The sequence below is a fragment of the Rutidosis leptorrhynchoides genome, chromosome 2, assembly GCF_046630445.1.
Source record: "Rutidosis leptorrhynchoides isolate AG116_Rl617_1_P2 chromosome 2, CSIRO_AGI_Rlap_v1, whole genome shotgun sequence".
Lineage (NCBI taxonomy): Eukaryota > Viridiplantae > Streptophyta > Magnoliopsida > Asterales > Asteraceae > Rutidosis > Rutidosis leptorrhynchoides.
Genome location: NC_092334.1, coordinates 318,515,999 through 318,804,356, shown reverse-complemented (window position 1 = coordinate 318,804,356; position 288,358 = coordinate 318,515,999). Strand labels below are relative to the sequence as shown.

Below are 288,358 nucleotides of genomic sequence, written 5' to 3'. Positions count from 1 at the left end.
GCTTAAAACGTCAACAAAAATGTTGGTGAGTTATAGGTTTAACCTATATATATCAAATCGTAACAATAGACCACAAGATTTCATATTTCAATACACATCCCATACATAGAGATAAAATCATTCATATGGTGAACACCTGGTAACCGACAATAACAAGATGCATATATAAGAATATCCCCATCATTCCGGGACACCCTTCGGATATGATATAAATTTCGAAGTACTAAAGCATCCGGTACTTTGGATGGGGTTTGTTAGGCCCAATAGATCTATCTTTAGGATTCGCGTCAATTAGGGTGTCTGTTCCCTAATTCTTAGATTACCAGACTTAATAAAAAGGGGCATATTCGATTTCGATAATTCAACCATAGAATGTAGTTTCACGTACTTGTGTCTATTTTGTAAATCATTTATAAAACCTGCATGTATTCTCATCCCAAAAATATTAGATTTTAAAAGTGGGACTATAACTCACTTTCACAGATTTTTACTTTGTCGGGAAGTAAGACTTGGCCACTGGTTGATTCACGAACCTATAACAATATATACATATATATCAAAGTATGTTCAAAATATATTTACAACACTTTTAATATATTTTGATGTTTTAAGTTTATTAAGTCAGCTGTCCTCGTTAGTAACCTACAACTAGTTGTCCACAGTTAGATGTACAGAAATAAATCGATAAATATTATCTTGAATCAATCCACGACCCAGTGTATACGTATCTCAGTATTGATCACAACTCAAACTATATATATTTTGGAATCAACCTCAACCCTGTATAGCTAACTCCAACATTCACATATAGAGTGTCTATGGTTGTTCCGAAATATATATAGATGTGTCGACATGATAGGTCGAAACATTGTATACGTGTCTATGGTATCTCAAGATTACATAATATATAATACAAGTTGATTAAGTTATGGTTGGAATAGATTTGTTACCAATTTTCACGCAGCTAAAATGAGAAAAATTATCCAATCTTGTTTTACCCATAACTTCTTCATTTTAAATCCGTTTTGAGTGAATCAAATTGCTATGGTTTCATATTGAACTATATTTTATGAATCTAAACAAAAAAAGTATAGGTTTCTAGTCGGAAAAATAAGTTACAAGTCGTTTTTGTAAAGGTAGTCATTTCAGTCGAAAGAACGACGTCTAGATGACCATTTTAGAAAACATACTTCCACTTTGAGTTTAACCATAATTTTTGGATATAGTTTCATGTTCATAATAAAAATCATTTTCTCAGAATAACAACTTTTAAATCAAAGTTTATCATAGTTTTTAATTAACTAACCCAAAACAGCCCGCGGTGTTACTACGACGGCGTAAATCCGGTTTTACGGTGTTTTTCGTGTTTCCAGGTTTTAAATCATTAAGTTAGCATATCATATAGATATAGAACATGTGTTTAGTTGATTTTAAAAGTCAAGTTAGAAGGATTAACTTTTGTTTGCGAACAAGTTTAGAATTAACTAAACTATGTTCTAGTGATTACAAGTTTAAACCTTCGAATAAGATAGCTTTATATGTATGAATCGAATGATGTTATGAACATCATTACTACCTTAAGTTCCTTGGATGAACCTACTGGAAAAGAGAAAAATGGATCTAGCTTCAATGGATCCTTGGATGGCTCAAAGTTCTTGAAGCAAAATCATGACACGAAAACAAGTTCAAGTAAGATCATCACTTGAAATAAGATTGTTATAGTTATAGAAATTGAACCAAAGTTTGAATATGATTATTACCTTGTATTAGAATGATAACCTACTGTAAGAAACAAAGATTTCTTGAGGTTGGATGATCACCTTACAAGATTGGAAGTGAGCTAGCAAACTTGAAAGTATTCTTGATTTTATGAAACTAGAACTTTTGGAATTTATGAAGAACACTTAGAACTTGAAGATAGAACTTGAGAGAGTTCAATTAGATGAAGAAAATTGAAGAATGAAAGTGTTTGTAGGTGTTTTTGGTCGTTGGTGTATGGATTAGATATAAAGGATATGTAATTTTGTTTTCATGTAAATAAGTCATGAATGATTACTCATATTTTTGTAATCTTATGAGATATTTCATGCTAGTTGCCAAATGATGGTTCCCACATGTGTTAGGTGACTCACATGGGCTGCTAAGAGCTGATCATTGGAGTGTATATACCAATAGTACATACATCTAAAAGCTGTGTATTGTACGAGTACGAATACGGGTGCATACGAGTAGAATTGTTGATGAAACTGAACGAGAATGTAATTGTAAGCATTTTTGTTAAGTAGAAGTATTTTGATAAGTGTATTGAAGTCTTTCAAAAGTGTATAAATACATATTAAAACACTACATGTATATACATTTTAACTGAGTCGTTAAGTCATCGTTAGTCGTTACATGTAAGTGTTGTTTTGAAACCTTTAGGTTAACGATCTTGTTAAATGTTGTTAACCCAATGTTTATAATAACAAAAGAGATTTTAAATTATTATATTATCATGATATTATGATGTACGAATATCTCTTAATATGATATATATACATTAAATGTCGTTACAACGATAAACGTTACATATATGTCTCGTTTCAAAATCATTAAGTTAGTAGTCTTGTTTTTACATATGTAGTTCATTGTTAATATAATTAATGATATGTTTACTTATCATAATATCATGTTAACTATATATATAACCATATATATGTCATCATATAGTTTTTTTTACAAGTTTTAACGTTCGTGAATCACCGGTCAACTTGGGTGGTCAATTGTCTATATGAAACCTATTTCAATTAATCAAGTCTTAACAAGTTTGATTGCTTAACATGTTGGAAACATTTAATCATGTAAACATCAATCTCAATTAATATATATAAACATGGAAAAGTTCGGGTCACTACACCTAATACTAGTTTATAGCCACGTGAATAAGCGGAAAGGGTGATCCGTAAATTAAACTTCTAAACCGTCAAGGTTTCAGTATAAGAGTAGCATAAGTTTCAGATAAAGTATTCAACACATAATGAACATTTGTAATGGATAGACAAGCATGCAAGATGAAAGCAACTTAGGATAACTTTATTAAATTAAGGAAAGCATTCACCGTTTACAGATGAGATCCGAACCATTACAAGTGCTGACATCCTCTAGACCGCTCCTATTACAATCTTCGGCGTTCGCCTCCGGGTACTTAATTTCCCGCTCGAAGGTGAGAAGGCCTTGAAAGCTCTAGTGAGAGAAAGTGTATTGTAATGAGAGAGTGAAGAGAGGTATGTTGAAAATGGATGACAAAAAGCCTTTATATAGACTTGAAATTTGCCTGCAAACGGCTAGCAGGCCGTTTGCAAGGGCCGTTTGCCAGACCAGCCCGTTTGCAAGGGCCGTTTAACTTGGGCGTGTGCAGGCCATTTGCAAGCCAGGCAAGCCATTTGGCAGGCCGTTTGGCTTGCTTGGTCAGCTGATTTTTCTGGGACGTAAATTGATTTCTTGTCTTTCACCGTTTTCGCTCTTGAATCTTCGTTGTAGCTCTGTTTCTCTTGATTCTTTTTGCATCATCTTCGTAATTACTTTACCTAAAAAGCGATTATTTTGTCGACAAAGATTCGAACTTTTATGCTTTTGGGACTTAATACTGGGAGTAAAAACGTGACTTTTTAGCCGATATCACACATCATTCCTTGCTACCCAAATCGCCAATATTGTTACCGGCCTGATTAAAGACCAAAATGCATTGGCCTTAATACTCGTACCACAATTCCAGTCAACCAAAAATTCCTCAATGGAAACGGGCATAATCCAATTAATGTCCCACCAATCAAACAAATAAGCCCAAATAACAATGCAATAAAAGGTGATCTAAGAATTCTATATAATTGGCACACCACACACACTTGAGCTCGTCATCATCATTTAAACAATGACTAAATCTAAGAAATTATTTGACCCCCATGTATTGTAAGCCAATGAAAGAAGGCTGTCTTAGAAGGGACTTTCGTGTTCCACACAATCTTTACCTATCAATTCTTCATTATCCAATTTTACGTTCTCTAAGTTTAAAACAATTTCTTCTCTAACTTGAAACTAAACCCCCTGACCTACCATTCAAAGAAACTTGCACACCATCATAAATGAATCCTTTAAAAAACCGCATTTAACACTCTAGGAGATACATTTTCAACTTTGGTTTCTTAAATTGCCACGAATTCAACTTGAAAATGTCTTAACTACATCAGCAACCATACGGCCCTTATCTTTACACCCTAGGCCCCTTGTATTCCACGAAATAATTTTCATTGTCTCATAGCTTTTTCATCACTATCAAACATGCTTTCTAAGAAATTGCAAAAAACATCATCTTTTTTCCATCTTTGTTATTTATTTATTTTTGAATTAAGAAGCTTACCTTTTACCTTAATAGGCTTACATGGCATAGTATTCAACTGATTTTTATTACGTTGATCATCAGTAGCATCACCATTCGATCTCGTCTCTCTTTCCAACTCAATGTCCTCATTCAAGTCACATGATTTAAACTTCTCACATTTATTACCCTTTGAAGGACTACGTTGACCTGACCCTAACTCCTTACTTTCTTTTGAAGATGTGTTTGATGATACACGTAATGGTCCAGGAGGGAGGGCATTCTCTCGGACATGCTTAAGCAAACTGACCAGAAGACCATTCAAGTGCACATTCGGGAAGGAATGTCCCGAATAAAAGCTGTCAGTGACTTCAAGTAAGTCCATCCTACCCGAACAAGTGAGTCAGACATTGGCACCATTCACCCGAGTACATGTGTATCGGAGAGGTTACAAATTATGTTATCCTGTCAAGGTTTACTCAACCAAGCACATTAGTCACCCGACAACCTCTGCAAAGAATATTACGGATAAATATATAAACCAATTGCAACCATACCTGGTTAGGGGAACACCGTGAAGAAGCACTTGGAACGAACATCAGGTAAAATCCTTTTTAGCTAACCAAGATTGATGACATTCATCCGTCATATTATAGTCGGAATCATCATACCACATCGAAACCATCACATGGTCTCGGAACAAGGCACTTGGTCTCGAAAACAAGGCACTTGGTCCCGAAAGAAACACTTTGTTCAGAAACATACACTTGGTTCCGGAACAGGCGCACAAATGGGTTATATGCCACTGATAGTGCTCCAAATGAACATATATTTAGGCGCTATATCCTTCCAATATGTAAAGCTTTTAGTTGCAATTGTTCTATTTTTATGTAATAATCATTTAAATAAATAAGTTCGAAGACAAAAGACAGAATCGACGATTTGAAGACGCAAATGACCAAAAATCTAAAAAGTATAAAATACAATCCAAGTGGTACAATTTATTGATGAGAAACGCCTAAAAATGACAAGAGTACAAGCCGCGAAATGCAAAGTACAAGATATCTAAGCATACGAAAAGGCGTTCGAAAATTCAAAACTGAGACATAAACCGAGCATCAACGTACAACTCAACGGAGCTAAAATTACAAGTCAACTATGCACAAAAATATAATATAATATATATAATTATATGAAATTATTATATATTATTATATTATATATTATAATATTCAGCAGCCCACGTTTAACTCAATTTGGTGAGTTAGAATCTGAAACTCCGCACTCGCGGAGCTGTAAGGCACAAAAGTTCCGCACTCGCGGAGCTGTATAGTTTAAAGTGGGCCTATAAAAGCTCACGCATTCTGCTCGAATTTTGCACCCCTTTTCCAACCTCAACCTCTCTATATGTATTTATATTTATATAATTAAGTTCAATTTAAGATTAATAATAATAATAAGGTTATTGTAAGAAATGTTTTACGGGTTTTAAGTCAGAACTCTGTCCGTGTAACGCAACGATATAAATAATCACTGTAAGCTATGTTCTTCCTTTTTCAATTAACGTATCGTAACTAAGTTATTATTATGCTTATTTAAGACGAAGTAATCGTGATGTTGGACTAAATATTAAAGACGGGGTTATTGGATTTTGTACCATAATTAATGTTTGAACAAAAGACCGACACTTGTGGGCATTTGAATATGGACTATTAATAGATGGGAGGTATTGTCTAATTAAGTGACAACTCATCGGAGTCTATCGAACCTATCTTCAAATTAATTAACTTAATAATTAATAATGATTATGGTTGTCCTATTTAGTGACATTCATACAGAATCTATTATAATCATTTAATTAATTATTCGGGTTGGGTAATTGATTATTCAAACTGATCAAGTGGGTAAATTAATATTCATATCTAATCAAAACAGGGGTGGATTACATACATTGATAAATGGTGTAATTGTTGACAGAAGTGGTAACTGTGTCACAATTTAAATCTTTAATTAGTTGGAATATTTGACTTCGGGTATAAGGGTAATTTGACGAGGACACTCGCACATTATATTTATGACCGATGGACTATTATGGACAAAAAACAGATAGGTTTCAAATAATCCAGGACAAAAGGACAATTAACCCAGAGTAATAAATTAAAATCAAAACGTCAAACATCATGGTTACGAAAGTTTAAATAAGCATAATTGTTCTATTTTATATCTCATCGTATTATTATTTACTGTCATTTTATTTATTGTCATTTTAATATTGTTATTTATTTTACACACTTTAATTATTGTCATTTATCTTTACGCTTAAAATATAAAATCGACAAACCGGTCATTAAACGGTAAACCCCCCTTTTATATATTATTATTACTATATATAATTATATATATTTTGTACAAATATAGTTGTTAAAAATATAGTACGTAATCATTAGCTCCCTGTGGAACGAACCAGACTTACTAAAAACTACACTACTCTACGATTAGGTACACTGCCTATAAGTGTTGTAGCATGGTTTAGGTATATCCATCTATATAAATAAATAAAACTTGTATCATATTAAGCAGTATTTCATATTAAAAATAAGTTTATTTCGTACCCCTTCGCTCCCACATCAAGTTTTTGGCGCCGCTGCCGGGGAAGCGAAAGCGAAACGCTATATTCTAAAAAAAAAAATTAGTTTTTAAGCTAGTTTTGTAAAAATATATAATTTTTAAAAAAAGTATAAAAACATAAAAAAAGGAAAATATATATCTATATTTTTAAGTGTTAAATTAAAAAGTCTTTATTTTTATTTTTTTAGTTACAAAAACTAATAAGTAATTTTTTGTTAAAATATAAGTTATACTTAAATTATATTTTATAAAAATTAAAATCATAAAAAGAAAATAAAAAATCAAATTATAAAAAAAAAAAAATCTGAAACTGCCCGAACCAGTTTGAACCTGCAATCATCTAAGACTGCATACCTCCGCAGTCGCGGAGCACTTCTGGGCCTGGATACCGCAGTCGCGGAGCTGTCTGACAGGTCAAACCTCAGACTGCATTTATTACGTAATTAGGGTTATTTAATTATTATTATTATTATTATTATTATTATTAATTAGGGTTTAATTAAATTAATAATTAGTTTTAGTTTTAGTTAATTTTGAATTTTAAGTTTTAATTAGTTCTCTTAATTTATAAATTAGTACCTTTTTAATAAATAATATAAAAATTTTATTTTTATAAAAATTGTATTTTTATAACTTTAAGTTTTATTTTTATATTTTGTATCTTTTTATTCGTTTAGTTCGTAATTTGTATATTTATCGTTCGTAACTAGTTTTAAGTTATAGTATTTTGCCGTAGTTATTTTATATTTCTAAATTTTTAGGCTTTGCCGTAAAACCCTTTAAGTGCTTTTTCTTTAGATTAAGATTTAGGTGCCTTAGAATTTTGCGACGCCGTTTTAAGATTTTAGTGCCTAATTAAGTTTTTGCCGTTTTGGATATAGAATTCCTTTAAGCTTTAATACCTTTAGGCGCAACTTTTTTTAGTCTTAAGTTTTTAGACTTTTAAGTTTCGACGCTTTACTTTCTTTTTATTATTTTTTGACTTTTTATTTTTCGACGCGCTTTATCTTTTTCATTTCTACGCTCTAGTTTTTATGACATAGAATTTTCAAAGTTTTCTTTAAATTTCGACGAAAAATTATTTTAAGTGGTTAAATTGATAGACATTCAAAATTTTCTGCTTCGTAGTAATAGTTGAATTTGTTAGTGGCTGAGTTGTGGATTTTCCGATTTAAAGGGTCCTGGCTCCCTGCTGCATCTTTTGGCTATTCAAAACGTGGGCAAAAGCAGAAAAGTCTATTAATTTGATAACTTATATAATTTCTAATAGGATATTCAGTGAATGCACCGAGCAAAACGTTCACAACCTTTCATACGTTCACCACCTGTAACTCGATCAAGAAATCTAGCCAATATTGTCGACGTTGATTTTTCTTTAGAATCATCATCTAGTCGAACAAGTACTCCAATTCAAATTTCTGATAATCCATTTTTTGAACCCGACTTCACAATTGAGAACCTGGAGGATATTCAAGGACAATTCCAAGATCCTGAACCACTAATCATTCCTCCTGAACCACAAACCGTTAAATCAGAATCCTCTAGTGATTCGTATTCAACAAATTCAATTATAGAAGTAACGGAACCTCTAAGTATGGAAGATCGAATGAGAGCCACACGCACGGACCAAGGACACGCCAAAATCAAAGGACAAATCCTACACATGGTAACTAATCAATGCCAATATAGTGGTACGGCAAAAGAAGATCGAAACGAACATCTTCGAACCTTTAATAGGATCTGTACTCTATTTAAAATCAGAGAAGTTGAGGATGAACAGATCTATCTCATGTTGTTTCCCTGGACTTTAAAGGGAGAAGCCAGAGATTGGTTAGAATCGTTACCTGAAGGGGCGATTGATACATGGGATGTTTTAGTTGAAAAATTTCTTAAAAGATTCTTTCCGGCATCTAAAGCCGTGAGACTTCAAGGAGAAATTTTTACGTTCACGCAAAAGCCAAATGAAACTCTATATGAGGCGTGGACAAGATTCGAAAAGTTGTTGAGAGGATGTCCTCAGCATGGTTTAGATACTTATCAAATAGTACAAATATTCTACCAAGGTTGAGATGTTACTACACGAAAAGACATCGACACAGCAGCTGGTGGTTCCATTATGAAGAAAACCGCAACCGAAGCTCACAAGATCATTGATAACACCACATCCCACTCGCATGAGTGGCATCAAGAAAAAGATATCTTTCGTTCATCTAAAGCGGCTAGAGCCGATTCTAGCCATGACTTTGATTCTGTTTCCGCAAAAATAGATGCTTTTGAAAGACGAATGGAAAATATGACTAAAGATATTCACGCATTACGAATCAGTTGTGAGCAATGTGGTGGACCACACTTAACGAAAGATTGTCACATTGAACAAACGATGGAACAACGAGAGAATGTTTCCTACATGAACCGAAGGCCGGGAAATAATTTTCAAAATAATTATCAACCGCCAAGGCCAAACTTTAATCGAAACCAAAACATTCTTTACAATCCAAATGGACCCAACAATAACTCGTACAACCAACAAGGTCCGAATAACCAACCAACTCAAACAACACTTTCAATCAACAAAGACCTGGCTTGTATAAACCACCACAACAAACCGAAGAGAAAAAGTCAAATTTGGAAGAAATGGTACAAAAGCTAATGGAATCTCAAACACAATTTATTACATCTCAAACCCAAACAAATGAGAGGTTTGATCAGTTATTAAGAACTCAACAAGCTTCCATTTTGAATCTAGAAAAACACGTAGGTACTCTTGCTAGCATGATGAGTGAGAGGGAACAAGGAAAGCTACCAAGTGATACTGAAGTAAATTCTCGGAATGAGAATGTTAATATGGTATCAACGAATTCTAAAAAACCAGCATCAGAAGATGGGAAGGTTTTAGATGTGAGTAACAATGAAGAAGTTACAACACCACCACCACCTGAGTATGTAAAGCCAGTGGTGATACCATACAGACCACCCATCCCGTTTCCAAGAAAAGGAGTTGAGTATGAGCAAGTAATCGGTAATAAAGTTTGTGATACCTTTGGAAAAAGGAAGAAGAATAAGAAAGTGCAAGAAACAAAAATAGTAGAAGTAAACCCGGTGAAGACAGTTCCACCAAAATCTCCACCCAAAGTGGGTGATCTGGGTGAATTTATTGGTCCTTGTCTACTTAGTGATTGTGTCATGTATGATGCACTAGCAGATTTAGGTGCGAGTGTGAGTGTTATGCCTCTTTCATTATATAAGAGATTAGGAGTAGGTGAGTTAAGTCCAACGAAAATGAGTGTTCGACTCTTTGATCAAACCTTTAAGCACCCAGTTGGAATTGCTGACAACCTACCTGTTCAAGTGGGTAATTTAACCTTTTTAGTCGAATTTATTGTCATTGACATATAAGAGGACCCAAACATTCCTCTAATTTTAGGTCGACCATTCTTAGCGTCTAACGGGGCGTTATTTGATGTAAGAGAGGGTAGAATGACACTTAGTAATAATGAAAAATTGATCACCTTTGTGAGTCGAAAGTCTAAATCTCCACCAACCAAAACCGTTGAACAAACAAAAACGATTGGTAAGAACCATATTGTTTTACCAACTCCAACGGTAGTGCTTAACAATAATAAAACGCTTAAGTGTGGTGAAGATGAAGTGACACCTAATGATGACTTGATAACAAAGAACCCCGTTGTTGATACGAAATTAAATGATCCCGTTATTAATAGTTCAATGAAGAAACTTATTAAACGGATTCGCGATGCTAGAACCAAGGGGAACTTTACGTTATGTAACCGGTTAGTATCCAATCTATCGCCTAAAGAAAAGGCAAAACTGGTTGAATTTGTGAATATTACACAGGAATCCGACCAATGGCTTAAAGCAAAAGTCACAGATATGCAAGTTGATTATGGTCCAAAAGAAATTGACGATAAAGTTAATCACAATTTCGACACCACAGCTACCTAAGTGTGGGAGATTCAAATGTTCTAAAAAGAAAACGTTGTCTAGAGTTAGTTGTTCTATTCTCGTGTAGTTTCGAGAATGGAATCCGATTGGTCTTTTCCACTAGCAGACACTAAAGAACTAGTTTTCTCCCTCCATTCTGAAATTTTTTTTTTTATATAGGTTTTGTATGAAATTTATATGCTTTTTAAATTTAAGTTTTGTGTGAATTTAAAAACAAAATTTATTTTATTTCATTAAGTTTAAAAATTGATTTCTAAAATTTGTCGTGAGTTAAAGACTATATCATAGAATCGAAATTGCTTTACCCAAAGACGGGGCAAAAATTTTTTTTATCATTATTTTTAATATTACTGATCTAAAGTATACAAAAATAATAATAAAAAATTAAAAATTAAAAAACCCGAAAATCTTTGTTTTTAAAAGACTCGCTTTAAAACGAAAAATTTTAATTATTCATATAAATTATTTTAATAAATAAAGGTTTTATAAAAATATATATTATATATATGTTTGTAGTTTATCTTATGTACAAAACAGGGTAAAACAGATCACTTTCAAAGACTGAAATTAAGTTCTGCAAAAGCTACTAATTTTAACAACAAGACGTAAAATATAAAATGTGATATAAAACAATATGTTTGCAAACTCGGTATTTTTAATCATTTTTCTACACTAATCACCCTCATGAATTTAAATTTTTACTGATTTCTTGAAAATGAGGGCATTGCAAGATCTCAAGTGTGGGGAAGGGTTATAAATTCTCTCGGGTTTACACTTAATTTAATTGCCAAATTTTGTGAAAATTTGAAAAATTTTCAACTAAATGAATTCAAAATCATGTTTATACATATTTATGAACGATAAAACTAGGTTATAATACCGAAATTATTGTTACCTCGGAGAGAACATAAATGGAGAAACAACCCAAAATGCTTGAATTCATTTAAAATGGAATAAAGGAGAATAAAAAGGCAAAGAAAAGAATAAATAAAAGCTAAGTGTGGAAAGAATTTACCAAGTTCTTCAAAACATATATCACATATTTGTACAAGATTATTGCAGGTACTTTTGCTTTGGACTAAACTAATCATTTTTACCCGATTTACTGTAATATATTTGAAAGAAAGATGGATCTACACGATGAATCAATTCCATCATTAAAAGGAAGTAAAGTCTTCCGAAAAAGTCACGCGCTTCTTGATTTAGGTCAGGAAGTTGTCGTCAGACTAGCTGTAGCTTGACGAAAAATCTAGAAAAGTCATCTCTAAAATCAGCAGAAAATCCATGGACGTCAGCATCAAACATGGTCGCCATGTGGTCAGACTTATCCTAACCATGAGAGGATCTGTCTCGTAAAATGGGGAGGGCGCCGTACAAATTAGCTTGATAAGACTAATGAATCAGACCCCCAGAAAGGATAATCTCCTTAAAGATTAAAAATCAGCTTCTAAGCCTGATATTACTCAATCCTTAAGAATGTCCTTAAAGATTGAGAATTACAAACTCATGGAATTCGATGATATCTGAACTTGAGCTTGAACGAGAAAATATTTTGATCAAAATTACAAACCGATTTGTTTTCTGAAAACCTATTTTCAATGCATTCATTACCATTGAACGTAAAATCCTGAGAATTCATCGGAATTCATTAGGTCACTTGAACCAAATCGGGTGTCAACCGTAAGATCGATGGTTGCATAGCATGGTAGAAGACAGGACCTTGTGCCAGACAGAAAAAATTATAGGGTGATCTTTACTATTGCTCCTACAAAGGATAGTAATTGCATCTGACACGTTGTGGACCATGATCATCTGCATGTCATTAGACATTGCCTTAATAGTTGCTTGTTCAATGCTTTCCTTTACAACCGGACCGTAATTTACCGAAAGGTAATATACGGAGCTAGTATACTGGATGTATTGCTTTCCTAATACAAGGTTAGCAAGTGGGTGACACAAAACCACAAGTTTTGAGCTAAAATTTTAAAAATCTGAAACCCACAAAACCCACAAAAATACTTTGCAAACACCGGTGAAGGGTTATTCCGGAAAATTTGCCTAGGGTAAAATCTAGCTTGAATTTTCAAAAGATCGAATGTTTTCATAAAGATCCAATTTCCTTAATGGATCTAAATTTTTATAGTCATGTGGGACTGTAAACCACATTGTTACTATCATTGTTTATACCGCTGTATCAAAATCCCTAATGTATAAAGTGTGAGAATAAAAAAAAGTGTGATTCGAGTGAAGTGTGATTTAATTTCAAGTTATGTATTGCTTGAGGACAAGCAACGTTTAAGTGTGGGGATATTTGATAGTGCTCCAAATGAACATATATTTAGGCGCAATATCCTTCTAATATGTAAAGCTTTTAGTTGCAATTGTTCTATTTTTATGTAATAATCATTTAAATAAATAACTGCGAAGATAAAAGACAGAATCGACGATTTGAAGACGCAAATGACCAAAAAGCTAAAAAGTACATAGTACAATCTAAGTGGTTCAATTTATTGATGAGAAACGCCTAAAAATGACAAAAGTACAAGCCGCGAAATGCAAAGTACAAGATATCTAAGCGTACGAAAAGGCGTTCGAAAATTCGAAACTGAGACATAAATCGAGCATCAACGTACAACTCAAAGGAGCTAAAATTACAAGTCAACTATACACAAGAATATAATATAATATATATATAATTATATATTATTATATTATATATTATAATATTCAGCAGCCCACGTTTAACTCAATTTGGTGAGGTGGAATCCGAAGCTCCGCACTCGCGGAGCTGTAAGGCACAAAAGTTCCGTACTCGCGGAGCTGTATAGTTCAAAGTGGGCCTATAAAAGCTCACGCATTCTGCTCGAATTCTGCACCCCTTTTCCAACCTCAATCTCTCTATATGTATTTATATTTATATAATTAAGTTTAATTTAAGATTAATAATAATAATATAAGGTTATTGTAAGAAATGTTTTACGGGTTTTAAGTCGGAACTCTGTCCGTGTAACGTAACACGATAAATAATCACTGTAAGCTATGTTCTTCCTTTTTCAATTAATGTATCGTAACTAAGTTATTATTATACTTATTTAAGCCGAAGTAATCCTGATGTTGGACTAAATATTAAAGACGCGGTTATTGGATTTTGTACCATAATTAATGTTTGAACAAAAGACCGACATTTGTGGGCATTTGACTATGGACTATTAATAGATGGGATGTATTGTCTAATTGAGTGACAACTCATTGGAGTCTGTCGAACCTATCTTAAAATTAATTAACTTAATAATTAATAATGATTATGGTTGTCCTATTTAGTGACATTCATACGGAATCTATTATAATCATTTAATTAATTATTCGGGTTGGGTAATTGATTATTCAAACTGATCAAGTGGGTAAATTAATATTCATATCTAATCAAAACAGGGGTGAATAACATACAGTGATAACTGGTGTAATTGTTGACAGAAGTGATAACTGCGTCACAGTTTAAATCTTTAATTAGTTGGAATATTTGACTTCGGGTATAAGGGTAATTTGACGAGGACACTCGCACTTTATATTTATGACCGATGGACTATTATGGACAAAAACTAGATAGGTTTCAAATAATCCAGGACAAAAGGACAATTAACCCAGAGTAATAAATTAAAATTAAAACGTCAAACATCATGGTTACGGAAGTTTAAATAAGCATAATTGTTCTAATTTATATCTCATCGTATTTTTATTTACATTCATTTTATTTATTGTCATTTTAATATTGTTATTTATTTTACACACTTTAATTATTGTCATTTATCTTTACGCTTAAAATATAAAATCGACAAATCGGTCATTAAACGGTAAACCCCCCTTTTATATATTATTATTACTATATATAATTATATATATTTTGTACAAATATAGTTGTTAAAAATATAGTACGTAATCATTAGCTCCCTGTGGAACGAACCGAACTTACTAAAAACTACACTACTCTACGATTAGGTACACTGCCTATAAGTGTTGTAGCAAGGTTTAGGTATATCCATCTATATAAATAAATAAAACTTGTATCATATTTCGCCGTATTTCATATTAAAAATAAGTATATTTCGTACCCCTTCGCTCGCACATCAGCCACATCAGCCCACGAATCTAGGATAGTTTGTTGGGATTAATTTGTTATGCCAATGAAAAGGACGGGTGCCACGTAAGCCCCCAAATCTGTTAAAGTTTGCGATGACCAAGAAAGGGACATATGTCATGTCATCATTCCCTCAAAACACCCATAAATACACCCATAGGGTCATTCATTACATAACACTAGATAAACACTGTTACTCTGCCCAAAAATGTTACTGTAACATTATCCAGCTGAGAATACGATTGAGATTCCGATCAATATTGGAGTTAATCGACATTTAAGATATTAACTCATTTCATTTAATCGAGTGAGATTAATTCCATCGTTTGTTTTACGCTCTTGGAATCCAGATTTCAAATAGGGTTTGCACAGTTATTGGAGTTAAAACATTCGATCCATTCTTCGATCCATCCTTTTTCCCATATTATGCACCCAAGTTTAAATCTAAAAACACCCCATCTAGATTTAGTGGTGATCAGTTTTTAACGTGTTTTTCTTGTAATGAGCACAAATTAAATGACAATCTAACGTAGGACAATCGTGTTTATCGTGTTTTTGATGTGAGAAATGTGCATCATGAAAGAAAGAGGGCTCCTTACGGATTTCAACATCATAAATTGGGCTTACATGAGTAGGCCCATTAGGGATGTGCTTCTTAGTATGGCATTTTTTTTTTTCAAATTTGATCCATTATCTGTAACAATATCCCCTTTTTCATTAGAAGGGGTAACAGGCATGCCATATTTTTCTGCAATGTTTGTACTAGAGGACACATGTGCTTCTGCGGATGTACTTTCCAAATTAACTTTGAGATTTTGTGAGATATATCTTACAAAAGGAACATATTCAATCAACTTTATGGGCACACTTGTTGCCTTTTTCACCAAAACCGCAACCTTGTATTTATCATAGACATTAAGATTTAAATTGGAAGATGTGCTTTATCCACTGGATCATCACTATTATTATCTGCATTCTTGTTAAATTCAAAATTCACATCCTGGTTATTATTGTTGCCTCCATCTTGGTTTCTTTTAGAGTCATCAATAGAATGATTAACTCCATTAAAAAATCATCAACTTCATCTACTTTAATAACACATAAAGTATCAAAATCCAAACCCACTTCATTAGCCCATAAAGATATCTTCTTATAGTCTTTTAAAACAGTGACCGTGACTTTTGCAATAACAATTGGGATGAAAACTTCCATAAGAATATACAAGGATCCAGATTGAACTAGATTATATGATGTCTTAGGAATGAATAACACTTCTCCTAAATCTTGCACTGCTGCTATCACATTCTCCATACACCCATAATCTACTGGAACATCTCGGACCTCAATCCAAATAATTCTTGAGTAGACACCATGCCTATTCACCATTGCAATTATCTTTAAAAGCTGTTAACAACTGCTTCCATTAAGTGGACCTTCACAGATGTTTTTAAAGCTTGTCGAATCGATTCCTCTCACAATACACCCATTATTACCCCAAAGACTACATTTATCAATTCTTGCTTTTCTATCCACAAGCCACTTAGCAAATTTCAACTTAGAGAACTCAAATTTATTAATGATTAAAGCAGTCCTCTCTATGCCCTCATTTATATCATCATTAAGTTGCAGTTTCGTGTACAAGTAATTATCTTGTTTTTTTAGAGTTGACATTATTTCCTCGATTCTTATGATAGTTTGATCTAGTGTTCCTGGGATAACCTGCTTGTTGTTTATCAAATCTAGCCATGCCCATTCTCAACCAGTTTCCCATCAGCAGTTTCCCATTCATCTTCATAACCGCTTCTTCAGCTTGTTTACTAGATGCAAACTTTTTAAAAGAAAAACTCTGACCCACACTCCAGGCTATGTTTTGGATCCAGCCATACCTCCTGAAGTTCTCGCTAATTACCATCGGAGTAACACCTCTTGCCAAATTACCCAAAAATAAAGTAGAAACCTTCTGTGAATAAATTCTTTGAAAGCCTTCATCTGGTATCTGTCAGTTTTCCAATCAAGACTTAGCCAGAGTGTTCCCAACGACAGCCTTGACGTACGTAACGTGAAGAATAGTAGGTGGTGGTGATGGTAGAAGGGAATTTTGTGAATGGACCCGTTCATACCGATTATAAACGATTCACAATAGTTGATTTCATTGCGAGGTGCTTGACCTCTATATGATACATTTTACAAATATTGCATTCGTTTTTAAAAGAAAAAATTTCTTTACATCGAAAGTTGACGGCATGTATACCATTTCATAATACATCCAACTATAATTGAATTAAAAATAATCTTGATGAACTCAACGACTCGAATGCAACGTCTTTTGAAATATGCCATGAATGACTCCAAGTAATATCTCTAAAATGAGCATATGCACAGCAAAAGATTTCTTTAATACCAGAGAATAAACATGCTTTCAAGTGTCAACCAAAAGGTTGGTGAGTTCATAGGTTTATCATAAACAATAAAATTCATCATTTTGATAGACCACAAGATTTAAATACAGTACACCTATCTTGTGTACTAAACCAATTTTCATAATGCTCGGCAGAGTAGGTTCGTATCCTTTTCTCCCCCGTAGATTGCCTCGTGATTTTTAATAACCGTACACATATCTCATGTACAAAAATAATACACATAACTTGTGTATAAAAATCATTCTCTCGATACATAACATTCACTTTGATTTCATTGCTCAACATGGTAACCGACCTTAACATATAATGCGCATCAATAATATCCCCAAAACAGAACATCTCATCAGTATAATATATAAACTTCGAAGTACTAAACACCATGCCCACTAGCTCTTCCGTCTAGTGAACATTTTGGGTGGGGGTGTTAAACCCGGTAGCTACCTTTAGGATTCGCGTGAATTAGGGCCAAGCAATAATAATCAGGGGAAAATATTCACAACAATTAGTGACAATTATAACGTCCAACTAATTCAATAATAATCCAAAGAACTTTTGTCTGCATAATAATTCATTCGAGGAATATTTTGCTTGTGTCTATCTCGTCAAACATTTATAAAAGCATCTCATGTATTCTCAGTCCAAAAATATAGATTTCAAAAGCATTTAATAAAACAGTTATAAAAATAGTGCATGTATTCTCAGTCCCAAAAATGTAAAGAGTAAAAGAAAATCAAATGAACTCACGATACGATATTTTGTAGTAAAAATATGCATACGGTGACACTGAACAAGTGCAGGGTTGGCCTCGAATTCACGAACATATATCAATTATATATATATTAAAACATATTATCGTAATCGAACAAGTTTAGATATTATTATTAATTGTTATTTCAGTAACTTGTATGTTTTATTGGTAACTATATTAACTATCTTTATTTTATATACTTTAGATAAATAATTAGTATTTATTATGGAAATATTAATGTTGTTATGTGATATGTATCAATTATATTCTTATATATCTATTTATTTGGTAAAATAATGTCACTAATAATAAATAACAATTTGTATCTTTTTATGATAATAATAATAATAATACTAAAATTAATAATAATTGTAGTAATAATAATAATAATAATAATGATAAAAATATTAATAATGTCACTAAGTATGATACTAATAATAATGATGATAATAATAATAATAATTTTGATAAAAGTGATAATTTTTCTAATACTGATAATAATAATAAAAATGATAACAATAATAAAAATGATAATTTTAATATTTTTGATAATAAACATGATAATAATAATAGTAGTAATAATAATAACTATAATAATAATAATTTTACTAATACTCATATTAATACTAATAATACTTATTTCAATAATAATAATGATATTAATGATAATAATAATAATACTTATAATACTTAATGCTAATACTTATTATGAATGATAATACTATTAATCATATAACAACAATAAGTAATAATAATAACAATACTAATAAAAAAAATAGTAATAATAATAATAACTACCTTAATAGGAAGAGCTTCAAAAAAAAAAAAAAAATAAACTGCCTGTTCCCAGGTTTGAACCCAAGACCTCTCATTAACCACACACAACACCAAACCACTCTGCTGGTACTTCCTATCTGATTTAATACCTAAACTAAGTATCTTAACCTGTTTTTGTTTTCATCGAGTAATAATCAGAGAACATAAACAATGGACTAGCGAAATAATGGCCCAATTTGCCTCACAAACTCACGGCCCAACAAGACAGCCCAACAGATAGTTCAGCCCAATGAACAATTTAATTAAGCCCAATAATAGTTCAGTCCAAAAGTAGCCCGATGCAAAAGGAATTCTGTGGATTTGTGGGTTCTTGTTGTTGTGATTATGGGAAACATAAACAAGTCATCAACTTTATGCATACCCGTCATCATTTCACGTACACCCACGACTATTCATCATCGTTTTCATCTTCGTTTGTATCATCACCAGCACATCATATATCATCATACCCATCATCATAGTTGTTACAGTACAGAGAAGGATCTAGCAGCTGCAGGTAGTACGAAAAGAGAAACAACATAAACAGATGGGTGTAGTTTGCGGTTTATAGAAAATGGAAAAGAAACAGAAAAGATTTCGATTAAAAACAAAAAACATGAGCTGTTGCAGGTTCGATGCTTGGGTGATTTTTGCAGCTGAAACATTAACGAGGAACAAAAAAAAAATAGCAGGCAAACTGCAGCAGTAGTAGGTGGTTTTGTTCAAGTGGGTTTCGATTTCATGTGATGGTGGTCCGGTGATTGATATGATGAAGGTGGTGGCGTGTGGTGATGAGGGTTTGATGGTGTTGGTTTAAGGGTGATGGAATAGATAGATGGTGATAGTGGCTTTCAAGGTTCATGAAAGAAAAAAAAATGTAGAGAGAGAGAGAAAGAAAGAGAGAGAGGGTGGAAGGTGGTGGGTTCAAAGTGGTTTACAGTTACTCGTGATGATCCTTGTAGTTGAAACCGACAACGAATGGAAACAGAAAAATGAAGTTGGTGGTTGAATAGTTGTGGGTTTGGTATTGGTGATTGATGTAAGTTTTCAATGGTAATCATTGGATTGTTTTAAGATGATGGCTGTGATGATTGTGGTGTTGATATAGTGATTCATATTTTGAAAGTAAACGGATATAGTAATAGTAGTAGCGATGGTGGAGGTGATGACCATGAGATAGTGAGGAAGTGGTGGACTAGGTGATCGATGGTTGGAGAAGAAGAAGGGAGGTTAAGTGTTAATGTATATGTGTCCACTTATGGGTGGAGGGTATATCTTTATATATTACTCGGAAGCTTAATTAGTGAGAGGAATAAAACCAAAACGAAACAATAAATCAAGTATTAACAGTTAAATATGCAAGTAGTCTAGTTGTTTCATTTTCAAGCATATGTATTTAGACATACAAATGATTAAATTGAAGGAAACAAACACCAATCCTGCACAGTAATTTAATTAAATCAATCAATTATGCACAGTATAATATAATTAAAAAATTAAAACGTGTTATAGAATTAGCAGCCATGAATTATTGATTTAAATTCTTTTCACGGACTGGATTTCGTGTTCCGTTGTTAATCAGTGATGGATAAAAGTCTTAAGAAAAATTCCAAAATTTTAAATTAACTAGCTTTATTTATTTTGGTCATTATGGTATAAAATTCAGTCATTAATTTATTAAATAAAAATTATATCAACTGTCCCTCTCAATTCTAGGTAAAATATAAAAAGTGTTAAAACTTAACAAATAGTTCCTAAATACATTTTTTAATAAGCCTAAAATTTATAGAAGTCATTTTCGTATCACCGTTTATTTTAAAATTACATAAGTTTGAATTTAATTTGCTTAATATCAATCGGAACATCAAACGAGTATTACAATCATTTAATATTTATTTTTAGTATATTTTATTTATATATAGAGATATATTTTAAATAATAATTATTATAATATCCTATTTTTATTTTATTAATTTTTAATAACAACAATATATAATACTTCAAATTATATTTTGAATTATTATTTATATATACATACACACATATTTATTTATAATTAATTATTCGTGAATCGTCGAGAGCAGTCGAAGGTCAATTAAATATATGAAACAGTTCAAATTTTTTGAGACTCAACTTTACAGACTTTGCTTATCGTGTCAAAAACATATAAAGATTAAGTTTAAATTTGTTCGGAAATTTTTGGGTCGTCACAGTACCTACCCGTTAAAGAAATTTCGTCCCGAAATTTGATTGGGATGGTCATGGCTGACAATAAGTATGCTTTCATGATGTATACAAGTTAGAAATTAGAGTTTGTATCATCAGTGGGTAATATGGATAAAAGAATTTATTTATGTGAAGAGTACGAGTGAAGTTATCACAAAAGAGTAAAATGAGAAAAATAAAGTCTCGTCATATCTTTTGACGTGGATAGAGTTGATTTCCGGAGTTTAAGGAATTTAGGGAAACTCTTAGTAATAAGATTTGGTTATTCGATAATTAAGGAAATTAGAATCCTCTTTGATTAAATGCGAGGATCTGTCTCGATTGCTCTGTCTGATATTTTACTATAAATCCACTCTCTTCATTTATTTGTTTCCACACACCTATCTTCTATACTTTCTTTCTTAATTCATACTTCTAAAACATTCATCAATATGCTCCATGCTTTCGTTTTCTCTTGTCGACTTTTAAGTAGAGCAATTAATGGTCCAGAATTCGTAAGTATGGAGTTTTGAATGAACATGACTAATATTCTAAGAGAGAGATTGTAATAGCGCGATCTTGATTGGTTAGATTACCAGAATGCAAGAGAAAATATAGAACTGTCAGGAAGATATGTTCTTGATATGTTTAGAGTTTAGGTAGAATGTAAGAGTCGTGTAAAATGGCACATGATGACGTTATGGTCTGTGAATCATCACGTTCCATTCGGAACTCAGCATGACTTACTGTAATATAATCACGTTGATCAAGTGTCATTATATTATACTAACTCATGCTTTAGTTCCCAACACTACTTCAAAAACATTCATAATTTAAATTCGAATTTTTTTTTTTAGAATTTAGAAACTAAAATAGTTTCCTTTTATGATATAACACAGATAGCGCGAAGAGATAATTAATATCGAACAAGAATATTTATGAAGATATCTTCAGAAATATTGAGGATATTTATAATGAAAGATACGATAATATCTTATAATTCTACAATCAAAATGTGATGAAGAAATTCATTCACAATGATTTAGAACAATTACGGAACAAGGTATTCGCTAAAGATTTAACCAGAAACAGAATCATCTGGATTCTTTATGTACAACTTTAGTTCTTGTGATTTGTTCAGAGTCTCCTTCATGGTTTGCTCAATTCGTTTTTCTAGTTCCAACTTTTCTGAGCTTTACCAACATACAGTTTTTTTTTATCGTCAAACTTTTTATGATTGTCTGCAGTTTCTGCTGCTTCATTCAGCTTTTTCAAACTTTGAAGTATTGGTTCGTAGACTGGGTGCTTTTCAGAATTTCAGAATGAAAGTTCATAATTCTAAGAGATAAATGTTATATGTAGAAACGCTGCGAGATTCAAAATACTGATTGCTGATTCTCAGTAATTGGTATGGCAATTCTCATTACCAGATGCGGATGAGAATATGATGAGACTTAAGCCAATGAGTAATGAAGTTGCTGGTAATTTACTATTAATGTGGTGGAATATAAACGGTTCCCTGATAACGATGATGAAAAGCAAACTTATATATCAAGGTTATAATAAAGCTATATTGACTGAAAAGTCGAAGTTGTCTTGCTGGAGCTGTGACAAAATTTGCTACTTTGAAAAGGAATTGCAATGTTATTTTGGTAATTATAACGCTAAAGGAATTAGCATAGCTACGTGTTAAACTTTTGCTCAGTTTTTGAGAGTTTTTTTTTCAGGTGCATAACTATATTCATCAACCTTTTCTTTCGTAGACGAAGTACGGTTGGTTCATCCTCTCGATTGAGGTGTTTTCAAGAATTATGAAAGGTTTGAACGCAGATTGGAATCGTCAAGATACAAATGAGGTTTAAGATGAAATCAAGTGGCAAACTTGAAGAAATTTTTAGTTTCATATGTTATAATCAATATTTTAATTCATTTTAATTGTCCAATGTTATTAGTCCACAGTTAGTAGTCCACAATTAGTAGTTCAACAATTCATATATAGTTTAATATATAATATTCGAATTAATTAATACGTGTCGTGACCCATTGTATACAAGTCTCAGACTCGATCACAACTCAAAGTATATATATTATTTGAGAATCAACCTCAACCCTGTATAGCTAACTCGAACATTACCGCATATAGAGTGTCTATGGTTATTCCAAATAATATATAAAGATGACGTCAATACGATATGTCAAAACATTGTATACGTGTTCCGATATTTAAAGTGCGTAAAATAAATAACATAAATTAAATGACGATAAATAAAATTGCGAGAATTAAAATTGCAATAAATAAATTGCAATAAATAAATTGCAATAAATAAATTGCGATAAATAAAATGTAATAAGGAATTACCAGTTAGCTAGGAACAGTTAGCTAGGATTTTGGTAGCGTAGTTTCTTAACAGAATTTCTCATAGTTAATTTGTTTGTTTCTAACAAATTTTATTTTGTCTAATGTTTTCTTCATTATGCCACTTGTTGGATTCTGATAAGTCAAAATCCAAATATGAAATTGAATGAAAATGGTTATTCTGCGGTGAACGGATATGTATATCTGTAGATGTAAGTTGGATAGTAAGTGACTGTTGAATCAGATTCGAAGAATGTACAGTGTAACTTATTAATGTGAAATTTAAATATTCCTCTCGTATTACCTACCCGTTAAAATATTTTCACCATTAACAGTTTGTACAAAAGAATTTTTATTTACAATCTTTATGAATATATATATATATATATATATATATATATATATATATATATATATATATATATTTTCTTCAGATGTAATCATGGATTTAATGAGTTAATATGATATTAAACTCATTTGATTTTCGGTTGGAACTAGAATGAATATTCTCTAAAACTTTATAGATTACATAATCGCCATGTCAAATGAAAATAAATGAGGTAGAACGATACGTAGAACGAAGAACATACTCGAAGTACAAATGATGATATTGAGGCGTGAGATGTTGAGGCTTGTGTTATTGGTGGTACTGGTGCCGATGCTGGTGGTATTGTTGGTGCCGGTGATGTTGCTGAAGCTGGTAAGTTTTGCACCATATTCTCCAAAACTGCAACTCGAGCGCGAAGCTCGTTGACTTCTTGAATTACTCCAAGATGATTGTCGGTCGGAAGGAGCGGATGAATAAGATTTAGAATTGTGGATAGAATATAATCGTGTCAAGCTACCCTGGAAATGAGGTTGAAAATGGTGTTTCGGATAGGTTCGCCTGTAAGTGCTTCAGGTTCTTTACCAAAAGGTGAATTCGGTTAGTGGAAGGGATCGCTGAAATGTCCCGTTCATATTGATTATAAACGTTCCATATTTATTGATTTCGTTGCGAGGTTTTGACCTCTATATGAGACGTTTTTCAAAGACTGCATTCATTTTTAAAACAACCATAACCTTTATTTTATCAATAAAGGTTTTAAAAACATTACATAGATTATCAAATAATGATAATCTAAAATATACTGTTTACACACGACCATTACATAATGGTTTATAATAGAAATATTGATGTGCTGGATCGTAACCTTTATTTATGAACGGATTTAGTTGTTTTGTTACACGAATTGATTTATTGTATATGTAGTATTTTATTGAATCCAGGTTGATTTCACACATATATAGGCAACTAGTCCAATCCGTGTAGTTTAGTTTGTTGGTAAATCCGATTCGTTCCACAGGGAGATAGAGTGTTTAATGGTTTTTAATAGTCTTTGATGTCAAACTTAGTTAAAGGGGGTTTTGGATTAGGAATTTATAATATAACAGTAACAGAAAATAACTTAACTAATTTACTTCATAAATAAAATTACAAGATTACGATAAATAACTTAAAAAGGAACTAAATGAAATTATGCTAATTTTGATGCATTAATTATATTACTAGATGGTAATTAGTAAAATAGTAATTTTTAATAAAACTATATGTTTAGAATTTTGTTTTGAGTAATTATAATATAAACTTATTTAAATTAACTAAATGACAAGTTTTAATTATATTAATATAAATTATTAGGAATAGTAATTTAACTAATTACAAACTAATTATAAGTTATAAACTTTTAATTAACACTAATTATAAGGTTAAAACATGTATTAAGGTATTTTATAATAACTAATATTAATTATATAGTAATAACCTAAATATAAATAATTAAATAATTAAAACCCTAATTTTACCCTAACTGGTACTGTAGCCGCGTTATTACCTTACGCGTTTCGCGTATTTATACGCGTATCGCGTATAATTTAAAACCTACGCGAATTGTGTGATTCTGATCGTACAGTTTGATTTACAGGCATACGCGTTTCGCGTATACCATACACGATTCGCGTATGACATATACGATCTGACAAAGAGTCTGTTACGGATTTAAATGTTTTTATGTATTGTTTTTATATTTTAAAATAATAATTCGTAAATAATGATAATAATACGTTTACAAGAAATAATAATGGGATAAATGGGAGTGTTTACTTAAATGTGTCACCCCTAGGTCCATGGATTGTTTTGAGTTTATGCCCTATTTAAAATGTTTTAGTAATAAACTTTATATTTTTCTTTCGAATAAATATAAGGTTAAGACTAACTAAATAAAATCTAATTTTCATCGGATTCTTTTTAGATAGCTACTATTCCTTAAGTATTTAAATTGAGACCTAGCCTAGTTTTGACTTTCGCCAATACCCAAATCGTAACGGTTTCCCTTTTTACAATTTCACTGTCATATAATTATTGATATTACCCAAACCACCGAAGTTTATTTCTAAATTGGTGTTAATAACTTACCCATAAATTCGTCTAGATCATTTTTAATGTTGAAGCTTAATTTATGTAAATAAAAACAACTTTCGTTATTTAAATTTAATAAATTAAGTGGCAAGGGTTAAATACCTAATTACATAAAAATGGTTCTTTTAACTAGGCTCAATATTAAAAATACTAAAGTTACATTTTTAACTTTTACAAATGATAACAATCCATTTCACTAGGGGCTCTACATTTAAGCAAACACTAGGGAAATTTAGTAATTCATTACACTAGGGTAAACATAAAAATATAGATATGCAAACATAATAACAACGCTAATTTTAACAGAGTAAACTTACTAAAATATCTTCACTTTCATTAACTTCAAACGGTAGGAAAATTACAATAATAACACCCCTTTCACGCGTACAAATACACCCTTAATCACGAATAATACACCCTTAATATTTGAAACTATCCTAAATATTGAACCTTGAGATTAAAATGAAAATGATACAGAGTAATAAATGACAATAATTTGTATGTGTGTATAAATATTTGTTTCCTTCATATTCAACTAGTACTCCGTATTTAAAGCCTACAAGATGTAGTAGGTGATAGTGACTTCATTGCTGTATCTCAGTTCTAAAAGAATTAGTTTTTATCTCCAAAAAGCAGCCGCCCCATTTCTGGCTAATGATTAAACTCGGCCTAATATTACGCGTTTCGTGTAGAGGCTACACGATTCGTGTAAGAACAAATTACTACGCGTTTCGTGTAATCCTACACGATTCGCGTATGAGTTGATGGCAGTTTTCTTTATTTTTCTTTTTCGTTTGTTCTTTGTTGATCCCGTGTTGACGTTAAATTGACTTGGCACTTTCCATTTGAACTCTTTTCTTCAATTATCTTGTACTTTCATTCGGATAAACGTTTCTTGATATAAATTTGGTTAAAACTATCGTTTTATCGTCGTTTCTTCGAATAGCAAGCTCTTGTCTACTTTTATTGTTTTTCTCGTGAAATGCTCATTGAATGTCTTTGTAGATGGTAAAAACCTATGAAATATAAATGATATTGTGTCGAATAATATGTATGTTTGAAGCAATATCAAAATACCCCACACTTGAACGTTGCTTGTCCTCAAGCAATTACATCTTTGAACAGAATTAGAACATTATATATATCTTTATTATCGAACATTAGATCACACAACACACACTACACAATTTTTATTGAATCACACGCACACCACACGAAACGAAATTCTGACAACAGAAACAAACATGAAACTCGTGATTAGGGTTTAAAAATTTGGATCCTTAGGGAAAATTGGACCTTGTGAAAACGTTTTATGATTTTATAAAATGTCATGCTAGTTTTTACACTAGACACGTTTTCCGGTTTTAACCTCAAATTCCGGTTGAGGGTAACTGAAAACTGAAGTCTCAGTCGGCGATTAGCAAGCTATTCGCCCCCATGATTGTAGTATCATGGAACTTGAAGCCGAATGTCCAAAAAATGGTTTTACACAAATATAATTCATAAAATAGCATAAGTTTTTAGAACAAAATTATATCGTGTCTAAATATCATCGGTGAACCATGAGTTTGCACACCTCAATTTGTTATGGCATATGTATGCTGACCGCGGTCAAACATAGATGCGGTTAATCTTTACGGAGATCATCCATCTGGGGATTAGATTCATTAGTCTTAAAAGCTAATTTGCATTGTGCCCCCCCATTGTACGAGACATATCCTTCTCATGGTTAGGATAAGTCTGACCACCAAAAACCCTGTTTGATGCTGAGGTTAGGTGGATTTCTAGCCGATTTTAGGGATGACTTTACAAGATTTTTCGTCAACCTACAGCTGTTCTGGACTACATCTTCTAACATAAGTTAGCAAGTGTGTCAATTTGGAAGACTTTACTTCCTTACGGGATGGACTTGATTCATCCTCTATTACTCGTGATAATGGAATATTCAGGTTTATACGTTCCAAAGCAATGATATCTGCAATAACTTCATAGAAACATGTGATATATGGTTCTCAACATAAGGTTTTATAAATTCTTGTTATACTTGGTTTTCTTTTATAGGTTTTAAACAAATAAACTTATGCGTTTTTAATGTATTGAGGCAACAATTTCGGTTTTTTGACACCTGATCTTTAATTGCTCGTAGTTACCTTAAAAATTCATTTGATATATTTGTTTAAAATTTTTATAAATCTTGATAAAAATCACCAAATTATAAGTTCTCGGGAATTTATATATTCCCACCCCACACTTAAGATTATGTAATGCCCTCATTACATAAAATCAGATAATAATGTATAAATTTGAGAGGACAAATAGTGTGAAGTATTTGGAACTTCCTTTTTTAACCCATTTGGATTTTCAAATTGTTTTACCTATGATTTTATCCAACGTTTGTATCACAATGTAATTCGATGTTTCGTTTCGTGTAATTGCATTTTCTTCTGTACCTGTCAAAACCATGTTAAAAACATACAAACATGGGGTTGTACTTCAATCATACAAAACAATATTACCCCACACTAATTTCTTACTAATATATAATAAAACATAAGAAGTATAAAAAATATCAATACACACCATTCAATTATGTTATTACACACCATAAAAATAAAAATGATCAAAACAATAGAAGAAAATGTCTCTACTTTTTTTTTTTTTTTTTTTTAACTTATAAATAATTGATTTTAAAATATCTTTTATAGATTTATATTTGTAACGGAAATTCGGTTGTTACACCTGATCTTAATCCGTTTATAAATTTTTAATTTCAATTTATAAAATTCAATCCATTAAAAGTTAAAGTTTTTAATGTTTTTCGAAAACAAATTTAAAATAAAATAAAATAACTCTATTTTTGTGTTAAAATTATTAACATTTTTAATTTTAAGTACATGAAAAATAAAAATTACACAAATTAAAATACACTCTATTTTTTTTTGTATACCCCTAAATCAACTAATTTTCAAACTTAAAACTTTGTTTCCTATCGAGTAGGTAGAGATAAATTCGGTCGTCAAACCTATCATTATCCACGACAAAGATTTACAAGTTATATATTTTTACGGTTATTGATAAAAAGGTATATTTTTTTCAATCTACTATAGACTTTTAGAATTTAACAAAAAAATAATTCTGTGCAATTTTGAAGAATGAAAATTCAGTTGTGACACCTAAACATTTTCATTTTCAAAGAAACAAGTTAAACTCAAGGCGTTTCACCTTCAATTTAGTAGAAAAGATTTTTTTTTTTTATTTTGTTTTCGTGGTTTACTATTTAACAGATATCTTATGAATCCAATAAGAAATTTCGTGCAATTTGAAAAACGATAATTCAGTTGTAACACTTAACATTTATCGTTTTTAATGAAAACATATTGAACTCAAGGTTCATCACTTTTAAATGGTAGACCGTTTTAAAAGAACATACAACAAACAAAAACAAACCAAACACACCAAAACATTACACACAAAAATGCACAAACACACAATTGGCGAGAAAAAGATTTAAAGAGTGAAGCCTCGTTGGCTCGCCTCGTAGTGGAGTCGCATTATTTCGCTCCCCATTGCTTCGTAGGCGTAACCTCGCTGGTTTAAGAGGTTTTCTTCTGCACATTTTAAAGGCCCTTCTCGGCATAAGGTTACGTACTCGTAATTAGAGTCCGTTTGGTTCTTTGGGCAATCTCCGGAGTGAGTCGGTTTTCCACATTTCACACATTTACCCAAATGACGTGCTCTACGCCTTTTAGCTGATTTAGATTTTCCTCTTGCATAGTTTGTCTCATTTAGTTTCTGTCTTTCTTCTTTCCTCGCCTTATCGCATCTTTTCTTAATATCTAACACCACATCCCTCGGTAAAATCTTATCGCACTTTAAAATGAAATGGTTGTAGATATACTGACTGCGCATCTTGAAATTACACAATAAAAACAAAAAGAAATTAAAAAGGTAGAATGGAGGGAGAAGACTAGTTCTTTAGGGTCTGCTAGGGAAAGACCAATCTAACCCCACTCTTAAAGATAAGAATAAAAATCGAGAATGGAGTTTAAAACCTGAGAGTTACCCTGAATTTATTTGTCCTTAGGGTAGAAGGTGGTTTCGTCTCTTTCCGTAGTATTGATTTCTTCAAAGTATAACTTGAGTCTGTGTCCGTTCACTTTGAAAGTTCCACCGTCTTTACCATACAACTCTGCATATCCAGATGGAAAAACCTGTTTTATTATATATGGCCCATTCCATCGGGATCTAAGTTTACCAGGTGAAAACTTGAAACGTGATTGGAATACCAATACTTTATCCCCTTGTTCAAATTCTTTCTTTTTTAATCGTGCATCGTGCCATACTTTAGTTTTTTCTTTATATGTTTTAGAATTTTCGTAGGCTTGTAATCTTAATTCATCTAGTTCGTTAAGTTGTGATAACCTATTTTCTCCGGCTTGTACAAGGTCAGAATTACATTCTCTCATAGCCCAGTACGCCTTGTGTTCAACTTCAACAGGTAGATGACACGCTTTACCGTATACAAGTCTAAATGGTGTGGTACCTATTGGTGTTTTATACGCAGTCCTAAAAGCCCATAACGCGTCATCTAACTTGCGTTGCCAGATTTTAGGGTTGTTATTAACCGTCTTCTCAAGTATGCGTTTTAAAGCACGATTCGTGTTCTCCACTTGACCACTTGATTGCGGGTGGTACGAAGTAGAGAAACGATGAGTTACGCCATACTTCTTCAACACCTTTTCAAGAAGGTTGTTGGTAAAATGTGTTCCTCGGTCGGATATGAGTGCTTTTGGGATTCCAAAGCGTGAGAAGAGATTTTTCAAGAAGTTTACCACCACCCTAGCATCATTTGTAGGCAAAGCTTTTGCTTCAGCCCACTTGGATACATAGTCAACGGCTACTAGTATGTACTTGCACTTATGTGAACTTGGAAAGGGTCCCATGAAATCGATTCCCCAAATGTCAAAGATTTCACAAACTTGGATGCCGGTTTGAGGCATCTCATCCTTTTTCGTGATGTTACCCGTTCGTTGGCATGCGTTACAAGTCCGAACGAAATCATGGGCATCTTTAAAGATCGTGGGCCAATAAAAGCCCGATTCAAGTATTTTTCTTGCAGTGTGGCTTGGTCCGAAATGACCGCCGGTTGGCCCTTGATGGCAATGCTCAAGAATTTGTTGAGCTTCTTGTCCGTACACACAACGGCGAATTATTTGATCCGCACCAACACGAAATAGGTCTGGGTATTCCCAGAAATAAGACTTTAAATCCGCAAAGAATTTATTCTTTTGCTGATAAGTAAGTCCTTTTTGTAGAATGCCTGAAGCAAGATAGTTTGCAAAATGGGCAAACCATGGGATTTCAGATTCTTTTTCAACCCTCATTAGAGATTCGTCAGGAAATGTATCTTTGATGATTGTATCATCAAGTTTATCTAATTCGGGGTTTTCAAGTCGGGATAAATGATCGGCAGCTAGATTCTCAGCTCCTTTCTTGTCATGTATCTCAATGTCAAATTCTTGAAGTAAAAGAACCCAACGTATGAGACGATGTTTTGCATCTAGTTTCGAGAATAAATACCTAAGTGCCGAATGGTCCGTGTAAACAATGGTCTTGGACAACACCAAATATGACCGAAATTTATCAAATGCATAAACAACCGCTAGGAGTTCTTTTTCCGTGGTGGTATAATTAATTTGGGCTCCCGTTAGAGTTTTACTTGCATAATAAATCGGAAGAAAATGATTATCGGGACGTTGTCCTAAAACAGCACCTAAAGCATAGTCGCTTGCGTCACACATTAGCTCAAATGGTATACTCCAATCTGGAGATACCATAATGGGAGCTTGTGTGAGTTTTGACTTTAGAATCGAGAATGCATTCTCGCAATTAGTGTCAAAGTCAAATGGAGCATCCTTTTCAAGAAGCTTGGTCAATGGGCGGGCAATTTTAGAAAAATCTTTGATAAATCGCCTATAGAATCCTGCGTGACCAAGAAAGCTTCTAATTGCTTTAACATTTGATGGTTTAGGTAGCTTAGAGATAACTTCAATTTTAGCTTTATCTACCTCTATTCCCGCACGAGATATTTTGTGACCAAGTACAATGCCCTCCTTCACCATGAAGTGGCATTTTTCCCAATTTAGGACCAAGTTTGCTTTCTCACATCGGATAAGCGTACGTTCTAGATTGAAAAGACACGATTCAAAGGAGTCTCCAAACATGAAAAAGTCATCCATGAAGACTTCCATACAATCCTCTACCATATCATCAAAGATTGCCATCATGCACCTTTGAAAGGTTCCGGGTGCATTGCATAAACCAAACGGCATGCGGCGATAGGCAAAGGTACCGAAAGGACAAGTGAATGTGGTCTTTTCTTGGTCGTTGGGATCAATTGGAATTTGGAAGTAACCGGAGAAACCGTCTAAAAAGCAATAATATTCTTTTCCCGCTAATCGTTCAAGCATTTGATCAATAAAAGGTAACGGGAAATGATCCTTTCTTGTGGCATCATTTAGACGTCTGTAATCAATACAGACTCTCCAGCCGGTAACTGTTCTAGTTGGGACGAGTTCGTCCTTTTCATTTAATATAACGGTTGTACCCCCCTTTTTGGGTACTACTTGTACTGGACTAACCCATGGACTATCGGAGATGGGGTAGATTAACCCGGCGTCAAGAAGCTTGACGACCTCCTTTTTAACAACCTCTTTCATGTTGGGATTTAGCCTGCATTGTCTTTGTACTACGGGTTTGTAGTCATTCTCAAGGAGAATTTTATGTGTACAATAAGACGGGTTTATTCCCGGAATGTCGGTTATTTTCCAGGCTATAGCCTTTTTATGGGTTTTTAATACAGAAATTAGCTTATCCTTCTCATTATCTGAAAGATGTGAAGCAATAATTACTGGTAATTTAGATGTACCTTCGAGATAAGCATACTCCAAGTGTTTGGGTAGCTCTTTAAGCTCTAGTACGGGTGGTTCTTCTAAGGAATTTTTTATACGAAATCTATCTTCATTTTTGATTTCCTCAAACGATTCCTCTTCCATGGGAATTTCTTCTATTATGGTCTCGTCATCCGTGACCACCTTCATCAACTCATCAAAATCTTTATCAATATTGAAGTATTCATTCTCACTTACCGGGGCTAACCCCGGGATATCAATTTCAAGTAGCTCCTTCAATTCATTCTCGACACAAAGATCTATAACATCAATTTGAAAACAAGAGTCATCGGTAGAAGTGGGTCTTTTCATGGCTTTGTCAATGTGAAAAATTATTCTCTCGTTTCCCACACCTAGACTCAATTGTTCTTTTTGGACATTAATGATAGCATCTGCAGTGTTTAGGAAAGGACGTCCTAAAATGATAGGAACTTTTGTGTCCTCTTGCATTTCTAGAATAACAAAGTCGACGGGAAAGATAAGTGAGCCAACTTTTACAAGTATATCCTCGCTATACCTATGGGAGTATCAAATGATTGGTTTGCTAATCGAATACCCATTCGGGTTGGTTTTAAGTCTCCTAAGTCAAGTTTTAAATATAACGAGTAAGGCATTAAGTTAACACTTGCACCTAGGTCGGCTAGTGAATATTAAACCACCGAATCACCCATCATACATGGTATGATAAAACTACCAGGGTCTCCTAATTTTGGAGGTACATTTTGTTTCTTTAAGATGGCCGAACATTCCTCATGGAGGAATGTGGCAGAAACGTCGTGGTATTTACCCTTCGAGGATATGAGATCCTTTAAAAACTTCCCGTAATTGGGCATATCCCTAAGAACCTCCGCGAGTGACATGTTAATGCTAATTTGCTTAATCATGTCCTCAAATTTCTCATATCGCCTTGTGAGTCTGTCCTTCTTTAATGCTTTTGGGTAAGGAATAGGTTCCTTATGCACCTTTACTGGTGGTTCTTCACTTTTCTTTGGTATGACCTCAGGTGGATCATCTTTCTCTTGTTCTTTATCAACTTGCTCATTATCAACCGGTATTTGTAAAACAGAAGGACATAAAGGAACTTCCGGGGACTTAAGAGTCTCCGGTTTAGTAGTTAAACCACTTCTAGTAGTTATAGCATTTACATGCTCGTTCCTTGTTTGGGGGTTGTTGAGATTCACTTGAGTATTTGAGGGGAGAGTACCTGGTGGTCTCTCTGATAGTAACTGTGATATCCTTCCAACATTCCTTTCTAAGTTTTGTATTGTGGCTTGTTGATTTCGGATTTGCTGAGTTTGGATCTCTGCATTTTGCTCGTGCTTAACCATAAAATCTCTTAAGAGATCTTCTAAACCAGATTTCCTCTCAGGTTGAGGTTGCATAATTGCTAATGGTTGTGGTTGCATAAGTGCTAGTGGTTGTGGCTGATTGTGTTGGAAATTATTTTGATAATTTCGTTGAGGTTGATTTCGGTTATTATAACCTGGTGGCGGATTTCTTTGATTTTGATTTGGGAAATTACGGTTATTTTGGTAACCTGGATTTCCTCCTTGATAGTTATTATTATTTTGATAGTTATTATTATTTGATGCTGAAGGTCCTCCTACTTGATAGCTGTTTATAGGAGGATATTTTCGGTTGTTTGCTTCTATAGCTGGAAAATCACTGAAGTTCATTTCACCTTTTCGTAAGTAACCTAAGAAATTTGCTTGTTCTTCCATTGTACTTTGATCACAATCTCTAGTAAGATGGGGACCTTGGCACAGATCACATCCTACTCTGATAGCATGCATTTCCTTGGTTACTTTCTCGATTTGCCTTGCTTGATTTGCTATTTGATCTTTTAAAGAAGCAATTTCATCATTGCTTTCAATACTAGCAACATTTGATGATCTAGAAAATTCTATTTCTTGATGCCAATTATGAGAATGGGAAGCTAAATCAGAAATGATTGTGTGAGCGTCTTCAGGTGTTTTCTTCATGATCGAACCTCCGGCTGCAACATCTATATCTTTTCTAGTTGCCACATTGACTCCTTTATAGAATATTTGGACCTTTTGGAATGTATTCAACCCGTGTTGAGGACATATTCGAAGCATTTTATTGAATCGGGTCCAAGCTTCATAAAGAGTTTCATTAGGCTTTTGTTTAAAGTGATTTATGTCACTTTGTAATTTTGCTGCTTTTGAAGCAGGAAAGAATTCTGAAAAAAATTTATCCATCATATCATTCCAGTTTTCAATATAACCTTCTGGTAATGAGTCTAGCCAATCTCTTGCATCATCTTTTAAGGACCATGGAAAGATTTTTAAACATGCAACTTCATCGGTGACATCTTTGATTTTGAAAAGCTTGCAAATGCTTACAAACTTACGAAGATGCTCGTTAGCATCCTCATTTGGGGCTCCACCGAATTGACATGTATTAGTTACCATGTGTAAAAATTGACCTTTTATTTCAAAGCCATCACTCATCGTGGGTTGGATGATTGCGTGGCCTTGACCTTTTCTTGTGGCCTTCATTAATGCTTCCATCGTTTTATTTGTATCAGCCATTTCTTCTTCTTCTTTAATAATCGGCTCTATGATTGGTTGAATTATTGGTTCAGAGTCGGATTCTAAGAAAAGTGACTCTAAATTTTTAGCAAGAGATTCTACTTCTTGAGCTCTTAAGCGTTCGTGGTATTTTCTTTCGGGTTCAGGATGTGAAGGAGTTAATTCAGCGTTGGAGGAACGTAAGTTCATACATTAATTTCTATTATGAGATCACTTCACTAAAGGTTTATCTAGGGTTACCTATTTGTTTCTCTTTTTTAGTGTTTTTCGGTGTTTTAAAATTACTAGTACTTCCTATTTCTTTTTGTTGTTTTTGTCCTTTATTAATTCTTTGAGGTTCCGGATTAAGTTTAACGAGTTTAGGATTGAACGGATCATACAATTTGGGAAATTGTACAAAGAATTAAAGGATTTATTCAAAAACTTTGAACTTTCTTGGAAATGAATTTCCTCGAGAGGATCGAATAACATAAAAACAATGATAAAAACCCTTAAACAAACAGATTTTCCTTCTGATTTTGCCCACGTTTTGAATAGCCAAAAGATGCAGCAGAGGGGCAGGATCCTTCTATTGACCAATAAAATTGGTGATCCAACAACCCGGTCCACGTACAAATCCAACTACTACTACGAATCAGAAAAATTATCTATTTATTTAACTGCCAACTCCCCGGCAGCGGCGCCAAAAAGTTGATGTGCTGGATCGTAACCTTTATTTATGAACGGATTTGAGTTGTTTTGTTACACGAATTGATTTATTGTATATGTAGTATTTTATTGAATCCAGGTTGATTTCACACATATATAGGCAACTAGTCCTATCCGTGTAGTTTAGTTTGTTGGTAAATCCGATTCGTTCCACAGGGAGATGGAGTGTTTAATGGTTTTTAATAGTCTTTGATGTCAAACTTAGTTAAAGGGGGTTTTGGATTAGGAATTTATAATATAACAGTAACAGAAAATAACTTAACTAATTTACTTCATAAATAAAATTACAAGATTACGATAAATAACTTAAAAAGGAACTAAATGAAATTATGCTAATTTTGATGCATTAATTATATTACTAGATGGTAATTAGTAAAATAGTAATTTTTAATAAAACTATATGTTTAGAATTTTGTTTTGAGTAATTATAATATAAACTTATTTAAATTAACTAAATGACAAGTTTTAATTATATTAATATAAATTATCAGGAATAGTAATTTAACTAATTACAAACTAATTATAAGTTATAAACTTTTAATTAACACTAATTATAAGGTCAAAACATGTATTAAGGTATTTTATAATAACTAATATTAATTATATAGTAATAACCTAAATATAAATAATTAAATAATTAAAACCCTAATTTTACCCTAACTGGTACTGTAGCCGCGTTATTACCTTACGCGTTTCGCGTATTTATACGCGTATCGCGTATAATTTAAAACCTACGCGAATTGTGTGATTCTGATCGTACAGTTTGATTTACAGGCATACGCGTTTCGCGTATACCATACACGATTCGCGTATGACTTATACGATGTGACAAAGAGTCTGTTACGGATTTAAATGTTTTTATGTATTGTTTTTATATTTTAAAATAATAATTCGTAAATAATGATAATAATACGTTTACAAGAAATAATAATGGGATAAATGGGAGTGTTTACTTAAATGTGTCACCCCTAGGTCCATGGATTGTTTTGAGTTTACGCCCTATTTAAAATGTTTTAGTAATAAACTTTATATTTTTCTTTCGAATAAATATAAGGTTAAGACTAACTAAATAAAATCTAATTTTCATCGGATTCTTTTTAGATAGCTACTATTCCTTAAGTATTTAAATTGAGACCTAGCCTAGTTTTGACTTTCGCCAATACCCAAATCGTAACGGTTTCCCTTTTTACAATTTCACTGTCATATAATTATTGATATTACCCAAACCACCGAAGTTTATTTCTAAATTGGTGTTAATAACTTATCCATAAATTCGTCTAGATAATTTTTAATGTTGAAGCTTAATTTATGTAAATAAAAACAACTTTCGTTATTTAAATTTAATAAATTAAGTGGCAAGGGTTAAATACCTAATTACATAAAAATGGTTCTTTTAACTAGGCTCAATATTAAAAATACTAAAGTTACATTTTTAACTTTTACAAATGGTAACAATCCATTTCACTAGGGGCTCTACATTTAAGCAAACACTAGGGAAATTTAGTTATTCATTACACTAGGGTAAACATAAAAATATAGATATGCAAACATAATAACAACGCTAATTTTAACAGAGTAAACTTACTAAAATATCTTCACTTTCATTAACTTCAAACGGTAGGAAAATTACAATAATAACACCCCTTTCACGCGTACAAATACACCCTTAATCACGAATAATACACCCTTAATATTTGAAACTATCCTAAATATTGAACCTTGAGATTAAAATGAAAATGATACAGAGTAATAAATGACAATAATTTGTATGTGTGTATAAATATTTGTTTCCTTCATATTCAACTAGTACTCCGTATTTAAAGCCTACAAGATGTAGTAGGTGATAGTGACTTCATTGCTGTATCTCAGTTCTAAAAGAATTAGTTTTTATCTCCAAAAAGCAGCCGCCCCATTTCTGGCTAATGATTAAACTCGGCCTAATATTACGCGTTTCGTGTAGAGGCTACACGATTCGTGTAAGAACAAATTACTACGCGTTTCGTGTAATCCTGCACGATTCGCGTATGAGTTGATGGCAGTTTTCTTTATTTTTCTTTTTCGTTTGTTCTTTGTTGATTCCGTGTTGACGTTAAATTGACTTGGCACTTTCCATTTGAACTCTTTTCTTCAATTATCTTGTACTTTCATTCGGATAAACGTTTCTTGATATAAATTTGGTTAAAACTATCGTTTTATCGTCGTTTCTTCGAATAGCAAGCTCTTGTCTACTTTTATTGTTTTTCTCGTGAAATGCTCATTGAATGTCTTTGTAGATGGTAAAAACCTATGAAATATAAATGATATTGCGTCGAATAATATGTATGTTTAAAGCAATATCAAATATATTACATCGACATATGTTTCTTGAATGCAGTTTTTACACAATATCATACAAACATAGACTCCAAATCTTGTCCTTATTTTAGTATGCAACAGCGGAAGCTCTTAGTATTCACCTGAGAATAAACATGCTTTAAACATCAACAAAAATGTTGGTGAGTTATAGGTTTAATCTATATATATCAAATCGTAACAATAGACCACAAGATTTCATATTTCAATACACATCCCATACATAGAGATAAAAATTATTCATATGGTGAACACCTGGTAACCGACATTAACAAGATGCATATATAAGAATATCCCCATCATTCCGGGACACCCTTCGGATATGATATAAATTTTGAAGTACTAAAGCATCCGGTACTTTGGATGGGGTTTGTTAGGCCCAATAGATCTAACTTTAGGATTCGCGTCAATTAGGGTGTCTGTTCCCTAATTCTTAGATTACCAGACTTAATAAAAAGGGGCATATTCGATTTCGATAATTCAATCATAGAATGTAGTTTCACGTACTTGTGTCTATTTTGTAAATCATTTATAAAACTTGCATGTATTCTCATCTCAAAAATATTAGATTTTAAAAGTGGGACTATAACTCACTTTCACAGATATTTCCTTCCTCGAAAATAAGACTTGGCCACGTATCGATTCACGAACCTATACAAATATGTATATATATATCAAAGTATGATCAAAATATAATTACAATCATTTTTATTATGTTTTAAAGATTTGAGTGTATTAAGTCAGCTGTCCTCGTTAGTAACCTACAACTAGTTGTCCACAGTTAGATGTACAGAAATAAATCGATATATATTATCTTGAATCAATCCACGACCCAGTGTATACATGTCTCAGGCTAGATCACAACTCAAAGTATATATTTTTGGAATCAACCTCAACCCTGTATAGCTAACTCCAACATTACTGCATATAGAGTGTCTATGGTTGTTCCAAATAATATATATACATGGGTCGATATGATATGTCAAAACATTTGCATACGTGTCTATGGTATCCCAAGATTACATAATATATTAGAATACATGTATAATACAATATAAGTTAGCTAGAATATGATTTGTATAGATTTGTTAAACATTTCCCGTAGCTAAAAAGATCAAAAATATCCAATCTTGTTTTACCCATAACTTCTTCATTTTAAATCCGTTTTGAGTGAATCAAATTGCCATGGTTTCAAATTGAACTCTAATTTAAGAATAAAAATAGAAAAAGTATAGGTTTATAGTCAGAAATTTAAGTTAAATTTCAATTACTAAAGAGGTAGTCATTTCCGTCGAAAGAACGACATCCTGATGACCATTTTGAAAAACATACTTTCACTTTGAGTTTAACCAAGATTTTTGGATATAGTTTCATGTTCATATTAAAAATCATTTTCCTATAAGAACAACTTTTAAATCAAAGTTTATCATAGTTTTTAATTATCCAAACCAAAACAGCCCCCGGTTTCACTACGACGGCGTATATCCGATTTTATGGTGTTCATCGTGTTTCCAGGTTTTAAATCATTAAGTTAGCATATCATATAGATATAAAATATGTGTTTAGTTGATTTTAAAATTCAAGTTAGAAGATTAACTTTTGTTTGCGAACAAGTTTAGAATTAACTAAACTATGTTCTAGTGATTACAAGTTTAAACCTTCGAATAAGATAGCTTTATATGTATGAATCGAATGATGTTATGAACAACATTACTACCTCAAGTTTTCTGGATAAAACTACTAGAAATGAGAAAAATGGATCTAGCTTCAAAGGATCCTTGGATGGCTTGAAAGTTCTTGAAACAGAATCATGACACGAAAACAGCTCAAGTAAGATTTTCACTCGAAATAAGATTGTTATAGTCGTAGAAATTGAATCAAAGTTTGAATATGAATATTACCTTGAATTAGAAAGATAACCTAATGTAAATAACAAAGGTTCCTTGATCTTAGATGATTACTTGGAATGGATTAGAAAGCTTGGAAGTAGACTTGCAAACTTGGAAGTATTCTTGATTTTTATGAAACTATACTTATGGAATTTATGAAGAACACTTAGAACTTGAAGATGGAACTTGAGAGAGATCAATTAGATGAAGAAAATTGAAGAATGAAAGTTTTTGTAGGTGTTTTTGGTCGTTGGTATATGGATTAGATATAAAGGATATGTAATTTTGTTTTCATGTAAATAAGTCATGAATAATTACTAATATTTTTGTAATTTTATGAGATATTTCATGCTAGTTGCCAAATTATGGTTCCCACATGTGTTAGCTGACTCAAATGGGCTACTAAGAGCTGATCATTGGAGTGTATATACCAATAGTACATACATCTAAAAGCTGTGTATTGTACGAGTACGAATACGGGTGCATACGAGTAGAATTGTTGATGAAACTGAACGAGGATGTAATTGTAAGCATTTTTGTTAAGTAGAAGTACTTTGATATGTGTCTTGAAGTCTTTCAAAATTTTAAGAATACATATCAAAACACAACATGTATATACATTCTAATGGAGTCGTTAAGTCTTCGTTAGTCGTTACATGTAAGTGTTGTTTTGAAACCTTTAAGTTAACGATCTCAATTAATGTTGTTAACCCAATGTTTATTATATCAAATGAGATGTTAAATTATTATATTATCATGATATTATGATGTATGAATATCTCTTAATATGATATATACATTGAAATATCGTTACAACGATAATCGTTACATATAAGTCTCGTTTCGTAATTCTTGAGTTTGTTTTTACATATGTAGTTCATTGTTAACACAGTTAATGATATATTTAAATATTATTTTATCATGTTTAATATAGTGTATCAATATCTTAATATGATACATATGTATTTAGTAGACGTTATCATAACGATAATCGTTATATATATCATTTCGAGTTTCTTAACATAGTAATCTCATTTCTTATGTATATCACACATTGTTAATATACATAGTGAGATACTTACTCATCATAATCTCATGTCAACCATATATATATGTCTATATATACCACAACATGTAGTTTTTACAAATTTATAACGTTCGTGAATCGCCGGTCAACTTGGGTGATCAATTGTCTATATGAAACTTATTTCATTTAATCAAGTCTTAACAAGTTTGATTGCTTAACACGTTGGAAACATTTAGTCATGTAAATATCAATCTCAATTAATATATATAAACATGGAAAAGTTCGGGTCACTACAGTACCTACCCGTTAAATAAATTTCGTCCCGAAATTTTAAGCTGTTGAAGGTGTTGACGAATCTTCTGGAAATAGTTGCGAGTATTTCTTCTTTATCTGATCTTTATGCTCCCAGGTGAACTCGGGTCATCAAAGAGCATTCCATCGAACCTTAACAATCAGTATCTTGTTTTGCTTAAGTCTCTTAACCTCACGATCCATAATTTCGACGGGTTCTTCAATGAATTGAAGTTTTTCATTGATTTGGATTTCGTCCAACGGAATGGTGAGATCTTCTTTAGCAAAACATTTCTTCAAATTCGAGACGTGGAAAGTGTTATGTACAGCCGCGAGTTGTTGAGGTAGCTCCAGTTGGTATGCTACTGGTCCGACACGATCTATAATCTTGAATGGTCCAATGTACCTTGGATTTAGTTTCCCCCGTTTACCAAATTGAACAACGCCTTTCCAAGGTGAAACCTTAAGCATGACCATTTCTCCAATTTCAAACTCTATATCTTTTCTTTTACTGTTCGCGTAGCTCTTTTGTCGACTGTGGGCGGTTTTCAATCGTTGTTGAATTTGGATGATTTTCTCGGTAGTTTCTTGTATTATCTCCGGACCCGTAATCTGTCTATCCCCCACTTCATTCCAACAAATCGGAGACCTGCACTTTCTACCATAAAGTGACTCAAACGGCGCCATCTCAATACTAGAATGATAACTATTGTTGTAGGAAAATTCTGCTAATGGTAGGTGTCGATCCCAACTATTTTCGAAATCAATAACACATGCTCGTAGCATGTCTTCAAGCGTTTGTATCGTCCTTTCGCTCTGCCCATCATTTTGTGGATGATAGGTAGTACTCATGTCTAGACGAGTCCCCAATGCTTGTTGCAACGTCTGCCAGAACCTTGAAACAAATCTACCATCCCTATCAGAGATAATAGAGACGGGTATTCCATGTCTGGAGAAAACCTCCTTCAAATACAATCGCGTCAAATTCTCAATTTTGTCATCTTCTCTCCTTGGCAGGAAGTGTGCTGACTTGGTGAGACGATCAACTATTACCCAAATAGTATCATAACCACTTGCAGTCCTTGGCAATTTAGTAATGAAATCCATGGTAATGTTTTCCCATTTCCATTCCGGATTTCAAGTTATTGTAGTAGACCTGATGGTTTTTGATGTTCAGCTTTGACCTTAGAACACGTCAAACATTCTCCTACATATTTAGCAATATCAGCTTTCATACCCGGCCACCAAAAATATTTCTTGAGATCTTTATACATCTTCCCCGCTCTGGGATGTATTGAATATCTGGTTTTATGTGCTTCTTTAAGTACCATTTCTCTCACATCTCCAAACTTGGTAACCAAATTCTATCAGCCCTATATCGGGTTCCATCTTCTCGAATATTAAGATGTTTCTCTGATCCTTTGAGTATCTCATTCTTCAACTTTCCTTCTTTTACAACCCCCTGTTGCGCCTCCTTTATTTGAGTAGTAAGGTTAGTACGAATAATTATATTCATAGCTTTTACTCGTATAGGTTCTCTGTCCTTTCTACTCAAAGCGTCGGCTACCACATTTGCCTTCCCCGGGTGGTATCGAATCTCAAAATCATAATCATTCAACAGTTCAATCTACCTGCGTTATCTCATATTCAGTTGCTTCTGATTAAATATATGTTGGAGACTTTTGTGGTCGGTATATATAATACTTTTGACCCCATATATATAATGCCTCCAAGTCTTTAATGCAAAAACAACAGCACCCAATTCCAAATCGTGAGTTGTATAATTTTGCTCGTGAATCTTCAATTGTCTAGACGCATAAGCAATCACCTTCGTTCGTTGCATTAATACACAACCGAGACCTTGCTTTGATGCGTCACAATAAATCACAAAATCATCATTCCCTTCAGGCAATGAAAATATAGGTGCCGTACTTAGCTTTTTTTCAATAACTGAAACGCCTTCTCTTGTTCATCCTTCCATTCAAATTTCTTCCCTTTATGCGTTAATGCAGTCAAGGGTTTTGCTATTTTGGAGAAATCTTGGATGAATCTTCTGTAGTAACCAGCCAATCCTAAAAATTGACGTATATGCTTCGGAGTTTTTGGGGTTTCCCACTTTTCAACGGTTTCGATCTTTGCCGGGTCCACCTGGATACCTTCTTTGTTCACTATGTGACCGAGGAATTGAACTTCTTCCAACCAAAATGCACACTTTGAAAACTTAGCGTACAGCTTTTCTTTCCTCAATACTTCTAGCACTTTTCTCAAATGTTCTTCGTACTCTTGATCATTCTTTGAGTAAATAAGTAAGTCATCGATGAAAACAATGCCAAACTTGTCAAGATATGGCCCACATACTCGGTTCATAAGGTCCATGAACACAGCTAGTGCATTAGTCAATCTAAATGGCATAACAATAAACTCGTAATGACCATAACGCGTCCTAAAAGTAGTTTTTGGAATATCATCCTCCTTTACTCGCATTTGATGATATCCAGAACGTAAATTGATTTTCGAATAAACCGACGAGCCTTGTAGTTGATCAAATAAGTCGTCAATTCTCGACAGTGGATAACGGTTTTTGATGGTAAGTTTATTCAACTATCTGTAGTCAATACACAACCTAAATGTACCATCCTTCTTCTTGATAAACAAAGCAGGAGCTCTCAATGGTGATGTGCTTGGTTGAATGAAACCACGTTCTATTAGTTCTTGCAGTTGGCTTTGCAGTTCTTTCATCGATCTGGGTGCGAGTCTGTAAGGAGCACGAGCAATTGGTGCAGCTCCTGGTACAAGATCTATTTGAAATTCAACAGATCGATGTGGAGGTAGTCCCGGTAATTCTTTCGGAAATACATCGGGAAATTCTTTTGCGACGGGAACATCATTGATGCTCTTTTCTTCAGTTTGTACTTTCTCGACGTGTGCTAGAACAGCATAGTAACCTTTTCTTATTAGTTTTTGTGCCTTCAAATTACTAATAAGATGTAGCTTCGTGTTGCCCTTTTCTCCGTACACCATTGAGGGTTCTCCATCTTCTCGTACAATGCGAATTGCATTTTTATAACATACGATCTCTGCTTTCATCTCCTTCAGCCAGTCCATGCCAACTATTACATCAAAACTCCCTAACTCTACTGGTATCAAATCCATCTTAAATATTTCGCTACCCAGTTTAATTTATCGATTCTGGCATATATAATCTGCTGAAATTAATTTACCATTTGCTAATTCGAGTAAAAATTTACTATCCAACGGCGTCAATGGACAACTTAATTTAGCACAAAAATCTCTTCTCATATAGCTTCTATCCGCACCCGAATTAAATAAAACGTAAGAAGATTTATTGTCAATAAGAAACGTACCCGTAACAAGCTCCGGGTCTTCTTGTGCCTCTGCCACATTAATATTGAAAACTCTTCTGCAGCCTTGTCCATTCGTGTTCTCCTGGTTCGGGCAATTTCTAATAATGTGGCCCGGTTTTCCACATTTATAACAAACTACATTGGCATAACTTGCTCCGACACTACTTGCTCCGCCATTACTCGATCCGACACCATTTGTTCCTTTCGTTCTGTTAACCCCTGGTCCGTATACCTCACACTTCACCGCGCTATGACCATTTATTTTACACTTGTTTCAATATTTGGTGCAAAACCCCGAGTGACACTTTTCACACCTTTGGCATAGCTGCTTCTGATTGTTGTTGTTGTTGCGGTTGTTATTGTTGTTGGGATGATTGTTGTAGTTGTTGTTGTTGTTGTTGTTGTTGTTGTGCCATTTGTTGTAGTTGCGATTGATGTTGCAATTGTTGGGATAGTTGTTGTTGTTTTGGTGACTCTTATCACCGTTTTCCTCCCACTTTCTTTTGACTAGCTTCACGTTAGCCTCTTCGACCGCATGTTCTTTAATTTTTCTCTCAATCTGGTTCACTAGTTTGTGAGCCATTCTACATGCCTTTTGTATGGAGGCAGGCTCATGTGAACTTATATTTTCTTGGATTATCTCAGGTAACCCTTTCACAAACGCGTCGATCTTCTCTTCCTCATCTTCGAACGCTCTCGGACACAATAGGCACAATTCTGTGAATCGTCTTTTGTACGAAGTAATATCGAATCCCTGTGTTCGTAACCCTCTAAGTTCTGACTTGAGCTTATTGAACTCGGTTCTGGGAAGGTACTTCTCGTTTATCAAGTGCTTGAATGCTGACCACGATAGCGCGTAAGCAGCATCTTGTCCCACTTGCTCTAGATAGGTATTCCACCATGTTAACGCAATATCTGTGAAGGTGTGCATAGCGTACTTCACTTTGTCTCCTTCAGCACACTTACTTATGGCAAACACCGATTCAACTTTCTTGGTCCACCGTTTCAATCCGATTGGTCCTTCGGTCCCATCAAATTCTGAAGGTTTGCAGGCAGCGAATTCCTTGTAGGAGCATCCTACACGATTTCTTGCGCCGTTAGCTGTATTGCTAGATTCAGAGTTATTGTTGGTATGTAGCGCGGCCTGTACTGCGGTTATGTTTGAAGCAAGAAAGGCACGAAATTCCTCTTCGCTCATATTCAAGGTGTGTCGAGTAGTCGGTGCCATTTTCTTCAAAATAGTCAAATGAAACAAGTTAATCATACAGAATATTAAGAGTAGTCAATAGTATTTCGTAGCATAATATGAACTCATTTATAAAAGCTTTTTCTTCATATTAGCATTTTATAAGTTTAAATTCGGGTACTACCTACCCGTTAAGTTCATACTTAGTACCTAATATACAATTCAACTACTACAATTCCATATGAAAAACTGATTATAATAATATATCACATACAAATATTCTTCAAACTTACAACTTCGCTATATTACATATAACATGAAATATAGTACACTATGATACATGACAGTTTTGAAGATAAATTTAGTTAATACGCAAGTTGTTCAGCAAAGGAAATAAAGATACGTAATTCATAAGTCCAGAAACAAGTCATGCATTCTGGTTTTACTAAGACGACTTCCCATCCTTGGTCTTGTGGAAAATAACCGTTATGACCATTAGCTAGGCAGCATGTTTTAATGTCGTCAAAAGGACGAGGGTTTCGTATGCCTAATATAGTGTATTAAGCTTAGAAAAATTATTTGTACATTTATATTAATAGTTTAACTATTTAATTCAACTTTTGTATTGTTTTTAGTTTAAATTCGGAATTAAATAGAAATATATAATTATTAATTCTAAAATTAATTTTTATAACTTTCTTATTAGTTCCTAAGTAATTTCCATTGATTATTGTAGTCATAAACATGTTATATCATTAAGTTCTATTTTTCTTTTTAAAACAGATTTTCCAGTACTGTAGCAAAAGTAGAAGAAAATACAAATTAATTATTTAAAATGACAAATAAATCAAACATAAATTTTTATAATTACTTTTATGACCTAAGGAACAAGCAAAAATTATAAAACATAATATATAAAATTTTTTACTATTTATTTCTTCATTATCTATATATACCGAATATAAAAAAATCAGTTTTTGATTTTTAATAAATATAAATTCGAATGTATAATTCATAAAAATAATTTTTATAGTCATTAGCATACTTAATACTAATTATCATGTATTTACATTATTTATTATAATTAATTTCATATTTATTTGGTATTTAACATAAAACTAGCACAAAAATATGATAAAAACTAAATAAAAACTATAAAAATAATATAGAGAACTTACAAAAATAATTTTTGCAGAGGTTTGAGAGAGAATTCTTCAAGTTTTTGGTGTACAAAATTTGTGAACTAGGCTATGGTATTTATAGTTACAATTTTTGGTAAAGAGAAAATAAAAAAATACAAAAGTTTATATAAAAAAATAACTAGTGTCTTGTAAAAAAATTAAAAGTATTTATGGCCAGTCATGCCACCATTTCAAAATATAAATAAATAAAAGTAAAGTTAAAAGTAGGAGTAAAATAAATAAAAGTGGATCTAGATCTAGTTTATATATAAAAAAATACTACTTTTTAAAAATATATATATATATATATATATATATATATATATATATATATATATATATATATATATATATATATATTTCATAGTTCTAAAAATGTTAACTAACTAAATTTCTATTTTTATTTAATTATTAAATACGAATTTTGATAAATATAAATATATATTCGGTATTTATAAAATTATAATTACTAAATGTGGTTTTTATTTAATTAAATTATTACTTTATAATTTTATTAGTTTTATATATGTTACTACATTTATATATACTTGTATTTATTAATTGTATAATATATTAACTAAATAAAAAATTAGTATAAGTATTTTATATGTAATCATGTTATGACATAAATTTTTTTTTTTTTATAAAAATTCTTACGCGTACGTTGTTGAATAAAATTTATTATTTGTTTAACGTTCGTTAATTTCGTATGTATATAACGACCTTTTATTAGTACTTAGAGTTTATTCATTATACTTAAATCTTTTGTTCGGGCATTATATAGATGGAAAAATGAGGGTCGTTATAGTACCTCCCCGTTAATGAAAACTTCGTCCCGAAGTTTTAAGTGGAGTTCCCGTCTGCTTCATCAACAGTTGGGAAGAGATGGGGGTATTTTCGTATCATTTGGTCTTTACATTCTCAGGTATATTCGGGGCCTCTACGCGAATTCCAACGGACTTTAACAATAGGTATGTTGCTCTTACGAGTCTCTTTGACCTCTTCTTTCATAATCTCTATAGGTTCTTCGACAAAGTGCATTTGCTCATCAATGCGGATATCATTCAAAGGAATAACAAGAGTATCTTCGGCGAGACACTTTTTCAGATTTGAGACATGAAACACATCATGTACTTGACTTAGTTCAGCTGGAAGTTCTAATCGATACGCAACGGGAACGATTCTTTGAATAACTTTGAAAGGTCCAACATAACGCGGACTGAGCTTACTTCGTTTACCGAAGCGGATAACACCTTTCCAAGGAGATACTTTTAACATAACGTTATCTCCAACTTGGAATTCTAACAGTTTTCGGTGAGGGTCGGCATAACTCTTTTGTCGACTACGAGCGGTTTCTAAACGCTTCTTGATTTGCACGATCTTTTCGGAAGTTTCATGAATAAGTTCAGGACCAGTTAATTGTCTGTCCTCGAGTTCATCCCAACACAACGGAGATCTACATTTGCGACCGTATAAAGCTTCGAATGGTGCAGCTTTAATACTAGAGTGATAGCTGTTATTGTAAGAAAACTCGACTAAAGGTAGGTGTTTATCCCACCCTTTACCGAAATCGATAACACATGCTCGTAGCATATCCTCCAAAGTTTGGATAGTTCATTCACTTTGACTGTCCGTTTACGGATGATAAGCTGTACTCATGTCGAGTCGAGTTCCAAGAGACGCTTGCAAGGATTTCCAGAAATTAGAAGTAAATCGACTATCGCGATCCGAGATAATTGAAGTAGGGACACCATGACGAGTAACAATCTCTTTAACATAGAGTCGAGCTAACTTTTACATTCTGTCAGTCTCTTTGATTGGTATGAAATGTGCAGACTTAGTGAGACGATCAACTATGACCCAAATCGTATCATTGCCATTTGCAGTCTTAGGCAATTTTGTGATAAAGTCCATAGCTATACCATCCCACTTCCACTGTGGAATATCGGGTTGAGTTAGAAGACCAGAAGGCTTTTGGTGTTCGGCTTTGACTTTCGAACAAGTAAGACACTTACTCACATAAGTAGCAATGTCGCCTTTCATGTTGGGCCACCAGTAGAACTCTTTCACATCCTGATACATTTTACTAGAACCGGGATGAATAGAATACCTAGTCTTATGTGCTTCATCCAAGACTAGTTCACGGAGATTACCATAACGAGGAACCCAAATTCGATTACCAAAGTATCTTGTACCATTGGACTTAACTTGCAGTTGGTTTTCGAAATTTATAGGTCATTCTCCTTCGATAAGTGTAGGTTTGATAGCTTCAACTTGAACTTCGCAGATTTGAGAGATGAGATTCGATTTGATCTTAAGATTCAAGGCACGAACACGCCTAACTTCGTCCATTCGACTTAGAGCATCTGCAACTACATTTGCCTTTCCCGGATGATACTTTAGTTCACAATCATAATCATTTAACAATTCGAGCCATCGTCTCTGTCTCATGTTTAGCTGTTTCTGATTAAAGAGATGCTGAAGACTCTTATGGTCGGTGAATATCGTAAACTTAGTACCGTATCGATAATGTCGCCACATCTTCAAAGCGAATACCACAGCACCTAACTCCAAATCGTGTGTGGTGTAATTAACTTCATGTTTCTTTAATTGTCGGGAGGCATAAGCGATAACCTTCTTGCGTTGCATTAGAACACAACCGAACCCTTATTTCGAGGCATCGCAGTAGACAACAAAATCATCGGAACCTTCAGGTAAAGATAAGATCGGAGCAGTGGTCAACTTCTCTTTCAGAATCTTAAATGCAGACTCTTGTTCTTCGGACCACTCGAATTTCTTCTCTTTGTGAGTTAACTTGGTGAGAGGCTTTGCAAGAAGAGAAAAATCTTTAATAAATCTTCGGTAGTAACCGGCAAGTCCCAAAAATTGGCGAATATGCTTCGCAGTCTTTGGCACTTCCCAATTCTGAACAGCGGTGATTTTAGCGGGATCGACATGTATTCCATTACTATCGAAGTGGAATACATGTCGATCCCGCTGATAATGCTAAAAACGAACATATATTTCATAGCATTATTCCTCAAGAAAGACAAGCTTTTAGTTGCAATTGTTCTATTTACTTGTGATATTCGTTTAAATAATAAAAGGTGAAGACAAAAGACAGATTCGACGAATTGAAGACGCAAACGATCTAAAAGCTCAAAAGTACAAAAGACAATCAAAAAGGTTCCAATTATTGATAAGAAACGTCTCGAAATTACAAGAGTACAAGATTCAAAACGCAAAGTACAAGATATTAAATTGTACGCAAGGACGTTCGAAAATCCGGAACCGGGACCAGAGTCAACTCTTAACGCTCGACGCAACGGACTAAAAATTACAAGTTAACTAGGCATATAAATATAATATAATATATAATTAATTATATTAATTATATATATATTATATATATATTATAAAACCGTCGGCAGAGAAAGACTCCAAGGGTGTGAGCTGTAAATTCATTCTCCGCGACTCGCGGAGTTTGAAGAGGATTTTGCCGCGAGTCGCGGAGCCCCAAAAATCGAAAATCCCTATAAAGCCAACCGAATTCTGATCGCAAAATATAATCTATTTTCTCTCTTCTCTCATATATACGTAAAATATATATATATATAATTTATATTTTAATTTTAATTTTAATTATAATTCTAATAATAAGGGTATGTTAGCGAATATTGTAAGGGTGTAAGTCGAAATTCTGTCCGTGTAACGCTACGCTATTTTTAATCATTGTAAGTTATGTTCAACCTTTTTATATTAATGTCTCGTAGCTAAGTTATTATTATGCTTATTTAAAACGAAGTAATCATGATGTTGGGCTAATTACTAAAATTGGGTAATTGGGCTTTGTACCATAATTGGGGTTTGGACAAAAGAACGACACTTGTGAAAATTAGACTATGGGCTATTAATGGGCTTTATATTTGTTTAACTAAATGATAGTTTGTTAATGTTAATATAAAGATTTACAATTGGGCGTCCTTATAAATTACCATATACACTCGATCGGACACGATGGGCGGGGTATTTATATGTACGAATAATCGTTCATTTAACCGGACACGGGGATGGATTAATAGCCACTAGAATAATTAAAACAGGGGTGAAATTACTTTCAAGGGTAATTGGTGTAATTGTTAACAAAGTAGTAAAACCTTGGTTTACACGCAGTCGATAACCTGGTGTATTCATTAAACAAAGTATTAAAACCTTGTTACAATTCGAATCCCCAATTAGTTGGAATATTTAACTTCGGGTATAAGAATAATTTGATGAGGACACTCGCATTTTATATTTATGACTGATGGACTGTTATGGACAAAAACCAGACGGACATATTAAATAATCCAGGACAAAGGACAATTAACCCATGGGCATAAAACTAAAATCAACACGTCAAACATCATGATTACGGAAGTTTAAATAAGCATAATTCTTTTATTTCATATTTAATTTCCTTTATTTTATATTTAATTGCACTTCTAATTATCGCATTTTTATTGTTATTGTATTTAATCGCACTTTTAATTATCGTACTTTTTAATTATCGCAATTTTATTTTATCGCACTTTTATTATTCGCAATTTCATTATCATTATTTACTTTACGCTTTAAATTAAGTCTTTTATTTATTTAATATTTTACATTAGGTTTTAACTGCGACTAAAGTTTTAAAATCGACAAACCGGTCATTAAACGGTAAAAACCCCCTTTATAATAATAATATTACTTATATATATGTTTGTATTTTTATAAAAGTAAACTAATATAGCGTTACGTTTTGTTTAAAGATTTCCCTGTGGAACGAACCGGACTTACTAAAAACTACACTACTGTACGATTAGGTACACTGCCTATAAGTGTTGTATCAAGGTTTAAGTATATCCATTCTATAAATAAATAAATATCTTGTGTAAAATTGTATCGTATTTAATAGTATTTTCGCACCAAAAATAATACTATTTCGTATACACCTCGCATAACATCAAACATTTTTGGCGCCGCTGCCGGGGACACTCTTAAACGCCGGAAGCGCAACGCTAATATAAAAAAAAAAACGCGTAAAAATTTCAAACTGCTCCAGATCTGAAATTCTGAACCCCGCGACTCGCGGGGTTTGAAGCATTAATTACCGCGACTCGCGGAGACTTTCTGACACGCGAACAGGAAGCCCTAATTCAACATTTATTACGGATTATTATTAATTAATTATTATTAAACCCTAATTATTATTATTATTATAATTAATTTTACTTTAACTTTAACTTTTTATTTAATTTATGTATTTAGTATTAATAAGTTTAATTAAATTGTAAAATTAGTAGTTTTATTAAAAAAAAATTAATATAAAAATAATATTTTTATAAAAATTGTACTTTTTACAACTTTTTATATATTTTTATATTTTGTCCCTTTTTAATCATTGTAGCGTAATATTTGTATTTTTAGCTCATATTTAATTTTAAACTTAGTTTTTGCTATAGTTATTTTTACTCCTAGATTTTTAGGCTTTGCCGTAGAATTCCTTAAGTGCTTTTTCTTTAGACTAAGATTTAGGTGCTTTAGAATTTTGCGACGCCTTTTTAAGTTTTAGTTTTTTTTTTTTAAGTTATTTCCATTTGGGATTCAGTTTTTCATGTAAGCTTTAATATTTTTAGACCTTTTACTATGTATCAATTATCATTCCAATTAGTAATTTCAATTTGCGATTATAATTTTAAGTTAGTTGTAGTAATAAGGTTAGGTTAGTCAAGTATTTTTAAGTTTTTATAAGTTTCTTTTATTTTTCCGTCACCTTTTATTTTTCAACCATTTTTCGTTTTTCGACCTTTTTCGACGAACTCTTTTTCTCTCTTATTTCTCGCTATTCTAGCTTTTAGGACATAGATTTTTATTCTACTTCTTATCTAAATTTCTTAAAATTACGAAAATTTATTTTGAGTAGTTAAATTGATAGACATCAAAATTTTCTGGTTCGTAGTAATAGTTGGATTTGTACGTGGACCGGGTTATTGGAGCCAAACAGTCCTCAATTATATTGAGACCAAACGAATCCTGCCCCTCTGCTGCATCTTTTGGCTATTCGAAACGTGGGCAAAATCAGAAAAGTCTATTGATTGGATAACTTATTATAATTTTTCTTTCCTTTTTAAAACTAATAGGATATTCAGTGAATGCACCGAGCAAGACGTTCATCACATTTTGTACGTTCACCACCTGTAACTAGATCAAGACATTTAGCAAATATAACCGCCGTTGATTTTTCTTTAGAATCGTCATCCAGCCGACCAAGTACTTCAGTTCAAATTTCCGATAATCCATTTTTTGAACCCAACCTCACAATTGAGAATCCGGAAAATATTCAGGAACGGTTCATAGATCCTGAACCATTAAACTTTCCTCCGGAGCCACCAATCATTCAAACAGAGATTGTTGAGGAACGAACCATTAAATCAGAATCATCTAGTGATACCGATTCAACAAATTCAATTATGGAGAATCTGGAACCTCTAAGTATGGAAGACCGAATGAGAGCTAAACGCACTGGCCAAGGTCACGCAATTACTCATCCTGACATTAATGCGCCAGATTATGAAATCAAAGGACAAATTCTACATATGGTGACTAATCAATGCCAATTTAGTGGTGCGCCGAAGGAAGATCCAAATGAACATCTACGTACCTTTAATAGGATCTGCACACTATTTAAAATCCGAGAAGTGGAGGATGAACAGATATATCTCATGTTATTTCCCTGGATTTTAAAGGGAGAAGCCAAAGATTGGTTGGAATCGTTACCTGAAGGGGCGATCGATACATGGGACGTTTTAGTTGACAAATTTCTTACACAATTCTTTCCTGCATCTAAAGCCGTAAGACTTCAAGCAGAAATTGTTACGTTCACACAGAAATCAAATGAAACTCTATATGAGGCGTGGACTAGATATGGAAAGTTGTTAAGAGGATGTCCGCAACATGGTTTAGACACCTGTCAAATAGTACAAATATTCTACCAAGGATGTGACATCACTACAAGGAAAGACATAGATATAGCAGCTGGTGGTTCTATTATGAAGAAAACCTAAACTGATGCTTACAAAATTATTGATAATACTGCTTCCCACTCACATGAGTGGCACCAAGAAAAAGATATCATTAGATCATCTAAAGCAGCTAGAGCCGATTCTAGCCATGACTTAGATTCCATTTCCGCAAAGATAGATGCTGTGGAGAGACGAATGGAAAAGATGACTAAGGATATTCACTCAATACGAATTAGTTGTGAGCAGTGTGGAGGACCACATTTGACAAAAGATTGTCTCAGTATTGAATTAACAATGGAACAAAGAGAGAATATTTCATACATAAACCAAAGGCCTGGAAATAATTATCAGAATAATTATCAACCGCCAAGACCGATTTACAATCAAAACCAGAATTATAACCGAAATATTCCATACAACAACCAACAAGGTCCTAGCAATCAACAAGTATCCAATAATACTTACAACCAGAAAAGACCGAATTTTCAAAACAATCCACCACAACAAACCGATGATAAAAAGCCGAATTTAGAAGATATGATGACGAAGCTAGTTGAAACTCAAACACAGTTTTTCACATCTCAGAAACAAACCAATGAACAAAATGCTCAAGCATTTAGAAATCAACAAGCTTCTATTCAAAATCTGGAACAAGAAGTAAGTAACCTAGCAAGATTAATAGGTGAAAGAAAACCGGGAAGTCTACCTAGTGATACAAACGCTAACCCCCGAAATGAAACAGCTAAAGCTATTACCACAAGAAGTGGTACAACACTTAAACCACCTGAAATACCTGTAACTTCTGATGAAACTATTCCTACTCCACAAGAACTACAACCTGATCAAGATAAGGAAAAAGAACCGGTAGTTGAAAAGGTTAATGAAAATAACACAGTTAAGGATAAACCTTATGTTAAACCATACCAACCACCACTTCCTTACCCGAGTAAAATGAAGAAAGAGAAACTTGAAGCCGAGCAATCCAAATTCTTGGATATATTTAAACAGATAAATGTAAATCTTCCTTTCATTGATGTGATTTCAGGAATGCCAAGATATGCTAAATTCTTGAAAGATCTAATCTCAAATAGAAAGAAAATGGAAGAACTCTCGGCTGTTACTATGAATGCTAATTGTTCAGCAGTGCTGTTGAATAAGATACCAGAAAAACTATCTGATCCAGTAAGTTTCACAATTCCATGTTTTCTGGGTAGTCTTAGTTCCATAGAAGCATTGGCAGACTTAGGTGCTAGTATAAATCTAATGCCGTATTCACTATACGCTAAACTAGACCTTGGAGAATTGAAACCAACCAGAATAAGCATACAACTAGCCGATAGATCAATAAAATATCCTAGAGGGATAATGGAGAACATGCTAGTTAAAGTTGGTACTTTAGTATTTCCAGTAGATTTTGTTGTTTTGGACATGGAAGAAGATTCTCAAGTTCCTCTCATATTAGGAAGACCATTCTTAAACACGGCTAAAGCAATGATAGACGTGTTCGGTAAGAAACTGACCCTAAGTATAGAGGATGAGAGTGTTACCTTTTCAGTTGATAGAGCAATGCAACAACCACAATCTGCAGATGATACATGTTATTATATTCAAACTATAGATGCACATGCAGAATTATTAGAAGAATTTCCAGAATTACAAGGAACAGGAGAATGTTCTTTAGGAGAAGGTAATGAACCAATTGATGAAGCTGAAATGTTAGCTACACTTATAGCTAATGGATATGAACCAACAACAGAAAAAATTCAAATGCTAAAAGAAGAAGACAGATATCGATATAAATCATCGATAGAAGAACCTACAAAATTAGAGTTAAAACCACTTCCAAACCATTTGGAATACGCTTATTTACATGGTGAATCTGAATTACCTGTAATAATATCGTCTTCTCTTACTGAAAATGAGAAATCACAACTCATTTCTGTGTTAAAAGCTCATAAACCAGCCATTGCATGGAAGATTCATGATATTAAAGGAATAAGTCCTTCGTATTGCACACATAAAATCCTTATGGAAGAAGGTCATAAAACGTATGTGCAACGCCAACGAAGACTAAATCCTAATATGCAAGATGTAGTTAAGAAAGAGATTATTAAACTGCTCGATGCAGGTTTGATATATCCAATTTCTGATAGTCCATGGGTAAGCCCAGTTCAATGCGTACCTAAGAAGGGTGGCATGACTGTCATTACAAATGAGAAAAATGAGCTTATTCCTACTAGGACTGTAACAGGATGGCGTGTATGTATTGATTATAGAAAATTAAATGACGCCACCAGAAAAGATCACTTTCCCTTACCTTTCATAGATCAAATGTTGGAAAGATTAGCCGGAAATAGTTACTATTGTTTTCTAGATGGATTTTCCGGATATTTTCAAATTCCAATAGCACCCGAAGATCAAGAGAAAACCACATTCACGTGCCCTTATGGTACTTTTGCTTACAAACGCATGCCATTTGGACTTTGTAACGCCCCTGCAACCTTTCAAAGGTGTATGATGGCGATTTTTCACGACATGATAGAAGAATGCATGGAAGTATTCATGGATGACTTTTCAGTCTTCGGTGATACATTTAAATCATGTCTAGTTAATCTGGAACGAATGCTAATTAGATGCGAAAAATCAAATCTAGTACTTAATTGGGAGAAATGCCATTTCATGGTTAAAGAAGGCATCGTTCTTGGACATAAAATTTCAAAAGAAGGAATTGAAGTGGATAGAGCTAAAGTAGATGTAATTGCTAAACTTCCACATCCCACCAATGTTAGAGGAGTTAGGAGTTTTCTAGGGCATGCCGGTTTTTACCGACGTTTCATAAAAGATTTTTCAAAAATTGCCACTCCTATGAATAAACTCCTAGAAAAGGATGCTCCATTCATCTTTTCAGATGAATGTATCAAATCTTTTAATATTCTTAAAGAGAAACTCACTAATGCACCGATCATGATAACACCAAATTGGAATCTACCATTTGAACTAATGTGCGATGCAAGTGATTTTGCAATGGGAGCCGTTTTAGGACAAAGGATTGAAAAACAATTTCAACCTATATATTATGCTAGTAAGACGTTACAAGGAGCACAAACAAACTATACAACTACTGAAAAAGAACTCCCTGCTATTGTCTTTGCTTTTGACAAATTTCGATCATATCTCGTTCTAGCAAAAACGGTGGTCTATACCGACCATTCTGCTCTTAGATACCTATTTTCAAAACAAGATGCTAAACCAAGATTAATCCGTTGGATCTTACTCTTACAAGAGTTTGATATTGAAATCCGAGATAAAAGAGGAGCAGAAAATCTCGCCGCTGATCATCTTTCTCGTCTTGAAAATCCCGAATTAGAAGTTCTAAATGAATCAGCCATACAAGACAACTTTCCTGATGAATATCTATTGAAGATAGATTATAAAGAAATCCCATGGTTTGCAGACTATGCAAACTACTTAGTTTGTGGATTCCTTGAAAAAGGATTATCGTACCAAAGACGAAAGAAATTCTTCAGTGATATAAAACACTATTTCTGGGAAGATCCACACCTGTTTAAAAGTTGTCCCGATGGAATAATACGCCGATGTGTATTTGGAGATGAAGCTAGTAAAATTTTAAACCATTGTCACACAGGACCAACAGGAGGGCATTATGGGCCTCAACTAACAGCAAGAAAAGTTTATGAAGCTGGATTCTATTGGCCTACAATTTACAAAGACACACACCTTCTTTGCAAATCCTGTGATGCATGTCAAAGGGCCGGAAAAATAAGTCAACGTGATGAAATGCCACAAAATGTCATCCAAGTATGTGAAGTATTTGACATTTGGGGTATTGACTTTATGGGTCCATTTCCAAAATCTAATAATAATCTATATATACTCGTAGCCATTGATTATGTATCTAAATGGGCGGAAGCACAAGCTCTCCCAACTAATGATGCACGAGTTGTAGTCAACTTTTTAAAACGTCTTTTTGCAAGGTTTGGAACACCGAAAGCTTTAATAAGTGATCGGGGTACTCATTTCTGTAATAATCAACTTGAGAAAGTTCTTAAAAGATATGGAGTAACTCATAAAATCTCCACCGCATATCATCCACAAACAAGTGGACAAGTTGAAAATACCAACCGAGCTTTAAAACGTATTCTAGAGAAAACCGTAGGATCAAATCCGAAGGAATGGTCCATTAAATTGGAGGATGCACTCTGGGCTTTTAGAACAGCCTACAAAACTCCAATTGGAACCACACCTTTTAGACTTGTTTATGGAAAAGCATGTCATCTTCCAGTAGAAATTGAACACAAAGCATTTTGGGCTTTGAAAACATGTAATCTTGATTTACATGAAGCTGGACGTCTACGATTAAGTCAACTAAACGAATTAGAAGAATTAAGACATGAAGCATACGAAAATTCGTTAATCTATAAAGAAAGAACGAAGAAATGGCATGATAAAAGAATCAGAAGTTCAAAAGAATTTAAAGAAGGAGACAGAGTTCTTCTTTTCAATTCACGATTCAAGCTATTTCCTGGAAAATTGAAATCAAGATGGTCTGGACCATTCATAGTCAAAAGAGTTTTCCCATACGGAACGATAGAATTAATAAATTCAAATGGGATTGAATTTAAAGTTAATGGTCACAGAGTTAAACATTACATACATGGTCCGATGGAAGTCGACAACGAAGTTAATCACAATTTCGACACCACAGCTAACTAAGTGTGGGGAGAACCAAGTCTTTAAAGGATAATATGTATTTCTGTTAGAGTTAGATTGTCTGTTTTCGTGTAGTTCTCGAAAATGGAACCCGAATGGTCTTTCCCTAGCAGACCCTAAAGAACTAGTCTTCTCCCCCCATTCTGAATTTTTATTTTTTTTAGGTTTTTACAAAATGAAGACTGCCTGTGAGCTAAACCATGGTCTAATGCTACACGCTTTGATCACTAAACGTAATAATGACATACTACCGAGTGAAATAGTATCAGTAATCAGAGAAAGAATGGACGGAGTTAGAAAAGAATCCAGATGCGAAGATAATAAGTTACAATTTGGTAAAGGAAAATCAAAATCCGCAGCGAAAAGAAGAGCACGACACCTAGAAAGATGTCACAAATGCGGAAAACGGTCACATGGAGGTAAATGTTCAAATAATCAAACCTATTCAAATACCGAATTTGTTACTTTATGCAGAGACGGACCGTTCATATGTTTAGAAGAAAAGATACTGAATGCTCGAGGTTACGCCTATGTAGCCATGGAAAACCAATTAAACCGACTATCTTATGAATGGGATAGATCATATAACTAAGAAATCTATTTCACAGGTATGTCTGTACAGTTTTTATTTTTATTTTTATTTTTAACCTTTTGATAATAAACGCTAATTTGTTCGCTAAAAAGTATTAAATTGGTATTAAATAAAATTAGGTTTGGCGACCGAAATTATTGATATCATTCAAAAATTTATTACATCACTGCGAAATTTAACGTTTATTCTTAAGGTATAAATATCTTTAAACAATCAACCCAAAATATTTCAAAAATTCGTCATGAGTTAAATTAGGTCTTGGAACCAAAATTACTTTACCGAAAAGAGGGGCGCATATTTTTGATAATATTTGATTGATTAAAGTGGGATAAAAAGACAAAAAGATTTTTAATTTTATTTTTACCATATTTTTAAAATTAATATTTAAATCTTAAATTAATATTGTAAACTTTGTAAAAACAATATATTTAAAATTGTAAATATTTGAAAAATTAATATAAGTTTGATATAAATTTATAAATTTTTAAATTAAAGTTGGTGTGAATTTTTAATTTTTAAAATATAAATTTTTAATTTTATGCATTTCAAATTTTAAGTTTGGTGTGAATTTTTAATATTAATTTTGAATTTTATATTTAAGTTGTGTGAATTTAAAAACAAAAATTTACTTTATCTCATTAAGTTAAGAATATGATTTTTAAAATTCGTCGTAAGTTGAAGACTAGGTCTATGAACCGAAATTGCTTTACCCGAGGGAGGGACGAGAACTTTTATTATCATTATTTTTAATCTTATTGAATTAGAGTATGCCAAAAACATTGAAAAAACCCAAAAATCTTAGCTTTTAAAACAATCGCTACAAAAAGATAAATTTTAAAATTTTGTCGAAGGACGGACTAGGACATCGATCCGAAACGACCTCGTCCTAAATAACAAGGGAAACAAAATTTTAAAATTAATTACTTAATTGTTTTAATAAGTTAATGATTATAAAAAAAAAAAAAATATACCAAACTCCGCGACTCGCGGAGTTTGGAGGGTAAATCCCCGCGACTCGCGGAGGGGTCGGAAATCAGAAAAAAAATAAAGAGCTGAACGATCAGTTTCAGACCCCAACCCAAAACTCAAAAAACACAGCGAACATACTGCCGAAAATACACCCAAAAACACCCCCAAAATCACAATTTTTAACCGTTAATCACCAAATCTTTTGCTAAAATCATGTTGAGAAGGATGCTATCTAAGAATTACTCAAGAAAAACGGTAAATTTCTACACCTAAACACCATTTAATTCGAAATTTGGTGTTCTTGAGTAAATTTTTCCCCAATTTGATTTTGATGCTTTTTAGTGTAATTAAGCTTAAATTGTTTATGTATTATGCTTGTATAACCTAGATTGATGCTGTTTAACATGATTAGAAGCCTTAAACTTCAAATTTTGAGTAATCTAGGGTTTGTGTTCTTGAGCAAATTTGGGGCTTTTTGATATAAACAGGTTATGGCCGATTTTTGTCATGAATTGTTGCTAAATTGAGTAGTGTAACATGTCTAGGTAGTTAAATGATCCAAACTTTGAGCCTAAACATGATTTTGAGAATTAAAGTGGACTTTTTCAAGTCTAAAATTCATGAACTTGATTTTTGAAAGATAATGCCATTTGAGACTTGTTTAATTGCTAGTAATGATTATTTTGACATGTTATTTGAGTTGAATGCTTATGAACTTGGCGAACATTTTCGTATATGCTAATTTGAAAAAGTGTAGATTTGATGAAAATATGAAAATGAGCTTAAGTTTGATATAAATTGATAATGTCATTGTAATTATTTTGATTGATGATTTTGCTGACACTAATGCATATTTGGATGCACAAAAATTGTGTTTGATGTGTTTTGCAGAATGAAAGGGGTGAATCTTCATCCCAAGCCCGCAATGCTCCTGTAGAGAATTTGGAACAACAGGAGGTGGATAACTACTACAAGCAGGATATACCTCATCCAGTCATGACCTTTTCTGATATGCACTTGGAAGAGTTGCACCCGAACCTGAGATTTGACAGACTTTGGATAGATTATCCAAAATATCAAAGGGGTTTGCATACTCTTCATTCTAAGGTTGTTGAGGTACCGAGGGTCATAGAATGGGGACCCTTAGAAGCTATAGAATTGGCCGGGCCAATTAGGCAATTACTTGTACAGAGGTATGGTAATTCTTCTTTTAATGACTGGATATGTTTATTCACCATACGTAGACCTGTATATAAAGTATGGTGTGAAGAATTGTTATGTAGTATAGAGTTGAATGATCGGGTAGCTAGTTTAACCGATCATTCTTTTATTAGATTTTTGTTAGGCGGTTCGATGCGCCACATGTCTTTACTGGACATGGCTCAGGCTTTACGTATATATACGCCTGAGGAGTTAGCGTCTGCCGATTGTAGAGGATTGATACTAAACGGTAGAAAGATAGATGAAAATTTTGATACACACGGTGTGTGGAGTCAAATGACAAGCCATCACCGTTTCAAAGAGGGAAATTACTCTTATTTGGATATAGATAGAGCCGAATTAAGAGTGATACATAGATTTTTAGCTAATTCGATTACACAAAGGGGTAAGAACAAGGAAAAAGTAAATGAACAAGATTTGTTTTACCATATGTGTATTCGAGACCCACAAAGCGCTGTAAGTATACCATATTGTGTGGGTTATTATTTATCAGCTATGGTTCGGGGGATGCGACCACATAGCATAATAGGAGGTGGTATTTTTATTACTTTGATTGGTGAATATCTCGGTGTGGATATAAGTCGGGGGGGATTATTACTAGAAGAGCCGGAACCCCGCGATACTATAGGTTTAAATGTATACCATGGTGCGAAAGTTTTGAAGAGGCGAAATAACGCCGCAGTACGATACCATGGTAGACATCCACAGGTAGAGAGAAACCAGCAGCAAGGTAATGTAGGAGGGGGGAATGAGATGCAAGAAATGCATAGGTTTATAGCTTCTCAGGAATACGAAAATGCTAGACAGAGAGCATTTGAAGATTGGCAAGTTCATCAGAACCAAATCATAGCTCATTGCCAACATATAGGTAGAAACTATATTCCTACACCGAAACCCATCTTCCCTCCTTGGTCTATAGAGATGCAGCCACCATATCCTACGTATGACCCTGCCGAAGCATTCTATAGCACTTATGGTTATGCCTGGAACCCCTATTGGTACCAATATCATCCTTAGTTTACTTATTATTTTTTTTTATTTTGTAATTTGTAATTATTGATACATTTAATATTTTTGTTAATATTGTAATCATTTTTATAATTATCTAACTTTTATTCTTAGATTTTAATAATTTTTTGAATGTGGGGTAATATACCAAACTTCAAAAATATGTATATATGTTTGCAGTTTATCTTATGTACACAACAGGGTAAAACAACGCATTTTCAAAGACTGGCATTAAGTTCAGCAATAGCAACTAATTTTGACGACAAGATGCAAATTATATGTGAAATAACAACAAGACGGAATGAACAAATGATGTGCACCATTTATCATTCAGCAAACAAACGCCAATATATTTGGAAACTTTGGTAAAAATTTAATCATTTTCACACAAATCACCCTCAATAATTTAAATTGTTACTAATTTCTTGCAAATGAGGGCATTGCAAGATCTTAAGTGTGGGAAGGGGTTAAATTCTTTCGGATTTTAAAAATTTTTACTTTATACACTTGGTTACCATTAAAAATACTAGTAAAGCAGTAGTTGTATTAGAATCTAGTGCTCTCTGATAAAAAAGAACAGCCCTAGTCTTATATACTGACTACCCAATTCTAGTAAAATTTTTCAAAATTTTCAATTAAATGAATTCAAATCATGTTTATACATATTTATGAACGATAAAACTATGTTTTAACACCGAAATTATTGTTACCTCGGAAAGGACATAAATTGAGAAACAAACTAAAATGTTAAAATTCATTTAAAATGGAATAGAGGACGATAAAAAGGAAAATAAAAGCCAAGTGTGGGAAAATTTACCAAGTTATCTTAAACATATGTCACATATATCTGTAACAAATAACTGAAAATACTTTTGCTTTGGACTAAACTAAACTGTTTTTACCCGATGAAAGAAAAGAAGAGATGGATCTACACGATGAATCAATTCCATCATTAAAAGGAAGTAAAGTCTTCCGAAAAAGACACGCGCTTCTTGATTTAGTTCATGAAGTTGTCGTCCAGACCAGCTGTAGGTTGACGAAAAATCTAGAAAAGTCATCACTAAAATCAGCAGGAAATCCACGGACCTCAGCATTAAACAGGGTCGCCAAGTGGTCAGATTTATCCTAACCATGAGAAGGATTTATCTCGTACAATGGGGGGGCACCATGCAAATTAGCTGGACAAGACTAATGAATCAGATCCCCAGAAAGGATAATCTCCTTAAAGATTAAAAATCAGCTTTTAAGACTGATATTACTCAATCCTAGAGATTGACCTTAAAGATTGAGAATTCAAACTCATGGAATTCAATGATATCTAAACTCGAGTTTGAACGAGAAAATATTTTGATCAAAATTATAAACCGATTTGTTTTCTGAAAACCCTATTTTCAATGCGTTCATTACCATTGAACGTAAAATCCTAGGAATTCACCTGGAATTCATTAGGTCACCTGAACTAAATCGGGTGTCAACCGTAAGAACGGTGGTTGCATAGCATGGTCAAAGACAGGACCTTGTGCCAGACCGAAAAATTATAAGGGTGAGCTTTACTATTGTTCCTACCAAGGATAGTAATTGCGTCCGACACGTTATAGACCATAATCAAAAGCATGTCACGGGACATTGCCTTAACAGTTGCTTGTTCAACGCTTTCCTTTACAACCGGACGGTAGTTTGCCGAAAGGTAATATACGGAACAAGTAAACTGGACGTGTTGCTTTCCTAATACAAGGTTAGCAAGTGGGTGACACAAAACAGCAAGTTTTGAGCTAAAATTTTCAATTCTGAACCCCACCAAACCCACAAAAATATTTTGCAAACACCGGTAAAGGGTTATTCCGAAAAACTTATCTAGGGTAAAAACTAGATTTAATTTTCAAAAGATCAAATGTTTTCATAAAGATCCAATTTCCTTAATGGATCTAAATTTTTATAGTCATGTGGGACTGTAAACCATATCGTTACTACCATTGTTTATACCGCCGTAGAGAAATCACTGATGTACAAAGTGTGAAGAATAAAGAAGTGATTCTTGTATTTCAAGACGATATTGCTTGAGGACAAGCAACGCTCAAGTGTGGGAATATTTGATAATGCTAAAAACGAACATATATTTCATAGCATTATTCCTCAAGAAAGACAAGATTTTAGTTGCAATTGTTCTATTTACAAGTGATATTCGTTTAAATAATAAAAGGTGAAGACAAAAGACAGATTCGACGAATTGAAGACGCAAACGATCAAAAAGCTCAAAAGTACAAAAGACAATCAAAAAGGTTCCAATTATTGATAAGAAACGTCTCGAAATTACAAGAGTACAAGATTCAAAATGCAAAGTACAAGATATTAAATTGTACGCAAGGACGTTCAAAAATCCGGAACCGGGACCAGAGTCAACTCTTAACGCTCGACGCAACGGACTAAAAATTACAAGTTAACTAGGCATATAAATATAATATAATATATAATTAATTATATTAATTATATATATATTATATATATATTATAAAACCGTCGGCAGAGAAAGACTCCAAGGGTGTGAGCTGTAAATTCATTCTCCGCGACTCGCGGAGTTTGAAGAAGATTTTGCCGCGAGTCGCGGAGCCCCAAAAATCGAAAATCCCTATAAAGCCAACCGAATTCTGATCGCAAAATATAATCTATTTTCTCTCTTCTCTCATATATACGTAAAATATATATATATAATTTATATTTTAATTTTAATTTTAATTATAATTCTAATAATAAGGGTATGTTAGCGAATATTGTAAGGGTGTAAGTCGAAATTCTGTCCGTGTAACGCTACGCTATTTTTAATCATTGTAAGTTATGTTCAACCTTTTTATATTAATGTCTCGTAGCTAAGTTATTATTATGCTTATTTAAAACGAAGTAATCATGATGTTGGGCTAATTACTAAAATTGGGTAATTGGGCTTTGTACCATAATTGGGGTTTGGACAAAAGAACGACACTTGTGAAAATTAGACTATGGGCTATTAATGGGCTTTATATTTGTTTAACTAAATGATAGTTTGTTAATGTTAATATAAAGATTTACAATTGGGCGTCCTTATAAATTACCATATACACTCGATCGGATACGATGGGCGGGGTATTTATATGTACGAATAATCGTTCATTTAACCGGACACGGGAATGGATTAATTTTTTTTTTTTTTTTTTTTTTTTTTTTTTTTTTTTTTTTTTTGAAAGGCAATGTTAGTGGTTAGAAGTTAATTCACGAAATAATTAAAACCTTGGTGAATAATTAAAACAGGGGTGAAATTACATTCAAGGGTAATTGGTGTAATTGTTAACAAAGTAGTAAAACCTTGGTTTACACGCAGTCGATAACCTGGTGTATTCATTAAACAAAGTATTAAAACCTTGTTACAATTCGAATCCCCAATTAGTTAGAATATTTAACTTCGGGTATAAGAATAATTTGATGAGGACACTCGCATTTTATATTTATGACTGATGGACTGTTATGGACAAAAACCAGACGGACATATTAAATAATCCAGGACAAAGGACAATTAACCCATGGGCATAAAACTAAAATCAACACGTCAAACATCATGATTACGGAAGTTTAAATAAGCATAATTCTTTTATTTCATATTTAATTTCCTTTATTTTATATTTAATTGCACTTCTAATTATCGCATTTTTATTGTTATTGTATTTAATCGCACTTTTAATTATCGTACTTTTTAATTATCGCAATTTTATTTTATCGCACTTTTATTATTCGCAATTTCATTATCATTATTTACTTTACGCTTTAAATTAAGTCTTTTATTTATTTAATATTTTACATTAGGTTTTAACTGCGACTAAAGTTTTAAAATCGACAAACCGGTCATTAAACGGTAAAAACCCCCTTTATAATAATAATATTACTTATATATATGTTTGTATTTTTATAAAAGTAAACTAATATAGCGTTACGTTTTGTTTAAAGATTTCCCTGTGGAACGAACCGGACTTACTAAAAACTACACTACTGTACGATTAGGTACACTGCCTATAAGTGTTGTAGCAAGGTTTACGTATATCCATTCTATAAATAAATAAATATCTTGTGTAAAATTGTATCGTATTTAATAGTATTTTCGCACCAAAAATAATACTATTTCGTATACACCTCGCATAACATCACCCGCTAAAATCACCGCTGTTCAGAATTGGGAAGTGCCAAAGACTGCGAAGCATATTCGCCAATTTTTGGGACTTGCCGGTTACTACCGAAGATTTATTAAAGATTTTTCTCTTCTTGCAAAGCCTCTCACCAAGTTAACTCACAAAGGGAAGAAATTCGAGTGGTCCGAAGAACAAGAGTCTGCATTTAAGATTCTGAAAGAGAAGTTGACCACTGCTCCGATCTTATCTTTACCTGAAGGTTCCGACGATTTTGTTGTCTACTGCGATGCCTCGAAACAAGGGTTCGGTTGTGTTCTAATGCAATGCAAGAAGGTTATCGCTTATGCCTCCCGACAATTAAAGAAACATGAAGTTAATTACACCACACACGATTTGGAGTTAGGTGCTGTGGTATTCGCTCTGAAGATGTGGCGACATTATCTATACAGTACTAAGTTTACGATATTCACCAACCATAAGAGTCTTCAGCATGTCTTTAATCAGAAACAGCTAAACATGAGACAGAGACGATGGCTCGAATTGTTAAATGATTATGATTGTGAACTAAAGTATCATCCGGGAAAGGCAAATGTAGTTGCCGATGCTCTAAGTCGAAAGGACGAAGTTAGGCGTGTTCGTGCCTTGAATCTTAAGATCAAATCGAATCTCATCTCTCGAATCTGCGAAGTTCAAGTTGAAGCTATCAAACCTACACTTATCGAAGGAGAATGACCTATAAATTTCGAAAACCAACTGCAAGTTAAGTCCAATGGTACAAGATACTTTGGTAATCGAATTTGGGTTCCTCGTTATGGTAATCTCCGTGAACTAGTCTTGGATGAAGCACATAAGACTAGGTATTCTATTCATCCCGGTTCTAGTAAAATGTATCAGGATGTGAAAGAGTTCTACTGGTGGCCCAACATGAAAGGCGACATTGCTACTTATGTGAGTAAGTATCTTACTTGTTGATCGTCTCACTAAGTCTGCACATTTCATACCAATCAAAGAGACTGACAAAATGGAAAAGTTAGCTCGACTCTATGTTAAAGAGATTGTTACTCGTCATGGTGTCCCTACTTCTATTATCTCGGATTGCGATAGTCGATTTACTTCCAATTTTTGGAAATCCTTGCAAGCGTCTCTTGGAACTCGACTCGACATGAGTACAGCTTATCATCCGCAAACGGACGGTCAAAGTGAACGAACTATCCAAACTTTGGAGGATATGCTACGAGCATGTGTTATCGATTTCGGTAAAGGGTGGGATAAACACCTACCTTTAGTCGAGTTTTCTTACAACAACAGCTATCACTCTAGTATTAAAGCTGCACCATTCGAAGCTTTATACGGTCGCAAATGTAGATCTCCGTTGTATTGGGATGAACTCGAGGACAGACAATTAACTGGTCCTGAACTTATTCATGAAACTTCCGAAAAGATCGTGCAAATCAAGAAGCGTTTAGAAACCGCTCGTAGTCGACAAAAGAGTTATGCCGACCCTCACCGAAAACCGTTAGAATTCCAAGTTGGAGATAACGTTATGTTAAAAGTATCTCCTTGGAAAGGTGTTATCCGCTTCGGTAAACGAAGTAAACTTAGTCCGCGTTATGTTGGACTTTTCAAAGTTATTCAAAGAATCGGTCCCGTTGCGTATCGATTAGAACTTCCAGCTGAACTAAGTCAAGTACATGATGTGTTTCATGTCTCAAATCTGAAAAAGTGTCTCGCCGAAGATACTCTTGTTATTCCTTTGGATGATATCCGCATTGATGAGCAAATGCACTTTGTCGAAGAACCTATAGAGATTATGAAAGAAGAGGTCAAAGAGACTCGTAAGAGCAACATACCTATTGTTAAAGTCCGTTGGAATTCGCATAGAGGCCCCGAATATACCTGGGAACGCAAAGACCAAATGATACGAAAATACCCCCATCTCTTCCCAACTGTTGATGAAGCAGACGGGAACTCCACTTAAAACTTCGGGATGAAGTTTTCATTAACGGGGAGGTACTATAACGACCCTCATTTTTTTCCATCTATATAATGCCCGAACAAAAGATTTAAGTATAATGAATAAACTCTAAGTACTAATAAAAGGTCGTTATATACATACGAAATTAACGAACGTTAAACGAATAATAAATTTTATTCAACAACGTACGCGTAAGAATTTATATAAAAAAAAAAATTTATGTCATAACATGATTACATATAAAATACTTATATTAATTTTGTATTTAGTTAATATATTATACAATTAATAAATACAAGTATATATAAATGTAGTAACATATATAAAACTAATAAAATTATAAAGTAATTTAATTAAATAAAAACCACATTTAGTAATTATAATTTTATAAATACCGAATATATATTTATATTTATCAAAATTCGTATTTAATAATTAAATAAAAATAGAAATTTAGTTAGTTAACATTTTTAGAACTATGAAATATATATATATATATATATATATATATATATATATATATATATATATATATTTTAAAAGTAGTATTTTTTTTATATATAAACTAGATCTAGATCCACTTTTATTTATTTTATTCCTACTTTTAACTTTACTTTTATTTATTTATATTTTGAAATGGTGGCATGACTGGCCATAAATACTTTTAATTTTTTTTACAAGACACTAGTTATTTTTTTTATATAAACTTTTGTATTTTTTTATTTTCTCTTTACCAAAAATTATAACTATAAATACCATAGCCTAGTTCACAAATTTTGTACACCAAAAACTTGAAGAATTCTCCCTCAAACCTCTGCAAAAATTATTTTTGTAAGTTCTCTATATTATTTTTATAGTTTTTATTTAGTTTTTATCATATTTTTGTGCTAGTTTTATGTTAAATACCAAATAAATAGGAAATTAATTATAATAAATAATGTAAATACATGATAATTAGTATTAAGTATCCTAATGACTATAAAAATTATTTTTATAAATTATACATTTGAATTTATATTTATTAAAAATCAAAAACTGATTTTTTTTATATTCGGTATATATAGATAATGAAGAAATAAATAGTAAACAATTTTATATATTATGTTTTATAATTTTTGCTTGTTCCTTAGGTCATAAAAGTAATTATAAAAATTTATGTTTGATTTATTTGTCAATTTAAATAATTAATTTGTATTTTCTTCTACTTTTGCTACAGTACCAGAAAATCTGTTTTAAAAAGAAAAATAGAATTTAATGATATAACATGTTTATGACTACAATAATCAATGAAAATTACTTAGGAACTAATAAGAAAGTTATAAAAATTATTTTTAGAATTAATAATTATATATTTCTATTTAATTCCGAATTTAAACTAAAAACAATACAAAAGTTGAATTAAATAGTTAAACTATTAATATAAATATACAAATAATTTTTCTAAGCTTAATACACTATATTAGGCATACGAAAATTTTAGATGAATTAATTGAGTTGATATAATAATTATTACTTTATAAACTTTGATTTATCTTGAACCGAAAAAGAAATTATAAATAAATACTTTTACACCATAACAAAAATTTATAAATTTTTCCTAAGATTATTTTTGTCAGTAGAACCTAAGAAAAATATAAAATGTGTTGTTAAACTTGTTTTTCTATTTATTTATATTTTAGCTATAAAAAAAATTAATATTTAATACATAAAACTTAATATTTATGTATAGAAAATTTTTATAATGTTTTATACATGTCACTTACTGTTATGAAATCAATAAAACACTTGTTAGCATTTTTAGATAATTATTGGTACTTATATTGACATAAAACTTAAAATTAAACTATACATATTTTAACATATAAGATAAATATATATATATATATATATATATATATATATATATATATATATATATATATATATATATATATACATATTAACTTGATATTAATACATACCCATTCATAAAACACAATTTCTATGTATAACACTTGTTTACCTACTTAAATATATCCTACTTATTATTAGGATTTAAAAACCAAACAATCTTAATAACGATAATACAATCGAACTTAAGTAAATACTTATTGGATAAAGTATTTAAAGTGTTGTATTCCTATACGCACCTAAAAATGTATTGGAACGGTATATTAGATGGGTATAGATCTTTATCTTTCTCGAGTGGATGGACGCTCGAAAGTCTAGGTGGAGAGTTTGGATTACCGAGTTAAAGGATCCTGTGGCTCAGAAACCTATGACCTGAAAAGGCCATTTTAAATTGAAAGTGTTAGATTGGAAGCTTATCTAGTATGAAAAGCCTTTTCAAAACGATAAACCTTCTTTAAACTTACTATAAAAGAAAATACTTACACTTATCATAATACGTGCAAAACATCTAAACTATTCTCAACTTATTCTAAGGTTGACTTCTCTGTGCTTCGATCATCCATACTTTCTATTTAAGGAATACTTTCACTCACCGAATTACTAAGGTGACTTTCATAGCCCCACTCTTATTGCTATAGCACTTTTTATACTTACTGGGGTGAGACACATGCTGCTTTTATACTTTAAACAACTTAGACACAAGTACGAACCTAAACTGTACTATGACTAGCTTATGCTACTAAGACCCCACAGTGATATTTTTTAATTGCTTTCAGGATAAGGCATTCTTAATTATTGGGGGTAGGCCTATCGGGAGTAACGTCCCCGATACATTTGACCGCGATGTCTTTGTATTACTTAATAATGATTTAAACATGGTGATAAGATACTGTCAACTTATCATCGGGGCAACAAAACAAACGTTTAGTCTAAAATATCACGAATCAGTACTACTTTTGGATCTGCGTGATCTACTTTTATAACAAATCTTGTGGTCTAAGAACAAACGGTTAATCATATTTGTTAAACCTATGAATTTCACTCAACCTTTTTGGTTGACACTTTTAGCATGTTTGTCTCAGGTACTGAATGATCAGGACCTCTATATCTATTGGTTATGTGATGACTTACTTGGCTAGGATCAAGACTTATCGCATATTTACTTTTCTGCATTTGAATAATTTTTAATTCTTGTAACGACTTTATTAATCCTTCCGCTGCAAATTTGGTTTTATTCATATAGTATTTGTTCTCATTTTATAATATGTTGGTATGTATTATGATATTGAACCACATTTCGCCCAGGCCCTAACTGGGGGTGTAATAGAATGGTATCAGAGCCACTCATGTGCCGTTGGGGGTGGTGGGGCAAACCTCATCGAGGACGATGAGTCCCTAAGGGGGGTGAATGTAACACGCTAGGCAAATCCCACATCGCCCATGGACATGAGTGATCATGGGATTATAAGGTAATACTCACACTTAAATGACACAACGCGTTTTGGGACCACAGGCAGAGTAGAGGTGTGAGTACGCTGCAGTTAAGCGTGCTTGGGCGAGAGCACTACCAGGATGGGTGACCTCCTGGGAAAGTGCTTCTCGTTTGTGGTCGCCAAGAAAAAGCCGTGTGTCTGCGGGCAAAGCGGACAATATTGTGGTCATGTTAAGCTGAGGTGTTACAGAATGGTATCAGAGCATAATATTTTTCCATTCTATATTTTTCCAATATTAAATGCCCAAACAATATAATTAAAACTTAATGATTAAACTTTAATCAACAATTGTTAAGTGTTAAGAGTTAAAAAACATATTAATTAACTTTGTGCAAATATTGACAAGTTAATAAAAGATGAAAATAATAAACTATTAGTCGACACTCATTGCTAATTAAAATTTATGAATTTATGTAATATTATAACTAATAACCTATAAGTAATAAATAAAAAGTGACATTTATATAAATAATAAAACAATTGGGAACTAAATATATATATATCATGTAGTAAATGTAAAAATAATAATAATAATAATAGTAATAATAATGAGACTAAAAAAATCTTACATCCTTATGTTGACTAAAAATAAAGTGTAAACTAGTACATCCTTATGTTGACTAATTATAAACTAGTACCACCTATTGTTGACTAAAAATTATAAAACAAAATAAAATCATTAATTAGAACATCCTTATGTTGACTAACACTCTAATACTTGCACTATATAAACACCTAGTTTCTCATTCACAAATCACACCAAAATCCTCTCTCAAAAACAATCTCTCCCTCTCCCTCTCTTGTGATATTCGGATCTTCAAGCTTGTTCTTCGTGTTCTTCAAGAATCTTCAAGGAGTTCTTCAAGATTTTCAAGGCTTTGATCTTCCATCTTCATAGTGTTCATCTTTTCTTTGTTAATTATCTTGAATCTTCAAATGTATAACATAAACCCTAAACTATTTACATAAACTTTGATCTTTGTTAATTCATATTCATATTATAAACTTGTTATTCATAAGTATATACATAAACACACCTAGATTTATATATACATATATACATGTAAAAAAAATATATTTATATATATATATATACATATATATACGAATTAAATATATACATATACATATTAAAACCTTAAACCCTAATACTACTTATACTAGTACTTAACATGTATACACTATTACTATTACTAGCACCTATAACCTACTACTTATATTGTAGCACAAAAACATTTTGGGATATGTATTAGAGACGTATAGATCTTCGAACTTTCTTGACGAATGGTTTCTACGAGATTCTAGGCAGAGGGTTTGGATTTCCGATTTAAAGGGTCCTATGGCTTAAGCCCCTAGATCTAAATTAGCCATTCGAAGGGAAAGGGGTGATTGGAAGCTTATCTAATACGGCAAGTATCCTAAAATGAAAACACTCATAAAAGTAGAAACTCTCTAGTCATAGAAACTTAGTAAAATAAGAAACTTTCTAAAAATAGAAACTTTATAAAAATAGTAACTTACTAGGAATAGAAACTTAGTAAAACAAACTATACTTAAACACATACTTAAACTTAAACATGGGCAAAACACTTAACTACTCTTAAATGTCAATAGGTTGACTTTCCTGCTCACTCGTTCAACTCTCTATTCCGAGGAATAACTCTCTCTCTACTTACTAAGGTGAATTCATAGCCCCACTCTTTATTGCTAGCAAACTTATTTAACTTTTTGGGGTGAGACACATGCTGCTTTTACTATTTACAATTTAGACACAAGTACCAACTGTTAAAACTATGCTATACCCGGCTATGTCCGACTAAGTCCCTACAGTGATATTTTTAAGTGCTGCGGCATGCTTATTTATTGGGGGTAGGCCTATCGGGAGTAACGTCCCCGATACATTTGACGCAGTCTTTGTATTACTTGATAATGAAATTTAAACTGACAAGGACAGACACAACTTGTCATGGGGCAAACTTGAACGTTTAGTCTAAATATCACGCACTGGCATAACTTTTTGATCCTGCTGGAGATCAACGTTACAAACTAAATCTTGTGGTCTAAAACAACGATAACTACTTTTGTTAAACCTATGAACTTCATTCAACCTTTTTGGTTGACACTTTAGCATGTTTTGTCTCAGGTGTCGTTTGATTCAAGCTTTCTTATCTACTACTTATGTGATGCTACTTGGACTTAGGATCAAGAGATATCATATTTATTACTTCTGCATATGAACAATTACTTTATCGTTATTTCCATTATTGTAATGACATTTCATTTTCCGCTGCGTACTCAATAAAGTTATATTTTCTCATTTAGTATTGTTCTCATATTATAATATGTTGGTTTATTTGATATTAGTAACGTTTCTTCCAGACCCTATTGGGAGGAACAGATTGGTATCAGAGCATAACCAGGCTGTTATAGAGAACCAGGATTGCATTTTTATGTGTGCCTTACTTGTTAGCTAGGGTGCCTTAGCAATCTAGGAAACTATAACCTTTCCTGCCTTAGACTTTAAAGCACTTAGGATTGCCTTGTAATCTTAAAACATATGCTTTACAATCTTTTATTTAAACTGATCAAAAATCTCCTTCCTAATGTTAGGATGTCTAATACTTACCAAGCGACCAAAATGAATCTTTTCAAGCCAACCGAAAAAGATACTGAAAGGTCTTCCACTGAAAGACCAGTCCAAAGTCCACCTTATCACTTTGGTAGTCCTCCCTCACCAAACTATAGTCCGGATACTTTACCTAATTCTCCCAGTTACCACCCGACTCCAAGATCGGAAAGTAAAGGGAAACGCCCTGCTAATTTCAAAGAAGATGGCCCGTCAAAGAAAAGATCCCGATCCCCTTCCTACGATGAAGTTGATGCCAAGTACGAGCTCATGAATCTACGAAAAACTACCGATAACCTAATTCTCCATATTGTAAGGATCGATGTTCAAATGAAGGAAAAAGACCTAGCGATCAAGAAGCTCATGGAGGAAAATGCTGAACTAAAGAAAGAGATAAAGTTGGTGAAGTATGAAGGTGATAGAAATACCCGATGGGGGAAGCAATCTCTCTCCTACCTAAGAGAAGATGTTGACCTTAGATTGAAGATGGAGGAAAACCGCGTGAATAATCAACTTTCCATAAGGGACCACAAGTACCATGTAATCAACAATGAAGTTTCTAATCTTTATGATAATCTCGAGTTCCTGCATGAGAAACAAAAGGTGAAGAATGAGAAAGTTGAGAAGTTTATGAAGAAGGTTGAGGACGAGAAGAAGGAATATGAAGACTACTTCAATCTTAATATTTCCTAGTTATCTTTCCAAAATCTTATCCATGTAAAGGCTATGCCTTAACTATTCCTATTTCCAACTCGTGTAATAAAGGCTTATTTAATGCCTCATTTTTAATAATATGAAGTGTTTCGCTTATATCATATTCATCTTTATCTCGCTTAAAATTTTTTCAAACTTACGACCTATTAAACTTATCAGACTTCTATAACTTAAGAAGCACGGTTCGTCCAACCGCACCAACTATTACCACGATGTTTCATAACTTTCAAAGATATGAAAGTTGACCAAGTCTATAAAGACTGCAACTTAAAACTAGCCAACCATAGCTCGACAAGTTCGTAACTGTTTTCATGGAAAACATTTTGATCTGCTCCAAGAGTGAGAAAGAACATGAGCAACATTTGCAAATTCATTCTTGAACTCTTAAGAAAAAGAACAACTCTACGCAAACCTTTCCAAGTGCAAGTTTTGGCTTAAAACTGACATGTTATCGATCCAGCTAAGATTACTGCTATCCTTAACACACCATATTAGAAATCATCATTGATCACATATCCTGACCTTATGGAGTGATATTGAAATGGAAATATGAATTAGTGAAATATAATGACGGTGGCCAACGTGATTATATTACGGTAATTCATAGAGATATTCCAATATCATGACATATGGAATAAAAAGTGAATCAAAAAAAAAAATCTCAAACTATCTGTTCAAAAACCCAAATGCAAGGGCATTAAGGGTGAAAAATGATCATCTCAATATTTGTAGATATACGAAAATCTATCTCATACTCATTTAATGATCTTTCATATACTACAAAGGATGTGAACAATCAAACCTTGAGATTTTACGTTCATTATCCTAAATGAATACCTCCTGATCATTGATACTTAATTATCACTTGTTATATCCAAATCCTCTCTATTAATACACTTTTGGTGTAAATTTATATATGACATTCAAAAACCTATTTGAACTCTCAAACATCGATATTACAAACAACATGTCCAATATTACATTATCTATGTCGAGATGACGAATATCTCATATGCATAACCTTTTGAAGAAGGGAACCTCCATACGTGTATTATTTTGACTATTATAGTCAAGAAACTTTTGCACTCGTGCATCTACTTATAATAGACTACTTGGCACCATGCAAGTAATGGTGTCATACTCAAACAATAATCGATCATTGTCAACTCGAAAATCAAAGATGAAATACACTATCTCAAGTTGTGGCTGGAGCTAACCTCATCACATACTGCTGTAACAACTGAAATGATTCCATCATACTTTAACGTATCCTCCTCTCAGACCAACTAAGGCTAAATTTAAACGATCATTACATAGTTGATAGTCACTGCTATAGCATTTGTTTATACTTGTCTCTGCGACTGCCAGATTATTTATGCCGAGATCTCGAACTCTCACTACCACTCGAACGATTCAAAGTTTGCAAATCTTATTTGATGTTCCTTCATACATAACTCTAAATCCGAGGGATTTACTCAATTGATGATAATCACATTATCATCCTTCTTACTTCAACGCGAACATTCCGAGTCCAAAGACTCACGCCCTGATAAAAGCCAATTCATTAGTTTTCACTACCTCGAAACAATTATTACACAATTATCTCCGGAATTTTAAAATCTTCAGTCAATTTTTCTCAAATAGATAAACTCTTAAATATAAGTACCCTGTTTTCCAAAGATTTCTTACACGAGTCTTTATTTTCAAACTATCTTGGAATTTATAAAAAATGATTTTTCACTTATGCGATTTATAAAATCTTATACATAAATTTAACTTTACGTACTTTGACTAGTACATATTAAATAAATACTTTCGCTTCTACAAATTTTCACTTTGATTAAATCGAAATTACTTTACAAATTTTACGAAACCCTAGTTTTACTATGGACATCATTTCGTCACCTTCTCTAAAAATTACTTTCACTAATTATAAAAACACTTTCGCATTTTTATCAATTTACCTTTGTTTTATCAAATTAAACATTCTTTTAATCAACTCTTTTTCGTATTGGTCAAATTATTTCACGTAAATAGTAGGTGATGTACATAACTCAAGTCTTACTAATATCTCCGCTTTGTTTATATTGTTATATCGAATGTCACAACTTTTCAAAAATTACTTTGGATCATTATTAAAACTTTCGTATTTCTCTCCAATGCGTTTGGATCACCTTTATTCTCATTCTCCGTGTAAGAACGAGACTTACCTCTTTACGTACGTCATCTCTTCATTTCTATGCTAATCATTAAGAAGATCCTACTTCCGGTATCTCACGGCTAAACCACAACACCCTCGTAAACATCAGTACTACGATCTTTTGAACAAGGAAGCAGAGGTTCCTTCATGATAGAAACAATATCTTATAAACAATGATTCACCTTTATTCGAATCCGCGTTTAAACTCATAAGTAAATAATAGACCGACCCGCCATTGGTGCGAAAACACTTTTCTAACTCTGAAGGAGTTACCTTAAACATTTATGAAGATACTCTACACATTTCTTCCTTCTTGGATTACAACTAGATGTTATTCTAGTCAAGTCTAGATCTATGATTCGACATGAAGCTGAAATCATAAATCTTGAAGCTACATTTTGAAACTATTTCTAAAGACAAGTTCTCATGTATACTGAATGATGTCTTTCATTTAATCACTCGTATTATCCTGAGGTCAATGAATCCTTAACTAATGTCTCATTTATCTATTAGACATCTCTTGAAAACTAAAGGTATCATGGTTACTTTTCGCAACTTGAAGCTGGTACTATCCCTAACAAGCACCGGCCATACATCAAACTACGTAACTGAAATCTTTACGTACTCTACTCTATTTTATTTGCCCTACTATTGCGGCATAAAAACTCAAAATCTTAATGAGCTCAACGATACGTTTCATGCTGATATAGCATCATCTTTCCTTTTAAAGGAAAACTAGTCAAACGACACTCTTGTTATTCCTTGGAAAATATCCGCACTTAATGCACTTTGTAAACGACCTAATAAGGTTAAGGATCATGAGATCAAACGTGTAAACAAAACAATATACTTATTGTTAACACTCATTGGAATTCACGAAAGGACCCCGATTGTACTAGGGAACGTGAAAATCAAACTCTATTAAAATTCGTTGGGATTCGTGTAGCAGCCCCTAACATACATGTAAATGCGAAGACCAAACGATACGGAAATACCTCTATCTCTTCTCAACTGCTGATGCAAACGAGAGCTTTACCTAAAACTTCGGGACGAAGTTTCTAATAACGGGGAGGTACTATAACGACCCTCATTTTTCCATTCTATATTTTTCCAATATTAAATGCCCAAACAATATAATTAAAACTTAATGATTAAAATTTAATCAACAATTGTTAAGTGTTAAGAGTTAAAAAACATATTAATTAACTTTGTGCAAATATTGACAAGTTAATAAAAGATGAAAATAATAAACTGTTAGTCAACACTCATTGCTAATTAAAATTTATGAATTTATGTAATATTATAACTAATAATCTATAAGTAATAAATAAAAAGTGACATTTATATAAATAATAAAATAATTGGGAACTAAGTATATACAAGTCATGAATTAGTAAAAAGAAAATAATACTTATCATGTAGTAAATGTAAAAATAATAATAATAATAATAGTAATAATAATGAGACTAAAAAAATCTTACATCCTTATGTTGACTAAAAATAAAGTGTAAACTAGTACATCCTTATGTTGACTAATTATAAACTAGTACCACCTATTGTTGACTAAAAATTATAAAACAAAATAAAATCATTAATTAGAACATCCTTATGTTGACTAACACTCTAATACTTGCACTATATAAACACCTAGTTTCTCATTCGCAAATCACACCAAAATCCTCTCTCAAAAACAATCTCTCCCTCTCCCTCTCTTGTGATATTCGGATCTTCAAGCTTGTTCTTCGTGTTCTTCAAGAATCTTCAAGGAGTTCTTCAAGATTTTCAAGGCTTTGATCTTCCATCTTCATAGTGTTCATCTTTTCTTTGTTAATTATCTTGAATCTTTAAAGGTATAACATAAACCCTAAACTAATTACATAAACTTTGATCTTTGTTAATTCATATTCATATTATAAACTTGTTATTCATAAGTATATACATAAACACACCTAGATTTATATATACATATATACATGTAAAAAAAATATATTTTTATATATATATACATATATATACGAATTATATATATACATATACATATTAAAACCTTAAACCCTAATACTACTTATACTAGTACTTAACATGTATACACTATTACTATTACTAGCACCTATAACCTACTACTTATATTGTAGCACAAAAACATTTTGGGATATGTATTAGAGACGTATAGATCTTCGAACTTTCTTGACGAATGGTTTCTACGAGATTCTAGGCAGAGGGTTTGGATTTCCGATTTAAAGGGTCCTATGGCTCAAGCCCCTAGATCTAAATTAGCCATTTGAAGGGAAAGGGGTGATTGGAAGCTTATCTAATACGGCAAGTATCCTAAAATGGAAACACTCATAAAAGTAGAAACTCTCTAGTCATAGAAACTTAGTAAAATAAGAAACTTTCTAAAAATAGAAACTTTATAAAAATAGTAACTTACTAGGAATAGAAACTTAGTAAAACAAACTATACTTAAACACATACTTAAACTTAAACATGGGCAAAACACTTAACTACTCTTAAATGTCAATAGGTTGACTTTCCTGCTCACTCGTTCAACTCTCTATTCCGAGGAATAACTCTCTCTCTACTTACTAAGGTGAATTCATAGCCCCACTCTTTATTGCTAGCAAACTTATTTAACTTTTTGGGGTGAGACACATGCTGCTTTTAATATTTACAATTTAGACACAAGTACCAACTGTTAAAACTATGCTATACCCGGCTATGTCCGACTAAGTCCCTACAGTGATATTTTTAAGTGCTGCGGCATGCTTATTTATTGGGGGTAGGCCTATCGGGAGTAAAGTCCCCGATACATTTGACGCAGTCTTTATATTACTTGATAATGAAATTTAAACCGACAAGGACAGACACAACTTGTCATGGGGCAAACTTGAACGTTTAGTCAAAATATCACGCACTCGCATAACTTTTTGATCCTGCTGGAGATCAACGTTACAAACTAAATCTTGTGGTCTAAAACAACGATAACTACTTTTGTTAAACCTATGAGCTTCATTCAACCTTTTTGGTTGACACTTTAGCATGTTTTGTCTCAGGTGTCGTTTGATTCAAGCTTTCTTATCTACTACTTATGTGATGCTACTTGGACTTAGGATCAAGAGATATCGCATTTATTACTTCTGCATATGAACAATTACTTTATCGTTATTTCCATTATTGTAATGACATTTCATTTTCCGCTGCGTACTCAATAAAGTTATATTTTCTCATTTAGTATTGTTCTCATATTATAATATGTTGGTTTATTTGATATTAGTAACATTTCTTCCAGACCCTATTGGGAGGAACAGATTGAGTTATGTACAACATCAACACGTACTAACACTATTGAATCAATATAAGAGAAAATATTTATAATATTAGACAATAACTATTGGTTCATATGAATCTATTTGTTAATAATACTAGTTTTAATTAGGGTTTACTGTCTGACTATACGTATTAATTATTTAAGGGTTGTTATATACACAATCAATTTAACGTTGACCAAATAATAAACTTTTATACGACACTCACTGCTAATTAAAATTTATGCATTTCAATAATATTATTTATAACTATTAATCTATAAGTAATAAATAAAAAGTGACATTTATATAAATAATAAAACAATTGGGAACTAAATAAAAATAAATACAAGTCATGAATTAGTAAAAAGAAAATAATACTTATCATGTAATAAATGTAAAAAAAATAATAAACATAATAATAATAATAATAATAATAATAATAATAATAATAATAGTAATAATAATGAGACTAAAGAATCTTAAACAATTACATCCTTATGTTGACTAAAAATAAAGTATAAACTAGTACATCCTTATGTTGACTAATTATAAACTAGTACCACCTTTTGTTGACTAAAAATTATAAAACAAAATAAAATCATTAATTAGAACATCCTTATGTTGACTAACACTCTAATACTTGCACTATATAAACACTCCTTGACTCCTAGTTTCTCATTCACAAATCACACCAAAATCCTCTCTCAAAAACAATCTCTCCCTCTCCCTCTCTTGTGGTATTCGGATCTTCAAGCTTGTTCTTCGTGTTCTTCCAGAATCTTCAAGGAGTTCTTCAAGATTTTTAAGGCTTTGATCTTCCATCTTCATCGTGTTCATCTTTTCTTTGTTAATTATCTTGAATCTTCAAAGGTATAACATAAACCCTAAACTATTTACATAAACTTTAATCTTTGTTAATTCATATTCATATTATAAACTTGTTATTCATAAGTATATACATAAACACTCCTAGATTTATATATACATATATACATGTAAAAAAAAATATTTTTATGTATATATATGAATTATATATACATATACATATTAAAACCTTAAACCCTAATACTACTTATACTAGTACTTAACATGTATACACTATTACTATTACTAGCACCTATAACCTACTACTTATATTGTAGCACAAAAACATTTTGGGAAATGTATTAGAGTTGTATAGATCTTCGAACTTTCTTGACGAATGGTTTCTACGAGATTCTAGGCAGAGGGTTTGGATTTCCGATTTAAAGGGTCCTATGGCTCAAGCCCCTAGATCTAAATTAGCCATTCGAAGGGAAATGGGTGATTGGAAGCTTATCTAATACGGCAAGTATCCTAAAATGGAAAACACTCATAAAAGTAGAAACTCTCTAGTCATAGAAACTTAGTAAAATAAGAAACTTTCTAAAAATGGAAACTTTATAAAAATAGTAACTTACTAGGAATAGAAACTTAGTAAAACAAACTATACTTAAACACATACTTAAACTTAAACATGGGCAAAACACTTAACTACTCTTAAATGTCAATAGGTTGACTTTCCTGCTCACTCGTTCAACTCTTTATTCCGAGGAATAACTCTCTCTCTACTTACTAAGGTGAATTCATAGCCTCACTCTTTATTGCTAGCAAACTTATTTAACTTTTTGGGGTGAGACACATGCTGCTTTTACTATTTACAATTTAGACACAAGTACCAACTGTTAAAACTATGCTATACCCGGCTATGTCCGACTAAGTCCCTACAGTGATATTTTTAAGTGCTGCGGTATGCTTATTTATTGGGGGTAGGCCTATCGGGAGTAACGTCCCCGATACATTTGACTAAGTCTTTGTATTACTTGATAATGAAATTAAACCGACAAGGACAGACACAACTTGTCATGGGGCAAACTTGAATGTTTAGTCTAAATATCATGCACTGGCATAACTTTTGGATCTACGAGATCTACTTTTTGATCCTGCGGGAGATCAACTTTACAACTAAATCTTGTGGTCTAAAAACAACGATAACTACTTTTGTTAAACCTATGAACTTCACTCAACCTTTTTGGTTGACACTTTAGCATGTTTTGTCTCAGGTGATGTTTAATTCAAGCTTTCCTATCTACTGCTTATGTGATGCTACTTGGACATAGGATCAAGAGATTATCGCATTTATTACTACTGCATTTAAACAATTACATATTTCTTTTGTAACGACATTTCATTTTCCGCTGCGTACTCATTCCTGTTAATTTTATCATTTAGTATTGTTCTCGTATTATAATATGTTGGTTTATTTGATATTAGTAACGTTTCTTCCAGACCCTATTGGGAGGAGGTTACAGATTGGTATCAGAGCATAACCAGGCTGTTATAGAGAACCAGGATTGCATTTTTATGTGTGCCTTACTTGCTAGCTAGGGCGCCTTAGCAATCTAGGAAACTATAACCTTTCCTGCCTTAGACTTAAAGCATTTAGAATTGCCTTATAATCTTAACAATCATGCTTTACCAAACTTGACTTAAAGATTCTAATCAAAGTCTCTTTCCTAATGTAGGACTACAACTTTCCTTGACCATAGTGCTTTTAATTGTTGCCTTTAACTGTTAAATGCTACACTATACTTTAGAAATTTTACTTATCTTAGAATGTCGAGCTAATCTAAGAACTCTGCTCACTTTCCTGAGTACTATCCAATTACACCACCGCATCTAAATGCGACACAATGATTTCAGAAATTCTTGACATTCATAAGTCATCTATCATGGTTATGTGTATTACATATGTATTACATGAAATATTATCCATGATTTTGAAATTCTTATAATTGTTACTACTCACACTCAAACGTATATAACTCTCTGTTATATCACGTACCTATATGCCTTATGCCTTTATGCATCGGTTTGCGAATTGAAAAATGTCATTGGGTTATCACAGTATACGAATTGAAAGTCTTTAATCAAAAGATTATTAGATTACATACTTATCACTTTATGATCTCGACACGTCATACTGCCATTATTAAAGTAAAGACACATCATATCTTATTATATCTTATCGTATCTATCCTAATAGATTTTGTCTAACACTTTTCCTAAATTCCCTCCATAAATTACGGAAATCTTTTTGCTATATACACGTATTCGAGGAGACGAATATATCATCCAGTATTTAAAACTAATTTCATATCAAAAACCCTAATTCCAAACACATAATATGGATTCCTCGAACTCTTCGAGCTCCAATGGCAGCGTAACCGGAATGAACCAACCAATCAGCCATCATTTATTTTGGATGAATTGGGGATGGGTTCGTAGTAAACTTAATCAATGGAGATAAGAATAAGGTGATCCCTTCCACCAACCGAATTCACCTCTTGGTGAAGAACCTGAAGCACTTACTGGCGAACCCGTTCGGAACACTATTTTCACCCTCATTTCCAGGATATCCAGTCACGAATATATAATATCTAAAATTTTAGATCTTATTCATCCACTTGTCCGAACCGCCAATCATCCAGGAATAATAGAAGAAGTCAACGAGCTTCGCGCTCGAGTAGTGGCTCTGGAGAATATGGTGTGAAACCTACGAACACTAGCAGCAGCACTAGCAGCATAACCAGTACCACCAGTACCATCGGCATCACCACCAACATCACCAGCTTCACCAACGAAAACATCCGCATTCCACACCTCAACATCACACTCAGTACCTCAAACATCAACATCATACGCCCCATAGATACCAAGGAATATTAGTAATAATGAGTTAAGATGTATTGACTTATTCTTCCTGAAGAATTATATATGTATACTTTATATATATGGATTGGAACAATAATATATCTTTTCATACTAAGCTATTACGTGTGAATCTTAACTAGTATGTACTACTTGATTAATTCATATCATTAATATGCTATGATGTACATCCTTCGTTAATGACTTAATAATCGTTAATCACTGCTTCAACACAATAAACTCCATTTCATAATAAACCAAGTGTATTACTCAAATACATGATTGATTGTATACTTTCATTTTCGATGTACTCGAAACTTTCTAGAAAACATCATTCGTGCCTTATGAATTTCACAAGAATTCCACGAGCACCAACATCATATACTGAGGTATATCAATAACAATGAACGATGAAGTATTGATTCATAACTTCATTAGCAAAATATTTCACGACAATTATGAAATCTCTAAGGTTTTGGAGATTATTTATTCTCATTTCAACCGCAAATCAAATGAGTTTAATATTATATTAACTCATTAAATCTATATTATATCTGAAGAATACATATATGAACGTATATCTTCTCTTTTGTACAAACTGTTAATTGTGAAAATATTTTAATAGGTAGGTAATACCCGAGAAATATTTATATCTCACATTAATATGTTACATTGTACATTCTTCAAATTCTGATTCAATAATCAGTAACTATACTACTTACATCCAAATATGTATCCGCGCACCAAAGAATAACCATTTTCACTCAAATCAAATTACATATTCTGAATTTGACATATCAGAATTCAAGTAAAGCTATAGCAGATGTTATCTTCCTAAAGATCACTACATTCATGAATTATATTCATTCGTATTCTATGATGAATTATCACATCAAACCACCAAAATTATCATTCATTACTTTTGAAATCAACAACGCCTATTCGTCAACCATTAGATCCATTGACGATTACAATCAGCGTTTAATCATCTAAAAATAAAATTTCTTGAAACCATCTCGGGTTGTCAATCAATGATTCAGATTCGTTAACCTTGAGAATGCTGACGAAGCAGCAAATGCTATAGATGTTCTTAAGGGCTAATAGTTTGATAATAAAGAATGGTACGTTGGAAAAGCCCAAAAGAAAATTTGGAACTGAAAAACGGATTGAGCTAACCATGGAGGAGACCAAGGACAAACACAAGGGCCAAACCCTATATTCAAAGAATCCAGGAAATTCTGAATCCGGTGAAATCTTTAGAAAATATCTTGCTCCAAAGTCATGTTAAAAGCTTGCGGAAAATTTTTCTTCATCAACTTTCGAACTTAGAAATTCCAAAATATCATCATAAATATCCTCTATATTTCGGAAGATAACTTCATAACGATTCATGTCCGCAATTAAGTATCTCTTTGCGATATCTTTATAAAGGAAACTGTTTTAATTTCTATATTCTATAAAATTCGAGTTTAAATTATAAATGCTTTGAAGAAGTGTTGGGAATTGAAGCATGAGTTAGTATAATATAATGACGTCAGGCCAACGTGATTATATTACAGTAAGTCATGCTAAGTTTTTAATGGAAGATGATGATTCATAGATTTTATAATCATCATTTGCTATGTTACACGACTCTTACATTCTATTTAACCTCTAAACATATCAAGAAAATATTTTTCTTGATGATTCGGTCTTTTCCGGATATTCTGGTAATATGACAAATCAAATCGTGCTATTACCTTTCCTTTCTACTTTATATATTATGATCATTTTAAACTTCATACCTATGAATTCTGGATCATTACTCGCTTGACTTGAAGTCGAGAAAAAGAAACAAAAGCATAAAGCTCCGACATATAAGGGAAAATATAAAGCCCGATAACGACTCCGAAATTACAAACCGTGTATATCAATGCGTATAGCAATATAAAGACACGGGATAATTAAAAACACTATAACCTCAAGAGCATAGTAGAAGTAAACAGATTCCTCTGGCGGTAAAAGAAAAAGAAGAATGACTGCATATATGGTCAATATAATAACCAGGATCAGAACTGGATTAAGCATTTTCTTAATCTTTTGGAAGTTTGAATTGAGGAAGAAAGTATAGAAGTGGTGAAGATAATGAAACGGAAGAAGCTAATTTATAGCAAAATTCCAAACACAACAATCGAGACAATCCACCACATTTAATCAAAGAAAATCTCAAATTCCTTAATTACCGGAGAGTCAAATCTTATAGATTACGAAGATTTCCTTAAATTCCTTGAATTCTGGAAATCAATCGTGACTACGTCAAAAGTTAAGGCGAACATTTAATTTTCTCATTTTACTCTTTTATGATTGCTTCGTTTATACTCTTCCTATAAACGAATCGTTTTATCCATATTATCCAATAGTGATAAAACTTTATTTTTCAACTTATATTCATCATTAAAATATTCTTGTTGTAAACAATGAAGATCTCTATCCAATTTCATGACTGTGATTTTCATGAACTCCTCTCTGTTTGTCTTCCCTAATATTGTGGCATAAAATGCTCAAGGTTTTAAATGAGCACAATACTATTCATAACACATTTCATGTATCCAATTTACTGAAATGACTTGTATAACATCATCATTTTGAATGATCTTCGCATTATTGATAAAATGCACTTCGTTGAAGAACCTATAGAAATCATGGAAGGAGAGGTCAAACAAACGCGTAAAAGCAACATACCTATCATTAAAGTCTGTTGGAATTCGCGTAGAGGCCCCGAATATACCTGGGAACGCAAAGACCATATGAAACGGAAATATCCCCATCTCTTCTCAACTGCTGATGCATCCGAGAAGTCTACCTAAAACTTCGGGACGAAGTTTTTATTAACGGGGAGGTACTATAACAACCCTCACTTTTTGACTTCTGAAATTACTGAAATGACCCTAGGGTTTACTGTCTGACTATACGTATTAATTATTTAAGGGTTGTTATATACACAATCAATTTAACGTTGACCAAATAATAAACTTTTATTCGACACTCACTGCTAATTAAAATTTATGCATTTCAATAATATTATTTATAACTATTAATCTATAAGTAATAAATAAAAAGTGACATTTATATAAATAATAAAACAATTGGGAACTAAATAAAAATAAATACAAGTCATGAATTAGTAAAAAGAAAATAATACTTATCATGTAGTAAATGTAAAAATAATAATAAACATAATAATAATAATAATAGTAATAATAATGAGACTAAAGAATCTTAAACAATTACATCGTTATGTTGACTAAAAATAAAGTATAAACTAGTACATCCTTATGTTGACTAATTATAAACTAGTACCACCTTTTGTTGACTAAAAATTATAAAACAAAATAAAATCATTAATTAGAACATCCTTATGTTGACTAACACTCTAATACTTGCACTATATAAACACTCCTAGACTCCTAGTTTCTCATTCACAAATCACACCAAAATCCTCTCTCAAAAACAATCTCTCCCTCTCCCTCTCTTGTGGTATTCGGATCTTCAAGCTTGTTTTTCGTGTTCTTCAAGAATCTTCAAGGAGTTCTTCAAGATTTTTAAGGCTTTGATCTTCCATCTTCATCGTGTTCATCTTTTCTTTGTTAATTATCTGGAATCTTCAAAGGTATAACATAAACCCTAAACTATTTACATAAACTTTAATCTTTGTTAATTCATATTCATATTATAAACTTGTTATTCATAAGTATATACATAAACACTCCTAGATTTATATATACATATATACATGTAAAAAAAAAATATTTTTATGTATATATACGAATTATATATACATATACATATTAAAACCTTAAACCCTAATACTACTTATACTAGTACTTAACATATATACACTATTACTATTACTAGCACCTATAACCTACTACTTATATTGTAGCACAAAAACATTTTGGGAAATGTATTAGAGATGTATAGATCTTCGAACTTTCTTGACGAATGGTTTCTACGAGATTCTAGGCAGAGGGTTTGGATTTTCAATTTAAAGGGTCCTATGGCTCAAGCCCCTAGATCTAAATTAGCCATTCGAAGGGAAAGGGGTGATTAGAAGTTTATCTAATACGGCAAGTATCCTAAAATGAAAACACTAATAAAAGTAGAAACTCTCTAGTCATAGAAACTTAGTAAAATAAGAAACTTTCTAAAAATGGAAACTTTATAAAAATAGTAACTTACTAGGAATAGAAACTTAGTAAAACAAACTATACTTAAACACATACTTAAACTTAAACATGGGCAAAACACTTAACTACTCTTAAATGTCAATAGGTTGACTTTCCTGCTCACTCGTTCAACTCTTTATTCCGAGGAATAACTCTCTCTCTACTTACTAAGGTGAATTCATAGCCCCACTCTTTATTGCTAGCAAACTTATTTAACTTTTTGGGGTGAGACACATGCTGCTTTTACTATTTACAATTTAGACACAAGTACCAACTGTTAAAACTATGCTATACCCGGCTATGTCCGACTAAGTCCCTACAGTGATATTTTTAAGTGCTGCGGCATGCTTATTTAGTTCGTGTAGGCCTATCGGGAGTAACGTGCCTGATACATTTGACTAAGTCTTTGTATTACTTGATAATGAAATTAAACCGACAAGGATAGACACAACTTGTCATGGGGCAAACTTGAATGTTTAGTCTAAATATCACGCACTGGCATAACTTTTGGATCTGCGAGATCTACTTGTTGATCCTGCGGGAGATCAACTTTACAACTAAATCTTGTGGTCTAAAAACAACGATAACTACTTTTGTTAAACCTATGAACTTCACTAAACCTTTTTGGTTGACACTTTAGCATGTTTTGTCTCAGGTGATGTTTAATTCAAGCTTTCGTATCTACTGCTTATGTGATGCTACTTGGACATAGGATCAAGAGATTATCGCATTTATTACTACTGCATTTAAACAATTACATATTTCTTTTGTAACGACATTTCATTTTCCGCTGCGTACTCATTCCAGTTAATTTTATCATTTAGTATTGTTCTCGTATTATAATATGTTGGTTTATTTGATATTAGTAACGTTTTTTCCAGACCCTATTGGGAGGACGTTACAGATTGGTATCAGAGCATAACCAGGCTGTTATAGAGAACCATGATTGCATTTTTATGTGTGCCTTACTTGCTAGCTAGGGTGCCTTAGCAATCTAGGAAACTATAAACTTTCCTGCCTTAGACTTAAAGCACTTAGGATTGTCTTATAATCTTAACAATCATGCTTTACCAAACTTGACTTAAAGATTCTAATCAAAGTCTCTTTCCTAATGTAGGACTACAACTTTCCTTGACCATAATGCCTTTAATTGTTGCCTTTAACTGTTAAATGCTACACTATACTTTAGAAACTTTACTTATCTTAGAATGCCGAGCTAATCTAAGAACTCTGCTCACTTTCCTGAGTACTATCCAATTACACCACCACATCTAAATGCGACACAATGATTTAAGAAATTCTTGACATTCATAAGTCATCTATCATGGTTATGTGTATTACATATGTATTACATGAAATATTATCCATGATTTTGAAACTCTTATAATTGTTACTGCTCACAATCAAACGTATATAACTCCCTATTATATCACGTACCTATATGCCTTATGCCTTCATGCATCGGTTTGCGAATCAAAAAATGTCATTGGGCTATCACAGTATACGAATTTAAAGTCTTTAATCAAAAGATTATTAGATTACATACTTATCACTTTATGATCTCGACACGTCATACTGCCATTATTAAAGTATAGACACATCATATCTTATTATATCTTATCGTATCTATCCCAATAGATTTTGTCTAACACTTTTCTTAAATTCCCACCGTAAATTACGGAAATCTTTTTGCTATATACACGTATTCGAGGAGATGAATATATCATCCAGTATTCAACACTAATCTCATATCAAAAACCCTATTCCAAACACATAATATGGATTCCTCGAACTCTTCGAGCTCCAATGGCAGCATAACCGGAATGAATGAACCAATCAGCCATCATCTATTTTGGATGAATTGGGGATGGGTTCGTGGCAAACTTAATCAATGGAGACAAGAAGAAGGTGATCCCTTCCACCAACCGAATTCACCTCTTGGTGAAGAACCTGAAGCACTTACTGGCGAACCCGTTCGGAACACTATTTTCACCCTCATTTCCAGGATATCCAGTCACGAATATATAATATCTAAAATTTTAGATCTTATTCATCCACTTGTCCGAACCGCCAATCATCCCGGAATAATAGAAGAAGTCAACGAGCTTCGCGCTCGAGTAGTGGCTCTGGAGAATATGGTGCGAAAACTACAAACACCAGCAGCAGCACCAGCAGCATAACCAGTACCACCAGTACCATCGGCATCACCACCAACATCACCAGCTTCACCAACGACAACATCCGCATTCCACGCCTCAACATCACACTCAGTACCTCAAACATCAACATCATACACCTCATAGATACCAAGGAATATTAGTAATAATGAGTTAAGACGTATTGACTCATTCTTCTTGAAGAATTACATATGTATACTTTATATATATGGATTGGATCAATAATAAATCTTTTCGTGCTAAGCTATTACGTGTGAATCTTAACTAGTATGTACTACATGGTTAATTCATATCACAATATGCTATGATGTACATCTTTTGTTAATAACTTAACAATCGTTAATCATTGCTTCAATACAATAAACTTTATTTCGTAATAATCCAAGTGTATTACTCAAATACATGATTGATTGTATACTTTAATTTTCGATGTACTCGAAACTTTCTAGAAAACATCATTAGTGCCTTATGAATTTCACAAGAATTCCACGAGCACTAACATCATATACCGAAGTATATCAATAACAATGAATGATGAAGTATTGATTCATAACTTCATTAGCGAAATATTTCACGACAATTATGAAATCTCTAAAGGTTTTGGAGATTATTTATTCTCGTTTCAACAGCAAATCAAATGAGTTTAATATTATATTAACTCATTAAAACCATGATTACATCTGAAGAATACATATATGAACGTATATCTTCTCTTTTGTACAAACTGTTAATTGTGAAAAATATTTTAACGGGTAGGTAAAACCCGAGAGATATTCATATCTCATATAAATATGTTACAATGTACATTCTTCCATTCTGATTCAGCAGTTGTTAACTATACTACTTACATTCACATGATATATGTATATGTTCACCAAAGAACAACCATTTTCATACAAATTCAGTTACATATTCTGATTTTGACATATCGGAACTTAAGTAAAGCTTTAGCAAGTGTTATCTTCCTAAAGATCACTACATTCATGAATTATATTCATTCGTATTCTATGATGAATTATCACATCAAACCACCGAACTTACCATTCCTTACTTTTGAAAATCACAACATTTCTTCGTCAACCGTTAGATCCATTGATGGATGCATCTTACACTTAAACACTTCAAATTCAAAATTCTTAAAAACATCCTTTGAATCTTGACGATCATAATTAGCGTTTAATCATCTAAAAACGAAATTTCTTGAAACCATCTCGGATTGATAACCGATGATTCAAATATGGCTGCATTAAATGCAGAGGAAACAGAAAAATTGTAGATGGTCTTAAGGGCCAACAGTTTGATAATAAAGAATGGTACGTTGGAAAAGCTCAAAAGAAAATTTGGAACTGAAAAATGGATTGAGCTAACCATGGAGGAGACCAAGGACAAACACAAGGGCCAAACCCTATATTCAAAGAATCTAGGTAATTCTGGATCCGGTGAAATCTTTAGAGAATATCTTGCTCCGAAGTCATGTTAAAAGCTTGCGGAAAATTTTTCTTCATCAACTTTCGAACTTAGAAATTCCAAAATATCATCATAAATATCCTCTATATTTCGGAAGATATCTTCATAACATTTCATGTCCGCAATTAAGTATCTCATTGCGATATATTTATAAATGTTTTAGTTTCTATATTCTGTAAAATTCGAGTTTTAATTATAAATGCTTTGAAGAAATGTTGGCAATTGAAGCATGAGTTAGTATAATATAAAGACGTCAGGCCAACGTGATTATATTACAGTAAGTCATGCTAAGTTTTTAATGGAAGATGATGATTCATAGATTTTATAATCATCATTTTCCATGTTACACGACTCTTACATTCTGTTTAACCTCTAAACATATCAAGAAAATATTTTTCTTAATGATTCGGTCTTTTTCGGATATTATGATAATATGACAAATCAAATCGTGCTATTACCTTTCCTTTCTACTTTATATATTATGATCATTCGAAACTTTATACCTATGAATTCTGGACCATTACTTGCTTGACTTGAAGTCGGGAAGAAGAAACAAAAACATAAAGCTCCGACATATAAGGGAAAATATAAAGCCCGATAACGACTCCGAAATTACAAACCGTGTATATCAATGCGTATAGCAATATAAAGACACGGGATAATTAAAAACACTATAACCCCAAGAGCATAGAAGAAGTAAACAGATTCCTCTGGCAGTAAAAGAAAAAGAAGAATGACTGAATAGATGGTCAATATAGTAACCAGGATCAGAACTGGATTTAGCATTTTCTTAATCTTTTGGAAGTTTGAATTGAGAAAGAAAGTATAGAAGTGGTGAAGATAATGAAACGGAAGAAGCTAATTTATAGCAAAATTCCAAACACATCAATCGAGGCAAATCACCGCATTTAATCAAACAAATCTCAAAATTTCGTAAATACTGGAGAATCAAATCTTATAGATTACGAAGATTTCCTTTAATTCCTTGAATTCCGGAAATCAATCGTGACTACGTCAAAAGTTAAGGCGAACATTTAATTTTCTCATTTCACTCTTTTATGATAGCTTCGTTTATACTCTTCCTATAAACGAATCATTTTATCCATATTATTCAATAGTGATAAAACTTTATTTTTCAACTTATATTCATCATTAAAATATTCTTGTTGTAAACAAAGAAGATCTCTATCAAATTTCATGACTGTGATTTTCACGAACTCCTCTCTGTTTGTCTGCCCTAATATTGTGGCATAAAATGCTCAAGGTTTTAAATGAGCTCAATACCATTCATAACACATTTCATGTATCCAATTTACTGAAATGACTTGTATAACATCATCATTTTGAATGATCTTCACATTAATGATAAAATGCACTTCGTTGAAGAACCTATAGAAATCATGGAAGGAGAGGTCAAACAAACGCGTAAAAGCAACATACCTATCATTAAAGTCTGTTGGAATTCGCGTAGAGGCCCCGAATATACCTGAGAACGCAAAGACCATATGAAATGGAAATATCCCCATCTCTTCTCAACTGCTGATGCATCCGAGAAGTCTACCTAAAACTTCGGGACGAAGTTCTTATTAACGGGGAGGTACTATAACAACCCTCACTTTTTGACTTCTGAAATTACTGAAATGACCCTAGGGTTTACTGTCTGACTATACGTATTAATTATTTAAGGGTTGTTATATACACAATCAATTTAACGTTGACCAAATAATAAACTTTTATTCGACACTCACTGCTAATTAAAATTTATGCATTTCAATAATATTATTTATAACTATTAATCTATAAGTAATAAATAAAAAGTGACATTTATATAAATAATAAAACAATTGGGAACTAAATAAAAATAAATACAAGTCATGAATTAGTAAAAAGAAAATAATACTTATCATGTAGTAAATGTAAAAATAATAATAAACATAATAATACTTATGTTGACTAATTATAAACTAGTACCACCTTTTGTTGACTAAAAATTATAAAACAAAATAAAATCATTAATTAGAACATCCTTATGTTGACTAACACTCTAATACTTGCACTATATAAACACTCCTAGACTCCTAGTTTCTCATTCACAAATCACACCAAAATCCTCTCTCAAAAACAATCTCTCCCTCTCCATCTCTTGTGGTATTCGGATCTTCAAGCTTGTTCTTCGTGTTCTTCAAGAATCTTCAAGGAGTTCTTCAAGATTTTTAAGGCTTTGATCTTCCATCTTCATCGTGTTCATCTTTTCTTTGTTAATTATCTGGGATCTTCAAAGGTATAACATAAACCCTAAACTATTTACATAAACTTTAATCTTTGTTAATTCATATTCATATTATAAACTTGTTATTCATAAGTATATACATAAACACTCCTAGATTTATATATACATATATACATGTAAAAAAAAAATATTTTTATGTATATATACGAATTATATATACATATACATATTAAAACCTTAAACCCTAATACTACTTATACTAGTACTTAACATGTATACACTATTACTATTACTAGCACCTATAACCTACTACTTATATTGTAGCACAAAAACATTTTGGGATATGTATTAGAGATGTATAGATCTTCGAACTTTCTTGACGAATGGTTTCTACGAGATTCTAGGCAGAGGGTTTGGATTTCCGATTTAAAGGGTCCTATGGCTCAAGCCCCTAGATCTAAATTAGCCATTCGAAGGGAAAGGGGTGATTGGAAGCTTATCTAATACGGCAAGTATCCTAAAATGAAAAACACTCATAAAAGTAGAAACTCTCTAGTCATAGAAACTTAGTAAAATAAGAAACTTTCTAAAGATGGAAACTTTATAAAAATAGTAACTTAATAGGAATAGAAACTTAGTAAAACAAACTATACTTAAACACATACTTAAACTTAAACATGGGCAAAACACTTAACTACTCTTAAATGTCAATAGGTTAACTTTCCTGCTCACTCATTCAACTCTTTATTCCGAGGAATAACTCTCTCTCTACTTACTAAGGTGAATTCATAGCCCCACTCTTTATTGCTAGCAAACTTATTTAACTTTTTGGGATGAGACACATGCTGCTTTTACTATTTACAATTTTGACACAATTACCAACTGTTAAAACTATGCTATACCCGGCTATGTTCGACTAAGTCCCCACAGTAATATTTTTAAGTGCTGCGGCATGCTTATTTATTGGGGGTAGGCCTATCGGGAGTAACGTCCCCAATACATTTGACTAAGTCTTTGTATTACTTGATAATGAAATTAAACCGACAAGGACAGACACAACTTGTCATGGGGCAAACTTGAATGTTTAGTCTAAATATCACGCACTGGCATAACTTTTGGATCTGCGAGATCTACTTTTTGATCCTGCGGGAGATCAACTTTACAACTAAATCTTGTGGTCTAAAAACAACGATAACTACTTTTGTTAAACCTATGAACTTCACTCAACCTTTTTGGTTGACACTTTAGCATGTTTTGTCTCAGGTGATGTTTAATTCAAGCTTTCCTATCTACGGCTTATGTGATGCTACTTGGACATAGGATCAAGAGATTATCGCATTTATTACTACTGCATTTAAACAATTACATATTTCTTTTGTAACGACATTTCATTTTCCGCTGCGTACTCATTCTAGTTAATTTTATCATTTAGTATTGTTCTCGTATTATAATATGTTGATTTATTTGATATTAGTAACGTTTCTTCCAGACCCTATTGGGAGGACGTTACAGATTGGTATCAGATTAAATTTTATAATACTCTATCACACCCCCAGTTAGGGCCTGGGCGAAATGTGATTCAATATCATAATACATACCAACATATTATAAAATGAGAACAAATACTATATGAATAAAACCAAATTTGCAGCGGAAGGATTAATAATGTCGTTACAAGAATTATAAATTGTTCAAATGCAGAAAAGTAAATATGCGATAAGTCTTGATCCTAGCCAAGTAAGTAATCACATAAGCAGTAGATATAGAGGTCCTGATCATTCAGTACCTGAGACAAACATGCTAAAAGTGTCAACCAAAAAGGTTGAGTGAAATTCATAGGTTTAACAAATATGATTGACCGTTTGTTCTTAGACCACAAGATTTGTTATAAAAGTAGATCACGCAAATCCAAAAGTAGTACTGATTCGTGATTTTTTAGACTAAACGTTTATTTTGTTGCCCCGATGATAAGTTGACAGTACCTTATCACCATGTTTAAATCATTATTAAGTAATACAAAGACATCGCGGTCAAATGTATCGGGGACGTTACTCCCGATAGGCCTACCCCCAATAATTAAGAATGCCTTATCCTGAAAGCAATTAAAAAAATATCACTGTGGGGTCTTAGTAGCATAAGCTAGTCATAGTACAGTTTAGATTCGTACTTGTGTCTAAGTTGTTTAAAGTATAAAAGCAGCATGTGTCTCACCCCAGTAAGTATAAAAAGTGCTATAGCAATAAGAGTGGGGCTATGAAAGTCACCTTAGTAATTCGGTGAGTGAAAGTATTCCTTAAAGAGAAAGTATGGATGATCGAAGCACAGAGAAGTCAACCTAAGAATAAGTTGAGAATAGTTTAGATGTTTTGCCCGTATTATGATAAGTGTAAGTATTTTCTTTTATAGTAAGTTTAAAGAAGGTTTATCGTTTTGGAAAGGCTTTTCATACTAGACAAGCTTCCAATCTAACACTTTCAATTTAAAATGGCCTTTTCAGGTCATAGGTTTCTGAGCCACATGATCCTTTAACTCGGTAATCCAAACTCTCCGCCTAGACTTTCGAGCGTCCATCCACTCGAGAAAGATCAAGATCTATACCCGTCTAATATACCGTTCCAATACGTTTTAGGTGCGTATATGAATACAACACTTTAATTACTTTACTTATAAGTGTTTAATATATATATATTATATATATGTAAGGATATATATATATATATATATATATATATATATATATATATATATATATATATATATAGTTTAAATTATGTTTTAGATCAATATAAGCACCAATAATTATCTAATGATGCTAACAAGTGTTTTATTGATTTCATAACAGTAAGTAACTTGTATAAAACATAATAAAAATTTTCTATACATTAATATTAAGTTTTGTGTATTAAATATTACTTTTTATAATTGTTTTAATAGTTAAAATGCAAATAAATAGGTAAACAAGTTTAAAACCACATCTTATATTTTTCTTAGGTTCTACTGATCAAAATAAACTTAGGAAAATTTTATAAATTTTTGTTATGGTGTAAAAGTATTTATTGCTAATTTCTTTTTCGATTTGCAATAAATCAAAGTTTATAAAGTAATAATTATTAAATCAACTAAATTAATTCAACCAATAATTTTCGTGAGCTTATATTAGTATATTAAGCTTAGAAAAATTATTTGTATAATTATATTATATTTTAACTATTTAATTCAACTTTTGTATTGTTATTAGTTTAAATTCGAAATTAACTAGAAATATATATTCATTAATTCAAAAATAATTTTTATAACTTTCTTAATAGTTCCAAAGTAGTTTCTATTAATTATTGTAGTCATAAAAATATTATACCATTTAGTTCTCTTTTTATTTTAAAAACACTGTTTTCGGCTACTGTAGCAAAACTAAAGAAAATACAAATTAATTATTTAAAATGACAATTAAATCAAAAATTTATTTTTATAATTACTTGTATAACATATGTGATAAGCGAAAATTGTGAAAACATATATATATAATCGTTTACTATTTATTTATTATATATCTATATATATACAGAATATATATTTAATTCGTTTTTGATTTTTAATAAATATAAATTCGAATGTATAATTCATAAAAATAATTTTTATAGTCATTAGGATACTTGATACTAATTATCATGTATTTAATTTATTTAATTATAATGGTTTGGTAATTAATTCCTAATTATCGATCGGAATACAAAAATAAATACAAAAACTGCATAAAAACTATAAAAAAAATAAAGGAGACTTACAAAAATAATTTTTGCAGAGGTTTGAGAGTATGATCTTCAAGTGAGAGTAAGTTTTTGGGTGTAAGTTTGTAATGGAGATTTGAGTGCTATTTATAGTAAAAAAATTTGTATTTAAAAGTATAAAAGAAAAATATATATAAAATTATTGATTTATTAATTGTAATTAAAAATCAAAAGTAATAACACCAGCTCTAATAATCATTTCACTTAATAATTTAGTTAGGGTATGGGCTAAAGTGGATCTAGATCTAATAATACATGTGATTAGTTTTATAAAAATAAAAGAAATAAATTATTTTTTTTATATATAATACCTCTCGACCGCTACAGTGATTTTTTTTTTTAAACTCATAAGTTTATAAAACTTTTTATCAAATCATAAAATGTTAAAATTGTAAAAACTTTTCTTAATTGATTTGTAGTTTTGTTAAACTTTTATACAAGTTATATATATACATATATACACATTTACGGTTTATATATATATATATATATATATATATATATATATATATATATATATATATATATATATATATATATATATATATATATATATATTTTATAAAGTATATCAATAACTAAAATTTTATTTTATAAAAGTTATCGTCGTATAGTTTTATTTTTATAAGTGTTATTACGTTTATATACACTTTTTATTTTATATACATGTATATACTATTTAGTTATATATATTTATATATAACTATGTCAAGTATAACTAGTTTATAAGTTTAACTAATAAACTTATGTTACTTTGGTACAAAATTATATATTATAAACTTATTTATAATAAGTATACGTTATATAATTTAATTGATATGTTTAAGTTCCGTTATATAATATAAACTTATAAATGTACGTTGTTGAATAAAATTTATTATTCGTTTAACGTTCGTTAATTTCGTATGTATATAACGACCTTTCATTAATACATAAAGTTTATTCATTATACTTAAATCTTTTATTCGGGCGTTAAATTATAAGGAAGAAAAATATAGACAGAAAAATGAGGGTCGTCATAGTACCTCCCCGTTAATGAAAACTTCGTCCCGAAGTTTTAAGTGGAGTTCCCGTCTGCTTCATCAACAGTTGGGAAGAGATGGGGGTATTTCCGTATCATTTGGTCTTTGCGTTCCCAGGTATATTCGGGGCCTCTACGCGAATTCCAACGGACTTTAACGATAGGTATGTTGCTCTTACGAGTCTCTTTAACCTCTTCTTTCATAATCTCTATAGGTTCTTCGACAAAGTACATTTGCTCATCAATGCGGATATCATCCAAAGGAATAACAAGAGTATCTTCGGCGAGACACTTTTTCAGATTTGAGACATGAAACACATCATGTACTTGACTTAGTTCAGCTGGAAGTTCTAATCGATACGCAACGGGACCGATTCTTTGAATAACTTTGAAAGGTCCAACATAACGCGGACTGAGTTTACTTCGTTTACCGAAGCGGATAACACCTTTCCAAGGAGATACTTTTAACATAACGTTATCTCCAACTTGGAATTCTAACGGTTTTCGGTGAGGGTCGGCATAACTCTTTTGTCGACTACGAGCGGTTTCTAAACGCTTCTTGATTTGCACGATCTTTTCGGAAGTTTCATGAATAAGTTCAGGACCAGTTAGTTGTCTGTCCTCGAGTTCATCCCAACACAACGGAGATCTACATTTGCGACCGTATAAAGCTTCGAATGGTGCAGCTTTAATACTAGAGTGATAGCTGTTGTTGTAAGAAAACTCGACTAAAGGTAGGTGTTTATCCCACCCTTTACCGAAATCGATAACACATGCTCGTAGCATATCCTCCAAAGTTTGGATAGTTCGTTCACTTTGACCGTCTGTTTACGGATGATAAGCTGTACTCATGTCGAGTTGAGTTCCAAGAGACGCTTGCAAGGATTTCCAGAAATTGGAAGTAAATCGACTATCGCGATCTGAGATAATAGACGTAGGGACACCATGACGAGTAACAATCTCTTTAACATAGAGTCGAGCTAACTTTTCCATTCTGTCAGTCTCTTTGATTGGTATGAATTGTGCAGACTTAGTGAGACGATCAACTATGACCCAAATCGTATCATTTCCATTTGCAGTCTTAGGCAATTTTGTGATAAAGTCCATAGCTATACCATCCCACTTCCACTGTGGAATATCGGGTTGAGTTAGAAGACCAGAATGCTTTTGGTGCTCGGATTTGACTTTCTAACAAGTAAGAAACTTACTCACATAAGTAGCAATGTCGCCTTTCATGTTGGGCCACTAGTAAAACTCTTTCACATCCTGATACATTTTACTAGAACCGGGATGAATAGAATACCTAGTCTTATGTGCTTCATCCAAGACTAGTTCATGGAGATTACCATAACGAGGAACCCAAATTCGATTACCAAAGTATCTTGTACCATTGGACTTAACTTGCAGTTGGTTTTCGAAATTTATAGGTCCTTCTCCTTCGATAAGTGTAGGTTTGATAGCTTCAACTTGAACTTCGCAGATTCGAGATATGAGATTCGATTTGATCTTAAGATTCAAGGCACGAACACACCTAACTTCGTCCTTTCGACTTAGAGCATCGGCAACTACATTTTCCTTTCCCGGATGATACTTTAGTTCACAATCATAATCATTTAACAATTCGAGCCATCGTCTCTGTCTCATTTTTAGCTGTTTCTGATTAAAGACATGCTGAAGACTCTTATGGTCGGTGAATATCGTAAACTTAGTACCGTATAGATAATGTCGCCACATCTTCAGAGCGAATACCACAGCACCTAACTCTAAATTGTGTGTGGTGTAATTAACTTCATGTTTCTTTAATTGTCGGGAGGCATAAGCGATAACCTTCTTGCGTTGCATTAGAACACAACCGAACCCTTGTTTCGAGGCATCGCAGTAGACAACAAAATCGTCGGAACCTTCAGGTAAAGATAAGATCGGAGCAGTGGTCAACTTCTCTTTCAGAATCTTAAATGCAGACTCTTGTTCTTCGGACCACTCGAATTTCTTCCCTTTGTGAGTTAACTTGGTGAGAGGCTTTGCAAGAAGAGAAAAATCTTTAATAAATCTTCGGTAGTAACCGGAAAGTCCCAAAAATTGGCGAATATGCTTCGCAGTCTTTGGCACTTCCCAATTCTGAACAGCGGTGATTTTAGCGGGATCGACATGTATTCCATTACTATCTACAACATGTCCAAGGAATTGTATGGTTCTAAGCCAAAACTCACACTTAGAAAATTTTGCGTAGAGTTTTTCTTTTCTTAAGAGTTCAAGAATCAATCGTAAATGTTGCTCATGTTCTTTCTCGCTTTTAGAATAGATAAAGATGTCGTCGATGAAAACAATAACGAATTTATCAAGGTAAGGCTTGCAAACACGGTTCATAAGATCCATAAATACGGCTGGAGCATTGGTTAAACCGAAACGCATAACACAAAATTCGTAATGTCCGTATCGGGTGCGGAATGCAGTCTTAGGAATGTCGGACTCCTTGACTCTGAGCTGGTGATAACCGGATCTTAAATCAATCTTAGAATAAACGCTGGACCCTTGAAGTTGGTCGAATAGATCATCAATGCGAGGTAACGGGTAACGGTTCTTTATCGTAAGCTTGTTGAGTTCTCGGTAATCAATACACATTCTCAACGTACCATCCTTCTTTTTGACAAATAAGATAGGAGCTCCCCACGGGGACTAACTTGGATGAATAAAACCTAGATCCAAAAGTTCTTGGAGTTGGTTAGAAAGTTCCTTCATTTCGGAAGGTGCTAAACGATACGGTGCTTTAGCAATGGGTGCAGCACCTGGAGATAAATCGATTTGAAATTCAACTTGACGAGGCGGTGGAAGACCAGGGAGATTTTCGGGAAACACATCGGGAAAATCTTTAACAACCGGGATGTTTTCAATACGCGTTTCTTCGGATTCGATCATTTTAACGTGAGCTAGTATGGCGAAGTAACCTTTCACAAGGTACTTACGGGCTTTAAGACATGAGATGATATTAAGATTGGTATCAGAGCATAACCAGGCTGTTATAGAGAACCAGGATTGCATTTTATGTGTGCCTTACTTGTTAGCTAGGGTACCTTAGCGATCTAGGAAACTATAACATTTCCTGCCTTAGACTTTAAATCACTTAGGATTACCTTAGAATGTTAAAGCAAAGAGTTCAACCCTACCTCTCATTCTTTACAATCCTAGCTTAAAAATCTAATCAAAATCTCTATCTTAATGTTAGGATGTCAAGCTATCATCAAATAAACAAAATGACTATTTTCAAACCAGCTGAGAAAGATACTGAAGGATCTTCTACCGAAAAATCAGTTCGAAGCCCACTTTATAGTCCTCCTTCACCACCAATGAACTATAGCCCGAACACTCATTACAACTCGCGTGGGTCTCCCGAATATTATCCAACCCCGAGAAATGAAAGCAAAGGAAAACATCATGCCAATACTGCTGACTCTCATCAACCGATGAATACTCCCAAACGGAATGCTCTTCAAGACCTCCCTAACTACGATAGTGACTTCTCAGGTTATGAGCCTGAAGAAGAGCCTATTAAAGAAACATCTGAAAACTCATCTCGAAAGAGAAAACAACCCGAACCCGCCGCCACTAGAGAAGCCGATCCATTATTTTGTAATAACATGGAACACGTAAGGGTGAAGTCTGATATCCTCAACCTTCAGCGAAGTTGTGATAAGAATAAAGAGTATGTTGGTTAAATATTATAATATGTTAAAGCTATTAATTAATTTTATAATATGTTGGTATGTATGTATGTAAATCCCAATAGGGTCTGGAAGAAACGTTACTAATATCAAATAAACCAACATATTATAATACGAGAACAATACTAAATGATAAAATTAACTGGAATGAGTACGCAGCGGAAAATGAAATGTCGTTACAAAAGAAATATGTAATTGTTTAAATGCAGTAGTAATAAATGCGATAATCTCTTGATCCTATGTCCAAGTAGCATCACATAAGCAGTAGATAGGAAAGCTTGAATTAAACATCACCTGAGACAAAACATGCTAAAGTGTCAACCAAAATGGTTGAGTGAAGTTCATAGGTTTAACAAAAGTAGTTATCGTTGTTTTTAGACCACAAGATTTAGTTGTAAAGTTGATCTCCCGCAGGATCAAAAAGTAGATCTCGCAGATCCAAAAGTAGTACTGATTCGTGATATTTTAGACTAAACGTTTATTTTGTTGCCCCGATGATAAGTTGGCAGTACCTTATCACCATGTTTAAATCATTATTAAGTAATACAAAGACATCGCGGTCAAATGTATCGGGGACGTTACTCCCGATAGGCCTACTCCCAATAATTAAGAATGCCTTATCCTGAAAGCAATTAAAAAATATCACTGTAGGGACTTAGTCGGACATAGCCGGGTATAGCATAGTTTTAACAGTTGGTACTTGTGTCTAAATTGTAAATAGTAAAAGCAGCATGTGTCTCACCCCAAAAAGTTAAATAAGTTTGCTAGCAATAAAGAGTGGGGCTATGAATTCACCTTAGTAAGTAGAGAGAGAGTTATTTCTCGGAATAAAGAGTTGAACGAGTGAGCAGGAAAGTTAACCTATTGACATTTAAGAGTAGTTAAGTGTTTTGCCCATATTTAAGTTTAAGTATGTGTTTAAGTATAGTTTGTTTTACTAAGTTTCTATTCCTAGTAAGTTACTATTTTTATAAAGTTTCCATTTTTAGAAAGTTTCTTATTTTACTAAGTTTCTATGACTAGAGAGTTTCTACTTTTATGAGTGTTTTCCATTTTGGGATACTTGCTGTATTAGATAAGCTTCCAATCACCCCTTTCCCTTCGAATGGCTAATTTAGATCTAGGGGCTTGAGCCATAGGACCCTTTAAATCGGAAATCCAAACCCTCTGCCTAGAATCTCGTAGAAACCATTCGTCAAGAAAGTTCGAAGATCTATACATCTCTAATACATATTCCAAAATGTTTTTGTGCTACAATATAAGTAGTAGGTTATAGGTGCTAGTAATAGTAATAGTGTATACATGTTAAGTACTAGTATAAGTAGTATTAAGGTTTAAGGTTTTAATATGTATATGTATATATAATTCGTATATATATGTATATATATATAAAAATATATTTTTTTTACATGTATATATGTATATATGTATATATGTATATATAAATCTAGGTGTGTTTATGTATATACTTATGAATAACAAGTTTATAATATGAATATGAATTAACACAGATTAAAGTTTATGTAAATAGTTTAGGGTTTATGTTATACCTTTGAAGATTCAAGATAATTAACAAAGAAAAGATGAACACGATGAAGATGGAAGATCAAAGCCTTGAAAATCTTGAAGAACTCCTTGAAGATTTTTGAAGAACACGAAGAACAAGCTTGAAGATCCGAATACCACAAGAGAGGGAGAGGGAGAGATTGTTTTTGAGAGAGAATTTTGGTGTGATTTGTGAATGAGAAACTAGGAGTCTAGGAGTGTTTATATAGTGCAAGTATTAGAGTGTTAGTCAACATAAGGATGTTCTAATTAATGGTTTTATTTTGTTTTATAATTTTTAGTCAACAAAAGGTGGTACTAGTTTATAATTAGTCAACATAAGGATGTACTAGTTTATACTTTATTTTTAGTCAACATAAGGATGTAATTGTTTAAGATTCTTTAGTCTCATTATTATTACTATTATTATTATTATTATTATTATTATTTACATTTACTACATGATAAGTATTATTTTCTTTTTACTAATTCATGACTTGTATTTATTTTTATTTAGTTTCCAATTGTTTTATTATTTATTTAAATGTCACTTTTTATTTATTACTTATAGATTAATAGTTATAAATAATATTACTGAAATGCATAAATTTTAATTAGCAGTGAGTGTCGAATAAAAATTTATTATTTGGTCAACGTTAAATTGATTGTGTATATAACAACCCTTAAATAATTAATACGTATAGTCAGACAGTAAACCCTAGGGTCATTTCAGTAATTTCAGAAGTCAAAAAGTGAGGGTTGTTATTGTACCTCCCCGTTAATAAAAACTTCGTCCCGAAGTTTTAGGTAGACTTCTCGGATGCATCAGCAGTTGAGAAGAGATGGGGATATTTCCGTTTCATATGGTCTTTACGTTCCCAGGTATATTCGGGGCCTCTACGCGAATTCCAACAGACTTTAATGATATGTATGTTGCTTTTACGCGTTTGTTTGACCTCTCCTTCCATGATTTCTATAGGTTCTTCAACGAAGTGCATTTTATCATTAATGCGAAGATCATTCAAAATGATGATGTTATACAAGTCATTTCAGTAAATTGGATACATGAAATGTGTTATGAATAGTATTGAGCTCATTTAAAACCTTGAGCATTTTATGCCACAATATTAGGGCAGACAAACAGAGAGGAGTTCGTGAAAATCACAGTCATGAAATTTGATAGAGATCTTCATTGTTTACAACAAGAATATTTTAATGATGAATATAAGTTGAAAAATAAAGTTTTATCACTATTGGATAATATGGATAAAACGATTCGTTTATAGGAAGAGTATAAACGAAGCAATCATAAAAGAGTGAAATGAGAAAATTAAATGTTCGCTGTAACTTTTGACGTAGTCACGATTGATTTCCAGAATTCAAGGAATTAAAGGAAATCTTCGTAATCTATAAGATTTGATTCTCCGGTAATTAAGGAATTTGAGATTTTCTTTGATTAAATGCGGTGGATTGTCTCGATTGTTGTGTTTGGAATTTTGCTATAAATTAGCTTCTTCCGTTTCATTATCTTCACCACTTCTATACTTTCTTCCTCAATTCAAACTTCCAAAAGATTAAGAAAATGCTTAATCCAGTTCTGATCCTGGTTATTATATTGACCATATATGCAGTCATTCTTCTTTTTCTTTTACCGCCAGAGGAATCTGTTTACTTCTACTATGCTCTTGGGGTTATAGTGTTTTTAATTATCCCGTGTCTTTATATTGCTATACGCATTGATGTACACGGTTTGTAATTTCGGAGTCGTTATTGGGCTTTATATTTTCCCTTATATGTCGGAGCTTTATGCTTTTGTTTCTTCTTCTCGACTTCAAGTCAAGCGAGTAATGGTCCAGAATTCATAGGTATGAAGTTTAAAATGATCATAATATATAAGGTAGAAAGGAAAGGTAATAGCACGATTTGATTTGTCATATTACCAGAATATCCGGAAAAGACCGAATCATCAAGAAAAATATTTTCTTGATATGTTTAGAGGTTAAATAGAATGTAAGAGTCGTGTAACATGGCAAATGATGATTATAAAATCTATGAATCATCATCTTCCATTAAAAACTTAGCATGACTTACTGTAATATAATCACGTTGGCCTGGCGTCATTATATTATACTAACTCATGCTTCAATTCCCAACACTTCTTCAAAGCATTTATAATTTAAACTCGAATTTTACAGAATATAGAAACTAAAACAGTTTCCTTTATAAAGATATCGCAAAGAGATACTTAATTGCGGACATGAATTGTTATGAAGATATCTTCCGAAATATAGAGGATATTTATGATGATATTTTGGAATTTCTAAGTTTGAAAGTTGATGAAGAAAAATTTTCCGCAAGCTTTTAACATGACTTCGGAGCAAGATATTCTCTAAAGATTTCACCGGATCCAGAATTACCTGGATTCTTTGAATATAGGGTTTGGCCCTTGTGTTTGTCCTTAGTCTCCTCCATGGTTAGCTCAATCCGTTTTCAGTTCAAAATTTTCTTTTGAGCTTTTCCAACGTACCATTCTTTATTATCAAACTGTTGGCCCTTAAGACCATCTACAATTTTTCTGTTTCCTCTGCATTTAATGCAGCCATATTTGAATCATCGGTTATCAATCCGAGATGGTTTCAAGAAATTTCATTTTTAGATGATTAAACGCTGATTGCGATCGTCAAGATTCAAAGGATGTTTTCAAGAATTTTGAATTTGAAGTGTTTAAGCGTAAGATGCATCCATCAATGGATCTAACGGTTGATGAAGAAATGTTGTGATTTTCAAAAGTAAGGAATGGTAAGTTCGGTGGTTTGATGTGATAATTCATCATAGAATACGAATGAATATAATTCATGAATGTAGTGATCTTTAAGAAGATAACACTTGCTAAAGCTTTAATTAAGTTCCGGTATGTCAAAATCAGAATATGTAACTGAATTTGTATGAAAATGGTTGTTCTTTGGTGAACATATACATATATCATGTGAATGTAAGTAGTATAGTTAACAACTGCTGAATCAGAATGGAAGAATGTACAATGTAACATATTTATATGAGATATGAATATCTCTCGGGTTTTACCTACCCGTTAAAATATTTTTCACAATTATCAGTTTGTACAAAAGAGAAGATATACGTTCATATATGTATTCTTCAGATGTAATCATGGTTTTAATGAGTTAATATAATATTAAACTCATTTGATTTGGTGTTGAAACGAGAATAAATAATCTCCAAAACCTTTGAGATTTCATAATTGTCGTGAAATATTTCGCAAATGAAGTTATGAATCAATACTTCATCATTCATTATTATTGATATACTTCGGTATATGATGTTGGTGCTCGTGGAATTCTTGTGAAATTCATAAGGCACTAATGATGTTTTCTAGAAAGTTTCGAGTACATCGAAAATTAAAGTATACAATCAATCATGTATTTGAGTAATACACTTGGTTTATTACGAAATGGAGTTTATTGTGTTGAATCAATGATTAACGATTGTTAAGTTATTAACAAAAGATGTACATCATAGCATATTATGATCTGAATTAACCATGTAGTACATACTAGTTAAGATTCACACGTAATAGCTTAGTACGAAAAGATTTATTATTGTTCCAATCCATATATATAAAGTATACATATGTAATTCTTCAGGAAGAATGAGTCAATACATCTTAACTCATTATTACTAATATTCCTTGGTATCTATGGGGTGTATGATGTTGATGTTTGAGGTACTGAGTGTGATGTTGAGGCGTGGAATGCGGATGTTGTCGTTGGTGAAGCTGGTGATGTTGGTGGTGATGCCGATGGTACTGGTGGTACTGGTTATGCTGCTGGTGCTGCTGCTGGTGTTTGTAGGTTTCGCACAATATTCTCCAGAGCCACTACTCGAGCGCGAAGCTCGTTGACTTCTTCTATTATTCCGGGATGATTGGCGGTTTGGACTAGTGGATGAATAAGATCTAAAATTTTAGATATTATATATTCGTGACTGGATATCCTGGAAATGAGGGTGAAAATAGTGTTCCGAACGGGTTCGCCAGTAAGTGCTTCAGGTTCTTCACCAAGAGGTGAATTCGGTTGGTGGAAGGGATCACCTTCTTCTTGTCTCCATTGATTAAGTTTGCTACGAACCCATCCCCAATTCACCCAAAATAGATGATGGCTGATTGGTTCGTTCATTCCGGTTACGCTGCCATTGGAGCTCGAAGAGTTCGAGGAATCCATATTATGTGTTTGGAATAGGGTTTTTGATATGAGATTAGTGTTGAATACTGGATGATATATTCGTCTCCTCGAATACGTGTATATAGCAAAAAGTTTTCCGTAATTTACGGTGGGAATTTAGGAAAAGTGTTAGACAAAATCTATTGGGATAGATACGATAAGATATAATAAGATATGATGTGTCTATACTTTAATAATGGCAGTATGACGTGTCGAGATCATAAAGTGATAAGTATGTAATCTAATAATCATTTGATTAAAGACTTTCAATTCGTATACTGTGATAGCCCAATGACATTTTTTGATTCGCAAACCGATGCATGAAGGCATAAGGCATATAGGTACGTGATATAATAGGGAGTTATATACGTTTGATTGTGAGTAGTAACAATTATAAGAGTTTCAAAATCATGGATAATATTTCATGTAATACATATGTAATACACATAACCATGATAGATGACTTATGAATGTCAAGAATTTCTGAAATCATTGTGTCACATTTAGATGCGGTGGTGTAATTGGATAGTACTCAGGAAAGTGAGCAGAGTTCTTAGATTAGCTCGACATTCTAAGATAAGTAAAGTTTCTAAAGTATAGTGTAGCATTTAACAGTTTAAAGGCAACAATTAAAGGCACTATGGTCAAGGAAAGTTGTAGTCCTACATTAGGAAAGAGACTTTGATTAGAATCTTTAAGTCAAGTTTGGTAAAGCATGATTGTTAAGATTATAAGGCAATCCTAAGTGCTTTAAGTCTAAGGCAGGAGAGGTTATAGTTTCCTGGATTGCTAAGGCACCCTAGCTAGCAAGTAAGGCACACATAAAAATGCAATCCTGGTTCTCTATAATAGCCTGGTTATGCTCTGATACCAATCTGTAACGTCCTCCCAATAGGGTCTGGAAGAAACGTTACTAATATCAAATAAACCAACATATTATAATACGAGAACAATACTAAATGATAAAATTAACTGGAATGAGTACGCAGCGGAAAATGAAATGTCGTTACAAAAGAAATATGTAATTGTTTAAATGCACTAGTAATAAATGCGATAATCTCTTGATCCTATGTCCAAGTAGCATCACATAAGCAGTAGATAGGAAAGCTTGAATTAAACATCACCTGAGACAAAACATGCTAAAGTGTCAACCAAAAAGGTTGAGTGAAGTTCATAGGTTTAACAAAAGTTGTTATCGTTGTTTTTAGACCACAAGATTTAGTTGTAAAGTTGATCTCCCGCAGGATCAAAAAGTAGATCTCGCAGATCCGAAAGTAGTACTGATTCGTGATATTTTAGACTAAACGTATGTTTTGTTGCCCCGATGATAAGTTGGCAGTACCTTATCACCATGTTTAAATCATTATTAAGTAATACAAAGACATCGCGGTCAAATGTATCGGGGACCTTACTCACGATAGGCCTACCCCCAATAATTAAGAATGCCTTATCCTGAAAGCAATTAAAAAATATCACTGTAGGGACTTAGTCGGACATAGCCGGGTATAGCATAGTTTTAACAGTTGGTACTTGTGTCTAAATTGTAAATAGTAAAAGCAGCATGTGTCTCACCCCAAAAAGTTAAATAAGTTTGCTAGCAATAAAGAGTGGGGCTATGAATTCACCTTAGTAAGTAGAGAGAGAGTTATTCCTTGGAATAAAGAGTTGAACGAGTGAGCAGGAAAGTCAACCTATTGACATTAAGAGTAGTTAAGTGTTTTGCCCATGTTTAAGTTTAAGTATGTGTTTAAGTATAGTTTGTTTTACTAAGTTTCTATTCCTAGTAAGTTACTATTTTTATAAAGTTTCCATTTTTAGAAAGTTTCTTATTTTACTAAGTTTCTATGACTAGAGAGTTTCTACTTTTATGAGTGTTTTCCATTTTGGGATACTTGCTGTATTAGATAAGCTTCCAATCACCCCTTTCCCTTCGAATGGCTAATTTAGATCTAGGGGCTTGAGCCATAGGACCCTTTAAATCGGAAATCCAAACCCTCTGCCTAGAATCTCGTAGAAACCATTCGTCAAGAAAGTTCGAAGATCTATACATCTCTAATACATATCCCAAAATGTTTTTGTGCTACAATATAAGTAGTAGGTTATAGGTGCTAGTAATAGTAATAGTGTATACATGTTAAGTACTAGTATAAGTAGTATTAGGGTTTAAGGTTTTAATATGTATATGTATATATAATTCGTATATATACATAAAAATATTATTTTTTTTACATGTATATATGTATATATAAATCTAGGAGTGTTTATGTATATACTTATGAATAACAAGTTTATAATATGAATATGAATTAACAAAGATTAAAGTTTATGTAAATAGTTTAGGGTTTATGTTATACCTTTGAAGATTCCAGATAATTAACAAAGAAAAGATGAACACGATGAAGATGGAAGATCAAAGCCTTAAAAATCTTGAAGAACTCCTTGAAGATTCTTGAAGAACACGAAGAACAAGCTTGAAGATCCGAATACCACAAGAGAGGGAGAGGGAGAGATTGTTTTTGAGAGAGGATTTTGGTGTGATTTGTGAATGAGAAACTAGGAGTCTAGGAGTGTTTATATAGTGCAAGTATTAGAGTGTTAGTCAACATAAGGATGTTCTAATTAATGATTTTATTATGTTTTATAATTTTTAGTCAACAAAAGGTGGTACTAGTTTATAATTAGTCAACATAAGGATGTACTAGTTTATACTTTATTTTTAGTCAACATAAGGATGTAATTGTTTAAGATTCTTTAGTCTCATTATTATTACTATTATTATTATTATTATTATGTTTATTATTATTTTTACATTTACTACATGATAAGTATTATTTTCTTTTTACTAATTCATGACTTGTATTTATTTTTATTTAGTTCCCAATTGTTTTATTATTTATATAAATGTCACTTTTTATTTATTACTTATAGATTAATAGTTATAAATAATATTATTGAAATGCATAAATTTTAATTAGCAGTGAGTGTCGAATAAAAGTTTATTATTTGGTCAACGTTAAATTGATTGTGTATATAACAACCCTTAAATAATTAATACGTATAGTCAGACAGTAAACCCTAGGGTCATTTTAGTAATTTCAGAAGTCAAAAAGTGAGGGTTGTTATAGTACCTCCCCGTTAATAAAAACTTCATCCCGAAGTTTTAGGTAGACTTCTCGGATGCATCAGCAGTTGAGAAGAGATGGGGATATTTCCGTTTCATATGGTCTTTGCGTTCCCAGGTATATTCGGGGCCTCTACGCGAATTCCAACAGACTTTAATGATAGGTATGTTGCTTTTACGCGTTTGTTTGACCTCTCCTTCCATGATTTCTATAGGTTCTTCAACGAAGTGCATTTTATCATTAATGTGAAGATCATTCAAAATGATGATGTTATACAAGTCATTTCAGTAAATTGGATACATGAAATGTGTTATGAATGGTATTGAGCTCATTTAAAACCTTGAGCATTTTATGCCACAATATTAGGGCAGACAAACAGAGAGGAGTTCGTGAAAATCACAGTCATGAAATTTGATAGAGATCTTCATTGTTTACAACAAGAATATTTTAATGATGAATATAAGTTGAAAAATAAAGTTTTATCACTATTGAATAATATGGATAAAACGATTCGTTTATAGGAAGTGTATAAACGAAGCTATCATAAAAGAGTGAAATGAGAAAACTAAATGTTCGCCTTAACTTTTGACGTAGTCACGATTGATTTCCGGAATTCAAGGAATTAAAGGAAATCTTCGTAATCTATAAGATTTGATTCTCCGGTATTTACGAAATTTTGAGATTTGTTTGATTAAATGCGGTGATTTGCCTCGATTGATGTGTTTGGAATTTTGCTATAAATTAGCTTCTTCCGTTTCATTATCTTCACCACTTCTATACTTTCTTTCTCAATTCAAACTTCCAAAAGATTAAGAAAATGCTAAATCCAGTTCTGATCCTGGTTATTATATTGACCATCTATGCAGTCATTCTTCTTTTTCTTTTACCGCCAGAGGAATCTGTTTACTTCTTCTATACTCTTGGGGTTATAGTGTTTTTAATTATCCTGTGTCTTTATATTGCTATACGCATTGATATACACGGTTTGTAATTTCGGAGTCGTTATCGGGCTTTATATTTTCCCTTATATGTCGGAGCTTTATGTTTTTGTTTCTTCTTCCTGACTTCAAGTCAAGCGAGTAATGGTCCAGAATTCATAGGTATAAAGTTTTGAATGATCATAATATATAAAGTAGAAAGGAAAGTTAATAGCACGATTTGATTTGTCATATTACCAGAATATCCGGAAAAGACCGAATCATCAAGAAAAATATTTTCGTGATATGTTTAGAGGATAAACAGAATGTAAGAGTCGTGTAACATGGCAAATGATGATTATAAAATCTATGAATCATCATCTTCCATTAAAAACTTAGCATGACTTACTGTAATATAATCACGTTGGCCTGACGTCTTTATATTATACTAACTCATGCTTCAATTGCCAACACTTCTTCAAAGCATTTATAATTTAAACTCGAATTTTACAGAATATAGAAACTAAAACATTTATAAAGATATCGCAAAGAGATATTTAATTGCGGACATGAATCGTTATGAAGATATCTTCCGAAATATAGAGGATATTTATGATGATATTTTGGAATTTCTAAGTTCGAAAGTTGATGAAGAAAAATTTTCCGCAAGCTTTTAACATGACTTCGGAGCAAGATATTCTCTAAAGATTTCACCGGATCCAGAATTACCTGGATTCTTTGAATATAGGGTTTGGCCCTTGTGTTTGTCCTTGGTCTCCTCCATGGTTAGCTCAATCCGTTTTTCAGTTCCAAATTTTCTTTTGAGCTTTTCCAACGTACCATTCTTTATTATCAAACTGTTGGCCCTTAAGACCATCTACAATTTTTCTGTTTCCTCTGCATTTAATGCAGCCATATTTGAATCATCGGTTATCACTCCGAGATGGTTTCAAGAAATTTCGTTTTTAGATGATTAAACGCTAATTATGATCGTCAAGATTCAAAGGATGTTTTTAAGAATTTTGAATTTGAAGTGTTTAAGTGTAAGATGCATCCATCAATGGATCTAACGGTTGACGAAGAAATGTTGTGATTTTCAAAAGTAAGGAATGGTAAGTTCGGTGGTTTGATGTGATAATTCATCATAGAATACGAATGAATATAATTCATGAATGTAGTGATCTTTAGGAAGATAACACTTGCTAAAGCTTTACTTAAGTTCCGATATGTCAAAATCAGAATATGTAACTGAATTTGTATGAAAATGGTTGTTCTTTGGTGAACATATACATATATCATGTGAATGTAAGTAGTATAGTTAACAACTGCTGAATCAGAATGGGAGAATGTACAATGTAACATATTTATATGAGATATGAATATCTCTCGGGTTTTACCTACCCGTTAAAATATTTTTCACAATTAACAGTTTGTACAAAAGAGAAGATATACGTTCATATATGTATTCTTCAGATGTAATCATGGTTTTAATGAGTTAAAATAATATTAAACTCATTTGATTTGCTATTGAAACGAGAATAAATAATCTCCAAAACCTTTAGAGATTTCATAATTGTCGTGAAATATTTCGCTAATGAAGTTCTGAATCAATACTTCATCATTCATTGTTATTGATATACTTCGGTATATGATGTTGGTGCTCGTGGAATTCTTGTGAAATTCATAAGGCACTAATGATGTTTTCTAGAAAGTTTCGAGTACATCGAAAATTAAAGTATACAATCAATCATGTATTTGAGTAATACACTTGGTTTATTACGAAATGAAGTTTATTGTGTTGAAGTAATGATTAACAATTGTTAAGTTATTAACAAAAGATGTACATCATAGCATATTGTGATATGAATTAACCATGTAGTACATACTAGTTAAGATTCACACGTAATAGCTTAGCACGAAAAGATTTATTATTGTTCCAACCCATATATATAAAGTATACATATGTAATTCTTCAGGAAGAATGAGTCAATACATTTTAACTCATTATTACTAATATTCCTTGGTATCTATGGGGCGTATGATGTTGATGTTTGAGGTACTGAGTGTGATGTTGAGGCATGGAATGCGGATGTTGTCGTTGGTGAAGCTGGTGATGTTGGTGGTGATGCCGATGGTACTGGTGGTACTGGTTATGCTGCTGGTGCTACTGCTGGTGTTCGTAGGTTTCGCACTATATTCTCCAGAGCCACTACTCGAGCGCGAAGCTCGTTGACTTCTTCTATTATTCCGGGATGATTGGCGGTTTGGACAAGTGGATAAATAAGATCTAAAATTTTAGATATTATATATTCGTGACTGGATATCCTAGAAATGAGGGTGAAAATAGTGTTCCGAACGGGTTCGCCAGTAAGTGTTTCAGGTTCTTCACCAAGAGGTGAATTCAGTTGGTGGAAGGGATCACCTTCTTCTTGTCTCCATTGATTAAGTTTACTACGAACCCATCCCAAATTCATCCAAAATAGATGATGGCTGATTAGTTGGTTCATTCCAGTTACACTGCCATTGGAGCTTGAAGAGTTCGAGGAATCCATATTATGTGTTTGGAATTAGGGTTTTTGATATGAGATTAGTGTTGAATACTGGATGATATATTCGTCTCCTCGAATACGTGCATATAGCAAAAAGATTTCCGTAATTTACTGAGGGAATTTAGGAAAAGTGTTTAGACAAAATCTATTGGGATAGATACGATAAGATATAATAAGATATGATGTGTCTATACTTTAATAATGGTAGTAGGATGTGTCGAGATCATAAAGTGATAAGTATGTAATCTAATAATCTTTTGATTAAAGACTTTCAATTCGTATACTGTGATAACCCAATGACATTTTTTTATTCGTAAACCGATGCATAAAGGCATATAGGTACGTGATATAACAGAAAGTTATATACGTTTGAGTGTGAGTAGTAACAATTATAAGAGTTTCAAAATCATGGATAATATTTCATGTAATACATATGTAATACACATAAACATGATAGATGACTTATGAATGTCAAGAATTTTTGAAATCATTGTGTCGCATTTAGATGCAGTGGTGTAATTGGATAGTACTCAGGAAAGTGAGCAGAGTTCTTAGAATAGCTCGGCATTCTAAGATAAGTAAAGTTTCTAAAATATAGTGTAGCATTTAACAGTTAAAGGCAACAATTAAAGGCACTATGGTCAAGGAGAGTTGTAGTCCTACATTAGGAAAGAGACTTTGATTAGAATCTTTAAGTCAAGTTTGGTAAAGCATGATTGTTAAGATTATAAGGCAATCCTAAGTGCTTTAAGTCTAAGGAAAGGTTATAGTTTCCTAGATTGCTAAGGCACCCTAGCTAGCAAGTAAGGCACACATAAAAATGCAATCCTGGTTCTCTATAACAGCCTGGTTATGCTCTGATACCAATCTGTAATGTCCTCCCAATAGGGTCTGGAAGAAACGTTACTAATATCAAATAAACCAACTTATTATAATACGAGAACAATACTAAATGAGAAAATTTAACTTTATTGAGTACGCAGCGGAAAATGAAATGTTGTTACAATAATGGAAATAACGATAAAGTAATTGTTCATATGCAGAAGTAATAAATGCGATATCTCTTGATCCTAAGTCCAAGTAGCATCACATAAGTAGTAGATAAGAAAGCTTGAATCAAACAGCACCTGAGACAAAACATGCTAAAGTGTCAACCAAAAAGGTTGAGTGAAGTTCATAGGTTTAACAAAAGTAGTTATCGTTGTTTTTAGACCACAAGATTTAGTTGTAAAGTTGATCTCCCGCAGGATCAAAAAGTAGATCTCGCAGATCCAAAAGTAGTACTGATTCGTGATATTTTAGACTAAATGTTTGTTTTGTTGCCCCGATGATAAGTTGACAGTACCTTATCACCATGTTTAAATCATTATTAAGTAATACAAAGACATCGCGGTCAAATGTATCGGGGACATTACTCCCGATAGGCCTACCCCCAATAATTAAGAATGCCGTATCCTGAAAGCAATTAAAAAATATCACTGTGGGGTCTTAGTAGCATAAGCTAGTCATAGTACAGTTTAGGTTCGTACTTGTGTCTAAGTTGTTTAAAGTATAAAAGCAGCATGTGTCTCACCCTAGTAAGTATAAAAAGTGCTATAGCAATAAGAGTGGGGCTATGAAAGTCACCTTAGTAAGTAGAGAGAGAGTTATTCCTCGGAATAAAGAGTTGAACGATTGAGCAGGAAAGTCAACCTATTGACATTTAAGAGTAGTTAAGTGTTTTGCCCACGTTTAAGTTTAAGTATGTGTTTAAGTATAGTTTGTTTTACTAAGTTTCTATTCCTAGTAAGTTACTATTTTTATAAAGTTTCCATTTTTAGAAAGTTTCTTATTTTACTAAGTTTCTATGACTAGAGAGTTTCTACTTTTATGAGTGTTTTTCATTTTAGGATACTTGCCGTATTAGATAAGCTTCCAATCACCCTTTTCCCTTCGAATGGCTAATTTAGATCTAGGGGCTTGAGCCATAGGACCCTTTAAATCGGAAATCCAAACCCTCTTCCTAGAATCTCGTAGAAACCATTCGTCAAGAAAGTTCGAAGATCTATACATCTCTAATACATATCCCAAAATGTTTTTGTGCTACAATATAAGTAGTAGGTTATAGGTGCTAGTAATAGTAATAGTGTATACATGTTAAGTACTAGTATAAGTAGTATTAGGGTTTAAGGTTTTAATATGTATATGTATATATAATTCGTATATATACATAAAAATATTTTTTTTTACATGTATATATGTATATATAAATCTAGGAGTGTTTATGTATATACTTATGAATAACAAGTTTATAATATGAATATGAATTAACAAAGATTAAAGTTTATGTAAATAGTTTAGGGTTTATGTTATACCTTTGAAGATTCAAGATAAATAACAAAGAAAAGATGAACACGATGAAGATGGAAGATCAAAGCCTTAAAAATCTTGAAGAACTCCTTGAAGATTCTTGAAGAACACGAAGAACAAGCTTGAAGATCCGAATACCACAAGAGAGGGAGAGGGAGAGATTGTTTTTGAGAGAGGATTTTGGTGTGATTTGTGAATGAGAAACTAGGAGTCTATGAGTGTTTATATAGTGCAAGTATTAGAGTGTTAGTCAACATAAGGATGTTCTAATTAATGATTTTATTTTGTTTTATAATTTTTAGTCAACAAAAGGTGGTACTAGTTTATAATTAGTCAACATAAGGATGTACTATTTTATACTTTATTTTTAGTCAACATAAGGATGTAATTGTTTAAGATTCTTTAGTCTCATTATTATTACTATTATTATTATTATTATGTTTATTATTATTTTTACATTTACTACATGATAAGTATTATTTTCTTTTTACTAATTCTTGACTTGTATTTATTTTTATTTAGTTCCCAATTGTTTTATTATTTATATAAATGTCACTTTTTATTTATTACTTATAGATTAATAGTTATAAATAATATTATTGAAATGCATAAATTTTAATTAGCAGTGAGTGTCGAATAAAAGTTTATTATTTGTTCAACGTTAAATTGATTGTGTATATAACAACCCTTAAATAATTAATACGTATAGTCAGACAGTAAACCCTAGGGTCATTTCAGTAATTTCATAAGTCAAAAAGTGAGGGTTGTTATAGTACCTCCCCGTTAATAAAAACTTCGTCCCGAAGTTTTAGGTAGACTTCTCGGATGCATCAGCAGTTGAGAAGAGATGGGGATATTTCCGTTTCATATGGTCTTTGCGTTCCCAGGTATATTCGGGGCCTCTACACGAATTCCAACAGACTTTAATGATAGGTATGTTGCTTTTACGCGTTTGTTTGACCTCTCCTTCCATGATTTCTATAGGTTCTTCAACGAAGTGCATTTTATCATTAATGCGAAGATCATTCAAAATGATGATGTTATACAAGTCATTTCAGTAAATTGGATACATGAAATGTGTTATGAATGGTATTGAGCTCATTTAAAACCTTGAGCATTTTATGCCACAATATTAGGGCAGACAAACAGAGAGGAGTTCGTGAAAATCACAGTCATGAAATTTGATAGAGATCTTCATTGTTTACAACAAGAATATTTTAATGATGAATATAAGTTAAAAATTAAAGTTTTATCACTATTGAATAATATGGATAAAACGATTCGTTTATAGGAAGAGTATAAACGAAGCTATCATAAAAGAGTGAAATGAGAAAATTAAATGTTCGCCTTAACTTTTGACGTAGACACGATTGATTTCCGGAATTCAAGGAATTAAAGGAAATCTTCGTAATCTATAAGATTTGATTCTCCGGTATTTACGAAATTTTGAGATTTGTTTGATTAAATGCGGTGATTTGCCTCGATTGATGTGTTTGGAATTTTGCTATAAATTAGCTTCTTCCGTTTCATTATCTTCACCACTTCTATACTTTCTTTCTCAATTCAAACTTCCAAAAGATTAAGAAAATGCTAAATCCAGTTCTGATCCTGGTTATTATATTGACCATCTATGCAGTCATTCTTTTTTTTCTTTTACCGTCAGAGGAATCTGTTTACTTCTTCTATGCTCTTGGGGTTATAGTGTTTTTAATTATCCCGTGTCTTTATATTGCTATACGCATTGATATACACGGTTAGTAATTTCGGAGTCGTTATTGGGCTTTATATTTTCCCTTATATGTCGGAGCTTTATGTTTTTGTTTCTTCTTCCCGACTTCAAGTCAAGCGAGTAATGGTCCAGAATTCATAGGTATGAAGTTTTGAATGATCATAATATATAAAGTAGAAAGGAAAGCTAATAGCACGATTTGATTTGTCATATTACCAGAATATCCGAAAAAGACCGAATCATCAAGAAAAATATTTTCTTGATATGTTTAGATGTTAAATAGAATGTAAAAGTCGTGTAACATGGCAAATGATGATTATAAAATCTATGAATCATCATCTTCCATTAAAAACTGAGCATGACTTACTGTAATATAATCACGTTGGCCTGACGTCATTATATTATATTAACTCATGCTTCAATTCCCAATCACTTCTTCAAAGCATTTATAATTTAAACTCGAATTTTATAGAATATAGAAACTAAAACAGTTTCCTTTATAAAGATATCTCAAAGAGATACTTAATTGCGGACATGAATCGTTATGAAGATATCTTCTGAAATATAGAGGATATTTATGATGATATTTTGGAATTTCTAAGTTCGAAAGTTGATGAAGAAAAATTTTCCGTAAGCTTTTAACATGACTTTGGAGCAAGATATTCTCTAAAGATTTCACCGGATTCAGAATTTCCTGGATTCTTTGAATATAGGGTTTGGCCCTTGTGTTTGTCCTTGGTCTCCTCCATGGTTAGCTCAATCCGTTTTTCAGTTCCAAATTTTCTTTTGGGCTTTTCCAACGTACCATTCTTTATTATCAAACTGTTAGCCCTTAAGAACATCTATAGCATTTGCTGCTTCGTCAGCATTCTCAAGGTTAACGAATCTGAATCATTGATTGACAACCCGAGATGGTTTCAAGAAATTTTATTTTTAGATGATTAAACGCTGATTGTAATCGTCAATGGATCTAATGGTTGACGAATAGGCGTTGTTGATTTCAAAAGTAATGAATGATAATTTTGGTGGTTTGATGTGTTAATTCATCATAGAATACGAATGAATATAATTCATGAATGTAGTGATCTTTAGGAAGATAACATCTGCTATAGCTTTACTTGAATTCTGATATGTCAAATTCAGAATATGTAATTTGATTTGAATGAAAATGGTTGTTCTTTGGTGCGCGGATACATATGTGGATGTAAGTAGTATAGTTACTGATTATTGAATCAGAATTTGAAGAATGTACAATGTAACATATTAATGTGAGATATAAATATTTCTCGGGTATTACCTACCCATTAAAATATTTTCACAATTAACAGTTTGTACAAAAGAGAAGATATATGTTCATATATGTATTCTTCAGATATAATATAGATTTAATGAGTTAATATAATATTAAACTCATTTGATTTGCGGTTGAAACGAGAATAAATAATCTCCAAAACCTTAGAGATTTCATAATTGTCGCGAAATATTTCGCTAATGAAGTTATGAATCAATACTTCATCGTTCATTGTTATTGATATACCTCAGTATATGATGTTGGTGCTCGTGGAATTCTTGTGAAATTCATAAGGCACGAATGATGTTTTCTAGAAAGTTTCGAGTACATCGAAAATGAAAGTATACAATCAATCATGTATTTGAGTAATACACTTGGTTTATTATGAAATGGAGTTTATTGTGTTGAAGCAGTGATTAACAATTGTTAAGTCATTAACGAAGGATGTACATCATAGCATATTAATGATATGAATTAATCAAGTAGTACATACTAGTTAAGATTCACACGTAATAGCTTAGTATGAAAAGATTTATTATTGTTCCAATCCATATATATAAAGTATACATATGTAATTCTTCAGGAAGAATGAGTCAATACATCTTAACTCATTATTACTAATATTCCTTGGTATCTATGGGGCGTATGATGTTGATGTTTGAGGTACTGAGTGTGATGTTGAGGCGTGGAATGCGGATGTTTTCGTTGGTGAAGCTGGTGATGTTGGTGGTGATGCCGATGGTACTAGTGGTACTGGTTATGCTGCTGGTGCTGCTGCTGGTGTTCGTAGGTTTTGCACCATATTCTCCAGAGCCACTATTCGAGCACGAAGCTCGTTGACTTCTTCTATTATTCCGGGATGATTGGCGGTTCGGACAAGTGGATGAATAAGATCTAAAATTTTAGATATTATATATTCGTGACTGGATATCCTGGAAATGAGGGTGAAAATAGTGTTCCGAATGGGTTCGCCAGTAAGTGCTTCAGGTTCTTCACCAAGAGGTGAATTCGGTTGGTGGAAGAGATCACCTTCTTCTTGTCTCCATTGATTAAGTTTACTACCAACACATCCCCAATTCATCCAAAATAGATGATGGTTGATTGGTTGGTTCATTCCGGTTACGCTGCCATTGGAGCTCGAAGAGTTCGAGGAATCCATATTATGTGTTTGGAATTAGGGTTTTTGATATGAGATTAGTTTTGAATACTGGATGATATATTCGTCTCCTCGAATACGTGTATATAGCAAAAAGATTTCCGTAATTTATGGAGGGAATTTCGGAAAAGTGTTAGACAAAATCTATTAGGATAGATACGATAAGATATAATAAGATATGATGTGTCTTTACTTTAATAATGGCAGTATGACGTGTCGAGATCATAAAGTGATAAGTATGTAATCTAATAATCTTTTGATTAAAGACTTTCAATTCGTATACTGTGATAACCCAATGACATTTTTCAATTCGCAAACCGATGCATAAAGGCATAAGGCATATAGGTACGTGATATAACAGAGAGTTATATACGTTTGAGTGTGAGTAGTAATAATTATAAGAATTTCAAAATCATGGATAATATTTCATGTAATACATATGTAATACACATAACCATGATAGATGACTTATGAATGTCAAGAATTTCTGAAATCATTGTGTCGCATTTAGATGCGGTGGTGTAATTGGATAGTACTCAGGAAAGTGAGCAGAGTTCTTAGATTAGCTCGACATTCTAAGATAAGTAAAGTTTCTAAAGTATAGTGTAGCATTTAACAGTTAAAGGCAACAATTAAAGGCACTATGGTCAAGGAAAGTTGTAGTCCTACATTAGGAAAGAGACTTTGATTAGAATCTTTAAGTCAAGTTTGGTAAAGCATGATTGTTAAGATTATAAGGCAATTCTAAATGCTTTAAGTCTAAGGCAGGAAAGGTTATAGTTTCCTAGATTGCTAAGGCACCCTAGCTAGCAAGTAAGGCACACATAAAAATGCAATCCTGGTTCTCTATAACAGCCTGGTTATGCTCTGATACCAATCTGTAACGTCCTCCCAATAGGGTCTGGAAGAAACGTTACTAATATCAAATAAACCAACATATTATAATACGAGAACAATACTAAATGAGAAAATTTAACTTTATTGAGTACGCAGCGGAAAATAAAATGTCGTTACAATAATGGAAATAACGATAAAGTAATTGTTCATATGCAGAAGTAATAAATGCGATATCTCTTGATCCTAAGTCCAAGTAGCATCACATAAGTAGTAGATAAGAAATCTTGAATCAAACAGCACCTGAGACAAAACATGCTAAAGTGTCAACCAAAAAGGTTGAGTGAAGTTCATAGGTTTAACAAAAGTAGTTATCGTTGTTTTTAGACCACAAGATTTAGTTGTAAAGTTGATCTCCCGCAGGATCAAAAAGTAGATCTCGCAGATCCAAAAGTAGTACTGATTCGTGATATTTTAGACTAAACGTTTGTTTTGTTGCCCCGATGATAAGTTGGCAGTACCTTATCACCATGTTTAAATCATTATTAAGTAATACAAAGACATCGCGGTCAAATGTATCGGGGACGTTACTCCCGATAGGCCTACCCCCAATAATTAAGAATGCCTTATCCTGAAAGCAATTAAAAAATATCACTGTGGGGTCTTAGTAGCATAAGCTAGTCATAGTACAGTTTAGGTTCGTACTTGTGTCTAAGTTGTTTAAAGTATAAAAGCAGCATGTGTCTCACCCCAGTAAGTATAAAAAGTGCTATAGCAATAAGAGTGGGGCTATGAAAGTCACCTTAGTAAGTAGAGAGAGAGTTATTCCTCGGAATAAAGAGTTGAACGAGTGAGCAGGAAAGTCAACCTATTGACATTTAAGAGTAGTTAAGTGTTTTGCCCATGTTTAAGTTTAAGTATGTGTTTAAGTATAGTTTGTTTTACTAAGTTTCTATTCCTAGTAAGTTACTATTTTTATAAAGTTTCCATTTTTAGAAGGTTTCTTATTTTACTAAGTTTCTATGACTAGAGAGTTTCTACTTTTATGAGTGTTTTTCATTTTAGGGTACTTGCCGTATTAGATAAGCTTCCAATCACCCCATTCCCTTTGAATGGCTAATTTAGATCTAGGGGCTTGAGCCATAGGACCCTTTAAATCGGAAATCCAAACCCTCTGCCTAGAATCTCGTAGAAACCATTCGTCAAGAAAGTTCAAAGATCTATACATCTCTAATACATATCCCAAAATGTTTTTGTGCTACAATATAAGTAGTAGGTTATAGGTGCTAGTAATAGTAATAGTGTATACATGTTAAGTACTAGTATAAGTAGTATTAGGGTTTAAGGTTTTAATATGTATATGTATATATAATTCGTATATATACATAAAATAATTTTTTTTACATGTATATATGTATATATAAATCTAGGAGTGTTTATGTATATACTTATGAATAACAAGTTTATAATATGAATATGAATTAACAAAGATTAAAGTTTATGTAAATAGTTTAGGGTTTATGTTATACCTTTGAAGATTCAAGATAATTAACAAAGAAAAGATGAACACGATGAAGATGGAAGATCAAAGCCTTAAAAATCTTGAAGAACTCCTTGAAGATTCTTGAAGAACACGAAGAACAAGCTTGAAGATCCGAATACCACAAGAGAGGGAGAGGGAGAGATTGTTTTTGAGAGAGGATTTTGGTGTGATTTGTGAATGAGAAACTAGGAGTCTAGGAGTGTTTATATAGTGCAAGTATTAGAGTGTTAGTCAACATAAGGATGTTCTAATTAATGATTTTATTTTGTTTTATAATTTTTAGTCAACAAAAGGTGGTACTAGTTTATAATTAGTCAACATAAGGATGTACTAGTTTATACTTTATTTTTAGTCAACATAAGGATGTAATTGTTTAAGATTCTTTAGTCTCATTATTAATACTATTATTATTATTATTATTATTATTATTATTATTATTATTATGTTTATTATTATTTTTACATTTACTACATGATAAGTATTATTTTCTTTTTACTAATTCATGACTTGTATTTATTTTTATTTAGTTCCCAATTGTTTTATTATTTATATAAATGTCACTTTTTATTTATTACTTATAGATTAATAGTTATAAATAATATTATTGAAATGCATAAATTTTAATTAGCAGTGAGTGTCGAATAAAAGTTTATTATTTGGTCAACGTTAAATTGATTGTGTATATAGCAACCCTTAAATAATTAATACGTATAGTCATACAGTAAACCCTAGGGTCATTTCAGTAATTTTAGAAGTCAAAAAGTGAGGGTTGTTATAGTACCTCCCCGTTAATAAAAACTTCGTCCCGAAGTTTTAGGTAGACTTCTCGGATGCATCAGCAGTTGAGAAGAGATGGGGATATTTCCGTTTCATATGGTCTTTGCGTTCCCAGGTATATTTGGGGCCTCTACGTGAATTCCAACAGACTTTAATGATAGGTATGTTGCTTTTACGCGTTTGTTTGACCTCTCCTTCCATGATTTCTATAGGTTCTTCAACGAAGTGCATTTTATCATTAATGCGAAGATCATTCAAAATGATGATGTTATACAAGTCATTTCAGTAAATTGGATACATGAAATGTGTTATGAATGGTATTGAGCTAATTTAAAACTTTGAGCATTTTATGCCACAATATTAGGGCAGACAAACAGAGAGGAGTTCGTGAAAATCACAGTCATGAAATTTGATAGAGATCTTCATTGTTTACAACAAGAATATTTTAATGATGAATATAAGTTGAAAAATAAAGTTTTATCACTATTGAATAATATGGATAAAACGATTCGTTTATAGGAAGAGTATAAACGAAGCTATCATAAAAGAGTGAAATGAGAAAATTAAATGTTCGCCTTAACTTTTGACGTAGTCACGATTGATTTTCGGAATTCAAGGAATTAAAGGAAATCTTCGTAATCTATAAGATTTGATTCTCCGGTATTTACGAAATTTTGAGATTTGTTTGATTAAATGCGGTGATTTGCCTCGATTGATGTGTTTGGAATTTTGCTATAAATTAGCTTCTTCCGTTTCATTATCTTCACCGCTTCTATACTTTCTTTCTCAATTCAAACTTCCAAAAGATTAAGAAAATGCTAAATCCAGTTCTGATCCTGGTTATTATATTGACCATCTATGCAGTCATTCTTCTTTTTCTTTTACCGCCAGAGGAATCTGTTTACTTCTTCTATGCTCTTGGGGTTATAGTGTTTTTAATTATCCCGTGTCTTTATATTGCTATACGAATTGATATACATGGTTTGTAATTTCGGAGTCGTTATCGGGCTTTATATTTTCCCTTATATGTCGGAGCTTTATGTTTTTGTTTCTTCTTCTCGACTTCAAGTCAAGCGAGTAATGGTCCAGAATTCATAGGTATAAAGTTTCGAATGATCATAATATATAAAGTAGAAATGAAAGGTAATAGCACGATTTGATTTGTCATATTACCAGAATATCTGGAAAAGACCGAATCATCAAGAAAAATATTTTCTTGATATGTTTAGAGGTTAAACAATATGTAAGAGTCGTGTAACATGGCAAATGATGATTATAAAATCTATGAATCATCATCTTCCATTAAAAACTTAGCATGACTTACTGTAATATAATCACGTTGGCCTGACGTCTTTATATTATACTAACTCATGCTTCAATTGCCAACTCTTCTTCAAAGCATTTATAATTTAAACTCGAATTTTACAGAATATAGAAACTAAAACATTTATAAAGATATCGCAAAGAGATACTTAATTGCAGACATGAATTGTTATGAAGATATCTTCCGAAATATAGAGGATATTTATGATGATATTTTGGAATTTCTAAGTTCGAAAGTTGATGAAGAAAAATTTTCCGCAAGCTTTTAACATGACTTCGGAGCAAGATATTCTCTAAAGATTTCACCGGATCCAGAATTACCTGGATTCTTTGAATATAGGGTTTGGCCCTTGTGTTTGTCCTTGGTCTCCTCCATGGTTAGCTCAATCCGTTTTTCAGTTCCAAATTTTCTTTTGAGCTTTTCCAACGTACCATTCTTTATTATCAAACTGTTGGCCCTTAAGACCATCTACAATTTTTCTGTTTCCTCTGCATTTAATGCAGCCATATTTGAATCATCGGTTATCAATCCGAGATGGTTTCAAGAAATTTCGTTTTTAGATGATTAAACGCTAATTATGATCGTCAAGATTCAAAGGATGTTTTCAAGAATTTTGAATTTGAAGTGTTTAAGCGTAAGATGCATCCATCAATGGATCTAACGGTTGACGAAGAAATGTTGTGTTTTTCAAAAGTAAAGAATGGTAAGTTCGGTGGTTTGATGTGATAATTCATCATAGAATACGAATGAATATAATTCATGAATGTAGTGATCTTTAGGAAGATAACACTTGCTAAAGCTTTACTTAAGTTCCGATATGTCAAAATCAGAATATGTAACTGAATTTGTATGAAAATGGTTGTTCTTTGGTGAACATATACATATATCATGTGAATGTAAGTAGTATAGTTAACAACTGCTGAATCAGAATGGAAGAATGTACATTGTAACATATTTATATGAGATATGAATATCTCTCGGGTTTTACCTACCCGTTAAAATATTTTTCACAATTAACAGTTTGTACAAAAGAGAAGATATACGTTCATATATGTATTCTTCAGATGTAATCATGGTTTTAATGAGTTAATATAATATTAAACTCATTTGATTTGCTGTTGAAACGAGAATAAATAATCTCCAAAACCTTTAGAGATTTCATAATTGTCGTGAAATATTTCGCTAATGAAGTTATGAATCAATACTTCATCATTCATTGTTATTGATATACTTCGGTATATGATGTTGGTGCTCGTGGAATTCTTGTGAAATTCATAAGGCACTAATGATGTTTTCTAGAAAGTTTCGAGTACATCGAAAATTAAAGTATACAATCAATCATGTATTTGAGTAATACACTTGGTTTATTACGAAATGAAGTTTATTGTGTTGAAGCAACGATTAACGATTATTAAGTTATTAACAAAAGATGTACATCATAGCATATTGTGATATGAATTAACCATATAGTACATACTAATTAAGATTCACACGTAATAGCTTAGCATTATAATACATATCGAAGAGTGGGGTGTATATATGTGATTCAATATCATAATACATACCAACATATTATAAAATGAGAACAAATACTATATGAATAAAACCAAATTTGCAGCGGAAGGATTAATAATGTCGTTACAAGAATTATAAATTGTTCAAATGCAGAAAAGTAAATATGCGATAAGTCTTGATCCTAGCCAAGTAAGTCATCACATAAGCAGTAGATATAGAGGTCCTGATCATTCAGTACCTGAGACAAACATGCTAAAAGTGTCAACCAAAAAGGTTGAGTGAAATTCATAGGTTTAACAAATATGATTGACCGTTTGTTCTTAGACCACAAGATTTGTTATAAAAGTAGATCACGCAGATCCAAAAGTAGTACTGATTCGTGATATTTTAGACTAAACGTTTGTTTTGTTGCCCCGATGATAAGTTGACAGTACCTTATCACCATGTTTAAATCATTTTTAAGTAATACAAAGACATCGCGGTCAAATGTATCGGGGACGTTACTCCCGATAGGCCTACCCCCAATAATTAAGCATGCCTTATCCTGAAAGCAATTAAAAAATATCACTGTGGGGTCTTAGTAGCATAAGCTAGTCATAGGTTCGTACTTGTGTCTAAGTTGTTTAAAGTATAAAAGCAGCATGTGTCTCACCCCAGTAAGTATAAAAAGTGCTATAGCAATAAGAGTGGGGCTATGAAAGTCACCTTAGTAATTCGGTGAGTGAAAGTATTCCTTAAAGAGAAAGTATGGATGATCGAAGCACAGAAAAGTCAACCTAAGAATATGTTGAGAATAGTTTAGATGTTTTGCCCGTATTATGATAAGTGTAAGTATTTTCTTTTATAGTAAGTTTAAAGAAGGTTTATCGTTTTGGAAAGGCTTTTCATACTAGACAAGCTTCCAATCTAACACTTTCAATTTAAAATGGCCTTTTCAGGTCATAGGTTTCTGAGCCACAGGATCCTTTAACTCGGTAATCCAAACTCTCCGCCTAGACTTTCGAGCGTCCATCCACTCGAGAAAGATCAAGATCTATACCCGTCTAATATACCGTTCCAATACGTTTTTAGGTGCGTATAGGAATACAACACTTTAAATACTTTATACAATAAGTATTTACTTAAGTTCGATTGTATTATCGTTATTAAGATTGTTTGGTTTTTAAATCCTAATAATAAGTAGGATATATTTAAGTAGGTAAACAAGTGTTATACATAGAAATTGTGTTTTATGAATGGGTATGTATTAATATCAAGTTAATATATATATATATATATATATATATATATATATATATATATATATATATATATATATATATATATATATATATATATATTATCTTATATGTTAAAATTTGTATAGTTTAATTTTAAGTTTTATGTCAATATAAGTACCAATAATTATCTAAAAATGCTAACAAGTGTTTTATTGATTTCATAACAGTAAGTGACATGTATAAAACATTATAAAAATTTTCTATACATAAATATTAAGTTTTATGTATTAAATATTAAAATTTTTTTATAGCTAAAATACAAATAAATAGATAAACAAGTTTAACAATAGATTTTATATTTTTCTTAGGTTCTACTGACCAAAATAAACTTAGGAAAAATTTATAAATTTTTGTTATGGTGTAAAAGTATTTATTTCTAATTTCTTTTTCGGTTCAAGATAAATCAAGGTTTATAAAGTAATAATTATTATATCAACTCAATTAATTCATCTAAAATTTTCGTATGCCTAATATAGTGTATTAAGCTTAGAAAACTTATTTGTACATTTATATTAATAGTTTAACTATTTAATTCAACTTTTGTATTGTTTTTAGTTTAAATTCATAATTAAATAGAAATATATAATTATTAATTCTAAAAATAATTTTTATAACTTTCTTATTAGTTCCTAAGTAATTTCCATTGATTATTGTAGTCATAAACATGTTATATCATTAAATTCTATTTTTCTTTTTAAAACAGATTTTTCGGTACTGTAGCAAAAGTAGAAGAAAATACAAATTAATTATTTAAAATGACAAATAAATCAAACATAAATTTTTATAATTACTTTTATGACCTAAGGAACAAGCTAAAATTATAAAACATAATATATAAAATTGGTTACTATTTATTTCTTCATTATCTATATATACCGAATATAAATAAAATCAGTTTTTGATTTTTAATAAATATAAATTCGAATGTATAATTCATAAAAATAATTTTTATAGTCATTAGGATACTTAATACTAATTATCATGTATTTACATTATTTATTATAATTAATTTCATATTTATTTGGTATTTAACATAAAACTAGCACAAAAATATGATAAAAACTAAATAAAAACTATAAAAATAATATAGTTGCAGAGGTTTGAGAGAGAATTCTTCAAGTTTTTTGGTGTACAAAATTTGTGAACTAGGCTATGGTATTTATAGTTACAATTTTTGGTAAAGAGAAAATAAAAAAATACAAAAGTTTATATAAAAAATAGCTAGTGTCTTGTAAAAAAATTAAAAGTATTTATGGCCAGTCATGCCACCATTTCAAAATATAAATAAATAAAAGTAAAGTTAAAAGTAGGAATAAAATAAATAAAAGTGGATCTAGATCTAGTTTATATAAAAAAAATACTACTTTTTAAATATATATATATATATATATATATATATATATATATATATATATATATATATATATATATATATATATATATATATATATATATATATATATATTTCATAGTTCTAAAAATGTTAACTAACTAAATTTCTATTTTTATTTAATTATTAAATACAAATTTTGATAAATATAAATATATATTCGGTATTTATAAAATTATAATTACTAAATGTGGTTTTTATTTAATTAAATTATTACTTTATAATTTTATTAGTTTTATATATGTTACTACATTTATATATACTTGTATTTATTAATTGTATAATATATTAACTAAATTAAAAATTAATATAAGTATTTTATATGTAATCATGTTATGACATAAATTTTTTTTTTTTATAAAAATTCTTACGCGTACGTTGTTGAATAAAATTTATTATTTGTTTAACTTTCGTTAATTTCGTATGTATATAACGACCTTTTATTAGTACTTAGAGTTTATTCATTATACTTAAATCTTTTGTTCGGGCATTATATAGATGGAAAAATGAGGGTCGTTATAGTACCTCCCTGTTAATGAAAACTTCGTCCCGAAGTTTTAAGTGGAGTTCCCGTCTGCTTCATCAACAGTTGGGAAGAGATGGGGGTATTTTCGTATCATTTGGTCTTTGCGTTCCCAGGTATATTCGGGGCCTCTACGCGAATTCCAACGGACTTTAACAATAGGTATGTTGCTCTTACGAGTCTCTTTGACCTCTTCTTTCATAATCTCTATAGGTTCTTCGACAAAGTGCATTTGCACATCAATGCGGATATCATCCAAAGGAATAACAAGAGTATCTTCGGCGAGACACTTTTTCAGATTTGAGACATGAAACACATCATGTACTTGACTTAGTTCAGCTGGAAGTTCTAATCGATACGCAACGGGACCGATTCTTTGAATAACTTTGAAAGGTCCAACATAACGCGGACTGAGTTTACTTCGTTTACCGAAGCGGATAACACCTTTCCAAGGAGATACTTTTAACATAACGTTATCTCCAACTTGGAATTCTAACGGTTTTCGGTGAGGGTCGGCATAACTCTTTTGTCGACTACGAGCGGTTTCTAAACGCTTCTTGATTTGCACGATCTTTTCAGAAGTTTCATGAATAAGTTCAGGACCAGTTAATTGTCTGTCCTCGAGTTCATCCCAACACAACAGAGATCTACATTTGCGACCGTATAAAGCTTCGAATGGTGCAGCTTTAATACTAGAGTGATAGCTGTTGTTGTAAGAAAACTCGACTAAAGGTAGGTGTTTATCCCACCCTTTACCGAAATCGATAACACATGCTCGTAGCATATCCTCCAAAGTTTGGATAGTTCGTTCACTTTGACCGTCCGTTTGTGGATGATAAGTTATACTCATGTCGAGTCGAGTTCCAAGAGACGCTTGCAAGGATTTCCAGAAATTGGAAGTAAATCGACTATCGCGATCCGAGATAATAGAAGTAGGGACACCATGACGAGTAACAATCTCTTTAACATAGAGTCGAGCTAACTTTTCCATTCTGTCAGTCTCTTTGATTGGTATGAAATGTGCAGACTTAGTGAGACGATCAACTATGACCCAAATCGTATCATTTCCATTTGCAGTCTTAGGCAATTTTGTGATAAAGTCCATAGCTATACCATCCCACTTCCACTGTGGAATATCGGGTTGAGTTAGAAGACCAGAAGGCTTTTGGTGCTCGGCTTTGACTTTCGAACAAGTAAGACACTTACTCACATAAGTAGCAATGTCGCCTTTCATGTTGGGCCACCAGTAGAACTCTTTCATATCCTGATACATTTTACTAGAACCGGGATGAATAGAATACCTAGTCTTATGTGCTTCATCCAAGAACTAGTTGAGTCTAAGATGAAAATAGAGAAAAACCGAATCAATCATCAACTGGCTATCAAGGATTTCAACAACAACTTTGTCAACAGCCGCATCACTAACCTCTACGATAATTTTGAATACCTCCACGAGAAACAAAAGGAGAAAAATGAAAAGATAGAGAAATTTATGAAGGAAGCTGAGAATGAGAAAAAGAAGAACTAAAACCTACCTTTTGTTTTCCTATTTTCCATTTACCCATCTATGTAAAGGCTTATGCCTAAACTTTTTCCATTCCAAACTCGTGTAATAAAGGCTTATATAATGCCTCGTTTCCAATAATGTTAAGTGTTTATTTAAGCATATTGTCTTATTCACCTATGTGTGTTGTGCAAACGTTATAAATCATGATTGTAAACTTATAACATCTTGATTCTTCAACTAATAATGTATTTATGTATTGACAATCAATGGCTCACTCAACTCGTGGTAACAACAACAACAACAACAACAACAACAATCTTATACCAAATGTCACTCTTTCTACTGAGCAATTTCAATTGCTGCTAGCGGCCGCCCAAGGCAATAACAATAACAACAACAATCATAATGTTCCTTCTAAAACTTGCTCCTATAAAGATTTTAAGAACTGTAACCCACCCAATTTTAGTGGAAAAGAAGAAGCCGTAGAACTGGTCCGATGGTTTGAAATGCTAGAATCAATCTTCCGTATCTGTAACTGCGGAGATAATGATCGAGTGAAGTTTTTCACAAGTTCACTCACTGGCAATGCTATGACATGGTGGACTGCTAATGCCAAATCTGTGGGAATAGATAATGCTAATACTACCCCATGGGATGAACTCAAAGGCATGATGATCACTAAGTTTTGCCCAAGAAGTCAAGTCCAAAAGCTCGAGGCTGAGTACTGGGAACTCAGAGTTAAAGGAACCGATATCGAAAGCTATACCAATCGTTTTTTGGAGCTTTCTACCTTATGTCCCGAAATGTTCCCAACTGAAGCCCACAGGATAGAGCGGTATATCGAGGGTCTACCCGAGGATGTTCAAGGGAATGTGATTTCTGCCGAGAAGGTTACTGTGGATGCTGTGATCCACATGGTACAGAGTTTAATGATGGCTAAACGTAGGAGAGTTTCGGTTAATAAACAAGTCGAAGTTAAAAACGGTGACAATAAGAGGAAATTTGAACCATCTCAGGGTTCAGCTCAAAATGTTAATAAGAAACCGGCGAATGGTACGAGACCCGGTTATCAGGGTACTAGTTCGTTTTGTTCTAAATGTGAAAGGCATCATCCGAGAAAGTGCACTGCTGTGTGTACAATATGTAAGAAGATAGGCCATGCTGCAAAGACTTGTAGAACCCTACCTCAGAATAGAGCCATTGTTCCGGCTAGAGCTCCTCCAACATGCTATACTTGTGGTGAAAAGGGGCATATTAGCCAAAATTGTCTAAAGAAGAAAGATACCAATATGTAACGTCCTCCCAATATGGTCTGGAAGAAACGTTACTAATATCAAATAAACCAGCATATTATAATACGAGAACAATACTAAATGAGAAAATTTAACTTTATTGAGTACGCAGCGGAAAATGAAATGTCGTTACAATAATGGAAATAACGATAAAGTAATTGTTCATATGTAGAAGTAATAAATGCGATATCTCTTGATCCTAAGTCCAAGTAGCATCACATAAGTAGTAGATAAGAAAGCTTGAATCAAACAGCACCTGAGACAAAACATGCTAAAGTGTCAACCAAAAAGGTTGAGTGAAGTTCATAGGTTTAACAAAAGTAGTTATCGTTGTTTTTAGACCACAAGATTTAGTTGTAAAGTTGATCTCCCGCAGGATCAAAAAGTAGATCTCGCAGATCCAAAAGTAGTACTGATTCGTGATATTTTAGACTAAACGTTTGTTTTGTTGCCGCGATGATAAGTTGACAGTACCTTATCACCATGTTTAAATCATTATTAAGTAATACAAAGACATTGCGGTCAAATGTATCGGGGACGTTACTCCCGATAGGCCTACCCCCAATAATTAAGAATACCTTATCCTGAAAGCAATTAAAAAATATCACTGTGGGGTCTTAGTAGCATAAGCTAGTCATAGTACAGTTTAGGTTCGTACTTGTGTCTAAGTTGTTTAAAGTATAAAAGCAGCATGTGTCTCACCCCAGTAAGTATAAAAAGTGCTATAGCAATAAGAGTGGGGCTATGAAAGTCACCTTAGTAAGTAGAGAGAGAGTTATTCCTCGGAATAAAGAGTTGAACGAGTGAGCAGGAAAGTCAACCTATTGACATTTAAGAGTAGTTAAGTGTTTTGCCCATGTTTAAGTTTAAGTATGTGTTTAAGTATAGTTTGTTTTACTAAGTTTCTATTCCTAGTAAGTTACTATTTTTATAAAGTTTCCATTTTTAGAAAGTTTCTTATTTTACTAAGTTTCTATGACTAGAGAGTTTCTACTTTTATGAGTGTTTTTCATTTTAGGATACTTTCCGTATTAGATAAGCTTCCAATCACCCCTTTCCCTTCGAATGGCTAATTTAGATCTAGGGGCTTGAGCCATAGGACCCTTTAAATCAGAAATCCAAACCCTCTGCCTAGAATCTCGTAGAAACCATTCGTCAAGAAAGTTCGAAGATCTATACATCTCTAATACATATCCCAAAATATTTTTGTGCTACAATATAAGTAGTAGGTTATAGGTGCTAGTAATAGTAATAGTGTATACATGTTAAGTACTAGTATAAGTAGTATTAGGGTTTAAGGTTTTAATATGTATATGTATATATAATTCGTATATATACATAAAAATATTTTTTTTTACATGTATATATGTATATATAAATCTAGGAGTGTTTATGTATATACTTGTGAATAACAAGTTTATAATATGAATATGAATTAACAAAGATTAAAGTTTATGTAAATAGTTTAGGGTTTATGTTATACCTTTGAAGATTCAAGATAATTAACAAAGAAAAGATGAACACGATGAAGATGGAAGATCAAAGCCTTAAAAATCTTGAAGAACTCCTTGAAGATTCTTGAAGAACACGAAGAACAAGCTTGAAGATCCGAATACCACAAGAGAGGGAGAGGGAGAGATTATTTTTGAGAGAGGATTTTGGTGTGATTTGTGAATGAGAAACTAGGAGTCTATGAGTGTTTATATAGTGCAAGTATTAGAGTGTTAGTCAACATAAGGATGTTCTAATTAATGATTTTATTTTGTTTTATAATTTTTAGTCAACAAAAGGTGGTACTAGTTTATAATTAGTCAACATAAGGATGTACTAGTTTATACTTTATTTTTAGTCAACATAAGGATGTAATTGTTTAAGATTCTTTAGTCTCATTATTATTACTATTATTATTATTATTATTATTATTATGTTTATTATTATTTTTACATTTACTACATGATAAGTATTATTTTCTTTTTACTAATTCATGACTTGTATTTATTTTTATTTAGTTCCCAATTGTTTTATTATTTATATAAATGTCACTTTTTATTTATTACTTATAGATTAATAGTTATAAATAATATTATTGAAATGCATAAATTTTAATTAGCAGTGAGTGTCGAATAAAAGTTTATTATTTGGTCAACGTTAAATTGATTGTGTATATAACAACCCTTAAATAATTAATACGTATAGTCAGACAGTAAACCCTAGGGTCATTTCAGTAATTTCAGAAGTCAAAAAGTGAGGGTTGTTATAGTACCTCCCCGTTAATAAAAACTTCGTCCCGAAGTTTTAGGTAGACTTCTCGGATGCATCAGCAGTTGAGAAGAGATGGGGATATTTCCGTTTCATATGATCTTTGCGTTCCCAGGTATATTCGGGGCCTCTACGCGAATTCCAACAGACTTTAATGATAGGTATGTTGCTTTTACGCGTTTGTTTGACCTCTCCTTCCATGATTTCTATAGGTTCTTCAACGAAGTGCATTTTATCATTAATGCGAAGATCATTCAAAATGATGATGTTATACAAGTCATTTCAGTAAATTGGATACATGAAATGTGTTATGAATGGTATTGAGCTCATTTAAAACCTTGAGCATTTTATGACACAATATTAGGGCAGACAAACAGAGAGGAGTTCGTGAAAATCACAGTCATGAAATTTGATAGAGATCTTCATTGTTTACAACAAGAATATTTTAATGATGAATATAAGTTGAAAAATAAAGTTTTATCACAATTGAATAATATGGATAAAACGATTCGTTTATAGGAAGAGTATAAACGAAGCTATCATAAAAGAGTGAAATGAGAAAATTAAATGTTCGCCTTAACTTTTGACGTAGTCACGATTGATTTCCGGAATTCAAGGAATTAAAGGAAATCTTCGTAATCTATAAGATTTGATTCTCCGGTATTTACGAAATATTGAGATTTGTTTGATTAAATGCGGTGATTTGCCTCGATTGATGTGTTTGGAATTTTGCTATAAATTAGCTTCTTCCGTTTCATTATATTCACCACTTCTATACTTTCTTTCTCAATTCAAACTTCCAAAAGATTAAGAAAATGCTAAATCCAGTTCTGATCCTGGTTATTATATTGACCATGTATGTAGTCATTCTTCTTTTTCTTTTATCGCCAGAGGAATCTGTTTACTTCTTCTATGCTCTTGGGGTTATAGTGTTTTTAATTATCCCGTGTCTTTGTATTGCTATACGCATTGATATACACGGTTTGTAATTTCGGAGTCGTTATCGGGCTTTATATTTTCCCTTATATGTCGGAGCTTTATGTTTTTGTTTCTTCTTCCCGACTTCAAGTCAAGCGAGTAATGGTCCATAATTCATAGGTATGAAGTTTTGAATGATCATAATATATAAAGTAGAAAGGAAAGGTAATAGCACGATTTGATTTGTTATATTACCAGAATATCCGAAAAAGACCGAATCATCAAGAAAAATATTTTCTTGATATGTTTAGAGGTTAAATAGAATGTAAGAGTCGTGTAACATGGCAAATGATGATTATAAAATCTATGAATCATCATCTTCCATTAAAAACTGAGCATGACTTACTATAATATAATCACGTTGGCCTGACGTCATTATATTATATTAACTCATGCTTCAATTCCCAATCACTTCTTCAAAGCATTTATAATTTAAACTCGAATTTTACAGAATATAGAAACTAAAACAATTTCCTTTATAAAGACATCGCAAAGAGATACTTAATTGCGGACATGAATCGTTATGAAGATATCTTCTGAAATATAGAGGATATTTATGATGATATTTTGGAATTTCTAAGTTCGAAAGTTGATGAAGAAAAATTTTCCGCAAGCTTTTAACATGACTTTGGTGCAAGATATTCTCTAAAGATTTCACCGGATTCAGAATTTCCTGGATTCTTTGAATATAGGGTTTGACCCTTGTATTTGTCCTTGGTCTCCTCCATGGTTAGCTCAATCCGTTTTTCAGTTCCAAATTTTCTTTTGGGCTTTTCCAACGTACCATTCTTTATTATCAAACTGTTAGCCCTTATGAACATCAATAGCATTTGCTGCTTCATCAGCATTCTCAAGGTTAACGAATCTGAATCATTGATTGACAACCCGAGATGGTTTCAAGAAATTTTATTTTTAGATTATTAAACGCTGATTGTAATCGTCAATGGATCTAATGGTTGACGAATAGGCGTTGTTGAACCAACATATTATAATCAACCCTATAAGTGAAATATGTATTTAAATATATAATATTTGATATTAAATAATAATTAATCTGTAACGTCCTCCCAATAGGGTCTGGTAGAAACGTTACTAATATCAAATAAACCAACATATTATAATACGAGAACAATACTAAATGAGAAAATTTAACTTTATTGAGTACGCAGCGGAAAATGAAATGTCGTTACAATAATGGAAATAATGATAAAGTAATTGTTCATATGCAGAAGTAATAAATGAGATATCTCTTGATCCTAAGTCCAAGTAGCATCACATAAGTAGTAGATAAGAAAGCTTGAATCAAACAGCACCTGAGACAAAACATGCTAAAGTGTCAACCAAAAAGGTTGAGTGAAGTTCATAGGTTTAACAAAAGTAGTTATCGTTGTTTTTAGATCACAAGATTTAGTTGTAAAGTTGATCTCCCGCAGGATCAAAAAGTAGATCTCGCAGATCCAAAAGTAGTACTGATTCGTGATATTTTAGACTAAACGTTTGTTTTGTTACCCCGATGATAAGTTGACAGTACCATATCACCATGTTTAAATCATTATTAAGTAATACAAAGACATCGCGGTCAAATGTATCGGGGACGTTACTCCCGATAGGCCTACCCCCAATAATTAAGAATGCCTTATCCTGAAAGCAATTAAAAAATATCACTGTGGGGTCTTAGTAGCATAAGCTAGTCATAGTACAGTTTAGGTTCGTACTTGTCTCTAAGTTGTTTAAAGTATAAAAGCAGCATGTGTCTCACCCCAGTAAGTATAAAAAGTGCTATAGCAATAAGAGTGGGGCTATGAAAGTCACCTTAGTAAGTAGAGAGAGAGTTATTCCTCGGAATAAAGAGTTGAATGAGTGAGCAGGAAAGTCAACCTATTGACATTTAAGAGTAGTTAAGTGTTTTGCCCATGTTTAAGTTTAAGTATGTGTTTAAGTATAGTTTGTTTTACTAAGTTTCTATTCCTAGTTAGTTACTATTTTTATAAAGTTTCCATTTTTAGAAAGTTTCTTATTTTACTAAGTTTCTATGACTAGAGAGTTTCTACTTTTATGAGTGTTTTTCATTTTAGGATACTTGCCGTATTAGATAAGCTTCCAATCACCCCTTTCCCTTCGAATGGCTAATTTAGATCTAGGGGCTTGAGCCATAGGACCCTTTAAATCGGAAATCCAAACCCTCTGCCTAGAATCTCGTAGAAACCATTCATCAAGAAAGTTCGAAGATCTATACATCTCTAATACATATCTCAAAATGTTTTTGTGCTACAATATAAGTAGTAGGTTATAGGTGCTAGTAATAGTAATAGTGTATACATGTTAAGTACTAGTATAAGTAGTATTAGGGTTTAAGGTTTTAATATGTATATGTATATATAATTCGTATATATACATAAATTTTTTTTTTACATGTATATATGTATATATAAATCTAGGAGTGTTTATGTATATACTTATGAATAACAAGTTTATAATATGAATATGAATTAACAAAGATTAAAGTTTATGTAAATAGTTTAGGGTTTATGTTATACCTTTGAAGATTCAAGATAACTAACAAAGAAAAGATGAACACGATGAAGATGGAAGATCAAAGCCTTAAAAATCTTGAAGAACTCCTTGAAGATTCTTGAAGAACACGAAGAACAAGCTTGAAGATCCGAATACCACAAGAGAGGGAGAGGGAGAGATTGTTTTTGAGAGAGGATTTTGGTGTGATTTGTGAATGAGAAACTAGGAGTCTAGGAGTGTTTATATAGTGCAAGTATTAGAGTGTTAGTCAACATAAGGATGTTCTAATTAATGATTTTATTTTGTTTTATAATTTTTAGTCAACAAAAGGTGGTACTAGTTTATAATTAGTCAACATAAGGATGTACTTGTTTATACTTTATTTTTAGTCAACATAAGGATGTAATTGTTTAAGATTCTTTAGTCTCATTATTATTACTATTATTATTATTATTATTATGTTTATTATTATTTTTACATTTACTACATGTTATTTTCTTTTTACTAACTCATGACTTGTATTTATTTTTATTTAGTTCCCAATTGTTTTATTATTTATATAAATGTCACTTTTTATTTATTACTTATAGATTAATAGTTATAAATAATATTATTGAAATGCATAAATTTTAATTAGCAGTGAGTGTCGAATAAAAGTTTATTATTTGGTCAACGTTAAATTGATTGTGTATATAACAACCCTTAAATAATTAATACGTATAGTCAGACAGTAAACCCTAGGGTCATTTCAGTAATTTCAGAAGTCAAAAAGTGAGGGTTGTTATAGTACCTCCCCGTTAATAAAAACTTCGTCCCGAAGTTTTAGGTAGACTTCTCGGATGCATCAGCAGTTGAGAAGAGATGGGGATATTTCCGTTTCATATTGTCTTTGCGTTCCCAGGTATATTCGGAGCCTCTACGCGAATTCCAACAGACTTTAATGATAGGTATGTTGCTTTTACGAGTTTGTTTGACCTCTCCTTCCATGATTTCTATAGGTTCTTCAACGAAGTGCATTTTATCATTAATGCGAATATCATTCAAAATGATGATGTTATACAAGTCATTTAAGTAAATTGGATACATGAAATGTGTTATGAATGGTATTGAGCTCATTTAAAACCTTGAGCATTTTATGCCACAATATTAGGGCAGACAAACAGAGAGGAGTTCGTGAAAATCACAGTCATGAAATTTGATAGAGATCTTCATTGTTTACAACAAGAATATTTTAATGATGAATATAAGTTGAAAAATAAAGTTTTATCACTATTGAATAATATGGATAAAACGATTCGTTTATAGGAAGCTATCATAAAAGAGTGAAATGAGAAAATTAAATGTTCGCCTTAACTTTTGACGTAGTCACGATTGATTTCCGGAATTCAAGGAATTAAAGGAAATCTTCGTAATCTATAAGATTTGATTCTCTGGTATTTACGAAATTTTGAGATTTGTTTGATTAAATGCGGTGATTTGCCTCGATTGATGTGTTTGGAATTTTGCTATAAATTAGCTTCTTCCGTTTCATTATCTTCACCACTTCTATACTTTCTTTCTCAATTCAAACTTCCAAAAGATTAAGAAAATGCTAAATCCAGTTCTGATCCTGGTTATTATATTGACCATTTATGCAGTCATTCTTCTTTTTCTTTTACCGCCAGAGGAATCTGTTTACTTCTTCTATGCTCTTGGGGTTATAGTGTTTTTAATTATCCTGTGTCTTTATATTGCTATACGCATTGATATACACGGTTTGTAATTTCGGAGTCGTTATCGGGCTTTATATTTTCCCTTATATGTCGGAGCTTTATGTTTTTGTTTCTTCTTCCCGACTTCAAGTCAAGCGAGTAATGGTCCATAATTCATAGGTATGAAGTTTTGAATGATCATAATATATAAAGTAGAAAGGAAAGGTAATAGAACGATTTGATTTGTCATATTACCAGAATATCCGAAAAAGACCGAATCATCAAGAAAAATATTTTCTTGATATGTTTAGAGGTTAAATAGAATGTAAGAGTCGTGTAACATGGCAAATGATGATTATAAAATCTATGAATCATCATCTTCTATTAAAAACTGAGCATGACTTACTGTAATATAATCACGTTGGCCTGACGTCATTATATTATATTAACTCATGCTTCAATTCCCAATCACTTCTTCAAAGTATTTATAATTTAAACTGGAATTTTACAGAATATAGAAACTAAAACAGTTTCCTTTATAAAGATATCGCAAAGAGATACTTAATTGCGGACATGAATTGTTATGAAGATATCTTCCGAAATATAGAGGATATTTATGATGATATTTTGGAATTTCTAAGTTCGAAAGTTGATGAAGAAAATTTTTCCGCAAGCTTTTAACATGACTTTGGAGCAAGATATTCTCTAAAGATTTCACCGGATTTAGAATTTCCTGGATTCTTTGAATATAGGGTTTGGCCCTTGTGTTTGTTCTTGGTCTCCTCCACGGTTAGCTCAATCCGTTTTTCAGTTCCAAATTTTCTTTTGGGCTTTTCCAACGTACCATTCTTTATTATCAAACTGTTAGCCCTTAAGAACATCTATAGCATTTGCTGCTTCGTCAGCATTCTCAAGGTTAACGAATCTGAATCATTGATTGACAACCCGAGATGGTTTCAAGAAATTTTATTTTTAGATGATTAAACGCTGATTGTAATCGTCAATGGATCTAATGGTTGACGAATAGGCGTTGTTGATTTCAAAAGTAATGAATGATAATTTTGGTGGTTTGATGTGATAATTCATCATAGAATACGAATGAATATAATTCATGAATGTAGTGATCTTTAGGAAGGTAACATCTGCTATAGCTTTACTTGAATTCTGATATGTCAAATTCAGAATATGTAATTTGATTTGAATGAAAATGGTTGTTCTTTGGTGCGCGGATACATATGTGGATGTAAGTAGTATAGTTACTGATTATTGAATCAGAATTTGAAGAATGTACAATGTAACATATTAATGTGAGATATAAATATTTCTCGGGTATTACCTACCCATTAAAATATTTTCACAATTAACAGTTTGTACAAAAGAGAAGATATACGTTCATATATGTATTCTTCATATATAATATAGATTTAATGAGTTAATATAATATTAAACTCATTTGATTTGCGGTTGAAACGAGAATAAATAATCTCCAAAACCTTAGAGATTTCATAATTGTCGCGAAATATTTCGCTAATGAAGTTATGAATCAATACTTCATCGTTCATTGTTATTGATATACCTCAGTATATGATGTTGGTGCTCGTGGAATTCTTGTGAAATTCATAAGGCACGAATGATGTTTTCTAGAAAGTTTCGAGTACATCAAAAATGAAAGTATACAATCAATCATGTATTTGAGTAATACACTTGGTTTATTATGAAATGGAGTTTATTGTGTTGAAGCAGTGTTTAACGATTGTTAAGTCATTAACGAAGGATGTACATCATAGCATATTAATGATATGAATTAATCAAGTAGTACATACTAGTTAAGATTCACACGTAATAGCTTAGTATGAAAAGATTTATTATTGTTCCAATCCATATATATAAAGTATACATATGTAATTCTTCAGGAAGAATGAGTCAATACATCTTAACTCATTATTACTAATATTCCTTGGTATCTATGGGGCGTATGATGTTGATGTTTGAGGTACTGAGTGTGATGTTGAGGCGTGGAATGCGGATGTTTTCGGTGGTGAAGCTGGTGATGTTGGTGGTGATGCCGATGGTACTGGTGGTACTGGTTATGCTGCTGGTGCTGCTGCTGGTGTTCGTAGGTTTCGCACCATATTCTCCAGAGCCACTACTCGAGCGCGAAGCTCGTTGACTTCTTCTGTTATTCCGGGATGATTGGCGGTTCGGACAAGTGGATGAATAAGATCTAAAATTTTAGATATTATATATTCGTGACTGGATATCCTGGAAATGAGGGTGAAAATAGTGTTCCGAACGGGTTCGTCAGTAAGTGCTTCAGGTTCTTCACCAAGAGGTGAATTTGGTTGGTGGAAGGGATCACCTTCTTCTTGTCTCCATTGATTATGTTTACTACGAACCCATCCCCAATTCATCCAAAATAGATGATGGCTGATTGGTTGGTTCATTCCGGTTACGCTGCCATTGGAGCTCGAAGAGTTCGAGGAATCCATATTATGTGTTTGGAATTAGGGTTTTTGATATGAGATTAGTTTTGAATACTGGATGATATATTCGTCTCCTCGAATACGTGTATATAGCAAAAAGATTTCCGTAATTTATGGAGGGAATTTAGGAAAAGTGTTAGACAAAATCTATTAGGATAGATACGATAAGATATAATAATATATGATGTGTCTTTACTTTAATAATGGCAGTATGACGTGTCGAGATCATAAAGTGATAAGTATGTAATCTAATAATCTTTTGATTAAAGATTTTCAATTCGTATACTGTGATAACCCAATGACATTTTTCAATTCGCAAACCGATGCATAAAGGCATAAGGCATATAGGTACGTGATATAACAGAGAGTTATATACGTTTGAGTATGAGTAGTAAAAATTATAAGAATTTCAAAATCATGGATAATATTTCATGTAATACATATGTAATACACATAACCATGATAGATGACTTATGAATGTCAAGAATTTCTGAAATCATTGTGTCGCATTTAGATGCGGTGGTGTAATTGGATAGTACTCAGGAAAGTGAGCAGAGTTCTTAGATTAGCTCGACATTCTAAGATAAGTAAAGTTTCTAAAGTATAGTGTAGCATTTAACAGTTAAAGGCAACAATTAAAGGCACTATGGTCAAGGAAAGTTGTAGTCCTACATTAGGAAAGAGACTTTGATTAGAATCTTTAAGTCAAGTTTGGTAAAGCATGATTGTTAAGATTATAAGGCAATTCTAAATGCTTTAAGTCTAAGGCAGGAAAGGTTATAGTTTCCTAGATTGCTAAGGCACCCTAGCTAGCAAGTAAGGCACACATAAAAATGCAATTCTGGTTCTCTATAACAGCCTGGTTATGCTCTGATACCAATCTGTAACGTCCTCCCAATAGGGTCTGGAAGAAACGTTACTAATATCAAATAAACCAACATATTATAATACGAGAACAATACTAAATGAGAAAATTTAACTTTATTGAGTACGCAGCGGAAAATGAAATGTCGTTACAATAATGGAAATAACGATAAAGTAATTGTTCATATGCAGAAGTAATAAATGCGATATCTCTTGATCCTAAGTCCAAGTAGCATCACATAAGTAGTAGATAAGAAAGCTTGAATCAAACAGCACCTGAGACAAAACATGCTAAAGTGTCAACCAAAAAGGTTGAGTGAAGTTCATAGGTTTAACAAAAGTAGTTATCGTTGTTTTTAGATCTCAAGATTTAGTTGTAAAGTTGATCTCCCGCAGGATCAAAAAGTCGATCTCGCAGATCCAAAAGTAGTGCTGATTCGTGATATTTTAGACTAAACGTTTGTTTTGTTGCCCCGACGATAAGTTGACAGTACCTTATCACCATGTTTAAATCATTATTAAGTAATACAAAGACATCGCGGTCAAATGTATCGGGGACGTTACTCCCGATAGGCCTACCCCCAATAATTAAGAATGCCTTATCCTGAAAACAATTAAAAAATATCACTGTGGGGTCTTAGTAGCATAAGCTAGTCATAGTACAGTTTAGGTTCGTACTTGTGTCTAAGTTGTTTAAAGTATAAAAGCAGCATGTGTCTCACCCCAGTAAGTATAAAAAGTGCTATAGCAATAAGAGTGGGGCTATGAAAGTCACCTTAGTAAGTAGAGAGAGAGTTATTCCTCGTAATAAAGAGTTGAACGAGTGAGCAGGAAAGTCAACCTATTGACATTTAAGAGTAGTTAAGTGTTTTGCCCATGTTTAAGTTTAAGTATGTGTTTAAGTATAGTTTGTTTTACTAAGTTTCTATTCCTAGTTAGTTACTATTTTTATAAAGTTTCCATTTTTAGAAAGTTTCTTATTTTACTAAGTTTCTATGACTAGAGAGTTTCTACTTTTATGAGTGTTTTTCATTTTAGGATACTTGCCGTATTAGATAAGCTTCCAATCACCCATTTCCCTTCGAATGGCTAATTTAGATCTAGGGGCTTGAGCCATAGGACCCTTTAAATCGGAAATCCAAACCCTCTGCCTAGAATCTCGTAGAAACCATTCGTCAAGAAAGTTCGAAGATCTATACATCTCTAATACATATCCCAAAATGTTTTTGTGCTACAATATAAGTAGTAGGTTATAGGTGCTAGTAATAGTAATAGTGTATACATGTTAAGTACTAGTATAAGTAGTATTAGGGTTTAAGGTTTTAATATGTATATGTATATATAATTCGTATATATACATAAAAATATTTTTTTTTACATGTATATATGTATATATAAATCTAGGAGTGTTTATGTATATACTTATGAATAACAAGTTTATAATATGAATATGAATTAACAAAGATTAAAGTTTATGTAAATAGTTTAGGGTTTATGCTATACCTTTGAAGATTCAAGATAATTAACAAAGAAAAGATGAACACGATGAAGATGGAAGATCAAAGCCTTAAAAATCTTTAAGAACTCCTTGAAGATTCTTGAAGAACACGAAGAACAAGCTTGAAGATCCGAATACCACAAGAGAGGGAGAGGGAGAGATTGTTTTTGAGAGAGGATTTTGGTGTGATTTGTGAATGAGAAACTTGGAGTCTAGGAGTGTTTATATAGTGCAAGTATTAGAGTGTTAGTTAACATAAGGATGTTCTAATTAATGATTTTATTTTGTTTTATAATTTTTAGTCAACAAAATGTGGTACTAGTTTATAATTAGTCAACATAAGGATGTACTAGTTTATACTTTATTTTTAGTCAACATAAGGATGTAATTGTTTAAGATTCTTTAGTCTCATTATTATTACTATTATTATTATTATTATGTTTATTATTATTTTTACATTTACTACATGATAAGTATTATTTTCTTTTTACTAATTCATGACTTGTATTTATTTTTATTTAGTTCCCAATTGTTTTATTATTTATATAAATGTCACTTTTTATTTATTACTTATAGATTAATAGTTATAAATAATATTATTGAAATGCATAAATTTTAATTAGCAGTGAGTGTCGAATAAAAGTTTATTATTTGGTCAACGTTAAATTGATTGTGTATATAACAACCCTTAAATAATTAATACGTATAGTCAGACAGTAAACCCTAGGGTCATTTCAGTAATTTCAGAAGTCAAAAAGTGAGTTTAACAAATTAAAATAATACACTGTGACTATAATATGTAACACCCCAGGTAAAACGTTCCCCGTAGCATGATATTGTCCGCTTTGCAGAGATAGGGACGTACCCTTGTCTCCCCCGTAGGTTGCTCACGGATTTTTCTTGGCGACCAAAGACGACGAACACTTTCCCAGGAGGTCACCCATCCTGGTAGTGCACTCGCCTGAGCACGCTTAACTGCAGAGTTCTCATGGGATCTGCTGCGCTTGTGGTCCCAAAACGCGTCATGCTAGGAAAGGTCTCCACACCCTTATAAGGCATGCTTCGTTCCCCTCTCCAACCGATGTGGGACGGATGTAACACGGATGTTACAATCCTCCCCCCTAATGGGACACAGCGTCCTCACTGTGCACGTTTGGTCCGAGGCCTGGCTCTGATACCATCTGTAACACCCCAGGTAAAACGTTACCCGTAGCATGATATTGTCCGCTTTGCAGAGATAAGGACGTACCCTTGTCTCCCCCGTAGGTTGCTCACGGATTTTTCTTGGTGACCAAAGACGACGAACACTTTCCCAGGAGGTCACCCATCCTGGTAGTGCACTCGCCCGAGCACGCTTAACTGCAGAGGTCTCATGGGATCTGCTGCGCTTGTGGTCCCAAAACGCGTCATGCTAGGAAAGGTCTCCACACCCTTATAAGGCATGCTTCGTTCCCCTCTCCAACCGATGTGGGACGGATGTAACACGGATGTTACAATATCTGTCACACCCCCAGTTAGGGCCTGGGTGAAATGTGATTCAATATCATAATACATACCAACATATTATAAAATGAGAACAAATACTATATGAATAAAACCAAATTTGCAGCGGAAGGATTAATAATGTCGTTACAAGAATTATAAATTGTTCAAATGCAGAAAAGTATATATGCGATAAGTCTTGATCCTAGCCAAGTAAGTCATCACGTAAGCAGTAGATATAGAGGTCCTGATCATTCAGTACCTGAGACAAACATGCTAAAAGTGTCAACCAAAAAGGTTGAGTGAAATTCATAGGTTTAACAAATATGATTGACCGTTTGTTCTTAGACCACAAGATTTGTTATAAAAGTAGATCACGCAGATCCAAAAGTAGTACTGATTCGTGATATTTTAGACTAAACATTTGTTTTGTTGCCCCGATGATAAGTTGGCAGTACCTTATCACCATGTTTAAATCATTATTAAGTAATACAAAGACATCACGGTCAAATGTATCGGGGACGTTACTCCCGATAGGCCTACCCCCAATAATTAAGAATGCCTTATCCTGAAAGCAATTAAAAAATATCACTGTGGGGTCTTAGTAGCATAAGCTAGTCATAGTACAGTTTAGGTTCGTACTTGTGTCTAAGTTGTTTAAAGTATAAAAGCAGCATGTGTCTCACCCCAGTAAGTATAAAAAGTGCTATAGCAATAAGAGTGGGGCTATGAAAGTCACCTTAGTAATTCGGTGAGTGAAAGTATTCCTTAAAGAGAAAGTATGGATGATCGAAGCACAGAGAAGTCAACCTAAGAATAAGTTGAGAATAGTTTAGATGTTTTGCCCGTATTATGATAAGTGTAAGTATTTTCTTTTATAGTAAGTTTAAAGAAGGTTTATCGTTTTGGAAAGGCTTTTCATACTAGACAAGCTTCCAATCTAACACTTTCAATTTAAAATGGCCTTTTCAGGTCATAGGTTTCTGAGCCACAGGATCCTTTAACTCGGTAATCCAAACTCTCCGCCTAGACTTTCGAGCGTCCATCCACTCGAGAAAGATCAAGATCTATACCCATCTAATATACCGTTCCAATACGTTTTTAGGTGCGTATAGGAATACAACACTTTAAATACTTTATACAATAAGTATTTACTTAAGTTCGATTGTATTATCGTTATTAAGATTGTTTAGTTTTTAAATCCTAATAATAAGTAGGATATATTTAAGTAGGTAAACAAGTGTTATACATAGAAATTGTGTTTTATGAATGGGTATGTATTAATATCAAGTTAATATGTATATATATTATATATATATATATATATATATATATATATATATATATATATATATATATATATATATATATATATATATATATATATATATTATCTTATATGTTAAAATATGTATAGTTTAATTTTAAGTTTTATGTCAATATAAGTACCAATAATTATCTAAAAATGCTAACAAGTGTTTTATTGATTTCATAACAGTAAGTGACATGTATAAAACATTATAAAAATTTTCTATACATAAATATTAAGTTTTATGTATTAAATATTAAATTTTTTTTTTCGGGCATTTTAAATTATACGGAAGAAAATATAGATGAAAAAATGAGGGTCGTTATAGTACCTCCCCGTTAATGAAAACTTCGTCCCGAAGTTTTAAGTGGAGTTCCCGTCTGCTTCATCAACAGTTGGGAAGAGATGGGGGTATTTCCGTATCATTTGGTCTTTGCGTTTCCAGGCATATTCGGGGCCTCTACGCGAATTCCAACGGACTTTAACAATAGGTATGTTGCTCTTACGAGTTTCTTTTCTTTCATAATCTCTATAGGTTCTTCGATAAAGTGCATTTGCTCATCAATGCGGATATCATCCAAAGGAATAACAAGAGTATCTTCGGCGAGACACTTTTTCAGATTTGAGACATGAAACACATCATGTACTTGACTTAGTTCAGCTGGAAGTTCTAATCGATACGCAACGGGACCGATTCTTTGAATAACTTTGAAAGGTCCAACATAACGCGGACTGAGTTTACTTCGTTTACCGAAGCGGATAACACCCTTCCAAGGATATACTTTCAACATAACGTTATCTCCAACTTGGAATACTAACGGTTTTCGGCGAGGGTCGGCATAACTCTTTTGTCGACTACGAGCGGTTTCTAAACGCTTCTTGATTTGCACGATCTTTTCGGAAGTTTCATGAATAAGTTCAGGACCAGTTAATTGTCTGTCCTTGAGTTCATCCCAACATAACGGAGATCTACATTTGCGACCGTATAAAGCTTCGAATGGTGCAGCTTTAATACTAGAGTGATAGCTGTTGTTGTAAGAAAACTCAGCTAAAGGTAGGTGTTTATCCCACCCTTTACCGAAATCGATAACACATGCTCGTAGCATATCCTCCAAAGTTTGGATAGTTCGTTCACTTTGACCGTCCGTTTGCGAATGATAAGCTGTACTCATGTCGAGTCGAGTTCCAAGAGACGCTTGCAAGGATTTCCAGAAATTGGAAGTAAATCGACTATCGCGATCCGAGATAATAGAAGTAGGGACACCATGACGAGTAACAATCTCTTTAACGAAAAATATTGGGGTATTAAATTATAAGGAAGAAAAATATAGACGGAAAAATAAATTCGTTATAGTGCCTTCTGGCTTAAGACTGTACACTTTCTCGGTCATGTTATTGATCATAGCGATATTCATGTCGATCCCACTAAAATCACCGCTGTTCAGAATTGGGAAGTGCCAAGGACTGCGAAGCATATTCGCCAATTTTTGGGACTTGCCGGTTACTACCGAAGATTTATTAAAGATTTTTCTCTTCTTGCAAAGCCTCTCACCAAGTTAACTCACAAAGGGAAGAAATTCGAGTGGTCTGAAAAACAAGAGTCTGCATTTAAGATTCTGAAAGAGAAGTTGACCACTGCTCCGATCTTATCTTTACCTGAAGGTTCCGACGATTTTGTTGTCTACTGCGATGCCTCGAAACAAGGGTTCGGTTGTGTTCTAATGCAACGCAAGAAGGTTATCGCTTATGCCTCCCGACAATTAAAGAAACATGAAGTTAATTACACCACACACGATTTGGAGTTAGGTGCTGTGGTATTCGCTCTGAAGATGTGGCGACATTATCTATACGGTACTAAGTTTACGATATTCACCGACCATAAGAGTCTTCAGCATGTCTTTAATCAGAAACAGCTAAACATGAGACAGAGACGATGGCTCGAATTGTTAAATGATTATGATTGTGAACTAAAGTATCATCCGGGAAAGGCAAATGTAGTTGCCGATGCTCTAAGTCGAAAGGACGAAGTTAGGCGTGTTCGTGCCTTGAATCTTAAGATCAAATCGAATCTCATCTCTCAAATCTGCGAAGTTCAAGTTGAAGCTATCAAACCTACACTTATCGAAGGAGAAGGACCTATAAATTTCGAAAACCAACTGCAAGTTAAATCCAATGGTACAAGATACTTTGGTAATCGAATTTGGGTTCCTCGTTATGGTAATCTCCGGTCCTAGTAAAATGTATCAGGATGTAAAAGAGTTCTACTGGTGGCCCAACATGAAAGGCGACATTGCTACTTATGTGAGTAAGTGTCTTACTTGTTCGAAAGTCAAAGCCGAGCACCAAAAGCCTTCTGGTCTTCTAACTCAACCCGATATTCAACAGTGGAAGTGGGATGGTATAGCTATGGACTTTATCACAAAATTGCCTAAGACTGCAAATGGCAATGATACGATTTGGGTCATAGTTGATCGTCTCACTAAGTCTGCACATTTCATACCAATCAAAGAGACTGACAGAATGGAAAAGTTAGCTCGACTCTATGTTAAAGAGATTGTTACTCGTCATGGTGTCCCTACTTCTATTATCTCGGATCGCGATAGTCGATTTACTTCCAATTTCTGGAAATCCTTGCAAGCGTCTCTTGGAACTCTACTCGACATGAGTACAGCTTATCATCCGCAAACGGACGGTCAAAGTGAATGAACTATCCAAACTTTGGAGGATATGCTACGAGCATGTGTTATCGATTTCGGTAAAGGGTGGGATAAACACCTACCTTTAGTCGAGTTTTCTTACAACAACAGCTATCACTCTAGTATTAAAGCTGCACCATTCGAAGCTTTATACGGTCGCAAATGTAGATCTCCGTTATGTTGGGATGAACTCGAGGACAGACAATTAACTGGTCCTGAACTTATTCATGAAACTTCCGAAAAGATCATGCAAATCAAGAAGCGTTTAGAAACTGCTCATAGTCGACAAAAGAGTTATGCCGACCCTCACGGAAAACCGTTAGAATTCCAAGTTGTAGATAATGTTATGTTAAAAGTATCTCCTTGGAAAGGTGTTATCCACTTCGGTAAACGAAGTAAACTCAGTCCGCGTTATGTTGGACCTTTCAAAGTTATTCAAAGAATCGGTCCCGTTGCGTATCGATTAGAACTTCCAGCTAAACTAAGTCAAGTACATGATGTGTTTCATGTCTCAAATCTGAAAAAGTGTCTCGCCGAAGATACTCTTGTTATTCCTTTGGATGATATCCGCATTGATGAGCAAATGCACTTTGTCGAAGAACCTATAGAGATTATGAAAGAAGAGGTCAAAGAGACTCCTAAGAGCAACATACCTATCGTTAAAGTCCGTTGGAATTCGCGTAGAGGCCCCGAATATACCTGGGAACGCAAAGACCAAATGATATAGAAATACCCCCATCTCTTCCCAACTGTTGATGAAGCAGACGGGAACTCCACTTAAAACTTCGGGACGAAGTTTTCATTAACGGGGAGGTACTATGATGACCCTCATTTTTCCGTCTATATTTTTCTTCCTTATAATTTAATGCCCGAATAAAAGATTTAAGTATAATGAATAAACTTTATGTATTAATGAAAGGTCGTTATATACATACGAAATTAACGAACGTTAAACGAATAATTAATTTTATTCAACAACGTACATTTATAAGTTTATATTATATAACGGAACTTAAACATATCATTTAAATTATATAACGTATACTTATTATAAATAAGTTTATAATATATAATTTTGTACCAAAGTAACATAAATTTATTAGTTAAACTTATAAACTAGTTATACTTGACATAGTTATATATAAATATATATAACTAAATAGTATATACATGTATATAAAATAAAAAGTGTATATAAACGTAATAACACTTATAAAAATAAAACTATACGACGATAACTTTTATAAAATAAAATTTTAGTTATTGATATACTTTATAAATATATATATATATATATATATATATATATATATATATATATATATATATATATATATATATATATATATATATATATATATAAACTGTAAATGTGTATATATGTATATATATAACTTGTATAAAAGTTTAACAAAACTATAAATCAATTAAGAAAAGTTTTTACAATTTTAACATTTTATGATTTGATAAAAGTTTTATAAACTTATGAGTTTAAAAAAAAATCACTGTAGCGCCGAGAGGTATTATATATAAAAAAAATTTTATTTCTTTTACTTTTATAAAACTAATCACATGTATTATTAGATCTAGATCCACTTTAGCCCATACCCTAACTAAATTATTAAGTGAAATGATTATTAGAGCTGGTGTTATTACTTTTGATTTTTAATTACAATTAATAAATCAATAATTTTATTTATATTTTTCTTTTATACTTTTAAATACAAATTTTTCACTATAAATAGCATTCAAATCTCCATTACAAACTTACACCCAAAAACTTACTCTCACTTGAAGATCATACTCTCAAACCTCTGCAAAAACTATTTTTGTAAGTCTCCTTTATTTTTTTTTATAGTTTTTATGCAGTTTTTGGATTTATTTTTGTATTTCGATCGATAATTAGGAATTAATTACCAAACCATTATAATTAAATAAATTAAATACATGATAATTAGTATCAAGTATCCTAATGACTATAAAAATTATTTTTATGAATTATACATTCGAATTTATATTTATTAAAAATCAAAAACGAATTAAATATATATTCGGTATATATAGATATATAATAAATAAATAGTAAACGATTATATATATATGTTTTTACAATTTTCACTTATCACATATGTTATACAAGTAATTATAAAAATAAATTTTTGATTTAATTGTCATTTTAAATAATTAATTTGTATTTTCTTTAGTTTTGCTACAGTAGCCGAAAACAGTGTTTTTAAAATAAAAAGAGAACTAAATGGTATAATATTTTTATGACTACAATAATTAATAGAAACTACTTTGGAACTATTAAGAAAGTTATAAAAATTATTTTTGAATTAATGAATATATATTTCTAGTTAATTTCGAATTTAAACTAATAACAATACAAAAGTTGAATTAAATAGTTAAACTATTAATATAATTATACAAATAATTTTTATAAGCTTAATATACTAATATAAGCTCACGAAAATTATTGGTTGAATTAATTTAGTTGATTTAATAATTATTACTTTATAAACTTTGATTTATTGCAAACCGAAAAAGAAATTAGCAATAAATACTTTTACACCATAACAAAAATTTATAAAATTTTTCTAAGTTTATTTTGATCAGTAGAACCTAAGAAAAATATAAGATGTGGTGTTAAACTTGTTTACCTATTTATTTGTATTTTAACTATTAAAACAATTATAAAAAGTAATATTTAATACACAAAACTTAATATTAATGGATAGAAAATTTTTATTATGTTTTATACAAGTTACTTACTGTTATGAAATCAATAAAACACTTGTTAGCATCATTAGATAATTATTGGTGCTTATATTGATCTAAAACATAATTTAAACTATATATATATATATATATGTATGTATCCTTACATATATATAATATATATATATATTAAACACTTATAAGTAAAGTAATTAAAGTGTTGTATTACTATACGCACCTAGAAACGTATTGGAACGGTATATTAGACGGGTATAGATCTTGATCTTTCTCGAGTGGATGGACGCTCGAAAGTCTAGGCGGAGAGTTTGGATTACCGAGTTAAAGGATCCTGTGGCTCAGAAACCTATGACCTGAAAAGGCCATTTTAAATTGAAAGTGTTAGATTGGAAGCTTGTCTAGTATGAAAAGCCTTTCCAAAACGATAAACCTTCGTTAAACTTACTATAAAAGAAAATACTTACACTTATCATAATACGGGCAAAACATCTAAACTATTCTCAACTTATTCTTAGGTTGACTTCTCTGTGCTTCGATCATCCATACTTTCTCTTTAAGGAATACTTTCACTCACCGAATTACTAAGGTGACTTTCATAGCCACACTCTTATTGCTATAGCACTTGGTATACTTACTGGGGTGAGACACATGCTGCTTTTATACTTTAAACAACTTAGACACAAGTACGAACCTAAACTGTACTATGACTAGCTTATGCTACTAAGACCCTACAGTGACATTTTTTAATTGCTTTCAGGATAAGGCATTCTTAATTATTGGGGGTCGGCCTATCGAGAGTAACGTCCCCGATACATTTGACCGCGATGTCTTTGTATTACTTAATAATGATTTAAACATGGTGATAAGGTACTGTCAACTTATCATCGGGGCAACAAAACAAACGTTTAGTCCAAAATATCACGAATCAGTACTACTTTTGGATCTGCATGATCTACTTTTATAACAAATCTTGTGGTCTAAGAACAAACGGTCAATCATATTTGTTAAACCTATGAATTTCACTCAACCTTTTTGGTTGACACTTTTAGCATGTTTGTCTCAGGTACTGAATGATCAGGACCTCTATATCTACTGCTTATGTGATGACTTACTTGGCTAGGATCAAGACTTATCGCATATTTACTTTTCTGCATTTGAACAATTTATAATTCTTGTAACGAAATTATTAATCCTTCCGCTGCAAATTTGGTTTTATTCATATAGTATTTGTTCTCATTTTATAATATGTTGGTATGTATTATGATATTGAATCACATTTCGCCCAGGCCCTAACTGGGGGTGTGATAGATTGGTGATAACCGGATCTTAAATCATTCTTAGAATAAACGTTTATAATACATATTTGATTATGTTGGTTTCACTAGAGAAGCCGATCCATTATTTTGTAATAACATGGAACACGTAAGGGTGAAGTCTGATATCCTCAACCTTCAGCGAAGTTGTGATAAGAATAAAGAGTATAGTAGGCGCCAAGTTGCTCGGATAGAAATGCGTTTAAACAACCTAGAAAAAGAAAACACAATCTTGAAAGAAATCATCAAAGAGTCCTTCGACTCTCAAACTGAAAAACTAGAAAAACTTGTGAAAAATAACATGGACAAAGTAATGGAGACAGTAATGAAAGTGAAGACTGAGGAAGAACGGAATACCCGTTGGGGAAAGCAATCTCTTGCCTACCTCCAAGAACTAGTTGAGTCTAAGATGAAACTAGAGAAAAACCGAATCAATCATCAACTGGCTATCAAGGATTTCAACAACAACTTTGTCAACAGCCGCATCACTAACCTCTACGATAATTTTGAATACCTCCACGAGAAACAAAAGGAGAAAAATGAAAAGATAGAGAAATTTATGAAGGAAGCTGAGAACGAGAAAAAGAAGAACTAAAACCTACCTTTTGTTTTCCTATTTTCCATTTACCCATCTATGTAAAGGCTTATGCCTAAACTTTTTCCATTCCAAACTCGTGTAATAAAGGCTTATATAATGCCTCGTTTCCAATAATGTTAAGTGTTTATTTAAGCATATTGTCTTATTCACCTATGTGTGTTGTGCAAACGTTATAAATCATGATTGTAAACTTATAACATCTTGATTCTTCAACTAATAATGTATTTATGTATTGAAGATCAATGGCTCACTCAACTCGTGGTAACAACAACAACAACAACAACAATCTTATACCAAATGTCACTCTTTCTACTGAGCAATTTCAATTGCTGCTAGCGGCCGCCCAAGGCAATAACAATAACAACAACAATCATAATGTTCCTTCTAAAACTTGCTCCTATAAAGATTTTAAGAACTGTAACCCACCCAATTTTAGTGGAATAGAAGAAGTCGTAGAACTGGTCCGATGGTTTGAAAAGCTAGAATCAATCTTCCGTATCTGTAACTGCGGAGATAATGATCGAGTGAAGTTTTCCACAAGTTCACTCACTGGCAATGCTATGACATGGTGGACTGCTCATGCCAAATCTGTGGGAATAGATAATGCTAATACTACCCCATGGGATGAACTCAAAGGCATGATGATCACTAAGTTTTGCCCAAGAAGTCAAGTCCAAAAGCTCGAGGCTGAGTACTGGGAACTCAGAGTTAAAGGAACCGATATCGAAAGCTATACCAATTGTTTTTTGGAGCTTTCTACCTTATGTCCCGAAATGTTCCCAACTGAAGCCCGCAGGATAGAGCGGTATATCGAGGGTCTACCCGAGGATGTTCAAGGGAATGTGATTTCTGCCGAGAAGGTTACTGTGGATGCTGTGATCCACATGGCACAGAGTTTAATGATGGCTAAACGTAGGAGAGTTTCGGTTAATAAACAAGTCGAAGTTAAAAACGGTGACAATAAGAGGAAATTTGAACCATCTCAGGGTTCAGCTCAAAATGTTAATAAGAAACTGGCGAATGGTACGAGACCCGGTTATCAGGGTACTAGTCCGTTTTGTTCTAAATGTGAAAGGCATCATCCGGGAAAGTGCACTGCTGTGTGTACAATATGTAAGAAGATAGGCCATGCTGCAAAGACTTGTAGAACCCTACCTCAGAATAGAGCCATTGTTCCGGCTAGAGCTCCTCCAACATGCTATACTTGTGGTGAAAAGGGGCATATTAGCCCGAATTGTCCAAAGAAGAAAGATACTCCAGCTACTGGAGCAAATGCTACTGCCAAAGGTCGTGCTTTTGTGATTACTGCTGCAGAAGCCAGTGATGAGGATGAGGTCATTACCGGTACGTACCTCGTCAATAATTATTATGCCACTATTTTATTTGATACGGGAGCCGATAAGAGTTATGTGTCAAATGAGTTTTGCACCCTTTTTACTGAAAAGCCCCAAACCCTACAAACCAGACGATTAGTAGAAGTGGCTAATGGGAAGTTAATGAAAGTTGATAAAATATATAAAAACTGCAACCTAATTCTAGCCGATAAGGAATTCAAGATAGACCTTTTGCCGGTCGAGCTAGGTAGTTTCGATGTAGTGGTTGGAATGGATTGGTTAGGTCCATTGAGAGCAGCCATCATGTGTTTCGATAAGACCGTTCAAATTCCATTAGGAAGTGGAGAAACTCTTATTATCCAAGGCGAACGAAGTTGTTCCAATCTTAATATCATCTCATGTCTTAAAGCCCGTAAGTACCTTGTGAAAGGTTACTCCGCCATACTAGCTCACGTTAAAATGATCGAATCCGAAGAAACGCGTATTAAAAACGTCACAGTTGTTAAAGATTTTCCCGATGTGTTTCCCAAAAATCTCCCTGGTCTTCCACCGCCTCGTCAAGTTGAATTTCAAATCGATTTATCTCCAGGTGCTGCACCCATTGCTAAAGCACCGTATCGTTTAGCACCTTCCGAAATGAAGGAACTTTCTAACCAACTCCAAGAACTTTTGGTTCTAGGTTTTATTCATCCAAGTTCGTCCCCGTGGGGAGCTCCTATCTTATTTGTCAAAAAGAAGGATGGTACGTTGAGAATGTGTATTGATTACCGAGAACTCAACAAGCTTACCATAAAGAACCGTTACCCGTTACCTCGCATTGATGATCTATTCGACCAACTTCAAGGGTCAAGCGCTTATTCTAAGATTGATTTAAGATCCGGTTATCACTAGCTCAGAGTCAAGGAGTCCAACATTCCTAAGACTGCATTCCGCACCCGATACGGACATTACGAATTTTGTTTTATGCCTTTCGGTTTAACCAATGCTCCAGCCGTATTTATGGATCTTATGAACCGTGTTTGCAAGCCTTACCTTGATAAATTCGTTATTGTTTTCATCGACGACATCTTGATCTATTCTAAAAGCGAGAAAGAACATGAGCAACATTTACGATTGATTCTTGAACTCTTAAGAAAAGAAAAACTCTACGCAAAATTTTCTAAGTGTGAGTTTTGGCTTAGAACCATACAATTCCTTGGACATGTTGTAGATAGTAATGGAATACATGTCGATCCCGCTAAAATCACCGCTGTTCAAAATTGGGAAGTGCCAAAGACTGCGAAGCATATTCGCCAATTTTTGGGACTTACCGGTTACTACCGAAGATTTATTAAAGATTTTTCTCTTCTTGCAAAGCCTCTCACCAAGTTAACTCACAAAGGGAAGAAATTCGAGTGGTCTGAAAAACAAGAGTCTGCATTTAAGATTCTGAAAGAGAAGTTGACCACTGCTCTGATCTTATCTTTACCTGAAGGTTCCGACGATTTTGTTGTCTACTGCGATGCCTCGAAACAAGGGTTCGGTTGTGTTCTAATGCAACGCAAGAAGGTTATCGCTTATGCCTCCCGACAATTAAAGAAACATGAAGTTAATTACACCACACACGATTTGGAGTTAGGTGCTGTGGTATTCGCTCTGAAGATGTGGCGACATTATCTATACGGTACTAAGTTTACGATATTCACCGACCATAAGAGTCTTCAGCATGTCTTTAATCAGAAACAGCTAAACATGAGACAGAGACGATGGCTCGAATTGTTAAATGATTATGATTGTGAACTAAAGTATCATCCGGGAAAGGCAAATGTAGTTGCCGATGCTCTAAGTCGAAAGGACGAAGTTAGGCGTGTTCGTTCCTTGAATCTTAAGATCAAATCGAATCTCATCTCTCGAATCTGCGAAGTTCAAGTTGAAGCTATCAAACCTACACTTATCGAAGGAGAAGGACCTATAAATTTCGAAAACCAACTGCAAGTTAAGTCCAATGGTACAAGATACTTTGGTAATCGAATTTGGGTTCCTCGTTATGGTAATCTCCGTGAACTAGTCTTGGATGAAGCACATAAGACTAGGTATTCTATTCATCCCGGTTCTAGTAAAATGTATCAGGATGTGAAAGAGTTCTACTGGTGGCCCAACATGAAAGGCGACATTGCTACTTATGTGAGTAAGTGTCTTACTTGTTCGAAAGTCAAAGCAGAGCACCAAAAGCCTTCTGGTCTTCTAACTCAACCCGATATTCCACAGTGGAAGTTGGATGGTATAGCTATGGACTTTATCACAAAATTGCCTAAGACTGCAAATGGCAATGATACGATTTGGGTCATAGTTGATCGTCTCACTAAGTCTGCACATTTCATACCAATCAAAGAGACTGACAGAATGGAAAAGTTAGCTCGACTCTATGTTAAAGAGATTGTTACTCGTCATGGTGTCCCTACTTCTATTATCTCGGATCGCGATAGTCGATTTACTTCCAATTTCTGGAAATTCTTGCAAGCGTCTCTTGGAACTCGACTCGACATGAGTACAGCTTATCATCCGCAAATGGACGGTCAAAGTGAATGAACTATCCAAACTTTGGAGGATATGCTACGAGCATGTGTTATCGATTTCGGTAAAGGGTGGGATAAACACCTACCTTTAGTCGAGTTTTCTTACAACAACAGCTATCACTCTAGTATTAAAGCTGCACCATTCGAAGCTTTATACGGTCGCAAATGTAGATCTCCGTTGTGTTGGGATGAACTCGAGGACAGACAATTAACTGGTCCTGAACTTATTCATGAAACTTCTGAAAAGATCGTGCAAATCAAGAAGCGTTTAGAAACCGCTCGTAGTCGACAAAAGAGTTATGCCGACCCTCACCGAAAACCGTTAGAATTCCAAGTTGGAGATAATGTTATGTTAAAAGTATCTCCTTGGAAAGGTGTTATCCGCTTCGGTAAACGAAGTAAACTCAGTCCGCGTTATGTTGGACCTTTCAAAGTTATTCAAAGAATCGGTCTCGTTGCGTATCGATTAGAACTTCCAGCTGAACTAAGTCAAGTACATGATGTGTTTCATGTCTCAAATCTGAAAAAGTGTCTCGCCGAAGATACTCTTGTTATTCCTTTGGATGATATCCGCATTGATGAGCAAATGCACTTTGTCGAAGAACCTATAGAGATTATGAAAGAAGAGGTCAAAGAGACTCGTAAGAGCAACATACCTATCGTTAAAGTCCGTTGGAATTCGCGTAGAGGCCCCGAATATACCTGGGAACGCAAAGACCAAATGATACGGAAATACCCCCATCTCTTCCCAACTTTTGATGAAGCAGACGGGAACTCCACTTAAAACTTCGGGACGAAGTTTTCATTAACGGGGAGGTACTATGACGACCCTCATTTTTCCGTCTATATTTTTCTTCCTTATAATTTAATGCCCGAATAAAAGATTTAAGTATAATGAATAAACTTTATGTATTAATGAAAGGTCGTTATATACATACGAAATTAACGAACGTTAAACGAATAATAAATTTTATTCAACAACGTACATTTATAAGTTTATATTATATAACGGAACTTAAACATATCAATTAAATTATATAACGTATACATATTATAAATAAGTTTATAATATATAATTTTGTACCAAAGTAACATAAGTTTATTAGTTAAACTTATAAACTAGTTATACTTGACATAGTTATATATAAATATATATAACTAAATAGTATATACATGTATATAAAATAAAAAGTGTATATAAACGTAATAACACTTATAAAAATAAAACTATACGACGATAACTTTTATAAAATAAAATTTTAGTTATTGATATACTTTATATATATATATATATATATATATATATATATATATATATATATATATATATATATATATATATATATATATAAACCGTAAATGTGTATATATGTATATATACATATGTATATATATAACTTGTATAAAAGTTTAACAAAACTACAAATCAATTAAGAAAAGTTTTTACAATTTTAACATTTTATGATTTGATAAAAAGTTTTATAAACTTATGAGTTTAAAAAAAAAAAATCACTGTAGCGGCCGAGAGGTATTATATATAAAAAAAAAATTTATTTCTTTTATTTTTATAAAACTAATCACATGTATTATTGGATCTAGATCCACTTTAGCCCATACCCTAACTAAATTATTAAGTGAAATGATTATTAGAGCTGGTGTTATTACTTTTGATTTTTAATTACAATTAATAAATCAATAATTTTATTTATATTTTTCTTTTATACTTTTAAATACAAATTTTTTCACTATAAATAGCACTCAAATCTCCATTACAAACTTACACCCAAAAAATTACTCTCACTTGAAGATCATACTCTCAAACCTCTGCAAAAATTATTTTTGTAAGTCTCCTTTATTTTTTTTATAGTTTTTATGCAGTTTTTGTATTTATTTTTGTATTCCGATCGATAATTAGGAATTAATTACCAACCATTATAATTAAATAAATTTAATACATGATAATTAGTATAAAGTATCCTAATGACTATAAAAATTATTTTTATGAATTATACATTCGAATTTATATTTATTAAAAATCAAAAACGAATTAAATATATATTCGGTATATATAGATATATAATAAATAAATAGTAAACAATTATATATATATGTTTTTACAATTTTCTCTTATCAAATATGTTATACAAGTAATTATAAAAATAAATGTTTGATTTAATTCTTATTTTAAATAATTAATTTGTATTTTCTTTGGTTTTGCTACAGTAGGCGAAAACAGTGTTTTAAAAATAAAAAGAGAACTAAATGGTATAATATTTTTATGACTACAATAATTAATAGAAACTACTTTGGAACTATTAAGAAAGTTATAAAAATTAGTTTTGAATTAATGAATATATATTTCTAGTTAATTTCGAATTTAAACTAATAACAATACAAAAGTTGAATTAAATAGTTAAACTATTAATATAATTATACAAATAATTTTTCTAAGCTTAATATACTAATATAAGCTCACGAAAATTATTGGTTGAATTAATTTAGTTGATTTAATAATTATTACTTTATAAACTTTGATTTATTACAAACCGAAAAAGAAATTAGCAATAAATACTTTTACACCATAACAAAAATTTATAAAATTTTCCTAAGTTTATTTTGATCAATAGAACCTAAGAAAAATATAAGATGTGGTGTTAAACTTGTTTACCTATTTATTTGCATTTTAACTATTAAAACAATTATAAAAAGTAATATTTAATACACAAAACTTAATATTAATGTATAGAAAATTTTGATTATGTTTTATACAAGTTACTTACTGTTATGAAATCAATAAAACACTTGTTAGCATCATTAGATAATTATTGGTGCTTATATTGATGTAAAACATAATTTAAACTATGTATATATATATATATATATATATATATATATATATATATATATATATATATGTATCCTTACATATATATAATATATATATATTAAACACTTATAAGTAAAGTAATTAAAGTGTTGTATTCCTATACGCACCTAAAAACGTATTGGAACGGTATATTAGACGGGTATAGATCTTGATCTTTCTCGAGTGGATGGACGCTCGGAAGTCTAGGCGGAGAGTTTGGATTACCGAGTTAAAGGATCCTGTGGCTCAGAAACCTATGACCTGAAAAGGCCATTTTAAATTGAAAGTGTTAGATTGGAAGCTTGTCTAGTATGAAAAGCCTTTTCAAAACGATAAACCTTCTTTAAACTTACTATAAAAGAAAATACTTACACTTATCATAATACGGGCAAAACATCTAAACTATTCTCAACTTATTCTTAGGTTGACTTCTCTGTCCTTCGATCATCCATACTTTCTCTTTAAGGAATACTTTCACTCACCGATCTATCACACCCCCAGTTAGAATTTAGTGAGTACCAAATACTATTAATACGTTTATTTTGATATTTTAACACTAATTTAAATCCAAATATGTAATCTATCACACCCCCAGTTAGGGCCTGGCTCATATTCAAACGTAATACATATATAATCCTCTTGAACATTTATCACAATAATCCTATTTGATATTAATACGTTATAATTTGGTTAACGCGATGTCTAGCACTGGGATTTATTGGAATAACGGTAATGAAATCTATCACACCCCCAGTTAGGGCCTGGGCGAAATGTGATTCAATATCATAATACATACCAACATATTATAAAATGAGAACAAATACTATATGAATAAAACCAAATTTGCAGCGGAAGGATTAATAATGTCGTTACAAGAATTATAAATTGTTCAAATGCAGAAAAGTAAATATGCGATAAGTCTTGATCCTAGCCAAGTAAGTCATCACATAAGCAGTAGATATAGAGGTCCTGATCATTCAGTACCTGAGACAAACATGCTATAAGTGTCAACCAAAAAGGTTGAGTGAAATTCATAGGTTTAACAAATATGATTGACCGTTTGTTCTTAGACCACAAGATTTGTTATAAAAGTAGATCACGCAGATCCAAAAGTAGTACTGATTCGTGATATTTTAGACTAAACGTTTGTTTTGTTGCCCCGATGATAAGTTGACAGTACCTTATCACCATGTTTAAATCATTATTAAGTAATACAAAGACATCGCGGTCAAATGTATCGGGGACGTTACTCCCGATAGGCCTACCCCCAATAATTAAGAATGCCTTATCCTGAAAGTAATTAAAAAAATATCACTGTGGGGTCTTAGTAGCATAAGCTAGTCATAGTACAGTTTAGGTTCGTACTTGTGTCTAAGTTGTTTAAAGTATAAAAGCAGCATGTGTCTCACCCCAGTAAGTATAAAAAGTGCTATAGCAATAAGAGTGGGGCTATGAAAGTCACCTTAGTAATTCGGTGAGTGAAAGTATTCCTTAAAGAGAAAGTATGGATGATCGAAGCACAGAGAAGTCAACCTAAGAATAAGTTGAGAATAGTTTAGATGTTTTGCCCGTATTATGATAAGTGTAAGTATTTTCTTTTATAGTAAGTTTAAAGAAGGTTTATCGTTTTGGAAAGGCTTTTCATACTAGACAAGCTTCCAATCTAACACTTTCAATTTAAAATGGCCTTTTCAGGTCATAGGTTTCTGAGCCACAGGATCCTTTAACTCGGTAATCCAAACTCTCCGCCTAGACTTTCGAGCGTCCATCCACTCGAGAAAGATCAAGATCTATACCCGTCTAATATACCGTTCCAATACGTTTTTAGGTGCGTATAGGAATACAACACTTTAATTACTTTACTTATAAGTGTTTAATATATATATATTATATATATGTAAGGATACATATATATATATATATATATATATATATATATATATATATATATATATATATATATAGTTTAAATTATGTTTTAGATCAATATAAGCACCAATAATTATCTAATGATGCTAACAAGTGTTTTATTGATTTCATAACAGTAAGTAACTTGTATAAAACATAATAAAAAATTTCTATACATTAATATTAAGTTTTGTGTATTAAATATTAATTTTTATAATTGTTTTAATAGTTAAAATGCAAATAAATAGGTAAACAAGTTTAACACCACATCTTATATTTTTCTTAGGTTCTACTGATCAAAATAAAGTTAGGAAAATTTTATACATTTTTGTTATGGTGTAAAAGTATTTATTGCTAATTTCTTTTTCGGTTTGCAATAAATCAAATTTTATAAAGTAGTAATTATTAAATCAACTAAATTAATTCAACCAATAATTTTCGTGAGCTTATATTAGTATATTAAGCTTAGAAAAATTATTTATATAATTATATTAATAGCTTAACTATTTAATTCAACTATTGTATTGTTATTAGTTTAAATTCGAAATTAACTAGAAATATATATTCATTAATTCAAAAATAATTTTTATAACTTTCTTAATAGTTCCAAAGTAGTTTCTATTAATTATTGTAGTCATAAAAATATTCTACCATTTAGTTCTCTTTTTATTTTAAAAACACTATTTTCGGCTACTGTAGCAAAACTAAAGAAAATACAAATTAATTATTTAAAATGACAATTAAATCAAACATTTATTTTTATAATTACTTGTATAACATATGTGATAAGCAAAACTTGTAAAAACATATATATATAATCGTTTACTATTTATTTATTATATATCTATATATACCGAATATATATTTAATTCGTTTTTGATTTTTAATAAATATAAATTTGAATGTATAATTCATAAAAATAATTTTTATAGTCATTAGGATACTTGATACTAATTATCATGTATTTAATTTATTTAATTATAATGGTTTGGTAATTAATTCCTAATTATCGATCGGAATACAAAAATAAATACAAAAACTGCATAAAAACTATAAAAAAAATAAAGGAGACTTACAAAAATAATTTTTGCAGAGGTTTGAGAGTATGATCTTCAAGTGAGAGTAAGTTTTTGGGTGTAAGTTTGTAATGGAGATTTGAGTGCTATTTATAGTGAAAAATTTGTATTTAAAAGTATAAAAGAAAAATATAAATAAAATTATTGATTTATTAATTGTAATTAAAAATCAAAAGTAATAACACCAGCTCTAATAATCATTTCACTTAATAATTTAGTTAGGGTATGGGCTAAAGTAGATCTAGATCTAATAATACATGTGATTAGTTTTATAAAAGTAAAAGAAATAAAAAATTTTTTTTATATATAATACCTCTCGGCCGCTACAGTTATTTTTTTTTTTAAACTCATAAGTTTATAAAACTTTTTATCAAATCATAAAATGTTAAAATTGTAAAAACTTTTCTTAATTGATTTGTAGTTTTGTTAAACTTTTATACAAGTTATATATATACATATATACACATTTACGGTTTATATATATATATATATATATATATATATATATATTTTATAAAGTATATCAATAACTAAAATTTTATTTTATAAAAGCTATCGTCGTATAGTTTTATTTTTATAAGTGTTATTACGTTTATATACACTTTTTATTTTATATACATGTATATACTATTTAGTTATATATATTTATATATAACTATGTCAAGTATAACTAGTTTATAACTTTAACTAATAAACTTATGTTACTTTGGTACAAAATTATATATTATAAACTTATTTATAATAAGTATACGTTATATAATTTAATTGATATGTTTAAGTTCCGTTATATAATATAAACTTATAAATGTACGTTGTTGAATAAAATTTATTATTCGTTTAACGTTCGTTAATTTCGTATGTATATAACGACCTTTCATTAATACATAAAGTTTATTCATTATACTTAAATCTTTTATTCGGGCATTAAATTATAAGGAAGAAAAATATAGACGAAAAAATGAGGGTCGTCATAGTACCTCCCCGTTAATGAAAACTTCGTCCCGAAGTTTTAAGTGGAGTTCCCGTCTGCTTCATCAACAGTTGGGAAGAGATGGGGGTATTTCCGTATCATTTGATCTTTGCGTTCCCAGGTATATTCGGGGCCTCTATGCGAATTCCAACGGACTTTAACGATAGGTATGTTGCTCTTACGAGTCTCTTTGACCTCTTCTTTCATAATCTCTATAGGTTCTTCGACAAAGTGCATTTGCTCATCAATGCGGATATCATCCAAAGGAATAACAAGAGTATCTTCGGCGAGACACTTTTTCAGATTTGAGACATGAAACACATCATGTACTTGACTTAGTTCAGCTGGAAGTTCTAATCGATACGCAACGGGACCGATTCTTTGAATAACTTTGAAAGGTCCAACATAACGCGGACTGAGTTTACTTCGTTTACCGAAGCGGATAACACCTTTCCAAGGAGATACTTTTAACATAACGTTATCTCCAACTTGGAATTCTAACGGTTTTCGGTGAGGTTCGGCATAACTCTTTTGTCGACTACGAGCGGTTTCTAAACGCTTCTTGATTTGCACGATCTTTTCGGAAGTTTCATGAATAAGTTCAGGACCAGTTAATTGTCTGTCCTCGAGTTCATCCCAACACAACGGAGATCTACATTTGCGACCGTATAAAGCTTTGAATGGTGCAGCTTTAATACTAGAGTGATAGCTGTTGTAGTAAGAAAACTCGACTAAAGGTAGGTGTTTATCCCACCCTTTACCGAAATCGATAACACATGCTCGTAGCATATCCTCCAAAGTTTGGATAGTTCGTTCACTTTGACCGTCCGTTTGCGGATGATAAGCTGTACTCATGTCGAGTCGAGTTCCAAGAGACGCTTGCAAGGATTTCCAGAAATTGGAAGTAAATCGACTATCGCGATCCGAGATAATAGAAGTAGGGACACCATGAAGAGTAACAATCTCTTTAACATAGAGTCGAGCTAACTTTTCCATTCTGTCAGTCTCTTTGATTGGTATGAAATGTGCAGACTTAGTGAGACGATCAACTATGACCCAAATCGTATCATTGCCATTTGCAGTCTTAGGCAATTTTGTGATAAAGTCCATAGCTATACCATCCCACTTCCACTGTTGAATATCGGGTTGAGTTAGAAGACCAGAAGGCTTTTGGTGCTCATCTTTGACTTTCGAACAAGTAAGACACTTACTCACATAAGTAGCAATGTCGCCTTTCATGTTGGGCCACCAGTAGAACTCTTTCACATCCTGATACATTTTACTAGAACCGGGATGAATAGAATACCTAGTCTTATGTGCTTCATCCAAGACTAGTTCACGGAGATTACCATAACGAGGAACCCAAATTCGATTACCAAAATATCTTGTACCATTGGACTTAACATGCAGTTGGTTTTCGAAATTTATAGGTCCTTCTCCTTCGATAAGTGTAGGTTTGATAGCTTCAACTTGAACTTCACAGATTCGAGAGATGAGATTCGATTTGATCTTAAGATTCAAGGCACGAACACGCCTAACTTCGTCCTTTCGACTTAGAGCATCAGCAACTACATCTGCCTTTCCCGGATGATACTTTAGTTCACAATCATAATCATTTAACAATTCGAGCCATCGTCTCTGTCTCATGTTTAGCTGTTTCTGATTAAAGACATGCTGAAGACTCTTATGGTCGGTGAATATCGTAAACTTAGTACCGTATAGATAATGTCACCACATCTTCAGAGCGAATACCACAGCACCTAACTCCAAATCGTGTGTGGTGTAATTAACTTCATGTTTCTTTAATTGTCGGGAGGCATAAGCGATAACCTTCTTGTAACACCCGTTTTTCAGTTACACATTATTTCGAGCGTCATTCGAAATACGAGGCATGTAAGCGTATATTTGGATCCCAAATAAAATTAGAGTTGATGTTCTAAAACCTTACCATTGGATAGTAAATCTCATTACGTTTCCAACGATATTTGGTTCATCAAAAACGGAGCTACGGTTTGAAAGTTACGACCAAAACAAGTTCAGTTTCAGGCTCAGTTCATTGGGACTCCATCCAGACTTTGGGACGCCGTCCAACAATGAAGGTTAGGACGCCGTCCAAGATTTTTGGACGCCGTCCAGAAGGCCTGACTGGCCAGCAGCTCTATTTTACTCAAATTAAAAGGGGTATTTGGGTCTTTTCACTTGGGGTCGGTTTGGGATCATCAAAAATGATCTAGAACTCCATTTGGAGCTCATTCTCACCCACACAAAACACTCTCATCTTCTTTTAGAGAGAGAGGGTTAATTTATAGTGAGAAAGCTTGGTTTGGTGAAGAAGATGAGCGTTTCGGGTCAAAGCTCGAGAGTTAAAGTTGTTCTTTTCATTCACGGCTACATTTTGGTAGTATTGGTAAGTCTCAACTCCGAATTTCATTGTTAAGATTCTTGTGTACATTTAGGGTTTGAGCTTGTTATTTGTAAAACCCTTTTAGATGAGGAAGAGGGTTTATGGAAACCCACTATTTTGATATTTTGCGGGTTTTGGGTTGGTTAATGATTTAAGCATGTTTAAGGTTTGTAAGTGGGGTATAATCACTAGTATTAGTGATTTTAGGAGTGTTGGAACATGTAAGACCCATTTGGGGGTAAAATGGGTGAATTTGGGTTATGTTGAGATAAGGAAAACCCTAATAGCTATGATCTAGGGTTTGGCCATGTGAATTGAAGTTGTAAGTGTTAAATTGTGTTGATTAGTCATTAATACACTTGTAAATGATGGAGGAATTGTAAATGGGTCATGTTTGGCTAAAATGGTATGTATAAGTGTTGAAATGGGTCAAATGAGTTAAGGTTGACCTAAATGGGTGAAATGGGTATGAAACACCCTAAGTTTATGCTAATTGGTGTTAGTAGACTTACATCACTAGTTTTAGTAATTAAAGATGAGTCTTGGCCATTTTATGGGCGGTTTTAGGTGTGAGTGAGTATTGTGGTTAATTCCACAAATTGTGTATTAAATGTGTACTTATGTATTAGGTACCTTGCTCGAAGCATACGGAAGTGCTAAATCACCACCGACGTGATAAGGTGAGTGGAATAATTATATGCGTAGGTATATAATGTATCTATTTGTTGTAGCGTGAAATGTGTAGTGTCGAGGTGTTAAGACACCACGTTTCACGTGAAGAGTGTAGCATCGAGGTGTTAAGATGCCACTCGGGTGTAGCATCGAGGTGTTAAGATGCCACCTAGGAGTGTAGTGTCGAGGTGTTAAGACACCACTCCGTAAAATAATGAGTGAAGCATCGAGGTGTTAAGATGCCACTCGGGGTGAAGTGCCGAGGTGTTAAGGTGCCACCCTAGGGGTTAGTGGTGCGAGGTGTTAAGTGCCCTAACGGATGTTGTGAACACCGATGGCGTTTTCGCGAGCGCCGTTCCCTTGTACTATTGGTTAACCATGGTTATTTGTGTTGTAGCGTAAGCATATTATATTTGTCCATATTATATATGCTTTTGTTATGCTAGCTTGATTATTGGAGGTTATAGCTTGTAATTGTGATGATAAGCTAATTGTGTTGCTAGCATGTATGCGGTATGTGAGTAAGTGTTTGCAAGTAGGTATATTATATATGTATGTGTATAATTATTGCATTCACTAAGCCTCGGCTTACCCCTCTCGTTGTTTACCTTTTTACAGGTATTGTGTTATTGATTCTAGCTAGTTGTTAGACTAGACGTGCAGGAGCGGTTGGGCTTGATGGGGTAGCTTTCGGATAATTCGACGCGGATGGGGTTTTGGTAGTCCCCGGGATTATGCTCTTGGTATCGGGTTGGGTTGTAGAGTTCTAATCCGTCTAAAGAGATAAATGGGTCGAAACTGCTACTTTATTTGTAAAATGGGTCATTGTGAGCCCGGGGTTGTAAAACTTGTTTTTATGGTGGCAATATCTTAGTTTTACTTAATATGTCATATTGTGAAAATGGTTTCGTTGAAAAGTGTCGGGGAGCGAGTTTTTCGCTCGCGTGTAAACAAAAACTGATCAGTACTTTTTAGTTCATTGGGACGCCGTCCCAAATCCTTGGACGTCGTCCTAGTTGTAAAGGCTGGACGCCGTCCCGATTTCTGGACGCCGTCCAGATGGGCAGTCACATAAATTTTTTTTGGTGTCGTGTTTTTGGTAAATCAATGTTGGGTTGTTACAAGTGGTATCAGAGCATAGTCTAAGGGAATTAGGTGACCTTGAGATAGGTGCCCAGTCTTAGACTTATTGGCGATTGTGCATTATTTGCGGGGCTTGTAGGAGTACGGGTCGGATTGAGATTTGTTAGTGCCTTAGAGTAGGTGACTAACTAGGACTAGTGCTTGTCCAATGTGGGATTATGTGGGGCCTTATTTCGCGTGTAAATTAGTGCCTTAGATTGCTAGTGCCTAAGGTAAGTAGGCGAACGGGGACGTTGTTTTAGTGATAGTCACCTAGGCTGTAGGATGACGTGTTATTGCGGTGTACTTGTGTATATTTATTATTATGTTGTATATAGGTGTATATATACAGGTATCTTTTGTGCGGTATCCTAGGGATGAATCTATTGGGGAGATTCGTATGTTTGGCGGTTTTGAGTGATCAAGTTCACGGTAAGGACTTTGGTCATTCGGGTACTAGGAGTTATCGCGTGTTATTTTGTGTGAATGTTGCGTCAGTCCGAGTAAAGTACTTTGCGTGACCATGTGGAAATGGTAAGGTACGCATTTGTAATAGTGACCGATCACCATTATTACGAAAGTGTATCTTGACATCAAGCATGACATGACGAGTACCAAACGGAGGAAACGTGCATGGTTGGGGTAGATTCGGGATAAATGAGGAATCTTTATTGGTTCCTAAGTGATAGTTGTCTCGGGTGATGTGCTTGTAGTCGCATCGGGTTCGTTGCGAGTCGTGAAGTGTTACGATGGATTCGGTTAGTTAAGTGAGTGAGCCAACTCACAAGTTTGGTGCGTGCTTAGCCACCCTAAGTAGTGGGTGCATTATTGAGGTTGTTATTGGTTTTAGTTACCCATCGTAACTAGGAAGATTGATTTACGTTTGCGTGTGTGCAACGAGGACTTGAATTCTGTAATGGAATGCGACAAGTCTAATGATTGTAGTTTTGAGTTACACTCGGTAGAGTGTGTGGTTAGAGAATCGTGTTAGGATTCTTGTTGTGAGTCGCCTTGGAATTGGTGAATCGAGGAGTCTTCGGGTCGTTAAACTCTTGAGAGTGGGACCCGTGTAATGTTGATTGCGTTAGTGTGTTGTAGATTATAGGGCAACATTCCTAATGGAATATCCCTTGTAGTAGTGGTTTTATCGAGATGTAGAAGGGTGTAAGACTTGGTATCCCCGAGCATCTCCTTGTGTTAGATGAAGGGCCTCATTAGGCTATATCGTTTGGCCTTGTGGAAATTGCGGGTAGCGTGTGATCGCTAGGAACTTTCGATAAGACAATAAACCGTAAGGTTATCGGGTAGGTATGACTTCGGGTCATTATTATAGAGAGATGGGTGACATCGGGTGTATGGAACCTAAAGATCGATTTTCTAAAATTCATTTGATTGTGGTGGGAGTCTGCATGACACTGCGTCAGGTGCCTTTTTATACCTGCTAGGGTAATGTTCAACTCCGGTAGTGGTGTGATCACTTTGTGCTTAGGGTGCCCGTGAGATACCCTTGGAAGCATCGGAGATTATAATAGTGATCGACGGGTGATGGTAATTCGACGGTTGCGAAAGTCGAAGTTTAAGAGCATTGTGACGAATACTTCTTATGAAGTGACGGGTGAGCGAATCTTGTTGCTCTTAAGTGATAGACGGGTAAAGATGACCGGTGATCCGGTGACGGACTTAATGGCCGGTTAGTCCGAAGGGTTTTGATGAAGTGTTGATATTGTGGTGGACGCAATTATGATGTCAGAATTGGTCACTCTTCTCTATGAGAGTGAGCAATTGTTGATAACGATTCGTCAAGTGGAAGGTCGGGTGATCTCGACTGAGAATCACGACTAAGTAAGCGGCGTGACATATGCCTAGGCTTAGAGGCATATGTAAGACTTTGGTGGAGTTTGCTTTTTGAACGATTAAGGTAGTTAGTTGTGAAGTGTGGTATGAAGGTGCGATTTCATCGCGTGTACGACGTCTCAAGTGATTGTGCATGTCGGCTCTGAGAGCCTAAAGCGAATTTGCGGTGAATTGATGTTTATGACCAACGGTGAGAATGGTCAGGTGTGACGTGGAATTACAATTCCGCGGGATGTTATCATCTTGGCGGTGAGAATAGGGATATAAATCCTAAGTGGGGGAGTTTTTACTGCCGCCCGAGGAAAACTCCAGTGGTGTTATGTATAGTGAAATGTTGGAGCGTACCATGCTAAGCCTCAATGGGTATTCGGAGCTCCTAACGAGGAAGAGTGACGGGTTGCTAATGTCAACTCGAGATCGTGCTTTACGATTGTGAGTTACAACTCGAGAATGTTATGCGTGAAGATTGTGATGATGGGATCGAAGGAAGTGTAAGACTTCCTATGTAAGGTGGTCGTGTAGTACCAATGTGCGGTATGAGACCAAATGTGAAGTTTGAGATCCCGGAGAGAGAGAATGAAGTTGTCATTGCGGGTTCTCCCGTAGTGAAAAATCTGGGTTGTCGTGAAACCCGGACAGTATAATTGAATGAGAATAAGTTCGATATCGTGACGAATATCGTATTTTCCCTATCGGGAAACGCAATCGTGGAGATTGTCAGTGGATTATTCCACTTTATGGACGAATGTGAGGAGGAGAGTGTCGATTTTGACTGCCTCACATCGAGACACGCAGATGTTGTTTGTTTGCGAGAGTGTGCTCCCTAGTGATGCGACTGTTAGTTGCATTGAAATATTGAGACCATCCTTAACGGACGGTCTAGGTAGGAAAGTTCACCCGGCGTGGTGAATATTTTTGTGAGTCGTGTGGCGAATTGCGGAAATTTTGTGATGATGATTCGCCGTTGACGGGATTTTGGTATACGAATAGCTTCTATACTAGTACTAGGAAGCCGTATTGTATGGTTCAGAGGAGAAACCCTATGACGATGTGTTGATGTTTCGTCTAATTCGTGGTGTATTATTGTCGTCCTGGATTAATCCAGTGACGTATAGTCGTGTGTGGATCGATCGGCGGGAAAGTGGTGCTTCTTAAGTGTTATTGCGGGGTTATTAAATTTTTTTCGTTGAAGGAATGATCCGGTGTAGAGCCGGAGGGAGTTTGGTTCTTGGCGTAAAGAATATTCAGGAATGATCGGTCGAGTAGTACGGTTATGAACCGAATGAGTACGAAATTTTAAGGAAGCATGAATCCTTCTCGATTTGGATTAATGTAAGACTTGGTTCACGGCGTAGTGAATTTAGAAGATCGCATAGGGCGATATAGTTATGGATGACGCTTGTTGCGTGTTGCAGCCGTGAGAACTTGGAGGAAAATGTGGTATTTTTTTTGTATTTCCTAAATGGAAATTCTGGACGTTGAGTGTATGAGATATCGTTTATTGCGGTAGTGCACGCTAGTGATCATTAGCGTGTGGTGGGATCTTAGAATTCACGGATGATGTTATGGATGACGGGCTTTGTTGTGTTTTGTAGGAATCGTGAGGTGTGACGACGATGGTTGCCGGTGAATTGTCCTTCTTTTAGGACGATTGTGAAGTACGGTTGTTGTATTATGATGCGTTAGTGCACGAAGCGAGGATTCGGATGAGTTTACTACTTGTGTGACTCCGCGTTGGAAGCGGAAATGTTCGTGAAAAAAGTGCTTAACTTCTAGTGTTTGTGCGGATCACGAGGACGTGATCCAATTTAAGTGGGGGAGAGTTGTAACACCCGTTTTTCAGTTACACATTATTTCGAGCGTCATTCGAAATACGAGGCATGTAAGCGTATATTTGGATCCCAAATAAAATTAGAGTTGATGTTCTAAAACCTTACCATTGGATAGTAAATCTCATTACGTTTCCAACGATATTTGGTTCATCAAAAACGGAGCTACGGTTTGAAAGTTACGACCAAAACAAGTTCAGTTTCAGGCTCAGTTCATTGGGAATCCGTCCAGACTTTGGGACGCCGTCCAACAATGAAGGTTAGGACGCCGTCCAAGCTTTTTGGACGCCGTCCAGAAGGCCTGACTGGCCAGCAGCTCTATTTTACTCAAATTAAAAGGGGTATTTGGGTCTTTTCACTTGAGGTCGGTTTGGGATCATCAAAAATGATCTAGAACTCGATTTGGAGCTCATTCTCACCCACATAAAACACTCTCATCTTCTTTTAGAGAGAGAGGGTTAATTTAGAGTGAGAAAGCTTGGTTTGGTGAAGAAGATGAGCGTTTCGGGCCAAAGCTCGAGAGTTAAAGTTGTTCCTTTCATTCACGGCTACATTTTGGTAGTATTGGTAAGTCTCAACTCCGAATTTCATTGTTAAGATTCTTGTGTACATTTAGGGTTTGAGCTTGTTATTTGTAAAACCCTTTTAGATGAGGAAGAGGGTTTATGGAAACCCACTATTTTGATATTTTACGGGTTTTGGGTTGGTTAATGATTTAAGCATGTTTAAGGTTTGTAAGTGGGGTATAATCAGTAGTATTAGTGATTTTAGGAGTGTTGGAACTTGTAAGACCCATTTGGGGGTAAAATGGGTGAATTTGGGTTATGTTGAGATAAGAAAAACCCTAATAGCTATGATCTAGGGTTTGGCCATGTGAATTGAAGTTGTAAGTGTTAAATTGTGTTGATTAGTCATTAATACACTTGTAAATGATGGAAGAATTGTAAATGGGTCATGTTTGGCTAAAATGGTATGTATAAGTGTTGAAATGGGTCAAATGAGTTAAGGTTGACCTAAATGGGTGAAATGGGTATGAAACACCCTAAGTTTATGCTAATTGGTGTTAGTAGACTTACATCACTAGTTTTAGTAATTAAAGATGAGTCTTGGCCATTTTATGGGCGGTTTTAGGTGTGAGTGAGTATTGTGGTTAATTCCACAAATTGTGTATTGAATGTGTACTTATGTATTAGGTACCTTGCTCGAAGCATACGGAAGTGCTAAATCACCACCGACGTGATAAGGTGAGTGGAATAATTATATGCGTAGGTATATAATGTATCTATTTGTTGTAGCGTGAAATGTGTAGTGTCGAGGTGTTAAGACACCACGTTTCACGTGAAGAGTGTAGCATCGAGGTGTTAAGATGCCACTCGGGTGTAGCATCGAGGTGTTAAGATGCCACCTAGGAGTGTAGTGTCGAGGTGTTAAGACACCACTCCGTAAAATAATGAGTGAAGCATCGAGGTGTTAAGATTCCACTCGGGGTGAAGTGCCGAGGTGTTAAGGTGCCACCCTAGGGGTTAGTGGTGCGAGGTGTTAAGTGCCCTAACGGATGTTGTGAACACCGATGGCGTTTTCGCGAGCGCCGTTCCCTTGTACTATTGGTTAACCATGGTTATTTGTGTTGTAGCGTAAGCATATTATATTTGTTCATATTATATATGCTTTTGTTATGCTAGCTTGATTATTGGAGGTTATAGCTTGTAATTGTGATGATAAGCTAATTGTGTTGCTAGCATGTATGCGGTATGTGAGTAAGTGTTTGCAAGTAGGTATATTATATATGTATGTGTATAATTATTGCATTCACTAAGCTTCGGCTTACCCTTCTCGTTGTTTACCTTTTTACAGGTATTGTGTTATTGATTCTAGCTAGTTGTTAGACTAGACGTGCAGGAGCGGTTGGGCTTGATGGGGTAGCTTTCGGATAATTGGACGCGGTTGTGGTTTTGGTAGTCCCCGGGATTATGCTCTTGGTATCGGGTTGGGTTGTAGAGTTCTAATCCGTCTAAAGAGATAAATGGGTCGAAACTGCTACTTTATTTGTAAAATGGGTCATTGTGAGCCCGGGGTTGTAAAACTTGTTTTTATGGTGGCAATATCTTAGTTTTACTTAATATGTCATATTGTGAAAATGGTTTCGTTGAAAAGTGTCGGGGAGCGAGTTTTTCGCTCGCGTGTAAACAAAAACTGATCAGTACTTTTTAGTTCATTGGGACGCCGTCCCAAATCCTTGGACGTCATCCCAGTTGTAAAGGCTGGACGCCGTCCCGATTTCTGGACGCCGTCCAGATGGGCAGTCACAGAAATTTTTTTTGGTGTCGTGTTTTTGGTAAATCAATGTTGGGTTGTTACACTTCTTGCGTTGCATTAGAACACAACCGAACCCTTGTTTCGAGGCATCGCAGTAGACAACAAAATCGTCGGAACCTTCAGGTAAAGATAAGATCGGAGCAGTGGTCAACTTCTCTTTCAGAATCTTAAATGCAGACTCTTGTTCTTTGGACCACTCGAATTTCTTCCCTTTGTGAGTTAACTTGGTGAGAGGCTTTGCAAGAAGAGAAAAATCTTTAATAAATCTTCGGTAGTAACCGGCAAGTCCCAAAAATTGGCGAATATGCTTCGCAGTCTTTGGCACTTCCCAATTCTGAACAGCGGTGATTTTAGCGGGATCGACATGTATTCCATTACTATCTACAACATGTCCAAGGAATTGTATGGTTCTAAGCCAAAACTCACACTTAGAAAATTTTGCGTAGAGTTTTTCTTTTCTTAAGAGTTCAAGAATCAATCGTAAATGTTGCTCATGTTCTTTCTCGCTTTTAGAATAGATCAAGATGTCGTCGATGAAAACAATAACGAATTTATCAAGGTAAGGCTTGCAAACACGGTTCATAAGATCCATAAATACGGCTGGAGCATTGGTTAAACCGAAAGGCAAAACACAAAATTCGTAATGTCCGTATCGGGTGCGGAATGCAGTCTTAGGAATGTCGGACTCCTTGACTCTGAGCTGGTGATAACCGGATCTTAAATCAATCTTAGAATAAATGCTTGACCCTTGAAGTTGGTCAAATAGATCATCAATGCGAGGTAACGGGTAACGGTTCTTTATGGTAAGCTTGTTGAGTTCTAGGTAATCAATACACATTCTCAACGTACCATCCTTCTTTTTGACAAATAAGATAGGAGCTCCCCACGAGGACGAACTTGGACGAATAAAACCTAGATCCAAAAGTTCTTGGAGTTGGTTAGAAAGTTCCTTCATTTCGGAAGGTGCTAAACGATACGGTGCTTTAGCAATGGGTGCAGCACCTGAAGATAAATCGATTTGAAATTCAACTTGACGAGGCGGTGGAAGACCAGGGAGATTTTCGGGAAACACATCGGGAAAATCTTTAACAACCGGGACGTTTTCAATACGCGTTTCTTCGGATTCGATCATTTTAACGTGAGCTAGTATGGCGGAGTAACCTTTCACAAGGTACTTACGGGCTTTAAGACATGAGATGATATTAAGATTGGAACAACTTCGTTCGCCTTGGATAATAAGAGTTTCTCCACTTCCTAACGGAATTTGAACGGTCTTATCGAAACACATGATGGCTGCTCTCAATGGACCTAACCAATCCATTCCAACCACTACATCGAAACTACCTAGCTTGACCGGCAAAAGGTCTATCTTGAATTCCTTATCGGCTAGAATTAGGTTGCAGTTTTTATATATTTTATCAACTTTCATTAACTTCCCATTAGCCACTTCTACTAATCGTCTGGTTTGTAGGGTTTGGGGCTTTTCAGTAAAAAGGGTGCAAAACTCATTTGACACATAACTCTTATCGGCTCCTGTATCAAATAAAATAGTGGCATAACAATTATTGACGAGGTACGTACCGGTAATGACCTCATCCTCATCACTGGCTTCTGCAGAAGTAATCACAAAAGCACGACCTTTGGCAGTAGCATTTGCTCCAGTAGCTGGAGTATCTTTCTTCTTTGGACAATTCGGGCTAATATGCCCCTTTTCACCACAAGTATAGCATGTTGGAGGAGCTCTAGCCGGAACAATGGCTCTATTCTGAGGTAGGGTTCTACAAGTCTTTGCAGCATGGCCTATCTTCTTACATATTGTACACACAGCAGTGCACTTTCCCGGATGATGCCTGATAATGCTAAAAACGAACATATATTTCATAGCATTATTCCTCAAGAAAGACAAGCTTTTAGTTGCAATTGTTCTATTTACAAGTGATATTCGTTTAAATAATAAAAGGTGAAGACAAAAGACAGATTCGACGAATTGAAGACGCAAACGACCAAAAAGCTCAAAAGTACAAAAGACAATCAAAAAGGTTCCAATTATTGATAAGAAACGTCTCGAAATTACAAGAGTACAAGATTCAAAACGCAAAGTACAAGATATTAAATTGTACGCAAGGACGTTCGAAAATCCGGAACCGGGACCAGAGTCAACTCTCAACGCTCGACGCAACGGACTAAAAATTACAAGTTAACTAGGTATATAAATATAATATAATATATAATTAATTATATTAATTATATATATATTATATTTATAAATAAAAACCGTCGGCAGAGAAAGACTCCAAGGACTGAGCTGTAAATTCATTCTCCGCGACTCGCGGAGTTTGAAGAGGATTTTACCGCGAGTCGCGGAGCCCCAAAAATCGACTCTGCCTATAAAGCAAACCGAATTCTGATCATTTTTCATAATCTATTTCTCTCTTCTCTCATATATACGATATATATATATATATATAATTTATATTTTAATTTTAATTATAATTATAATTCTAATAATAAGGGTATGTTAGCGAATATTGTAAGGGTGTAAGTCGAATTTCTGTCCGTGTAACGCTACGCTATTTTTAATCATTGTAAGTTATGTTCAACCTTTTTACATTAATGTCTCGTAGCTAAGTAATTATTATGCTTATTTAAAACGAAGTAATCATGATGTTGGGCTAATTACTAAAATTGGATAATTGGGCTTTGTACCATAATTGGGGTTTGGACAAAAGAACGACACTTGTGGAAATTAGACTATGGGCTATTAATGGGCTTTATATTTGTTTAACTAAATGATAGTTTGTTAATGTTAATATAAAGATCTACAATTGGGCGTCCCTATAAATTACCATATACACTCAATCGGACACGATGGGCGGGGTATTTATATGTACGAATAATCGTTCATTTAACCGGACACGGGAATGGATTAATAGCCACTAGAATAATTAAAACAGGGGTGAAATTACATTCAAGGGTAATTGGTGTAATTGTTAACAAAGTAGTAAAACCTTGGTTTACACGCAGTCGATAACCTGGTGTATTCATTAAACAAAGTATTAAAACCTTGTTACAATTCGAATCCCCAATTAGTTGGAATATTTAACTTCGGGTATAAGAATAATTTGATGAGGACACTCGCACTTTATATTTATGACTGATGGACTGTTATGGACAAAAACCAGACGGACATATTAAATAATCCAGGACAAAGGACAATTAACCCATGGGCATAAAACTAAAATCAACACGTCAAACATCATGATTACGGAAGTTTAAATAAGCATAATTCTTTTATTTCATATTTAATTTCCTTTATTTTATATTTAATTGCACTTCTAATTATCGCATTTTTTATTGTTATTATATTTAATTGCATTTTTAATTATCGTACTTTTTAATTATCGCAAGTTTATTTTATCGCACTTTTATTATTCGCAATTTCATTATCGTTATTTACTTTACGCTTTAAATTAAGTCTTTTATTTATTTAATATTTTACATTAGGTTTTAACTGCGACTAAAGTCTTAAAATCGACAAACCGGTCATTAAACGGTAAAAACCCCCTTTATAATAATAATATTACTTATATATATATTTGTATTTTTATAAAAGTAAACTAATATAGCGTTGAGCTTTGTTTAAAGATTTCCCTGTGGAACGAACCGGACTTACTAAAAACTACACTACTGTATGATTAGATACACTGCCTATAAGTGTTGTAGCAAGGTTTAAGTATATCCATTCTATAAATAAATAAATATCTAGTGTAAAATTGTATCGTATTTAATAGTATTTCCTAGTAAAATATAAACTATTTTTTATACACCTCGCATAACATCAAGTATTTTTGGCGCCGCTGCCGGGGACATTTCTAAACGCCGGAAGCGAAACGCTAATATAAAAAAAAAAAAAAAAAAAAAGATTTTTTGTTTACTTTTATTAAAATTCGTTTTTGTAAAAATACGTTTTAATTATTCGAAAATATAAAAAGAAAAAACAAAAATATAAGTATTTTTTAGTATTTTTTTTAAATATTTAAGTTTTATAAGTTTCTTTATTCTTATTTTAATTTATAAAAATATAAGTTTTATTAAATATCTTTTATATATAGAAAAAACAGAAAACAGAAAATAAAAAAAAATAAATAAATAAAGAAAAAACGCGTCGATTCAAACTGTGCCAGAATTGAATTTCTGAACCCCGCGACTCGCGGGGTTTTCTTCATTAATTACCGCGACTCGCGGAGACTTTCTGACACGCCGACAGAAGCCCTAATTCAGCATTTATTACGGATTATTATTAATTATTATTAATATAAACCCTAATTATGTATTATTATTATAATTAAGTTTTATTTTAAAATTTCTTTTTATTTAATTTGTTTTATTTTGTTTAAATTAGTTTTATTAAATTGTAAAATTAGTAGTTTTATTAAAAAAAAAAATATAAAAATAATATTTTTATAAAAATTGTACTTTTTACAACTTTTTATATATTTTTATATTTTGTCCCTTTTTAATCATTGTAACGTAATATTTGTATTTTTAGCTCATATTTAATTTTAAACTTAGTTTTTGCTATAGTTATTTTTACTCCTAGATTTTTAGGCTTTGCCGTAGAATTCCTTAAGTGCTTTTTCTTTAGACTAAGATTTAGGTGCTTTAGAATTTTGCGACGCCTTTTTAAGTTTTAGTTTCTTTTTAAGTTATTTCGATTTGGTATTTAGTTTTTCCTGTAAGCTTTAATATTTTTTAGACACCTTTTACTATGTATCAATTATCATTCCAATTAGTAATTTCAATTTGCGATTATAATTTTAAGTTAGTTGTAGTAATAAGGTTAGGTTAGTCAAGTATTTTTAAGTTTTTATAAGTTTCTTTTATTTTTCCGTCACCTTTTATTTTTCAACCATTTTTCGTTTTTCGACCTTTTTCGACGAACTCTTTTTCTCTCTTATTTCTCGCTATTCTAGTTTTTAGGACATAGATTTTTATTCTACTTCTTATCTAAATTTCTTAAAATTACGAAAATTTATTTTAAGTGGTTAAATTGATAGACATCAAAATTTTCTGGTTCGTAGTAATAGTTGGATTTGTACGTGGACCGGGTTATTGGAGCCAAACAGTCCTCAATTATATTGAGACCAAACGAATCCTGCCCCTCTGCTGCATCTTTTGGCTATTCGAAACGTGGGCAAAATCAGAAAAGTCTATTAATTGGATAACTTATTATAATTTTTCTTTCCTTTTAAAAACTAATAGGATATTCAGTGAATGCACCGAGCAAGACGTTCACCACCTTTTGTACGTTCACCACCTGTAACTAGATCAAGACATTTAGCAAATATAACCGCCGTTGATTTTTCTTTAGAATCGTCATCCAGTCGACCAAGTACTTCAGTTCAAATTTCCGATAATCCATTTTTTGAACCCGACCTCACAATTGAGAATCCGGAAAATATTCAGGAACGGTTCGTAGATCCTGAACCATTAAACTTTCCTCCGGAACCACCAATCATTCAAACAGAGATTGTTGAGGAATGAACCATTAAATCAGAATCATCTAGTGATACCGATTCAACAAATTCAATTATGGAGAATCTGGAACCTTTAAGTATGGAAGACCGAATGAGAGCTAAACGCACTGGCCAAGGTCACGCAATTACTCATCCAGACATTAATGCGCCAGATTATGAAATCAAAGGACAAATTCTACACATGGTGACTAATCAATGCCAATTTAGTGGTGCGCCGAAGGAAGATCCAAATGAACATCTACGTACCTTTAATAGGATCTGCACACTATTTAAAATCCGAGAAGTGGAGGATGAACAGATATATCTCATGTTATTTCCCTGGACTTTAAAGGGAGAAGCCAAAGATTGGTTGGAATCATTACCTGAAGGGGCGATCGATACATGGGATGTTTTAGTTGACAAATTTCTTAAACAATTCTTTCCTACATCTAAAGCCGTAAGACTTCAAGCAGAAATTGTTACGTTCACACAGAAACCAAATGAAACTCTATATGAGGCGTGGACAAGATATGGAAAGTTGTTAAGAGGATGTCCGCAACATGGTTTAGACACCTGTCAAATAGTACAAATATTCTACCAAGGATGCGACATCACTACAAGGAAAGACATAGATATAGCAGCTGGTGGTTCTATTATGAAGAAAACCGAAACTGATGCTTACAAAATTATTGATAACACTGCTTCCCACTCACATGAGTGGCACCAAGAAAAAGATATCATTAGATCATCTAAAGCAGCTAGAGCTGATTCTAGTCATGACTTAGATTCCATTTCCGCAAAGATAGATGCTGTGGAGAGACGAATGGAAAAGATGACTAAGGATATTCACTCAATACGAATTAGTTGTGAGCAGTGTGGAGGACCACATTTGACAAAAGATTGTCTCAGTATTGAATTAACAATGGAACAAAGAGAGAATATTTCATACATAAACCAAAGGCCTGGAAATAATTATCAGAATAATTATCAACCGCCAAGACCGATTTACAATCAAAACCAGAATTATAACCGAAATATTCCATACAACAACCAACAAGGTCCTAGCAATCAACAAGTATCCAATAATACTTACAATCAGCAAAGACCTAATTTTCAAAACAAACCACCACAACAAACCGATGATAAAAAGACGAATTTAGAAGATATGATGACGAAGCTAGTTGAAACTCAAACGCAGTTTTTCACATCTCAAAAACAAACTAATGAACAAAATGCTCAAGCATTTAGAAATCAACAAGCTTCTATTCAAAATCTGGAACAAGAAGTAAGTAACCTAGCAAGGTTAATAGGTGAAAGAAAACCGGGAAGTCTACCTAGTGATACAAATGCTAACCCCTGAAATGAAACAGCTAAAGCCATTACCACAAGAAGTGGTACAACACTTAAACCACCTGAAATACCTGTAACTTCTGATGAAACTATTCCTACTCTACAAGAACCACAACCTGATCAAGATAAGGAAAAAGAACCGGTAGTTGAGAAGGTTAATGAAGATAACACAGTTAAGGATAAACCTTATGTTAAACCATACCAACCACCACTTCCTTACCCGAGTAAAATGAAGAAAGAAAAACTTGAAGCCGAGCAATCCAAATTTTTGGATATGTTTAAACAGATAAATGTAAATCTTCCTTTCATTGATGTGATTTCAGGAATGCCAAGATATGCTAAATTCTTGAAAGATCTAATCTCAAATAGAAAGAAAATGGAAGAACTCTCGGCTGTTACTATGAATGCTAATTGTTCAGCAGTGCTGTTGAATAAGATACCAGAAAAACTATCTGATCCAGGAAGTTTCACAATTCCATGTTTTCTGGGTAGTCTTAGTTCAATAGAAGCATTGGCAGACTTAGGTGCTAGTATAAATCTAATGCCGTATTCACTATACACTAAACTAGACCTTGGAGAATTGAAACCAACCAGAATAAGCATACAACTAGCCGATAGATCAATAAAATATCCTAGAGGGATAATGGAGAACATGCTAGTTAAAGTTGGTACTTTAGTATTTCCAGTAGATTTTGTTGTTTTGGACATGGAAGAAGATTCTCAAGTTCCTCTCATATTAGGAAGACCATTCTTAAACACGGCTAAAGCAATGATAGACGTGTTCGGTAAGAAACTGACCCTAAGTATAGAGGATGAGAGTGTTACCTTTTCAGTTGATAGAGCAATGCAACAACCATAATCTGCAGATGATACATGTTATTATATTCAAACTATAGATGCACATGCAGAATTATTAGAAGAATTTCCAGAATTACAAGGAACAGGAGAATGTTCTTTAGGAGAAGGTAATGAACCAATTGATGAAGCTGAAATGTTAGCTACACTTATAGCTAATGGATATGAACCAACAACAGAAGAAATTCAAATGCTAAAAGAAGAAGACAGATATCGATATAAATCATCGATAGAAGAACCTCCGAAATTAGAGTTAAAGCCACTTCCGAACCATTTGGAATACGCTTATTTACATGGTGAATCTGAATTACCTGTAATAATATCGTCTTCTCTTACTGAAAATGAGAAATCACAACTCATTTCTGTGTTGAAAGCTCATAAACCAGCCATTGCATGGAAGATTCATGATATTAAAGGAATAAGTCCTTCGTATTGCACACATAAAATCCTTATGGAAGAAGGTCATAAAACGTATGTGCAACGCCAATAAAGACTAAATCCTAATATGCAAGATGTAGTTAAGAAATAGATTATTAAACTGCTAGATGCAGGTTTGATATATCCAATTTGTGATAGTCCATGGGTAAGCCCAGTTCAATGCGTGCCTAAAAAGGGTGGCATGACTGTTATTACAAATGAGAAAAATGAGCTTATTCCTACTAGGACTGTAACAGGATGGCGTGTATGTATTGATTATAGAAAATTAAATGACGCCACCAGAAAAGATCACTTTCCCTTACCTTTCATAGATCAAATGTTGGAAAGATTAGCCGGAAATAGTTACTATTGTTTTCTAGATGGATTTTCCGGATATTTTAAAATTCCAATAGCACCCGAAGATCAAGAGAAAACCACATTCACGTGCCCTTATGGTACTTTTGCTTACAAACGCATGCCATTTGGACTTTGTAACGCCCCTGCAACCTTTCAAAGGTGTATGATGGCGATTTTTCACGACATGATAGAAGAATGCATGGAAGTATTCATGGATGACTTTTCAGTCTTCGGTGATACATTTAAATCATGTCTAGTTAATCTGGAACGAATGCTAATTAGATGCGAAAAATCAAATCTAGTACTTAATTGGGAGAAATGCCATTTTATGGTTAAAGAAGGCATCGTTCTTGGACATAAAATTTCAAAAGAAGGAATTGAAGTGGATAGAGCTAAAGTAGATGTAATTGCTAAACTTCCACATCCCACCAATGTTAGAGGAGTTAGGAGTTTTCTAGGGCATGCCGGTTTTTACCGACGTTTCATAAAAGATTTTTCAAAAATTGCCACTCCTATGAATAAACTCCTAGAAAAGGATGCTCCATTCATCTTTTCAGATGAGTGTATCAAATCTTTTAATATTCTTAAAGAGAAACTCACTAATGCACTGATCATGATAACACCAAATTGGAATCTACCATTTGAACTAATGTGCGATGCAAGTGATTTTGCAATGGGAGCCGTTTTAGGACAAAGGATTGAAAAACGATTTCAACGTATATATTATGCTAGTAAGACATTACAAGGAGCACAAACGAACTATACAACTACTGAAAAAGAACTCCTTTCTATTGTCTTTGCTTTTGAAAAATTTCGATCATATCTCGTTCTAGCAAAAACGGTGGTCTATACCGACCATTCTGCTCTTAGATACCTATTTTCAAAACAAGATGCTAAACCAAGATTAATCCGTTGGATCTTACTCTTACAAGAGTTTGATATTGAAGTCCGAGATAAAAGAGGAGCAGAAAATCTCGCCGCTGATCATCTTTCTCGTCTTGAAAATCCTGAGTTAGAAGTTCTAAATGAATCGGCCATACAAGACAACTTTCCTGATGAATATCTATTGAAGATAGATTATAAAGAAATCCCATGGTTTGCAGACTATGCAAACTACTTAGTTTGTGGATTCCTTGAAAAAGGATTATCGTACCAAAGACGAAAGAAATTCTTCAGTGATATAAAACACTATTTCTGGGAAGATCCACATCTGTTTAAAAGTTGTCCCGATGGAATAATACGCCGATGTGTATTTGGAGATGAAGCTAGTAAAATTTTAAACCATTGTCACACAGGACCAACAGGAGGGCATTATGGGCCTCAACTAACAGCAAGAAAAGTTTATGAAGCTGGATTCTATTGGCCTACAATTTACAAAGACGCACACCTTCTTTGCAAATCCTGTGATGCTTGTCAAAGGGCTGGAAAAATAAGTCAACGTGATGAAATGCCACAAAATGTCATCCAAGTATGTGAAGTATTTGACATTTGGGGTATTGACTTTATGGGTCCATTTCCAAAATCTCATAATAATCTATATATACTCGTAGCCATTGATTATGTATCTAAATGGGCGGAAGCACAAGCTCTCCCAACTAACGATGCACGAGTTGTAGTCAACTTTTTAAAACGTCTTTTTGCAAGGTTTGGAACACCGAAAGCTTTAATAAGTGATCGGGGTACTCATTTCTGTAATAATCAACTTGAGAAAGTTCTTAAAAGATATGGAGTAACTCATAAAATCTCCACCGCATATCATCCACAAACAAGTGGACAAGTTGAAAATACCAACCGAGCTTTAAAACGTATTCTAGAGAAAACCGTAGGATCAAATCCGAAGGAATGGTCCATTAAATTGGAGGATGCACTCTGGGCTTTTAGAACAGCCTACAAAACTCCAATTGGAACCACACCTTTTAGACTTGTTTATGGAAAAGCATGTCATCTTCCAGTAGAAATTGAACACAAAGCATTTTGGGCTTTGAAAACATGTAATCTTGATTTACATGAAGCTGGACGTCTACGATTAAGTCAACTAAACGAATTAGAAGAATTAAGACATAAAGCATACGAAAATTCGTTAATCTATAAGGAAAGAACGAAGAAATGGCATGATAAAAGAATCAGAAGTTCAAAAGAATTTAAAGAAGGAGACAGAGTTCTTCTTTTCAATTCACGATTCAAGCTATTTCCTGGAAAATTGAAATCAAGATGGTCTGGACCATTCATAGTCAAAAGAGTTTTCCCATACGGAACGATAGAATTAATAAATTCAAATGGGATTGAATTTAAGGTTAATGGTCACAGAGTTAAACATTACATACATGGTCCGATGGAAGTCGACAACGAAGTTAATCATAATTTCGACACCACAGCTAACTAAGTGTGGGGAGAATCAAGTCTTTAAAGGATAATATGTATTTCTGTTAGAGTTAGATTGTCTGTTTTCGTGTAGTTCTCGAAAATGGAACCCGAATGGTCTTTCCCTAGCAGACCCTAAAGAACTAGTCTTCTCCCCCCATTCTGAATTTTTATTTTTTTCAGGTTTATACAAAATGAAGACTGCCTGTGAACTAAACCATGGTCTAATGCTACACGCTTTGATCACTAAACGTAATAATGACATACTCCCGAGTGAAATAGTATCAGTAATCAGAGAAAGAATGGACGGAGTTAGAAAAGAATCCAGATGCGAAGATAATAAGTTACAATTTGGTAAAGGAAAATCAAAATCCGTAGCGAAAAGAAGAGCACGACACCTAGAAAGATGTCACAAATGCGGAAAATGGTCACATGGAGGTAAATGTTCAAATAATCAAACCTATTCAAATACCGAATTTGTTACTTTATGCAGAGACGGACCGTTCATATGTTTAGAAGAAAAGACACTGAATGCTCGAGGTTACGCCTATGTAGCCATGGAAAACCAATTAAACCGACTATCTTATGAATGGGATAGATCATATAACTAAGAAATCTATTTCACAGGTATGTCTGTACAGTTTTTATTTTTATTTTTATTTTTAACCTTTTGATAATAAACGCTAATTTGTTCGCTAAAAAGTATTAAATTGGTATTAAATAAAATTAGGTTTGGCGACCGAAATTATTGATATCATTCAAAAATTTATTACATCACTGCGAAATTTAACGTTTATTCTTAAGGTATAAATATCTTTAATCAATCAACACAAAATATTTCAAAAATTCGTCATGAGTTAAATTAGGTCTTGGAACCGAAATTACTTTACCGAAAAGAGGGGCGCATATTTTTGATAATATTTGATTGATTAAAGTGGGATAAAAAGACAAAAAGATTTTTAATTTTATTTTTTTTTGTTTTTTTTTTTTTTTTAAAAAAATTAATATTTGAACCCTTTATAAATATTGTAAACTTTGTAATATCAATATTTTTAAAATTGTAAATATTTGAAAAATTAATATAAGTTTGATATGAATTTATGAATTTTTAAATTAAGTTTGGTGTGAATTTTTAAAATATAAATTTTTAATTTTATGCATTTCAAATTTTAAGTTTGGTGTGAATTTTTAATAATAATTTTGAATTTTATATTTAAGTTGTGTGAATTTAAAAACAAAAATTTACTTTATCTCATTAAGTTAAGAATATGATTTTTAAAATTCGTCGTAAGTTGAAGACTAGGTCTTTGAACCGAAATTGCTTTACCCGAGGGAGGGACGAGAACTTTTATTATCATTATTTTTAATCTTATTGAATTAGAGTATGCCAAAAACATTGAAAAAACCCAAAAATCTTAGCTTTTAAAACAATCGCTACAAAAAGACAAATTTTAAAATTTTGTCGAAGGACGGACTAGGACATCGATCCGAAACGACCTCGTCCTAAATAACACGGGAAACAAAATTTTAAAATTAATTACTTAATTGTTTTAATAAGTTAATGATTATAAAAATATATATATATATATATATATATATATATATATATATATATATATATATATATATATATATATATATATATCAAACTCCGCGACTCGCGGAGTTTGGAGCATAAATCTCCGCGACTCGCGGAGGGGTCAGAAATCAGAAAAAAAATAAAGAGCTGAACGATCAGTTTCAGACCCCAACCCAAAACTCAAAAAACACAGCGAACATACTGCCGAAAATACACCCAAAAACACCCCCAAAATCACAATTTTTAACCGTTAATCATCAAATCTTTTGCTAAAATCATGTTGAGAAGGATGCTATCTAAGAATTACTCAAGAAAAACGGTAAATTTCTACACCTAAACACCATTTAATCCGAAATTTGGTGTTCTTGAGCAAATTTTTCCCCAATTTGATTTTGATGCTTTTTAGTGTAATTAAGCTTAAATTGGTTATGTATTATGCTTGTATAACCTAGATTGATGCTGTTTAACATGATTAGAAGACTTAAACTTCAAATTTTGAGTAATCTAGGGTTTGTGTTCTTGAGCAAATTTGGGGCTTTTTGATATAAACAGGTTATGGCCGATTTTTGTCATGAATTGTTGCTAAATTGAGTAGTGTAACATGTCTAGGTAGTTAAATGATCCAAACTTTGAGCCTAAACATGATTTTGAGAATTAAAGTGGACTTTTTCAAGTCTAAAATTCATGAACTTGATTTTTGAAAGATAATGCCATTTGAGACTTGTTTAATTGCTAGTAATGATTATTTTGACATGTTATTTGAGTTGAATGCTTATGAACTTGGCGAACATTTTCGTATATGCTTATTTGAAAAAGTGTAGATTTGATAAAAATGTGAAAATGAGCTTAAGTTTGATATAAATTGATAATGTCATTGTAATTATTTTGATTGATGATTTTGCTGACACTAATGCATATTTGGATGCACAAAAATTGTGTTTGATGTGTTTTGCAGAATGAAAGGGGTGAATCTTCATCCCAAGCCCGCAATGCTCCTGCTGAGAATTTGGAACAACAGGAGGTGGATAACTACTACAAGCAGGATATACCTCATCCAGTCATGACCTTTTCTGATATGCACTTGGAAGAGTTGCACCCGAACCTGAGATTTGACAGACTTTGGATAGATTATCCAAAATATCAACGGGGTTTGCATACTCTTCATTCCAAGGTTGTTGAGGTACCGAGGGTCATAGAATGGGGACCCTTAGAAGCTGTAGAATTGGCCGGGCCAATTAGGGAATTACTTGTACAGAGGTATGGTAATTCTTCTTTTAATGACTGGGTATGTTTATCCACCATACGTAGACCTGTATATAAAGTATGGTGTGAAGAATTGTTATGTAGTATAGAGTTGAATGATCGGGTAGCTAGTTTAACCGATCGTTCTTTTATTAGATTTTTGTTAGGCGGTTCGATGCGCCACATGTCTTTACTGGACATGGCTCAGGCTTTACGTATATATACGCCTGAGGAGTTAGCGTCTGCCGATTGTAGAGGATTGATACTAAACGGTAGAAACATAGATGAAAATTTTGATACACACGGTGTGTGGAGTCAAATGACAAGCCATCACCGTTTCAAAGGGGGAAATTACTCTTATTTGGATATAGATAGAGCCGAATTAAGAGTGATACATAGGTTTTTAGCTAATTCGATTACACAAAGGGGTAAAAACAAGGAAAAAGTAAATGAACAGGATTTGTTTTACCATATGTGTATTCGAGACCCACAAAGCGCTGTAAGTATACCATATTGTGTGGGTTATTATTTATCAGCTATGGTTCGGGGGATGCGACCACATAGCATAATAGGAGGTGGTATTTTTATTACTTTGATTGGTGAATATCTCGGTGTGGATATAAGTCGGGGGGGATTATTACTAGAAGAGCCGGAACCCCGCGATACTATAGGTTTAAATGTATACCATGGTGCGAAAGTTTTGAAGAGGCGAAATAACGCCGCAGTACGATACCATGGTAGACATCCACAGGTGGAGAGAAACCAGCAGCAAGGTAATGTAGGAGGGGGGAATGAGATGCAAGAAATGCATAGGTTTATAGCTTCTCAGGAATACGAAAATGCTAGACAGAGAGCATTTGAAGATTGGCAAGTTCATCAGAACCAAATCATAGCTCATTGCCAACATATAGGTAGAAACTATATTCCTACACCGAAACCCATCTTCCCTCCTTGGTCTATAGAGATGCAGCCACCATATCCTACGTATGACCCTGCCGAAGCATTCTATAGCACCTATGGTTATGCCTGGAACCCCTATTGGTACCAATATCATCCTTAGTTTACTTTTTATTATTTTTTTTTATTTTTTTATTTTGTAATTTGTAATTATTGATACGTTTAATACTTTTGTTAATATTGTAATCATTTTTATAATTGTCTAACTTTTATTCTTAGATTTTAATAATTTTTGAATGTGGGGTAATATACCAAACTTCAAAAATATGTATATATGTTTGCAGTTTATTTTATGTACACAACAGGGTAAAACAACGCATTTTCAAAGACTGGCATTAAGTTTAGCAAAAGCAACTAATTTTGACGACAAGATGCAAAATATATGTGAAATAACAACAAGACGGAATGAACAAATGATGTGCACCATTTATCATTCAGCAAACAAACGCCAATATATTTGGAAACTCTGGTAAAAATTTAATCATTTTCACACAAATCACCCTCAAAAATTTAAATTGTTACTAATTTCTTGCAAATGAGGGCATTGCAAGATCTTAAGTGTGGGAAGGGGTTAAATTCTTTCGGATTTTAAAAATTTTTACTTTATACACTTGGTTACCATTAAAAATACTAGTAAAGCAGTAGTTGTATTAGAATCTAGTGCTCTCTGATAAAAAAAGAACAGCCCTAGTCTTATATACTGACTACCCAATTCTAGTAAAATTTTTCAAAATTTTCAATTAAATGAATTCAAAATCATGTTTATACATATTTATGAACGATAAAACTAGGTTTTAACACCGAAATTATTGTTACCTCGGAAAGGACATAAATTAAGAAACAAACTAAAATGTTAAAATTCATTTAAAATGGAATAGAGGACGATAAAAAGGAAAATAAATGCCAAGTGTGGGAAAATTTACCAAGTTATCTTAAACATATGTCACGTATATCTGTAACAAATAACTGAAAATACTTTTGCTTTGGACTAAACTAAACTGTTTTACCCGATGAAAGAAAAGAAGAGATGGATCTACACGATGAATCAATTCCATCATTAAAAGGAAGTAAAGTCTTCCGAAAAAGACACGCGCTTCTTGATTTAGGTCATGAAGTTGTCGTCCAGACCAGCTGTAGGTTGACGAAAAATCTAGAAAAGTCATCACTAAAATCAGCAGGAAATCCACGGATCTCAGCATTAAACAGGGTCGCCATGTGGTCAGATTTATCCTAACCATGAGAAGGATTTATCTCGTACAATGGGGGGGCACCGTGCAAATTAGCTTGATAAGACTAATGAATCAGATCCCCAGAAAGGATAATCTCCTTAAAGATTAAAAATCAGCTTTTAAGACTGATATTACTCAATCCTAGAGATTGACCTTAAAGATTGAGAATTACAAACTCATGGAATTCAATGATATCTAAACTCGAGCTTGAACGAGAAAATATTTTGATCAAAATTACAAACCGATTTGTTTTCTGAAAACCCTATTTTCAATACGTTCATTACCATTGAACGTAAAATCCTAGGAATTCACCTGGAATTCATTAGGTCACCTGAACTAAATCGGGTGTCAACCGTAAGAACGGTGGTTGCATAGTGGTCAAAGACAGGACCTTGTGCCATACCGAAAAATTATAGGATGATCTTACTATTGCTCCTACAAAGGATAGTACTAGCATCCGACACGTTTATAGACCATAATCAAAAGCAAGTCACGGGACATTGCCTTAACAGTTGCTTGTTCATCGCTTTCCTTTACAACCGGACGGTAGTTTACCGAAAGGTAATATACGGAGCAAGTAAACTGGGTGTGTTGCTTTCCTAATACAAGGATAGCAAGTGGGTGACACAAAACCATAAGTTTTGAGCTAAAATTTTCAAATCTGAAACCCATAAAACCTACAAAAATATTTTGCAACACCGGTGAAGGGTTATTCCGGAAAACTTATCTAGGGTAAAAACTAGATTTAATTTTCAAAAGATCAAATGTTTTCATAAAGATCCAATTTCCTTAATGGATCTAAATTTTTATAGTCATGTGGGACTGTAAACCATATCGTTACTACCATTGTTTATACCGCCGTATAGAAATCACTGATGTACAAAGTGTGAAGAATAAAGAAGTGATTCTAGTATTTCAAGACGATATTGCTTGAGGACAAGCAACGCTCAAGTGTGGGAATATTTGATAATGCTAAAAACGAACATATATTTCATAGCATTATTCCTCAAGAAAGACAAGCTTTTAGTTGCAATTGTTCTATTTACAAGTGATATTCGTTTAAATAATAAAAGGTGAAGACAAAAGACAGATTCGACGAATTGAAGACGCAAACGACCAAAAAGCTCAAAAGTACAAAAGACAATCAAAAAGGTTCCAATTATTGATAAGAAACGTCTCGAAATTACAAGAGTACAAGATTCAAAACGCAAAGTACAAGATATTAAATTGTACGCAAGGACGTTCGAAAATCCGGAACCGGGACCAGAGTCAACTCTCAACGCTCGACGCAACGGACTAAAAATTACAAGTTAACTAGGTATATAAATATAATATAATATATAATTAATTATATTAATTATATATATATTATATTTATAAATAAAAACCGTCGGCAGAGAAAGACTCCAAGGACTGAGCTGTAAATTCATTCTCCGCGACTCGCGGAGTTTGAAGAGGATTTTACCGCGAGTCGCGGAGCCCCAAAAATCGACTCTGCCTATAAAGCAAACCGAATTCTGATCATTTTTCATAATCTATTTCTCTCTTCTCTCATATATACGATATATATATATATATATATAATTTATATTTTAATTTTAATTATAATTATAATTCTAATAATAAGGGTATGTTAGCGAATATTGTAAGGGTGTAAGTCGAATTTCTGTCCGTGTAACGCTACGCTATTTTTAATCATTGTAAGTTATGTTCAACCTTTTTACATTAATGTCTCGTAGCTAAGTAATTATTATGCTTATTTAAAACGAAGTAATCATGATGTTGGGCTAATTACTAAAATTGGGTAATTGGGCTTTGTACCATAATTGGGGTTTGGACAAAAGAATGACACTTGTGGAAATTAGACTATGGGCTATTAATGGGCTTTATATTTGTTTAACTAAATGATAGTTTGTTAATGTTAATATAAAGATCTACAATTGGGCGTCCCTATAAATTACCATATACACTCAATCGGACACGATGGGCGGGGTATTTATATGTACGAATAATCGTTCATTTAACCGGACACGGGAATGGATTAATAGCCACTAGAATAATTAAAACAGGGGTGAAATTACATTCAAGGGTAATTGGTGTAATTGTTAACAAAGTAGTAAAACCTTGGTTTACACGCAGTCGATAACCTGGTGTATTCATTAAACAAAGTATTAAAACCTTGTTACAATTCGAATCCCCAATTAGTTGGAATATTTAACTTCGGGTATAAGAATAATTTGATGAGGACACTCGCACTTTATATTTATGACTGATGGACTGTTATGGACAAAAACCAGACGGACATATTAAATAATCCAGGACAAAGGACAATTAACCCATGGGCATAAAACTAAAATCAACACGTCAAACATCATGATTACGGAAGTTTAAATAAGCATAATTCTTTTATTTCATATTTAATTTCCTTTATTTTATATTTAATTGCACTTCTAATTATCGCATTTTTTATTGTTATTATATTTAATTGCATTTTTAATTATCGTACTTTTTAATTATCGCAAGTTTATTTTATCGCACTTTTATTATTCGCAATTTCATTATCGTTATTTACTTTACGCTTTAAATTAAGTCTTTTATTTATTTAATATTTTACATTAGGTTTTAACTGCGACTAAAGTCTTAAAATCGACAAACCGGTCATTAAACGGTAAAAACCCCCTTTATAATAATAATATTACTTATATATATATTTGTATTTTTATAAAAGTAAACTAATATAGCGTTGAGCTTTGTTTAAAGATTTCCCTGTGGAACGAACCGGACTTACTAAAAACTACACTACTGTATGATTAGATACACTGCCTATAAGTGTTGTAGCAAGGTTTAAGTATATCCATTCTATAAATAAATAAATATCTAGTGTAAAATTGTATCGTATTTAATAGTATTTCCTAGTAAAATATAAACTATTTTTTATACACCTCGCATAACATCAAGTATTTTTGGCGCCGCTGCCGGGGACATTTCTAAACGCCGGAAGCGAAACGCTAATATAAAAAAAAAAAAAAAAAAGATTTTTTGTTTACTTTTATTAAAATTCGTTTTTGTAAAAATACGTTTTAATTATTCGAAAATATAAAAAGAAAAAACAAAAATATAAGTATTTTTTAGTATTTTTTTTAAATATTTAAGTTTTATAAGTTTCTTTATTCTTATTTTAATTTATAAAAATATAAGTTTTATTAAATATCTTTTATATATAGAAAAAACAGAAAACAGAAAATAAAAAAAAAATAAATAAATAAAGAAAAAACGCGTCGATTCAAACTGTGCCAGAATTGAATTTCTGAACCCCGCGACTCGCGGGGTTTTCTTCATTAATTACCGCGACTCGCGGAGACTTTCTGACACGCCGACAGAAGCCCTAATTCAGCATTTATTACGGATTATTATTAATTATTATTAATATAAACCCCAATTATGTATTATTATTATAATTAAGTTTTATTTTAAAATTTCTTTTTATTTAATTTGTTTTATTTTGTTTAAATTAGTTTTATTAAATTGTAAAATTAGTAGTTTTATTAAAAAAAATAATATAAAAATAATATTTTTATAAAAATTGTACTTTTTACAACTTTTTATATATTTTTATATTTTGTCCCTTTTTAATCATTGTAGCGTAATATTTGTATTTTTAGCTCATATTTAATTTTAAACTTAGTTTTTGCTATAGTTATTTTTACTCCTAGATTTTTAGGCTTTGCCGTAGAATTCCTTAAGTGCTTTTTCTTTAGACTAAGATTTAGGTGCTTTAGAATTTTGCGACGCCTTTTTAAGTTTTAGTTTCTTTTTAAGTTATTTCGATTTGGTATTTAGTTTTTCCTGTAAGCTTTAATATTTTTTAGACACCTTTTACTATGTATCAATTATCATTCCAATTAGTAATTTCAATTTGCGATTATAATTTTAAGTTAGTTGTAGTAATAAGGTTAGGTTAGTCAAGTATTTTTAAGTTTTTATAAGTTTCTTTTATTTTTCCGTCACCTTTTATTTTTCAACCATTTTTCGTTTTTCGACCTTTTTCGACGAACTCTTTTTCTCTCTTATTTCTCGCTATTCTAGTTTTTAGGACATAGATTTTTATTCTACTTCTTATCTAAATTTCTTAAAATTACGAAAATTTATTTTAAGTGGTTAAATTGATAGACATCAAAATTTTCTGGTTCGTAGTAATAGTTGGATTTGTACGTGGACCGGGTTATTGGAGCCAAACAGTCCTCAATTATATTGAGACCAAACGAATCCTGCCCCTCTGCTGCATCTTTTGGCTATTCGAAACGTGGGCAAAATCAGAAAAGTCTATTAATTGGATAACTTATTATAATTTTTCTTTCCTTTTAAAAACTAATAGGATATTCAGTGAATGCACCGAGCAAGACGTTCACCACCTTTTGTACGTTCACCACCTGTAACTAGATCAAGACATTTAGCAAATATAACCGCCGTTGATTTTTCTTTAGAATCGTCATCCAGTCGACCAAGTACTTCAGTTCAAATTTCCGATAATCCATTTTTTGAACCCGACCTCACAATTGAGAATCCGGAAAATATTCAGGAACGGTTCGTAGATCCTGAACCATTAAACTTTCCTCCGGAACCACCAATCATTCAAACAGAGATTGTTGAGGAATGAACCATTAAATCAGAATCATCTAGTGATACCGATTCAACAAATTCAATTATGGAGAATCTGGAACCTTTAAGTATGGAAGACCGAATGAGAGCTAAACGCACTGGCCAAGGTCACGCAATTACTCATCCAGACATTAATGCGCCAGATTATGAAATCAAAGGACAAATTCTACACATGGTGACTAATCAATGCCAATTTAGTGGTGCGCCGAAGGAAGATCCAAATGAATATCTACGTACCTTTAATAGGATCTGCACACTATTTAAAATCCGAGAAGTGGAGGATGAACAGATATATCTCATGTTATTTCCCTGGACTTTAAAGGGAGAAGCCAAAGATTGGTTGGAATCATTACCTGAAGGGGCGATCGATACATGGGACGTTTTAGTTGACAAATTTCTTAAACAATTCTTTCCTACATCTAAAGCCGTAAGACTTCAAGCAGAAATTGTTACGTTCACACAGAAACCAAATGAAACTCTATATGAGGCGTGGACAAGATATGGAAAGTTGTTAAGAGGATGTCCGCAACATGGTTTAGACACCTGTCAAATAGTACAAATATTCTACCAAGGATGCGACATCACTACAAGGAAAGACATAGATATAGCAGCTGGTGGTTCTATTATGAAGAAAACCGAAACTGATGCTTACAAAATTATTGATAACACTGCTTCCCACTCACATGAGTGGCACCAAGAAAAAGATATCATTAGATCATCTAAAGCAGCTAGAGCCGATTCTAGTCATGACTTAGATTCCATTTCCGCAAAGATAGATGATGTGGAGAGACGAATGGAAAAGATGACTAAGGATATTCACTCAATACGAATTAGTTGTGAGCAGTGTGGAGGACCACATTTGACAAAAGATTGTCTCAGTATTGAATTAACAATGGAACAAAGAGAGAATATTTCATACATAAACCAAAGGCCTGGAAATAATTATCAGAATAATTATCAACCGCCAAGACCGATTTACAATCAAAACCAGAATTATAACTGAAATATTCCATACAACAACCAACAAGGTCCTAGCAATCAACAAGTATCCAATAATACTTACAATCAGCAAAGACCTAATTTTCAAAACAAACCACCACAACAAACCGATGATAAAAAGACGAATTTAGAAGATATGATGACGAAGCTAGTTGAAACTCAAACGCAGTTTTTCACATCTCAAAAACAAACTAATGAACAAAATGCTCAAGCATTTAGAAATCAACAAGCTTCTATTCAAAATCTGGAACAAGAAGTAAGTAACCTAGCAAGGTTAATAGGTGAAAGAAAACCGGGAAGTCTACCTAGTGATACAAATGCTAACCCCTGAAATGAAACAGCTAAAGCCATTACCACAAGAAGTGGTACAACACTTAAACCACCTGAAATACCTGTAACTTCTGATGAAACTATTCCTACTCTACAAGAACCACAACCTGATCAAGATAAGGAAAAAGAACCGGTAGTTGAGAAGGTTAATGAAGATAACACAGTTAAGGATAAACCTTATGTTAAACCATACCAACCACCACTTCCTTACCCGAGTAAAATGAAGAAAGAAAAACTTGAAGCCGAGCAATCCAAATTTTTGGATATGTTTAAACAGATAAATGTAAATCTTCCTTTCATTGATGTGATTTCAGGAATGCCAAGATATGCTAAATTCTTGAAAGATCTAATCTCAAATAGAAAGAAAATGGAAGAACTCTCGGCTGTTACTATGAATGCTAATTGTTCAGCAGTGCTGTTGAATAAGATACCAGAAAAACTATCTGATCCAGGAAGTTTCACAATTCCATGTTTTCTGGGTAGTCTTAGTTCAATAGAAGCATTGGCAGACTTAGGTGCTAGTATAAATCTAATGCCGTATTCACTATACACTAAACTAGACCTTGGAGAATTGAAACCAACCAGAATAAGCATACAACTAGCCGATAGATCAATAAAATATCCTAGAGGGATAATGGAGAACATGCTAGTTAAAGTTGGTACTTTAGTATTTCCAGTAGATTTTGTTGTTTTGGACATGGAAGAAGATTCTCAAGTTCCTCTCATATTAGGAAGACCATTCTTAAACACGGCTAAAGCAATGATAGACGTGTTCGGTAAGAAACTGACCCTAAGTATAGAGGATGAGAGTGTTACCTTTTCAGTTGATAGAGCAATGCAACAACCACAATCTGCAGATGATACATGTTATTATATTCAAACTATAGATGCACATGCAGAATTATTAGAAGAATTTCCAGAATTACAAGGAACAGGAGAATGTTCTTTAGGAGAAGGTAATGAACCAATTGATGAAGCTGAAATGTTAGCTACACTTATAGCTAATGGATATGAACCAACAACAGAAGAAATTCAAATGCTAAAAGAAGAAGACAGATATCGATATAAATCATCGATAGAAGAACCTCCGAAATTAGAGTTAAAGCCACTTCCGAACCATTTGGAATACGCTTATTTACATGGTGAATCTGAATTACCTGTAATAATATCGTCTTCTCTTACTGAAAATGAGAAATCACAACTCATTTCTGTGTTGAAAGCTCATAAACCAGCCATTGCATGGAAGATTCATGATATTAAAGGAATAAGTCCTTCGTATTGCACACATAAAATCCTTATGGAAGAAGGTCATAAAACGTATGTGCAACGCCAACGAAGACTAAATCCTAATATGCAAGATGTAGTTAAGAAAGAGATTATTAAACTGCTAGATGCAGGTTTGATATATCCAATTTGTGATAGTCCATGGGTAAGCCCAGTTCAATGCGTGCCTAAAAAGGGTGGCATGACTGTTATTACAAATGAGAAAAATGAGCTTATTCCTACTAGGACTGTAACAGGATGGCGTGTATGTATTGATTATAGAAAATTAAATGACGCCACCAGAAAAGATCACTTTCCCTTACCTTTCATAGATCAAATGTTGGAAAGATTAGCCGGAAATAGTTACTATTGTTTTCTAGATGGATTTTCCGGATATTTTCAAATTCCAATAGCACCCGAAGATCAAGAGAAAACCACATTCACGTGCCCTTATGGTACTTTTGCTTACAAACGCATGCCATTTGGACTTTGTAACGCCCCTGCAACCTTTCAAAGGTGTATGATGGCGATTTTTCACGACATGATAGAAGAATGCATGGAAGTATTCATGGATGACTTTTCAGTCTTCGGTGATACATTTAAATCATGTCTAGTTAATCTGGAACGAATGCTAATTAGATGCGAAAAATCAAATCTAGTACTTAATTGGGAGAAATGCCATTTTATGGTTAAAGAAGGCATCGTTCTTGGACATAAAATTTCAAAAGAAGGAATTGAAGTGGATAGAGCTAAAGTAGATGTAATTGCTAAACTTCCACATCCCACCAATGTTAGAGGAGTTAGGAGTTTTCTAGGGTATGCCGGTTTTTACCGACGTTTCATAAAAGATTTTTCAAAAATTGCCACTCCTATGAATAAACTCCTAGAAAAGGATGCTCCATTCATCTTTTCAGATGAGTGTATCAAATCTTTTAATATTCTTAAAGAGAAACTCACTAATGCACCGATCATGATAACACCAAATTGGAATCTACCATTTGAACTAATGTGCGATGCAAGTGATTTTGCAATGGGAGCCGTTTTAGGACAAAGGATTGAAAAACGATTTCAACCTATATATTATGCTAGTAAGACATTACAAGGAGCACAAACGAACTATACAACTACTGAAAAAGAACTCCTTTCTATTGTCTTTGCTTTTGACAAATTTCGATCATATCTCGTTCTAGCAAAAACGGTGGTCTATACCGACCATTCTGCTCTTAGATACCTATTTTCAAAACAAGATGCTAAACCAAGATTAATCCGTTGGATCTTACTCTTACAAGAGTTTGATATTGAAGTCCGAGATAAAAGAGGAGCAGAAAATCTCGCCGCTGATCATCTTTCTCGTCTTGAAAATCCTGAGTTAGAAGTTCTAAATGAATCGGCCATACAAGACAACTTTCCTGATGAATATCTATTGAAGATAGATTATAAAGAAATCCCATGGTTTGCAGACTATGCAAACTACTTAGTTTGTGGATTCCTTGAAAAAGGATTATCGTACCAAAGACGAAAGAAATTCTTCAGTGATATAAAACACTATTTCTGGGAAGATCCACATCTGTTTAAAAGTTGTCCCGATGGAATAATACGCCGATGTGTATTTGGAGATGAAGCTAGTAAAATTTTAAACCATTGTCACACAGGACCAACAGGAGGGCATTATGGGCCTCAACTAACAGCAAGAAAAGTTTATGAAGCTGGATTCTATTGGCCTACAATTTACAAAGACGCACACCTTCTTTGCAAATCCTGTGATGCTTGTCAAAGGGCTGGAAAAATAAGTCAACGTGATGAAATGCCACAAAATGTCATCCAAGTATGTGAAGTATTTGACATTTGGGGTATTGACTTTATGGGTCCATTTCCAAAATCTCATAATAATCTATATATACTCGTAGCCATTGATTATGTATCTAAATGGGCGGAAGCACAAGCTCTCCCAACTAACGATGCACGAGTTGTAGTCAACTTTTTAAAACGTCTTTTTGCAAGGTTTGGAACACCGAAAGCTTTAATAAGTGATCGGGGTACTCATTTCTGTAATAATCAACTTGAGAAAGTTCTTAAAAGATATGGAGTAACTCATAAAATCTCCACCGCATATCATCCACAAACAAGTGGACAAGTTGAAAATACCAACCGAGCTTTAAAACGTATTCTAGAGAAAACCGTAGGATCAAATCCGAAGGAATGGTCCATTAAATTGGAGGATGCACTCTGGGCTTTTAGAACAGCCTACAAAACTCCAATTGGAACCACACCTTTTAGACTTGTTTATGGAAAAGCATGTCATCTTCCAGTAGAAATTGAACACAAAGCATTTTGGGCTTTGAAAACATGTAATCTTGATTTACATGAAGCTGGACGTCTACGATTAAGTCAACTAAACGAATTAGAAGAATTAAGACATAAAGCATACGAAAATTCGTTAATCTATAAGGAAAGAACGAAGAAATGGCATGATAAAAGAATCAGAAGTTCAAAAGAATTTAAAGAAGGAGACAGAGTTCTTCTTTTCAATTCACGATTCAAGCTATTTCCTGGAAAATTGAAATCAAGATGGTCTGGACCATTCATAGTCAAAAGAGTTTTCCCATACGGAACGATAGAATTAATAAATTCAAATGGGATTGAATTTAAGGTTAATGGTCACAGAGTTAAACATTACATACATGGTCCGATGGAAGTCGACAACGAAGTTAATCATAATTTCGACACCACAGCTAACTAAGTGTGGGGAGAATCAAGTCTTTAAAGGATAATATGTATTTCTGTTAGAGTTAGATTGTCTGTTTTCGTGTAGTTCTCGAAAATGGAACCCGAATGGTCTTTCCCTAGCAGACCCTAAAGAACTAGTCTTCTCCCCCCATTCTGAATTTTTATTTTTTTCAGGTTTATACAAAATGAAGACTGCCTGTGAACTAAACCATGGTCTAATGCTACACGCTTTGATCACTAAACGTAATAATGACATACTCCCGAGTGAAATAGTATCAGTAATCAGAGAAAGAATGGACGGAGTTAGAAAAGAATCCAGATGCGAAGATAATAAGTTACAATTTGGTAAAGGAAAATCAAAATCCGCAGTGAAAAGAAGAGCACGACACCTAGAAAGATGTCACAAATGCGGAAAATGGTCACATGGAGGTAAATGTTCAAATAATCAAACCTATTCAAATACCGAATTTGTTACTTTATGCAGAGACGGACCGTTCATATGTTTAGAAGAAAAGACACTGAATGCTCGAGGTTACACCTATGTAGCCATGGAAAACCAATTAAACCGACTATCTTATGAATGGGATAGATCATATAACTAAGAAATCTATTTCACAGGTATGTCTGTACAGTTTTTATTTTTATTTTTATTTTTAACCTTTTGATAATAAACGCTAATTTGTTCGCTAAAAAGTATTAAATTGGTATTAAATAAAATTAGGTTTGGCGACCGAAATTATTGATATCATTCAAAAATTTATTACATCACTGCGAAATTTAACGTTTATTCTTAAGGTATAAATATCTTTAATCAATCAACACAAAATATTTCAAAAATTCGTCATGAGTTAAATTAGGTCTTGGAACCGAAATTACTTTACCGAAAAGAGGGGCGCATATTTTTGATAATATTTGATTGATTAAAGTGGGATAAAAAGACAAAAAGATTTTTAATTTTATTTTTTTTTGTTTTTTTGTTTTTTTTTTAAAAAATTAATATTTGAACCCTTTATAAATATTGTAAACTTTGTAATATCAATATTTTTAAAATTGTAAATATTTGAAAAATTAATATAAGTTTGATATGAATTTATGAATTTTTAAATTAAGTTTGGTGTGAATTTTTAAAATATAAATTTTTAATTTTATGCATTTCAAATTTTAAGTTTGGTGTGAATTTTTAATAATAATTTTGAATTTTATATTTAAGTTGTGTGAATTTAAAAACAAAAATTTACTTTATCTCATTAAGTTAAGAATATGATTTTTAAAATTCGTCGTAAGTTGAAGACTAGGTCTTTGAACCGAAATTGCTTTACCCGAGGGAGGGACGAGAACTTTTATTATCATTATTTTTAATCTTATTGAATTAGAGTATGCCAAAAACATTGAAAAAACCCAAAAATCTTAGCTTTTAAAACAATCGCTACAAAAAGACAAATTTTAAAATTTTGTCGAAGGACGGACTAGGACATCGATCCGAAACGACCTCGTCCTAAATAACACGGGAAACAAAATTTTAAAATTAATTACTTAATTGTTTTAATAAGTTAATGATTATAAAAAAATATATATATATATATATATATATATATATATATATATATATCAAACTCCGCGACTCGCGGAGTTTGGAGCATAAATCTCCGCGACTCGCGGAGGGGTCAGAAATCAGAAAAAAATAAAGAGCTGAACGATCAGTTTCAGACCCCAACCCAAAACTCAAAAAACACAGCGAACATACTGCCGAAAATACACCCAAAAACACCCCCAAAATCACAATTTTTAACCGTTAATCACCAAATCTTTTGCTAAAATCATGTTGAGAAGGATGCTATCTAAGAATTACTCAAGAAAAACGGTAAATTTCTACACCTAAACACCATTTAATCCGAAATTTGGTGTTCTTGAGCAAATTTTTCCCCAATTTGATTTTGATGCTTTTTAGTGTAATTAAGCTTAAATTGTTTATGTATTATGCTTGTATAACCTAGATTGATGCTGTTTAACATGATTAGAAGACTTAAACTTCAAATTTTGAGTAATCTAGGGTTTGTGTTCTTGAGCAAATTTGGGGCTTTTTGATATAAACAGGTTATGGCCGATTTTTGTCATGAATTGTTGCTAAATTGAGTAGTGTAACATGTCTAGGTAGTTAAATGATCCAAACTTTGAGCCTAAACATGATTTTGAGAATTAAAGTGGACTTTTTCAAGTCTAAAATTCATGAACTTGATTTTTGAAAGATAATGCCATTTGAGACTTGTTTAATTGCTAGTAATGATTATTTTGACATGTTATTTGAGTTGAATGCTTATGAACTTGGCGAACATTTTCGTATATGCTTATTTGAAAAAGTGTAGATTTGATAAAAATGTGAAAATGAGCTTAAGTTTGATATAAATTGATAATGTCATTGTAATTATTTTGATTGATGATTTTGCTGACACTAATGCATATTTGGATGCACAAAAATTGTGTTTGATGTGTTTTGCAGAATGAAAGGGGTGAATCTTCATCCCAAGCCCGCAATGCTCCTGCTGAGAATTTGGAACAACAGGAGGTGGATAACTACTACAAGCAGGATATACCTCATCCAGTCATGACCTTTTCTGATATGCACTTGGAAGAGTTGCACCCGAACCTGAGATTTGACAGACTTTGGATAGATTATCCAAAATATCAACGGGGTTTGCATACTCTTCATTCCAAGGTTGTTGAGGTACCGAGGGTCATAGAATGGGGACCCTTAGAAGCTGTAGAATTGGCCGGGCCAATTAGGGAATTACTTGTACAGAGGTATGGTAATTCTTCTTTTAATGACTGGGTATGTTTATTCACCATACGTAGACCTGTATATAAAGTATGGTGTGAAGAATTGTTATGTAGTATAGAGTTGAATGATCGGGTAGCTAGTTTAACCGATCGTTCTTTTATTAGATTTTTGTTAGGCGGTTCGATGCGCCACATGTCTTTACTGGACATGGCTCAGGCTTTACGTATATATACGCCTGAGGAGTTAGCGTCTGCCGATTGTAGAGGATTGATACTAAACGGTAGAAAGATAGATGAAAATTTTGATACACACGGTGTGTGGAGTCAAATGACAAGCCATCACCGTTTCAAAGGGGGAAATTACTCTTATTTGGATATAGATAGAGCCGAATTAAGAGTGATACATAGGTTTTTAGCTAATTCGATTACACAAAGGGGTAAAAACAAGGAAAAAGTAAATGAACAGGATTTGTTTTACCATATGTGTATTCGAGACCCACAAAGCACTGTAAGTATACCATATTGTGTGGGTTATTATTTATCAGCTATGGTTCGGGGGATGCGACCACATAGCATAATAGGAGGTGGTATTTTTATTACTTTGATTGGTGAATATCTCGGTGTGGATATAAGTCGGGGGGGATTATTTCTAGAAGAGCCGGAACCCCGCGATACTATAGGTTTAAATGTATACCATGGTGCGAAAGTTTTGAAGAGGCGAAATAACGCCGCAGTACGATACCATGGTAGACATCCACAGGTGGAGAGAAACCAGCAGCAAGGTAATGTAGGAGGGGGGAATGAGATGCAAGAAATGCATAGGTTTATAGCTTCTCAGGAATACGAAAATGCTAGACAGAGAGCATTTGAAGATTGGCAAGTTCATCAGAACCAAATCATAGCTCATTGCCAACATATAGGTAGAAACTATATTCCTACACCGAAACCCATCTTCCCTCCTTGGTCTATAGAGATGCAGCCACCATATCCTACGTATGACCCTGCCGAAGCATTCTATAGCACCTATGGTTATGCCTGGAACCCCTATTGGTACCAATATCATCCTTAGTTTACTTTTTATTATTTTTTTTTATTTTTTTATTTTGTAATTTGTAATTATTGATACGTTTAATACTTTTGTTAATATTGTAATCATTTTTATAATTGTCTAACTTTTATTCTTAGATTTTAATAATTTTTGAATGTGGGGTAATATACCAAACTTCAAAAATATGTATATATGTTTGCAGTTTATTTTATGTACACAACAGGGTAAAACAACGCATTTTCAAAGACTGGCATTAAGTTCAGCAAAAGCAACTAATTTTGACGACAAGATGCAAAATATATGTGAAATAACAACAAGACGGAATGAACAAATGATGTGCACCATTTATCATTCAGCAAACAAACGCCAATATATTTGGAAACTCTGGTAAAAATTTAATCATTTTCACACAAATCACCCTCAAAAATTTAAATTGTTACTAATTTCTTGCAAATGAGGGCATTGCAAGATCTTAAGTGTGGGAAGGGGTTAAATTCTTTCGGATTTTAAAAATTTTTACTTTATACACTTGGTTACCATTAAAAATACTAGTAAAGCAGTAGTTGTATTAGAATCTAGTGCTCTCTGATAAAAAAAGAACAGCCCTAGTCTTATATACTGACTACCCAATTCTAGTAAAATTTTTCAACATTTTCAATTAAATGAATTCAAAATCATGTTTATACATATTTATGAACGATAAAACTAGGTTTTAACACCGAAATTATTGTTACCTCGGAAAGGACATAAATTAAGAAACAAACTAAAATGTTAAAATTCATTTAAAATGGAATAGAGGACGATAAAAAGGAAAATAAAAGCCAAGTGTGGGAAAATTTACCAAGTTATCTTAAACATATGTCACATATATCTGTAACAAATAACTGAAAATACTTTTGCTTTGGACTAAACTAAACTGTTTTACCCGATGAAAGAAAAGAAGAGATGGATCTACACGATGAATCAATTCCATCATTAAAAGGAAGTAAAGTCTTCCGAAAAAGACACGCGCTTCTTGATTTAGGTCATGAAGTTGTCGTCCAGACCAGCTGTAGGTTGACGAAAAATCTAGAAAAGTCATCACTAAAATCAGCAGGAAATCCACGGACCTCAGCATTAAACAGGGTCGCCATGTGGTCAGATTTATCCTAACCATGAGAAGGATTTATCTCGTACAATGGGGGGGCACCGTGCAAATTAGCTTGATAAGACTAATGAATCAGATCCCCAGAAAGGATAATCTCCTTAAAGATTAAAAATCAGCTTTTAAGACTGATATTACTCAATCCTAGAGATTGACCTTAAAGATTGAGAATTACAAACTCATGGAATTCAATGATATCTAAACTCGAGCTTGAACGAGAAAATACTTTGATCAAAATTACAAACCGATTTGTTTTCTGAAAACCCTATTTTCAATACGTTCATTACCATTGAACGTAAAATCCTAGGAATTCACCTGGAATTCATTAGGTCACCTGAACTAAATCGGGTGTCAACCGTAAGAACGGTGGTTGCATAGTGGTCAAAGACAGGACCTTGTGCCATACCGAAAAATTATAGGATGATCTTACTATTGCTCCTACAAAGGATAGTACTAGCATCCGACACGTTTATAGACCATAATCAAAAGCAAGTCACGGGACATTGCCTTAACAGTTGCTTGTTCATCGCTTTCCTTTACAACCGGACGGTAGTTTACCGAAAGGTAATATACGGAGCAAGTAAACTGGGTGTGTTGCTTTCCTAATACAAGGATAGCAAGTGGGTGACACAAAACCATAAGTTTTGAGCTAAAATTTTCAAATCTGAAACCCATAAAATCCACAAAAATATTTTGCAACACCGGTGAAGGGTTATTCCGGAAAACTTATCTAGGGTAAAAACTAGATTTAATTTTCAAAAGATCAAATGTTTTCATAAAGATCCAATTTCCTTAATGGATCTAAATTTTTATAGTCATGTGGGACTGTAAACCATATCGTTACTACCATTGTTTATACCGCCGTATAGAAATCACTGATGTACAAAGTGTGAAGAATAAAGAAGTGATTCTAGTATTTCAAGACGATATTGCTTGAGGACAAGCAACGCTCAAGTGTGGGAATATTTGATAATGCTAAAAACGAACATATATTTCATAGCATTATTCCTCAAGAAAGACAAGCTTTTAGTTGCAATTGTTCTATTTACAAGTGATATTCGTTTAAATAATAAAAGGTGAAGACAAAAGACAGATTCGACGAATTGAAGACGCAAACGACCAAAAAGCTCAAAAGTACAAAAGACAATCAAAAAGGTTCCAATTATTGATAAGAAACGTCTCGAAATTACAAGAGTACAAGATTCAAAATGCAAAGTACAAGATATTAAATTGTACGCAAGGACGTTCGAAAATCCGGAACCGGGACCAGAGTCAACTCTCAACGCTCGACGCAACGGACTAAAAATTACAAGTTAACTAGGTATATAAATATAATATAATATATAATTAATTATATTAATTATATATATATTATATTTATAAATAAAAACCGTCGGCAGAGAAAGACTCCAAGGACTGAGCTGTAAATTCATTCTCCGCGACTCGCGGAGTTTGAAGAGGATTTTACCGCGAGTCGCGGAGCCCCAAAAATCGACTCTGCCTATAAAGCAAACCGAATTCTGATCATTTTTCATAATCTATTTCTCTCTTCTCTCATATATACGATATATATATATATATATATATATATATATATATATATATATATATATATATATATATATATATATATATATATATATATATAATTTATATTTTAATTTTAATTATAATTATAATTCTAATAATAAGGGTATGTTAGCGAATATTGTAAGGGTGTAAGTCGAATTTCTGTCCGTGTAACGTTACGTTATTTTTAATCATTGTAAGTTATGTTCAACCTTTTTACATTAATGTCTCGTAGCTAAGTAATTATTATGCTTATTTAAAACGAAGTAATCATGATGTTGGGCTAATTACTAAAATTGGGTAATTGGGCTTTGTACCATAATTGGGGTTTGGACAAAAGAACGACACTTGTGGAAATTAGACTATGGGCTATTAATGGGCTTTATATTTGTTTAACTAAATGATAGTTTGTTAATGTTAATATAAAGATCTACAATTGGGCGTCCCTATAAATTACCATATACACTCAATCGGACACGATGGGCGTGGTATTTATATGTACGAATAATCGTTCATTTAACCGGACACGGGAATGGATTAATAGCCACTAGAATAATTAAAACAGGGGTGAAATTACATTCAAGGGTAATTGGTGTAATTGTTAACAAAGTAGTAAAACCTTGGTTTACACGCAGTCGATAACCTGGTGTATTCATTAAACAAAGTATTAAAACCTTGTTACAATTCGAATCCCCAATTAGTTGGAATATTTAACTTCGGGTATAAGAATAATTTGATGAGGACACTCGCACTTTATATTTATGACTGATGGACTGTTATGGACAAAAACCAGACGGACATATTAAATAATCCCGGACAAAGGACAATTAACCCATGGGCATAAAACTAAAATCAACACGTCAAACATCATGATTACGGAAGTTTAAATAAGCATAATTCTTTTATTTCATATTTAATTTCCTTTATTTTATATTTAATTGCACTTCTAATTATCGCATTTTTTATTGTTATTATATTTAATTGCATTTTTAATTATCGTACTTTTTAATTATCGCAAGTTTATTTTATCGCACTTTTATTATTCGCAATTTCATTATCGTTATTTACTTTACGCTTTAAATTAAGTCTTTTATTTATTTAATATTTTACATTAGGTTTTAACTGTGACTAAAGTCTTAAAATCGACAAACCGGTCATTAAACGGTAAAAACCTCCCTTTATAATAATAATATTACTTATATATATATTTGTATTTTTATAAAAGTAAACTAATATAGCGTTGAGCTTTGTTTAAAGATTTCCCTGTGGAACGAACCGGACTTACTAAAAACTACACTACTGTATGATTAGGTACACTGCCTATAAGTGTTGTAGCAAGGTTTAAGTATATCCATTCTATAAATAAATAAATATCTTGTGTAAAATTGTATCGTATTTAATAGTATTTCCTAGTAAAATATTAACTATTTTTTATACACCTCGCATAACATCAATGCCTTTCACATTTAGAACAAAACGGACTAGTACCCTGATAACCGGGTCTCGTACCATTCGCCGGTTTCTTATTAACATTTTGAGCTGAACCCTGAGATGGTTCAAATTTCCTCTTATTGTCACCGTTTTTAACTTCGACTTGTTTATTAACCGAAACTCTCCTACGTTTAGCCATCATTAAACTCTGTGCCATGTGGATCACAGCATCCACAGTAACCTTCTCGGCAGAAATCACATTCCCTTGAACATCCTCGGGTAGACCCTCGATATACCGCTCAATCCTGCGAGCTTCAGTTGGGAACATTTCGGGACATAAGGTAGAAAGCTCCAAAAAACGATTGGTATAGCTTTCGATATCGGTTCCTTTAACTCTGAGTTCCCAGTACTCAGCCTCGAGCTTTTGGACTTGACTTCTTGGGCAAAACTTAGTGATCATCATGCCTTTGAGTTCATCCCATGGGGTAGTATTAGCATTATCTATTCCCACAGATTTGGCATGAGCAGTCCACCATGTCATAGCATTGCCAGTGAGTGAACTTGTGGAAAACTTCACTCGATCATTATCTCCCCAGTTACAGATACGGAAGATTGATTCTAGCTTTTCAAACCATCGGACCAGTTCTACGGCTTCTTCTTTTCCACTAAAAGTGGGTGGGTTACAGTTCTTAAAATCTTTATAGGAGCAAGTTTTAGAAGGAACATTATGATTGTTGTTGTTATTGTTATTGCCTTGGGCGGCCGCTAGCAGCAATTGAAATTACTCAGTAGAAAGAGTGACATTTGGTATAAGATTGTTGTTGGTGTTGTTGTTACCACGAGTTGAGTGAGCCATTGATCTTCAATACATAAATACATTATTAGTTGAAGAATCAAGATGTTATAAGTTTACAATCATGATTTATAACGTTTGCACAACACACATAGGTGAATAAGACAATATGCTTAAATAAACACTTAACATTATTGGAAACGAGGCTTTATATAAGCCTTTATTACACGAGTTTGGAATGGAAAAAGTTTAGGCATAAGCCTTTACATAGATGGGTAAATAGAAAATAGGAAAACAAAAGGTAGGTTTTAGTTCTTCTTTTTCTCGTTCTCAGCTTCCTTCATAAATTTCTCTATCTTTTCATTTTTCTCCTTTTGTTTCTCGTGGAGGTATTCAAAATTATCGTAGAGGTTAGTGATGCGGCTGTTGACAAAGTTGTTGTTGAAATCCTTGATAGCCAGTTGATGATTGATTCGGTTTTTCTCTATTTTCATCTTAGACTCAACTAGTTCTTGGAGGTAGGCAAGAGATTGCTTTCCCCAACGGGTATTCCGTTCTTCCTCAGTCTTCACTTTCATTACTGTCTCCATTACTTTGTCCATGTTATTTTTCACAAGTTTTTCTAGTTTTTCAGTTTGAGAGTCGAAGGACTCTTTGATGATTTCTTTCAAGATTGTGTTTTCTTTTTCTAGGTTGTTTAGACGCATTTCTATCCGAGCAACTTGGCGCCTACTATACTCTTTATTCTTATCACAACTTCGCTGAAGGTTGAGGATATCAGACTTCATCCTTACGTGTTCCATGTTATTACAAAATAATGGATCGGCTTCTCTAGTGGCGGCGGGTTCGGGTTGTTTTCTCTTTCGAGATGAGTTTTCAGATGATTCTTTAATAGGCTCTTCTTCAGGCTCATAACCTGGGAAGTCACTATCGTAGTTAGGGAGGTCTTGAAGAGCATTCCGTTTGGGAGTATTCATCGGTTGATGAGAGTCAGCAGTATTGGCATGATGTTTTCCTTTGCTTTCATTTCTCGGGGTTGGATAATATTCGGGAGACCCACGCGAGTTGTAACGAGTGTTCGGGCTATAGTTCATTGGTGGTGAAGGAGGACTATAAAGTGGGCTTCGAACTGATTTTTCGGTAGAAGATCCTTCAGTATCTTTCTCAGCTGGTTTGAAAAGAGTCATTTTGTTTATTTGATGATAGCTTGACATCCTAACATTAAGATAGAGATTTTGATTAGATTTTTAAGCTAGGATTGTAAAGAATGAGAGGTAGGGTTGAACTCTTTGCTTTAACATTCTAAGGTAATCCTAAGTGATTTAAAGTCTAAGGCAGGAAAGGTTATAGTTTCCTAGATCACTAAGGTACCCTAGCTAACAAGTAAGGCACACATAAAATGCAATTCTGGTTCTCTATAACAGCCTGGTTATGCTCTGATACCAATCTATCACACCCCCAGTTAGGGCCTGGGCAAAATGTGATTCAATATCATAATACATACCAACATATTATAAAATGAGAACAAATACTATATGAATAAAACCAAATTTGCAGCGGAAGGATTAATAATGTCGTTACAAGAATTATAAATTGTTCAAATGCAGAAAAGTAAATATGCGATAAGTCTTGATCCTAGCCAAGTAAGTCATCACATAAGCAGTAGATATAGAGGTCCTGATCATTCAGTACCTGAGACAAACATGCTAAAAGTGTCAACCAAAAAGGTTGAGTGAAATTCATAGGTTTAACAAATATGATTGACCGTTTGTTCTTAGACCACAAGATTTGTTATAAAAGTAGATCACGCAGATCCAAAAGCAGTACTGATTCGTGATATTTTAGACTAAACGTTTGTTTTGTTGCCCCGGACAGTACCTTATCACCATGTTTAAATCATTATTAAGTAATACAAAGACATCGCGGTCAAATGTATCGGGGACGTTACTCCCGATAAGCCTACCCCCAATAATTAAGAATGCCTTATCCTGAAAGCAATTAAAAAAATATCACTGTGGGGTCTTAGTAGCATAAGCTAGTCATAGTACAGTTTAGGTTCGTACTTGTGTCTAAGTTGTTTAAAGTATAAAAGCAGCATGTGTCTCACCCCAGTAAGTATAAAAAGTGCTATAGCAATAAGAGTGGGGCTATGAAAGTCACCTTAGTAATTCGGTGAGTGAAAGTATTCCTTAAAGAGAAAGTATGGATGATCGAAGCACAGAGAAGTCAACCTAAGAATAAGTTGAGAATAGTTTAGATGTTTTGCCCGTATTATGATAAGTGTAAGTATTTTCTTTTATAGTAAGTTTAAAGAAGGTTTATCGTTTTGGAAAGGCTTTTCATACTAGACAAGCTTCCAATCTAACACTTTCAATTTAAAATGGCCTTTTCAGGTCATAGATTTCTGAGCCACAGGATCCTTTAACTCGGTAATCCAAACTCTCCGCCTAGACTTTCGAGCGTCCATCCACTCGAGAAAGATCAAGATCTATACCCGTCTAATATACCGTTCCAATACGTTTTTAGGTGCGTATAGGAATACAACACTTTAATTACTTTACTTATAAGTGTTTAATATATATATATTATATATATGTAAGGATACATATATATATATATATATATATATATATATATATATATATATATATATATATATATATAGTTTAAATTATGTTTTAGATCAATATAAGCACCAATAATTATCTAATGATGCTAACAAGTGTTTTATTGATTTTATAACAGTAAGTAACTTGTATAAAACATAATAAAAAATTTCTATACATTAATATTAAGTTTTGTGTATTAAATATTACTTTTTATAATTGTTTTAATAGTTAAAATACAAATAAATAGGTAAACAAGTTTAACACCACATATTATATTTTTCTTAGGTTCTACTGATCAAAATAAACTTAGGAAAATTTTATAAATTTTTGTTATGGTGTAAAAGTATTTATTGCTAATTTCTTTTTTGGTTTGCAATAAATCAAAGTTTATAAAGTAATAATTATTAAATCAACTAAATTAATTCAACCAATAATTTTCGTGAGCTAGTATTAGTATATTAAGCTTAGAAAAATTATTTGTATAATTATATTAATAGTTTAACTATTTAATTCAACTTTTGTATTGTTATTAGTTTAAATTCGAAATTAACTAGAAATATATATTCATTAATTCAAAAATAATTTTTATAACTTTCTTAATAGTTCCAAAGTAGTTTCTATTAATTATTGTAGTCATAAAAATATTATACCATTTAGTTCTCTTTTTATTTTAAAAACACTGTTTTCGGCTACTGTAGCAAAACTAAAGAAAATACAAATTAATTATTTAAAATGACAATTAAATCAAACATTTATTTTTATAATTACTTGTATAACATATGAGATAAGCGAAAATTGTAAAAACATATATATATAATCGTTTACTATTTATTTATTATATATCTATATATACCGAATATATATTTAATTCGTTTTTGATTTTTAATAAATATAAATTCGAATGTATAATTCATAAAAATAATTTTTATAGTCATTAGGATATTTGATACAAATTATCATGTATTTAATTTATTTAATTATAATGGTTTGGTAATTAATTCCTAATTATCGATCGGAATACAAAAATAAATACAAAAACTGCATAAAAACTATAAAAAAAAATAAAGGAGACTTACAAAAATAATTTTTGCAAAGGTTTGAGAGTATGATCTTCAAGTGAGAGTAAGTTTTTGGGTGTAAGTTTGTAATGGAGATTTGAGTGCTATTTATAGTGAAAAAATTTGTATTTAAAAGTATAAAAGAAAAATATAAATAAAATTATTGATTTATTAATTGTAATTAAAAATCAAAAGTAATAACACCAGCTCTAATAATCATTTCACTTAATAATTTAGTTAGGGTATGGGCTAAAGTGGATCTAGATCTAATAATACATGTGATTAGTTTTATAAAAGTAAAAGAAATAAATTTTTTTTTATATATAATACCTCTCGGCCTAAACGACCCCCAGTTATATTTTCATATGTATTGATATCAATTATGTTTATAGTTCATATAGTATGTATTATTAATTATGTTGGACGTGTCTTGACCGTAACTATGCTAATATTATCAAATAAATATCAAATAATACGTATTATGATATTTTATATGTTAATTGTTAAATGAGTGTCACCTTAGTAATTCGGGGAGTGAAAGTATTCCTTAAAGAGAAAGTATGGATGATCGAAGCACAGAGAAGTCAACCTAAGAATAAGTTGAGAATAGTTTAGATGTTTTGCCCGTATTATGATAAGTGTAAGTATTTTCTTTTATAGTAAGTTTAAAGAAGGTTTATCATTTTGGAAAGGCTTTTCATACTAGACAAGCTTCCAATCTAACACTTTCAATTTAAAATGGCCTTTTCAGGTCATAGGTTTCTGAGCCACAGGATCCTTTAATTCGGTAATCCAAACTCTCCGCCTAGACTTTCGAGCGTCCATCCACTCGAGAAAGATCAAAATCTATACCCATCTAATATACCGTTCCAATACGTTTTTAGGTGCGTATAGGAATACAACACTTTAAATACTTTATACAATAAGTATTTACTTAAGTTCGATTGTATTATCATTATTAAGATTGTTTGGTTTTTAAATCCTAATAATAAGTAGGATATATCTAAGTAGGTAAACAAGTGTTATACATAGAAATTGTGTTTTATGAATGGGTATGTATTAATATCAAGTTAATATGTATATATATATATATATATATATATATATATATATATATATATATATATATATATATATCTTATATGTTAAAATATGTATAGTTTAATTTTAAGTTTTATGTCAATATAAGTACCAATAATTATCTAAAAATACTAACAAGTGTTTTATTGATTTCATAACAGTAAGTGACATATATAAAACATTATAAAAATTTTCTATACATAAATATTAAGTTTTATGTATTAAATATTAAATTTTTTTTATAGCTAAAATACAAATAAATAGATAAACAAGTTTAAAAACACATTTTATATTTTTCTTAGGTTCTACTGACCAAAATAAACTTAGGAAAAATTTATAAATTTTTGTTATGGTGTAAAAGTATTTATTTCTAATTTCTTTTTCGGTTCAAGATAAATCAAAGTTTATAAAGTAATAATTATTATATCAACTCAATTAATTCATCTAAAATTTTCGTATGCCTAATATAGTGTATTAAGCTTAGAAAAATTATTTGTACATTTATATTAATAGTTTAACTATTTAATTCAACTTTTGTATTGTTTTTAGTTTAAATTCGGAATTAAATAGAAATATATAATTATTAATTCTAAAAATAATTTTTATAACTTTCTTATTAGTTCCTAAGTAATTTCCATTGATTATTGTAGTCATAAACATGTTATATCATTAAATTCTATTTTTCTTTTTAAAACAGATTTTCCGGTACTGTAGCAAAAGTAGAAGAAAATACAAATTATTATTTAAAATGACAAATAAATCAAACATAAATTTTTATAATTACTTTTATGACCTAAGGAACAAGCGAAAATTATAAAATATAATATATAAAATTGTTTACTATTTATTTCTTCATTATCTATATATACCGAATATAAAAAAAATTAGTTTTTGATTTTTAATAAATATAAATTCGAATGTATAATTCATAAAAATAATTTTTATAGTCATTAGGATACTTAATACTAATTATCATGTATTTACATTATTTATTATAATTAATTTCGTATTTATTTGGTATTTAACATAAAACTAGCACAAAAATATGATAAAAACTAAATAAAAACTATAAAAATAATATAGAGAACTTACAAAAATAATTTTTGCAGAGGTTTGAGGGAGAATTCTTCAAGTTTTTGGTGTACAAAATTTGTGAACTAGGCTATGGTATTTATAGTTACAATTTTTGGTAAAGAGAAAATAAAAAAATACAAAAGTTTATATAAAAAAATAACTAGTGTCTTGTAAAAAAAATTAAAAGTATTTATGGCCAGTCATGCCACCATTTCAAAATATAAATAAATAAAAGTAAAGTTAAAAGTAGGAATAAAATAAATAAAAGTGGATCTAGATCTAGTTTATATATAAAAAAATACTACTTTTTAAAATATATATATATATATATATATATATATATATATATATATATATATATATATATATATATATATATATATATATATATATATATATTTCATAGTTCTAAAAATGTTAACTAACTAAATTTCTATTTTTATTTAATTATTAAATACGAATTTTGATAAATATAAATATATTTTCGGTATTTATAAAATTATAATTACTAAATGTGGTTTTTATTTAATTAAATTATTACTTTATAATTTTATTAGTTTTATATATGTTACTACATTTATATACACTTGTATTTATTAATTGTATAATATATTAACTAAATACAAAATTAATATAAGTATTTTATATGTAATCATGTTATTGAAAGGACCCGTTCATATACATTATAAACGATTCACAATAGTTGATTACATTGCGAGGTATTTGACCTCTATATGATACATTTTACAAACATTGCATTCGTTTTTTAAAAGACAAACTTTCTTTACATCGAAAATTGACAGGCATGCATACCATTTCATAATATCCACTATCCAACTATAAATTGATTTAATAATAATCTTTGATGAATTCAATGACTTGAATGCAACGTTCTTCGAAATATGCTATGAAAGACTCCAAGTAATATCTTTAAAATGAGCAAATGCACAGCGGAAGATTTCTTTAACACCTGAGAATAAACATGCTTTAAAGTGTCAACCAAAAGGTTGGTGAGTTCATTAGTTTATCATAATCATTTATTTCCATCATTTTAATAGACCACAAGAATTTCATTTCTAGTTCTCATAAATATACGTCCCATGCATAGAGACAAAAATAATCATTCATATGGTGAACACCTGGTAACCGACATTAACTAGATACATATAAGAATATCCCCTATCATTCCGGGATCCTCCTTCGGACATGATATAAATTTCGAAGTACTAAAGCATCCGGTACTTTGGATGGGGTTTGTTAGGCCCAATAGATCTATCTTTAGGATTCGCGTCAATTAGGGTGTCTGTTCCCTAATTCTTAGATTACCAGACTTTAATAAAAAGGGGCATATTCGATTTCGATAATTCAACCATAGAATGTAGTTTCAATTACTTGTGTCTATTTCCTCAAACATTTATAAAAATTGCGCATGTATTCTCAGCCCAAAAATATAAAGGGTAAAAAGGCAAATGAAACTCACCATACTGTATTTCGTAGTAAAAATACATATAACGTCATTGACCAAGTGCAAGGTTGGCCTCGGATTCACGAACCTAAATTAATTATATATATTTATGTGTTGGTCAATATTTGTCTAACAAATTAGGTCAAGTCATAGTGTACCACAATCCTAATGCTCGAGACTAATATGCAAAAGTCAACAAAAGTAAATTTGACTCAAAATAATTTCCAAAAATCTATACATGATTAATATATAGTTTAAATATCGTCATTTTATATTTTTAAATATTTTTAAAAGATTTATTAGAGTAAATAATATAATTTATTTATTAATAAATAAAATTTTATATTATATTTATATAATAAAATATACTTTTATATATATTAAGTAATAAAATTTATAGGGTTCATTTAATATTATAAAGATAATATGATAGGTATTATTAAAGTAAGTTATTACACGTAGTAAAATATGTTTGTATCAAATATTTATTTGATAAAATAATATCTATAATGATAGTAAGTAAAAGTTGTATTATTTTGTAATAATAATTATTATTATAAAAATATCAATATTTATAATTACTAAGATGACATTATGATAAAACGATAATTCTAATTATGATAACTTTAATATTTACGATAATTTTTAATATTATCTTTAAAATAATAATTCTATTTAAAATAATAATAATAATGATATTTTATAGTAACAATGACATTTCTATTAAAATGATAATTTTTGTTAAAATGATAGTTTTAATACTAACGATAATTTTAATAATAAGAGTAATGATAAAAATAATAAGAACGATAATTTTATCTAAATAAATATCTTATAATATTTTAATTTCATCATGATACTCTTACCCATTATTTCCTAATTGTTTCGTTTAATTGCTTTTAATCGTCTTTTATATTGTGTTCGTAATAATGATAATAATAGTAATCAAAATAATTAGGTGTTACAAATATTTGTTTTAATTACACTAATATTAATAATGATAGTTACTATAACATTATTAACGATAATACTAATAATTATCTTAATGATAATATAGTAATAATAATAATAATATTAACAATAACAATAACCATTTTTAAATAATGATATATATATTAATAATGATAATAATAATAATAATACCAATAATAATAATAATAATAATAATAATAATAATAATAATAATAATAATAATAATAATAATAATAATTGGATAATAATAATAATACTAATTATAACTTTAACGATAATAACGATAGTAATAATAAAAAAAATAACAATTTTTTAATGATAAATCCTTTTATTGATAAAGATAATAATAATAATAATAATAATAATAATAAGATAAAACTAGAACGACGATAATAACGACGATAATAATAATCATTTTTAATAATAATACAAAAATTCGATGGACTATAACTTCAAATTCGTTCATCGAAATCATTCGATATCTAAATGAAAAGTTCTTAATTTTTTTGCTAGCTTTCCAACGACATGCATATCTTATACCTTATCTCAGTCGCATATATAACTAATTCAGGATTCAACATAACCTAACTAAAGGCAATATCGAAAGTACAAACATGCATAATCCTATATACTCGAGCACTAGTTAGGGATACACTATTAGTATGTAAAAGTTAAATTATGAGTACTCACGTATCAATATTGAGATCCAATATTGCAGGAAAGATACGTAGACGCAACGGAGATGATAAACACTATATTGACCTCTCGAGCATACCCATGAACCATACCCAATCACCTCCATAGCTATAACCCATAATTTCCTTAATCCAATCCCACTCGAAAAATAATTTCGAAATCACTCGGACAGCACTCTAACGTAATATTTTATGTATACTAATAATATCTTGAAATAATACGGAGTAAATATATATATGTAAATCGATTGAGAGAGTTTAGAGAAAAATATTTTCAAGTTTCTATGAAATAATGAAACCTATTGAATTCTATTTATAATAGATTTTTGAATTATTAAAGTAAATTATTAAAGTATGAATTATTAAAGTGAATTATTAAAGTATGAATTATTAAAGTGAATTATTAAAGTATTAAAGTATGAATTATTAAAGTGAATTATTAAAATATGAATTATTAAAGTGAATTATTAAAGTATGAATTATTAAAGTGAATTATTAAAGTTAAAGTAAAGTAAAAATAAAGTAAAGGTAAAGTTTAAGTATAGTAAAAGTATAAAACTATGTACGTATAATACGCGTATAAATATATATAATATTAATTTAAATCGTTATATATATTTAATAAAATAAAATATAAATATCGTTATCTTTATCATACTGGTTAAGTAATGAGTTGTCAAAAGTGGTTCTAGATATTTATAAAAGTTATATACATTTTAATAATAAAGTTCTTTTTAAACTAAAAACGTTTTTGTACGTTTGAAACTAAATCAAATAAATATAATAATTTTGTTTTCCAAAACCAAATATATTTTTAAGAATCATTTTGTTTAAAGGTTAAAATAATGAAAATCGTTATATCATAAAATGTTTTAGAAAAGTAGAATCATATATATTCATAATAGGTTTCAAGTTTTTAAATTACAGTTTGTTGGTGAAGCATGGGATAAAGCTCAAAGGTTAAATAAACGTATGAAATCATCTTAATGAAAAATATCGAGTTACTTAACTTGTCGATATCCAACATCTAAGTTATTTACACTTCACGTTCTTACTTATAAATCACTTTACCATTTTCCGAATGTTGTCAAAAAGAATAGATTTCTTAAATCACAGTGGACCTCATAACATAGACCCGTAATCATATCATAATGTATCTGATAAATCAATCATTTGATATTATCTTCTAATTTCATCGATAAACATATTGAAACAAATACGTTCATGTAAAGTATTATACGTTTAATACTTTATTAATATTCTCAAGTTATAATAAATATACATATATATACATATTTATTTATATAGAACGGTTCGTGAATCGTCGGAATTTGGTCGAGGTTATAATGAATGTATGAACACAATTTAAAATTCTTGAGATTTAACTTAACAAACTTTGCTTATCGTGTCGGAATAATATAAAGATAAAGTTTAAATTTGGTTGGAAATTTCCGGGTTGTCACAGTACCTACCCGTTAAAGAAATTTCGTCCCGAAATTTGAGTGGAAAGGTCGTGAATGATAATAAGTATGTTTTCATGATGCATACAGGCTGTAAATTAGAGTTTTATCATCAGTGAATAATTTGGATAAACAATCCATTTATATGAAGAGTACGAATGAAGCTAACATAGAAGAGTGAAATGAGTAAGTGTAGATTCATCTTATCATTTGACGTAGATATGATTGATTTCCAGATTTCAAGGGATTTAAAAAAAATCTTTGTAATAAGATTTGATTCTCCGGTAACAAAAGGAATTAGGATCCGCTTTAAATGCGATCGTCCATTTTAATTGTTCCGTCGGAGATTTTCTTATAAATTTACCTCTTCCTTTTTCTTACAACTCACACCTTCTGTTGATGCATTTTATGCAAGTCCCTAGACATCTACCCATGTCCATTGCAGGTACAACAGTTTACAGGCCACCATGATCGTTCGTTATTGTCTTATCCGTGTTTGTATGTGGTTACAGCAACTGCAGGAATGAGATTTGGATGTTTGACTATGTTAGACTTAGTCAGACGTCCGAGTGAAGCCTCACTCGTACGGCTGACAGGCTCATACGCACGGTTGATGCTGAACTAAGTCACAATTACAACCTAAATGAGAAGACACGAGTGAGTGATCACCCGTACGGCTGATGAAGCCAACTCGTATGTGTGATGGATGAATCGTACGGGTGAGTCAACAGCAGGGGTATATAAAGTCTTATGTTCTTCACTTTAGGTTAAGCCTCTCATTTATTACACACACTCAGATCTGGTGAGCTCCTCCGATTCTCTCTCAATCCAAATCACCCAGGTGGTGAATAATAGCTCTGGGTGTTGATCTAATCACACTTGATTTAGTTGTGGTATGACTAAATTAATCCCAAAAAGCTTAACCTATTCACTAGAGGGTTTGATTCACTTATTCCGTCATTGTGTGAGTTAAATCTGTTGATTTCTAAGTTCCTAGTCATGTTTCATCACCTTCTATTCTTTCCCCCTCAACTCATATTTTAAAGTATTCATTAATATGCTCCATCCAGTTCTGATTCTCGATATACTTATAACTTTCATATCGGTCATTCTTCTTTTTCATCTACCACCGGAAGAATCTATTTACTTCTACTATACTCTTGGGTTTATAGTGTTCCTAGTTCTCCCGTGTCTTTATATTGCTATATGCATCGATATATATGGTTTATAATTTTTGGTTTGTCGTTGGGCTTTATATCTTCCCTTATATTTCAAAGTCTCTGTTTCTATCTTCTATAATCATTGTCATCCACAGTTAATGCTCTCTTTTATTTGCTGCAATTTATACCCTAATTTCTATTTCGGAGTTTTGTCCTTTCGTTTCTTCTTCTTGCGATTAAGCACCGTTTGTAATGGTCCAGAATTCACAGATATGAATTTCGGAATGAACATTGTTAATGTTCTAGGAAGGAAATTGTGATGGCACGATCTTGACTTGTCAAATTACTAGAATACCTTGGAAAAGGCCGAATCATCAAGAAATATTTTCTTGATATTTTAGAGGTTAAATAGAATACAAGATTCGTATAACATGGAACATGATGATGTTATGATCTGTGAATCATCACGTTCTATTTAGAAACTCAGCATGAATTACTGTAATATAATCACGTTGATCAAGTGTCATTATATTATACTAACTCATGCTTCAGTTTCCAACACTACTTCAAAAACATTCATATTTTAAACTCAAAGGTTTACAGAGTATAGGAACTAAACAGTTTCCTTTTTGATGTAATACAGATAGCGCAAAGAGATAAATGATTCCAGATAAGAATAGTTATGGAAATATCTTCAGAAATATGGAGGATATTTATAATGAAAGATACGATGATATCTTAGAATTTCTAATATCAGAGGATGATGAAGAATATTGTCTGTAAGGGTTTAGTGTTAGGAGCAAGGTATTCGTTAATGACTTTAGCAGACACTGAATCATTTGGATTCTTTGAAGGCAGGTTCAGTCTTTGTGATTTGTCCACAGCCTCCTTCATACTTTGCTCAATCCGTTTTCCAGTTCCAAACTTTTTACTGCTAAGGTCGTTTATAGTTTTTGTTGCTTCATCAGCATTTCGAGAACTAGTTCGCGGTTCAGAGTGTTTTTCAGAAACTTCACATTCGAAGTATGTAAGGCTTGGAAATAGACGTTATGTATAACTATTGGCGTCAAGATGCTGTGAGATTTCAAAATACTGATTGCTAATTCCCAATGATTCGTATGACAATTCTCGTTACAAGAGGCAGATGAGTAAATGATGAGGTTTCGATAAATATAAAGATTCTTCGGAATGTCCAAGATCAGTGAATTTGTTGGTAAGTTTATTGCTAATGTGGTGGAATATGAAAGGTTCTCCGGTAACAAAAGGGTAATCACATATATCAAAATTATGATAAGGCTACTCCGAATGAAAAAATAGAAGTTGTCTTGCTGGAGCTGTGATATAATTTGCCACTTTGCAAAGGAATTGCAAGGTTATTTTTGCTAATAAATGCCAAAAGATCTGACACAGATATGTGTTGAATTATGACTTTGGTTTCGAGAGCTTTTTAAGTACATAACTGTGGGTAATATGTGGTTGGATCATCATCTCGATTGCTCATTATTTGAAGTGTCTTCAGAGATTTTCGAAGGGTTTGAACACAGATTGTAATCGTTTGTATACATTTGATGTTCTAACACACTTTTGAAGTCAAAGTATAGCTTTGAAAGATGTAGGAATCTAAAAGTGATGGTACCGGTTATATCTCGAATTGAATTATGAGATTTTAAAATCAGAATATGTAATTGGGTTTGAATGAGTATGGTTGTTTTGATTTATATGAAAGAATGTATATTATTGTGAAAGTAGGAAGTATAATTGATAATTTGCTTAATCTGATTCGAAGAATGTAACATATTAATTGTGAATTTATATATATCTCTCGGGTATTACCTACCCGTTAAAAAATTTTCACAATTAATATTTTGTACATAAGAATTTTATTACAGTCTTTATGAAAATATATATGTATATATTCTCCTCAGATGTAACATAGATTTTAATGAGTTAATACTAAATTAAACTCATTCGATTTACGGTTGGAACTAGAATTGAATAATTCCTTGAAGGCTTTAGAGGTTACATAAGTATTTCTTCAATAATATTGAAATTATGAATCAATACTTCGTTATTTGTTGAGATGTGATGTTGGTTTTCGTTAAATTCTTGTGAACTTCGCAAAGTACGAATGATGTTATCTGAAAAGTTTCGGTTACATCAATGATGAAGTGTAAAATCAAATATATACTTGATTTATTAGGAATTGGAATTTGTTGAATTGAGACAGAGATTATAGTTAACGATGGTTAAGTCGCGGGCGAGGGACGTACATTATTGCATATTTGTAATATGAATTAACCGAGTAGTTAAGATTCACACACAATAGCTTAGCACGGAAAGATTTATTTTTTATTTCAAATATATATATATATATATATATATATATATATATATATATATATATATATATATATATATATATATATATATATATATATATATATATATATATATATATATATATGTATAATTTCTTCAAAGGAAATGAGTTAATTCTTCATAACTTGTTGATACAATATACACGTTATTGATTCGTAATGATGTCCACAGTGATTCTTGAACTGACGGAGTTTGTGATGTTATAGGTGTTGTTGATTCTGATGTTGACTGTACTGACGATGCTGGTGACGTTGACGGTACTGTTGATGCTGTTGGTAAAACAAGTTTAACTTATTAATCACACAACATTTTTGTCAGGGTTTCTACTCTTCCTTCTATCATTTTGGTTCGCTTAACTGATTTATAGTTAGGGCTAGATTAGATAATCTCTAAGACTTTAGAGATTATATAATCGCCGCGGAATGTTTCTCCAATGAAGTTATGAATTAATACTTCGTCAGTTATTGTTGTTGGTACTCCTTGGTATCTATGGTGCGTATGACGTTGATGCTCGTGGGACAGATTGTGAAGTTGAGGTTTACAACGCGGTTGTGGTTGGAGGTGGTAATGGTACTATTGGCATTGATGATGGTGGTACTGGTTATGCTGCTGGTGCTGCTGCTGGTGTTTGTAATCTCTGCACCATATTCTCCAAAGCTACTACCCGAGCGCGAAGTTCGTTGACTTCTTCTATTATTCCAGGATGATTGTCGGTCGGAACGAGCGGATAAATAAAATCTAGAATTTGATGTAGTATATAATTGTGACGAGATACCCTGGAAATGAGAGAGAAAATGGTGTCTCGAACAGGTTTGCCGGTAAGTGCTTCAGGTTCTTCGCCAAGAGGGCAATGTGGTGGATGGAAAAGATCGCCTTCTTCTTGTTTCCAATGATTGAGGAGGCTACGAACCCATCCCCAATTCATCCAGAATAGGTGATGACTGATTGGTTGATCCATTTCGGTCACACTGCTTTCGGAGCTTGAGTGAGATTCCATTTCGGAATCCGAGTGACTTAAACTGATGACAAATTCCATTTCGTACGATTGGATAAAGGATTTTCGATATAAAATGATTTTTCGGCTATCGGGTGGTATTCTATTTACATAGGATATCTATATATAGAGATCAAAAGATTTCATAGATTACGGAGGAATTTGCGGGATATGTCAGGCAAAAGTTTAAAGTAACAGATACGATAAGATATGATTTAGCAGATACGCTAAGATATGAATTTTATCTATACACTACTCATGCAATTAATGTAGCAAGACGTGTCTAGACTAATAATGATAAGCAGGTAATTTCCTATGGATGATAAGCAGATGATTTTCGACTAGAAATGATAAGCAAAACTTTTGACATGTAGACACGGTCGAAGTCCAGACTCACTAATGCATCCTAACGACTTATCAGTTAGACACACTAATGCAGACCTGGTTCGCTAAGACCACCGCTCTGATACCAACTGAAAGGACCCGTTCATATACATTATAAACGATTCACAATAGTTGATTACATTGCGAGGTATTTGACCTCTATATGATACATTTTACAAACATTGCATTCGTTTTTTAAAAGACAAACTTTCTTTACATCGAAAATTTACAGGCATGCATACCATTTCATAATATCCACTATCCAACTATAAATTGATTTAATAATAATCTTTGATGAATTCAATGACTTGAATGCAACGTTCTTCGAAATATGCTATGAAAGACTCCAAGTAATATCTTTAAAATGAGCAAATGCACAGCGGAAGATTTCTTTAACACATGAGAATAAACATGCTTTAAAGTGTCAACCAAAAGGTTGGTGAGTTCATTAGTTTATCATAATCATTTATTTCCATCATTTTAATAGACCACAAGAATTTCATTTCCAGTTCTCATAAATATACGTCCCATGCATAGAGACAAAAATAATCATTCATATGGTGAACACCTGGTAACCGACATTAACTAGATACATATAAGAATATCCCCTATCATTCCGGGATCCTCCTTCGGACATGATATAAATTTCGAAGTACTAAAGCATCCGGTACTTTGGATGGGGTTTGTTAGGCCCAATAGATCTATCTTTAGGATTCGCGTCAATTAGGGTGTCTGTTCCCTAATTCTTAGATTACCAGACTTTAATAAAAAGGGGCATATTCGATTTCGATAATTCAACCATAGAATGTAGTTTCAATTACTTGTGTCTATTTCGTCAAACATTTATAAAAATTGCGCATGTATTCTCAGCCCAAAAATATAAAGGGTAAAAAGGCAAATGAAACTCACCATACTGTATTTCGTAGTAAAAATACATATAACGTCATTGAACAAGTGCAAGGTTGGCCTCGGATTCACGAACCTAAATTAATTATATATATTTATGTGTTGGTCAATATTTGTCTAACAAATTAGGTCAAGTCATAGTGTACCACAATCCTAATGCTCGAGACTAATATGCAAAAGTCAACAAAAGTAAATTTGACTCAAAATAATTTCCAAAAATCTATACATGATTAATATATAGTTTAAATATCCTCATTTTATATTTTTAAATATTTTTAAAAGATTTATTAGAGTAAATAATATAATTTATTTATTAATAAATAAAATTTTATATTATATTTATATAATAAAATATACTTTTATATATATTAAGTAATAAAATTTATAGGGTTCATTTAATATTATAAAGATAATATGATAGGTATTATTAAAGTAAGTTATTACACGTAGTAAAATATGTTTGTATCAAATATTTATTTGATAAAATAATATCTATAATGATAGTAAGTAAAAGTTGTATTATTTTGTAATAATAATTATTATTATAAAAATATCAATATTTATAATTACTAAGATGACATTATGATAAAACGATAATTCTAATTATGATAACTTTAATATTTACGATAATTTTTAATATTATCTTTAAAATAATAATTCTATTTAAAATAATAATAATAATGATATTTTATAGTAACAATGACATTTCTATTAAAATGATAATTTTTGTTAAAATGATAGTTTTAATACTAACGATAATTTTAATAATAAGAGTAATGATAAAAATAATAAGAACGATAATTTTATCTAAATCAATATCTTATAATATTTTAATTTCATCATGATACTCTTACCCATTATTTCCTAATCGTTTCGTTTAATTGCTTTTAATCGTCTTTTATATCGTGTTCGTAATAATGATAATAATAGTAATCAAAATAATTAGGTGTTACAAATATTTGTTTTAATTACACTAATATTAATAATGATAGTTACTATAACATTATTAACGATAATACTAATAATTATCTTAATGATAATATAGTAATAATAATAATAATATTAACAATAACAATAACCATTTTTAAATAATGATATATATATTAATAATGATAATAATAATAATAATACCAATAATAATAATAATAATAATAATAATAATAATAATTGGATAATAATAATAATACTAATTATAACTTTAACGATAATAACGATAGTAATAATAAAAAAAATAACAATTTTTTAATGATAAATCCTTTTATTGATAAAGATAATAATAATAATAATAATAAGATAAAACTAGAACGACGATAATAACGACGATAATAATAATCATTTTTAATAATAATACAAAAATTCGATGGACTATAACTTCAAATTCGTTCATCGAAATCATTCGATATCTAAATGAAAAGTTCTTAATTTTTTTGCTAGCTTTCCAACGACATGCATATCTTATACCTTATCTCAGTCGCATATATAACTAATTCAGGATTCAACATAACCTAACTAAAGGCAATATCGAAAGTACAAACATGCATAATCCTATATACTCGAGCACTAGTCAGGGATACACTATTAGTATGTAAAAGTTAAATTATGAGTACTCACGTATCAATATTGAGATCCAATATTGCAGGAAAGATACGTAGACGCAACGGAGATGATAAACACTATATTGACCTCTCGAGCATACCCATGAACCATACCCAATCACCTCCATAGCTATAACCCATAATTTCCTTAATCCAATCCCACTCGAAAAACAATTTCGAAATCACTCGGACAGCACTCTAACGTAATATTTTATGTATACTAATAATATCTTGAAATAATACGGAGTAAATATATATATGTAAATCGATTGAGAGAGTTTAGAGAAAAATATTTTCAAGTTTCTATGAAATAATGAAACCTATTGAATTCTATTTATAATAGATTTTTGAATTATTAAAGTAAATTATTAAAGTATGAATTATTAAAGTGAATTATTAAAGTATGAATTATTAAAGTGAATTATTAAAGTATTAAAGTATGAATTATTAAAGTGAATTATTAAAATATGAATTATTAAAGTGAATTATTAAAGTATGAATTATTAAAGTGAATTATTAAAGTTAAAGTAAAGTAAAAATAAAGTAAAGGTAAAGTTTAAGTATAGTAAAAGTATAAAACTATGTACGTATAATTCGCGTATAAATATATATAATATTAATTTAAATCGTTATATATATTTAATAAAATAAAATATAAATATCGTTATCTTTATCATACTGGTTAAGTAATGAGTTGTCAAAAGTGATTCTAGATATTTATAAAAGTTATATACGTTTTAATAATAAAGTTCTTTTTAAACTAAAAATGTTTTTGTACGTTTGAAACTAAATCAAATAAATATAATAATTTTGTTTTCCAAAACCAAATATATTTTTAAGAATCATTTTGTTTAAAGGTTAAAATAATGAAAATCGTTATATCATAAAATGTTTTAGAAAAGTAGAATCATATATATTCATAATAGGTTTCAAGTTTTTAAATTACAGTTTGTTGGTGAAGCATGGGATAAAGCTCAAAGGTTAAATAAACGTATGAAATCATCTTAATGAAAAATATCGAGTTACTTAACTTGTCGATATCCAACATCTAAGTTATTTACACTTCACGTTCTTACTTATAAATCACTTTACCATTTTCCGAATGTTGTCAAAAAGAATAGATTTCTTAAATCACAGTGGACCTCATAACATAGACCCGTAATCATATCATAATGTATCTGATAAATCAATCATTTGATATTATCTTCTAATTTCATCGATAAACATATTGAAACAAATACGTTCATGTAAAGTATTATACGTTTAATACTTTATTAATATTCTCAAGTTATAATATATATACATATATATACATATTTATTTATATAGAACGGTTCGTGAATCGTCGGAATTTGTTCGAGGTTATAATGAATGTATGAACACAATTTAAAATTCTTGAGATTTAACTTAACAAACTTTGCTTATCGTGTCGGAATAATATAAAGATAAAGTTTAAATTTGGTTGGAAATTTCCGGGTTGTCACAGTTATGACATAAATTTTTTTTTTATATAAATTCTTACGCGTACGTTGTTGAATAAAATTTATTATTTGTTTAATGTTCGTTAATTTCGTATGTATATAGCGACCTTTTATTAGTACTTAGAGTTTATTCATTATACTTAAATCTTTTGTTCGGGCATTATTTAAATCTTTTAATTTTTAATAAATATAAATTCGAATGTATAATTCATAAAAATAATTTTTATAGTCATTAGGATACTTAATACTAATTATCATATATTTAAATTATTTATTATAATTAATTTCGTATTTATTTGGTATTTAACATAAAACTAGCACAAAAATATGATAAAAACTAAATAAAAACTATAAAAATAATATAGAGAACTTACAAAAATAATTTTTGCAGAGGTTTGAGGGAGAATTCTTCAAGTTTTTGGTGTACAAAATTTGTGAACTAGGCTATGGTATTTATAGTTACAATTTTTGGTAAAGAGAAAATAAAAAAATACAAAAGTTTATATAAAAAAATAACTAGTGTCTTGTAAAAAAAATTAAAAGTATTTATGTCCAGTCATGCCACCATTTCAAAATATAAATAAATAAAAGTAAAGTTAAAAGTAGGAATAAAATAAATAAAAGTGGATCTAGATCTAGTTTATATATAAAAAAATACTACTTAAAAAAAAAAATATATATATATATATATATATATATATATATATATATATATATATATATATATATATATATATATATATATATATATATATATATATATATATATATATATATATATATATATATATATATATTTCATAGTTCTAAAAATGTTAACTAACTAAATTTCTATTTTTATTTAATTATTAAATACGAATTTTGATAAATATAAATATATATTCGGTATTTATAAAATTATAATTACTAAATGTGGTTTTTATTTAATTAAATTATTACTTTATAATTTTATTAGTTTTATATATGTTACTACATTTATATATACTTGTATTTATTAATTGTATAATATATTAACTAAATACAAAATTAATATAAGTATTTTATATGTAATCATGTTATGACATAAATTTTTTTTTATATAAATTCTTACGCGTACGTTGTTGAATAAAATTTATTATTCGTTTAACGTTCGTTAATTTCGTATGTATATAACGACCTTTTAATAGTACTTAGAGTTTATTCATTATACTTAAATCTTTTGTTCGGGCATTATTTAAATCTTTTGATTTTTAATAAATATAAATTCGAATGTATAATTCATAAAAATAATTTTTATACTCATTAGGATACTTAATACTAATTATCATATATTTACATTATTTATTATAATTAATTTCGTATTTATTTGGTATTTAACATAAAACTAGCACAAAAATATGATAAAAACTAAATAAAAACTATAAAAATAATATAGAGAACTTACAAAAATAATTTTTGCAGAGGTTTGAGGGAGAATTCTTCAAGTTTTTGGTGTACAAAATTTGTGAACTAGGCTATGGTATTTATAGTTACAATTTTTGGTAAAGAGAAAATAAAAAAATACAAAAGTTTATATAAAAAAATAACTAGTGTCTTGTAAAAAAAATTAAAAGTATTTATGGCCAGTCATGCCACCATTTCAAAATATAAATAAATAAAAGTAAAGTTAAAAGTAGGAATAAAATTGTAACACCCCAGCTTAACATGACCACAATATTGTCCGCTTTGCCCGCAGGCGCACGGCTTTTTCTTGGCGACCACACACGAGAAGCACTTTCCCAGGAGGTCACCCATCCTGGTAGTGCTCTCGCCCGAGCACGCTTAACTGCAGTGTACTCACACATCTGCTCTGCCTGTGGTCCCAAAACGCGTTGTGTCATTTAAGCGTGAGTATTACCTTATAATCCCATGATCACTCATGTATGTGGGCGATGTGGGATTTGCCTAGGGTGTTACATTCACCCCCCCTCAGGGACTCATCGTCCTCGATGAGGTTTGCCCCAACACCCCCAACGGCACATGAGTGGCTCTGATACCATTCTGTAACACCCCAGCTTAACATGACCACAATATTGTCCGCTTTGCCCGCAGGCGCACGGCTTTTTCTTGGCGACCACACACGAGAAGCACTTTCCCAGGAGGTCACCCATCCTGGTAGTGCTCTCGCCCGAGCACGCTTAACTGCAGTGTACTCACACATCTGCTCTGCCTGTGGTCCCAAAACGCGTTGTGTCATTTAAGCGTGAGTATTACCTTATAATCCCATGATCACTCATGTATGTGGGCGATGTGGGATTTGCCTAGGGTGTTACAAAAATAAATAAAAGTGGATCTAGATCTAGTTTATATATAAAAAATACTACTTTTAAAAAAATATATATATATATATATATATATATATATATATATATATATATATATATATATATATATATATATATATATATATATATATATATTTCATAGTTCTAAAAATGTTAACTAACTAAATTTCTATTTTTATTTAATTATTAAATACGAATTTTGATAAATATAAATATATATTCGTATTTATAAAATTATAATTACTAAATGTGGTTTTTATTTAATTAATTTATTACTTTATAATTTTATTAGTTTTATATATGTTACTACATTTATATATACTTGTATTTATTAATTGTATAATATATTAACTAAATACAAAATTAATATAAGTATTTTATATGTAATCATGTTATGACATAAATTTTTTTTTTATATAAATTCTTACGCGTACGTTGTTGAATAAAATTTATTATTCGTTTAACGTTCGTTAATTTCGTATGTATATAACGACCTTTTATTAGTACTTAGAGTTTATTCATTATACTTAAATCTTTTGTTCGGGCATTATATAGATGGAAAAAAATGAGGGTCGTTATAGTACCTCCCCGTTAATGAAAACTTCGTCCCGAAGTTTTAAGTGGAGTTCCCGTCTGCTTCATCAACAGTTGGGAAGAGATGGGGGTATTTTCGTATCATTTGGTCTTTGCGTTCCCAGGTATATTCGGGGCCTCTACGCGAATTCCAACGGACTTTAACAATAGGTATGTTGCTCTTACGAGTCTCTTTGACCTCTTCTTTCATAATCTCTATAGGTTCTTCGACAAAGTGCATTTGCTCATCAATGCGGATATCATCCAAAGGAATAACAAGAGTATCTTCGGCGAGACACTTTTTCAGATTTGAGACATGAAACACATCATGTACTTGACTTAGTTCAGCTGGAAGTTCTAATCGATACGCAACGGGACCGATTCTTTGAATAACTTTGAAAGGTCCAACATAACGCGGACTGAGTTTACTTCGTTTACCGAAGCGGATAACACCTTTCCAAGGAGATACTTTTAACATAACGTTATCTCCAACTTGGAATTCTAACGGTTTTCGGTGAGGGTCGGCATAACTCTTTTGTCGACTACGAGCGGTTTCTAAACGCTTCTTGATTTGCACGATCTTTTCGGAAGTTTCATGAATAAGTTCAGGACCAGTTAATTGTCTGTCCTCGAGTTCATCCCAACACAACGGAGATCTACATTTGCGACCGTATAAAGCTTCGAATGGTGCAGCTTTAATACTAGAGTGATAGCTGTTGTTGTAAGAAAACTCGACTAAAGGTAGGTGTTTATCCCACCCTTTACCGAAATCGATAACACATGCTCGTATCATATCCTCCAAAGTTTGGATAGTTCGTTCACTTTGACCGTCCGTTTGCGGATGATAAGCTGTACTCATGTCGAGTCGAGTTCCAAGAGACGCTTGCAAGGATTTCCAGAAATTGGAAGTAAATCGACTATCGCGATCCGAGATAATAGAAGTAGGGACACCATGACGAGTAACAATCTCTTTAACATAGAGTCGAGCTAACTTTTCCATTCTGTCAGTCTCTTTGATTGGTATGAAATGTGCAGACTTAGTGAGACAATCAACTATGACCTAAATCGTATCATTGCCATTTGCAGTCTTAGGCAATTTTGTGATAAAGTCCATAGCTATACCATCCCACTTCCACTGTGGAATATCGGGTTGAGTTAGAAGACCAGAAGGCTTTTGGTGCTCGGCTTTGACTTTCGAACAAGTAAGACACTTACTCACATAAGTAGCAATGTAGCCTTTCATGTTGGGCCACCAGTAGAACTCTTTCACATCCTGATACATTTTACTAGAACCGGGATGAATAGAATACCTAGTCTTATGTGCTTCATCCAAGACTAGTTCACGAAGATTACCATAACGAGGAACCCAAATTCGATTACCAAAGTATCTTGTACCATTGGACTTAACTTGCAGTTGGTTTTCGAAATTTATAGGTCCTTCTCCTTCGATAAGTGTAGGTTTGATAGCTTCAACTTGAACTTCGCAGATTCGAGAGATGAGATTCGATTTGATCTTAAGATTCAAGGCACGAACACGCCTAACTTCGTCCTTTCGACTTAGAGCATCGGCAACTACATTTGCCTTTCCCGGATGATACTTTAGTTCACAATCATAATCATTTAACAATTCGAGCCATCGTCTCTGTCTCATGTTTAGCTGTTTCTGATTAAAGACATGATGAAGACTCTTATGGTCGGTGAATATCGTAAACTTAGTACCGTATAGATAATGTCGCCATATCTTCAGAGCGAATACCACAGCACCTAACTCTAAATCGTGTGTGGTGTAATTAACTTCATGTTTCTTTAATTGTCGGGAGGCATAAGCGATAACCTTCTTGCGTTGCATTAGAACACAACCGAACCCTTGTTTCGAGGCATCGCAGTAGACAACAAAATTTTCGGAACCTTCAGGTAAAGATAAGATCGGAGCAGTGGTCAACTTCTCTTTCAGAATCTTAAATGCAGACTCTTGTTCTTCGGACCACTCGAATTTCTTCCCTTTGTGAGTTAACTTGGTGAGAGGCTTTGCAAGAAGAGAAAAATCTTTAATAAATCTTCGGTAGTAACCGGCAAGTCCCAAAAATTGGCGAATATGCTTCGCAGTCTTTGGCACTTCCCAATTCTGAACAGCGGTGATTTTAGCGGGATCGACATGTATTCCATTACTATCTACAACATGTCCAAGGAATTGTATGGTTCTAAGCCAAAACTCACACTTAGAAAATTTTGCGTAGAGTTTTTCTTTTCTTAAGAGTTCAAGAATCAATCGTAAATGTTGCTCATGTTCTTTCTCGCTTTTAGAATAGATCAAGATGTCGTCGATGAAAACAATAACAAATTTATCAAGGTAAGGCTTGCAAACACGGTTCATAAGATCCATAAATACGGCTGGAGCATTGGTTTAACCGAAAGGCATAACACAAAATTCGTAATGTCCGTATCGGGTGCGGAATGCAGTCTTAGGAATGTCGGACTCCTTGACTCTGAGCTGGTGATAACCGGATCTTAAATCAATCTTAGAATAAACGCTTGACCCTTGAAGTTGGTCGAATAGATCATCAATGCGAGGTAACGGGTAACGGTTCTTTATGGTAAGCTTGTTGAGTTCTCGGTAATCAATACACATTCTCAACGTACCATCCTTCTTTTTGACAAATAAGATAGGAGCTCCCCACGGGGACGAACTTGGACGAATAAAACCTAGATCCAAAAGTTCTTGGAGTTGGTTATAAAGTTCCTTCATTTCGGAAGGTGCTAAATGATACGGTGCTTTAGCAATGGGTGCATCACCTGGAGATAAATCGATTTGAAATTCAACTTGACGAGGCGGTGGAAGACCAGGGATATTTTCGGGAAACACATCGGGAGAATCTTTAACAACCGGGACGTTTTCAATACACGTTTCTTCGGATTCGATCATTTTAACGTGAGCTAGTATGGCGGAGTAACCTTTCACAAGGTACTTACGGGCTTTAAGACATGAGATGATATTAAGATTGGAACAACTTCGTTCGCCTTGGATAATAAGAGTTTCTCTACTTCCTAACGGAATTTGAACGGTCTTATCGAAACACATGATGGCAGCTCTCAATGGACCTAACCAATCCATTCCAACCACTACATTGAAACTACCTAGCTCGACCGGCAAAAGGTCTATCTTGAATTCCTTATCGGCTAGAATTAGGTTGCAGTTTTTATATATTTTATCAACTTTCATTAACTTCCCATTAGCCACTTCTACTAATCGTCTGGTTTGTAGGGTTTGGGGCTTTTCAGTAAAAAGGTTGCAAAACTCATTTGACACATAACTCTTATCGGCTCCCGTATCAAATAAAATAGTGGCATAACAATTATTGACGAGGTACGTACCGGTAATGACCTCATCCTCATCACTGGCTTCTGCAGCAGTAATCACAAAAGCACGACCTTTGGCAGTAGCATTTGCTCCAGTAGCTGGAGTATCTTTCTTCTTTGGACAATTCGGGCTAATATGCCCCTTTTCACCACAAGTATAGCATGTTGGAGGAGCTCTAGCCGGAACAATGGATCTATTCTGAGGTAGGGTTCTACAAGTCTTTGCAGCATGGCCTATCTTCTTACATATTGTACACACAGCAGTGCACTTTCCCGGATGATGCCTTTCACATTTAGAACAAAACGGACTAGTACCCTGATAACCGGGTCTCGTACCATTCGCCGGAATAATAAACGTATTAATAGTATTTGGTACTCGTATATACGTATATAATAGTATTTAACCGTATTATTTTGATATTGTCCGCTTTGCATATAATCCTAATCATTGGTATCAGGCAAATACTATTTAGTATTGTATTTAGGTAATGAAATACGTAATATTGTATATATATATTACGTTAATATATATATTTCATTACGTAATAATTATTTCATTACGTATTATACGCAATATTAATACGTATTTAATAGTATTTCATTACGGTAATACGTATTTAATACGTATACGAATGTTGTATTTAATCATTTCATTAATACGTAATAATAGTATATAGTATTGCATATAATACGTAATATTGTATACACTATTACATAAACTAATACATTTAGTATGAAACTAGTGTTTTTAATAGTGTAACTAACTTGAACATTTATCGTCAATAATAATAATTTATTGAGTACCAAATACTATTAATACGTTTATTTTGATATTGTCCGCTTTGCAGAGATAGGGACGTACCCTTGTCTCCCCCGTAGGTTGCTCACGGATTTTTCTTGGCGACCACACATGACGAACACTTTCCCAGGAGGTCACCCATCCTGGTAGTGCTCTCGCCTGAGCACGCTTAACTGCAGAGTTCTCATGGGATCTGCTGCGCTTGTGGTCCCAAAACGCGTCATGCTAGGAAAGGTATCCACACCCTTATAAGGCATGCTTCGTTCCCCTCTCCAACCGATGTGGGACGGATGTAACATGAGTGTTAAAATCCTCCCCCCTAATGGGACACAGCGTCCTCACTGTGCACGTTTGGTCCGGGGCCTGGCTCTGATACCATTCTATCACACCCCCAGTTAGGGCCTGGGCGAAATGTGATTCAATATCATAATACATACCAACATATTATAAAATGAGAACAAATACTATATGAATAAAACCAAATTTGCAGCGGAAGGATTAATAATGTCGTTACAAGAATTATAAATTGTTCAAATGCAGAAAAGTAAATATGCGATAAGTCTTGATCCTAGCCAAGTAAGTCATCACATAAGCAGTAGATATAGAGGTCCTGATCATTCAGTACCTGAGACAAACATGCTAAAAGTGTCAACCAAAAAGGTTGAGTGAAATTCATAGGTTTAACAAATATGATTGACCGTTTGTTCTTAGACCACAAGATTTGTTATAAAAGTAGATCACGCAGATCCAAAAGTAGTACTGATTCGTGATATTTTAGACTAAACGTTTGTTTTGTTGCCCCGATGATAAGTTGGCAGTACCTTATCACCATGTTTAAATCATTATTAAGTAATACAAAGACATCACGGTCAAATGTATCGGGGACGTTACTCCCGATAGGCCTACCCCCAATAATTAAGAATGCCTTATCCTGAAAGCAATTAAAACATATCACTGTGGGGTCTTAGTAGCATAAGCTAGTCATAGTACAGTTTAGGTTCGTACTTGTGTCTAAGTTGTTTAAAGTATAAAAGCAGCATGTGTCTCACCCCAGTAAGTATAAAAAGTGCTATAGCAATAAGAGTGGGGCTATGAAAGTCACCTTAGTAATTCGGTGAGTGAAAGTATTCCTTAAAGAGAAAGTATGGATGATCGAAGCACAGAGAAGTCAACCTAAGAATAAGTTGAGAATAGTTTAGATGTTTTGCCCGTATTATGATAAGTGTAAGTATTTTCTTTTATAGTAAGTTTAAAGAAGGTTTATCGTTTTGGAAAGGCTTTTCATACTAGACAAGCTTCCAATCTAACACTTTCAATTTAAAATGGCCTTTTCAGGTCATAGGTTTCTGAGCCACAGGATCCTTTAACTCGGTAATCCAAACTCTCCGCCTAGACTTTCGAGCGTCCATCCACTCGAGAAAGATCAAGATCTATACCCATCTAATATACCGTTCCAATACATTTTTAGGTGCGTATAGGAATACAACACTTTAAATACTTTATACAATAAGTATTTACTTAAGTTCGATTGTATTATCGTTATTAAGATTGTTTTGTTTTTAAATCCTAATAATAAGTAGGATATATTTAAGTAGGTAAACAAGTGTTATACATAGAAATTGTGTTTTATGAATGGGTATGTATTAATATCAAGTTAATATGTGTGTGTGTATATATATATATATATATATATATATATATATATATATATATATTTATCTTATATGTTAAAATATGTATAGTTTAATTTTAAGTTTTATGTCAATATAAGTACCAATAATTATCTAAAAATGCTAACAAGTGTTTTATTGATTTCATAACAGTAAGTGACATGTATAAAACATTATAAAAATTTTCTATACATAAATATTAAGTTTTATGTATTAAATATTAAATTTTTTTTATAGCTAAAATACAAATAAATAGAAAAACAAGTTTAACAACACATTTTATATTTTTCTTAGGTTCTACTGACAAAAATAAACTTAGGAAAAATTTATAAATTTTTATTATGATGTAAAAGTATTTATTTCTAATTTCTTTTTCGGTTCAAGATAAATCAAAGTTTATAAAGTAATAATTATTATATCAACTCAATTAATTCATCTAAAATTTTCGTATGCCTAATATAGTGTATTAAGCTTATAAAAATTATTTGTACATTTATATTAATAGTTTAACTATTTAATTCAACTTTTGTATTATTTTTAGTTTAAATTTAGAATTAAATAAAAATATATAATTATTAATTCTAAAAATAATTTTTATAACTTTATTATTAGTTCCTAAGTAATTTCCATTGATTATTGTAGTCATAAACATGTTATATCATTAAATTCTATTTTTCTTTTTAAAATAGATTTTCCGGTACTGTAGCAAAAGTAGAAGAAAATACAAATTAATTATTTAAAATGACAAATAAATCAAACATAAATTTTAATAATTACTTTTATGACCTAAGGAACAAGAAAAAATTATAAAACATAATATATAAAATTGTTTACTTTTTATTTCTTCATTATCTATATATACCGAATATAAAAAAAATCAGTTTTTAATTTTTAATAAATATAAATTCGAATGTATAACTCATAAAAATAATTTTTATAGTCATTAGGATACTTAATACTAATTATCATGTATTTACATTATTTATTATAATTAATTTCTTATTTATTTGGTATTTAACATAAAACTAGCACAAAAATATGATAAAAACTAAATAAAAACTATAAAAATAATATAGAGAACTTACAAAAATAATTTTTGCAGAGGTTTGAGGGAGAATTCTTCAAGTTTTTAGTGTACAAAATTTGTGAACTAGGCTATGGTATTTATAGTTACAATTTTTGGTAAAGAGAAAATAAATAAATACAAAAGTTTATATAAAAAAATAACTAGTGTCTTGTAAAAAAAATTAAAAGTATTTATGGCCAGTCATGCCACCATTTCAAAATATAAATAAATAAAAGTAAAGTTAAAAGTAGGAATAAAATAAATAAAAGTGGATCTAGATCTAGTTTATATATAAAAAAATACTACTTAAAAATATATATATATATATATATATATATATATATATATATATATATATATATATATATATATATATATATATATATATATATATATATATATTCATAGTTCTAAAAATGTTAACTAACTAAATTTCTATTTTTATTTAATTATTAAATACGAATTTTGATAAATATAAATATATATTCGGTATTTATAAAATTATAATTACTAAATGTGGTTTTTATTTAATTAAATTATTACTTTATAATTTTATTAGTTTTATATATGTTACTACATTTATATATACTTGTATTTATTAATTGTATAATATATTAACTAAATACAAAATTAATATAAGTATTTTATATGTAATCATGTTATGACATAAATTTTTTTTTTATTATATAAATTCTTACGCGTACGTTGTTGAATAAAATTTATTATTCGTTTAACGTTCGTTAATTTCGTATGTATATAACGACCTTTTATTAGTACTTAGAGTTTATTCATTATACTTAAATCTTTTGTTCGGGCATTATTTAAATCTTTTGATTTTTAATAAATATAAATTCGAATGTATAATTCATAAAAATAATTTTTATAGTCATTAGGATACTTAATACTAATTATCATGTATTTACATTATTTATTATAATTAATTTCATATTTATTTGGTATTTAACATAAACTAGCACAAAAATATGATAAAAACTAAATAAAAACTATAAAAATAATATAGAGAACTTACAAAAATAATTTTTGCAGAGGTTTGAGGGAGAATTCTTCAAGTTTTTGGTGTACAAAATTTGTGAACTAGGCTATGGTATTTATAGTTACAATTTTTGGTAAAGAGAAAATAAAAAAATAAAAAAGTTTATATAAAAAAATAAATAGTGTCTTGTAAAAAAAATTAAAAGTATTTATGGCTAGTCATGCCACCATTTCAAAATATAAATAAATAAAAGTAAAGTTAAAAGTAGGAATAAAATAAATAAAAGTGGATGTAGATCTAGTTTATATATAAAAAAATACTACTTTTTAAATATATATATATATATATATATATATATATATATATATATATATATATATATATATATATATATATATATATATATATATATATATTTCATAGTTCTAAAAATGTTAACTAACTAAATTTCTATTTTTATTTAATTATTAAATACGAATTTTGATAAATATAAATATATATTCGGTATTTATAAAATTATAATTACAAAATGTGGTTTTTATTTAATTAAATTATTACTTTATAATTTTATTAGTTTTATATATGTTACTACATTTATATATACTTGTATTTATTAATTGTATAATATATTAACTAAATACAAAATTAATATAAGTATTTTATATGTAATCATGTTATGACATAAATTTTTTTTTATATAAATTCTTACGCGTACGTTGTTGAATAAAATTTATTATTCGTTTAATGTTCGTTAATTTCGTATGTATATAACGACCTTTTATTAGTACTTAGAGTTTATTCATTATACTTAAATCTTTTGTTCGGGCATTATATAGATGGAAAAAAATGAGGGTCGTTATAGTACCTCCCCGTTAATGAAAACTTCGTCCCGAAGTTTTAAGTGGAGTTCCCGTCTGCTTCATCAACAGTTGGGAAGAGATGGGGGTATTTTCGTATCATTTGGTCTTTGCGTTCCCTGGTATATTTGGGGCCTCTACGCGAATTCCAACGGACTTTAACAATAGGTATGTTGCTCTTACGAGTCTCTTTGACCTCTTCTTTCATAATCTCTATAGGTTCTTCGACAAAGTGCATTTGCTCATCAATGCGGATATCATCCAAAGGAATAACAAGAGTATCTTCGGCGAGACACTTTTTCAGATTTGAGACATGAAACACATCATGTACTTGACTTAGTTCAGCTGGAAGTTCTAATCGATACGCAACGGGATCGATTCTTTGAATAACTTTGAAAGGTCCAACATAACGCGGACTGAGTTTACTTCGTTTACCGAAGCGGATAACACCTTTCCAAGGAGATACTTTTAACATAACGTTATCTCCAACTTGGAATTCTAACAGTTTTCGGTGAGGGTCGGCATAACTCTTTTTTCGACTACGAGCGGTTTCTAAACGCTTCTTGATTTGCACGATCTTTTCGGAAGTTTCATGAATAAGTTCAGGACCAGTTAATTGTCTGTCCTCGAATTCATCCCAACACAACGGAGATCTACATTTGCGACCGTATAAAGCTTCGAATGGTGCAGCTTTAATACTAGAGTGATAGCTGTAGTGGTAAGAAAACTTGACTAAAGGTAGGTGTTTATCCCACCCTTTACCGAAATCGATAACACATGCTCGTAGCATATCCTCCAAAGTTTGGATAGTTCGTTCATTTTGACCGTCCGTTTGCGAATGATAAGCTGTACTCATGTCGAGTCGAGTTCCAAGAGACGCTTGCAAGGATTTCCAGAAATTGGAAGTAAATCGACTATCGCGATCCGAGATAATAGAAGTAGGGACACCATGACGAGTAACAATCTCTTTAACATAGAGTCGAGCTAACTTTTCCATTCTGTCAGTCTCGTTGATTGGTATGAAATGTGCAGACTTAGTGAGACGATCAACTATGACCCAAATCGTATCATTGCCATTTGCAGTCTTAGGCAATTTTGTGATAAAGTCCATAGCTATACCATCCCACTTCCACTGTGGAATATCGGGTTGAGTTAGAAGACCAGAAGGCTTTTGGTGCTCAGCTTTGACTTTCGAATAAGTAAGACACTTACTCACATAAGTAGCAATGTCGCCTTTCATGTTGGGCCACCAGTAGAACTCTTTCACATCCTGATACATTTTACTAGAACCGGGATGAATAGAATACCTAGTCTTATGTGCTTCATCCAAGACTAGTTCACAGAGATTACCATAACGAGGAACCCAAATTCGATTACCAAAGTATCTTGTACCATTGGACTTAACTTGCAGTTGGTTTTCGAAATTTATAGGTCCTTCTCCTTCGATAAGTGTAGGTTTGATAGCTTCAACTTGAACTTCGCAGATTCGAGAGATGAGATTCGATTTGATCTTAAGATTCAAGGCACGAACACGCCTAACTTCGTCCTTTCGACTTAGAGCATCGGCAACTATATTTGCCTTTCCCGGATGATACTTTAGTTCACAATCATAATCATTTAACAATTCGAGCCATCGTCTCTGTCTCATGTTTGGCTGTTTCTGATTAAAGACATGCTGAAGACTCTTATGGTCGGTGAATATCGTAAACTTAGTACCGTATAGATAATGTCGCCACATCTTCAGAGCGAATACCACAGCACCTAACTCCAAATCATGTGTGGTGTAATTAACTTCATGTTTCTTTAATTGTCGGGAGGCATAAGCGATAACCTTCTTGCGTTGCATTAGAACACAACTGAACCCTTGTTTCGAGGCATCGCAGTAGACAACAAAATCGTCGGAACCTTCAGGTAAAGATAAGATCGGAGCAGTGGTCAACTTCCCTTTCAGAATCTTAAATGCAGACTCTTGTTCTTCGGACCACTCGAATTTCTTCCCTTTGTGAGTTAACTTGGTGAGAGGCTTTGCAAGAAGAGAAAAATCTTTAATAAATCTTCGGTAGTAACTGGCAAGTCCCAAAAATTGGCGAATATGCTTCGCAGTCTTTGGCACTTCCCAATTCTGAACAGCGGTGATTTTAGCGGGATCGACATGTATTCCATTACTATCTACAACATGTCCAAGGAATTGTATGGTTCTAAGCCACAACTCACACTTAGAAAATTTTGCGTAGAGTTTTTCTTTTCTTAAGAGTTCAAGAATCAATCGTAAATGTTGCTCATGTTCTTTCTCGCTTTTAGAATAGATCAAGATGTCGTCGATGAAAACAATAATGAATTTATCAAGGTAAGGCTTGCAAACACGGTTCATAAGATCCATAAATATGGCTGGAGCATTGGTTAAACCGAAAGGCATAACACAAAATTCGTAATGTCCGTATCGGGTGCGGAATGCAGTCTTAGGAATGCCGGACTCCTTGACTCTGAGCTGGTGATAACCAGATCTTAAATCAATCTTAGAATAAACGCTTGACCCTTGAAGTTGGTCGAATAGATCATCAATGCGAGGTAACGGGTAACGGTTCTTTATGGTAAGCTTGTTGAGTTCTCGGTAATCAATACACATTCTCAACGTACCATCCTTCTTTTTGACAAATAAGATAGGAGCTCCCCATGAGGACGAACTTGGACGAATAAAACCTAGATCAAAAAGTTCTTGGAGTTGGTTAGAAAGTTCCTTCATTTCCGAAGGTGCTAAACGATACGGTGCTTTAGCAATGGGTGCAGCACCTGGAGATAAATCGATTTGAAATTCAACTTGACGAGGCGGTGGAAGACCAGGGAGATTTTTGGGAAACACATCGGGAAAATCTTTAACAACCGGGACGTTTTCAATACGCATTTCTTCGGATTCGATCATTTTAACGTGAGCTAGTATGGTGGAGTAACCTTTCACAAGGTACTTACGGGCTTTAAGACATGAGATGATATTAAGATTGGAACAACTTCGTTCGCCTTGGATAATAAGAGTTTCTCCACTTCCTAACGGAATTTGAACGGTCTTATCGAAACACATGATGGCTGCTCTCAATGGACCTAACCAATCCATTCCAACCACTACATCGAAACTACCTAGCTTGACCGGCAAAAGGTCTATCTTGAATTCCTTATCGGCTAGAATTAGGTTGCAGTTTTTATATATTTTATCAACTTTCATTAACTTCCCATTAGCCACTTCTACTAATCGTCTGGTTTGTAGGGTTTGGGGCTTTTCAGTAAAAAGGGTGCAAAACTCATTTGACACATAACTCTTATCGGCTCCCGTATCAAATAAAATAGTGGCATAATAATTATTGACGAGGTACGTACCGGTAATGACCTCATCCTCATCACTAGCTTCTGCAGCAGTAATCACAAAAGCACGACCTTTGGCAGTAGCATTTGCTCCAGTAGTTGGAGTATCTTTCTTCTTTGGACAATTCGGGCTAATATGCCCCTTTTCACCACAAGTATAGCATGTTGGAGGAGCTCTATCCGGAACAATGGCTCTATTCTGAGGTAGGGTTCTACAAGTCTTTGCAGCATGGCCTATCTTCTTACATATTGTACACACAGCAGTGCACTTTCCCGGATGATGCCTTTCACATTTAGAACAAAACGGATTAGTACCCTGATAACCGGGTCTCGTACCATTCGCCGGTTTCTTATTAACATTTTGAGCTGAACCCTGAGATGGTTCAAATTTCCTCTTATTGTCACCGTTTTTAACTTCGACTTGTTTATTAACAGAAACTCTCCTACGTTTAGCCATCATTAAACTCTGTGCCATGTGGATCACAGCATCCACAGTAACCTTCTTGGCAGAAATCACATTCCCTTGAACATCCTCGGGTAGACCCTCGATATACCGCTCTATCCTGCGGGCTTCAGTTAGGAACATTTCGGGACATAAGGTAGAAAGCTCCAAAAAACGGTTGGTATAGCTTTCGATATCGGTTCCTTTAACTCTGAGTTCCCAGTACTCAGCCTCGAGGTTTTGGACTTGACTTCTTGGGCAAAACTTAGTGATCATCATGCCTTTGAGTTCATCACATGGGGTAGTATTAGCATTATCTATTCTCACAGATTTGGCATGAGCAGTCCACCATGTCATAGCATTGCCAGTGAGTGAACTTGTGGAATACTTCACTCGATCATTATCTCCGCAGTTACAGATACGGAAGATTGATTCTAGCTTTTCAAACCATCGGACCAGTTCTACGACTTCTTCTTTTCCACTAAAATTGGGTGGGTTACAGTTCTTAAAATCTTTATAGGATCAAGTTTTAGAAGGAACATTATGATTGTTATTGTTATTGTTATTGCCTTGGGCGGCCGCTAGCAGCAATTGAAATTGCTCAGTAGAAAGAGTGACATTTGGTATAAGATTGTTGTTGTTGTTGTTGTTACCACGAGTTGAGTGAGCCATTGATCTTCAATACATAAATACATTATTAGTTGAAGAATCAAGATGTTATAAGTTTACAATCATGATTTATAACGTTTGCACAACACACATAGGTGAATAAGACAATATGCTTAAATAAACACTTAACATTATTGGAAACGAGGCATTATATAAGCCTTTATTACACGAGTTTGGAATGGAAAAAGTTTAGGCATAAGCCTTTACATAGATGGGTAAATGGAAAATAGGAAAACAAAAGGTAGGTTTTAGTTCTTCTTTTTCTCGTTCTCAGCTTCCTTCATAAATTTCTCTATCTTTTCATTTTTCTCCTTTTGTTTCTCGTGGAGGTATTCAAAATTATCGTAGAGGTTAGTGATGCGGCTGTTGACAAAGTTGTTGTTGAAATCCTTGATAGCCAGTTGATGATTGATTCGGTTTTTATCTATTTTCATCTTAGACTCAACTAGTTCTTGGAGGTAGGCAAGAGATTGCTTTCCCCAACGGGTATTCCGTTCTTCCTCAGTCTTCACTTTCATTACTGTCTCCATTACTTTGTCCATGTTATTTTTCACAAGTTTTTCTAGTTTTTCAGTTTGAGAGTCGAAGGACTCTTTGATGATTTCTTTCAAGATTGTGTTTTCTTTTTCTAGGTTGTTTAGACGCATTTCTATCCGAGCAACTTGGCACCTACTATACTCTTTATTCTTATCACAACTTCGCTGAAGGTTGAGGATATCAGACTTCACCCTTACGTGTTCCATGTTATTACAAAATAATGGATCGGCTTCTCTAGTGGCAGCGGGTTCGGGTTGTTTTCTCTTTCGAGATGAGTTTTCAGATGATTCTTTAATAGGCTCTTCTTCAGGCTCATAACCTGAGAAGTCACTATCGTAGTTAGGGAGATCTTGAAGAGCATTCCGTTTGGGAGTATTCATCGGTTGATGAGAGTCAGCAGTATTGGCATGATGTTTTCCTTTACTTTCATTTCTCAGGGTTGGATAATATTCGGGAGACCCACGCGAGTTGTAACGAGTGTTCGGGCTATAGTTCATTGGTGGTGAAGGAGGACTATAAAGTGGGCTTCAAACTGATTTTTCGGTAGAAGATCCTTCAGTATCTTTCTCAGCTGGTTTGAAAAGAGTCATTTTGTTTATTTGATGATAGCTTGACATCCTAACATTAAGATAGAGATTTTGATTAGATTTTTAAGCTAGGATTGTAAAGAATGAGAGGTAGGGTTGAACTCTTTGCTTTAACATTCTAAGGTAATCCTAAGTGATTTAAAGTCTAAGGCAGGAAAGGTTATAGTTTCCTAGATCGCTAAGGTACCCTAGCTAACAAGTAAGGCACACATAAAATGCAATCCTGGTTCTCTATAACAGCCTGGTTATGCTCTGATTCCAATCTATCACACCCCCAGTTAGGGCCTGGGTGAAATGTGATTCAATATCATAATACATACCAACATATTATAAAATGAGAACAAATACTATATGAATAAAACCAAATTTGCAGCGGAAGGATTAATAATGTTGTTACTAGAATTATAAATTGACCGTTCAGTAAGTCATCACATAAGCAGTAGATATAGAGATCCTGATCATTCAGTACCTAAGACAAACATGCTAAAAGTGTCAACCAAAATGGTTGAGTGAAATTCATAGGTTTAACAAATATGATTGACCGTTTGTTCTTAGACCACAAGATTTGTTATAAAAGTAGATCACGCAGATCCAAAAGTAGTACTGATTCGTTATATTTTAGACTAAACGTTTGTTTTGTTGCCCCGATGATAAGTTGGCAGTACCTTATCACCATGTTTAAATCATTATTAAGTAATACAAAGACATCACGGTCAAATTTATCGGGGACGTTACTCCCGATAGGCCTACCCCCAATAATTAAGAATGCCTTATCCTGAAAGCAATTAAAAAATATCACTATGGGGTCTTAGTAGCATAAGCTAGTCATAGTACAGTTTAGGTTCGTACTTGTGTCTAAGTTGTTTAAAGTATAAAAGCAGCATGTGTCTCACCCCGGTAAGTATAAAAAGTGCTATAGCAATAAGAGTGGGGCTATGAAAGTCACCTTAGTAAGTAGAGAGAGAGTTATTCCTCGGAATAAAGAGTTGAACGAGTGAGCAGGAAAGTCAACCTTTGAAGATTCAAGATAATTAACAAAGAAAAGATGAACACGATGAAGATGGAAGATCAAAGCCTTAAAAATCTTGAAGAACTCCTTGAAGATTCTTGAAGAACACGAAGAACAAGCTTGAAGATCCGAATACCACAAGAGAGGGAGAGGGAGAGATTGTTTTTGAGAGAGGATTTTGGTGTGATTTGTGAATGAGAAACTAGGAGTTTATATAGTGCAAGTATTAGAGTGTTAGTCAACATAAAGATGTTCTAATTAATGATTTTATTTTGTTTTATAATTTTTAGTCAACAATAGGTGGTACTAGTTTATATATATATATATTTTATTTTAATTTTTAGTCAACATAAGGATGTAATTGTTTAAGATTCTTTAGTATCATTATTATTACTATTATTACTATTATTATTTTTTACATTTACTACATGATAAGTATTATTTTCTTTTTACTAATTCATGACTTGTATATATTTAGTTCCCAATTGTTTTATTATTTATATAAATGTCAATTTTTATTTATTACTTATAGGTTATTAGTTATAATATTACATAAATGCATAAATTTTAATTAGCAGTGAGTGTCGACTAACAGTTTATTATTTTCATCTTTTATTAACTTGTCAATTATTGCACAAAGTTAATTAATATGTTTTCTAACTCTTAACACTTAACAATTGTTGATTAAAGTTTAATCATTAAGTTTTAATTATATTGTTTGGGCATTTAATATTGGAAAAATTTAGAATGAAAAAATGAGGGTCGTTATAGTACCTCCCCGTTATTAGAAACTTCGTCCCGAAGTTTTAGGTAAAGCTCTCGTTTGCATCAGCAGTTGAGAAGAGATAGAGGTATTTCCATATCGTTTGATCTTCGCATTCCCATGTATGTTAGGGGCTGCTATGCGAATCCCAACGAATTTTAATAGAGTTTGATTTTCACATTCCCTAGTACAATCGGGGCCCTTTCGTGAATTCCAATGAGTGTTAACAATAAGTATATTGTTTTGTTTACACGTTTGATCTCATGATCCTTAACCTTATTAGGTCGTTTACAATAATGGAAATAAGAAATATATGTTGGTTATGCTGCATATGAACAATTATTGTTAGGATAAGGAATTATAATAGTGACTTCTCAGGTTATGAGCCTGAAGAAGAGCCTATTAAAGAATCATCTGAAAACTCATCTCGAAAGAGAAAACAACCCGAACCCGCCGCCACTAGAGAAGCTGATCCATTATTTTGTAATAACATGGAACACGTAACGGTGAAGTCTGATATCCTCAACCTTCAGCGAAGTTGTGATAAGAATAAAGAGTATAGTAGGCTCGAAGTTGCTCGGATATAAATGCGTCTAAACAACCTAGAAAAAGAAAACACAATCTTGAAAGAAATCATCAAAGAGTCCTTCGACTCTCAAACTGAAAAACTAGAAAAACTTGTGAAAAATAACATGGACAAAGTAATGGAGACAGTAATGAAAGTGAAGACTGAGGAAGAACGGAATACCCGTTGGGGAAAGCAATCTCTTGCCTACCTCCAAGAACTAGTTGAGTCTAAGATGAAAATAGAGAAAAACCGAATCAATCATCAACTGGCTATCAAGGATTTCAACAACAACTTTGTCAACAGCCGCATCACTAACCTCTACGATAATTTTGAATACCTCCACGAGAAACAAAAGGAGAAAAATGAAAAGATAGAGAAATTTATGAAGGAAGCTGAGAACGAGAAAAAGAAGAACTAAAACCTACCTTTTGTTTTCCTATTTTCCATTTACCCATCTATGTAAAGGCTTATGCCTAAACTTTTTCCATTCCAAACTCGTGTAATAAAGGCTTATATAATGCCTCGTTTCCAATAATGTTAAGTGTTTATTTAAGCATATTGTCTTATTCACCTATGTGTGTTGTGCAAACGTTATAAATCATGATTGTAAACTTATAACATCTTGATTCTTCAACTAATAATGTATTTATGTATTGAAGATCATTGGCTCACTCAACTCGTGGTAACAACAACAACAACAACAATCTTATACCAAATGTCACTCTTTCTACTGAGCAATTTCAATTGCTGCTAGCGGCCGCCCAAGGTAATAACAATAACAACAACAATCATAATGTTCCTTCTAAAACTTGCTCCTATAAAGATTTTAAGAACTGTAACCCACCCAATTTTAGTGGAAAAGAAGAAGCCGTAGAACTGGTCTGATGGTTTGAAAAGCTAGAATCAATCTTCCGTATCTGTAACTGCGGAGATAATGATCGAGTGAAGTTTTCCACAAGTTCACTCACTGGCAATGCTATGACATGGTGGACTGCTCATGCCAAATCTGTGGGAATAGATAATGCTAATACTACCCCATGGGATGAACTCAAAGGCATGATGATCACTAAGTTTTACCCAAGAAGTCAAGTCCAAAAGCTCGAGGCTGAGTACTGGGAACTCAGGATTAAAGGAGCCGATATCGAAAGCTATACCAATCGTTTTTTGGAGCTTTCTACCTTATGTCCCGAAATGTTCCCAACTGAAGCCCGCATGATAGAGCGGTATATCGAGGGTCTACCCGAGGATGTTCAAGGTAATGTGATTTCTGCCGAGAAGGTTACTGTGGATGCTGTGATCCACATGGCACAGAGTTTAATGATGGCTAAACGTAGGAGAGTTTCGGTTAATAAACAAGTCGAAGTTAAAAACGGTGACAATAAGAGGAAATTTGAACCATCTCAGGGTTCAGCTCAAAATGTTAATAAGAAACCGGCGAATGGTACGAGACCCGGTTATCAGGGTACTAGTCCGTTTTGTTCTAAATGTGGAAGGCATCATCCGGGAAAGTGCACTGCTGTGTGTACAATATGTAAGAAGATAGGCCATGCTGCAAAGACTTGTAGAACCCTACCTCAGAATAGAGCCATTGTTCCGGCTAGAGCTCCTCCAACATGCTATACTTGTGGTGAAAAGGGGCATATTAGCCCGAATTGTCCAAAGAAGAAAGATACTCCAGCTACTGGAGCAAATGCTACTGCCAAAGGTCGTGCTTTTGTGATTACTGCTGTAGAAGCCAGTGATGAGGATGAGGTCATTACCGGTACGTACCTTGTCAATAATTGTTATGCCACTATTTTATTTGATACGGGAGCCGATAAGAGTTATGTGTCAAATGAGTTTTGCACCCTTTTTACTGAAAAGCCCCAAACCCTACAAACCAGACGATTAGTAGAAGTGGCTAATGGGAAGTTAATGAAAGTTGATAAAATATATAAAAACTGCAACCTAATTCTAGCCGATAAGGAATTCTAGATAGACCTTTTGCCGGTCGAGCTAGGTAGTTTCGATGTAGTGGTTGGAATGGATTGGTTAGGTCCATTGAGAGCAGCCATCATGTGTTTCGATAAGACCGTTCAAATTCCGTTAGGAAGTGGAGAAACTCTTATTATCCAAGGCGAACGAAGTTGTTCCAATCTTAATATCATCTCATGTCTTAAAGCCCGTAAGTACCTTGTGAAAGGTTACTCCACCATACTAGCTCCCGTTAAAATGATCGAATCCGAAGAAACGCGTATTAAAAACGTCCCGGTTGTTAAAGATTTTCCCGATGTGTTTCTCAAAAATCTCCCTGGTCTTCCACCGCCTCGTCAAGTTGAATTTCAAATCGATTTATCTCCAGGTGCTGCACCCATTGCTAAAGCACCGTATCGTTTAGCACCTTCTGAAATGAAGGAAATTTCTAACCAACTCCAAGAACTTTTGGATCTAGGTTTTATTCGTCCAAGTTCGTCCCCGTGGGGAGCTCCTATCTTATTTGTCAAAAAGAAGGATGGTACGTTGAGAATGTGTATTGATTATCGAGAACTCAACAAGCTTACCATAAAGAACCGTTACCCGTTACCTCGCATTGATGATCTATTCGACCAAATTCAAGGGTCAAGCGTTTATTCTAAGATTGATTTAAGATCCGGTTATCACCAGCTCAGAGTCAAGGAGTCCGACATTCCTAAGACTGCATTCCGCACCCGATACGGACATTACGAATTTTGTGTTATGCCTTTCGGTTTAACCAATGCTCCAGCCGTATTTATGGATCTTATGAACCGTGTTTGCAAGCCTTACCTTGATAAATTCGTTATTGTTTTCATCGACGACATCTTGATCTATTCTAAAAGCAAGAAAGAACATGAGCAACATTTACGATTGATTCTTGAACTCTTAAGAAAAGAAAAACTCTACGCAAAATTTTCTAAGTGTGAGTTTTGGCTTAGAACCATACAATTCCTTGGACATGTTGTCGATAGTAATGGAATACATGTCGATCCCGCTAAAATCACCGCTGTTCAGAATTGGGAAGTGCCAAAGACTGCGAAGCATATTCGCCAATTTTTAGGACTTGCCGGTTACTACCGAAGATTTATTAAAGATTTTTCTCTTCTTGCAAAGCCTCTCACCAAGTTAACTCACAAAGGGAAGAAATTCGAGTGGTCCGAAGAACAAGAGTCTGCATTTAAGATTCTGAAAGAGAAGTTGACCACTGCTCCGATCTTATCTTTACCTGAAGGTTCCGACGATTTTGTTGTCTACTGCGATGCCTCGAAACAAGGGTTCGGTTGTGTTCTAATGCAACGCAAGAAGGTTATCACTTATGCCTCCCGACAATTAAAGAAACATGAAGTTAATTACACCACACACGATTTGGAGTTAGGTGCTGTGGTATTCGCTCTGAAGATGTGGCGACATTATCTATACGGTACTAAGTTTACGATATTCACCGACCATAAGAGTCTTCAGCATGTCTTTAATCAGAAACAGCTAAACATGAGACAGAGACGATGGCTCGAATTGTTAAATGATTATGATTGTGAACTAAAGTATCATCCGGGAAAGGAAAATGTAGTTTCCGATGCTCTAAGTCGAAAGGACGAAGTTAGGCGTGTTCGTGCCTTGAATCTTAAGATCAAATCGAATCTCATCTCTCGAATCTGCGAAGTTCAAGTTGAAGCTATCAAACCTACACTTATCGAAGGAGAAGGACCTATAAATTTCGAAAACCAACTGCAAGTTAAGTCCAATGGTACAAGATACTTTGGTAATCGAATTTGGGTTCCTCGTTATGGTAATCTCCGTGAACTAGTCTTGGATGAAGCACATAAGACTAGGTATTCTATTCATCCCGGTTCTAGTAACTGCAAGTTAAGTCCAATGGTACAAGATACTTTGGTAATCGAATTTGGGTTCCTCGTTATGGTAATCTCCGTGAACTAGTCTTGGATGAAGCACATAAGACTAGGTATTCTATTCATCCCGGTTCTAGTAAAATGTATCAGGATGTGAAAGAGTTCTACTGGTGGCCCAACATGAAAGGCGACATTGCTACTTATGTGAGTAAGTGTCTTACTTATTCGAAAGTCAAAGCCGAGCACCAAAAGCCATCTGGTCTTCTAACTCAACCCGATATTCCACAGTGGAAGTGGGATGGTATAGCTATGGACTTTATCACAAAATTGCCTAAGACTGCAAATGGAAATGATACGATTTGGGTCATAGTTGATCGTCTCACTAAGTCTGCACATTTCATACCAATCAAAGAGACTGACATAATGGAAAAGTTAGCTCGACTCTATGTTAAAGAGATTGTTACTCGTCATGGTGTCCCTACTTCTATTATCTCGGATCGCGATAGTTGATTTACTTCCAATTTCTGGAAATCCTTGCAAGCGTCTCTTGGAACTCGACTCGACATGAGTACAGCTTATCATCCGCAAACGGACGGTCAAAGTGAACGAACTATCCAAACTTTGGAGGATATGCTACGAGCATGTGTTATCGATTTCGGTAAAGGGTGGGATAAACACCTACCTTTAGTCGAGTTTTCTTACAACAACAGCTATCACTCTAGTATTAAAGTTGTACCATTCGAAGCTTTATACGGTCGCAAATGTAGATCTCCGTTGTGTTGGGATGAACTCGAGGACAGACAATTAACTGGTCCTGAACTTATTCATGAAACTTCCGAAAAGATCGTGCAAATCAAGAAACGTTTAGAAACCGCTCGTAGTCGACAAAAGAGTTATGCCGACCCTCACCGAAAACCGTTAGAATTCCAAGTTGGAGATAACGTTATGTTAAAAGTATCTCCTTGGAAAGGTGTTATCCGCTTCGGTAAACGAAGTAAACTCAGTCCGCGTTATGTTGGACCTTTCAAAGTTATTCAAAGAATCGGTCCCGTTGCGTATCGATTAGAACTTCTAGCTGAACTAAGTCAAGTACATGATGTGTTTCATGTCTCAAATCTGAAAAAGTGTCTCGCCGAAGATACTCTAGTTATTCCTTTGGATGATATCCACATTGATGAGCAAATGCACTTTGTCGAAGAACCTATAGAGATTATGAAAGAAGAGGTCAAAGAGACTCGTAAGAGCAACATACCTATTGTTAAAGTCCGTTGGAATTCGCGTAGAGGCCCCGAATATACCTGGGAACGCAAAGACCAAATGATACGAAAATACCCCCATCTCTTCCCAACTGTTGATGAAGCAGACGGGAACTCCACTTAAAACTTCGGGACGAAGTTTTCATTAACGGGGAGGTACTATAACGACCCTCATTTTTCCATCTATATAATGCCCGAACAAAAGATTTAAGTATAATGAATAAACTCTAAGTACTAATAAAAGGTCGTTATATACATACGAAATTAACGAACGTTAAACAAATAATAAATTTTATTCAACAACGTACGCGTAAGAATTTTTATAAAAAAAAAATTTATGTCATAACATGATTACATATAAAATACTTATATTAATTTTTTATTTAGTTAATATATTATACAATTAATAAATACAAGTATATATAAATGTAGTAACATATATAAAACTAATAAAATTATAAAGTAATAATTTAATTAAATAAAAACCACATTTAGTAATTATAATTTTATAAATACCGAATATATACTTATATTTATCAAAATTTGTATTTAATAATTAAATAAAAATAGAAATTTAGTTAGTTAACATTTTTAGAACTATGAAATATATATATATATATATATATATATATATATATATATATATATATTTTTTTTTTTAAAGTAGTATTTTTTTTATATATAAACTAGATCTAGATCCACTTTTATTTATTTTATTCCTACTTTTAACTTTACTTTTATTTATTTATATTTTGAAATGGTGGCATGACTGGCCATAAATACTTTTAATTTTTTTACAAGACACTAGTTATTTTTTTATATAAACTTTTGTATTTTTTTATTTTCTCTTTACCAAAAATTGTAACTATAAATACCATAGCCTATTTCACAAATTTTTTACACCAAAAACTTGAAGAATTCTCCCTCAAACCTCTGCAAAAATTATTTTTGTAAGTTCTCTATATTATTTTTATAGTTTTTATTTAGTTTTTATCATATTTTTGTGCTAGTTTTATGTTAAATACCAAATAAATACGAAATTAATTATAATAAATAATGTAAATAGATGATAATTAGTATTAAGTATCCTAATGACTATAAAAATTATTTTTATGAATTATACATTCGAATTTATATTTATTAAAAATCAAAAATTGATTTTTTTTATATTCGGTATATATAGATAATGAAGAAATAAATAGTAAACAATTTTATATATTATGTTTTATAATTTTTGCTTGTTCCTTAGGTCATAAAAGTAATTATAAAAATTTATGTTTGATTTATTTGTCATTTTAAATAATTAATTTGTATTTTCTTCTACTTTTGCTACAGTACCGGAAAATCTATTTTTTAAAAAGAAAAATAGAATTTAATGATATAACATGTTTATGACTACAATAATCAATGGAAATTACTTAGGAACTAATAAGAAAGTTATAAAAGTTATTTTTAGAATTAATAATTATATATTTCTATTTAATTCCGAATTTAAACTAAAAACAATACAAAAGTTGAATTAAATAGTTAAACTATTAATATAAATGTATAAATAATTTTTCTAAGCTTAATACACTATATTAGGCATACGAAAATTTTAGATGAATTAATTGAGTTGATATAATAATTATTACTTTATAAACTTTGATTTATCTTGAACCGAAAAAGAAATTAGAAATAAATACTTTTACACCATAACAAAAATTTATAAATTTTTCCTAAGTTTATTTTGGTCAGTAGAACCTAAGAAAAATATAAAATGTGTTGTTAAACTTGTTTATCTATTTATTTGTATTTTAGCTATAAAAAAAATTTTAATATTTAATACATAAAACTTAATATTTATGTATAGAAAATTTTCATAATGTTTTATACATGTCACTTACTGTTATGAAATCAATAAAACACTTGTTAGCATTTTTAGATAAATATTGGTACTTATATTGACATAAAACTTAAAATTAAACTATACATATTTTAACATATAAGATAAATATATATATATATATATATATATATATATATATATATATATATATATATATATATATATATATATATATATATATATATATATACATATTAACTTGATATTAATACATACCCATTCATAAAACACAATTTCTATGTATAACACTTGTTTACCTACTTAAATATATCCTACTTATTATTAGGATTTAAAAACCAAACAATCTTAATAACGATAATACAATCGAACTTAAGTAAATACTTATTGTATAAAGTATTTAAAGTGTTGTATTCCTATATGCACCTAAAAACGTATTGGAACGGTATATTAGATGGGTATAGATCTTGATCTTTCTCGAGTGGATGGACGCTCGAAAGTCTAGGCGGAGAGTTTGGATTACCGAGTTAAAGGATCCTGTGGCTCAGAAACCTATGACCTGAAAAGGCCATTTTAAATTGAAAGTGTTAGATTGGAAGCTTGTCTAGTATGAAAAGCCTTTCCAAAACGATAAACCTTCTTTAAACTTACTATAAAAGAAAATACTTACACTTATCATAATACGGGCAAAACATCTAAACTATTCTCAACTTATTCTTAGGTTGACTTCTCTGTGCTTCGATCATCCATACTTTCGCTTTAAGGAATACTTTCACTCACCGAATTACTAAGGTGACTTTCATAGCCCCACTCTTATTGCTATAGCACTTTTTATACTTACTGGGGTGAGACACATGCAGCTTTTATACTTTAAACAACTTAGACACAAGTACGAACCTAAACTGTACTATGACTAGCTTATGCTACTAAGACTCCACAGTGATATTTTTTAACTGCTTTCAGGATAAGGCATTCTTAATTATTGGGAGTAGGCCTATCGGGAGTAACGTCCCCGATACATTTGACCGCGATGTCTTTGTATTACTTAATAATGATTTAAACATGGTGATAAGGTACTGCCAACTTATCATCGGGGCAACAAAACAAACGTTTAGTCTAAAATATCACGAATCAGTACTACTTTTGGATCTGCGTGATCTACTTTTATAACAAATCTTGTGGTCTAAGAACAAACGGTCAATCATATTTGTTAAACCTATGAATTTCACTCAACCTTTTTGGTTGACACTTTTAGCATGTTTGTCTCAGGTACTGAATGATCAGGACCTCTATATCTACTGCTTATGTGATGACTTACTTGGCTAGGATCAAGACTTATCGCATATTTACTTTTCTGCATTTGAACAATTTATAATTCTTGTAACGACATTATTAATCCTTCCGCTGCAAATTTGGTTTTATTCATATAGTATTTGTTCTCATTTTATAATATGTTGGTATGTATTATGATATTGAATCACATTTCGCCCAGGCCCTAACTGGGGGTGTGATAGATTGGTATTCCTTAAAGAGAAAGTATGGATGAACACGTAATACATAATACGTTACATACTGGGCGAAATGTGATTCAATATCATAATACATACCAACATACTATAAAATGAGAACAAATACTATATGAATAAAACCAAATTTGCAGCGGAAGGATTAATAATGTCGTTACAAGAATTATAAATTGTTCAAATGCAGAAAAGTAAATATGCGATAAGTCTTGTTCCTAGCCAAGTAAGTCATCACATAAGTAGTAGATATAGAGGTCCTGATCATTCAGTACCTGAGACAAACATGCTAAAAGTGTCAACCAAAAAGGTTGAGTGAAATTCATAGGTTTAACAAATATGATTGACCGTTTGTTCTTAGACCACAAGATTTGTTATAAAAGTAGATCACGCAGATCCAAAAGTAGTACTGATTCATGATATTTTAGACTAAACGTTTGTTTTGTTGCCCCGATGATAAGTTGACAGTACCTTATCACCATGTTTAAATCATTATTAAGTAATACAAAGACATCGCAGTCAAATGTATCGGAGACGTTACACCCGATAGACCTAACCCCAATAATTAAGAATACCTTATCCTGAAAGCAATTAAAAAAATATCACTGTGGGGTCTTAGTAGCATAAGGTAGTCATAGTACAGTTTAGGTTCGTACTTGTGTCTAAGTTGTTTAAAGTATAAAAGCAGAATGTGTCTCACCCCAGTAAGTATAAAAAGTGCTATAGCAATAAGAGTGGGGCTATGAAAGTCACCTTAGTAATTCGTTGAGTGAAATTATTCCTTAAAGAGAAAGTATGGATGATCGAAGCACAGAGAAGTCAACCTAAGAATAAGTTGAGAATAGTTTAGATGTTTTGCCCGTATTATGATAAGTGTAAGTATTTTCTTTTATAGTAAGTTTAAAGAAGGTTTATCGTTTTGGAAAGGCTTTTCATACTAGACAAGCTTCCAATCTAACACTTTCAATTTAAAATGGCCTTTTCAGGTCATAGGTTTCTGAGCCACAGGATCCTTTAACTCGGTAATCCAAACTCTCCGCCTAGACTTTCGAGCGTCCATCCACTCGAGAAAGATCAAGATCTATACCCGTCTAATATACCATTCCAATACGTTTTTAGGTGCGTATAGGAATACAACACTTTAATTACTTTACTTATAAGTGTTTAATATATATATATATATATATATATATATATATATATATATATATATATATATATATATATATATATATATATATATATTATATATATGTAAGGATACATATATATATATATATAGTTTAAATTATGTTTTAGATCAATATAAGCACCAATAATTATCTAATGATGCTAACAAGTGTTTTATTGATTTCATAACAGTAAGTAACTTGTATAAAACATAATAAAAATTTTCTATACATTAATATTAAGTTTTGTGTATTAAATATTACTTTTTATAATTGTTTTAATAGTTAAAATTCAAATAAATAGGTAAACAAGTTTAACACCACATCTTATATTTTTCTTAGGTTCTACTGATCAAAATAAACTTAGGAAAATTTTATAAATTTTTGTTATGGTGTAAAAGTATTTATTGCTAATTTCTTTTTCGGTTTGCAATAAATCAAAGTTTATAAAGTAATAATTATTAAATCAACTAAATTAATTCAACCAATAATTTTCGTGAGCTTATATTAGTATATTAAGCTTAGAAAAATTATTTGTATAATTATATTAATAGTTTAACTATTTAATTCAACTTTTGTATTGTTATTAGTTGAAATTCGAAATTAACTAGAAATATATATATTCATTAATTCAAAAATAATTTTTATAACTTTCTTAATAGTTCCAAAGTAGTTTCTATTAATTATTGTAGTCATAAAAATATTATACCATTTAGTTCTCTTTTTATTTTAAAAACACTGTTTTCGGCTACTGTAGCAAAACTAAAGAAAATACAAATTAATTATTTAAAATGATAATTAAATCAAACATTTATTTTTATAATTACTTGTATAACATATGTGATAAGCGAAAATTGTAAAAACATATATATATAATCGTTTACTATTTATTTATTATATATCTATATATAGCGAATATATATTTAATTCGTTTTTGATTTTTAATAAATATAAATTCGAATGTATAATTCATAAAAATAATTTTTATAGTCATTAGGATACTTGATACTAATTATCATGTATTTAATTTATTTAATTATAATGGTTTGGTAATTAATTCCTAATTATCGATCGGAATACAAAAATAAATACAAAAACTGCATAAAAACTATAAAAAAAATAAAGGAGACTTACAAAAATAATTTTTGCAGAGGTTTGAGAGTATGATCTTCAAGTGAGAGTAAGTTTTTGGGTGTAAGTTTGTAATGGAGATTTGAGTGCTATTTATAGTGAAAAAATTTGTATTTAAAAGTATAAAAGAAAAATATAAATAAAATTATTGATTTATTAATTGTAATTAAAAATCAAAAGTAATAACACCAGCTCTAATAATCATTTCACTTAATAATTTAGTTAGGGTATGGGCTAAAGTGGATCTAGATCTAATAATACATGTGATTAGTTTTATAAAAGTAAAAGAAATAAATTTATTTTTTTATATATAATACCTCTCGGCCGATACAGTGATTTTTTTTTTTTTTTACTCATAAGTTTATAAAACTTTTTATCAAATCATAAAATGTTAAAATTGTAAAAGCTTTTCTTAATTGATTTTTAGTTTTGTTAAACTTTTATACAAGTTATATATATACATATATACACATTTACGGTTTTTATATATATTCATATATATATATATATATATATATATATATATATATATATATATATATATATATATATATATATATATATATATATATATATATATTTATAAAGTATATCAATAACTAAAATTTTATTTTATAAAAGTTATCGTCGTATAGTTTTATTTTTATAAGTGTTATTACGTTTATATACACTTTTTTATTTTATATACATGTATATACTATTTAGTTATATATATTTATATATAACTATGTCAAGTATAACTAGTTTATAAGTTTAACTAATAAACTTATGTTACTTTGGTACAAAATTATATATTATAAACTTATTTATAATAAGTATACGTTATATAATTTAATTGATATGTTTAAGTTCCGTTATATAATATAAACTTATAAATGTACGTTGTTGAATAAAATTTATTATTCGTTTAACGTTCGTTAATTTCGTATGTATATAACGACCTTTCATTAATACATAAAGTTTATTCATTATACTTAAATCTTTTATTCGGGCATTAAATTATAAGGAAGAAAAATATAGACGGAAAAATGAGGGTCGTCATAGTACCTCCCCGTTAATGAAAACTTCGTCCCGAAGTTTTAAGTGGAGTTCCCGTCTGCTTCATCAATAGTTGGGAAGAGATGGGGGTATTTCCGTATCATTTGGTCTTCGCGTTCCCAGGTATATTCGGGGCCTCTACGCGAATTCCAACGGACTTTAACGATAGGTATGTTGCTCTTACGAGTCTCTGTGACCTCTTCTTTCATAATCTCTATAGGTTCTTCGACAAAGTGCATTTGCTCATCAATGCGGATATCATCCAAAGGAATAAAAAGAGTATCTTCGGCGAGACACTTTTTCAGATTTGAGACATGAAACACATCATGTACTTGACTTAGTTCAGCTGGAAGTTCTAATCGATATGCAACGGGACCGATTCTTTGAATAACTTTGAAAGGTCCAACATAACGTGGACTGAGTTTACTTCGTTTACCGAAGCGGATAACACCTTTCCAAGGAGATACTTTTAACATAACATTATCTCCAACTTGGAATTCTAACGGTTTTCGGTGAGGGTCCGCATAACTCTTTTGTCGACTACGAGCGGTTTCTAAACGCTTCTTGATTTGCACGATCTTTTCGGAAGTTTCATGAATAAGTTCAGGACCAGTTAATTGTCTGTCCTCGAGTTCATCCCAACACAACGGAGATCTACATTTGCGACCGTATAAAGCTTCGAATGGTGCAGCTTTAATACTAGAGTGATAGCTGTTGTTGTAAGAAAACTCGACTAAAGGTAGGTGTTTATCCCACCCTTTACCGAAATCGATAACACATGCTCGTAGCATATCCTCCAAAGTTTGGATAGTTCGTTCACTTTGACCGTCAGTTTGCGGATGATAAGCTGTACTCATGTCGAGTCGAGTTCCAAGAGACGCTTGCAAGGATTTCCAGAAATTGGAAGTAAATCGACTATCGCGATCCGAGATAATAGAAGTAGGGACACCATGACGAGTAACAATCTCTTTAACATAGAGTCGAGCTAACTTTTCCATTCTGTCAGTCTCTTTGATTGGTATGAAATGTGCAGACTTAGTGAGACGATCAACTATGACCCAAATCGTATCATTGCCATTTGCAGTCTTAGGCAATTTTGTGATAAAGTCCATAGCTATACCATCCCACTTCCACTGTGGAATATCGGGTTGAGTTAGAAGACCAGAAGGCTTTTGGTGCTCGGCTTTGACTTTCGAACAAGTAAGACACTTACTCACATAAGTAGCAATGTCGCCTTTCATGTTGGGCCACTAGTAGAACTCTTTCACATCCTGATACATTTTACTAGAACCGGGATGAATAGAATACCTAGTCTTATGTGCTTCATCCAAGACTAGTTCACGGAGATTACCATAACGAGGAACCCAAATTCGATTACCAAAGTATCTTGTACCATTGGACTTAACTTGTAGTTGGTTTTCGAAATTTATAGGTCCTTCTCCTTCGATAAGTGTAGGTTTGATAGCTTCAACTTGAACTTCGCAGATTCGAGAGATGAGATTCGATTTGATCTTAAGATTAAAGGCACGAACACGCCTAACTTCGTCCTTTCGACTTAGAGCATCGGCAACTGCATTTGCCTTTCTCGGATGATACTTTAGTTCACAATCATAATCATTTAACAATTCGAGCCATCGTCTCTGTCTCATGTTTAGCTGTTTCTGATTAAAGACATGCTGAAGACTCTTATGGTCGGTGAATATCGTAAACTTAGTACCGTATAGATAATGTCGCCACATCTTCAGAGCGAATACCACAGCACCTAACTCCAAATCGTGTGTGGTGTAATTAACTTCATGTTTCTTTAATTGTCGGGAGGCATAAGCGATAACCTTCTTGCGTTGCATTAGAACACAACCGAACCCTTGTTTCGAGGCATCGCAGTAGACAACAAAATCGTCGAAACTTTCAGGTAAAGATAAGATCGGAGCAGGGTCAACTTCTCTTTCAGAATCTTAAATGCAGACTCTTGTTCTTCGGACCACTCGAATTTCTTCCCTTTGTGAGTTAACTTGGTGAGAGGCTTTGCAAGAAGAGAAAAATCTTTAATAAATCTTCGGTAGTAACCGGCAAGTCCCAAAAATTGGCGAATATGCTTCGCAGTCTTTGGCACTTCCTAATTCTGAACAGCGGTGATTTTAGCGGGATCGACATATATTCCATTACTATCTACAACATGTCCAAGGAATTGTATGGTTCTAAGCCAAAACTCACACTTAGAAAATTTTGCGTAGAGTTTTTCTTTTCTTAAGAGTTCAAGAATCAATCGTAAATGTTGCTCATGTTCTTTCTCGCTTTTAGAATAGATCAAGATGTCGTCGATGAAAACAATAACGAATTTATCAAGGTAAGGCTTGCAAACACGGTTCATAAGATCCATAAATACGGCTGGAGCATTGGTTAAACCGAAAGGCATAACACAAAATTCGTAATGTCCGTATCGGGTGCGGAATGCAGTCTTAGGAATGTCGGACTCCTTGACTCTGAGCTGGTGATAACCGGATCTTAAATCAATCTTAGAATAAATGCTTGACCCTTGAAGTTGGTCGAATAGATCATCAATGCGAGGTAACGGGTAACGGTTCTTTATGGTAAGCTTGTTGAGTTCTCGGTAATCAATACACATTCTCAACGTACCATCCTTCTTTTTGACAAATAAGATAGGAGCTCCCCACGGGGACGAACTTGGACGAATAAAACCTAGATCCAAAAGTTCTTGGAGTTGGTTAGAAAGTTCCTTCATTTCGGAAGGTGCTAAACGATACGGTGCTTTAGCAATGGGTGCAGCACCTGGAGATAAATCGATTTGAAATTCAACTTGACGAGGCCCTTACTGAAATTACTATTGATATCACACATATTATAGATTGGTTAGACATATGATTAGTTATAACCAACATATAGTAGAGGGTTATGCATTTATGTAATATTATAACTAATAACCTATAAGTAATAAATAAAAATTGATATTTATATAAATAATAAAACAATTGGGAACTAAATATATACAAGTCATGAATTAGTAAAAAGAAAATAATACTTATCATGTAGTAAATGTAAAAAATAATAATAGTAATAATAGTAATAATAATGAGACTAAAGAATCTTAAACAATTACATCCTTAGGTTGACTAAAAATTAAAATAAAATATATATATAAACTAGTACCACCTATTGTTGACTAAAAATTATAAAACAAAATAAAATCATTAATTAGAACATCCTTATGTTGACTAACACTCTAATACTTGCACTATATAAACTCCTAGTTTCTCATTCACAAATCACACCAAAATCCTCTCTCAAAAACAATCTCTCCCTCTCCCTCTCTTGTGGTATTCGGATCTTCAAGCTTGTTCTTCGTGTTCTTCAAGAATTTTCAAGGAGTTCTTCAAGATTTTCAAGTCTTTGATCTTCCATCTTCATCGTGTTCATCTTTTCTTTGTTAATTATCTTGAATCTTCAAAGGTATAACATAAACCCTAAACTATTTACATAAACTTTAATCTTTGTTAATTCATATTCATATTATAAACTTGTTATTCATAAGTATATACATAAACACACCTAGATTTATATATATACATATATACATGTAAAAAAAATATATTTTTATATATATATATATACATATATATACGAATTATATATACATATACATATTAAAACCTTAAACCCTAATACTAAATTAGCCATTCGAAGGGAAAGGGGTGATTGGAAGCTTATCTAATACGGAAAGTATCCTAAAATGGAAAACACTCATAAAAGTAGAAACTCTCTAGTCATAGAAACTTAGTAAAATAAGAAACTTTCTAAAAATGGAAACTTTATAAAAATAGTAACTTACTAGGAATAGAAACTTAGTAAAACAAACTATACTTAAACACATACTTAAACTTAAGCATGGGCAAAACACTTAACTACTCTTAAATGTCAATAGGTTGATTTTCCTGCTCACTCGTTCAACTCTTTATTCCGAGGAATAACTCTCTCTCTACTTACTAAGGTGAATTCATAGCCCCACTCTTTATTGCTAGCAAACTTACTTAACTTATTTGGGGTGAGACACATGCTGCTTTTACTATTTACAATTTAGACACAAGTACCAACTGCTAAAACTATGCTATACCCGGCTATGTCCGACTAAGTCCCTACAGTGATATTTTTAAGTGCTGCGGCATGCTTATTTATTGGGGGTAGGCCTATCGAGAGTAACATCCCCGATACATTTGACTAAGTCTTTGTATTACTTGAAAATGAAATTAAACCGACAAGGACAGACACAACTTGTCATGGGGAAAACTTGAATGTTTAGTCTAAATTTCAAGCACTGGCATAACTTTTGGATCTGCGAGATCTACTTTTTGATCCTGCGGGAGATCAACTTTACAACTAAATCTTGTGGTCTAAAAACAACGATAACTACTTTTGTTAAACCTATGAACTTCACTCAACCTTTTTGGTTGACACTTTAGCATGTTTTGTCTCAGGTGCTGTTTGATTCAAGCTTTCTTATCTACTACTTATGTGATGCTACTTGGACTTAGGATCAAGAGATATCGCATTTATTACTTCTGCATATGAACAATTACTTTATCGTTATTGTAACGACATTTCATTTTCCGCTACGTACTCAATAAAGTTAAATTTTCTCATTTAGTATTGTTCTCGTATTATAATATGTTGGTTTATTTGATATTAGTAACGTTTCTTCCAGACCCTATTGGGAGTATGTTACAGATTGGTATCAGAGCATAACCAGGCTGTTATAGAGAACCAGGATTGCATTTTTATGTGTGCCTTACTTGTTAGCTAGGGTGCCTTAGCAATCTAGGAAACTATAACCTTTCCTGCCTTAGACTTTAAAGCACTTAGGATTGCCTTGTAATCTTAAAACATATGCTTTACAATCTTATATTAAAACTGATCAAAAATCTCCTTCCTAATGTTAGGATGTCTAATTCTTACCAAGCGACCAAATTAAATCTTTTTAAGCTAACCGAAAAAGATACTGAAAGGTCTTCCACTGAAAGACCAGTCCAAAGTCCACCTTATGGCTTTGGTGGTCCTCCCTCACCAAACTATAGTCCGGATACTTTACCTAATTCTCCCAGTTACCACCCGACTCCAAGATCGGAAAGTAAAGGGAAACGCCCTGCTAATTTCAAAGAAGATGGCCCGTCAAAGAAAAGATCCTGATCCCCTTCCTACGATGAAGTTGATGCCAAGTACGAGCTCATGAATCTGCGAAAAACTACCGATGACCTAATTCGCCATATTGCAAGGATCGATTGTTCAAATGAAGGAAAAAGACCTAGCGATCAAGAAGCTCATGGAGGAAAATGCTGAACTAAAGAAAGAGATAAAGTTGGTGAAGTATGAAAGTGATAGAAATGCCCGATGGGGGAAGCAATCTCTCTCCTACCTAAGAGAAGATGTTGACTTTAGATTGAAGATGGAGGAAAACCGAGTGAATAATCAACTTTCTATAAGGGACCACAAGTACCATGTAATCAACAATGAAGTTTCTAATCTTTATGATAATCTCGAGTTCCTGCATGAGAAATAAAAGGCGAAGAATGAGAAAGTTGAGAAGTTTATGAAGAAGGTTGAGGATGAGAAGAAGGAAGACTACTTCAATCTTAATATTTCCTAGTTATCTTTCCAAATTCTTATCCATGTAAAGGCTATGCCTTAACTATTCCTATTTCCAACTCGTGTAATAAAGGCTTATTTAATGCCTCATTCTTAATAATATGAAGTGTTTCGCTTATATCATATTCATCTTTATCTCGCTTAAATTTTTTTCAAACTTATGACCTATCAAACTTATCAGACTTCTATAACTTAGTGAAGAAGCACGGTTCATCCAACCGCACCAACTATTACCACGACGTTTCATAACTTTTAAAGATATGAAAGTTGACCAAGTCTATAAAGACTGCAACTTAAAACTAGCCAACCATAGCTCGACAAGTTCGTAACTGTTTTCATGGAAAACATTTTGATCTGCTCCAAGAGTGAGAAAGAACATTAGCAACATTTGCAAATTCATTCTTGAACTCTTAAGAAAAAGAACAACTCTACGCAAACCTTTCCAAGTGCAAGTTTTGGCTTAAAACTGACATGTTATCGATCCAGCTAAGATTACTGCTATCCTTAACACACCATATTAGAAATCATCATTGATCACATATCCTGACCTTATGGAGTGATATTGAAATGGAAATATGAATTAGTGAAATATAATGATGGTGGCCAACGTGATTATATTTCAGTAATTCATAGAGATATTCCAATATCATGACATATGGAATAAAAAGTGAATCAAAGAAAATTCTCAAGCTATCTGTTCAAAGACCCAAATGCAAGGGCATGAAAGTAAAAAAAAAAAAATGATCATCTTGATATTAGTAGATACGAAGAACTCATTCCTATATATATCTATCTCATGCTCATTTAACAAACAATCGAATCTTGAAATCTTACATTCATTTATCCTAAATGGATATCTCCTGAGCATTTATGCTTAATCATCACTTGTTAAATCCAGATCCTCTCTATTATTACACTTTTGGTACGACTTTTGAACCCTCAAACATCAATATCACAAACCCCATGTTCGCTATTACAATTTCTATTTGAAGAATAGAATCTCCATATGTGTAACGTTTGACTATCATAGTCAAGAAACTTCTGCACTCGTGCGCTTATAATAGACTACTTGGCACCATGCAAGTAATGGTGTCATACTCAAACAATAACCGATTATTGTCAACTCGAAAATCAAGGGTGAAATACACCATCTCAAGTTGTGACTTGAGTTATACCCACTACCTCTGAAGAACTGCTGTAGCAATTGAAATGATTCCATCATACTTTAATGTATCCTCCTCTCGTGCTGATTCGGGCTGAATTCAAACGATCATTACATAGTTGAAAGCCACTGCTTTAGCATTATTTATACCTGACTATGCGACTGTCAGATTACTCATACCGAGTTCTCGAACTCTTACTATCACTCGAACGATTCAAAGTTGTAAATCTTATTTGAAGTCCTTTCAGACATAACTCTAAATCCGAAGAATTTACTTATTTGATGATAATCACATTATCATCCTTCTTACTTTAACGTTAACATTCTGAGTCCAAGGACTCATGCCCTGATAAAAGTCAATTCATTAGTTTTCACTACCTCGAAACAATTATTACACAATTATCTTCCAGAATTTTGAAATCCTCAATCAATTTTTCTCAAACCAATAAACTCTTAAATACAAATATCCTGTTTTTCAAAGATTTCTTACACGAGTCTTTATTTTCAAGCTATCTCGGAATTTATAAAAATGATTTTTCACTTATGCGATTTATAAAATCTTATACATAAATTTAACTTTACGTACTTTGACTAGTACATATCAAATTATACATTCGCTTCTACAAATTTCCACTTTGATTAAATCGAGATTACTTTACAAATTTTACGTAACCCGAGTTTTACTACGAACATCATTTCGTCACCTCTTCTAAAATTACTTTCACTAAAAGTATGAATACTTTCGCATTTTTATCAATTTACCTTTGTTTTATTAAATTAAACATTCTTTTAATCAACTCTTTTTCGTATTGTTCAAATTAATTCACATAAAATAGTACGTGTTGTACACAACTCAAGTTTTACTAATAGCTCCGCTACATTTACATTGTTATATCAAACGTCGCAATTTTTCAAAATTAATTTGGCTTACTATTAAAACTTTCGTATTGCTCTTTAATGCGTTTGGATCACCTTTATTCTCATTCTCCGTGCAAGAACGAGACTTACCTCTTTACATACGTCATCTCTTCCTTGCTATACTAATCATTAAGAAGTTTCTACTTCCAGTATTTCATGGATAAACTACAATGCACTCGTAAACATCAATTCTACGATCTTTCGAACAAAGAAGCAGAGGTTCCTACATCCTATAAACAATGATTCACATTTATTCGAATCCGCGTTTAAACTCGTAAGTAAATAATAGACCGACTAGCCATTTGTGCGAAAACACTTTTCTTACTCTGGAGGAGTTACCTTAAACATTTATGAAGATACTCTACACATTTCTTCCTTCTTGGATTGCAACTAGATGTTATTCTAGTCAAGTCTAGATCTATGATTCGACATGAAGCTGAAATCATAAATCTTGAAGCTACATTCTAAAATTATAGTATCCTGAGGTCAATGGATCCTCAACTAATGTCTCATTTATCTATTAGACATCTCTTGAAAACTAAAGGTATCATGGTTACTTTTCACAACTTGAAGCTGGTACTATCCCTAACAAGCACCAGCCATACATCAAACTACGTAACTGAAATCTTTACGTACTATACTCTATTTTATCTGCCCTACTATTGCGGCATAAACACTCAAAATCTTAATGAGCTCAACGATACATTTCATGCTGATATAGCATCATCTTTCCTTTTAAAGGAAAACTAGTCAAACGACACTCTTGTTATTCCTTGGAAAATCTCCGCACTTAATGCACTTTGTAAACGACCTAATAAGGTTAAGGATCATGAGATCAAACGTGTAAACAAAACAATATACTTATTGTTAACACTCATTGGAATTCACGAAAGGGCCCCGATTGTACTAGGGAACGTGAAATCAAACTCTATTAAAATCCGTTGGGATTCGCATAGCAGCCCCTAACATACATGGGAATGCGAAGACCAAACGATACGGAAATATCTCTATCTCTTCTCAACTGCTGATGCAAACGAGAGCTTTACCTAAAACTTCGAGACGAAGTTTCTAATAACGGGGAGGTACTATAACGACCCTCATTTTTTCATTCTAAAATTTTCCAATATTAAATGCCCAAACAATATAATTAAAACTTAATGATTAAACTTTAATCAACAATTGTTAAGTGTTAAGAGTTAGAAAACATATTAATTAACTTTGTGCAATAATTGACAAGTTAATAAAAGATGAAAATAATAAACTGTTAGTCGACACTCACTGCTAATTAAAATTTATGCATTTATGTAATATTATAACTAATAACCTATAAGTAATAAATAAAAATTGACATTTATATAAATAATAAAACAATTGGGAACTAAATATATACAAGTCATGAATTAGTAAAAAGAAAATAATACTTATCATGTAGTAAATGTAAAAAATAATAATAGTAATAATAGTAATAATAATGAGACTAAAGAATCTTAAACAATTACATCCTTATGTTGACTAAAAATTAAAATAAAATATATATATAAACTAGTACCACCTATTGTTGACTAAAAATTATAAAACAAAATAAAATCATTAATTAGAACATCCTTATGTTGACTAACACTCTAATACTTGCACTATATAAACTCCTAGTTTCTCATTCACAAATCACACCAAAATCCTCTCTCAAAAACAATCTCTCCCTCTCCCTCTCTTGTGGTATTCGGATCTTCAAGCTTGTTCTTCGTGTTCTTCAAGAATTTTTAAGGAGTTCTTCAAGATTTTCAAGGCTTTGATCTTCCATCTTCATCGTGTTCATCTTTTCTTTGTTAATTATCTTGAATCTTCAAAGGTATAACATAAACCCTAAACTATTTACATAAACTTTAATCTTTGTTAATTCAGATTCATATTATAAACTTGTTATTCATAAGTATATACATAAACACACCTAGATTTATATATACATATATTCATGTAAAAAAAATATATTTTTATATATATATACATATATATACGAATTATATATACATATACATATTAAAACCTTAAACCCTAATACTACTTATACTAGTACTTAACATGTATACACTATTACTATTACTAGCACCTATAACCTACTACTTATATTGTAGCACAAAAACATTTTGGGATATGTATTAGAGATGTATAGATCTTCGAACTTTCTTGACGAATGGTTTCTACGAGATTCTAGGCAGAGGGTTTGGATTTCCGATTTAAAGGGTCCTATGGCTCAAGCCCCTAGATCTAAATTAGCCATTCGAAGGGAAAGGGGTGATTGGAAGCTTATCTAATACAGCAAGTATCCCAAAATGGAAAACACTCATAAAAGTAGAAACTCTCTAGTCATAGAAACTTAGTAAAATAAGAAACTTTATAAAAATGGAAACTTTATAAAAATAGTAACTTACTAGGAATAGAAACTTAGTAAAACAAACTATACTTAAACACATACTTAAACTTAAACATGGGCAAAACACTTAACTACTCTTAAATGTCAATAGGTTGACTTTCCTGCTCACTCGTTCAACTCTTTATTCCGAGGAATAACTCTCTCTACTTACTAAGGTGACTTTCATAGCCCCACTCTTATTGCTATAGCACTTTTTATACTTACTGGGGTGAGACACATGCTGCTTTTATACTTTAAACAACTTAGACAAAAGTACGAACCTAAACTGTACTATGACTAGCTTATGCTACTAAGACCCCACAGTGATATTTTTTAATTACTTTCAGGATAAGGCATTCTTAATTATTGGGGGTAGGCCTATCGGGAGTAACGTCCCCGATACATTTGACCGTGATGTCTTTGTATTACTTAGTAATGATTTAAACATGGTGATAAGGTACTGCCAACTTATCATCGGGGCAACAAAATAAACGTTTAGTCTAAAATATCACGAATCAGTACTACTTTTGGATCTGCGAGATCTACTTTTTGATCCTGCGGGAGATCAACTTTACAACTAAATCTTGTGGTCTAAAAACAACGATAACTACTTTTGTTAAACCTATGAACTTCACTCAACCTTTTTGGTTGACACTTTAGCATGTTTTATCTCAGGTGATGTTTAATTCAAGCTTTCCTATCTACTGCTTATGTGATGCTACTTAGACATAGGATCAAGAGATTATCGCATTTATTACTACTGCATTTAAACAATTACATATTTCTTTTGTAACGACATTTCATTTTCCGCTGCGTACTCATTCCAGTTAATTTTATCATTTAGTATTGTTCTCCTATTATAATATGTTGGTTTATTTGATATTAGTAACGTTTCTTCCAGACCCTATTGGGAGGACGTTACAGTGTATCTTATCGAGTTTGTTAGGATGCATTAGTGAGTCTGGACTTCGACCGTGTTTTCTTTAAAAATGATTGCTTAACATTTTTGTTGGAAACTATATATTATTAACATGTATATATTATGTGATATATTAATCTCTTAACATGTTTGATATTGTGTGATAGATGTCTACCTCTAGCACAAATCCCATTGACTCACCTAATAATAACGAAGAGTCGAATATATATTGGACTGATTCACAAGTTCTCGAAGAAGAACCGGAAGAAGAATCAGAACCGGAAGAAGAATCAGAACCGGAAGAGGAGGAACCGGAGGAGGAAATAGAACCGGTGGGGGAAATAATAAAACGGTTAAGTAAAAGAAAATCCTCAACCAACCGACCAAGGTTAATTATGGTCAATGGTGTTTCCGCCAAGGAAGCAAAATATTGGGAGGATTACCAATTCTCCGATGAATCGGATCCCGGCGAGGATTCCGATGATGTTATAGAAATTACCCCAACTGAATTTAAAAAGGCAAAAGAGAACAATAAGGGAAAGGGCATAAAAATAGAGAAATCTGATTCCAACCCCGATGAACTTTATATGTATCGTCAACACCCGTATTTCTTAAGTTGTAACAATAACCCGGGAACCTCTAAACCACCAGGTTTTTCTAGACCAATGTGGAAAACGACAGCTCGTATTAGGGGAACATTATATATCCCTAAAAACTTAGCAAAAAGAACCAAGTTCGAAAAAGAAGAAACGAGTGAGTCGAAATAAGATAGTTGTATTTGTGTTGTGTAATATATGTAATATAGTGTGCTTATGCTTTACGATATATGTAAAAATTGGTTGTATTAATAAGTATCTTTTATGAATCTAACTCTTGTTTATGTTACAGTATAAAAACACAAAATGGATAGACAACCCAATATTTTAGAAGACTTACCCGGAGACATGATTGATGAAATCTTGTCTAGAGTCGGTCAGAATTCCTTGGCACAACTATATATGGAAAAATCAGTTTGTAAGACATTCGAAGAACGTTCCAAGAATGCCTTGGTTTATAAAAGGCTTTCGTTTGAAAGATGGGGGATATCACATTGGGAAACCCATAAGTTACGATGTGTTTACTTTGACGCATATATTGCTGGGAACCCAAATGCTATTTTACGCAACGGGTTAAGAAATTATTTTGACTCAATGTATCCGAATATAGGACTTCATGATTTAGAAAAAGCGGCTAACATGCAACATAAAGAAGCATGTTATGCTTACGGGTTAGTAATGTTCGCTTCTCACCAAAGTGAGAAAAAGAACATCGGGCTACAACTATTAAACAAAACGTTCCCACAAGTGACGGAGTCGGTAATTGGGGTAAGAAATGAGGTTTTTAGGTTATTACGAGACTGTTGGTCATTACGTAACCCTCGTCCCTTTGACGACGTTACAACACGCTGTCTTATCAACGGCCATAACAGTTATGTTCCACAAGACCAAGGATGGGAAGAAGTCCTAGTAAAACCAGAATGCATGACTTGTTTCTGGACGTATGAATTACGTGTCTTTATTGCCTTTGCTGAACGACTTGTGTACTAGCTAGAATTATCTTCACAACTATCTTGTATCAAAGTTATTGTGTGCTATATTTCATGCTTTATGTAAAATAAGCGGTATTGTAAGTTTGTAAAATATTGTATAAAAGTTAGAACGCGAAATATTATTATAATCAGTTTTTCATATAGAATTGTAGTAGTTGAATTGTATATTAGCTACTAAGTATGAACTTAACGGGTAGGTACTACCCGAATTTAAACTTATAAAATGCTAATATGAAGAAAAAGCTTTTTTAAATGAGTTCATATTATGCTACGAAATACTATTAACTACTCTTAATATTCTGTATGATTAACTTGTTCCATTTGACTATTTTGAAGGAAATGGCACCGACTACTCGACACACCGTGAATATGAATGAAGAGGAATTCCGTACTTTTCTAGCTTCCAACATAGCCGCAGTACAGGCTGCGCTACATACCAACAATAACCTTGGATCTAGCAGTACAGGAAATCGTGTAGGATGCACCTACAAAGAATTCACTGCCTGCAAACCTTTGGAATTTGATGGAACCGAAGGACCGATCGGATTGAAACGGTGGACCGAGAAGGTCGAATCGGTGTTCGCCATAAGTAAGTGTACTGAAGAGGACAAAGTGAAGTACGCTACGCATACCTTCACAGGTTCTACGTTAACATGGTGGAATACCTATCTAGAGCAAGTGGGATAAGATGATGCGTACGCACTACCGTGATCAGCATTCAAACACTTGATGAACGAGAAGTACCGTCCCAGAACCGAGGTCAATAAGCTCAAGACAGAACTTAGAGGGTTACGAACCCAAGGATTTGAAATTACCACGTACGAAAGATGATTCACAGAATTGTGCCTATTGTGTCCGGGAGCGTTCAAAGATGAGGAAGAGAAGATCGACGCGTTTGTGAAAGGATTATCGGAAAGAATCCAAGAAGATATAAGTTCACACGAGCCCGCCTCCATACAACAGGCATGTAGAATGGCTCACAAACTAGTGAACCAGATTGAGGAAAGAATTAAAGAACAGACGGCTGAAGAGGCCAATGTGAAGCAAGTCAAAAGAAAGTGGGAGGAAAACGGTGATAAGAATCACCAATACAACAACAACAGCAATTACAATAATAATCGCAACAATTATCCCAAAAATGGCAACATCAATCGCAACTACAACAAACGGCCCAACAACAACAACAACAGCAACAACAGCAGCAACTACAACAATCATCCCAACAACAATAACAACCGCAACAACAACAACAATCAGAAGCAGCTATGCCAAAGGTGTGAAAAGTATCACTCGGGGTTTTGCACCAAATTTTGCAACAAGTGTAAAAGAAATGGTCATAGCACGGTGAAGTGTGAGGTTTACGGACCAGGGGTTAACAGAACGAAAGGAACAAATGGTGTCGGAACGAGTAATGGCGGAGCAAGTAGTGTCGGAGCAAGTTATGCCAATGTAGTTTGTTATAAATGTGGAAAACCGGGCCACCTTATTAGAAATTTCTGAACCAGGAGAACACGAATGGACAAGGCCGCGGAAGAGTTTTCAATATTAATGCGGCAGAGGCACGGGAAGACCCGGAGCTTGTTACGGGTACATTTCTTATTGACAATAAATCTGCTTACGTTTTATTTGATTCGGGTGCGGATAGAAGCTATATGAGTAGAGATTTTTGTGCTAAATTAAGTTGTCCATTGACGCCGTTGGATAGTAAATTTTTACTCGAATTAGCAAACGATAAATTAATTCCAGCAGATAATATATGCCGGAATCGAGAAATTAAACTGGGTAGCGAAATATTTAAGATTGATTTGATACCAGTAGAGTTAGGGAGTTTTGATGTAATAGTTGGCATGGACTGGCTGAAGAAGGTGAAAGCAGAGATCGTATGTTATAAAAATGCAATTCGCATTGTACGAGAAGAAGGAGAATCCTTAATGGTGTACGGAGAAAAGGGCAACATGAAGCTACATCTTATTAGTAATTTGAAGGCACAAAAACTAATAAGAAAAGGTTGCTATGCTGTTCTAGCACACGTCGAGAAAGTACAAACTGAAGAAAAGAGCATCAATGATGTTCCCGTCGCAAAAGAATTTCCTGATGTATTTCTGAAAGAATTACCGGGACTACCTCCACAACGATCTGTTGAATTTCAAATAGATCTTGTACCAGGAGCTGCACCAATAGCTCGTGCTCCTTATAGACTCGCACCCAGCGAGATGAAAGAACTGCAAAGCCAACTGCAAGAACTATTAGAACGTGGTTTCATTCGACCAAGCACATCACCATGGGGAGCTCCTGTTTTGTTTGTCAAGAAGAAGGATGGTATATTTAGGTTGTGTATTGCCTACAGAGAGTTGAACAAACTTACCATTAAAAACCGTTATCCACTGCCGAGAATTGACGACTTATTTTATCAACTACAAGGCTCGTCGGTTTATTCGAAGATCGATTTACGTTCTGGATATCATCAAATGCGAGTAAAGGAGGATGATATTCCAAAAACTGCTTTTAGGACGCGTTATGGTCATTACGAGTTTATGGTTATGCCGTTTGGATTGACTAACGCACCAGCTGTGTTCATGGACCTTATGAACCGATTGTGTGGGCCATATCTTGACAAGTTTGTCATTGTTTTCATCGATGACATACTTATTTACTCAAAGAATGATCAAGAGCACGAAGAACATTTGAGAAAAGTGCTAGAAGTATTGAGGAAAGAAAAACTGTACGCTAAGTTTTCAAAGTGTGCATTTTGGTTGGAAGAAGTTCAATTCCTCGGTCACATAGTGAACAAAGAAGGTATCCAGGTGGACCCGGCAAAGATCGAAATCGTTGAAAAGTGGGAAACCCCAAAAACTCCGAAGCATATACGTCAATTTTTAGGATTGGCTGGTTACTACAGAAGATTCATCCAAGATTTCTCCAAAATAGCAAAACCCTTGACTGCATTAACGCATAAAGGGAAGAAATTTGAATGGAAGGATGAACAAGAGAAGGCGTTTCAATTATTGAAGAAAAAGCTAACTACGACACCTATATTGTCATTGCCTGAAGGGAATGATGATTTTGTGATTTATTGTGATGCATCAAAGCAAGGTCTCGGTTGTTTATTAATGCAACGGACGAAGATGATTGCTTATGCGTCTAGACAATTGAAGATTCACGAGCAAAATTATACGACGCATGATTTGGAATTAGGCGCGGTTGTTTTTGCATTAAAGACTTGGAGGCACTACTTATATGGGGTCAAAAGTATTATATATACCGACCACAAAAGTCTTCAACACATATTTAATCAGAAACAACTGAATATGAGGCAGCGTAGGTGGATTGAATTGTTGAATGATTACGACTTTGAGATTCGTTACCACCCGGGGAAGGCAAATGTGGTAGCCGACGCCTTGAGCAGAAAGGACAGAGAACCCATTCGAGTAAAATCTATGAATATAATGATTCACACTAACCTTACTACTCAAATAAAGGAGGCGCAACAAGGAGTTTTAAAAGAGGGAAATTTAAAGGATGAAATACCCAAAGGATCGAAGAAGCATCTTAATATTCGGGAAGACGGAACCCGGTATAGGGCTGAAAGAATTTAGGTACCAAAATTTGGAGATATGAGAGAAATGGTACTTAGAGAAGCTCATAAAACCAGATACTCAATACATCCTGGAACGGGGAAGATGTACAAGGATCTTAAGAAAGATTTTTGGTGGCCAGGTATGAAAGCCGATATTGCTAAATATGTAGGAGAATGTTTGACGTGTTCTTAGGTCAAAGCTGAACATCAGAAACCATCAGGTCTACTACAACAACCTGAAATCCCTGAATGGAAATGGGAAAACATTACCATGGATTTCATTACTAAATTGCCAAGGACTGCAAGTGGTTATGATACTATTTGGGTAATAGTTGATCGTCTCACCAAGTCAGCACACTTCCTGCCAATAAGAGAAGATGACAAGATGGAGAAGTTAGCACGACTGTATTTGAAGGAAGTCGTCTCCAGACATGGAATACCAATCTCTATTATCTCTGATAGGGATGGCAGATTTATTTCAAGATTCTGGCAGACATTACAGCAAGCATTGGGAACTCGTCAAGACATGAGTACTGCCTATCATCCACAAACTGATGGGCAGAGCGAAAGGACGATACAAATGCTTGAAGACATGCTACGAGCTTGTGTTATTGATTTCGGAAACAGTTGGGATCGACATCTACCGTTAGCAGAATTTTCCTACAACAACAGCTACCATTCAAGCATTGAGATGGCGCCGTTTGAAGCGCTTTATGGTAGAAAGTGCAGGTCTCCGATTTGTTGGAGTGAAGTGGGGGATAGACAGATTACGGGTCTGGAGATAATACAAGAAACTACCGAGAAAATCATCCAAATTCAACAAAGATTGAAAACCGCCCAGAGTCGACAAAAGAGCTACGCGGACAGTAAAAGAAAAGATATAGAGTTTGAAATTGGAGAAATGGTCATGCTTAAGGTTTCACCTTGGAAAGGCGTTGTTCGATTTGGTAAACGGGGGAAACTAAATTCAAGGTACATTGGACCATTCAAGATTATAGATCGTGTCGGACCAGTAGCTTACCAACTGGAGCTACCTCAATAACTCGCGACTGTACATAACACTTTCCACGTCTCAAATTTGAAGAAATGTTTTGCTAAAGAAGATCTCACTATTCCGTTGGACGAAATCCAAATCAATGAAAAACTTCAATTCATTGAAGAACCCGTCGAAATAATAGATCGTGAGGTTAAGAGACTTAAACAAAACAAGATACCGATTGTTAAGGTTCGATGGAATGCTCGTAGAGGACCTGAGTTCACCTGGGAGCATGAAGATCAGATGAAGAAGAAATACCCGCATTTATTTCCAGAAGATACGTCAACACCTCCAACTGCTTAAAATTTCGGGACGAAATTTATTTAACGGGTAGGTACTGTAGTGACCCGAACTTTTCCATGTTTATATATATATTAAATGAAATTTTTATTTACATGATTAAGTGTTTCCAACATGTTAAGCAATCAAACTTGTTAAGACTTGATTAATTGAAATAAGTTTCATATAGACAATTGACCACCCAAGTTGACCGGTGATTCACGAACGTTAAAACTTGTAAAAACTATACGATGACATATATATGGTAATATATATAGTTAACATGATTTTATTATAAGTATGTATCTCATTAGGTATTTTAACAATGAGTTATATACATAAAAATGAGACTATTAATTTAAGAAACTCGAAAACGATATATATAACGATTATCGTTATAACAACGTCTTACTAGGTACATATGAATCATATTAAGATATTGATACACTTGGTTAATTATGTTAAATGATAAGTAAATATATTATTAAGTGTATTAACAATGAAATACATATGTAAAAATAAGACTACTAACTTAATGATTTCGAAACGAGACATATATGTAACGATTATCGTTGTAGCGACATTTAACTGTATATATATCATACTAAGATATATTATATATCATAATATCATGATAATATAACAATTTAACATCTCATTTGTTATAATAAACAATGGGTTAACAACATTCAACAAGATCGTTAACCTAATGGTTTCAAAACAACATTTACGTGTAACGACTAACGATGACTTAACGACTCAGTTAAAATGTATATACACGTAGTGTTTTAATATGTATTCATACACTTTTGAAAGACTTCAAGACACTTATCAAAATACTTCTACTTAAGAAAAATGCTTACAATTACATCCTCGTTCAGTTTCATCAACAATTCTACTCGTATGCACCCGTATTCGTACTCGTACAATACACAGCTTTTAGATGTATGTACTATTGGTATATACACTCCAATGATCAGCTCTTAGTAGCCCATGTGAGTCACCTAACACATGTGGGAACCATCATTTGGCAACTAGCATGAAATATCTCATAAAATTACAAAAATATGAGTAATCATTCATGACTTATTTACATGAAAACAAAATTACATATCCTTTATATCTAATCCATACACCAACAACCAAAAACACCTACAAACACTTTCATTCTTCAATTTTCTTCATCTAATTGATCTCTCTCAAGTTCTATCTTCAAGTTCTAAGTGTTCTTCATAAATTCCAAAAGTTCTAGTTTCATAAAATCAAGAATACTTCCAAGATTGCAAGTTTACTTCCAAGTTTTCTAAATCCATTCCAAGTAATCATCCAAGATCAAGAAACCTTTGTTACTTACAGTAGGTTATCTTTCTAATACAAGGTAAAAATCATATTCAAACTTTAATTCAATTTCTATAACTATAACAATCTTATTTCGAGTGGAAATCTTACTTGAAATTGTTTTCGTGTCATGATTCTGCTTCAAGAACTTTCAAGCCATCCAAGGATCCTTTGAAGCTAGATCTATTTTTATCATTTCCAGTAGGTTTATCCAAGGAACTTGAGGTAGTAATGATGTTCATAACATCATTCAATTCATACATATAAAGCTATCTTATTCGAAGGTTTAAACTTGTAATCACTAGAACATAGTTTAGTTAAGTCTAAACTTGTTCGCAAATAAAAGTTAATCCTTCTAAATTGACTTTTAAAATCAACTAAACACATGTTATATATCTATATGATATGCTAACTTAATGATTTAAAACCTGGAAACACGAAAAACACCGTAAAACCGGATTTACGCCGTCGTAGTAACACCGCGGGCTGTTTTGGGTTAGTTAATTAAAAACTATGATAAACTTTGATTTAAAAGTTGTTATTCGGGAAAAATGATTTTTATTATGAACATGAAACTATATCCAAAAATTATGGTTAAACTCAAAGTGGAAGTATGTTTTCTAAAATGGTCATCTAGACGTCGTTCTTTCGACTGAAATGACTACCTTTACAAAAATGACTTGTAACTTACTTTTCCGACTATAAACCTATACTTTTTCTGTTTAGATTCATAAAATAGAGTTCAATATGAAACCATAGCAATTTGATTCACTCAAAACGGATTTAAAATGAAGAAGTTATGGGTAAAACAAGATTGGATAATTTTTCTCATTTTAGCTATGTGAAAATTGGTAACAAATCTATTCCAACCATAACTTAATCAACTTGTATTGTATATTATGTAATCTTGAGATATAATAGACACGTATACAATGTTTCGACCTATCATGTTGACACATCTATATATATTTCGGAACAACCATAGACACTCTATATGTGAATGTTGGAGTTAGCTATACAGGGTTGAGGTTGATTACAAAATATATATAGTTTGAGTTGTGATCAATACTGAGATACATATACACTGGGTCGTGGATTGATTCAAGATAATATTTATCGATTTATTTCTGTACATCTAACTATGGACAACTAGTTGTAGGTTACTAACGAGGACAGCTGACTTAATAAACTTAAAACATCAAAATATATTAAAAGTGTTGTAAATATATTTTGAACATACTTTGATATATATGTATATATTATTATAGGTTCGTGAATCAACCAGTGGCCAAGTCTTACTTCCCGACGAAGTAAAAATCTGTGAAAGTGAGTTATAGTCCCACTTTTAAAATCTAATATTTTTGGGATGAGAATACGTGCAGGTTTTATAAATGATTTACAAAATAGACACAAATATGTGAAAATACATTCTATGGTTGAATTATCGAAATCGAATATGCCCCTTTTTATTAAGTCTGGTAATCTAAGAATTAGGGAACAGACACCCTAATTGACGCGAATCCTAAAGATAGATCTATTGGGCCTAACAAACCCCATCCAAAGTACCGGATACTTTAGTACTTCGAAATTTATATCATATCCGAAAGGTGTCCCGGAATGATGGGGATATTCTTATATATGCATCTTGTTAATGTCGGTTACCAGGTGTTCACCATATGAATGATTTTTATCTCTATGTATGGGATGTGTATTGAAATATGAAATCTTGTGGTCTATTGTTACGATTTGATATATATAGGTTAAACCTATAACTCACCAACATTTTTATTAACGTTTAAAGCATGTATATTCTCAGGTGAATACTAAGAGCTTCCGCTGTTGCATACTAAAATAAGGACAAGATTTGGAGTCCATGTTTGTATGATATTGTGTAAAAACTGCATTCAAGAAACTGATTTCGATGTAACATATTTGTATTGTAAACCATTATGTAATGGTCGTGTGTAAACAGGATATTTTAGATTATCATTATTTGATAATCTACGTAAAGCTTTTTAAACCTTTATTTATGAAATAAAGGTTATGGTTTGTTTTAAAAATGAATGCAGTCTTTGAAAAACGTCTCATATAGAGGTTAAAACCACGCAACGAAATCAATTAATATGGACCGTTTTTAATCAATAAGAACGGGAAATTTCAGTAAACATGCTTTAAACGTCAACAAAAATGTTGGTAAGTTATAGGTTTAACCTATATATATCAAATCGTAACAATAGACCACAAGATTTTATATTTCAATACACATCCCATACATAGAGATAAAAATCATTCATATGGTGAACACCTGGTAACCGACATTAACAAGATGAATATATAAGAATATCCCTATCATTCCGGGACACCCTTCGGATATGATATAAATTTCGAAGTACTAAAGCATCCGGTACTTTGGATGGAGTTTGTTAGACCCAATAGATCTATCTTTAGGATTCGCGTCAATTAGGGTGTATGTTCTCTAATTCTTAGATTACCAGACTTAATAAAAAGGGGCATATTCGATTTTGATTATTCAACCATAGAATGTAGTTTCACGTACTTGTGTCAATTTTGTAAATCATTTATAAAACCTGCATGTATTCTCATCCCAAAAATATTAGATTTTAAAAGTGGGACTATAACTCACTTTCACAAATATTTCCTTCCTCGGAAATAAGACTTGGCCACGGATCGATTCACAAACCTATACAAATATGTACATATATATCAAAGTATGATCAAAATATAATTACAACCATTTTTATTATGTTTTAAAGATTTGAGTGTATTAAGTCAGCTGTCCTCGTTAGTAACCTACAACTAGTTGTCCACAGTTAGATGTACAGAAATAAATCAATATATATTATCTTGAATCAATCCACGACCCAGTGTATACACGTCTCAGGCTAGATCACAACTCAAAGTATATATATTTTTGGAATCAACCTCAACCCTGTATAGCTAACTCCAACATTACTGCATATAGAGTGTCTATGGTTGTTCCAAATAATATATATACATGGGTCGATATGATATGTCAAAACATTTGCATACGTGTCTATGGTATCCCAAGATTACATAATATATTAGAATACATGTATAATACAATATAAGTTAGTTAGGATATGATTTGTATAGATTTGTTAAACATTTCCCGTAGCTAAAAAGATCAAAAATATCCAATCTTGTTTTACCCATAACTTCTTCATTTTAAATCCGTTTTGAGTGAATCAAATTGCTATGGTTTCATATTGAACTCTAATTTAAGAATCCGAACATAAAAAGTATAGGTTTATAGTCAGAAATTTAAGTTACATGTCAATTACTAAAGAGGTAGTCATTTCCGTCGAAAAAACGACATCTTGATGACCATTTTGAAAAACATACTTTCACTTTGAGTTTAACCAAGCTTTATGGATATAGTTTCATGTTCATATGAAAAATCATTTTCCCAGAAGAACAACTTTTAAATCAAAGTTTATCATAGTTTTTAATTATCCAAACCAAAACAGCTCCCGGTTTCACTACGACGGTGTATATCCGATTTTATGGTGTTCATCGTGTTTCCAGGTTTTAAATCATTAAGTTAGCATATCATATAGATATAGAACATGTGTTTAGTTGATTTTAAAAGTCAAGTTAGAAGGATTAACTTTTGTTTGCGAACAAGTTTAGAATTAACTAAACTATGTTCTAGTGATTACAAGTTTAAACCTTCGAATAAGATAGCTTTATATGTATGAATCGAATGATGTTATGAACACCATTACTACCTCAAGTTTTCTGGATAAAACTACCGGAAATGTGAAAAATGGATCTAGCTTCAAAGGATCCTTGGATGGCTTGAAAGTTCTTGAAACAGAATCATGACACGAAAACAGTTCAAGTAAGATTTTCACTCGAAATAAGATTGTTATAGTTGTAGAAATTGAATCAAAGTTTTAATATGAATATTACCTTGAATTAGAAAGATAACCTACTGTAAATAACAAAGGTTCCTTGATCTTAGATGATTACTTGAAATGGATTAGAAAGCTTGGAAGTAGACTTGCAAACTTGGAAGTATTCTTGATTTTTATGAAACTATACTTATGGAATTTATGAAGAACACTTAGAACTTGAAGATGGAACTTGAGAGAGATCAATTAGATGAAGAAAATTGAAGAATGAAAGTGTTTGTAGGTGTTTTTGGTCATTGGTATATGGATTAGATATAAAGGATATGTAATTTTGTTTTCATGTAAATAAGTCATGAATGATTACTAATATTTTTGTAATTTTATGAGATATTTCATGCTAGTTGCCAAATGATGGTTCCCACATGTGTTAGGTGACTCACATGGGCTGCTAAGATCTGATAATTAGAGTGTATATACCAATAGTACATACATCTAAAAGCTGTGTATTGTACGAGTACGAATACGGGTGCATACGAGTAGAATTGTTGATGAAACTGAACGAGGATGTAATTGTAAGCATTTTTGTTAAGTAGAATTATTTTGATATGTGTCTTGAAGTCTTTCAAAATTGTAAGAATACATATCAAAACACAACATGTATATACATTCTAATGGAGTCGTTAAGTCTTCGTTAGTCGTTACATGTAAGTGTTGTTTTGAAACCTTTAAGTTAACGATCTCAATTAATGTTGTTAACCCAATGTTTATTATATCAAATGAGATGTTAAATTATTATATTATCATGATATTATGATGTATGAATATCTCTTAATATGATATATACATTAAAATATCGTTACAACGATAGTCGTTACATATAAGTCTCGTTTCGTAATTCTTGAGTTAGTAGTCTTGTTTTTACATATGTAGTTCATTGTTAACACACTTAATGATATATTTAAATATCATTTTATCATGTTAAATATAGTGTATCAATATCTTAATATGATACATATGTATTTAGTAGACGTTATCATAACGATAATCGTTATATATATCATTTCCAGTTTCTTAACATAGTAATCTCATTTCTTATGTATATCACACATTAATATACATAGTGAGATACTTACTCATCATAATCTCATGTCAACCATATATATATATGTCTATATATACCACAACATGTAGTTTTTACAAATTTGTAACGTTCGTGAATCGCCTGTCAACTTGGGTGATCAATTGTCTATATGAAACTTATTTCATTTAATCAAGTCTTAACAAGTTTGATTGCTTAACACGATGGAAACATTTAGTCATGTAAATATCAATCTCAATTAATATATATAAACATGGAAAAGTTCAGGTCACTACAATCGCCTTCTTCGCGTCTCCATTGATTAAGTTAACTACGAATCTATCCCCAATTCATTCGGAATTGAAGATGACAATCCATTCGAGTTACACTGCTTTTGGTGAAGGTATTTCGTATGCCCGAGAGACATATTAAATTAACGTGGCTGACGTGTTATGATCCAAGTCGGGTCATACCCAATAACAAACTTACCGACACCTTATTCGTCTTCGATTTTAACGATTGGTTCGTTGATCAAATACGCGACACTTGAACTTTAAGAAAAATGGTTTTCTGAAATATTACTTGATGTGTATATATATATATAAATTATGGATTAATTTATATATATAACAAGAGTTTAAATTATTTATAGGTTAAATAATTTATTTTGTTATGTTACATTTTATAAAGTTTTGGTTTTATAAAAATAAATGTACATGACAATTATATATATATGGAAGTATTATAAAGAGTTTTATAAAATCTAATACTTTTATAAAACTTATTTTATAATATGAAAGAGAAGTGGCATAGGGAATGAGATGCACATGCTAGAGATTCCAATCTTTAGTTGCCCATGCTTTTCCATATATCTATAAACATGTTCCTTGACTCAAGGTTACACACACATGCAAGTACACATCAAAATAACAAGCAAAAAAAACTGCATTTTTCTCTCTTCTTGTTGCTGTTAGGCCGTGGCCTTTGGAGGTCAAAAGTGGGTTCATTTTCTTCTTTGCAAGCTTGTTATCAAGTGTCAATAAAATCCTAACCAAAGCTAAGGTGTTGGTGCATAAGTTTGGGGTATAATCTCTTGAGGTTTCATACATTTGAAGCTCCATTCAACATCATCATCTTCATCACTTTCAACTAGCTTGGAATAGGTATAACATCTTATTCTTGCTTGT

At 32.6% G+C, this 288,358-nt stretch overlaps 1 non-coding gene across 1 annotated transcript; it reads right to left on the bottom strand.

Moving 5' to 3' along the window:
• Nucleotides 1-8,903: 8,903 nt before the first annotated feature.
• Nucleotides 8,904-9,010, bottom strand: LOC139894853 (small nucleolar RNA R71). The gene has a single exon (XR_011775333.1). It is a non-coding gene; the product is annotated as a small nucleolar RNA R71 (small nucleolar RNA).
• Between the last annotated feature and the right edge of the window lie 279,348 nt (nucleotides 9,011-288,358).